The sequence below is a fragment of the Leptodactylus fuscus genome, chromosome 4, assembly GCF_031893055.1.
Source record: "Leptodactylus fuscus isolate aLepFus1 chromosome 4, aLepFus1.hap2, whole genome shotgun sequence".
Classification (NCBI taxonomy): domain Eukaryota; kingdom Metazoa; phylum Chordata; class Amphibia; order Anura; family Leptodactylidae; genus Leptodactylus; species Leptodactylus fuscus.
The window spans coordinates 51,320,123-51,608,480 of NC_134268.1; the positions used below are offsets into that span (position 1 = coordinate 51,320,123).

Consider the following 288,358-nt stretch of genomic DNA (forward strand, 5'->3'; position numbering starts at 1 on the left):
ATATATATAGTTTGTAACTATAGAACTGCTCTGATGGGCTCTTATTACAGAATATATCCTATCATCATATCATACTATACAATACTGAGCTATACTAAGATCTCATACAGTACAGAACATACCGGTAGGTGGTATATATACCTTCAGTCTGCTGGTATGGAGCTTTGCCCTCATCCATGCCATTAAGACTGAGCGGGATGCCCAGGTATTCTTGGTAGCAGTCTCCATACCAGACCAGCAGCTCCTGTCTGGGGTTGATCTCTTTGCAGGTCTCATAGTAAATGTCTCCCTCACACTGAACTGCGATCAGATTTTGTTCCTCTGGGAATCGAGCACAATTCACAAGCGCCATCCAGTTACCGCATGCCCCCTTCCCGTCTATGAAGTGACTGAGCCTGCCATCCTCAAAGATCTGCCCGAGACAAGTACAAGAAGTCAGAGTCACCTTATCAATCCTATGATAATGAGTATGTTACAGTGATGAGATAGAGATTACAATAGACTGGTATAGTGATCAACATATCAATGTAATAAATATTTGTAATAACAACATAACATATATTAGCAAGAAAAGATTATATTATAGATTTACCTATGAACAAAATGCATAAAAATATACAGATACAAACATAATATATATATATTAGCAATGATATAATAATGAATATACAAAGATAGTAGAAGTAATATAATGATTTAGTATTAGAGATGTGATAAATACTAGCAATAAATAACCAACATTGTAATAAGAAAATATTAGGTTTGTATTTTGTTTAGGAGTTTTGTGTCATCAAAATTATTATTATTATTATTATTATTAACAATAATAATAATAATAATAATACTCAACCTCAAGAATTATAGAAATATCTTAAAACGAGAAAAACTATAAGTATTGTACTAAAACTAAATATAAGAACATTTCTATGATACATATCCTCATCTGTGCGGTACAGGGACCTCAGTGATATCTGGTAGATCTAGGGGTGAGATGATGAGAGGAGTAGTAGTAGTAGTAGTAGTAGTAGTAGTAGTAGTAGTAGTGCTGCTGCAGCTTTTTACCTCCCACATTACAGAATTGTCATCATAGATCTTGATCTCACTGGTGTTCACAACTTTACCCTGGAATGGGCCGAATTTGACCCCTTTGGGGATGACATTTGTACTGAACACCCCGGACTTGGGTAAATCTCCATATTTCGTTTTTAGTATTGTCAGTCCTACAATATACAGAGTCTGGTTAGTATCACTGTACAGGGCTATTATATAGATAAATTATTGAAAACACATAAATAATAATAGTAATAATAATAATAATAATAATAATAATAATGTACCTTCAGGTAACTGCAGAGATTCTCTGTCCAGAGTGTGGGACTCCACTCCTGTTATAAATATATACTGTTATTATATGGACATAGATAGATAACTATATAATAGATAGATAGATAGATAGACAGACAGACAGACAGACAGACACATATTAGGCATTTTACAAATAGAAAAAAAAGAACAATAGATTTTAGATGAATTATTTCTCTCTTTTAGATAGATAGTTAGACAGACAGACAGACAAATAGATGATAGATAGATAGATAGATAGATAGATAGATAGATAGATAGATGATTGATATTGGATAGCTAGGATTGATAGATACAAGATAAATAGATATATATGATATGAGATAGATAGATAGATAGATAGATAGATAGATAGATAGATAGATAGATAGATAGATAGATAGATACCTGGGGAGTTTTCAGGGATGCGGAGTCCAGAGATTGCATGTGCCGGCCGCAGGGGGCGCTGTTCCTCACTGGTGTAGCCATACAGGACAGTTTGCAGCTGCTCTTTTGTGAATTGGTAGGGGGTCCTCGGGCTCATCCTGTCAGTGCCGGGGGTACTCACTATAGGTTGCCCCCTGCCCTTCTTTGGTTTGGGGTTCTGGGAGACCCCTGCTCCCAGTGATTGGCAGTGATTATTACTACTACAGGGCACCTCCTTATTGCTCACTGCATTCTGGACCTTTCCATAGATGGGGTATGTAGGTGGGGGGTGAGGGAAGAGGGGCACACCAGGAGGAGGATGGTGAGCAAGGATGGACGATATATCCCTAAAATTAATGGGTTTTAGGGGTGAAGATCTGGTGACTAGCCTCCCCAGAGATTTCAGTGGATGGAACAGGTCATGGGGTGTATTGGCCAGGATGCCTACATAGGGGTTACCCGGGGGCATGAAGGTTGGCAAAAAGGGTGCCATGTTTGGGGGAAGCCGGTCAATGCCCGAGGTGAGGAGAGCGCTGGTGGGCAGAGACATCGCCATCTTCTGCTGGATCTCCAGGGTAATTCCTGTCCGAAAATGTAGTAATAATAATAATAATAATAATAATAATAATAAGCACCACTATCAGCATCGTTATATCTACTGCATGGAGTCATGTGCGGCAAACCAAGATACAAAAAAAAACAGAACCAAGCATAGAAGCAAAGTCAGACATATTGTTACTAACGAAAAGTCATCGGATTCGTTTATATTCGTTATATTGTGATCACTAGAAAAAGGAAATGGAACGAAACGATATTGTCGGGTCATCAGAAACAGACAGAAAATGTAAAGTAACAAGTATGATGGCAAATCTAAAATAACATATAATAACACAAACATATAGTAACATCTAATGACATAAAAATGTATAATCATCTGATAACACATACAAGGAGTAATAAAAAAATAAACTTATACAAATTATGAGAAACACAAACATATAATAAACCTTTAATAAAACATCTAAACGTGTAACAAACAATCTATATAAAAGTATAGCAGCAAACCTAAAAATATATCACAAAAACAACAACACGGAAGGGGATTGTATAGCAGTTTTCCTCTTAATGTCGGGATTAATGTCTGTATTTCTTTTTGTTTTACTGGAGTGTTTTCTGCAAATTATATAAACTGAACGGATAATAAAAAGGTATATCCGATTATCAGTCTTATGATTCCTTTAACTGTATTACATGTAGGGGAGATATTTGGTATAATAATATATACACATATAATACACACAAGTGTGTATACACACGCACATACATACATACACACACACACACACACACACACACACATATATATATATTATGTTTAAATCATTCAATTCAAACTTAAAACTATAACATTGCGTACAGTATATATTTTATCTTTTCTTACATGAGAATAAATATGGGTGATTTTTCCCTGCAATTAAACAAGAGAATAACCGAGATAAAAACGACTGTCGGGTCCTGATATAATAGAATGTAAGCTTCATCTCCAGTGTATAGGAAGGTCTATAAGAATCGACAAGTGCCTGGTTCTGGTCCTGAGAGGTTCTGCTATCTATGGGGTATTATTAATATTACTTGAAATCAGTATTTATCTAAAATACCAACATTTGCCAAAAATCCAGAGAGACCAAGTACAATCCCACACAGTGATCACATCCAGCAAAGACAACATGTGAGGAGAATTATATGCAAAAGACAGGAAAGAAAAGGAAAAACAACAGATTATAAAACAGAGATATGGAAATAAGAAGGAGATGGATGAATGGATAGATAGATAGATAGATAGATAGATAGATAGATAGATAGATAGATAGATAGATAATAGAGAGATAGATAGGAGATAGATAGATAGATAGCTAGGTAGATAGATAGATAGCTAGGTAGATAGCTAGATAGATAGATAGATAGATAGATAGATAGATAGATAGATAGATAGATAGATAGATATTTAGCTAAGTATTCTGAAGGATTGGTTGAGATAAGATAACAGCAGGTTGAATTTCGAGAATCTACATAACAAAGTTTCTATCTCTATGATACCTGTGCCCGGATAATATTCATCTATGTAACAATCCACCTGGTAAATACAAGAACAAGCATTACCATCCTCATCCTCCCCTGACATGATGCCCTCTCCATCCTCAGACACAAGCTGTTGCTCCTCAGCACTTCTTCCCCAGCTGTTGCTCCTCAGCACTGTCCTGTTCAGCTCCTGATACTTAGAAGCTTCTGAGCTCAGGGTTAAGCAGTCTATTAATATCTATTACTACACCTCCCGGTAATGGTGGCCGGACAATGCTGAGCACAGGAGCTAACATCTTCCTGAACCTGAGAGAATGGCCAGATCAATGGCAGCCGATGGCTCAGACAAAACAGGGTCGTGACACTCACACAGAAGAACATGGGGTCAGGGGAAAGGTCACAATAATGAACAAATCTCTCCACATTAAGGAGGAAGCCTTGACCACTGGCTGTATCTAAGTGCTGTATCTGAGCAGTACACAAGTCACTACTACAAGTCCTATTTGGTAAGGTGGAGAATAAGAGAGATTGTTAGTAGTTTCCTGAGCCTGTTACTTACTGTGTTATAGGGATCCTTAGAGGAGAATGATGTCTGCTCCCCAATCTCCAGAGCACAGTGAGGCTAGTGAGGTGTGAGGTCTCCTTCACCTCTGTCCATCTCCTTGTACTGAGGTCTTAGCAGTGCAATGAGGGGTCTTACGTGTGTGTGAAGGCAATGAAGGCAGATGGGTTAAAAGGGAGGAGAAGGAGGGGGATAGAAACCAGAGTGGACCACAAGTCCTTCCTCAAAACCAGCAGCCTGTGCCCCTCCTCTTATTGCTCTGCCTGATACTATTGGCCCCGGGGCTAGTCAGCCCCCTGACCATACAGGCTGTATTCACAGGTTGTCTGGCTCTCTACCTATGGATTTATATGCAATGTGTTTATTCATGTCCCCCATTCACAGCCAAATCCCCTATCCAGGGTCACTCACTGGTTACATCTCCTCCTGCACATCCTGCAGATTTACTAAGACACCAAGTACAACCAGCAAAGGAGTCACCACGTGTAATAGTCAGACAGTCATTGCAAGGTACAATCCCTATCCAAAGCAGGAGACTGAATGCCTAAATCCTGGTGGAAATGATGATGATGATGATGATGATGATGATGATGATGATTGTTATATACTAATAAGCAGCCATGTCTTTATTATTTGAATGAATTCGTTTTATTATTTCACATGGTTGATGGATTTGATGGTTTTACCCAAAGTATAGACACAATTGTCACACCCGGCACAATGAAGACACAGGCACAGTCTGTTACCTGACAATAAATTATAGATAATCAATTAAAGCTTATCGATCCTAAAGAAGATTGGTTAAATTAAAGGAATAGTTCAATACAGTTTACACAACACTGAGGAGAGAAATAACAAAAGAGAATAATATAATACATTATATGAAACATACAGTATATACCGACAATAAACTAAAGCTCCTCAATATCAACCCGTCCTACTAAAGGCTGAATACAAGAAATATATTACATTACTCTCTTACCATATATGCTTTCTATTACATATAGTATGTTTTGGGTTTATATGTACTCTGTCATAAGAGTTACATATATTATATGTTACTTATATTCCATGTATTCTGTGACACAAGTATTAATATAATATACATTAGATATATTTTATTTATAGGGCGTGATATATCTATTCTGTATTGTGTTTACTTATATATATGTATTAGATGAATTCTGAATATTTATTCTGTTATATGTATTCTGTGTATCATGTGTATTTGTTCAAAATCTATTTGTGCTACATATATATATATATATATATATATATATATATATATATATATATATCTATATATCTATATATATATATATATATATATATATATATATATATATCACACCTTATCTCTCTTCTATATCTACTCCTTGTATACAGTGAATTACAGCCATGTTTTTATGATATGTATTACGTGTATAATATGTATTGTGTGTATTATATGTAATTGTATTAGATGTACCATATACATACATATATATAGGTTATATCTATAGATATGTATTATATCTATCTTTATATGTATTTAGGATATAACATATATATATATACATATATATATATATATGTATATGTGTATTTCATATTTGTTAAATATTTAGTATGTGTAATAAATATATATATATATATATTTTCTGTGTCATATGTATGTTACATCTATTGTATTATATATGTTATATGTATGTTATATCATATGTACAGTATGTGTATTTCATCTATATGACCTGTATTTATTCTGTGAAAAAATATATATATATATATATATATATATATATATATATATATAATATGGGGTTATAAAAGTCTTTATTACATTTTGCAGTATTATATAAAATATAACATGATATATATATATATATATATATATATATATATATATATATATATATATATATATACTGAAGGTATACAAGTCTCACTACATGGGGTTTCTTCCCTGGTCAGACATTATTACTCTATACATTAATACTATGTATTTCTCCATTCAGTTTGGAACTGCAGAGCATTCCTCATGTTATTCCATTCCTCCTCTATGTATACCCGGTAGATTACCCCTATATATCAGTGTCAGAGCCTATATACAGTCCTCTATAAGTATCAATGTATTACTATTGTAGCACAGATGAGGTGAAGCAGACACATGGGACAAAGTTATGGCAGGGTCAGTACTTTAACCACACTGTATTCAGTACAGAGCAGGTTTTTACCCCTCTGGCAGTGCTGGAGTTAAACAATAGTGATGTCACCATGACAATATACTTGTATATACATGAATTACCATACACATAGCCCCCTCCCCAGGGGCAAACCCTTGTCTTGTGTGATTACTGTATACAGGGCTGAGGCTGCAGCCAAAGACCTCATTACTCTTATTATTGGGTATTAGCACATGTGCACATTGGAGGGGGGTCTGCACCAAGTCTATGTAGTACACTCCTCCATCTAATAAAGAGTCAGAGTTGTACTACAAGTCCCAGCAGGAAGTGGTAATCCTTCAGTTCAATGACAATGGCTTCTAGTTGTGTTTTTGTGCATTTTATAGCAGTATTCAATGAATAATCACTGGATCCAGAGGTTTCCTAACTCTTTCCTCTTCAGGAACTACTCTTGATAAGAAAATGTGATTGAAATTAGAGCCTGCAATGCTCAACCAAGACCTGGACTGCGCCCCACACTGGATGAGGTACATTCACGTGCTGCTTTCAAACACACCTAAGGTTACCAAGTTGTAAAAAAACAGCATAAATAAAAACACAGTATTTTACAGTACCTGCATAGTGAAAGAGTTTGGCTAATCTTATCCACACATTGCAGGGAAAAATAATGCTGCGGAAAAGCTGTGTGTTCAAAAATGCATGCACAATAAGAATCAAAGGATGTCAATTTTAGTTGCAGAAATACAAGTGTTCTCCATACAGATTTAATAAAAGAAAACCTATGAGAAAAACAATAAATGCTTTTCAGCTGCAGTTTGCTATGACTGGGCCTTAGGGGTGGCCGTGAAAAATCAGAAGTGATACCAACATTATAGAAAAAAACCGACATGGGCCACTCATTCAAATACTATACATTAATGGATGCTTCTCGGCAAAACCTACAAAACTGAGCACAAGGTTCTTAGTACACATTCAGGCCCCTTGCAGATGACCGTGGTGGGGGTCAGTGTCCTATCTGTGTATTTCATACAGAGCACACTGACCCATTCTTTTTTAGGGACCCGTACAAACGTGTGCAGACCGACAGTACGGGCCACATCATATTTTGCGTCCCTTGCTCCGTGGCTCCTATTCATTTAACCCTTTCCCGCCGATGGCATTTTTTGATTTTCGTTTTTGACTCCCCTCCTTCTAAACCCCATAACTTTTTTATTTCTCTGCTCCCAGAGCCATATGAGGTCTTAATTTTTGCGGGACAAATTTTTCTTCATGATGCCACCATTAATTATTCTATATAATGTACTGGGAAGCAGGAAAAAAAATCAGAATGGGGTGGATTTGAAGAAAAAATGCATTTCTGCGACTTTCTTACGGGCTTTGGTTTTACGGCGTTCACTGTGCAGCCAAAATGACCTGTCCCCTGTATTCTGTGTTTTGGTACGGTTCCAGGGATACCAAATTTATATGGTTTTATTTACATTTTGACCCTTTAAAAAAAATCCAAAACTGCGTTAAAAATGTTTTTTTCTAAAAGTCGTCATATTCCAACGGCTGTAACTTTTTTATACGTCAGTGTACGGGCATGCATAGGACGTCTTTTTTTTGCGGGGCCGGGTGTACTTTTTAGTTCTACCATTTTTGGGAAATGCTATTGCTTTGATCACTTTTTATTCAAATTTTTATCAGAATCAAAACAGTGAAAAACGGCGGTTTGGCACTTTTGACTATTTTTCCCACTACGGCGTTTACCGAACAGGAAAAATATTTCTATAGATTTGTAGAGCGGGCGATTTCGGACACGGGGATACCTAACATGTATATGTTTCACAGTTTTTAACTACTTTTATATGTGTTCTAGGGAAAGGGGGGTGATTTGAATTTTTTAATACTTGCATTTATTAGACCCCCTAGGGGGTGTTGAACCCCAGGGGGTCTGATCACTAATGCAATGCATTACAATGCTATTGCATTGCAATGCATTGAAAAAATTCATCCTTTCTTTTGCAGGCTGCATAGACCAGCCTGCAAAAGAGAGAATTTGCAGACACGCCTGGGAGCCTTGTAAAGGCTCCCGGCTGTCATGGCAACGTGACGTCGGCCCTGGAGCATGCTCCAGGAGCCGGCGATCACTGGCAAAATGCCGGCGCCCATGCGCCGCCGGGAAAATGGCACCTCCGGCGCCTTTGACCGTGGCGCTGGAGGGGTTAATGCCTCCGATCGGTACAGGGACCGATCGGAGGCATTAGAGCCGGTTGTCTACTGCTTAAAGCAGTAGACACCCGGCGGCTATGGCGGCCGCCCGGCTCCCGGGTGGTCGCCATAGTTACAGACCCGACATGCGCCGTACTATTACAGCGCATGTCGAGAAGGGGTTAAAGGGATTCTACCATTAAAATCACATTTTTTCTAGATAACACATAGGAATAGCCTTAAGAAAGGCTATTCTTCTCCTACCGTTAGATGTCTTCTCCATGCCACCATTTGGTATAAATTCCGGTTTTCATCAGTATGCAAATGAGTTCTCTCACAGCAATGGGGGCAGTTCTCAGCGCTCAAAATGCACTGGGGGCGTCCCCAATTCTGTGAGAGAAATCTCCAGTGCCGCCTCCAAATTCTTCTGGAACAGCCTCTCTGTGCGTCTTCTTCCGGAGCTGGGTTCAAACTTCTAGGCCTCGGGCAGAGCAGACTGCACATGCCCACAGGCCACAAGAAAATGGCCGCTTACTTACTGTGTAAGCAAACTTTATAGACCCAGCCCCAGGAGGGGAAAAAAAAGTGTCAAAAACCACAACAAAAAAAAAACACTTACCAGTGTCCAAAAAACTGTATGAGCGATGGGGCTCCATGTTGCATAAACCAAGTTATGGTTTTGGAAATTGCAGCATGTGAATTATACCTACGGAAACGTCGGTGGTTTCTCTATAAGTTCATGAAAATTGGAGCTCTTAGGTCTACATGCAGATCATCAATGAATATACTGTATAACATAATGGCACTCCAATTCTTCCATATAGAGTGCAAAGTAAATTACATTAAATGGTCACTAACTTTCAGATAACTTAGTTTCATCTCATAGACCAAAACGTAATGTACTTTAATTGAAAATGTCGCTGCTTTCTGCCTCGCTAGTGTTCCTACTAGTAGATCTCGCTTTCAGCGTATGTCCAGTTCATTCCCTGCTGTTAAGCAGGTTTTGTGTTCATAGATGGAAGACGAGACCACAGTGAGTGGACAGGGGGTTTCTATTTTCTCCTCATAGCCTGCACACAGGTCATCTGTAAACTGTTGCTCTGTGCAAATGACTGAACATTCTGCAAATATCACAGCTTACAATCGTATGAAAGTATTCTAGGTGCCTGTATCTACTTCTGGCTGCTTGTGTGGTTACAGATGGGATATTATTCACAGACTGCAAGCAGCTCATAATCAAAAAATAAAGAGAAATTACTCTTTGGTATACAACTCACCTCTGATATATCCAAAATCCACCCATGTGATGATGCTGCCTGGAGCTAACGCCTTGGACATTGAGGCAAACTTGATAGATTTTGCACAGAGGATAAAATATTTCTGGCTCACAGTGAAAAAAAATTCCATAAAAATGTACTTTTAATACTCCATTTAAAAATTCACATCACAAAATAAAATCAGAAACAGAACTCAGAAAAGCTAGAATTAAAATAAATAAATAAATACTCAGCAATATCAGCCACAAAAAAATGCAGCTTTCCATCATATGTGGTTTCAGCCTAAAATATGCAGCTAAAAAACACATAGGTCATTAAAATCAAATTGGCAGGGTTGTTACATATGGCACCACCACCAGTCAACTGATATCAGCAGTTCTGGCTATATTATCAATTTGATTCTCCAGCTGCTGATTGGCAACTTTCTCTCTACCACCGTGCTTAGGGAGAATGCTGTCAATCAGCGTCAGATGAGTGGGGTAGACTGATACTAGAAATTACAATTCAAAAATAAAACTTGAACAAGGCTCTACACACTGAGGGCACCGTACTACCAATTTGATTCTCTGGCCATTGATTGGTAACTTTCTCCCTATTAGTGATCATAAGGAGAAAGCTGACAATCGGTGGCGTTTCAGCAGGGTTGATTCCTTGCAATTCTCTCCATAGTACCAAGCATAGGGAAAAAAAAGTCAATTAGTGGTGACTGAGTAGGGTTAACTAATACTCAAAATTACAAAGCCAAGACACTCTGGTATTGGCAGACTGCTGTAAACGCTGGGGGGCAGCAGATTACCAATCTGATTCTCCAGTTGCTGATTGACAACTTTCTCCCTACTACCTTGCATAGGGAGAAAACTGACAATCGGTCACACTTGAGCAACGATTTCTTTACTGTGCGGTGTGAAAAATGCAACTAATAAAGTGTATATTTCACATGTGTACCTTACAGACATTAGGCACAATGCAGGAATCACAGAGGGAAGCTTAAAGGTGGTAACAAATTCTCTTTAAATTTCAGGCTACCTCCAGTAGTTTAATACAGCTCAGTATGGAACAAAGAATATTATCATCATCATCATCATCATCATGTTACTTTGGATGTATTGCTACTGATAATTTACATATCCAGCTATCATGATATTATAATAGTGATATAGTAATACATGTATGTGCTAACCATGTGTTGGACACATGACACGATACGGTATAGACAGCCTGACATATCTCTCTCCTGTAATAGGAGCTGACATGATGAGGACTCAGACACACAAGCCCCAAAATGTTTAAGAAATCTTCACAGCTATTAAATCCTCCCAAAGGATTACATAATCCATTATAATCCTCTTGCACAGTTATGGGGAGTGAAGACTCTTATAGGTCACATCCACAGGGTTTTAATACCATAGATCACAGTGGATTTTTTGGTAGGACTGTCTATCTTGTGTCATATAACATGACTTGGATAAACCTGGGATGTTTGTGTGTGCATTGTGTATTTGTGACATCTGATAATCCAGAAATTCTGACAGTTCAGTATTTGTTTTCAATGCAGAATTGAATAATGATGGAAAATCTCTTAAGAGCAGAAATCTCGAAGAAGACCATGATGACGCTTATCCTTAGATATCCAAATCTGATGTTTTGGGTTGTCTTCTTGGAGGTTTTCTTCCTTTAGATCTAGTGGAGGAAAGATTAAATACATTCATATTTCTTAAAATTGGACTATAATTTTTATGAAAATATAAAAACTAAAAAATTAAAATTGCTAAAATTCCCTTCAGAAATTTTTCTCAATCTTTTTGTGTTGTTTTTTTCATACAAGAAACTAAATCAATTTAGCCGCTTTTCTCCTGTCCTAGTTTCTGTGTATTGCAGTAAAGAAGGAAATAATAATAATTCTAATAATTATTAGTAGTGGTATTATTATTATTATTATTATTATTATTATTATTTATATTTGTATTATTATTTATATTATTATTATTATTATTATTTGTATTAGTTGTATTATTATTTGTATTATTATTATTATTAGCATTATTATTAGTTGTATTATTATTACTTCTATTATTATGTGTTTTATTAATTAGTTTAAAGATTCATTAAAAGTGAAATTTACGGCAGCATAATATTAAGACTTCCCCTGATCATATCTTGCACATTTTTGGTACAATTTAAAAGGGTCATTATTATTTTTTTACAATATTGAAAAAACACAGTCCACTCTGCTTTTTATAGTGTATATATAATACAAAGGGTATCCCAAAATAATACGGCTATCACAAGGTATATGTTCTTCCACATTTGGAGTCAATGGTAGACCAACACAACTATGCCACAGCTATATATATCGCAGCTATAAATCATCTACGGAAATTGGGGGCAGGGTATAATTTTGTAGTATATATTGGGGGATTTACTTCTAAGTCTGGGGATACACTAGGCAATCTCAATCAGGTTAGCTGCTCTATACGCGCTGGCAGCTAAGTCACTACAATATTTGGTACCAGCATAGTGGAGGAGATTTCACAATTTCAAGTGATGTTTGCTGCGGCATCTATCAGAATAACACACTTATGAATTTCCCTGAGGGATAATTCTCAGCATGTACATGCCATGTGTCCTTAGGTAGGTACTGTGCCACCCGTTGTTGTTGCGAAGGTGGGAGACTGGTAGCCAGTCTCCTGTATAGTCAGGGAAAAGTTCCCTTACGTTTAAGTTAGTTCTCAGCCGAGAAGGCTTTTGTTTTGTTTACTATGTGGCTTTGCAAAAGCAGTGTATGCGTTACATGTGAATAAAGCCTGAACTTGTGTGCAATCCAATGTCTGTGTCCCTGTTTCCTGCACTGCTACAAGCATCTACCTGAGCGATTCCCTACAGTTCATATAAAAGATATGATTGACAATAGTTTAATGTTTGTTGTTCAAGTTTCTAGACATGTTCACACAGGGCAGTGACCGGGAGTGATCATTAGTAGAAACTATTGTTTAGGTTTCGTTCACATCTGTCCCCGAAAGAGACTGCCAAAATTCATCCAGCATGGAGGACACATGGCGGACCCCATTATAGTCTATAGGGTCCACAGGTGACCTCTGTTTAGGCAGGCAGGCTTTCCATCCTTCAGGACCCATAACGGACTACGAACGACGGTTAGCATAGTGCAAGTGTAAACCTAGCCTTAGACAATCATATCAACTCCCCCTATTTTACAATTTAGTATCTGACTGAAGGGGGAATAAAGCTGCAGGCAGATTATCACTCAGCATTAGTCTATGTGTAGCCCCAGGCTTGGACCCTTCCCTAACTGCTCTTATATAACAGGTCCAGCATTGCCGTCCCCGCACTGCAGGCACTTTCAGCAGCAGCTTGGCATTGAGGTTTTGTACTGTCATTAGAGACTCAGTAACACAAGTGATAAGAGATAATCTGACAATTAAGAGACCAAGGAGAGAAATAGGAAGGTGTTAATCTCCTGCTACTTATCAGATGGAGATCTTATCACTTCTCTGACACTCCTTAAAGAGAAGCTGTCATTCTCTGAGGTCTGTATTCTAGGACTGGGGATCATTTGGAAGAACAATGCTTTTGACTACCTATTTGTGCAGGTTATCCTTCTGCGGGGTCTCCTCCCTGTTGCATTGGTAGTTACTGTTTGGGGATAATGGATAGATTGGATTTTCTATAAACATTATATTTAAATTTGTTAACAATTAAAAGTAAAAAAAATTGCAAGTATTATATTTAAAGATGTAGTAGTTTTAAAGATTTTCTCTAACCAGTTCAGTGGTGACATCTCTTGTCCTGATCGGTTGCCAATGGGTATGACCATGAATGCAAGAACTTTCCATGGTCTGGGACTTGTCAGAAATCAGCCATGGTGTCCTTATTTTGGTTATACATGTAGTGAACCTGTCCACCATAGAAAGTTCCTGCATTCATGGCCATATCTATTGTTAACCAAGACAGAAGGTTTTCACCTTTAAGATGGTTAGAGAAAATCTTTAGCATTCAGGAACACTGGAATCTTTCATTTTTATATTTGGAAAAAAAAGACAAAAAACTTTTAATTATGTACCCAGCTATGTTCATGGGAAAGCTCCCTTATCTGCATATACATCCACAGCAGTGCTAAAGCCTCACTGTTCCCTTGTGCACCCTGTGCTTGGCTTTATTTTACTTGCTGCTCCTTGTATCCCTGTTATATACATGCAATGAATCTGTGAACAAACTGTATCCCTTCTGAACTCTCCTGTACAATGAAATCACAAATCACTCTCATATCTGAGGTCACATGATGCTGTGATGTTTTGTTTGCTGCCTTAATTGGGGGTGGGAGGAGGGTAGTGAGATTGCAGACAAAACCTCACAGCTGAGGTGCTGAATTTATACAGAATATATATTAGGGTAAGTTCACACTGAGTTTTTTGGTCAGGATTTTGAGGTCGTATTCGAGTGGAGTGCGCGGCTGGATGCCGGTGCAGTGCATTGGCTTTCATTCACGGCTACCCAGCTTTTGGATCGGATCCTGAGGAGGCCTCCGCCTCAGATTCCAATCCAAAAAACCCTGTGTGAATTTACCCTCCGGAGGTGTTTTGTATTAGCACTCAATATTCAGAATCATTTCCCAGAGATCATTCTATATCTTCCATTCCAGAACAGAATACATTTAGGGCATTTCCAGAGAATATGTAGCAGGGCCCCAGATTCCCCACAATCTCTCCAAAGAGTTTAGGGAACTGTATGTGTATGATGACTTTGATAGGAATTTGCTGCAAAATAAGTGGCAGAATTCAAATCAAATCAAAAAAGCGTTATTGGCACGTCCAAATATACATTTGACATTGCCAAAGCTAAGAGAGTGGTTGGTATAGTGGGAAAGGGGGGTTTGGTTGGGGTGTAAGTGGGTGGATGGGTGATTAAGAGGGGGGTTGAATTGGGATGTACAGGGTTGGATGGATGATTAGATGGGGCAGTAATGGGGTATAACAGTCCATGTGGTTTCATCTTCCCCTCAGTTGGTGACAGCTGGACACGTATTGGGCAGCGATCTCCACAGTGGACTCCCCTTCTACCAGTAGGATGTAGAGTTTCACATCTACAGAGGTAAAGTCTGGGATGTGGGCAGAGAGTCTTTGGAAGTAGATGGCCCTCACAGCTGAGTATTTGGTGCAGTGTAGCAGGAAGTGGGTCTCGTCTTCTAGGGCCCCCGGTCACAGTGCTGGCGCAGTCTGTTCTCCCGTGGCTTGTACCTCTGCCTGTGCTGCGGCGTCTCCATCTCTAGGCTGTGGGCGCTCAGTCTGTACCGGCTCAGGGTCTGTCTGTATTTGGGGTGGGGTATCTTTTCCAGGTAGGTGGCCATGGTGTCGTCCCTTTGCATTTGTCCCCTACTTCTGAAATCCGTCTTGTTAGGACGTGATATCTACAAGCATAAAGTCTTCATCATTCACTATTAAAAAATAAATATATATATATATATATATATATATATATATATATATATATATATCAACTATTTTCAAGGCGGAAATTAAAAAATATAGACACAAAATAAATAAATAAATATGAAATAATAAAAAATATATACCAGAGAAAAGGAAATAAAGCTACATCTCAGCACAGTGTAAGCGCACCTGATGTACGGTGTATACTAAACCTGTGATATAAATAGTTACGGCCATCCATCTGTGCAGATACTTTCGGAGCGAGCAGCTCCTTGTAGTTTCTGATCACTTTCTCAATGCTAAAAAAAGAAAGCCTTTATCTGGTCAATGAAAAATACTTAAACTAATTTCCCTAGTAATTGCCAAAGAAATCCTAATACCCCAGTAATTACGTTCTGCTCTCTCAAATGCTCCCGTCTCAGCTTTGTAGACACAAGAGACATGCTGGACAGTAAGACTTTACAAGCACTTAATGGTCTGCAGGGAGCGTGCCCTATATAAACAGATCCATAGTGGACCTGATGTCACTCTTCCTTCCCTCACCAAGGATACTCCAGGCAAGGAGCTCAGTTACTAAATATCCAGATGACGACTGGAATCAAGCAATTGACTTCATAGAATATCCAGAAAAAAATTCCTCAAGAGTCATGACACAGAGGACATTTTATCTAATATTTTTAAAAACTCATTAAAAATTACTATAAGTCATTTCTTAATTTTCTGTAGCTTCTCAATGAGGATCAGACATTGACCTGATGCTTCTATTTTTGGTCCTGAACCCTTAGGCTTAGTTCACACGTGAATACTATGTGGCGTAATTTGGTCTGAAAAAAAAAAAAACGCTTTCCAATTAGGAAGAGGTTTTTGGACTTTGAGGCGTTTTTTTTGGAGCAGATTTTGGTAAAAACCGCTTCACAAATGCCAGGCGGTTTTTCCCTTCCAGAAACTGAATGGACCGTAAAAAAACACATTGCGTTTTTTTGGGAAAAAAAAAAAACCACGACGCAGTTTCTGCCTCCCATTCACTTCTATTGACTTCTTGAGGTGGAATCCACCTCAAGAAAGGTCATGTCGCTTCTTTTTTCCTTCCACTAGTGGCAAAAAAACCGCTAGCGGAAAAAAGAATGCTATCGGTCTCCATAGACCACCAATTGTGAGGGGGCAGATTATGACATGGATTCTGCGCCATAATCCACCCCCTCTGTGCCTTAGGGTCTGTTCACACTGAGTTTTTTGGCGAGGATTTTGGCGCTGAATCCGTGTCAGAATCCACGTGGAAAAAAAGAGTTCTATGGGTTCTGCTAGTTTTTTTTTTTTTTTCCACTAGTGGATTTTTTCTGCTAGCAGAAAAAAGCTTCCTTCAGGCGGATTCAGTCAATGGGAGGCGGAAAATCCAATCCAATAATAAAGATACTAATAATACTGACAGAAAAGGTTATTTTCATATTACTATAGGATAGAACAATCCATACAGTCACACCTTGCATGGTCTACTTGTTGGACTACAGGTTGGACTCAGTGACCAGCAAAAGTCTTGCAGAAAGAATTCAGTGTATTTTACTCCATAAGTACAAATAGGGGTTAACTGAATAAAAGGAGATAACAATACAACAGGCCGACATAGTGGAGGTCTCGCTCTTCTCACTCACCATACAGAAGGAACAAGAATAAAGTTCTGCAGTCTTCGGGCCATTGTCCAGTTTGGTTAACATCTGCCCTTAAAAGAAGTAGGAGGAGGACGCTCCCAGCAGTCACTTAAAGGCAGCTTAAAGAAATGGCCATCAGTCAGTGTTGTAAAGGAGCACAAGACACAAAAGATTTATTGCACCATGGCATCACATATGAGGATTAGGCTGCACCCCGCAGGGACACGAGCGCTTAATTGCCCTGCTCATATGGAATATATTGGACCTGGAGCACAATAGTCAGAAATTATCATTGGATTTGTTTATGGGTTTGATATTAATGTAATGTATGTATGTATTGTGTGTTTGTAAAGTAAATGCAGAATACAATTAATGTATTTTTTTCCTTCCCTTTCATCATACACATTGGTTTATCCTATAGGTATAGTCCATGCAGTGAGTGACATCAAGGCACAGAGGTGTAGCAACCAGAACTGAATGAGTTAAAGGACTGTCTCATCAAAAATAACACCTTTAGGCTAAGGCCCCATGTTGCAGAAATGCCGTTTTTTTGGTTGCAGATTTTATTGTGTGTTTTTGAGCCAAAGCCAAGAGTAGATTGGGAAAAATGGAGAAGAATAAGAACTTCCTATATATATCCCATTCCTTTTGTAGCCATTCTTGGCTTTGGCTCAAAAAAGCACAACAAATTCTGCAACAAAAAAAAATCAGCGTTTCCGCAATGTGAGGCCTTAGCCTTTAGGCCTCGTTCACATCTGCATCAGTAATCCGTTCAGGGAAGTCGACATGGGGACACCCCCTTCCCATGAACAGACTACTGAACGCATTAGCAAGCGGAGTGCAGTGAAAGCACATGATGGACCCCATAGGTTTTCAGCACGGTCTCCACACGAGTCATGTGGACAGGAAATTAGATCATGAACTACTTTTCTATCCGCATGTTCCATGCGGTGACCGTGCAGAAAGCACATGGATCTCATTATAGTCTATGGGGTCTGTGTGCTTACACTGTACACTGCTTGCCAATGCGTTAGGTAGTCCGTAAAGGGGGGTCCCCATGCGAACTCCCCCGAACGGATTACCGACGCAGATGTAAACAAGGCCTGAGGCTAAAGCCCCACATTATGAAAATGCTGCACTTACACGTGCAAAGTGAATGGGATTCTGGATAATCCTATGCACACATTACAGAAAAACCCCTACATTTCAATTATACCTGCACAAACGTATACGTATGCACAGTAATGGCTGTCTACTATAGCAGAAAGGGGGCACCTACTCCTTTGACACTTACAGATGTGGTCTTATCTATCATGCAACTCAAGTAAATATATATATATATATATATATATATATATATATATATATATTTTTTTTTTTAACAAAAAAGGGTTAAATAGGACCTTTCACCACCTCTACTGATTCCAGTGCAGTTGGGATTTGTCTCTAGTGTCCATCATTCTCAGTCAGTTATTGCAGTTAGTTTTGTTGCCTGATGTTGGTTGTTAGCCTCTGTACTGTCAGGTGGGCAGTGTCAGGCAGGAGCAGGTAAGGCGATGTGATTCAGAGGTCCAATGAGCCAGTGTCAGAGCTCAGAATCAAACCCCTTGTCTTCACCTGCCTGACACTGCCCTCCTGACAGTACAGAGACTAACAACCATATCAGGCACCAAAACTAACTGCACTGATTGCTCAGCAACTGTGGATGGAATCAGTGGAGCATGCCTATTAAATGATACAAAGAACTGGAGTTGGTGGAGGTGATGAACGGTCTTATTTAATTCTGCTCATTGGCAGGTGTGTCAGAGGTAGGTGATCAGTGTAAGTTCACACAGGGTTTTTTTGGACTGGATTTTGATGCTTGACTTCAATGGGGGCCGTTCACTTCTTTTTTCCACTATCAGTTTTTTGCCGCTCACAGAAAAAAGAAGCAAGCTACCCTTTTTTCTGCTGCAGCGTCCGCGGTGCGACGCTCCCTCCCGACTAGGCCCATTCATTTGGGCCTAATCCGGAGCGGAATGCCGCTGCACTGCCCCAGCATCCAATTGCGGCTAGCCGTTTTTTGAATGGGATTCTGAGGCGGCCTCTGCGTCAAGATCCGGTCCAAAAATCCCCGTGTGAATCCAGCCCAAGAGTTCAAAGCCAAGTGGTAAAACAAGCCTTTTAACATGCATTTGTTACAAAAGTACAGTATACACAGAAGTGCAGAGTATTGTTCTCAACACCATTCACATAACATACAAATGTATCTTCTTACCTTTCTCCTTGTCTGGACATGTGCAGTTATGGGTATCAGGAGAGAATTTGCTTATTAACCACTTCAGTACTGGTCCAATTTGTGGGTCAGCACCAGACTCATTTTCTGTTATTCGGTATGTGCAGTTTTAAGGGCTGCAAAATTTTTATCATTTGTGATTGTTTTTCGGTGACACATTGGGCTTTGTTTTTATGTTTTATTTTTGCCTGTTTTTTTTTTTTTTTATATCTGGGAAAATATAAACAAAAGAGGAGGGAAAATGTGGCTGTTTTTGACTTTTTTTTTTTTACTTTTCTGACCCGGCAGCTCTAACAGGCCCTGAGCGCAGTGGCTCATGTGACCACTGGGTCAGAGGGGAGCTGCATCATGGTGGTGCTCTTAGTGGTGTATATTGTACAGCTGAACAGTGTGTAGGCAGTGATCGGGAAGGCATGGACAGTGATAAACCCTCCCTGCCTTCTCTAAGGGAGCTCCAGCCGTAGTTACAGACGGCTCCCTGTTTCAGCAGCTGCATGATTTTATTTTGCAGAACATTTTACAAATTAAAAACAAACAAACAAACAATCCATTAAAGGGTGTTTTCAGCCCCAAATCAAGTTTTTCTACTGATGACCTATCCTCAGGATCCCCGCACACAAGCTGCTACTGGATGGGATATGCTTCATAATAGATGGGGTCTGACCACTGAAACCTGCACCATTCTTTCATGCTTATGGAGCTGCAGGGCGAGCTTGCATATATAGCTTGCAAATATTACTAGAGCTTTGGTCTACACAGGGATGTGTTCCACAACTGAAATAGTGTCTAGGCCCGGGAGAAGTGGGTGACTGTGAAACATCCATTTCCCTGCTGCCTGTGATCTACTGTAAACAAATATAATAAAGGAGGATTATTTGTGAGTTCCATATTTACTCCTTCTTCTGCTTGTTGGAGTGTATATTACAAGTCTGGACTCTTGCTAAGATGAGCACCACAAGTGTGTTATACAAATGGTGACTGTACATCCTAACCATGTATCAAATATACTCAAACCGTGGAAAAGGAAAATTTACTCTAGCTCCACCTTTTGGAAGGTAGCTCCCTATAGATCAATGCTTGGTTTTCCTGAAACCAAATATTATAATAAAGGAATATAACCAGAATATCTTCATCCAAAAATAAAAAAGGGAACCATATGCATCACAGACCACTCACCCAGTACCATGCTTTGCACTGATGAGAGGCAATAACCTCTGTGGTTGGGTCTCTCTTCTATTTGGATGGAGGTATTCTGGCTTGGTTTTATTCCCATATCATACTCTCCACACATCTTTCACGGTGATACACAGGGCTTTATTTTTGCATGTTTCCTATTTTTTTTTTTAATCTAGGAAAATGTACAACAAAGAGCTTATAAAAATAATTGAAATTGTTTTATCCTCTCCTTTACACTAATTTTTAATTAGGTGACACATAGTTTAGTTTCACAAAGGGGTTGCTATGGACAATTATGATATTTCTCTTTAACCCTTCGCCACAACATACCAGGGTCAGGGGATAATTGTACACATCAGGGAGAGTGTTTGCCTACATAGGCAGTACGGAGACTCTAGAGGGCGGCGTACAGAGTACACTGTTCTCCTAATTACATCCTGGAGAATAGATTTGCATATTTTTTACCCACAACATACCATAATAGTACGACATATAAAGCTGCTAATAGCAGGGACTCGGCACCAAGAATTGCAGGTGTCAGGTATAACATACAATATATAAAATAGCAGATGTGAACCAATTAGATGCCACGGTCAATCAGGACTGTGGGTTCTAAGTGATTGCTAGAGGTGTCACTGACCCGATGAGATCCTTTCTCCCACTCGTGGTGTCCCAGTAGCCCAGGGCTTGTTCTGTCACCCCCAGTCCTCAGGTCTGCAGTACTGCCTCTAACAGGATCCATTAGCTATGGGTTCAGCCCCAGTGAAAACAGATCTGGCAATGAATTGAGTAAAGTAACAGGCAGGAGAGGAACGGATAACTTGTAGTTCAGTAAAAACAAACAAACAAACAAACCCCTAAAAACTATTTGTTTGGAGTCCAGCTTCAGGGTCCTTTAGAATAGGCTACAGCCTTTGGGTGGTACAGGCCTCACATACAGACAGCACCTTTATAGGTGACAGTGTTAGGGGGTGGGCCGAGAACCTGTGAGGTGGACGTGGTATTTGGAGTTTATTTAAGGTCATATATATATTTTGGGAGCATCTTAATTTCACTTTTTTTTCCCCCTGCGTTCCCCTGTAGCAGGCTGAATCATTAGTCCCAATTATTGGAGGAAAACTGCCGCCATAGCCACACTGGAGAGCAGATATGGGTCCTAGGACCAAGAAGCTCCTATAGCTATCGGTCCCCCAGCACTGTGTATACAGCGATTGGGAAGGCAGGGATGGTAAAAAAACAAAAACAAAACATCTCTGCCTTCTTTCTGGGACATCCAGCTGTAACAGGCATCTCTCTTCTTCTGCTGACTTTTGCAAGGCCATACAAGTACACCCTTGCATAGACAGATGCTGTCTGAATATATGCAGTCAATGGGTGGTTGGCATCTGGTTAAAGCTGCCAATAGACACTGGATATCGGTTGGAAGAGACGCCAACAAACCAACGTTTAAAACTGGTGCCAGATCCATGACCAAAAGTGACGGGACCAAGTAGCTTTTACAGTCTCACCACCTATGGGTCAGCTACTCATCTCCCTGTCCTTATAGAGTTAATATGCATATGTTACTCACCCAGTGTATATTCACATGAGCCAACCATGTATATTTTACAAAGACTCCACATACCGTATAAACCCAAAAGGCATTAAAATTTATTAATTGATGCAGTAACAATTCTTTATTTACAGTAGCATTATTTGACATCAAATACGCAAATAAGCATCAGCAAAGCAATATTAACTTGCATAAGTGTATTTAAAATCTCTCTAAATAGATCTACCTTTGCATAAACTGCTCACACTATAGAAATAGACATCAATGCAGGTGAGACAAAGAGCGGTTTAGAGGAAACTCAACTATCCAAAGGAAGCGAAGAAAGAGTCAAGACCTGCAATACTGTAAGCTTTCTCCTGAAGAACCATATTTTATATATTGCTTTATTTTACCCTTGTATACGTCTTTTACTCATGGTCAATGCACACACGCACACACACTATTTTTGTAGAGGAGTTCAGCTGTACAAATAAAATTCACAACCAACAGGAAAATAGGTAGATGGCGGAGAATACAATTAAAAGGATTTTGGAAAGAGGTCCATCTTGACTGATTCGAACAAAGATCCGAGATGGAGTCGCTGATCCAAAATGTACACAATATACTATACAAATATTATACATCAAACAGCTATGTAGGAATATACAATACTTAAAAACAGATCTAAGGCATTATGCTATTTTCATTAGCATTTTGAGGTTCTTGCACGTAGCTTTTTTTTTTTGTCTTTTTATTCACCTGTAGTAAGAAACTTAAATAATCAGTTTTAGTCTCTAAAGAAATAACTGGGAGGAAAGAAGACACAAAAACATTTGAGGTACACTTTGAGGGCGCTGGGCTGACCCGTCCAGGCGGTTGGTTTAGAATCTAGCAATTTATCGGAGATCTTTCAGCACTGACAAAGTGTTGTAAAAAGGGAAGGAGGCTAAAAATAATAAAAAATAGCCAGTTACACCAAAGGTTGTGCAGACATGTTTTTTCCTTGTAAATAGGCAGCACGCTACGTTACAAACGCTACAAAAATGTCTAATTCACACTTACAGTTAATGGCTTTTGTCAGATTTCAGAACCGATTGTGAATCTTTGGGATCTATAAAGTGGATCTAAGCCACCGGTAACAATAAGTCATGTCCGCACCCAAAACTGTACATTGTAGAAACTTTCCCAAAAAGAAAATAAAAACATTGGTCGAAGTCAATTCAGGAGAGTGAGGCTATTTGGGTGGTAAGGAAGTGGATAGCTGACTTTAGAAGAGAGGTACAACGCCTGATACGGGATTTTGGGGAGAGTTCCTCAGCTCGGGATGTAGATTAGAGAGGATGGATGAGGGGAGGTCTAGGGGGTTGACCATTTGGGGGATTCTAGATTATTCTTACTTTACATAGGACGACAGCGAGGAATGGGATTAAAATAAAAGTGATGCTAAATATATATGTCATAGAGTAAATATGACACGTAGGCTCTTGTGCAGAGGAGGAGGTGTTGTCCAGAAACAACTAGGGTGCAGATTTCAGGTTTCGCACAGCGTGTTTTGGAACGTTTTTTTCAAAGCCAGAAGTCAATTCAAAGATGTGGGAAATATGAAAGCATGATATATACTTATTCTTTCTGATGGATCCACTTCTGGCATGGGCTCAAGAAACTGCATAATAACAGAGACCACCTAAGTATGTTCCCAAATAAACACTGCACAATGTCCACCAGACACTTACAGTAGCATAAGATTGAATAAGATATTAAAGGGATTTTCCAGTTTCAGTAAATTATTGTCTTTATCAATCCCTCGTTTTTCTCGATCTCTGCTTGCTGTCATTCGTTGTGCTTACTCTCGGTGGATAAAAAAAATCAGTATATGCCGAACTGTCCATGGTCATGTGATAACACCCAGGTGCACAGCTGAACACAAAACACACTGCGACTGTAACAAGCAGTGCCCCTGTGCGTCCATTACATGACCCACTATACAGGGCAGTTACTGAGCACCCGCTGGCATTAATTATCAGATCTTGTTATTCTTAGATCTCAACTATTTTTGGAATAGTTAAGAAGTGATCAATGTTGCAAAGGAGATAAAGGAACATGGATGCGTAGCACGTGAGCCCCATCAGCTCTGCTGGATGTTGATAGGTATGGATAAAAGAAGGGCGACTTCTATAAAGCTCTACATTTGTGGCATGCCTAGGAAATATCTAGTTATATCTGTATAGAAAGGGCAATGTGGAGAATTATAGGTTATGGAAAATTAGAATGCTAGATCTTCCCATATTGTGTAAAGGAGACATAATGGTGTAGTACTACAACACATTCTCATATGGCAGCCCCCGTGTAGGTGAAACGTGCAGGTGATGTTAAACATCTCCAACATGGTCAATGGGTGAATGATTTTAATGGGCACATATGGCAGCATTAAAATGAATTCATTTCAACTATTCACATGACCATTTTTTTGACAGTCCGTTTCACAAATTCCTCAACAGACCCAAGTCAATGAGGGACCTGTGAAACAAATGCCCTAAATGGACACAAATTTAGCAACACTGTCATCTGAATAGATCCTTAGGTTCTGTCACGTCCTCAGGTTTAACAGAAGGGGTCCGGAGTACAGACCACCACCTGACATGCTCAAATATGATCCTATGGAAAGGGCGATGACACAGCCCCCTTTAACATCCAGTTTTGAAGTCCAGACTGTAAGGGCACTAACTATGGACAAACTACGTACAGGATTTCCAATGGACAGATCCTTGGGTATGGAAACAATCATATTAGTATGTTGGAGCAGTATGTGTGCTCAGCCATTATATAATGGAGGATCGTATAGTTGGAGGTGCTGTAAAGAGGAATATTTGTAAGACTGGGATTGTGCTGAAAAATGTCAGCCAAGTTTAAAAAAATTTTTTTAAAATTTGTGGAATCACTGATTTTCACAAAAATATGCAGCGTTTTCGGGAAGTTACGTACACTAATCATGTAAAAATCTAAGAAAACAATGAATAAATATGGCTCGTCTGAAATCATATTAAAACAGTGTGGAGACACTGGATGCGGGAGAAATCTATAGATCTATACACAGCTAAGTATATCTATATACTCACAGACTACAGGAGGGGTGGCCTAATACTCACTGTCCCTCTAATGTATTAGGACTTGTGAAGGGAAGAGGGTCCATCATTACCAGGTATCAGATCTGCTATTTCTATAACGGTAGGGTCAGGGCTTTATTGTCCTCTGTCTCAGATTCAATGATCACTCACAGACGTAATGAAGCAGCGTGCTGCCCTAATACCAGAAACCCAATGGATCCCATTACAGTAGTGGGATCTGTCAGGCTTCCTCGGTGTCAGACACATAATGGATCCCCGGCTTTCCATTTCCAGACTGTGGATGGCAGTGTGAACCTAGCCTTACCCAAATGTATATGGTTATACTGCTTTCAATGGCTCTAAAAGGTAGAGAGGTTTCACATTACTTTCTATTCACATTCATTGGTTTAACATAATACAAGCAAAACTAAAAAGTCTCCAGTCAACTGGATGCAAAATATACATAGGAGGGAAAGAGTCGCACTGCATTGAATAAAGAGCACACAAGTCCAGAAAGTTTTAATTGTATTATACATGAAATCACTTGCAGAATGGGAAAAGAACAGGCCTGTACAAGGAACTTTTTGGATGTGGATTTACAGCGCTCCTTAGTATAGTATCATCGTGTGAAATGTGACCTGCTGACATCTGACTAGTGGAAGGGAGAGGTAAAAGGTGATCATTTCCATGAAATCTATATCCAAAAAGTGCAATTCTCACAGCGCCACATGCCTGGACAAACTGCGATCTCAAACTTCAGTACTTGGTGATTCTAAGCAGGAGCATGGTTCTCTTTGTGAATTAGCCAAGTGAGGTATACGTGTGTAAAAGCATAGGAACACGAGCAGGACTGGGAGATGCACAGCACCGCCAACAGGGGGCAACGAGATTGTGAGCATCACAAATCTATCAAAAAAAAAAAAAAAAAAAAAGGTACTGCAGGATATGATGGGAATTACATGATAGATAGTTTGGGGGTACAGTTCTCTGCCTTTCTACCCCATATTTTAGATCCAAAATTCTGTGCTGACTGATGCATACCCTTTATAAGAGTCAGAGCTCCAAGTAGCCTGAAGCCACCACTAGAGGGAGCTTACAGGAGCTGGTTTTACAGCGCTCAGTAAGCTCATAAGCTCCCTCTAGTGGTGTCTGCAGGCAGTGAAAATGTTTCAATTTATGCTTATGCAGGTGATTTAGTGCTGAGTTAGAAAAACAGAGTAGACCAGTATAAAACCATATTAAAATATTCAACCTATTAAGATGAAAAGCAAACTGTATCCAAGAGCAGGCATTTACATTTGGAATTTCTTTTCTACATTTTATGTCAATTTATGAATGAAAACTAATGATGTCAGAAAAAAACAGGAACAGGATACCAATTCTGGAGCATCTTTTGTTATAATTCTGCACTGTGCTGTTCCTCCGTTATTCCTCTGAAAGATTTGATAATTGGGTGTTGCTGTTCTCCTTGTCAAACGTGTGTGTCCCTACAGCCAGCAATGACTGGGCAGTGTCAAGAGTAGATAGGACCAACCCCTAATTGGCAATATGCACTTGTCAATTTATTTATACATTTCCAGTAGGAACAACAGAGGAATGGCTACGGTGAGAGTTATTACATTATGGTGAACACAACTATTTACTAAGACATGTCAGGAGAAGTGACAGGGGCTCTTTAATGGGGTTCTCAGGGACGTAGCTGTTTATTGTAGTGCACCCACAGTCATCACATGCCCCGTTATAGGTTTACCTAGGAGAGGAATGCACTTGACTTCTGACCCGTGAAGGCACACCGCATAAACAACCAAGGCTTTGAAACTTAGGCCCTGTTCACACATCAGAAAATAAGAAGGAATTTGAGGTGAACATCTGCCACGGATTACTCTTCATTTTCCAGCCCCTCGCAATCTCTGCCTCCCTTTGATAACAATGCTAGACAGAATACGTCACTGTTTTGGGGGCGGAATCCACCCCCAAAACAGCAGCAAATTCCGCCTTGCGAATGGGGCCTTAGAGTGCCCACTTCAATAAACTTTATTAGTCCCTGAGAAACCATTTAACCTCAGCAGAGTTGAATTTTTTTTTCCAGAAAAACCTGCAACACTGAGTGATGTCATAAACCGCCCACACCTTCACTTGTTACATCGGTGCAAAGCGAGAGCCACAGTAAAATCCTGCCTCATTCCTGTCTGACTTTTTAGTACAGCTTACAGCATGACACCGACGCAAGACAGAACTTTTCACTACCACCCCCAATGTCTACTTGAAGCAATCCAAATACCAGCGCCACTGTGTGCAAGAGCCCAACGGGTTTCTCATCAATGGTGTGCAAAGTAAATCACAGGGTGACCTCTTCCAAAAAGTTTTCCTTTCTAGGGTTAAAAAAAAAAAAAAAAAAAAAACTTACAAAAATTTCTAGCCGCGCTCTAGACTAGTAACACCTCAGATTACACAGAATTCGAAGCAAGACGTTTGAATTTAGAAAGGGTTACGGCTACAAACTAGTTCTATCAAAAGCGCTGTGGCCATGAAAGCCACGCAGCGGCCACAGTTCAGAAATTACCTATATAATACTGAAGTACCTTTTTATCTTTATTTTTTTTTTTTTTTAATTGACAACACATTTTTTTCGTTTTTTTTTTTTTTTTTACAAAACAAAACCTTTACAAATAAAAAACCTCTTTTTTTTTCAACTTAAATTATTGCTCGGTTACACAGAAGCTATGTTTTATGTACCATAAAAAAATCCACCCTGTTGTAGGAGACGAAAAAAAAAACAAAAGAAACCTGAAGAGTCTGGAAAAAAGTTGAATTTCATAAAGATTCTTTGCAAGTTAATATTTCCAGGATCGGGTGGTGGCGAGGGGATGGTGAAACGAGAGATGAGGAGGCTATCCACGGATTAACCCCTTCTTGGCCTCATACTTTTATTTGAAACGACTACAGTGTGTAGAAGTGGCATCGCTGAAAGCAACCAGAAGTGACATGCTTGCTCTTTCATGAACGGTAAAAATAGGAGGGCTTGCAAACAGGCGTAAAAGTATTTGCACCCCGTAAATTAAAAAAAAAAAATTAAAAAAAAAAATTCACATTCAGCTATACGTAATCATAATGCACAGCAAAGCACTGATAGAGACAGCGGAAGGCTGTTCCACAATTTATAGAATATATATATTTTTTGTTAGAGATCATTGTACACTCCCTGCTACGATTGACTAGCCAGAAAAAACATAAACCCCTAAAAGAGTAGTCAAAATAAAATCTGCCTACCTCAACCATTCCTTTATATGAGATCCCCAGTTTGTGTAGGTGTCCACTATGAATCCACAGTGCCCTTACGTCCATTTTGTCATGCTTTGCTGTGGTGTATTTTTAGTATTAACCTGGCTTTCACCCAGAAATTTGTAACTTCCCACCCACAAATAAAAAATATACACTTCCAAAATGAGGGAAAGGGGAGGGAAAAAAAGCCTTCATGTGGTAGCAAAAGTATCTACTGAGCTAAAAGCCCAAGAAATAGAAGGTTAGAAACCAGTGTCAAAAACTTGAGAAAAGAGGAAAATGAAAAACAAAAAAAAAGAAAAATAAAAGCATAGTTTTCCTTAAATACATACAATTAAATACATTCATTTCAAATAGTCCAATGAAATTTGCCTGTCCATATCGACTCCACAGCAGGTATCTAAGTCGCACTAAGGTGAATGCAGTGAACAGACGGGGCCGCCGCTCTGTATTCTAGCTCCACACTGCCCGGTGAAGAGGCTGCATCACGGAAAACACAACTTCAGCTTTGAATCTGGAGGCAGGTCAGGCCACCTCAACAAGGGCCTGCAAGCTGGCATCTCACACCAGTCTATAAGAACACTACCAAGGTGACGGTACTCTTCCAGACCAGAGAAAGGTTCACGCTGGTCAGCAGAAAGACAGCACATCCCCGGCATCTTCAGGGTCAGCAGTATTTCTACAACAAAGCAATAGGATATACAATTAGATATAAAATATAAAATCGGATGACCAAATGGAATAAGCACCTGACAGATGACCTGACATCCTACCCTAAGGTTTGGTGGTTTTCTAAATTTTATATGGATTTTCACCTTTCCATAGTGAGCTGCTACAAGTTGCGGTAGAGACTGAGGGACGACACCGGATGGATACGCAGCAGATTTTCTGGGGCAGAATTGTGCAAAAAATATGCAGTGAATGAAGTACTAGCAAAATGGGTGAGGTTTTACTGGATCCTAGATTTCCCTGATGGCTAAAGCAAGGGAGATTATATATTATATGTATATATATTAAATTCTGTTATATTGGGTACTATTTAGATGAATAACTGACCAGAACATGAGCCACTATGTAGTGCTTGTGAGCAGTCAGTTCCCTCTGTGATGTCAATATGCGGAAACAGGGTGCACATGATGGGGTTTAGGTTGTAAGATATTAACAGTGCTATTTATTACACGGTTCACTAGTCAAAGACTATAATGAACAAAAGTGAATGAACTAACTAAATATGATTTTTATACTATGGCAGAAAACCAGGTATACCGTATATACTCAAGTATAGGCCGACTTTTTCAGCACATTTTTCATGCTGAAAAAGCTCTCCTCGGTTTATACACGAGTCAGGGTCCACGGAGCACAGAAAACTGGAAGGACCTGGAAGGGGGAGGTCCTTTAGTGCTACTGCTCTGTGATTGGCTTGTCAGGAGGTTACGTGACTGTGATGTCATCAAAGGTCCTGTAGCCCCTGGTATGTAACATCTGCAGATAAGGTTGAGTCTAAATCCTAGTAGCTCCGCCCACACCAGAGTCTGATCACATGGCCATGACGTCATCAGAGGTCCTTTAGCACACTAGGATTTAGCATCTACCCTGCAGATGAGTGGCCGGGATTCATTGTGTCTTATGGAAGATGTCTGTTGTATGAAGGAGAGGAAGCAACAGTAACGTGACACACAGGGACCTTCCTTTAGTTACTCTGCCTATTAATGTCAGGCATTTAGGGTTATTCATTTAGTTTCAGTAACTCCATGTGCCTCACATTAATAACAGTTAACCCCATCATGTCCCTCATATTAACCCGTGTGCCCCATATAAGGGTTACTAATATGTGAGACACATGAGGGGACTAATGAAGGACCTTAATTATGAAGATGGCGAATTATTACCTCCATATGTCCCACATATCAGTAACTCTTATGTGAGGCACACAAGGGGTTAATGTGAGGGACATGATGGGGTTAACTGCTATTACTATGAGGCACATGGAGTTACTAAGCTGCAATGCACATGACCAGACTTTTTATCTGCAATGGTGGATTCCTTCCCCGGCTTATAATAGAGTCAATAAGTTTTCTCAGTTTTGTGGTAAAATTAGGGGTCTCGGCTTATATTCAGGTTGGCTTATACTCTAGTATATACGGTATATACAACATAAAACGTCATTTGAATGAGCTCACAAGACGTCAACTGGCTTTTAAGAGGAATGCTATAGTTATAGGTTTTACATTATTCATTTAGTCTGTTTAAGAGACAAGTTAGCACAATAAATCCTATGTCACCTCTCATAAAATCTGGGCATGGGATGGAGGGTAAGGAAAATTAAACTATTGCTTAAACAAAAATGATGTTCTCATTAAATATTTACATAGTCCCAATAAAAAAGATATGATCGACATAAAAAAGGCAAACCTAAAAAAACCAAACAAAAACAAAAAGCCTGAACTTCTTAGACATGGTTGGGGAAGGGAGGTGCAGACTAAAGCATCAGAATTTAGATGACTCTTTGTAAAAGCTCCGGCACAGTTCTAGTCTTAACAGGGAGCTCCGTGTAGCTTCCTAGGGGGCCTGGGCTCCTTACTCTGCAGGGCTTTGGCATAGGCGGGTAAAAGTCCAGAGAATACCTGAATGCATTCAGTTATGGATATATTGGTTATTTACCCTATTATTGGGGTGCAGGTGACCTGCAAAGGATTTTATGAAAGGAACAGGAGAGTGGCATAAAGTCCCAGCAGAGGCAGGTTACTGGAGCACCCTGTAGTGTATAGTATGGCTTATTTTAATATCTACCAATGTAAAAGATTTCTCCAAATGTTTTTGTGCTTTTAGTAAGCTACTAATACTAAATGCCGCCCCCCCTCTTCTTCACCCGGATAAAAATAAAATAGTGTTGATATTCCTAGAAGCCACAACATGCCCCGAATACGACAGTACCAGCGCTGCCCTGTCTGTGATGATAGTGGTACCTCTGGAAATGCCATTACTACAGAATACGTGCTCATGTATGACGCCATGGCTGACACCACAGTAACTAGAACATTACTTTTAGCACTAAGCCCTAGAGGAGTACGAATACACGCAGCAGCCGTATACTTCAGGTTAATAGGTAGTAGTACAGGCTTAAAGTTTGTGAAGTCATCTCCCAACCATAACTCTTTCCAGCAGTATATTCAATTATTCATACAAGTTCTGCCCTACATTAAATGGGGGAGGGGGGGGGGACAAGTCACACTTTTTATAGTTAATGTTATATGTCAACAAGCTGAGGCTTTGCCAAAAATCAACATTACAGTCCCAAAGAAATTTACAGAATGGCTGACCCATAAATTAAACGTAAAAGCAAGTAACCTACGTACCTAGAGATTTCCCATTGGCACAAGGCTTTTATAATTCATGCACCCTGACAGATTGACCAGCACTTAAAGGGGTTGCCACAGAATCTCTAATGGGATAGGTAGTAAGTTTATCATTGTTGGGGTTTCTTAAGAATGTGCATCAACAATCACAAGGGGATCCCAAGTTTTCTGTGTGAATAGAGCCGTAATACACATGAAAGCTGCTGCTCCATTCAAAGTCTATGGGACTGACCAAGAAAGCCAAGCACCATACTTGGCTGTCAGTCCCACAGAGTAACCAGTGCTGAATAGAGGACATGGACGGCCCTCGCTGTCAGTCCCATAGCAGTGAATGGAGTGGTGGTCATGCATGCACACTACCACTACATTCACATCAGGAACCCCTGTTTTTCTGATCCATAGAGGTTTCAGTAGCCTGATTGCCTTTCATCGTTCCTTAAAACATACTGTATATGGAAGTGCAGGGTCAGGAATAAAAGGTACTATTTTTCAGTTGACCGCCCAGACTATGGTATTGTTAAACAACGCCCGGTTGTGTAGGTTATGTCCAGATTCTTATACATCCAGTGGTGTTGCCTACTACTACTACTAATTATACATGTTTTATATCACACATATATTAAAAAACTAATAGCAGAGTATCAGAGGCTCCTGGGTTCTGGACTCCCCTCCAGGGTTTAAACGGTGGACTATGAGTTCTGACTGTAATCCCCCACCGCTGGAGTTATTACCAGAGTCTTTGCATCAACATCTGACCTTACATTGTGAACTACGGATCCTTCTACTATGGACCTGACACGTGATGTCCTTCAGACCCTTCTCTGAGCCCACAGATGATATGTTACCCTGTCCACTCCCTCATTACCCTCCCTGATATGTGTTTTTTCCCTCTCTTTTCTACCCTCATTCTCTCTTTCTTTCCTCCTTTCCATTCTCCTCCCACATTCTCTTCATTTTCTTTATTCAATGTTTTTGTTGTCTTGCTGATTGTGGCTGCCTCGGGTTCCCATTTAGTGGCTCTGGTCTGTTTGTATGTTATATTCCCGTGAATCTGTTATGATTTATGTTGTATTATCTTGGAAAATTTAATAAAATACTTGAAAAGAAAAAAAATGAATAACTAATAATAATAATTCTATGACAATACTAGAATTCTCTCTGTTACTTTCTGCTCTCTCACCCTTGATGCATCTCCTTCTTGTTTAATCATATCCATTCCAGGTAGCTGGTTTGGAAAAAGGCTGCCTCCTCTCAGAGTGGGATCACTAACCTACAAAGGTAAGAAAATAGCTTTTGGTTCATAGATCACCGACATCCTTGATAAATTACTCATTGTATACACCACACGGTCAAATTTATCATCAGGGAATCAGCGCACACTCAGCTCTGCTACATCTCGGGTGTAGCAGAGCTCAGCGCACGGCCAGCCCTGCTACATCTGAGATCGGACAACAATGGAGACTGCTGTGGACCGATCTTAGACTCCACCTCCTCCGGCAGAACCAGTGTTGATTGGCCGAATGCTGTACTCTGTATGGCATTTGGCCAATCAACGCTGGTCAATGCATTCCTATGGGAAAAAGTCAGCTCCCGCATATCGCAAGCTGACAGGGATCCCGACCAGATAGAGCCCCAAAGAGCTGTTTCAGTAACATTCCCACCTAAATAAAGGTAATTCCTAGCTAACCCTGCCAGTACATCTATCCCTGTCTCACAGTCACATAGTTCACAGTCTCATATGAACCGAATCTTAAATCCACTATTTGTATAAATTGGAGGTCACCTGATTTAACCAGCCAATTAGTTTTTCCGATTTTTTTTGTCGATGCCTCCGTTGTCGTAGTTCCTGTCCCACCTCCCCTGCACAGTTATTGGTGCAAAAAAAGCGCCAGGGAAGGTGGGAGGGGATACGAATTTTTAGTCTGTTTGCCTCGTGGTAATCGATTGTAATTGAATACCTCGAACGACCTGATATTGATATCGAATTTATATTCGATCGAACACCGTTCACTCATCGCTAATATCTATATCTAGCTATATCTTGCACTGGAGGGGGTGACAGTATTTTGTCAGGAAACAGACAAGCTAGTCACCAGTCGCATCTTTTACAGCCCATATACTAGACCTGAGACATAATATTGTTTTATATCAGGACCTTGATCATCTGTTCCTACAAGTTTCTACAAAGAGGCTCCAGAAAGGATGCTAAGAATGTATTACCTGCTCTGGACCCATAGAGGACAGCCCTGATGTAGGCACAGAGGTCACTGAAGTCATATTGATCTGTCCAGCCATCTGATTCATGGTATTCATGCCATTGCCATTGGTCGCCATAGAGACGTTGATGTTCATATTGGTATTATACATGCCAGCACTGGATTGTTGAGCAAAATGTGGTGGAGATGGTTGTGAAAACATACTGAAAGACAAAACAGCATCATATTAAAGTTACTAAAAACACAATAAAAAAAAAATCTATTAACTCTACAATAGATACACCTGGAAAGTAAACATGAGTAAAGTGAAATAGTACTCTGTCTTTTTACCTGTTTCCTCCATTATTTGTCTGCGCCCATCCATTCATGTCAGCTGACTGGTACGCTGGGTTGGCCTGTGACTGTTGCATCATGGGACTCTGCGTATGGGCCATTCTGGGCGACATGATTGGGCTTTGAGGAGTACTTGCCCCAGTGAATCCAGGGTCTGACTGCTGGCTCATTCCTAAAGAACACATTTATTGAGATTTCACTCACACTTCACACAGCATGCAACACATCCAACATAGAGACAAGCACTGAGAAGCACCCGCTAACACCAACCAAAAAGATAGGAGACCCAAAGCACAGCAAGTATGGAAACAAGAATGAAGTAATCCTCTGCTGCATCTGTAATCCTTAATAGCTTAAAGGGGGTTTCCAGTATTGAGAACTTAACCTTATATTGTATATCTGCTTGAAGTGGTACTTGGGCGAGCAATGTTGCATTCATGTAACCGGTTTGCAGTTCAGTCCCATTCAAGTGAATGAGACTGAAAAGCAATACCAAAGCACAGCCCTTATGCAATGCATAGAACTGTGCTTCTTAGTCATTGAATAGGCCACAACTATGGGGGTCCCAGGTAGTACTGGAACCGAACCAAACAGATTTTGAGAACCTATCCTAAGATATCCTAATATCATCAATATACAAGTCCTGGGAAACCCCTTTAAACATTTTCTTCTAAATTACACTCAGGGTTAAAAATGTGAGACCGTGTGTTTGCCTATTCTAGTGACATAACATGTAAGTGTGTGTTTTCAGTCTTGTACACTAGTGTAATGGCCACTATTACATTTACTCAGTGGAGAATATCCTGCACGGATGCATCTCTTTTCTCTCAATGATCTATCCATGCACAGGTCTGATCAACTAAAAGACAATGGCTACAGGACATGTGTATGAGAGAACGTCTTACACCCCAGGTATAGATAAGTGTCCAATATAAACAAGATGGGCGTTCTTACAATATCACACCCTTAACCCCTTTAAGGCCCCGGTTTTATGTAGCCTTCCCAGCAGTCGTCTTCTAGGATCATCTGTGTGTGTAATACTACCAGACAGCAATTGCTCTGTGTCAACTTGTCTGTATTTGTGTAAATGTGACATACGGATAAGTGGTGGCAGTATGCCCCCCCCCATAAATGCAATAGACATACACAGTGGAACAGGAAGCACACAAGAACAAGCCAAGCCGAAAGATATGGAGGTAATGTGTAGAAAGATGAGGACAAGATCTACGCACAGGACAGGTCAACACCAGAAACACAGCGGCAGAAAGCTTTATACAAGCACAGTAATGACAAAGCTGGTTTTTATTTATAGGCTTGGCAAATTCGGTGTACTGGCCTAGTATTCACAGGTTAAAACAAATCTAGGAGATGTATTAGATCGGTCAATGGATGTTAATGACATGTTAGTATTCACATGCAGTTAAATATTTCAACATCTCAGATATTTGGAACCGTACTTTAGTTGCAGGGATCAAGAGAATAATGAGATTTATTTGACTATTTTCACTCCTATAGATGCCGAATCTGCTGTCGACTCCAGAACGAGTTGGTTTTCTTGAAACAGTACATAATATACAGATGGATTCATTTATGAGAATAAGCAGCCTCATAAATCGGGTTTAAATCTGTATTGTAAGGGACTGAAAACCAAATCTAGCACATATAAGAGTGAAAAATTTGCCATGACTATCGTGCAAAGACTGGTTCTTTGTTTGCCACCCAGTCACTTCCAAGAACTCGTCAAGCCTATGAAGACTGCTGATACTGGAGATCCCTTCATAAGTAAGGGGCTGGACTGCAATGTACTGCTGTGCAATAGGTTGCAGGCCTAGCGACACTAAAGAGGTTAAGCAAGACCTGCACTTAAAAGTGGAAGGTGGTACCTGAGCTGGCAAACTGGAAGGCATTGTGCTGAATTGGGGGATTCAAGACAGGCCCATACTGTCCTCCCATACTCCCCATGATCCCTTGGTTAGCCAGATTCATCTGGGAGCCATGCAAAGAGCTGTGAGAGAGCGACTGTGACCCAGGGCTGGGGGGCACTGGGGAGAAAGGACTGGTGAAAGGTGGTGGGGATGGAATTCCAGTACCGTAGTTCGGAGGAAATGGAAACTGCTGTGCATTGGCTTGTGGTATCCTAGGGCTGCTTATTGATCCTGAAATGGCTGCAGAAGCCACCATGTTTGGTGGCATAGACAGTCCTTGTCCTCTCATCATCATGGCCCTGTGTTGTACTTGCTGCTGTTGCTGTTGAAGCTGTCTTTGTCGTAGGTGCTGACTTAAGATCTCCCGTTGCCTTTGAGCCATCATTTGTGCATTGATAGGCCCCTGCAAATACAGACAGAATTTACTAAATTGTGTTTCATGTAAACATCCAAAAAATTACATTTTCCATGTGCACAATATTAATGTTCATAAAAAAACATGGCTGATTTGATCACTCCACAATACAAAAAGGTTAGAGAGGTTTTCTAGTATTTAAACACTGGTGAACTATTCTTAGAATAAGACATCACTAGCAGATTGGTGGGGATTTGGACACTTGGCACCATGCTGTAGCTTTTTTCCTGCATAACAGGCATAAAGCCGTACATTATATAGTGGCTGTGCTTGGTATTGCAACTCATTCTGATTCACTTGAATGAGACTGAGCTGCAGAAAGATCATAGTACTGATGAATGTCATGTCACAGGGTATCGGGAGTCAGACACCAACCATCTCATACTGATGAGCTGTCCTATGGATCAGTCATAAACCTCTTTAAAACCTTACTTAGATTCCTCTATGTAGCTGCTACTTATCAGTTCATTTATCTCCAATTGCATACATCCTTCATAGGACTTACAAATCCTCTCTAATAATGTAATAAGCGTTACCTGTTCCCTCATCTGTGCTGGTACTCCTGGCCTCATAGACATGTTCATGTTGGAGACATTATTCATAGGATTCATTAGTGGTTGCCGGTTCTATTACACACACACACAAAAAGACAAAAAAAACTTTGGAGTCAGCTAGTACATAATCCAATGTGCATTTTAGGAAATTTCTTTGTGCATTTACAGATGGCATAAATAGTGTTAAATAACCGATCACTTCATGCAAGTCTGAATGGAGCATCAATAGAGGGTGTGCAGTGCAGCTCCATTGACAGACTAGGGCCTGAAGTACAGCACTCAGCTCTTTCCATCACAGATACTGAAGTTCTGTGAAGAGGACCCCAGTGGTTGGTGATTCCCTATTCTGTGGATAGGTAGTACAGGTATACAAGGGGTACAGGGAGCCATGGGTGCAGCACCTCTGCAATGTGGAAAATATGTGTAAAATGAAATGGCTTAAAGAGGACCTTTCATCAGATCGGGCACAGGCAGTTCTATATACTGCTGGAAAGCTGACAGTGCGCTGAATTCAGTGCACTATCGGCTTTCCCGATCTGTGCCCGTTGAAAAGCACTATCGGTCCCGGTACCATAGCGCTTTAGTGTCAGAAGGGCGTTTCTGACAGTTAGCCAGGGACGCCCTTCTGCCCAGCAGCGCCTATCGCGCTGTACTGTGGAGCGGGGAGGAACGCCCCCTCCCTCTGCTCACACAGCTCGTCCATAGACGAGTATTATCAGGAGGGGAGGGCGGAGTTCCTCCCTGCTCACACTGTACAGCGCGATAAGCGCTGCTGGGCAGAAGGGCGTCCCTGGCTAACTGTCAGAAACGCCCTTCTGACACTAAAGCGCTACGGTACCGGGACCAATAGCGCTTTACACCGGGCACAGATCGGGAAAGCCGATAGTGCGCTGAATTCAGCGCACTGTCAGCTTTCCAGCAGTATATAGAACTGCATGTGCCCAATCTGATGAGAGGTCCTCTTTAAAATGACAAAAAATTATTAGGCATCTGCAGTCTAGCACTACCTCTTCTCTAGACCTCCCTCTGCTTACTTGCCTAGGGAATGGCATTGCTGCAGCTATCAGGTGCTGTACTACTGGCATCATGGCTCAACTCTCATAGTCACAATGCCAGTAATAGGACAAGTGACTGCTGCAGCAATAATATTCCTTTGCTCAAATGAGCACCAAGAGGACCAGAAAAGAGGCAGTGGCAGCGCTGGATTCCTGGGGGCTGGGCTGTAATGTTGTTATTTTAGGCCACTTGTTGGGACCTGCGTAATACCAAATCTGCAATGTGAAAAATTGTGTTATGAGGGGGCAACACAGTGGCTCAGTGGTTAGCACTGCAGCCTTGCAGCGCTGGAGTCCTGAGTTCGAATCTTGCCAGGAAACAACATCTGCAAGGAGTTTGTATGTTCTCCCCGTACTTGCGTGGATTTCCTCCCATTCTACAAAAAACATACTTAAAAGGGGAAAAAAAAATGTACACAAACTACATTAAGAAAAAAAAATTGTGTTATGGGAAGGATCACCAGAAATATAAGTTGTGGGAGCCCCTCATTCCCAAGGCTTATTGCACATGAAAAGAGAAAGCACAAATGTCCGCACTAGAATTATGTATAAGGGTACCTGCTGTGCCTGTTGGAGCCGATGCTGTAACTGGAGCCTTAACTGGTTTGGTTGGTTTTGGACCATTCCAGTTGGCCTTAATCCAGGCCGGGTTTGCATGCGAAGCATACCATAGTTTGGACGCTGTCCCATAGGGTGGAAGTTTGGATCTGGCATTTGAGCATAGTTACTCTGAGCCATCTGCCCTTGAGCACTGTAAGCATGGTTAAAGAGAGGGGCTTTCTGCTCCATAAGTAAGGAGGATTCTTGACTGACAAACGATTCTGGATCTACAGTCTGACTCTGAAAAACAAAACAGAATATCTGGTTACATAAAGCACAAAAATATATATACTAGGATTTAAAAATAAGTTTAATAAGGTATAATGTACCTGGCTAACTAATTCTGGTATTCCAAGAGCTCTGTCAATCTCCTCCAAGCCATCAAAGTTTCGCAAAGCCATATAAAGCTGATCAAGGAGGTTCCCATCTTCACCTGGCGAATCCGATGAAGGTGGTTGACAAATTAAGTCTTCTGAGGAGCTGAACTGCTGCCTAAAAACAAGAATGGTAAAGCCATCACATACGGAGAAGAAAAACTGTCCTGACATCTTTCACTGGTCCTGTCCTTTTTTTCACCCCGCCTGGATATTGTATGGGCTGTGCTGAAGAAGCCTACCTGTTCTGATTGTTGAAAGTTTGATCAATAGGCAAAATACTATCAGGCCATGGAGCCGTTTGGTTAGGAGGTGCCTGCTGCTGCGTGTATGGAGGTCCACTCAGGTTCATGTCTAGTTCAGAAGTTCCTTAAACAAAACAAAACACTTTGTTAAGTATGCAGTAAATTTGAATCGTCACCTCTGTGGCTACAGACAAATAATGATTATGTTATCTGGATGAGAAACTCCTGACCCTCATGCAGTGATGTTGGGGAGGAAGAAAGGATCAGGCCTGCTGAATTTTATTACATCCAATCCTATTCTTCCCCTGAAGGTAAGCTACAGCCAGCAGGGCTGAGGATGCCTATCTATGGGGAGCCAGGAGGAATAGCTGTTGGACAAACAAGCATAAAGGGACCATTCCTCTATTTTATGTCCGACAGCTACCCGCAGGGCATTTTCATTCCATCGCGGCCATTCATCTACGCCTGATCAGCGGGGAGTCTCAAAACCATGGACTCCGCAACTGAATCAGCCATGGCACGCATGGCAAAATCGTCCAGGACGTTTATTTTTTCAGCTTCCTGCTGCGATCATTACCTCCCATTGAAAAGATGGAACGCAGAATCTGGTTGGAATCTGCTGGCGATTTGGGTGTGGAATCAACATTAAATTCCTACGTATGAACAGCTCAATAGACACTGTATTTGCTTCTTAATATGACATATACACCCAATTCTTCTAGCCAAACCATGTGTTAATAATAGTGGTTACACACAGAGCCGGGGCCTGGCGGGTCCCATTGACTATAATAGGGTCCGTCGCTTTAAAATTGAAACTAGTGGAGGAAAAATACTTCAATGCAGATGTGAATGTGACCTGATAGTAAAATACTCAGCAGGAATAATCACAGCCCTTTCCAGGTATTTGGAAACATGAATGTTACTAGACAGCAAAGTCTGACTTACCCATACTCATAACAGGGGACTGCATCATTGGCCTAGGACATGCCTGGTTGGTGGGCCTCATAGGCATACTTGAGGTTGGACTGCGAATCATACTCTGCATTGGCCTGTTCATGGCATTGCCAGTCGTTGGACATGCAGCCCGCACAGAATTTGCTGCCTGTGAACCCCACTCAGTTGACTGTAAAGCTGGCCTCGGACCATTTCCTCCCATCATTCCTGAAAAAAAAAAAAGTCAAAATTTTCAAATCATGTCCAAAACAGAAGTGTACACTCGGACAATTGTCTGGTTGCGGTAAGTCCTACTTCTCTAGCTCCCAGCTCTGTATTGGGCTTCTCATTTCCTCTATAGTGAGCACTGCAGGATTTTGTTTGCAGTCTATGGTATTAATATATTCTAACAAGGGCTATTACCACAGACCATAGGATTACATTAAATGGCAATGACATAAAATAACATTTACATGTAACCTGAACATAATGTTTACGTGATCAAATTAATAAAAGCTGCACATAAGATACATGAATATCCCCGTCACAAGACAGCGTAACCATTTACTACAGAAAGCAAAACCAGAAAGCAATGTTGTGTTAGGCCCAGTTCACATCTGCATTTGGGCCACTACGTTCCCCTCTCCACATGAAAAACATGCAGAGAAAAGTCCTGCAAGAAGCGCTTTTCTCTCCGTATTTTTCGTTTGGAAACCACACGGACCCCATTATAGTCCTAAAGTAACAGCTTTTTTTATGCGGATTAGGTTTCCATTCAGGGAGTCATAAAGCGGTCTCCCCGAATGGAAACCTATGCGCAGATGTGAAACGGGCCTGACTTGCATTGTGTGACATAAGTCTCTTCTAGCAATCCGCAGTACAATGACATGACAGCTCCCCCTAGTGGACAATTATTACTTACATGACATGTTTGACATTCTTCTACAAGTTGAAGGGGATTTCTGGCCCCAGATCGATTTTTGCCATAATGATGGCCAATCCACATGATCGGTCATCAGTATGTGATCTGTCGGGATCCAACACCAGGATCCTGCACAGATCAGTTTTTGCAGCAGCCACTGCTGTTACTAAATATTTCAATATCACAGTTTGTCTTGAGAAATGTTCCATGTTTGCCCATTTTTGAGGGCCAATGTAACAGTAATAGCAAGTAAATAAAATCATTGTCAATGTATTGATAGTAGTGAGTTGCTCTGTAGAAAAAAAAAAAAAATCTCGTGCAGCATATGTTTTTCTACACTGTCATATACAATACAAGCTAGGTATACTGACACATACTGGCCCAGGACTTCTACTTGTGTTATTCCTGGACCATCAGCTAAAGCTTTGCCAATTGCTAAATATTGCATACACTTACCAGGACTGCTGTTGCCCACTCCACCCTGCGCAGCCATCATTCCCTGGCTGTTGATCATCCCAGAAGGTGGCATGGTGGAGAAGGGGCTGGTATTTCTCATTGGTTGAAAGGATCCAGCAGTGGTCTGGTTTTGTAAACCAATGTCCAATGGTACATTCTGGTTTGGTAAAAGTCTTCCAAGCTGTAGCTGTGCAGCCCGGGGATTATGGAACACTGCAAAGACATAATAGGAGAAGATTGTTAGTACGCACTGCCATGGTTATTACTGTCATACATACAAAGCTCAGAGAACGTCCATGTACAACAGATAATACAAAGTGTAATGAAAACTTGCTACAACAAAGATTTTCCAATGGAAAATAGAACTCATTATATCAAAGATAGAAAGGAAAAATCTTTTCTTATTAAATCTTTCACACCAGTTATTATATTGATGGTAATATGATCATTTTGGGTTGGTGGAACCAATTTCCTGATATAACTGGGTCAGGCCCTCAGGCACAAAGATAACTGGGTCCAACTATTGTATGAAGGAATGAGCAGTAAAATTATCTCCTCCTCTACGGCTACAGCAAAGCTAGTCAGACATGTTCTAGGCTGACAAATTGGCTGATTTCAGCAGGATCATCCAACAACCTGAGGGTTGTATTTTTCGTGTAGAAACCACACAGACCCCATTATAGTCTATGGGGTCCGTGGGTTTCCTTAAGCAACTGCTTTTTTTATGCGGATAGGTTTCCGTGCGGACTCTCCAAACACAGATGTGAACCATGTATAGGGGATTCCCATCTCTACTCCAATGGCAGATACTGAGGGTAATAGGACTGAGTTTATGGATTTCATCGGGCTGTCCGATCCCTTAAGTATAACAACCACTTCTGGTAGCCATCCTCCCTCCTCTAGCCAATCAGTACACGTGCATGCAAGGCCAAGTGTGCATGTGTATGAAGGATCAGGAGAGATATAAGCATTCACCTGACAGCTACCTATTGTGTCTGGCTACCTGAACAGAATAGATGCCTGACACATGCAAACTAATGAAAAAAAAAAAAAAGTTTTTTTTTTTTTTTTTTAAGTTTCTGTGTTAAAGACCTTGCTAATTCCCATAGTAAACAGCAGGGGGCGCTGCTTGTTTACAAACAACATCTCTTAGGTGAAACACAAAGAAAACAAGAAGCTGCTGATGTCAGAGAGAGTGAGAATGAAAGAGAAAGACCAGCAGAAAACAGGAAATCCTGTGTGCAGGTCGGACACTTACTGTTGGGCTGCATCCGGAGGGCTCTCTGCCTCTGCACTCCGGGAGGTAGGGCCGAGCTGTTATCCCCAGCAATCTGCATCAGGTCATTGATGATCGCCTGTTTATCGACAGAATTAGCGTCAGGCCGAGTGTCTGAATAAAGCTGGTTTAACTGACTGTTCTGTAGATCGTCCAGGATTTCATCCAAGTTATCCAAATCAGAGGGGGTCGGTAAAAGCTTCAGAGATACAAGAAAAGCAATTGCAGCAAGGGTTAATGTAGCGTACAAATACAACCAAATGCCGTGAGTCGGACATAGCACAATCTGGTAATCCGGCAAAGAACTGCAAGAGAATATGGGGTATACAAATAATCCTATACTAGGTGGCTGGGTGTAGTCTTCCTGAAGGTTACCGATCCTTACTAGCGAATTGAATACTTTTCTAAGATGAAATCGGCATCCAAAATCCACCACACATATTGTGTATACACAACAACATTTACAACATGTATGTATTGCGGATTTCCGCTATCCGACATAGTGTATATTTTTGCCGCAGATTTTTCGGCTAAGATAGTGAGGCCACGTGTGAATCCGTCCTGATTCCATCAAGGTCAATAAAACTCCAATAATTTCTGATTTCTAGTTGCAAAGTAAAGACCAATATGGCGACCACCACACTGGACGGTTCTGGTCTTCTTCCTAGACCTTCCCATCAGTCCACCCCATGTCTAAGCAGGATTGACTGAACAATGTGGTAAAGCCGGGTGATAACCCTTTGTGAGCTGTGACGTTAGACAACCAGCTAGACAGGACTTTATATAGACAGGTCAGCAGAGACTGCACTATACTGAAGATGTACAAGATGTTCATGTGCAGGAACACGACTGCTATGGGGAGGTACAGTAACATTTTCTGCTATTTAGTGTCTCTACCCAACAATGCCAGCGTATCTAATAGTGCCGGTGACATTGAAACCATCAATGACACTGTACACCGGGGTAAGGCACAGCAAGCACAGACCCAAAGGAGCAGCACGTCCTCCCGGCTGTGACGTATCTGCCTGAGAGATGGCAGAAACCTCTCCTAACTGTAACGTGCCAGGGAAATGGCAGCGATCATAGGCACTGACGTCAGCAAGTCACACACACACAGGTCCTCGTGAGAAGACAACGCTGGGATGTGCGGCATCTAGGTCATCTAGGGACAGGTAACCAACCACGAGGTGCGATGAATGAGCGGCACATCATACAATAAGAGAACCAGAGATGCTGAGAATGGAGAGGGATGTAAGCACACAGGCCCCTGCCTGACATGTGGCAGCACGGGAAGTGTTAACAGTGGCAGTCTGCCTCCGTGTCAGCTTTTCTTGGCTCTGCCCTTGTGCAAACACTGAACCTGCTACACAGCGAGAAGCCTTTCTACAACATAAGCAGCTGTAATCTGGGCCGCCCCGTCCAAGTAATGGCTCTCAATTAAACAACAGACGCGCAAGTCCCAGAATACTTTCTGAAAAGCAGAGAAACAGCCAAGCGGGCCAGATGGCATTGCTACCCCCGGATCACCCAAACAGTATTTTTGTCACATAAGGAGAGATAATCATTACAGCTTAATCATACAAAACATCCTAAAATAACTACAGGGCTCACAGATAGGGGGAAAATACCAATGGATGATGTACAGGCCGAGACCAAGTGGGTTATCCTGCCTCACTGGTACCCACCGACCAGGCCCAGACAATACCCAACTATAGCCCTAAACCAGGATAGCGCCACCTGTACAATACTATAAGGTAGTCAGAAGTATTCCCAGCACTAAGCAACTGGCATTTCATAATAAAACAAAAAAAAAAAAAAAAAATCAACAAAAATCTAACATTTTGTGTTAACTCCTTAAGGCCAGTTTGAAATTTGTCATTCCCACCTACCAAGACCATTCAAAGATGGCAGACCTTGGGAACATCACTAGCCCCGTGGCTACCATGACAACCCTGTCAGCACTGTTGCATTGTGGATTGAGCTGTATAATACAGCCAGCACCCATCACACATGAGAGGGGCTCCGGTCCTAAGGCTGCACCATGTTGTGTCTGTGCACATCCGCTATACATGTACAGCAGATGTCACTAAGGGGCTGATAAGGGAATCTGCACAAACTGAAAATATCAGAAAACTTGAGAAAAACAATAAATTCATGCAAGAGGAAAACAACTGAGAGGTGTTTATGTAATGATTAATAAGAGAGGTGATGATGAGAGTTGTAGTGCCTTCAGTATCCAGAATCTCACTCAGGAGACCTCACAGTCCAGCTCGTACTAATATCCAATGAGGCAGAAACCACTTGCTTAGAATCACACTTACACCCATTGTCCAGTGTCAGACCATATTGGGAGAAAAATCTTATTGTTTGTCTAATAAAAAACTATATCATTCTCCAATACACTTTCTGTACCAATTCCACACAGTTTTCTAGATCTTTGCTTGCTGTCATTCATGGTTTATTTCTAGGGAATAAAAATCAGTCCTTGGTCATGTGATGTACAGTCCATGGTCATGTGATATACAGTCCATGGTCATGTGATGTACAGTCCATGGTCATGTGATGTACAGTCCATGGTCATGTGATGTACAGTCCATGGTCATGTGATGTACAGTCCATGGTCATGTGATGTACAGTGCATGGTCATGTGATGTACAGTGCATGGTCATGTGATGTACAGTCCATGGTCATGTGATGTACAGTGCATAGTCATGTGATGTACAGTGCATGGTCATGTGATGTACAGTGCATGGTCATGTGATGTACAGTGCATGGTCATGTGATGTACAGTGCATGGTCATGTGATGTACAGTGCATGGTCATGTGATATACAGTGCATGGTCATGTGATGTACAGTCCATGGTCATGTGATATACAGTGCATGGTCATGTGATATACAGTCCATGGTCATGTGATATACAGTCCATGGTCATGTGATATACAGTCCATGGTCATGTGATATACAGTGCATGGTCATGTGATATACAGTGCATGGTCATGTGATATACAGTGCATGGTCATGTGATATACAGTGCATGGTCATGTGATATACAGTCCATGGTCATGTGATATACAGTCCATGGTCATGTGATATACAGTCCATGGTCATGTGATGTACAGTGCATGGTCATGTGATATACAGTGCATGGTCATGTGATGAGCACACAGGTGCATAGCTCGTTACAGTCACAGCACAGTAATCTGGTAACAAGCTGTGCACATCACATGACTATGGACTTTATATCACATGACCATGAACTGTACATCACATGACCATGAACTGATTTTTATCCACTGGAAGTAACAGAATGAATGACAGCAAGCAGAAATCTAGAGAACTGTGAGGAATTGATACAGAAAGTATATTGGAAAATTGTAACTTTTCATTATACAAAAAATAAAGTTTCTCTCTCAATGATGGTCTAAAAGTGGACAACCCCTTTAAATATACAGGAAGAACTTGTACTTATTTCTGCTGGATCCACTTTTGGATTCGGATAAAAAATAATAAAAAAAATAAATAAAAATAACTGCAAGTGTGATGCAAGACAATTGTTAACCAAGAAGTTTAGCGGCATAATCTCACCTTCATAATTGTCCATTGCAATACGCAAATATAAAGTATTTCTTTCACCCATTTTTTTTAGCGGTAATGACCTGCTGTCACTGTGCAGTCTGTATTTCTCATACACACTCCTAGCACAGGCCATGTTACTACCTATATCCATGTAACTCGGGGAATTTTACTAATTTCACTAAATGATCTTTTCTCATAAGGTAAAATCTATGGTGAAATGATGATCTAAGGGAACATAAGGGAGACAAATGCTTAGATATTCAGAATCTCCATTCACAATGTACTGTAAATCTATTTACATACATACATATATATGTATATTTGTACGTATGTATGTGTGTGGGTGTCGATCATTAATCTAATGTGACATATGTTCCACCAGTGTTCCCCAAAGAGCCCACTTTGGTTGCTTTAGCATATGTTAGCTTGGCCAATGTGTCCCAGAGGCAGAGACTGAAGTATTACAGGGCGGTCCTCCAATGATTCCATACAGGAGCACAGTTGTGTACTCCATGATACTTCCCTATACTTCTCGCATACTATATCTGGATGGTACAGTCTGCCATGCATATTTGTAACCCAATACATACAACAAATGGGGTTAACTCAGTCCTTAGTATAGGACAAAGTCTGACTCCCAGGACAACCCAATCCCAATCAGCGGACTGGTGGTGGTATTCTGGTTGGACCCACCACGCCCCGTTTTCCTGATCATGACTCCCCCTCCTGGTTAAACCAGAGCAATGCCAGTGACTGTGGTCGATCATCTGTGGGTGGCGTGTCCAGACTCTTCCCAACAGCAGAAAAAGGAGGACTGGGCATGAATTTCAAAATGTCTGATCCTTTAGCACTGCATTCACACTACCGAGTTTCAGCTGATCATGTGAAACGCTCTGCCCAAGGAAAAGTGCATGGGTATGAGGGAGGCCGGGAGCAAAAGCGGTCATTCTGCTGCTGTTGTCTTGGCTGTATGGCTAGCTTTAGGCTTGTTCTGCTTTCCTGCTCTATTAGCAATGAAGAAAAGCAAGCACAGAGACCAGGAGAACAGAGACCAGGACATGAACCCCTGTTTACTATCAGACTGTTTCTCTCCAGGGCTGACCAATGGGTCCAAGTCTGCTTAGTGACCTTACTGTTCCCAATTCTGAGAATGTGGTACAACGTAACGGAGAGTCACCTCTGCCCATAGAGTCTGCGTTACATAACTGGAGCAGGATTGTTGTACAGCTGACACTCCCTGCTTGTATCGGTCAGCGTGTACATTTATTTACTGTAGGCCGGTGACCACTTTATTAAAGCCTAGGTCTGAATGTACATTTTCCCAGGTAATGGCGGCAGCTGGCAACTATCAAGACGTGTTCGGTTAAATGAGAGGAGAAGAGGAGTCATTTAGGCTCATTACAGAAATGTCAGCCATCCAGGAAGAAGAAGAAGAAGAACACAAAAATGCTGCACAGCCCTTTTCTTTTGCATGAAAAGCAGAAGGATTTGTATGCAGGTGACAGATAGAACATTTCTGGAGACAATCCGCACTAAGCAATAACCAGCAGTCACATTCTCAAAGCTCCACACCTAAAGGAAATGCATAAAGAATTGTGGAGTTCAGAAGCATCCAACCTCGGTATTGTCTAGTTGTAGAACTACATATACCAGCATGCCACAAGTCACCTCGATGGGTCATGGTGTTCATACCATGTTTATATTAATTATTTATCATGTCTACTGTAACATATATATATATATATATATATATATATATACACACACACACACACATATCTATCTATCTATCTATAGTTTATATTAACATTTATATATTTGATATCTTGTCACTATATTATATATCACGTTTGCTTACATAAATACCGCACTATCACACCCTATGAGAACCACGGTGCAAGCACTGGCAAAAGTAAGAATGGCTCCTAACTGCGTAGAAAATCCTCCTGTATCCCAGGGCAGAAAACAGTCAGTAGCTCGGAGTAACCTTGAGGAAGGACGATCCTGCACCAAGACTGTGATGCTAAGAAACCGGCCTGAATCAGATTGTACTCCTGTTATGTCTCAGGACTCGCTGTTGTGTCTTTCTGGGGTAAGGAAATTGAATACATTTTATAGCTGTTCTTATAGCAATTTTTTGCCTGAAAAATAGTATGTACAAAATTATTTCCAAAATTCTCTAATGACCTGTATTCAATATTAGCCCAAACAGGTCCTGCCTCCAGATATAAAGAAGACCAAAAACCAATGCTCAGGACTATAATTTTATCAATATACATTCCTATGGGCCCAGGCCATACAAGGGGTTCACAAATTATAAGGCCGTCCTTCCAGCAAATCCCCAATCCAGACACTGAACCAGCAGGAAGATGTGAGCGGTGCAGCCTGCAGAACTGTGAGAACAATGGGCGATACGCCAGGCTATCATTACATTTATGTAGATGTCCTCTATATTTAGACTGTAATATGATGATGGGAACACACGCCCATGAATCGCTCCTTACACAGGTAGTAACGCCATCCCACATTACCACTACATGTGTTTGGTATCCTACAGCTCAATGTGATGAAACAACATGGCAGCCTGCTGCTTTGCAAACCCCTGAAAAGGAGAGGCCAGAGATCTGCCCTCCACATATTCCTAGAAGTCCCGCAAGATGCGTTTGTATAACCTGAATGTACTGTAATGTGTTTTATGTGTTTATGTACTGTACTATACTGGAAATATAGCAGGATAATGCAAGAAAAACAAGTAAAAGGACACAATACTGTAGTAAAGATCCAAAGCAACAGGTCAGCGGGAGGCTAAGCCCAGTGCCAGTGGCGCCCCCTATAGCCCACAGATACACTGTGTAGTACAGCGTACAGTGTATCATGCTGAAAAGCTGCCAGCCACATGGGGGAGTAGTAGAAAAAGTCATGTGATAAGTTATCTCATCCGGGATAGATCACAGGGTGGAGCGACAATCCCAGCCGGTCCTAAAGCGAAACTGCTAAATGAGTAATAAGATGAGAAAATGTCACAACAAGGGCTCAAGCAGAATACACAATGCAGATTACATGACACCTACTGGAAACATAGCTATTTAAAGCGGCTTTCTGGGACTTTTTCACTCAATGAACTTAGGATAGGTCATCAATTAAAGATACTTGGGGGTCTGACAGCCGCCGCCCCAGGGAATTAGCTGGCTAAATGGGCAGAAGAATCCCCTTAGCACCGCTTCCACGTCACAGGCCATTTGACATTGCCTTCAGTCCAATTAAAGTGAATGGGATGACCCATGACACCAAATGTATGGCAGGCACTAAATGGCCGCATGATGGGGTCTTGGACCCCTGATGACTTATCCTTAGACCCCTGTAACACTCCAAATACACTGTATTCCAGCTGCCATTTTATCCAGCCTCATCAGGCAAACAATGGGCATTTCTAGGAAGAGACAACAGGAGTAAAATGTAACCTGTCCCTCCACCAGTTCTTGAACATGCGATTGGCCAACAAAAAATGTAAATAACAGTAACACAGATGAACAGATCTGGAACATATAATTAAAGGGATCTTCCAGAACTTGACCATTGAAAGCCTCTCATGAATATCAGATTGTTAAGGACCGCAGCACCTCCACTATCAGCTCACTGATGGGGCCACAGGGCAGGCTCGGTACACTGTGTACTGGCTGTGCCTGGTTACTGCAGCTCAGTCCCATATTACTAAATAGGTGGAAGCTGCATTACTGGTTCATGTACAGTACTCACTGTACACAGTGTTATCTGCTCTTGCTGTGGCCCCTATAACCAGCTGGTGGTAAATGTACCAAACCAGTGGCGTAACTACCACCATAGCAGCAGAGGCAGCTGCCACAGGGCCCGGGACATTAGGGGGCCCGGCAACAGCTACCTCTGCTACCCCTGCTCTTATAACAAACTGTTGTAACTGCGATAAGAGCGGGGAAAGCTTGTAGGACCTGTAGCTGAAGGACCGTGTGTGACGTCAGCCGTCACATGACTAGGTGGGCGTGTCTTTATAGCCCGTGCAGTCCTGGAAGAGATGAGGAGAAGGAGAGATGTGGTTCTAGGTACTGAAGGGGAGGGGTATTGTGAGATGCAGAATGGAGAGTGTGTGTGTGTGTGTGTCTGTGTGTTTGTATGTATGTGTGGTCTGGAGGAGGGGAGAGGACAGTCTCCTGATATCTGTGTATGAGGAGGAGGATCAGTGTCAGTAGATGGATCAGTACTCTACACATTGTTTGTATTCAGACTTGCCTGCAATTGCTGTTACTAATGACTGTCTAATAGTAGTCAGGGGGCGCTCTGTGTATTGTATTGTACTGAAGGGGAGGGAGATGTGAGATGCAGGATGGAGAGTGTGTGTGAGTGTGTATGTATGTGTGGTGTGGAATAATTGAGGAGCAACAATAACCTAGGGGCAGAGATGGAGGGGAGGACATGAAAATGGGGGTAGAGATGAGGGGTGCATGAAACTGGGGGCAGATGGAGGGAGGACATGAAACTGGGGGAAGATGGAGGGAGGGCATGAAATGTCATGTGACATCTGTGCGTTATTAAAGATGGCGAACACCACCAAAGACTGCAGCGGAGCCGGAGACAGGTAAGTAACTTTTTTTTTTTTTATGTTTGTATCTTCCCTCAGTCTCCGATTATTATACCCTGGGGTCTGAAAATACCCCAGAGTATAATAACTGTTCATGGGTGTTCATTATGGGGCATAATCCCGTGTGCAGAGGCCACAATGGGGTATAATACTGTGTGCAGGGGCCACTGAGGGACATAATAGAGCGCGCAGGAATGCGGCGTTGGGGGGGGGGGGGTCTTCGGTGTTGGTCAGGAAAGGGGGGAACCCCATGTCAAAAGTTCGCCATGGGGCCCCGCCATTCCTAGTTACGCCACTTTACTAAACGTCAGACCGCCACCAACTAATCCTAAAGATAGGTCAGGAATAACAACATATCAGAAAACTCCTTTAATTATGGAATTGCCTATAGTTCAACTTAACTGACTACATTACATAGGACAAATACTGAGAGTTGCTGCACTTATGTCTATCATAATCCGTGCGGACCGCAAACGCAAGGAAACTTGTGGTACACGGCATACGTTTTTGTTGCATTCAGACACAACACAAAGATGGTGGTGCTCAGATTGGATTTCACAACAGCTTTCTGGCTCAGAAATAATACCTTTATTGGCACGGTCACTTGCGCAAAAAAAAAAAAAAGAAAAAAAAGAAAAAAGAAAAGAGCCACTTTTTACATACTCACTGGCCAGGTCTCGGCAGGGATCAAAGACAGGTCATGTCAGGGACATCTTGGCTGAACAGGTTTACTCTAACTTGTGCCAGAAAACTAGCCTGAGTTATGGGTGACATCTATGCCAGGCCCTGACTGATGTAGATTTCAACAGGACCTTACGTGATACAAAGCATTATCACAGGGCGATATGTTAGAGCAGGGATCCTCAAACTTTTTAAACAGTGGGCCGGAGGCAGAGCAGGTCGCATTGACATCGGGAGCGGTGCCCTCCAACAGGTAAAGTGAAGTGCGCTCCATGGCCTGGCCCAAGCTCCCCAGGAGCTTCATTATAAATGCACGCTTGTCGGCGGGGCCAGACAGAAGTGCTTGGCGGGCCACATGTGGCCCTCGGGCCGCAGTTTGAGGACCCCTGTGTTAGAGACCTCACGGCCAAGTAACATACGCTAGGTAAGCTAGTTAAGCTGCATTACTTTATTTTCTTAATGACCGCAGCGTTTCATATGTTCTTACCTGATCAGATGGAAATCCAGGATCCTCTTTCTCAACCTTTATCGACATTGACTTGCAATTTGAAGGGTCCATCTTGTTATCCAAGCGCTCCAGCTTGGGCGTGATATCCGCCAGATTATCCTTGCTATCATCCTTATCCAACAAGTAACGAAGTAGTGCATTTTCTTTCTTTTTGGGGCTCACTGGTTCTGGCTTTATATTAACGTCAGAGCCAGGGCCTGTACTATTGGACTCCTGATTCAGTTCTTTCCCAGTGGCCTCTGCTGTAAGCTTGGCCAGGTCAACAGGCGAGCTGCTGTCCTGAAGAAGTCTGTGCAAAATTTTATGCTTCTCTTTCAGTGAGGTTCCATGTGCTGAGGCAGACATACTATTGGCTGCAAAATGTCCCAAGGAGTCTTTGTTGTTTGTATCTCCCAAAGGGTTAAGTGGTGAAGGCTCCATCTGATCAGATTTGGTGGTAAGTAACTGCAATAGTTTTGTCTGGCCTTTGCTGTCCATCAATCTGTTTTGACCATCCATTTTATCACCACCAGGCGCCATACTTTCATTACAATCCTTCTGGTCCGATGAGCGGCAGGTAGTCTCTGTTTGCCCATTTCCACCCTCAGGCTGCTCCCCATAAAGCCCAAAAGATTCTTTAGCATCCACACTCCCCATTTTTCTCAGCTGAGGTGGGTTCATGCAACCTGGCGAATTTTGTACATTCCCGCTTTTCAGGTCAGGTGATGCCATGGGTGGGGCAAGGGGAACCGCTTGGCCCTCACTAAGAGCCTGAAGTGCATTCAGAGAGCTATTGGCAAAACTATGGCTATTTCCTGTGCTACTACAAACTGGAGAATGCAAACTTCCTGCAGGGGAAAACTGACTGGGTGCAATCCGAGGACTTCCTGCCACTCCCGGGCTTACACGATGCCTTGGGGAAAGCATAGAGTTAGGCTGACCCTGGCCCATGCCAGGGCTTCCCTGTGAAGGGCTATTCATTTTGAGTGCATAGTTATTACCCTGAGGAGTGGTAGCTTGCATGCTGGAGACATGATTCATCCCTCCCGAGCTAACATATCTGCCAGCTGACAAGCCCATTTGTTCCTTTGGGCCATTTATGGCATAATTCATATTGCTACTGATGGTCATGTCCTGACCGGGGTTCCCACCGCAAACCGCTTGATGAGCCGGGCTGCTGGAAACAGGGTCTAAGCCCTTACCCATGTTTTGTCCAGTCACGTCCTGATTCATTCCACATAGATTCTGTTCTCTAGAAGACAATAAAAAAAAACAATGTATGCATCATTTTACTCAGAGAGCTGTTTCCAAGAACAAGTCTTAATCCCTATCTACAGAATGGATGGGTCAGATCGCCGGGGAACTCCACAGCTGGTATCCAAATGATCATAAAAAACAGGGGTCCTGAGCCCCCACCTACATGGAGTGACTGTTGTGCATGTCCACTGTCACTCCATTCATCTCTATGAGACTGACAAGCACATTTTATTAAGCTATACCCATAGCGTTGCATGTGACATCAGTGCAAGAGGTGGGGTCCCCTGGTGGTCAGTTAGGCATCCCTCATCAAGTTAGTACTAGCTCACAAAATATTGGCATGCCGGCCATAAGAGGAAAATAATGTGTAAGCAGGGAAAAGATTGCAGCCAAGTATGAACAAGGTTTCTACTCACTGTCAGGCTTCATACATATTTCAGCAAAGCAGAGTGTAAGCTATAATATTTTACATAGTGGGAATAAAACAGCATTCAATTTTAGGATATCAAAGGAAATTGTGCGTTCCAAGTAAGTTTAGTCCATCTTAGTAAAGTCATTACCCTTAACAATAAGCCCACAATAAAAGTCTAACGGCAGTGACGCCAATCTGAGGCCAGCTAACTATAGACTCTCAGCTACAACTTAGCACCTGTTTTGCAACTGCTGTAACTTAAGACCCCGGCATAGTAAATGGTCACAGACAAGTGCTCATACACAGATAAGCTTGGCACAGGGGGCTCTGTAATCCTACCCCGATCCTTCTCGCACCTGTAACCCATGACAGACACTCCACCAGTCATGACAATGGGCCATTAGTGTGTCCGTATATGGGGGGTACCTGACTTATTTAGCACATGCCACAGTGACTAAATCTTGACAGCACACAAGTGATGTAATTCTCCCAAATACAATCCCTTCATAAATTACAGAAGGTAGTTGTTTTACTAATTCAGAAATAAGTAGCACATAGGACCTTACCTTTGAAGCATGTGTATGGATATTACAAGCTGAGGTTCATTGGTACTCTGACAGCGGATGAGCTTGCTCCTCGTTTGGGCAGCGACAACTGTGCCGTCAGACAATGAAAATCGGTATATAGGACTTAATGCAAATCCTACCCTGAGAACTGAAGAACAAAACAGAGAGGCAGACGATATTAACAGAGGCTAAACAAGCAAATGACATTTAGTAATTGGTATATTGTGTATGGAGTTTTCTTTAATTCTATGTAGTAGTACCTGGGTACTAGGTATATGTAGTACAATTTTATATTTCACTGCCGTGTTGTGATCCTGAGCTGTGTCTCTGACCGCAGAAGCAGTATGGCTTTTGGGAGGATGAGTTTTTTTTCCTTCCTGGCTTCCTTCTGACATAGATAATCTGTACTCTCAATGTCAGATAATCTTAAAGGAACCACACGCAACTTTAGCTTCTCTTATGAAGTAAGAGTGTATGTAGTACATCCCCCCACAGTGTACCAAAACCTTTATGTCACATTTTCATATGTATATATGATTGTTATAAATGTACAACACAGTGAACACCACTGAAGATGAAACCGTAGGATACAAGGCAGGCAACATAAAAAAAAGGCATGTGGCAACACAATACCGATGCCGCATGTTATCTCCCCCCCCCCCCATGATTCCATATCAGTAACCTATCCCAAGAATAAGTATTCGGTATCACATTCCTAAAGTCTCCTTTAAGGGCATGTATATATGTGGTTGTTGCCTATTTACTATATACCATGAAAAACAAGGGGAAATCACTATCACTTTCTTTCTGTTAGCAGAGGACATAAGGTGTCTGTGCTGCCTCTTAGTATCAGATTTTTTTTGGTATTGTGTTCCTACAATGGCTAAACAATAGAACAATAGGAAGCGGTTGGAAAAAGTGGAATTAAAAAACAAAATTAAAAAACAAATTAAAAACAAACAAACAGGGGAATTGTTTGTCTTTTGTCCACAAGAATATGGTTACCTTCTTGGTGATGCCTTTTGCTGAGAGACAATTCGCCATCGTGAGAATGAAATTTCTGAATACACCGCCGCACTAAGTCCTCCCAGCCTGGTCTCATTAGCGCCCTCATGGTGCTTGTGTCCAAAGAGGTTATTTTACCTGAAAGTCAATATACTGTATCAGCAAAGTATACTGTTATATTTAATTGTGGGTATAAGCAATTGATATTACCAGTCAGGAACCTAAATCTATGCTTTTGGCTGTGGATGTATGTGTGAATAGTCCAATAATCCAGTAGTCCTCAAGATACTGGATTATAGGAATTTTACTGTTTATATATTAAAAATAAATAAATTTTTCTAATAATTTTGGTTAAAATACAGCTTTTGTTCTAGGAAATGCCTGACTAGACCAAGACCTCACGCACAAAAAGGGAGTAGGGAGACACAAAACAGGTTTGTAAACTTTAACAAGCGCTGCATGTCAGAATTCTGGCGTCAAAATGTTGCAAATATGGGGTTTTGTGACAATTTGTGCTCTTTTGGACAAACATTTTGAAATAGAGGTTTGTGGTTAACCTACTGAACCTATATATGCCAGATTTATCAAGCGTGGCCCTTTATTTAAAAGCGATGTAGAAAGTGAAGATGAATTTCTGCTCCATTCGGAATTTCTTATTTTTCTCTCTACGATGTTAGATTATTATTTTGTGCAAATTATGGCAAACACTTTAGCAAAACTGACCTCATGATAAATTCCCTCTATTGAATTCATATGAAAATTGGAAGTACATAGACATATCCTGCAGTATGTGACTCCAGACAAAGAGATGTGCTTAAAATACTACAGTAATGCATTAACCTTTGCAAACTACACAAATGGAGACAAGTCCGTCACTACTGCAGATCCACAAGTCACTCCCGAAGACGCTGCAATAAACTCGCTGGTCTCTCTGATACAAACAGGTAGTGACACTATGGTGGACGATTACCTTGCAAGTCCTGACGAGTCGAGAATGTTTCGGATGAGGGAGGAGGAGGTCTTTCTTTCATTGGAACTCTTCGGGCCACACATATCAAGCAAGACTGTAAATCTTGAAAAGAGGGAAACAATTATTTCATACAGGAATGAGAAGTACAATCCCAATAGTCAAATATAAGTGGATGACGCTCGCTTTACAGGTTATCTGTATTAAACGACATAAACTGAACTTAAAATGAAGAGTCTCTAGTCAGACAGACAGGTTTATGCACATTATATATGACATGCCACTTTGAGAGAAGAAACTGAGAGTCCTTTATCTTCCGCATTTCTCAATAACTATACCTTCTCCTTCTTCCTTAATGGACTTTGGTTGGGATACTGCAAAGCACTGCATAGTTTCATATTTCTGGTGTGTTTCCCGGCTGTCACGAGTTTCCTCTTCACACTCCGCTACTGGCTTCACCAGCATACGGCAATTAAAGGTATGGCTATTACGTCTAGGTCCCCCATTAACTGAGCAGGGAAAAACAGGAAGAACACATCAGGCATCAAACGGGAAGGGTTAATAAGCAGTAAATGAGAATGAAAAAAAAGACCGCATGTGTTACCTAAAGACTTTGGCAGCAGGTTTTTGATGAACTCATTGTGATCTCCGACATGTAATATGCTATATACACTGGTATTCATTAGCTCTTCCTGGTTGTACCGGAGATACTGAGTCACATTCTCAGAGACAAACACTACATTCCCTTCACGGTTCACGACGAAAAAGAACCCATCCAAGGCCTAGAAAAGAAAACCAAGCTCTTTAATGTAACACACAATCTATATTATACATACACACACAAATAGACAGGGGTGGATAGGGAGGGATACGGAGAAACTCACACCCATCTGCTCAAAAAAACAGCACAAAGGAAACCAGTGAGTGTTCACAAGTGAGGGTAAAGCAGGCATGTATGTGTTGCCAGCACATTCTGGAGCAATGGCTCACTTCTATATCCCTTGAAACTACTTAAAGGGGCTGTCCAGGATTAGAAACACAAGGACGTTTTCTTTCAGAGTACGTGTGGCATCGCAGTTCAGCCCTATTCCCTTTAAAGGAGCCAAACTGCAATAACAGTCATAGCCCATGAACAGGAGTGGCGCTGTTGCTGGAGGAAGGGGGGGGGGGGGGGTAGCTATCTTCCAACTTTTACTTAATCACCCAAGAGAACTATTCTGACGATAAGTTTGCAGCCCAAGCAGAATACTTGTATTACTTGCCAGGATAAGTGGGTTTAGTTCCATGATTCATGTGTTTACTGATGTAAACTGGCTCTCATATTTGGTGAATGTATAAGATTCAGAGCCCACACCTACATAGGGTATGACTAATATCGAGAAATCAAAGCCTGAAATCGAGGAAAGGAACAAAACTGCAATGAACAATGTAATGTAGGAATAGTTAAGGAGCCCAATTACGTTACCTGACCTAATGAGCTGCTTATATCGGACTAATAGTCACTTTCTAGAGACATTTAACATACATTTTATACAGTGGTTTTTATTTTTTCCAGCTGTACCCACTATTTGAACAGCTGATACAACAATCTGCTATTAATGGCCAATACGAAGGATAGGTTACCCATGTTTTAATCCCAGAAATTCTTAGTCTATGTTTACATCAGATTTGTGACGCTCTTGATGTATACACTGAACATGCCCATATGATTAGGTTATCCCACCACAGGCCTAAAGAGTTACCATCCTCATCGATTCCCTGCTGCCTCCGTTCCGCCAATTCCCAAAGTCCACTGCCGCTCCTTATTTCCTGGTCCTTCACCACGCGCAACAAAAATGCTCTATCATTGGTTAAAGAGGACTTTCATGGGTTTGGGGCACAGGCAGTTCCATATACTGCTGAAAAGCAGACACTGCGCTGAATTCAGCACACTGTCTGCTTTCCCGAACTGTGCCCTGGGTGAAGAGCATTCGGTCCCGATACCGTAGCTCTTCACAGTCAGAAGGGCGTTCCTGACAGTCTGTCAGGAACATCCTTCTTCACAGCAGCGCCTATCGTGCTGTATAGTGTGAGTGGGGAGGAATGCCCCTTCCCCTCCTGATAATACTCGTCTATGGACAAGTACTGGGGGAGACGTTCCTCCCCGCTCACACGGTACAGCGCTATAGGCGCTGCTGTGAAGAAGGATATTCCTGACAGGGTTTCAGGAACGCCCTTCAGACTGTGAAAAACTATGGTACCGGTAACGATAGCTCTTCACCCGGGGCACAGGTCGGAAAATCCGACAGTGCTTTGAATTCAGCGCACTGTATGCTTTCTAGCGGTATATAACACCGCATGTGCCCAAACCCATGAAAGGTCCTCTTTAAATGGTTTTCCCATGTACATAACCATACTTACATTTGTACCCACTTAAAAAATTTTAATTATTTATATTTGCAAAAATGTTTCATTTTTAAGTGACGACTTTTGTTCCTGATTGGTTGCCAGTTTTTATGACCCTAAATACAGGAACTCTCTTTGGTTTGGGACTTGTCAGTAAATCAGCCATGATTTCCTTATTGTGGACAGGTTGTCAGGCAGAGACATGACACGTATGAGAATATAACCAGCCACAATAAGGAAATCATGGCTGGGTTACTGACAAGTCTCAGACTATAGGAAGTTTCTGTATTTATGGTGGTAACAACCGGCAACTGATCAACAACTAAAGTCGTCACCACTAAAGACGTTTAGAGGACATGCTTAACTATCTGCAACATTTTTAATCATTTACATTTGCAAAAATCTTTAACTTGTCCACAAATATAAATATGGCTATGTGCATGCGAATACCCCTTTAAGGCAGGTCAGCACTGCAGCCAGGGACCGGCAGGGAGGCCATTTTCTGCAGGGACAAGGTAGCGGTGGAACAGCCACGGCCAGGAATTTGGGATATTCCTGATATCCCTGGTATATTGAGATATTACTGACAATTCCTTATTCTATATTTTAACACATTCCACCCTGTTCTTACTGGACGAGTCCTTTAAGAAGCCTGCCTGCCTGAGCTGAAGCCAGCATGTTGTGTATGAGGCGGCCACAGAGATCGCGGCTCTGCACGCTCATGCCATGTTTTACTGCTCTGAAGGAAACGGCAATTCCTGCTCTGTTGCTTAGCAACGGCCTTATACTTATGACATGCAGAAATGAAGACATCTCAAGACACAATTAAAAAGCAGATGCTTCCTTACTGAAGGAGCAGATAGCACTCCTTACACATGGCCATGATATATGAAGTTATGCTGAGCCAGTCTACAATGGCAAGTTAACATCGCTCTATTAGGCGGATTCATCTAGGTCTTCATAAGAAAAAGGATGGACAATAAACCAGAAGATTAGTAAGACCTCTTCTTATCTTCTTGTTTACTACAAGACTAAAGACAAGAATGCTGACTACCACAAAGAAAGGAGAAACTTAACTAAGAAACAGGAAGTGTGAAGACAGAACAGACAGCAAAAGCAATTCACATGAGAAGGTGCACAGGACAAACATGGCTACCGGGATATTACCAGGCCATATGAAGATCTGTTATACCCTCTCACATGGCACAAATCCATTCAACTAGCATTCAAGTTCTGGAATGAATCGATCAATGCAAGCCAACAGAAAAATATGTAAAAATCACAGCGGTGTGACGTCTACCTCGAGCATCATGGGTCCGAGCGCATCCTTGTCTATGACACTTTGACCTGTTGAGGATACATCCGCTTTCTGAACTTCATCCTCATTTGAAGCTGCTGCTTTTTCTGAAAAAAAAAACAAAAAAAAAACCTTGAATATTCAACAATACACGAAAATACAGCCATCAATAAATGTTCTCTTATAGGACAGACTTATTCCCTATTTCCAGTGCAGATTTGGCACCACAATGAAGAACGTGTGAATGAGGCTTTGGAAATCCCATTCACTTGTGGGCGTTGCAGGCCTATTATGTCACAGATCTGCCACACTTTTTTTGCTGTAGCTTTTACCCTTTGAAATGCAGAGTGAGATCTATTGCAAAATCCACATTCCCAAGCTACATATGCAGATTGTGCTGTGGATTTACTGAGGGTTTCTTCTGCCCCCAAGGGTCCCTTATACACTGGCCTATGTAAGGTCCAGAACAATTGGTGATAGACAATGTCATTGGAGTTGGTCCTCTATGGGTATGGATTCCTCCCGATAACTCCGACTGAAGTGAATGAATGTCCAAAGATTCAGTAACCCAAAACACAATGTAAAGCAAAGCTCAATCCCAAATAATCTAAAATATAATATCAATGATATGACCACTGCACACAATAACAGAACCGGGATACAGATAAAAATGGCCGTGCAAATCTCCTGATTACATTGTGGGCCATTGTACCGTGTGTGTGACCAGGGACCGAGTAGTCACATAACTACATCGGCAGATGAGGAAGCCTCCACATGTGCCAATACAAGATGTGTTATGATTTTTCACCCTAACATTGCACAAACCAATCGATTCTTCAATGATCATTTGTGAGACGCCACGTGTGAAGGAGCCAGCTTCTAGATTTAGACAGATCACCACATGCAAGGAATCCTCTACCGGGCCAAAGAACACGACGCCACACTGAGCAAATAGACAGAGCGGCCTCAGCTAATAAGAGATCTCTAAAGTCAGAGGTAGAGTCCATGTGCATTCCACAAATACTTCTAAATCGCCACATCAATGCAAACTTATTCTGGACGGCAGGGAGAAGACTGACATTCAGCGGGGTTTACAGCTCACACATGAAAAACGTACTTTAATCTGGCAAATGTAAGAGCAAACAGACATTTCCTACTGCTCTCTAGTAAAATCTGCACCGGGGGATTTCTGGGGTTTAAGTTGAATCTTGTCCCAGATTTCACACTCAATCCGGCCTTGTATGAAAAGACACGGGTCACGGTAATGTAGTCGTGGGGACGCGCCAACGTTACATCGGGGCTGTGTAGCTCCTTGAAAAAGCAGAGTTAAGAAAGTCATTTCCAGTATTCAACTGGGCAGAGCGCTGCAGTCTGATCCAGGCCTCATGTGCTATGGTTACAGACCCCTACCATAGCTATATACTATAGTCATTCAGATAGCCACAGCTCCACCCACATCACATAGACGATTTATCACACATGTGATCGGTTTGTACATGTACATGGATTGGTATAATTCAGTGCGACCGACAGGGATCACCATTCTACTCTATCAGACACCATTCCTGGCAGCTGACAAAAAAGAAATCATTTTAAAATGTCAGAAGACCTTACTGTGTGAATAAGCCCCAGTACTGGATAGTGTAGTAGAACCACTACAGCTATGTGTGAACGTTTCCTAAACTTTCAGTCCAGAGTGACTGTTATGAGGTAAACTAGTGGCTGTCAGTAAGAAGCTGAGGTGAAGACGGACAGGCGGGGCCTGGTGACTCAGTATGACTCAGACAGGACAATGCAGATACTGCTTAGGAGTGCTGGAATATAACTTTGTTTTGCTGAAAACGTGTCATTGTATCAGCACAGAGACTCGGATGTTATTCCTGAGCCTCCAAACACTGTCACACTAGAGGGCAAGCTCCAACTGACAACTCAGTAAAGGAAATGCCTCCTGGCACTTCAGACCTATGTGCCATGACATAAGAAAATCCACTGGGAGGAGATGACCGAGGTCTAGAGAGGTCTCCTGCTCTTTTAGAAATAGGTCACAAGAACTAGTTCTCACTTAGGTTTAAAGGGGCCTCGCGGCAGCACACTCCGCCCGTTCATTTGGGCCTAATCCGGAGCAGAAAGACACTACAGTTGTGGCAGGCGCATTGTGGCCCTATTTCATTGCTGCTTCCCACGTGAGAATCAGGACCAAAATACGCCATACCGCGCCTCGTGTGAACAGTGCCTTAGCGTGTCCTGAGCTGATGTTTTCAGGTATGTTTATTCTACTTCCCTCCTCAGGGACTTTATTCCTGACAGTCCTTAGTAGCCTATTCTCAGCAGTGACGCCTGCTTGTACAGAACAAGACCACTAATGCCAGTGAATGGCTGCAGGACTAGGACTGGGATCATTACAGCAGCCGAGCTGGAGAATTCCAATATTGAGAGGGGATTTGGGGAAGATTTTATACTGATTATTTATTCTTATGATCTGATAAGCAGTGGTTGGACTCGTGGCAAATCTACCGATCACCAGATACACGGCCATATATTTTGTGTGTGGTACTGAGATTCATTGCATTCTCTGTGACATTCAAGTGATGAGGAAGAAGCTGCAGCGCTCGCCAAATCTCCACAGTCTCTTTAATCAGCGGTGTGCTGGGGTCAGACCCCCTTCCCCCAATGATCTGATATTGATGACCTATTCTAAGGAATAGCAATCAATATTAAATGATGGAAAACCTCTTTAGGCTACAAGTTGATGATGAAGTGCACGCGCTAAGGGGGGACTGGTTTCATAGTGGGTGACACAAGTGTCATCTGTCGTTGCATTTCCACAGCGCAGGCTAGGACCTGGTCTATAATCATCAGAATGGAATAGAGAAACTCCCCATCGGGAGAGCTCCAGCCTGCACACTTAGTGGTGCGCATGAGGCCTTAAAGGGGCTCTATCAGCAAAATTATGCTGTACGAGCCCCACATATGCGTGAATAGCCTTTAAAAAGGCTAATCAGGCACCGCTAATCTTATTTTAAACCCCCCACCGTATTACAATAAAACTAATATATATATATATATATATATATATATATATATATATATATATATATATATATATATATATTTGATCCATTGGATCAAATCCAGGGCATGTGCACTGCCATGGAGAAAAATGGCGCCGGAGAGTGTGCAGAAGCTCCGGAGGGAGCGCTACTGCACATACACCGGATTTCAACCAATCGGATTTGAACTGCCTGAAGATGACGACGATGAATCCGGGGAAGAGCCAGGACTGGAGGGTGTCGCCGAAAGAAGAGGAAGGCATGCCAGAAGATGACGTCGGATCGTGAATCACCGCCCAGCGTGCACGCTAAGGTATGATTTACCTATATGTTTTTATAGTTTTATTTTAAACCGGTGGGGGGTTTAAAGTAGCATTTGCGGTGCCTGAATACCCTTTTTAAAGGCTATTCACGCATATGTGGGGCTCATACAGCAAAATTTGGCTGATAGAGCCCCTTTAACAGGTGAATAATTATTATTAATTATTATTATTATTTTTAATGACACCATCTCCTCCTGGCTTTGTTTTTTTTTAGGACTTATCCAGACGAATGCAAGCAGAGCAGAGAAATAACAACACCGGAGTGCATAAGTATTGTGAGTGCCCATGAATGGGAGGACCGTTCTGGGTAATACCCCAGCAATGACATCTTTTCCACAAATCTAATGCAGTCCAGCTTGTACAATAGGCGGCCTCTTCCTTAGAAAAGACATGCAAGACAATGTAGGCCTCTTGGGAATTAAAGGAGTTAAGGACATGTTGCTGCTCAGGAAAGCTTTAGGAGGTAAGCAAGTGAGACAATTATACATCTGCACAATACTAAAATTAGAAAAGCTGCCATATGGCTTGGTGAAGCCGGCATCACATTCGTATTCATTAGGAAGCATTCTGCTAGCATAAAAACACAAGGCCCTTCCTGTGCTCTCCGAATCTGTTTATCTTTTCAACATTAATGCGCCATATATCATCTGGCTGCTGAAAACTCCCACAGTGCCTGGAAAAAAAAAACAAAACACAAAACGTCAAGCGAAGGGCGCAGCTGCACTCCTTCTGACTGGGAGCAGCTACAGCAAGTCATACCATCACTTCCCCTTTTTTCACATATATGCTTCACCCTCATTAGCACAATCACAGTTTCCCCAGCAGAGATATCACCGGTCCAGGCGCAATTCCGTTTTTCCCTTCTTAGCTGAGAAAGTGAGACTTTGATGCACTGTCAGCGATGGCAGGAATTGTTTTGTGAAACGCGTGACAAGATGACTAAGCACATACAGGAGGACCGAAGAGCGCTGAACACTTTTGGTTAAAGTATTGTAAAGTTAACCCATACCATGACATTCTGCCATCGTCATGTCACAGACTTGTAGAAAACAAGCCAGAAATCTTTGTAAGAGTACACCGTGTGCTCAGACATAGACAGGATGACCTTCATACTACAGTAAAAACATGTACATTATGTTATACATGCCTATATCTATACACACGCACATAAACAGCAGGTAAAATGCGTAGTATTCTTGTTATTTCACCAATGCGTTCCTCTGAAGGGAGAATGTAATGTCTCGTGCAGGCACCATGTGGCAGCCCCCAAACGGCCTAATAGTCTATGGTCTACTAGGATCAAGGCAGGGGACACAAGTGGTATACTTGTAATGGGTTAGCTACTATGAAACCACCAGTATCTAACCTGCTGTGGTGTACAAGAGAAGTCTCATCCACATACTGCAAAATACCCCCTGCAGTGCAAAGTATGGAAGAGAATCGCTCACGTCTGAGGGGTTGTTACAGGAGTGGAGAAGAATCGCTCATGTCTGAGAGGTTGTTACAGGAGTGGAGAAGAATCGCTCATGTCGGAGGGGTTATTATAGGAGTGGAGGAGAATTGCTCATATCTGAGGGGTTATTACAGGAGTGGAGGAGAATCGCTCATGACTGAGGGGTTATTGCAGATTTTGAAGAGAACTTCTTGAGTCTGAGGGTTTACTCTTTGCTTGCTTTGAAGAAAGGAAGGGCTTATTGCGCTCGCAGTCAGGCGTAGAGAAAGTTTTGTATTCTGTGGGGTAAAATAGCTGTGCATAGGTGTGTGCCCAGTTTTGTGTGGCATTGCGCCCATACAGGATAAACTGCTCATTGCCTCGGGGTTCTCCTTGTTATACAGATGATCTCCAGGATTTCCTTATTGTGCTTCTCCTGCTGCTGGCTAACTGAGAGAAGAGAGAGATCTTATGAGATCAGGCTGCTCCTCGCTGTCACAGTAAGGACCGCTCACGCCCAGTTGACATTAGAGGGGTAAGACCACCCAAGTGTCCATTTATATATACATTCATCACAATACCAAAGACTCATTTTCAGAAAATAGTGGACCGAACAAGAGAAGAACAGAGGAGCTGTGGAAGAAAGAAAAAGTGGCTACAAATACAGGAACAAGAGAAAGGTACTGTGGGATCTCACACTCTGGGTGGCCACAGGTCCTCTTACTTTCTATCACAAGTAGTGCATGGAAACATTACTGACACTTTTCATTAAAGAGGAGACCTCCTATTTACAGGTCAGGGGATAAGAGTCTGAGACACGTTTTAGGGTATGTTCACACTTTGTTTTTTTTCTGTAGGCTGAAAAAAAAATCTGCTTCAGGAATTAGGAAACTTTTTTGACTTTTTCTTTGCTGTTTTTTTTTGCCCCAGCAAACTGTATAGACCTGGAAACAAAAACCATGTCACGTTTTTTTCGCCTCCCATTGATTTCAATGGCTTTTTCAAGACGGAATCCACCTGAAGATAGGTCATGCTGAAAAAAAATCAGCTAGAGGGGAAAAAAAAACCTGCTACTGACTCCCATTGAAATGAATGGGTCGTGTTTTTTTTTTTTTGGTAGATTCCGCCTTAAAATCAGCCTGCAAAAAAATAGTCTCAGTCACATTGAACACGAGACTTGTATGTGGCCTAATATCTCAAGGCCAAAGTCATGTTCTGGGGAAAGAGTAGTGTCAAAATGTTGTATTACTGTATGAACAACTGAGTCTCGGCTTCAAAGACGTATTATTACACAAATGAATACTGAACAGATTGTTTACGGGAAAGACTTGAGTAGTGAATATAAAAATGAAACCCGAAATGCAGAAGTGAAATACATGAGAGAAATAAGGCTGGTAAAACAGAACAGGCATGAAGGAAGACCCATAAACTGAACAATTGCAAAATCTCTCCATATCACAGAGATAGAAATGCCACATGTAAGGTATCCTAAGCTGGTTTAGACCGCGATCGTATCACTGTATTTTAACATATGTATTTTGACTGCAAAACCCTCAAACCTCCAGCAGTTGTAAGGTGCCATGTATCAGGGATTGTAGGGTTGTAGGTTGGACTTAATGGACTGATGTCTTTATCCAACTTCATCCACTATGTAACTATATGTAAGTCTTCCATTGTTTGCTAGATGCTACCTTGCTGACAACCCATGTACAAATGTCATATAGTAAAAACCCCTTTAGGCTAAGGCCGCACACAGAGTTTGCAGCGGGTTAGCAGCGGATCTGCGTCTGGTTAACCAGCTGTAAAGTGCAACAAATCCCATCCACAATCTGCACAAAAAACCCCTGCAGCACACACCGCCTTGTCAACAGCGGCGTGTTCAGACATGGATTGCCATGCAAAGTGTGTAACTTGGGCTAGCTGCATGGGAAACCACGCACCAGGTTCCAGGTGATTTTTCGCTGTGGGCGAGTCCACTGCAATATATATACCACAGACACCCTGCAGCGTGTGGCTAGACACGTGGGAATGGATTTCGTGTGCATCTTCCATGCACCCTCACATGGGGACTCTGCTGTAAGTTCACAACAAATCTAAAGCAAGCTAATAAGCGAGAAATCTGCTGAAAGATCTGACACGATGCAGGTTCCAAAACTCACGACACAAGTCATTTATGCATGGAAAATGTCTGTAGATGAGGTTTTGTATATCTCTCCCACTTAGCTGCAGCTAGTATTACACTGAGGAGTTTTCACATGCAAATCTGTGCTGAAAGTCTGCGGCTAATGCGCTACATTTGCATTCACATTATAAAGTGGATCCCTAAGATTTGGTTACTGTCAGCCATAAAAGAGGTAAGCTACTGAAAAGTATTTATATATACATTATTTATTATAGCTTGTATTAAGCTGAACTACTACTAAGTTGTAGGTGGTGGCGCAATCCCAACAGCGAGCCGAAAGTGGAGTGATCTGTGAAACTGGTAGCAGCCTTGTAGAGAGAGCGGTCAGGCGGGCGGCTGCTGGCAACACCACCTACTTTACTCAGGAACATTACTTTATTCATGTAAAGCTGGCAAAGAGAAGGAACAAGGCGGCATTGGGAAACTGAACCACAAGCCTGGCTGCTCTTTACTGTCTTATTAGTCAGATGTGATACATGCAGAAAGGATCAGACATAGGCTCAGGTCTATGTGTTAGGTCAGACCAGATCTGGATAGATAGATAGATAGATAGATAGATAGATAGATAGATAGATAGATAGATAGATAGATGATGGATAGATAGATAGGAGATAGATAGATAGATAGATAGATATCACAAGCAGAAACTGTTTACTGCAGAAATATTGACTGTAATATAGAAAGAAACAGGTTTTTTGAGGCAAAATGGCAATTCAGCTTTTAATCTTTTGTTTTATCACTACGGTGTTCGCTGTATGGAAGAAATCCTACTAATATTATAAGTGTGAAAGTTTGTGAATTTGGATGTTTGTTCCTCAATCACGCTAAAACGCCTGGACGGATTTGCGTGCAATTTTCCACAAACATAGTTTTCCCTTAGGATTGAGTCACAGGCTACTTTTGGTGCCACTAAACAACATGGCTTCCTAGCAGGAGACTCACAAAAGCAGGACTCCTAGCCCCAGCTATAGACTCACACACACTGCCTGGCATTTCCTGCCTCAACCTGCCTGCACACTCCTTACTGTCACCTCAGGAGTAGCCCTCACTCTACTCACTCACATTTACATATAGCTTTCCACTATATAACACATCACATTGTCTGTATCACGACATACACAATACAACACATCACATTGTCTGACACAATACAACACATCACATTGTCTGTATCACGACATACACAATACAACACATCACGTTGTCTGTATCACGACATACACAATACAACACATCACATTGTCTGGATCACGACATACACAATACAACACATCACATTGTCTGTATCACGACATACACAATACAACACATCACATTGTCTGTATCACTAGATACACAATATAACACATCACATCACATTTGCTATCCCACCAAACTTTTTAAAGCACTTTTACAGTTTCACACGTCTGTGTCCGCCCAATTCTCAAATCACCGCAGACGAAGTCGCGGGTTTTTATATTTTTATAGTTCACACATTTCCAGACACAAGGGACGCGAAATTTGTTTATTTTTATTGTGACCTAGGGTAAGGGGGAAGATCTGAATTTTTATTTTTGATCATTAGATTGGTTATCTCATAGACTGCCATACAACTGTATCACAGTCTATGGTAGAATCACTGAAGTTCATTTTTTATGACAGACCTGGGCGCCTTCACAAGGTTCCAGAGCGTCAGACATCGGACAGGGCATACGTAATATTGTCATGAGGGAGCCATGCTGGAAACACATAGTAAGAGTCGGGGGCTTAGTGTGGAGGGGAAATTTGGGGGTCTACTAAATGTAGACCAGTGGAGACCCGGCAGTTATGGTGTCCACTCTCACGTCTTCAGTAATAGTACAGTGGGTGCTGGCAAGGGATTTATTCTGATTGCTAGATTTGGAGTCACAGGGACACTGCCGTAAAATGGGGCAAGTACCATCTGCCTCAAGGGGGTTCCCTTCCCCTTGATGAACACTGTAAGATTATACGGTGTACTTGGTGGACTATGTAACAAATATGTCACAAGTCACTTATTCATCAAAGCAAAACCGTTCCATTTTCTATAGCCCATCAATCCACTCTAGGCATAAACAATATACTCTACCCAACATATTCTACTCAATTGACTTCAATATTTAGTAGTTTCTGGGATGTCTGTGTGACAACCAGCATTATAATTCCCGGTGATCATCACACAGCTTCTCCAGACCTCTGAATGGCAAATTTGTAAAGCTAAGACAAGACTCATACAGCCGCATGCATGAGCAAATCTGCCATTCAGAAATCCTTTCGAGCCTGACAAGTGAAGTACAAGTATTTACTACTGCTGCCTGCGACAGACCAAAGAACGGTTCACATTCTTATTTTGACATATACTAATATGGCTTAGCAAACTCTATGTCGAATCTTATCCTAATAAGCTTCTTGCTGAATGAAAACTTGCATAACCTTACACACGTCATCTGCAACATACTAAATGTAGAGAATATTATAATAAGACTGGGTAAGCTGGTTATACTGGAACGCTTTGCATAAACCTACTGTTCCAATTGGCAGGGCACCCTTCAAGAATCCGGCTTCATACAAACAGTCCTAACTGTACAGGTGTTTCTTCCCCCATTGCTTCACTCCTGTCTCAAATGTCTTACCTTGCTCTTTGATCTGTCGAATCTGCTTCACAGTTTCCTTCAAGATTGCACATTTATCGGGTTTAAAGTTGAAGTTGTCGATATCATTGAAATTTGCGAAAATCAGCTCAGCCAACTCCTCAATGTATCTATTCTCTTGCTCTCGGTTTCGCTTCTCCGTGCTCCTCTTGGGGCTGCAAAATACATGAAAGAACAGAAAGGAATGAAAGGACAAGAAAGGTAACTGGGGCACATTCCTCTATTTACCCTGGTACAGTACAGATGACACAAACTGGAGCACGCAACAATCGCTCCTACTTTTTGTAAAGGACACCATGTTCCTTACACTGCAGCAAAGGGTGTGACTGCTTAAGTTAACCAGTCTATATATCATTGTGGGAAACATTTGCACAGAACCTATCTTATTTACTAAATGCTTATATTCCCTTGTAAAATCACAATTCTGGAGCATGTTTTCTTACAACTCTACCTTGTGTCATTCCTCTGTTATTCTTCCGGGCACTGCATTGGCAGAGGTGTATTACCACTCCCCTTAGTACACACAAACACTGACTAGGACTGTGCTAAATACAGTACTGACAACTGAAGTAAAGCCAGAGGTTTCATGCACGCGACTGAGAAAGCAATCCAATTTTTTTTTTTTGTCATCCAAGTATCATCCGTTTACATTTATTTTATTGGGCGTCTCAGATCCGTGAAAACAGATCTGAACAGGATATGCTGTATAAATATCATTACAGAAGGTCGGAAGACACTCACATTGCACACAAGTTGTAAGCCGGCCATACAAACATTAGCTGAACCCAACCCTATAATGTTTATGGGGGACTCCCAACACTTTACCAATGGAGGATGTTAGGGAAGATAAAGATTGGCCAACTGAGACTTTAACTGTGGTTCCTTTTGTTCTCTTCTGCTACAAATGTAGACCTGTGCACGTGTGGATGTCAGATCAGACAGATCCAAGCTGAAAGGGTGTAAAATGTATAGGCTGCTTTGGACCAACCATACACACAAAACCGCAATCTCCCTAGACTCTATGTATGTGAATATGGTCAGAGCCAGGCAATGCTGAGAAGTGTTTTCTAATACACACATTGCTTTGTGTCTCTCTGCTGACAACAGCAATAATATAAGTATGGGACTGGCTCTGGGGTTGTCATAGACTTCCTGTCATGTGACCACTCTAATAAAAGGGAAGTATGCACTGACAATGTCATGTAAATAACATTTAGGCTCTGCTCACATCTGCATCACAGGCTTTATTAGAGGCCTCTATAGACAAATCTGTAGGTCCTTACAGCTCTGCATGGAAAGCAATTGTTCCTGCCAAAACGAAGGATTGGGTCTGATGCCAGAGGTGAGCCTAGGCCTACTGACACTATCACTGCAATCCCAAAGTAAGCACAGGATTTAAAATAACAGTACAATGGAGATGAATGGAGCGGCAGCATACATAGATTGTAAGCCCTCGCGGGCAGGGCCCTCTACCCCACTGTGCCAGTCGATCACTGTTGGTATTATATCTACCTGTATAATTTGTGTACTGTATGTAACCCCCAAATGTAAAGCACCATGGAATTCATGGTGCTATATAAATAAACCATAATAGCAATAACAATACATGCAAGACTACCGTCCCATTAAAACTGGGAAGAGGACTTGGGACCACTGGAGGTGCTTGCACTCAGACACTTACCACCTATCCCGGGGATAAGGAATATGCCTTGTAAGTTTAACTACTATAGAGTACAGGTTTTGAATACATTTTCTTTAATCAAAACCATGAATGGGACCTATTAATGTTTTCACAGCAGCACATTGTATTTCAGGTAACTGTTTCCACATACGGTAAATGCAACGGGGGATAAAGCTTGTGGAGGAGGGCAGGAAATGCTGCTAAATAGGCCACACTTCATAAATTGACTTGTTTCTGTCATGGTAATAATCATTTTCATTATTTTATAGCATGCAAGAAAGAGAAACCCTCTTCTGATCTGACTCCAGATGTCGGATTTGAACAGACTATGGTTTCCAACCCATTATCCGATCAGAACACGACTGCTGTGAAAAGGTGGGCACAACGCCAAAAGACTAACACAAAAGCTTCTGGAAACCTCACAGTCTGACAGGTAATAATGATGGGTGACCGACTGCAGTAAACCTTCAGACGGAGGAACTTTTTTTTTCTAAGTTTCTGATTTAAAGGTGTTGTCCCATCTCAAGGATCCTATCTATACTGCTAGCTTATGTGGATTTAAGACTTTTCCTAAATACATTGCTTCATCAAAACTGCTTAGTTTGGCTGCTATGTGAAATTATTCACTTCATTGTTTATACTGCGTTTACATAACCATGGACCTGGGGATGGTCTTATCTCTCCGCCCAGGACAAGTGACGTAGCTCCCTGCTCTCAGGAGGAGGGGGGGCTGAGTGCTCGGAGCAGCTTGTATTTCTGAGCTGTTTATCTCCCAGTTATCAGGTCACTAAATGAATTTTGCTAATAAGGGCTGAGACAGGGAGTCTGTTACTGCTGTATGTAAACACAGACCTAAAATGAAGTTTATTGCAAGCTGACTCTTGATCCTGTAGCGTGTAAATTTGGGATTCTCATCACCTATCAAATCCAGCTCTGCTACATCAGCTTCATATTGTCCATCTTCCAGTGATACTGTGCTAATTTATTTACAACCATCCCTCATTACTGACTGCAAACATACTGCTATGAAGAGAGCTAGCAGAGCAAATGAAACCCCGCCCACCAATGTACCAGGAAAACCAGGAAGTGAACAGAGCAGCTGTAGGTTTTATACAGAACAAGACTACATTCACAAGTGACATTTATCACCTTTTCTTTCACAGGTAGAGAGGTGAAGAATAGGATGGTAAACCCCTGATCGCTGGGGATCCCACTAGTGTGATCACTGATCACAGGTCCGGAGACCCCATTACTCTTCACTGGTAGACTGCAGGATTTTGAATGGAGAAGTGGTTGGGCATGCACTATGTTGCTCCATTCAAGGCCTATGGTGCAGAAGGAAACTGCCGAACACTGTAAGCTGCATATGACGTGTTTTTATATGTGAAGACTATTGAACTTTTTTCAATACAGTCGAAATGGCAGCCATTGTGCACACCACCAGACGGCTGCAAGGCAGCAAACTATTAACTGCAAGACCATATAGGCACAGCCAGAAGAACTGTGATCCTACAGACATACCCTATACTGTCAAATTGCAAGTATTATTGAAGTGTGTAAAGTCACCCTTAGGCCACTTTCACATGGTCAGTATTTTGCAACAGTATTTATAATCCGAAACAAGAAGTGGAAACTATACAGAGAAAGTGAAATGAGAATCTCTCTGCTTGGGAGCTCTCTCTGGTCCTGGCTTATATAAACCATGTAGTCAGTAGGCCAAACCACCGATTCAGACCCTATTTCTCCAACTAAGACTCCTTCATAAATGGCTGACCGCAATGGTCAGACAGAAGCGGCAAAAATCTTCTAATCCATTAAAAAGCTAGTGATTAAATTCCTATGAAAGTAAATATTAAAGAAATTATGGGGCAAATTTATTAAGACTGGTGTATCATATGCCAGTCTTAATAAAAGGCACGACTTCTGCAGGGACAGAGAGATTTATGAAGAGGCTGTGACGTCACAGTCCTAACAAATACTAATACCAAATACAGTCTGTGTAAAAGTGGCCAAAATCCAAAAACACCTGTCCCAGGTAAAGGTTGATTCTTGTGTCAATAGCCCGTCTAGTAAGAGTCTTCTGCCGTCAGTAGCTAGCTAACAACCAGATACCTGTGAAGGATTGTTCTACGGAAGAAGGAAGAGATCTCGGTTCTGTACGTGGCTGCAGAATTCGGCATATATAAAATGATTAGCACTGCTTATTTCCTGTGGGTCATGTGAGCAATATTCCTCCCTGGCATGAGCTTAATGGGAATATGTAAGATAATGAGACTCTGTGAGGGAATTAACACCCTGTAACACCACATGCTGGCTTTCAGCGCTAAAACAATGTTTCTAGTCTTCAGTCCTGAGCAAAATATGTATCACACAAGACAGTCACAAGATTGTATTAGTCACAGGGCTGGTCCCTCCTCCAACACCCCTCATAGAATCACCGTACATATGCATGTCTGTATGCATGGCTCCATGGCATTCACACATGCCGTGTTTTAGTCATTACTGCATTATTTATTAATTTTTTTTTTTTTTAACAGGCTAATTTCCTGTGTGTCAACAGAGACCAGCAGGGGACCAGGGCAACACTGGATAGGTAGTGGCAACCGAACGGTGAGGCGAGTATGACTTTATGCACTTGTAAGAATCATGATGGTCCGCTATAGGCAACTGCATTGGCGGATACATGATTGCTACTACCTATATGCAAGTGTAATGGTGGAACTCAGTGAATTAATGACCAATCAACTGGAACATTTATGCAGATATAGAGTATTCCCTAGGTGAAGAAAGGAGATAAGGTCCCACAATCAATGTCAATGTCGGAGTGGCGGTGCACTATGTGAGCTCTGAAAAATCTTCACATCTCTTGTGGATCTGATAACAGCTCCCATAGGACAGGGACTCATTAACCCTTCAAGATATGTATGAGCTCCAGCTTGGACCAAAATAAATATTAGGGGATATCCTGTGTATATGCTATAAATGTATGACACTAAGGCCCTACATAGTACATTACCTTCTTTTCATTCAGTTTTTGCTATGTTTGTCTCTGTGTTTTTCACCCCCTATTAGATCTATATGGGAAAACACCTGTGATTCTGCAGCTAAAATTAACATGCGGCATTTCACAAAAATTCATCTTTTCCCCAGCTTTTTATTCCTGTGATGTTTGTATGAGAGTAATGAAATGTCACTCACTTTGGGGTATTGTAAAACGTGGCTTTTTTTTTTTTCTTTCCACAGCAGCCAAAAACCCTGCATTTCCAACACGTGGGGCTTTAGCCTGGGATGGGAATAACCTGTTTGTGCTTAACTTATCACGTCTCATAATCTGCTTGCTGTCACTAAATGTAAGATGAAATCCTGTCCTGGTAATGCTTTACTACGCAGCTTTCTCAAGCCCTGCACCATTTTATGCTAGAAAACTCTGAATCCAAAGCAAAACAAACGTAAGCCCCATGTGATCTGAAACGCCAGAGGCACCTCTCAAGAGATTGATAGGGCCCTGTACACACTATGATTCTTGTTTTGTCTGTGAACGTTAATAAAGTTTTCAGCTAACTAGCAAATAGTAAAAATATACCACAAGTACCTTGGGCCAAGCTGATCTGGACTTTCTTTCCTCTTCCGCTGCTCCACCCTGGAAGGGTCCGAGGGATTATCTCCTATTCCACTCATCTTGAACACATATCAGCAACTAGAGGAAAAGAAAAGAAAAAAAGATCAGCAACAAGATCTCCATGTGCTGCGATGTGATAACACAGTTTTTGCAATTTTCTTCCTCTCTTTAATGTGTATACATATGTGCTCTATATAGATCAGCGTGACATATATTATGTAACCCGGTCAGGCCTTGGATACTGTCCTGCAGGAGTGTGGGTAATATATCAGACCCCACCTGAATACACAGCACACCCATCAGCAAGCTGCTGTTCATGGCAGTCTGTATTCTGTGTACCAGGCTGTCATCAAACAATCTGACCGCTTGCAGGTCTGCAGAGCAAGAGAGGGGATTTTAGGATTTCTGGCCGCCTTGCTGTTTATAATCTGATCGCTCCTGTGGCTAAAGGAAGCTTTTGATAACATCATATTAGGGATTAGAGGTGCTATGCTGTTTTCCAATATGTTCTTGAAAGTGTCTTTAAAGGTGACACTACAATACTTCACAAGCATATTGTCACCACAAGGATGTCAAAGATAAATGGAAGCGTAGTACAGTCCCCAGCACCGGCACGTCAAAATCTAAGAGTGACACTTCACTGTGACATCTTTATATTTGGAGCGTTTTATGTGGGGTTTTCCCTAAAACAAAAATCAACTCTGCTTTCTTTTACATTAAAGTCAACGTAAATGTAACTAACACTAACGTAACAAAGGATTGATGTATTGCAGAGTATTTCACGGCTACCCCGTCATTTCCTGTTTCCTAGTGCAAGCTCACTGTATGCAATGTAAAGGAAAAGATTAGTTAAAGTGGAGGAGGGGGGGGTGAATATTAAGGTAAGGGTTAGTTCACATCTGTGATGGAGACTCCGTCAGAAGTCTGCATTATTTATCAAGTAAAATGTTAGCTCTCATGATGCACCCCATAAAAGTCAATGGAGTACTTTAGGCAACATTGGCATGTAACAGTTCCAGTACTTACTTTTTATGTAGATTGTGAGCCCCACATAGAGCTCACAATGTACATTTTTCCCCTATCAGTGTGTCTTTTGGATTATGGGATGGAAATCCCATAATCAGATGCAGATGGTTTTATGCCCTTGGCGGGATTTGAACCCAGGACTCCAGCGTTGCAAGGCTGCAGTGCTAACCACTGAGCCACCGTGTGGCCCCTGCAGTTCCAGTACTTACTGTTCACACTACAGTTATTAATGTCCATGGCTCTCATTTGTATTAAGGAGTCTGTCTGCATTCAATATCATGGAGGCTTTTCCTTTTTGGAACAGACGCCAGATGGAGGAGGTTACTCTACTACTGTTACTGTCTCTTGCATCTTATGAAGGATGACAGCAACGGACGTCTATAATGATAGTGTGTACCTACAGAAACTCCACCACAGATGACGACAAAGCCCAACAAGGGTTTATGGATAGGTTGTAGAAAGATTTATAAAACTAATGCGAATAAAGAAAAATATATATTTTAATTTTAAATATATATATATATATATATATATATATATATATATATATATATATATATATATATATAGCTTTATAGCACTTCCCTCCTCCTCTACGTATCAAAAAAATATAAAAACAATTTACAAGATATCCAGAACCATAAGGGCACTTACAAAAAGGGGGCACCTCCAATATTTATAACTCTGTTATGGCTGTGAAGCAGCAGGGGAGCCCTGATCATGGTACAAGGGAAACCTGGGATCAACCTGGACTGAAGTGTTTTCTCCAGAGCACAGAATAAGCAAGACCTGTCACTTTTATAGTAGGGCTGAAATCATTTCACCCTCCTCAACAATGCTTGACAGAGTAGTCAACAAATTTAGGCAAAGGCCACTGGACAAGAATTGTAATCGCTGTTTGATAATCTGACATATCTTTAGTCTAACACTACCTAGTTGGCTTTGGCTGCATTCACACAGTGCAGTTGAACACAGTTAAAATGGCATCAGTAAAAAGTTCATTCAATTTTAAAGCTGCTTTTGGTGCAGATTTGTAAACACAATTATTTAACACGTTTCGCCAATACAGTATAAAAAGTGCAATATGTTCTGCTGTAGATTGAAACGCACCAAGTAAAAGAATCTTCTGTCTAAAATCCACCAAGAATTTTGCTCAGTCCCTTTTCTAATAAACTCTGTCCCCATTGTGATCCACCACATCCACTTGTACAAGGAGCAGAAATTGTCAAAAACAGGGCTGTGGAGTTGGAGTCAGACTGGTGGAGTCAGAGTTGGGACCAATTTTGGTTGGAGTGGGGGGAGTTACCAATCTTTAATGCTTCTGCTCGACCAAAAGTCAGAGTTGGGCTGTGGGAAAACAGAGAAGTCAGAGTCTGTGGTGTGGCCAACTCCTCATCCCTAGTCACAATAAGCTAATAAATGAGATATAAAGCATGTACACCATTTTTTTGGTGCAAAATGTTCCTGAATTCTGGCCATGGAGGCTCAGTGGTTAGCAAGAAATCAGCCAAGGTTCTGTGTTTGTGTCAGTTTCCTCCGGGTACACTAATTTCCTCCCCCACTCCAGACACATACAGATAGGGCATATAGATTGCTGACAATGTCTATAAAACGCTGCAGAATATGTTGGTGCCATATATTTCCATTAGTAAATCTGCCCCAATGTGTCCGTATTTGTTTTTCCCTCACATATTAAAGCAGTAATATTTCATATCTCTCTCATTGTGTCTACATGAATGTGATAGGTTTCCCTATAATACTCTACCAGCGTTTTTGTCATTCTGATACAAAGCTGGCACACGTGAAAGAGCGAGCGGTATAGTGCTGTGCCCGAGCACAGAATCACAGGAGTATACGTCACATGTAGCTCCCTTATAGCATATACCATTTACTCTATGCTGTTAATATTGGTGTCTGGTAACAAGAGTAAAACCAATAGAATCAGAGGTAATGTGGAGGTGACATAGAGGTCAGTGCACCGTCAGCACAAAGTAGCTGCTGCTTACCAAGGACTGAAATCCAGAAGCAGAGCAGATAACCCCACACGGCAGGGAAGGCCCGAGCAGCGTCATCCCCCTGCATGAATTAGAGGATTTTATCTCTCCGACGACGTCATGTATAGTCATAGCTTGCAATCCTTCAGATCTGGCCAAGCAGCACTTTATAGGATGCCCATACAGGGCTACCCCAGAAGACGAGAGTCCCCCCAACAATTCTCCCTCTAATAAGTTTTGCTGAGTGCCATGCAAGGCCAACCCTCCACCATATAGACATTCCTATGTAAAACAGAACTAGTCACCGGCAAGACACCTCTAATAAAGACTGCTTTAGGGTACATACAGACGGAGGTGGTCGCCTGCCTTAAATTACCCTCCAATGGTTTTGTGGAATCCATGGCGAAAAATTAAGTCAGTCTTGGCTATTCTGGTGTGGGTTTGCATGCCAATTATTCTCATATACAATGGGGCTAATCGGGAGCGAGGCCTCGCCACAGTTTTTGCGGAGATTCAGCTGCGCAAAACAAAAGTGTAATAAATAGCAAGCTAAAAAATGAAGCGTCCGTCTCTGGTTCCCACCATAAACAATGGGAGGCAGATTTCAGGTGGGATTTGGAGCAGATGTAAAAGCAGAATCTGCCTCAAAATCAGCTCTGAATTCCAAAATGTGAACATACACTTAGGAGTCTCTTTATAAAATGACAATCTTTATATAGGTAACAAATGCTGTGGTGTCCCAAACTTTAGCTCAAGGAGTCGCTCAAAGAAACATACTATATACGATCCACAGCATCTTCCAGCTTGTCTGAGGTGTATCATACCGCTGCTGCTGGCTGCAACTGTGTGATATCTCTTGTCCTATGGTCGCTTGACAGACTCCTACAGACACTTGGTGTAACTCCGTTTCTTATAAGGCCAAGTTCAGATGTAACATATTTGCAATGTGGACTTCCCATCGCATACATACAGCAAATTCTGAGATTTTTAAAACATGATCCACATGTAGCCAACAATTGTATGTGGAAAAACAAGAATTGCAGAATGTCCAATACATGCTATGTAGAGGAAATGATTGGAAGTTTATCCCTTTAAGGAAGAAGAAAGAAATCTGCGGAGACCTGTAAGTTTTCAGAGAGATTCACAGCAGAAAGTCCGTCATCTATGACCTTTGTCTAAACCTCTAATGTTTCAAGGAGCATTTCTACCAGGAACAAAAAAGAAAAGAACAAAAACAAAACAAACAATCTAAAGGTGTAAAATACAGGCCTATGGGATCATTCTCTCTTTAATTTTGCTTAGTTTCTTCCTCTTGCATCTTCCAAGATAGGTACAATGTTGAGGCAAGCAAGCGAATGGCTGCAGCAGTCACATGTTGGCAACTAGATATTAGAACTGCAGCTACGTCAACAAAGACTGGTGGGTGAGGACTGGAAGGATGCCAATGGAGCTGCGGGCAACTCTACAGGTGAGTAATGCTTAGGTCTCATGCACATGACCAAGTGTCCAGGCCAAGTCTCTCCCAATGGGAAGTCAGATGTTCCCTTCTGATGACTACAGGTCCTATGCTGACGTCAGATGCAGAACACTCCATCGGTGCCAGTTATTGTGTCCGATTTTCAGTCCATTGTTCTGATCCTATGATAGATCAGAACAATGGACTGCAATGCTGGTTGTGTGACCCAGCCTTATTTTGTTGTTTTACACCATCCCCAAATTACTAATTTTAGACCACTAAACACTGATCTATACAGCAACAACTTCTTATTATATAATTAACTGTTACAGTATATTGCTTGTAACGGGGAATAAAGTGATGGCGTGTCGCTGGGCTATACCATTACTTTATGACAGGTGAAAGTCTGACTTCTGGGGCACCCACTGATCATTAGAAAGAAGGGGGCTGAATTGCTGATAAGAAACTGTGTCCCCCGGGGCAACACGGTGGCTCAGGGGTTAGCACTGAAGCCTTGCAGCGCTGGAGTCCTGGGTTCGTATCCAGCCAGGAACAACATCTGCAAGGAGCTTGTATATTCTCCCTGTGTTTTCGTTCTACAAAGACATACTTCCATTTTTATCGTTTGTTTTGCACCCAAGACGCGGACATTTTAACAGATCCCTTATACATGACAGTGCATGAAGGGATCTGTAAAAACAGACAAAAATAGAGCGTGACCTATATCTTGATGGTCTGTGACCATAGGCTGTCAAAACACAAGACATTGAAAGTAATGTGACCGATATTTAGAGTCACGTGAATCCAGGGTAAGTTTTACCTGTATAGCTATACCCCTGATTCTCAGGTTTAATGGGGAACCTAAAGGTAAATTCACACCGAGTAATCTAGCACTGATTGTCAGATGTATACCCTCAAAATCAGTGCCAAGTTATTTTCTGAATCTGCTTCCCATTATGTTCAATGCAAGGTAGAGACAAAAGTGGGATGCAGGGTAAATATGCGTCCTGCTCCATCTTACTGCCGAACCTGCGGCGCAGACTCTCTGCTGATTCAGCCCATTCATCTGAGTATAATCAGCAAGTGAAATCCACAGCAGACAGTGGAGAGGAATTTGAAGCAGAAGTCCACCTGAAATTCCCCTTCACTGTCCCCCGTGTCAACTTACTCTAAATGTCAGAAAGTGATGGCATAGTTCAGCCCTGGGAATAGCCCCACTGTATATAATAAAGCCAGCACAAAAATGACAGCAATGACACATCTGTTCTTACATAGATGCCAGTAAATGACGGTTCCTTTTTTTTTTCTTTTTACTTCAATAAGGTCTGTCAAGGTTTTGGGATTTTCTTTCAACCCCAAGACTAGTGGTGCAAACTCTGCTATACTTGCCCTCAGAAGCCTGACAGAAACTCAGCTGAGCAATAGACACTGAAGAGTTAAAAAAAAAAAAAAAAAAAAATTAAAAATATAGTAAAATAATCAGTAAAAGAAGCTATTTACTCTGGGCTCCAAAAACTGAGCCCAAATGAACCCGTTATCAGACACCAAAGTAATGGTCACCATTAGCATCACTAGTACATTTTGGGATGTTCTGAAAAGTTTTTTGTACTTTTTCCTGATCCAGACAGTCTGACATCTACCAAGTCCAAGCTATGTTTTAATCTCTCCTCTCTGAATATACTATATACACACGCAGCATACACTTCATATGTGGAGTAGCGTACCTGTTGGTCTACATTGACAAATAACTACTATGCACGAGTCACACACGTGAACCTCTCCGTGATGCCAATATCATATCCACCAGACTGATGACAGGTGTCGGACACAGAATACGTTGTATACACAGCATCGCCTACTCCACACTCACCAATAACCCTACATTCCAGTACCGGGATTACTATGGGAAGGTCATAACAAGATGATAATCATTAAACTATGTCATTAATAATGGAGGAGAAGGAGGAGGGAGAAAACTGGTTATGCAGGTTTTACAAAGGGAAACCAGCTGAGTATCTGCTAACTGCACTCCACCTCAATAGTTGTCAGGAGAGACACAGGAGTCAGGAATGCAGCGACTACGCGGTACACAGATACAGTAGCGCTGGCGCTGAATACTGGCACGCCAATACTCCCCCTGTTGCCAGGGTAACAGGAGAGACTTCAGATGGGCATGACAAGGGTAATGGTGGAGAGGGAAACTTGTTGTGCGCCTCTTCTGCTGTCGATGTGGTCACACCAGCTCCTTCCATCAGCCTCCAGTGAATTCTTCTATTCATATGCAAAGCAAGTGCATTAACATGGCCTGTAGCCAATGTGGCGGTGATTCCTAAACGGGGGAGGGGCAGTCATAAACACCTAGTGAGATCCCCCCCCCATGTCAGCACCTGCACCTGTAAGACTACAAGTCCCAGCCCCCCTCCCTTCACCAAGGGTCAGGGGTCATGTGGTGACCAAGGTCAGCGCAGCCCCCCCACCCCCACAGGCTCCATGTTGGTAAAGCTGCTTACTCAGCAGCCAGCAGAAAAGTTTCCAAGTTACCTCCACTCACATCCAGAGCTGCACATCACTCTCAGCCGAAGTCTGTATTGGGGATCATCTCCCTGGGAACAACATCCAGCGTTCAGCGCCAAAAAGCAGCCCCAGCCTGAGAGGAAAAGACGGAAACGTGATCAGCTGCTGCCGCTGGAGTGACACGGCCCGGGCAGCTCCACCTCCCGCACTCCCCGGAGTGACTCTTCCTCCCCGTGTCACCAGCACACAGCCCGGGCAGCTCCACCTCCCCTCACTCCCTGACAGCCGCCCAATTGGCTTGCAGCTCGCACTCTGTTTACTATGCAAAGAGATCAGTCACTGGAGTTTGGTCCAGGAGGCTGCGGCCAGTTTCTGTTATTTACTGTTTCCTCTCGCAGGGGGAGGAGCCAGCCGAGTGACTGACGATTATGCAACTAACCCTCCAATGGCTCCAGCCTACGCTTCACCCCGTCACAGCCTCCGAGCCAGCCACACGACTGCCATGCCCGGCCCTGTCACACACTTAACCCCTTCGTGGAGCCGCTGCAAGAAGTCATTAGCGCCTGCTGGAGAAAAACTAGTCTCAACAAGAAGCGGAGAGGCTGCTCACAGCGACCAATCACAGCAGCTCTTATTCTATAGTCGGCGCTGAGAAATATGAAAGCTGGAAGCGGATTGGTTGCTAGGGGTAACTGTCTATTTTTACACACAAGGCCCAACCATAGTCGCACATTTAAATAAACGTGGAGCAGTTGCCCATAGCAAGTAGTGACGGTAATGGCGGGCTATGCTCCACTATCTGTCAGGAGCCCGATACATACAGATTATGCGAGAAGATTGAGATATATAAAAAATCAACTTCAATCTGCCCATAGCAACCAATCACAGCACAGCTTTCATTTTGTATCCTGCACTTGAAAAATGAAAGATGCATTGTGATAGGTTGCTATAGGCAACTAAGGCTGTTTCGTTTTTGTACTATTTTAATAAATGACCTCAGTCACAGAAAAGAGGGGCATGGTGTCCAAACAGCAATACTATCGCCGCGGCCAAATATTCCACTGACTGCGCTCCCCCCACCAAAGTGTCTGTTATAGTACACATAGAAAACACCCATATAAAGCCATATTCACATGCCCAGTCTCATCAACGGTGTCCATTATTTTCAGGGACCCACTGAGGAGATTTATCAGGCCCTAGAAGGTTGTTTTCTGTCACGCAAGTTGCAAACTTTGCAAAAACTGGATTTTTGCACAAAAATTTGCTACTTTTTTCAAAGGGAGTGCAATGCATGCTATTGAGTGGTCAGGGTCTCCGTATCCAAAGCAGTTTAAGGCCGGGGCCCCACGGAACATAAACGCCGCGATTTGCCTGCAGCAGAGACGCTGCGGGAAAAATCGCTGCATTGTACAGTGCAGGCAAAGTGGATGGGATTCGCATGAATCCCATCCACTTTGCCTGCACTGTACAATGCAGGCACCTTGTGGAAAAGATTGCAGCGCGGACACGCTGCGATTTGCAAAGCCGTTGCGGCTTTGCAAATCGCAGCATGTCAATTATATCTACGGAAACGCCGGCGGCTTTCCCGTAGATATAATGTTAAGAGAAAGTCCGCAGAGGAAAACTCTGAACTTTCTCTTAGAAGTGCTGCGGAACGAACCGCAATGTGTTCACGCAGCGTTTTAGTGCTGCGATTACGGCCCGTGGGGCCTTAGCCTAAAAGTGACTAAATGTAGCAGAAACTGAAACTCGAGCTCAGATTTCTGTTGCAGGATTTAGGCTCGGTCCACATCTGTGTTTGGGCTAGTCCGTTCCCCTCTCCGCATGAAAAATGTGGAGAGAAAAACACTGCAAGCAGCACTTTTCGGTCCACATTTTTTTTTGTGTAGAAACTGAGCGGAAACCACACGGACCCCATTATAGTCTAAGGGATCTGCGGGTTTCCTAAGTTAACCACTTTTTTAATGCGGATTAGGTTTGAATAACTCAAATGAAAAAAAAAAATATTGTCTTCCAAATTTCATGTACCAAAAAACTTGAAAATGTGTCCAGTCATGTACCAGGGAGAATGACCTGGTCATGGAGTGGTTAAATGGGTTTTCGGATGGCTGATACTGATAGATATCAGTAGCAGAAAAGCAGCTTCACTTTTGCTATTAAGGGGGTCCCCTGCGCCCTATGTAGCACTATATTTAATTTAGATTCTATATTTAGTTTATTCATTTACATAGTGACAACATATTCCACAGTGCTCTTTCTAGATTGCTCTAAGGGGCCTCTAAACAGGCGACTACTATTGAGTAACCAGGAGAAAAGTCCAAAGTACTAAAGCTCTATTGATAACCTGTGACCTGGAAACCTAAAGAAATAATGGTAGTTAAAACTAGACCATAGCCAAAAAAACAATAGCTAAAACTTGCCTCCTGCATACGAAAGTCCAGACCATATATTGCCTGCATTTTCAGGACTGTTTCGGAGAACAGGACCCCTGAATGATAGTCATTTATGATGCCAGGACTCCCGTAATGTGTATATATAGTTCTGGACAGTAGTGACATGGGGACATAGGGTCTGCTAGCAACATAGATCACTATGAAGGAGGGCGCCTGGGTCTCCTGACACTTCAGACCGAGGAATCCGGATGGTTTACAGACTACGTGCAGGAAGGCCTTTTCCAGACAAATAATATTGATATCTATTCTCATACTGTTCTCAGCAGCAGCTATATAGAGAACAGAGGTGGAAGCAGATAGTGCTGTTCTCCATGTAGTAGCTGTGCTGAGTTACTGCAGCTCTTCTTCCACAGCTATCTGTACAGTGGTTTCCCTTACAAAACACAATGGAGCATCGGATCTGTTGCACAACAAACACAAGCCACACTTGACTGACAATACTGATTTTTTTTTTTTTAGGCCAAGAAAGCAGGAGTGAGTGTCAGCCATAGCAGAATCACCAGAGGCTAACCTGCTGTGTACATTAGCAGTGTAGTAGATGAGATTTATCCCATCCACACACTACATAAAATACCTGCAGGGCACAGAGTCTACAGCAACTGAATTACTGCTGCTGGTTTGGCCACAATTCTCAACCTTTACAAAAACCTAAAAGGCCCAGCTGCTTGGGAGAGCACAAGTAAAAGCCATGGTGGAAAGGAGGAGATTTATGCCACAGGTTGGTCAACTCCAGGAAGTCTGCAGCAGAACCACCATTGTGTATTTAAAGGGGGTGTCTTGTTTCAGACAAATAAATGTTACTGTTTGTATAAAGACATTTATAGAGTTTTCCAGCTCTCATTTTGCAGTACTTTATTGTTTACTTCCAGTGGATAAAAATTAGATCATGGTCATGAGATATATACAGTCAGTGGTCATGAGATATATACAGTCAGTGGTCATGAGATATATACAATCCATGGTCATGTGATTTATATACAGTCAGTGGTCATGTGATATATACAGTCAGTGGTCATGTGATATATAGAGTCCATGGTCATGTGATTTATACAGTCAGTGGTCATGTGATTTATACAGTCCGTGGTCATGTGATTTATACAATCCGTGGTCATGTGATTTATACAGTCAGTGGTCATGTGATTGATACAGTCAGAGGTCATGTGATTTATACAATCAGTGGTCATGTGATAGATACAATCTATGGTCATGTGATTTATACAGTCCATGGTCATGTGATATATACAGTCCATGGTCATGTGATATATACAGTCCATGGTTATGTGATATATACAGTCCATGGTTATGTGATATATACAGTCCATGGTCATGTGATTTATACAATCAGTGGTCATGTGATTTATACAGTCAGTGGTCATGTGATTTATACAGTCAGTGGTCATGTGATGTACACACAGCTTGTTATAGTCACAGCACACAACCAGACATCTGCCTGGTAACAATCTGTGCACCTGTGTGCTCATCACATGACCATGGACTGTATATATGGCATGATCATGGACTGCAAATATATCACATGACTGTGTGTGTTGGTGTGGTGGTAAATGAGAGACTGATACAAAAAGTATATCGGAAAATTCTAACTTTTCATTATATGAAACAATAACATTTATTTGACCAAACTGGCCCACCCCTTTAATATTAATGAGGTCCTTTCACGGTCACCAAAATGTCTGTTTTTGACAAAAAAAAAAAAAAAAACAGCACCACACTGCGTCAAAAGTGATGAAATCGGAATTGTTGCTCCGCAACAGATGTGAATATAGCCTTACTGCTGGGGGATTAACGACATTCAGTAGGATTTATACATATAGAAAAGAGTAGAAATACTTGGGTCTCTTGAGTACTTTCATATACAAAGGCTCCTTTATATTGAAAGACTCTTCAAAGCACAAATGGTTTGCAGTTCATTTCTTAGATCCAGACAGTAACGCCGGCTGTAAATGCTGCGACAAGCGGCAGGTAATGATTTGTAGCAATAACTGGTCAGTGTAAACAGGCCTTAATGGTTTGTGAGTCACAAGTTAGAGCCATAGTTTTTAGTTTTCTTTCATTTCAGTACAAAGCTCTAGCCATTTAGCTAGAACAGCGGGGTCTGCTGCCGTCGCCATTTTGCAGTAGCTCCTGAGCACATTCATGAGAAACTGACATGCACTATTGTAAAAACAGTGCAAAATAAGAATGGGAAAAAACAAGCAGGGCACAGGACAGCACTGGTAGTTGTCACGTACCGCCCTCCTAGATTTGCAGTTCTGAAAGGTCACAGTTTAGCGAAAATTAAAGTTGAGTCATTTTTACCATTATCGTACACTTCCTGCTTTCAGAAAGACCCCACGATGACATGATATACGAAATAATCTGCTTCTGAAATGTCACTTTGTTACACAGGAAAAGGGAAGTAAATAGAAAGTGAGTTGTACTGTGCACCATTGTCTCACAACAACCAGGACCCTGAAGACGAGGAATCTGTCACCTGCATCTGTTGTAAGAAAAACAAGTGAGCAGGTGCGGAGGGCCCATGTGGCACCTACTTGGGGTGCTGCTAAAATGTGTCATGCTAGAGCTAGGCTTTAGAGACAAGAAAACAAGTAGAGTCCGGGCTCAATAATTCCAAAAACAATCCAAACAATTGTTCCTAGAGACAGGACTGGAAAGTCAGAATTAAAAGAGAACAAAAGCGATAATGGATATTAGAAAGAAAAGCCAAAACAAGGCTGAGGTAAGTAAGATGTACACTGTACGGACAGAAGCTACAGCCTATTCCACTGCGCAGCTGGCTCCAACTGAAGAACGCAGCACAGCCGACAGCCAGATCAGATAATGTCCACTACACTTACCTATCTTCACTGTGAGTGGCACATTGCTCCAATTATTTATCTAACCAATGGGCCCTATACAAACCCTGGAACATGTAGCCCAGCAGTCTCACTACTCCCACTATCTCTTTCATAATGAGTAAGACATTAGAGAATCACCAGCACGAGGCAACCTAATCTGATGATAGCATATATTTCATCCCTTATCTCTGCAGGCCATCTTCCAAACACAGCTTGTCATAGCAGCCTGTCCATTGTGAGTTTAACTAAAGCCTATAAAGAACAAATTAGCTGCCGTATTCTTACATCTTAATCGGCCTTCGAGCCACCAGGTCAAGTTTAAGGAAATTAATATCTTCTTCACATCCATCAAAGGTGGTTTTTACATGGCAGTAGATTATTGTGCCCTGTGTAGTAGGAAGGACAGGCATTACACCAGTGGGGGTAATTATAGGTTCTGACCCTTGTGTCCACCACAGACAAAAGGGCTGCATCATGTGTGACTAATACCCCATAAATTATCACCCCGGGCTACAGACCAGAGCCTAGCACAATACAAGTTAACAAGTTAGGGCACTTGAACTACCTAGGTCAAATTCACATAGGGCATTTGTTTTATGGATCGGCTGCTGTGGTGTTTTATGTGCAATATTGGGATATAGAAAAGATCAACTGCAAGATCACAGGCAAGAAAATTGTGGGGGTGAGAAAAAAAATGCTTTAGCAAAAAAAAATGAAACTCAAGATAGGTCATCAATATCAGGTCGCCAGCACCACCACTGATCAGCTGTTTGAAGCAGGGGAGGAGTGCCGCTACCACTTTACAGGCCTGTGACGTCACATTCATGAGCCACATGGCCCAAGACTGATGGTGGACCCCCACCAGTCTGATATTGATGACCTACCATAAATTCCTTTAAAGACCTATACACACAGATGCTAACAAATAGAGGGCGAGTTCTGCTACCATTTTAGAGGCCTGTGACATGTCCATGAGCCACATGGTCTGGGCTTAGGCTGCAATGCCAACCGCAGCCACTACATGGGGTATGGCATTGTGCTGGGTGTGCTGTGAAGAGGCGACAATGTTAGCCCGTGGCCTCATGCCGGATGTCAGATGCCCACCAATCTGATATATTGATAACCTATCACAAACTTAAAGAACTTATATACACAGACCTTGTATTTGCCGACACGACAAAGTCTCTTAAAATGTGTAACATGAGCTTCATGTGCAGGCTTTCTGTAGTACTTTACCAGACAAAGTAGTGCAGTACACTGTGCTAATTGTTGTCCTATTTCAACACAATATACATCCTAGGTGCCTGAGGCTCCACATTGCGGAAACACAGCTTTTTTTTGTTGCAGATTTTGCTGGATTTTTTTTTTTTTTTTTTTTTTTTGAGCCAAAGCCTGGAGTGCATTGGGCATTTTTATATATAGTATAGTAAATGGTGTCCACCGGTCTTTGTTTAAGGGGGTCCAGCTGTCTGTTTTTCGGGTATAATGGCGGAACTGAACGTAGAACATGGATCCATAGCAGGCTATGGCTGCTTCACAATGAGGCAATATCCTTTCATTCTTTGATTTTTTTTTAAATTTTTTGTATTGATAACTATAGAAATTCACTCTTTAGACAGGATTTATGAGATGTACAGAGTTATTCCCCCCCATATATGTTTCTATTAAACAGCAAATACAGAACCACCATGTATTTTATCGACTTTAGCGAGCAACGAAGAGCGGTTTGGTCCCGTATAATAAAAGGTATATTTACAGTGTGCAGTCTAAGGAGAAAATTACAGCAGCGGCCATGTTAATTAGAGAAGAATGATGACAAACGTAAAAGTACTTCATTTACAAGCCATTATGTTAACAAACTTCGCCATGAATCACAGTGAAGGAAAGCGGCCCCAGAAACCAATGACTATGTTACTGAAAGCATCTTTTTTGCCAATAGAAGTAATGTGGTGTTTGCGGGCGCTGGGATATTTTGAAAGCATGGCAAGCATGACAGAGCTGGCTGCAGATCAGACAAGGCCGCCATTACCTTAGTGACAGGCATGTTACACTAAATAATGCCACAACATAACATTAGCTTTAGCTTTTTTGGCTATGCTTTAATATTAAAGAGGTTATGTCATTCACAAATGGAAAACAGCTGGAGACACTTGGAACCGCACTCTGTATTTCAATGTAGGCTCCCAGAACCATGGTAACTGGTGTGCGTGCTTGTATAGAATGCCCTATAGATCATGTCCGCCATGTTATTATGGAAAGCAGGTGCTTTTATGTGGGATCATCGATGGTGGTTTTCTTTATTATTACTACTACTGCTATGCATTCTGCAGATATATGGGAGGTCCTGAGTGAGGAGGAGTAGTAGTCGCTTGCTCTATAAACAGGAAACACTGCCGGCTTGAGCGCAGATCATCCGCAACACAGTTCTATGGAATGTAAGAGTGCTAGTGTGATTGCTGACATAGTACGAAAGAGGAAGTACGCAGGACTTCCTGAAAAGGGAAGGTATAGATTCTACACAAACTGCCAGATCGTGAAAGCTAAGTAATATTTAGGTGATGAGTACTTGTGTCATGTGAGCCTAATATACATATTGGCACATATTAACCCAGCGCCACAGATAGGTTAGGGTCACCTGAATCAAACAGTGTTCTCACCTTGTGAATTGAGGCATTCATTGCCAAGATATTTGTTTTTATTTTTTGTCAATATGCAAATGATCTTTTTGGAGCAATGAGGGAGTTGCTGTTGCTCCAAAGAGGTAACAGGATGTTCACACTTCCATTATGAACGTCCCGGAAGACTTACTGAAGTGAGTGGCGTGCAGTTATATGGGAGCCCAAGCCCTGGTACTCCATTCTCAAAGTGGCTTTAGTAATCCTGATCACTGATCCTCCTGATCACTAGGGACCCGGCGATCATTCTCCCAGTGATCACACTGATCCGGCGATCATTCTCCCAGTGATCCTCCTGATCACTAGGGACCTGGCGATCATTCTCCCAGTGATCACACGGATCCTCTTGATCACTAGGGACCCGGCGATCATTCTCCCAGTGATCACACTGATCCGGCGATCATTCTCCCAGTGATCCTCCTGATCACTAGGGACCTGGCGATCATTCTCCCAGTGATCCTCCTGATCACTAGGGACCTGGCGATCATTCTCCCAGTGATCACACGGATCCTCTTGATCACTAGGGACCCGGCGATCATTCTCCCAGTGATCACACTGATCCTCCTGATCACTAGGGACCCAGCGATCAAGCTCCCAGTGATCACACTGATCCTCTTGATCACTAGGGACCCGGCAATCATTCTCCCAGTGATCACACTGATCCTCCTGATCACTAGGGACCCGGCAATCATTCTCCCAGTGATCACACTGATCCTCCTGATCACTAGGGACCCGGCGATCATGCGCCCAGTGATCAGACACTTATTTCCTGTCCTGTAGATAGGTGATAAGAGTTCATAACGGCAAAACCTCTTTACGGTAGTGGAGTGATGGACACAAACTGAGCCCCCTCCATCTGTCATATGTTCCCATCCACATTAATGTAAAAAACAGACAGACACAGTCTTCCATCATGTTGGTTTACTGCATGCACAACTTTCACAGGAAAGTGAAAAATGTGATGGAAGAGTGGATGCATGCAAACAGATACCAGACAGAGGTTGTGACGGCCCATGATGGATGAGAGCAACGGACATTAAAAATGGTAGCGTGAACCCAGCGTGTTGCTCCAACTCATTTTCATATTGACAAAAACAGTGATATCTTGGCAATGGAGGCACTGATTCACAGGAGGAAAAAAACACTGTCTGACACTTGGTTGGTGTGTTATTCTGAAAGACTGCCTTAGGGTGCATTCACACTGAGTAAACGCTAGCTTATTCTGAACGTAAAACACGTTCAGAATAAGCGGCGTCTAAAGCAGCTCCATTCATTTCTATGGGAGCGGGGATACGAGCGCTCCCCATAGAAATGAATGGGCTGCTTCTTTCACTCCGTGCAGTCCCATTGAAGTGAATGGGGAGTGCCGGCGTGTACGCTCCGGCATGAGCAGAGCTTGCCGTATACGCCGGCACTCCCCATTCACTTCAATGGGACTGCACGGAGTGAAAGAAGCAGCCCATTCATTTCTATGGGGAGCGCTCGTATCCCCGCTCCCATAGAAATGAATGGAGCTGCTTTAGACTCCGCTTATTCTGAACGTGTTTTACGTTCAGAATAAGCTAGCGTTTACTCAGTGTGAATTCACCCTTAAAGGTTTTCAAAGGACCTTAAGCAGGCTCAAGTGTGATCTATACACTGCCTAATCCTTAAAACATAAGAACTTCTTATTTTACCATACGCACACAATTTAGCTGTATGTTTTTTAAGGGACAATGCCAAAAAATGCCATGTTTTTTACAGGTTCTCCTGTGCAGATTTTTTTTTTTTTTTTCTAAATACTGCCATATTTATAATCCGTTTTTTAGACATGCATCATGCCACTTGCCAACAAAAAACAAACCAAAAAAACGTTACAAAGCTACAATATGTTTCATAACTTCCTATTACCTTATAGCTAGTATTTAGTGCAACATGTATTGATGGGGGTAAAGGAGAAAACAATTGGAAAAATGTGACAAAAACTACATCTTTTTCCAAAACGCGTTGTGGCGATTCATTGAGAATACACCTAATATATAAACTGCCATATACCGCCTCATAAATAAAGTAATCCTCCAGGAGCTGGACACTTACACTGAAACTGTAACCTCTGTAATGTTAGGCAAGCTCACATCTGTGGTGGCCTGTCCATTGTTCTGGTCCATCGGAGGACCAGAACAAGAGAAAGACAAACTGCTACAATGGCAAATACGTACGGAGCCTGATGGAACCCATTGACTATAATGGGTTTTATTGTTTTTACATTGAAATCGGTGGACAAAAAGGTAGTGCGTACAGGACTTCTTTACCTGCCAATATCAGGAGACAATATGACGGAGACTCCGACACATATGCGAACAAAGCCTTACTGGTCAGATGTGTACACAATGTGTTAGGCACACAGTCCATCATCTATCAAACGTCTACAGCCTATTGCAGGTATATTTGCTTTTCCTCGTCTCTGGTAATGATTTGGCACTGCCATAAAAAAAACAACATTGCCTCACTAGCACAAAAATAAAATCATTGCCGCTGAAGAGATATTTCATGAATGTGTCGTACATAACTTCACGTGAAGAAGCTTGTTTGTTTTCACAGTGTCAAGAAGCTGAAGCAATGCAGAGGTGATTCACAAACCTAATAGAAGATCAAACAAGGCCGGCCCAGCTCTCAAACTCAATGGATACACTTCACAAAGCAAATATTGAATCACCTTGTGGGCTACCAAGAGTATAAAAGGTTTGCTAAGGAGTCATTTATTACACTTCAATGTGCCAACATTATAAAATGTAGGACACCCTACCGCTCAACAGGTGGATCTCTGCTATTCTGACCATGAATGAATTTATGGGAACATAGTAACATAGTAGATAAGGTTTGATAAAGAAAAAAGTCCATGAAATCCAACCTATAAACCTACCAAGTTGATCCCGATTATAGCAAAAAAAAAAAAATAAAAAAAATTGTCCTATCAGAGGAAGAAAAAAATTCCTATCCAACTCCAAATATCACAATTGGACAAGGTTCCTGGATTAACATCCTAACCCAAAAATTTCTAAATCCAGGCCTCTAAAACATGTACAAGTTATCAGTCATCACCACGACTTTACAAGGAATGCCCATTGAGCGCCGAACTTGCAGCTCCACTTCACCAATTACGTAGACACATATCGAAAAATCAGCCCTCAATAAAAGCTTCCAAAGAGCGAACTATGACATTAAAAAGCCAGCCTTCAGATAAGTAGTATGACAATGTGCATTAAATGGGTTAAAGATATTGATGACCTTTCCTTAGGATAGATAATATCAGATCGGTGGAGGTCTCATACCCGGTATTGTCAGTGATCAGTTGCCAATGCCGACACTTACATAGTGACCACAGCACAGCGCCATTCTCAGTGTAGTGGCTGTGCTGGGTTACTGCAACTTAATATGAGTTGAGGTGCAGTGGACTTTAAGGGTGCAGTGGTCTTAGGGTGCGTTCACATCTACGTTGTTTGATCCATACCTTTAGTTCATCAAAGAATCAGAATAACAGATTAAACAGTAAAGACAGTCTGTCTAATGGCTGACAAAAATAGATCCCAAGGGAGCCCACTGACTAAAATGGGGTCCATTGGGTATCTGGCGATTTCTCCAACATCCATGACTTTTTCATCTGTGCTACAGTACACCATTATTATTGTACCAAAATATTTTCCTATTGTGGTACCGTATATACTCAGGTATAAGCCAAGTTTTTCAGCACAGGTCCAACGACCTGCCGACTCCAAGTAAGACTGGTTGCAGATGACCGTGCTGCAATTGGCCTGCTGTGAATAATAAAAAAAAACGGGCCGCACAGGGAGAAGTTTCATCTTTCATTAAATGAATAGGAGCCACGGAAGCACGGGCCACAAAATAGGACAGGAATTGGGACCATGGAAATCACGGTTGTGTGTACGGGCCCACAGAAAAGAATGGGTCAGTGTACTATCCATGAAATACACAGATACCATACTGGCCCACAGCATAGGCGTCTGCAATCGGCCTAAAAGACACAAAAGCGATATCTTTATAGCCACACACAACACTGAAGGGTCCACAGCTAGACCATAGGGATGTAATGTCATCTGGAACATAATTTAAGGGCACATACATAAAGAACAGACAATAGCAGGGCATCACTGCTTCTACATTCATCCTCTTGTGAGCCCTCAATATAAAACTCAGCAATAGATGCAAGCAGCGTTTCTACAGCTTCATTCAGATGAATGTCACTTTCCCTCAAACAGAAAAAAGAAGAACATTGCACTTACAGAGACGGTCAGAAAAAAGCTCATGAATGTTTTAGCGCAGATTCTTCAATGTGCAACTGAGAAGATGGTTTAATAAACGCACATTACCCGGCAATTAATGGCTGAATTACTACTTCCTGAGAGCATTAGAGACCTACTTTACTGCGCTGATGCAATTTCTAATTTGCACTCTAACATTAACAAAAACTCCTTGTGATTTACAAAGGCAGCCGAGGGAACGTCGCCTAGTAGTCAGTCAGCGCGCTCCCTCGGCACTAAATACAGAAGTGGCCTTCATACTTCCAAAGAGACATGTTATTGCATGTTTAACCCATACCATTAGGAAAATCTAATTATAGCAAGTGAGATGGGTCTTAGACGTGGACGGAACATTCCAGGTATATGGTATATTGGTAAATTCAAGTACATGGACCTTTAGGGTTCTACGGTGGCTGGCAGGTTTACTGGCACAACACAGCGGGCATATAACAACACCTACATAATCGGTGCTCCACTTTTATAATACAAAAATCACTTCTAGCAGGTAGAACCAAATTACATACTGTTACATACACCTATAAATACTTATTAATACTTATTTTATAGCATTTATCCCTATATAATCGGCTCACTGCTGCACCATTACTCTTTAGTACCACAGACTCTGAATGCAGCCTCTGGTCACATGCGTCACAGCATATATATATATATATATATATATATATATATATATATATATATATATATATACAGTCCTATGAAAAAGTTTGGGCACCCCTATTAATCTTAATCATTTTTAGTTCTAAATATTTTGGTGTTTATAACAGCCATTTCAGTTTGATATATCTAATAACTGATGGACACAGTAATATTTCAGGATTGAAATGAGGTTTATTGTACTAACAGAAAATGTGCAATATGCATTAAACCAAAATTTGACCAGTGCAAAAGTATGGGCACCTCAACAGAAAAGTGACATTAATATTTAGTAGATCCTCCTTTTGCAAAGATAACAGCCTCTAGTCACTTCCTGTAGCTTTTAATCAGTTCCTGGATCCTGGATAAAGGTATTTTGGACAAACAATTCAAGTTCAGTTAAGTTAGATGGTCGCCGAGCATGGACAGCCCGCTTCAAATCATCCCACAGATGTTCAATGATATTCAGGTCTGGGGACTGGGATGGCCATTCCAGAACATTGTAATTGTTCCTCTGCATGAATGCCTGAGGATTTGGAGCGGTGTTTTGGATCATTGTCTTGCTGAAATATCCATCCCCGGCGTAACTTCAACTTCGTCACTGATTCTTGAACATTATTCTCAAGAATCTGCTGATACTGAGTGGAATCCATGCGACTCTCAACTTTAACAAGATTCCCGATGCCGGCATTGGCCACACAGCCCCAAAGCATGATGGAACCTCCACCAAATTTTACAGTGGGTAGCATGTGTTTTTCTTGGAATGCTGTTTCTTTTTGGACGCCATGCATAACGCCTTTTTTTATAACCAAACAACTCAATTTTTGTTTCCAAAATGAAGCTGCCTTGTCCAAATGTGCTTTTTCATACCTCAGGCAACTCTATTTGTGGCGTACGTGCAGAAACGGCTTCTTTCTCATCACTCTCCCATACAGCTTCTATTTGTGCAAAGTGCGCTGTATAGTTGACCGATGCACAGTGACACCATCTGCAGCAAGATGATGCTGCAGCTCTTTGGAGGTGGTCTGTGGATTGTCCTTGACTCTTCTCACCATTCTTCTTCTCTGCCTTTCTGATATTTTTCTTGGCCTGCCACTTCTGGGCTTAACAAGAACTGTCCCTGTGGTCTTCCATTTCCTTACTATGTTCCTCACAGTGGAAACTGACAGGTTAAATCTCTGAGACAACTTTTTGTATCCTTCCCCTGAACAACTATGTTGAACAATCTTTGTTTTCAGATCATTTGAGAGTTGTTTTGAGTAGCCCATGATGCCACTCTTCAGAGGAGATTCAAATAGGAGATCAACTTGCAATTGGCCACCTTAAATACCTTTTCTTATGATTGGATACATCTGGCTATGAAGTTCAAAGCTCACTGAGGTTACAAAACCAATTTTGTGCTTCAGTAAGTCAGTAAAAAGTAGTTAGGGGAATTCAAATCAATAAAATGATAAGGGTGCCCATACTTTTGCACTGGTCAAATTTTGGTTTAATGCATATTGCACATTTTCTGTTAGTACAATAAACCTCATTTCAATCCTGAAATATTACTGTGTCCATCAGTTATTAGATATATCAAACTGAAATGGCTGTTGCAAACACCAAAATATTTAGAACAAAAAATGATTAAGATTAATAGGGGTGCCCAAACTTTTTCATAGGACTGTATATATATATATATATATATATATATATATATATATATATATATATATATATATCTGTTAGAGTCTGTATCAATGATCTGAATAACGTATCATAATGGTATAGCCGGTTAATGTGACGTATACATGTGAGGCCCTATGGAACGCAACGTGCTAACCAGGCTAGGACATTCCTCCATAGCAGCTTATCTTGTGTCCTCTACTTCTAGTGACAGCTGGCAAACTAGCTACACAAATCTGCTGGTAAGTGCTGAGCTGAGAGATCTGACCCTCCCCCTTTACCAACAGGGAGGGGCACTCGAAAATTCCTCCTGCTTTCCTGCTGAGGCTGCTGCAGCAAGCACAAAGTGAAAGGGACAAAGTTGTTGATTTTTGCTGGGACAAAAGAATATTTATGTTGACATTACAGAATTCACAAGTTCTCTTGTCAGGGTTTGCTCATCTCAAGCCTGGTGCACACTGATCACAAACTGGTGGGATACAGCACAAGCAGATAATAAACATATCACATGAGCCCCCGCAGAATGGGAATGCTGAATCTGCACAAACATTACATGTACAAAGCAGGACCAGCCCAGAAATCTCCAAGGATCTGGAGTGTATGTTCAATTGCTGTATGTCGTGGTCACAAGAAAAGGGAGCTATAGGAGGAGCAATTACATAATAGAGAGGGGGGCAGAACAAGTAACCAGGGAGCCCCAAAGCAAGGCCTGTAATGGGGCCCCACTCTGCTATCAGCACCTTAGGCAACAAATTCACAACTTGAAGAGTGGCCAATTATTTTGGACTCGTTTACACACAGGAATAATACACATCATGATTTTACAGTGCAGAAAATGCAAAGAGTGATGTCACAGTAAAGGGATAATACACACAGTGATGTCATAGTACAGGAATAATATACACAGTGATGTCACTAAACAAGCATAATGCACACAGTGATGTCACAGTACAGGAATAATACGTATGGTAATATTGTAGTTCAGAGATAATGATGGATATGATATCATAGGGATAATGCACACACGAAATAAAGATCACTATGTACACTGTGACATCACAGCATATGAAACATGATAATGATGTGACATGCAGGCATTACGATTCCAGTAAAGTAATGGAGTCCCATTCAGTTTTCCACCTCGAATTCCATCATCTATGGTTATGACTTACTGCACCCTAAGTCTCAGTAGTAATGGCCCCCTTAGTTGTTAGGCTAATACTGACAACTTATGTGACTGTGTAGACATGTAATCCTTTGACATGGTTTGTCTTGTAATTCAACTTTTCCAGGAGAAGTAATTGATCATCATCGAATTTACAAAACTATTAAATGCTTCAGAATAATTTCAAGGGAAATTCAATATTTACTATCACAGACATGTCAAGAGAAGAAATAGGTCCCCTTTAAGCGTTGGTCCCATGTTACCCAGTAACCCTTGAACACCCTTATCAGCACCCCGCACAAGTACACCACTTTATCTTGACATGCCTATTTGTGATGGACGGCATCTGTACATGTTGCGTTTAGCATCGCTGCCTTCTGAAAGAATTGTTTTGGTCCTAAACATCTGAATAATAAACAAAGGAAATCTAGAATACCCCAAAAAGGAAGGAACTTGTTGATTCACAAGTACATTTTGTGGTGCTTTAGAACGGTTGTCTCTGCTGGACTTGTATGTTGTAACTTCCTGTGTGGACCTGAAACACAAGCCCATCTCAGAAGTGAAATTCTGCTAAAAATAAAGACTTCAGCGTGAAATCTCTGCAGAACATGGAAACTAACCACGACAAGGGCTAGGAATCTGTGTGCCAGGCGTGCTGAACGAGAGACAGGAAATGTGGTAGAAATCGGGTAGTATTAATTCCACCAGGGATCTGATGCAGAAGGCAAGACATGTAGTCTGTTCCTCTCTGATGTCCTCCAAATCAGGACTGCGAGGGTAAGGACTACCAATTCTGTAAACGTCATTGCTCGCCAATTGTTTAGGCTGGACACACCGAGTGTCTGGCAAGCGTAACTTTTTTGTTAAAAGAATGGACATCCGATATAGTATATGGGGTTCCTCGGACAACATTTGTATCTGCTATTTTATCAGTCTATTCTTCTGATGGAATAGAAAAGTGGAAACCTGCCGCAGATGTGAACTAAGTATCAGCCGGAATATATGAGATAAAAAAAAAAATCAATAATAATAATAAATTATTATAATCTATACTGATGTTATGTAGTATGTGTACTTGGTAAGACCAGGCCTATTATCAGGGCTGTGGCCAAACCTCCGACTCAGACTCCTCTATTTTACTACAGCCTAACTCAGATTCTGACTCCTGGTCTGCGTCGGCCTCCTTCACAAATATCTGACAGTCACAGTCAGAAAGAAGCAGTAAGGAATCCTTAAATTCAGGAAAAAAATGTTGATTCTATTCCTAAAATTATCTAATTAATTACAGAATAACGATAACTGTCTAATAGAAATTAATCATTTGATTTTGAAATAGGAAATTTTTGCCAACTCACCCAAAACTAGCCCCATTTCTGACTCCGCAGAGCTTCCCATTTTACGGCATTATATCGCCAAATACCTTCCCCACTTAGAGTGGTTGTTCGGGGGATACAGTGACTATGCTGGCATGTCCTACATATAGAGCAGGGGGGAGGCAGCAGCATTTTTATTACTACTATTATTTTCATTTTGTTATGTTTTACCCAATAAATAATCCCTATTAAAGGGATATTACGGTCTGAAGTAATTATTATCTGTCTACTTGATATGCTGTAGATGCTAAATCAGTGGGGATCGCCTCCTGAATGGAGCAGCACACTTGGCTATTGTAGACAGTGTGCACACTTGACCGCCAGCGTCCTCCTAGGCACACACTAAGGCCTGGTTCACACCTGCATTTGGTATTCTGTTCCAGTAGTCTGCTTGGGTACCCCCAGAACAGAATACAGAACATATTAAAAAGCGGTTAGCAAAGAAACCACACAGACGGAATACCGAATGCAGATGTGAACCAGGGTAAGGAAGCCTCCATTTTGGTGATCTGGCATTTCTCTTTTTTCCAATCTAGCATTTCTGACTAGCCAAGATGGCTACCGGGGTCTGGCTGAGTTCTCTCATTTTAGGGAGGCAACACCTAATACCGAGTTTTCGCTTTCATAGAGGTGTGATGCAAGGGCCAATGCTTTTTTTAAATTTTTTTACAACAGACAAAAGTAGCTCCTAAGAAACCAAGGATTTCACAATGGCCATTCTTTTGTTTTGCCAATTCTTACCCTCTGCAGGAAAAACTTAGCATTACATAGCTCCTATACAGATCATCCTCCAGTGAAGGCTTATACAGAGAGTGTGATACCCCTTTATGATATATTAGAATAGGACACATGAGCTGGGGATGGCGCCATGAGGAAAATCTGAGCGATCAATAACACAGTGTATACCAAAAGACTATATTGTATGGTATATATGGAAACCTACAGGCAATGCATGGTGCCATACACCTACCTACAGAATGAGATACTTTGGTGCTTTTCATCAAAGGTATTTTCCCATTGTATGCCCCAATGGACAGATTTACGACATGTTCAACATGTTAACATGGACAAAATACCGTAACCCTATGGGCAACAAAGACGTTTTCCTAAATCTTGACAACCTGTGATCCCCAGCAGTAGTAGGTACAATATGTCCTATATAGGCCCAAGTGGCTTGTGACAGTGCCGCTCCGAGTCATAGGCAGCTCAGGCTTTAACAATGGCCTACTGGGAAGATTTCCAAACCTGACATAGGCCGTCAGCTGTGGTTACACTATAAATTTTGAGGCCACTATTAAACCGGTTTCATGAATAACCAAGGTGTTTTTTCAATTGCAATAATTTATTCAGTTTAAAGCCAGGCAGTGGGGAAGGAAGAGGAAGTGACATGAAATGACAGATCGGAAAGAACAATTATGGGAACAAACAAATCTCTCGGCCGATTGTAACAACGGCGTATTTATATGAACACATCACTTTTTTGTTCTACTTTACAAAATTTTCCAATGCAGTCATCACTGTCAATACTAAATGGTCGTATTCTCTCTTGTTGACATGGTTATGTCCTCTGACATGTATATGTAGACAAGCAAGCACAAGTTCTCCTTTCTGAATCAGATATACCGTATTAGAAAATGGAAACATCTATTGCTTATATTCCAAAACCAACATCCACCCATATTTCTATTACAGGACTTAAAAGCTTTATTTTATACAACATATTTACATTCTCTTTGAGATTTTCGATTAAGAAAGCCAGCACCTCTAAATTTTCTGAATGCAGGAGTCTTTTTTTTTCGCCCATTACTATTGAGTACTCAAAGGGTTTGTCCAAGAATTACCACTTTTTACCATCCACATAACAGGAGATAAGAGTCTGATGACCGAGGCCCCCACTGCCGGGACAAACAGATCATGAGAATGGGGGATTCCATTACAATGTGCATGCCCACTGCCGCTCCATGCAATCTTTAGCAAACTAATGGGAACAGCCAAATACAGGCCGCAGCTATCTGCGCCAGTACAAAAGACTTTAAGGCTAAGGCCCTACATTGCATACACACAATGATTTTGGCGGCCGAACTGCTGCAGGAAATAAAAATAAAGGGGGGGGGGGGGGATGCAAGGGTTTGCAGAGGTGCGGCCATTGGTCCCGACAAGATTACCATCATGTACTCCGAAAATGTGGCAAAAATTATGGCAAAAAAAAGTATGGCGGCTATGAGCTGGTGTACATTTCCCCCAAGGCCGACAGAGAGAGCGCCTCATTTCTGAGAAGGCATACGTCTTGTCATATATGTGGCGCACTCTCCGCTGGCTCCAGAGTAAGACTAACTTTAGTAAAGCCAGTCTTCATAAATCTGAGCCTTATGTTTTACAGTACCAGTAAAGTGAATGAGATTTCATTTTATCTCATCCAAATATGGCAGGGAAGGGGAAAAAAAATCTGTAGAAAAGTGGCAAACACCTGCATTTATAGAAAACATACATCATTTTTGCTGTGGAATTGCAAGCAGCTGAGATACAAGGGTAGTCTGAAAAGATTCTGACCTCCACATGTAGATGGCGACACACATCAACCAAAGTTGGGGAATGTGTTTGCGCATGTATTGGAATGTGCTCACAAAAATTTCAGCCATTTTGCACCAGCGGTTGAAGTGAAGTCGATGCGAGTGCTTTTGTGAAAAGGGATAAAATTGAATATGGAGCTGTCATTAGATATTTGTTTTTGAAAGGCAACATGCATTCGCAAATTAAAGACGAGTTGGACGCTGTGCAGTCATTGATCGGCGCCAAAACTCTGATTTATTGCGCCTAAACTGCGCCAACAGAGCTTTGAAAATATTCATCCAAACACGTTTTTGGTCTAGAGTGAGCAATCGCAGCACCCAGCGCGCCGTCAGCTTTCTCATCCCTAAAATTTTAAACAAATGTGTGCAAACACATTCTTTTGATATGCTCATAGCCTCTATAATCTCTCTAGCACCATTTGGTGAACTTGAGCAATGTTTTCATTTGTGGTTGCAGTTTTTGGCCGTCCCGAATTCTCATCGTTAACCAGGCTGGTACAGCCACATTTAAATTCAGCTGCCCAAAATTTGACAGTGTTACATGATGGTGCAGAGTCCCCGTACACAGCGTCCAACTCGTCTTTAAATTGCGAAGGCGTATTGCCTTTCAAAAAAAAAAAAAAAACAACCTAATGACAGCTCGATATTCGATTTTATCCATTTTCACAAAATCACTCAAATCCACTCACTTCAATGACTGTCAAAGAAAAACCACTGAAATTTTTGTGAGCACATTCCAACGCATGCGCGAACACATTCCCCAACTTTAGTTGACGAGTGTTGCCATCTACATGTGGAGGTCAGAAACTTTTCACACTACCCTGGTATAAACTCAATAGGGGAAGATAAAATGCAGCAAGAAAGTGACTACATGGGGCCTTAGTTTAAATGAAGTGACAGTACTGCACTACTATTGCAAGAATCCGGTCCTTGTGATAAGTGGGAGTGCCAGTGCTGGGACCACCAGCCATCATCTTTTCATCCACCCCTTGGATTCCATCCTAAGTACTTTACTCATTGTGGTTAAGGTGCAGGTAAAACTGCATCAAAAATGCCAATAGAAAACCACATGCCTTTTTTATCTGATGCAGTTTTAAATCACACCTCAACCACTACATGTGAATGTAATTCTAAAATCCTATGACTATATTTACACAGGAAATGTGTTGCAAAAATACTGCAACTAAATAGGGCTTGCATTAATCCATGCATGTGCAGCAGAAACAACCCAACTTAGGCTCTATTCACACCATATTTTTACATCCATTTAGCAGATGGAAAAAAACAGGAATACAAAAACAAGGACACAAAAACATAGTATAAACCGATCTGGATGGCCATCTGTTTGCATCAGTTTTTTGCATTCATTAAACGGATTCAAAAAGCTGATGTAAAAAAAAAAATTGTGATGTGAATAGACCTTTATAGGTACAGAACTCATTTTCAGCTACAATAATTTCTGAAGCAAAACTGCTGCGTGTTTGGCTAAAGCTTCCTTCTGGCAATAGCCCAGCAGTCACAATCCTAAGCTACCTAAGGACACTGTAAGGGAGCCTTCACACGGAGTTTACGCTTGCTCATTCTGAACGTAAAACTTGTTCAGAGTGAGTGGCGTAAAAACCAGATCCCATTGATTTCTATGGGTGCCGGCATATGCGCGTATCACATTGAAAGCAATAGGTAAAAAAGCCTCCCATTGATTTCAACGGGGAGCGCGCGTATACCGGCATCCATTCAAGTCAATGGGATATGTTTTTTATGCCGCTCACTCTGAACGAGTTTCACGTTCAGAATGAGCGAACGTAAACTCCGTGTTCAGGCTCCCATTTAACTTGGGATCATTTGGGTTTCTTTTGCCTCCTATTTGACGTGGTGGCACAATAAGATTTAGAATAAGGAGGGCAGGGTCCTCTCTCTGCCAGTTCGGTTATCTGGGTAGTTTAGTGTTTATTGTACTTGTTTTTGTATTAATACATGTAAACCCCTTTACAATGTACAGCACCAGGGAATTAACCGTGCCATAAACTTCATTATTATTGATAATAATCTGCATAATGAGCGGTCTTTTGACTAGTACTTGACAAACAAACCCATAGCTCTCAGAGAAAATTAAAAGGGTTTTGCTTCAGACAGATCATCAACATCTGATGAGCAGAGAGGCCAACACTTGGGACCCTCACCGATCAGCTGTTTTAACAGAATACAGTATTGAAGTGAGCACAGCGGACCCTTTACTGAATACTAAACACCAGTTTGTTAATCGCAAATAAACATCTAAGAGACAATGAACATGGGATAAACTAAAGCCTGCAAATGGATAAAGCACAAAAGAAAAATCCCAAAAATTTCTCTGCACAAACATATTCGAGCATTTGTGGCTTGTACAGCGAACAGTCAATAACTTTTCAGCTTACCTTTCATTTAGACTGGAACCGTCCACTCAAATGTGATTAAAATTGTGAAATCTGGACATTATTTCCTGTGATAAAGAAGCAAAGACAGGTTATTGTAATAGATAATAGATATTATATAATATAATAAACCACAAAGAAAAAACGTAATCCTGACACTGTTGCAATCTTGTAACAAACAAGAGGTATCATGTAAGGGTATGTTCACATGACATAGAAAATACATGTCAGAAAAAAATCAAAAAAAAAATCAACATGTATATACAGTGGACTCCATGGCGGATATAATAGAAGCTAATCCTTGGATTTCTGCTATGGTTTGCAGTTTCTACAGTCGTAGATTTGGGGGCTGGTTATTCCCATTTATTTCTAATCTGCTTGTTGCTATCCACCTTGGTTCACACAATGTTTATGTATAGAAACCACGCAAAGGATTGACATATCAATTTTTTTTTCCTGCAATGTAAAAATTTATTCTGAACTACAGTGGATTTTTTCCATTGAAATGTATAGGATACATGGGAGTTACTGAACATAATTTTTAGGTACAATAACACCACCAAAAAATTTTAAAATTTGCACATAGAAAATGCTATGCATATACCTTTAAAGACAGCACAAGACCTTTAAGTAGTTAAAAAATACAATGTATATTCTCTTAGGACCCCCATCACATATATACAGCTATCCGGTCGTGAACACAGTACAAAAACACTGCAGGGAAACTAATAACAAAACTGATCCCATAGTTTCCTATGTGATAAGATTTCGGCCTAATGACATTAGTTGTGATGTGGACCCCTCCCAAAGGAGCATTTACTGTGTGTATGGATGCCACGCAAGTGCACAAAGTGCAGAATGTTGTCAGCAGCTATGTCTGGATTAGGCGTAACAGTGACCGGATATAGAACGTTAACCCCAACCACTGTTAGGGGCTCTGGTACGGGATAAGGGGATGCCATGGCGAACAGGAGTCTACTGCTATCTACTAAATGTCTCCATTAAAATCTGTAAATGATAGTCAATGATACAGATCTGTAAAAAAAAAAAAAAAAAGCCAATATAAGTAGTTTTGGCATAAAACAATCAAGATGTTTTTCCCAAAAAGAAAAAAAAAAAAAGAAAAGTAGAATAAACCAGCAATATGCAGTCATACAAAGCACCATACAGTACAAGTGGAGTACAGGACTCTGCCTTCCTGCTGCCATCCACATAAGCCCAAATGCTAAAATGTGGGGTCAGCTAATATTTCTGCACGACTTTGTCCATTCCATGTAGTAGCGCAATTTTTGTCCTTTTATTTCAGATGCTGCTTCCAACAACTAGAACATAGAGTTGTGCACAACTCTCAACTTTATAGGTCCAAGGAGAAAAGAGTTGTCTAAAGTAGAAAATCCTGTTAAGCTACTCAAAAGCTAGCCACATATATTAGTAGAGCGCCCTTAGGGCTACCCACCTAATATGTACAGCAATTGCCTGACTGGCGTCAAGGGGAAAAAAGGTTCAAGATAGTGGAGTGAAACAGTGTAAAAGGTGGCTGAGAGGCAGGGCAGGGGTCTCATGAGTGGACCGTTCTACAAGGAGGTCAGAGAAGTGCCGCCTGAATGACCCTACAGTCAAGTTGAGGGTTAAGATCTACTTCTGTCACATTTTAGACTTTCTCCAATCCAGGCATCTGGTACTTGATCATTTACCTGGTTGTCAATTTTCATGACAGTAGTTTTTGAACCTTTTCATGACCATGTAAAGGCAGATATACAAAACTGTGTACATTATAGTCCGCCATCATGGCACATGATATAGTAATAGACTTTCAAAGGAATGGAATACCTTAGAAAGCCACAGCACAGTGGGGTGTTATGTGTCAGTAAGGCTCTGTTCACATTGCATGAAAGCATGAGGGCTAGTTCACACGGGCACAGAGGGGGTGGATTATGGTGCAGAATCCACGTCATAATCTGCCCCCTCACAGTGGTGGTCTATGGAGACCGCTAGCGAGCTGGCCTTTCTTCAGGCGGATTCCGTGGCTGAATCAGAAGCGGCGTCCGCCTTGTGGCAGCACCCTCCGGACTAAGCCCATTTATTTGGGGTTAATCCAAAGCGGAAAGCCACGACGGGATGCAGTGCACTGCACCAGCATCCCGTCGCAGCTGCCTCGACGGAATATGCACACGCGGATTTGCGTGTGAACTAAGCCTAAAGGTATGAATTGGGAACACTGCCTCCTATTGTAAAAATGAAAATATATACTATGTTTACTATGCTATTCTACCTAGCAAAGAATTGATAAAAATAAAATCAAATTAAAAATAGCCCCCTATAAATATGTTCTTACGTACAGAGTGATAAAATTAAGCAATGTGAACTCAGCCTCAAAAGTGATACTACTTGCAGATTGTCCCACCCGTCCTAAACTCCTTGTAAAGAAAAACCAAAATGACTTTTAGCTTTGTGGTGAGCGTTAAAGATTTTCAGTATATCAAATTTTGATGCAGATTTTAACCTTTGCAACGTGCAAAAGCAAAATCTGCAGAAAAAAAATTCACGCATAAAACATCCACATTTGATCACAAATTCTGCAGCAGATCCACAGCGAAATGTTGTCACAAAAATTTGCATCCAATGTAGATGTACTCTAAATTTCTTCAATTCCTCAAAAGCTAGGGGGCCGCTAGAGATGAAGGAATGGGTCCACATGATTGGTATATGATAGTAATTCACTCTATACTTTATGGACTTCATATTAGGAAATGGATTTGCTCACTTCTAGTGACAACCCATACGCCCTCCATTACTGGGTTTTTCACTCTTCTTTTCGAGAGTACTGAACTACAAATCCACCTAGTTATCATTCTCCGACCACTCCGGGCCCTCTATTACTGACAGGTCGGGTGAATTTAGAGATCCTCTGATTCTCGTCTAGTGCGCACCGCCTGTCAATTATTTTACTGTAGTGCGGAGATAATAGACAAGTACATTAAGAGGGCAGGAAAAACAATCGCTTCCCCAGAGATGAAATGCGCACTATTTTCTTTATTCGCCAAACAGACGAAAATAAATATATTCAGCCGACTGGTGTACAGAAATAGAACAAAAACACGTTTTTCTCAGGCACGACATCCAGCAAAAGACAAGCTCGACACTTCACTCGCTCTGTGCATATAAAAAGCAAGAGGATAAATAGAAAGTCAATATTGAAAGAAAAGCGTTTATCTGTAGATGAGATAGTGAGAATCAACATGACGAGAGAAGGTATACAGAGAATTTAGGCTCACTTTATAGGTATACTGCAAAGATAAAAATGCTTGTAAATCACCGAGTCAAGAGATTTGCTGCCAAGATGCGATAAAAGGAAGAAAACGGCATGGACTATGCAGAAAGGGGTTGGTAGAAAATAACATTTTTGGGTGCAAGGTCTAAGCACTTGACTGGCCTTGACTAGCAGAAACACCTTAAAAGGGATGTAAATTCAGCTAAAAAGATGAATCGTCTGCAAAAACCAGAATCGTCTGCAAATTTTGCAGCAAATTGACATGCCGTAAAAGCCACAATATGGGTGAATTTCTGCAGGGACTGAGGATAAGTTCCCATCTGTGCAGCAGTCTCCGCCGCCTGTGTGGACTTTTCTCTCCGCCGGTTTCAGTAGTGTATGGGGTCCGCTGCTATACGCCGTTTTAGCAGTCCAGCTCATAGAGACCCCTGCAAAGATGTGAACCTAGCCTTAAATACTACAGCAGAGAAAAATCACTGTATACAGCAGTGTGGTAGTAACCAGGGGGCTTGTTCACACATCAACATTTTCCCTAGCTGAAAAATTCAGCCTCAGGAATTTGAAGTGGAATTCTGCTGCTTGACCAATCTGCAAATTCCACACCAGCCAGGCAAATTTTTCTGCTTTCTCGTCACTTTCATGGAAGGCAGATCCTACCTAAGGCTGAGGCCCCATTTTGCAGAAGAGCAGCTTTTTTTGTTGCAGATTTTGCTGTGTTTTTTTGAGCCAAAGACAGGAGTGGATTGAGAAGAAGGTAGACTTATAAGGACTTCCTATATGTTTCCCATTCCTTTTGTAGCCAATTTTAGCTTTGACTCCAAAAACTGCAGCAAAATCTGCAACAAAAAAAGCTGCGTTTCTGCGGGTCTTCAGTCTAAAGATCGAGCATGATGCTTATTTTTTCTGCTAGGTGAAAAATTCAGCTAAAGTACAAAAAAAAAAAATCAGCATCTGCCTCCCATTACAGAGCTTAAAGTTATCCTATCTTTTAAACACATTTTTTTCTCCCTAACATGTCGGAATAGCCTTAAGAAGGGTTATTAGTCTCCTATCTTTCGTTGTCTTCTCAGTGCCGCCCTTCGCCTGCAATCCCGTTTTTTTTTTCGGTATGTAAATGAGCTCTCTCGCAGCACTGGGGGCGGTCCCCAGCGTTCAAACAGCACTGGGGGTGTCCCCAATTCTGCCAGAGAACTCTCCAGCGCCGCCTCTATCTTCTTCTGCAACGAGGTCTTCACTGTGTCATCTTCCGATGGAGTCTTCTAACTTTTAGGCCTTGGGTAAAGCCGACTGCGCATGCCCACGGCCACAAGAAAAATGGCTGCTTCCACAGTATTGTAAGTGGCCATTTTCTTGCGGCTTCCTGCTTCAGATTAGGCCCAAATGAATGGGCCTAGTCCGGAGGGATTGTTTTGACAAAGACATCCTGGCAGTATCCACCGCGGAATCTGCGTCAAGATAGGGAATTCAATGGGAGGCGTTTTTTTGACCCAGATTTTGACGCGGATTCCGCAGCAAAATCCGGTTTAAACAACTACTGTACATGTGAACTAGCCCGATCAGATGCGAAGAACGTGAATAGGAGGAGGTGGTGAAAGGCTCACTTAAAGTATTGACTTACACAGCATTGTATACACATCCTTACTTTAATAAAATTCATAGGAATCTGTGCTCATTCATTTCAATGTGTGGGTCAGTGAAAAGAACAATTGACCACCTATTAATAGCTGGCCATAGACGTAATGATTGGGCTCAGGCCAAATGGTGATTTACTGTCATCGGAGAATGAATAAAAAATTTGTAAGATTACTGTAAAACAATTGCACAAGTTTTCCACTAAAAGAAAAAACAACATTACGTAAAATTCACTCTTTGCAAAGATACAAGTGGAAGTCAGTGGTCACACAAGGCTGCTCTGCCTGTCGTGACTATAATAACTGGGAATTATTTGTTATTCTGCTCTCATCATAAGGGAAAGGCAAGAAAAATAAAGGATCCACTGCATGACGGAGCCCAATGGTGACAGAATCTGTGACTGAGGCTCCTAAGGCAAAAAAACAAAACAGTGGAAAAGACAGTGGTGGAAACGCACTGTGATTTTTCACAGAAAGTTTGTAGAATTTTCCACCGCAAACTTTCAGCCCCTATCATACCAATACGAGAAACTCCAGCGTTTCCGTAGGTATAATTGACACGCTGCAACGCAAGCATTTTTTTTTTAAATCACAGCTTGCAGATTTTTTTTCTGCAATGTGTGGATGGGATTAGCCAGAATCCTCTCCACTATACAGGTAATGTAATAAGTAGTGGGGGGGTTTCGGCAATATGGGCCCCGGCCTACAAGTGTCTTCATTCATTTCTCCAGAGTAACATTTTAGGGTAAGTCTAAATGGAACAGATGCATTTTGGATTTTAGTTTGCCATGAAACTATGGGCAGTAACAAGATTTCATTTTACCAAATCTCATTCACACTCTGTGTAAATCCGTGCAGAGACCGCTGTGGAAATTTTAACTACATGTGCCAATTTATGTGAATATTACCCTTTGCAATGCATTGGGTGAAATCTGCACTATATTAGCAAATAAATTTGATGTACTTATTTACTTATTAACTTACTTATTTATTTTTTTTAACCATTCATTGGCTAAACTAAATCCAATTGCACATGATAGGGTCAAAGATGTAAACATAAAATTAAAAAAAAAATTTGTTACCCATAATCTAGTAAACCCATCTTGACACTTGCACAGGGTTCTCCATCGTTCAGGTCCACTGGGGGAACTCGACCGACAGAGAGCCCGTCTGGTAAAACAACTATAATGGGGTCCAACCGGGGGTCCGTTGTCTATATACCGAAAGTGGTGGAGAGAAATTTTGGATTTTCAGCAGATTCTGCTGTGGAGACTCCGACATAGATGTGAATCTAGCCTAATACATAAAATTCGACAGATTTTAGGGACTACAAATCGATAACTAAAAAAAACAAGATGACCACAAAAGTGCATTTTTAGAAGTGACCTCTACACTCTTTGCACAGAAGATGAAACCGGGCCAAAGGTGAAGTAAATATGTTTTGTTATGACCTATATGTGGTTACCAAGTTCTGCACAAGCAATATGTTGTTATTGTCGTCACATTTCTAGGATTTTTACAAGGTATACAGCAATGAACTATCGCCAAGCTGACAGAACAGCCACAATTTCACCGTGAGACATACAGCCCCGGCTTAACACACACTGAACAGGTAGCCAAGGTAACCGAATAAGAGCAGCCAAGTAAACACTATAACATTATGCAAGAGCCCTGGATTCAAGAATAGCAGAGCTGGGTGAGAAGGACGCGCACACAACCTGCTATCCACGTCTATGGCTGCGCCCTCTCTGCATGTGACAATGGGAACAGTTTGCCGCAATGAGACGGACAGGAATTATTCTGGCAGATGAAGGAGGGAAAGACCATATGGCAGAAAGAGATTTCATTAAGAGTTTGCTGCATTTTTTTTCCTCCAAAGAAGTGATATTTAATGGCCTAGCTATGGCATGAGGAGGCCACTTCATCTAAGACCTAGAAGCCGAAATATGGTATACTCTATATGGCCAATAACAAGTCCATAAAACAATCGTAAGGCGTGTTTACGGTACCAAAAACACTGGAGAAGAGCAACGGAAATCCTTTTGGATCATTCAGAAAGTTCTATATACACTTTGAGTAAATGATGTATATGCTTACATTCCCGTGACATATGTTTTAGCACAGAAATCAGGAAATATTAGCTGAATGCTAGTACAGTACTTAGGTCGGGCCGGCAGTGACATACTACATACGTGTAGGGCTGTGTTCACATCTGCACTTTGAATGGGACAAGTGGACCATACTGGTTCCCGAAAATGCTGGACACATATGGGGCCTCTGACTATAAATAGGGCCCGTCAGGTGTAAACAACAGATGATAAAGTCAGGCTTGCAGTATTCTTTTTGTCCGGAGATTTCTGGCGGATGTGCACCAGATGGACACCCAGCGCGGATGTGAACGTAGCCCTATATGTAAGGCATCGAGATGTAGCATGTTTCGACATTTCCCATTTTGAGAGCAGTAGCTCCTACCCGTTTTACAGCCTCTTGGTCCATATGTCTCCCCTCTCCCATGTCAATCCCACCCCCTCAGATCTGACACAGCATCCTCTACCTCCTGACCCAGGCCAAACATTGGTGTGTGTCAAATACAAGTAAAGATTTCATTGACGGATCATTTGGAGAGGCGGCGGACCAGCGGGCCAGGATAACACACAGGCTACAAAGTCATTAAACAGCAGTTCTGTCTGCACAGCAGCCCTGGCCGCCTCATGGCTACTGTGGGAGCATCATAGGCTGCTGTGACAACAACGTACCTTTCAGGACTTTAACTGTTTGTCAGCCGGGATCCAGTTATGCCGTGCATAGGAAAAACGCTCCATCTTGACTGCTAGTATCTTTATTACAGACCCTGGCAAGGAGACTGAGCTAAGAAGCAGATTGAGGGGGAGAAGCTAAGAGGATTTGAGCAGAGTTGGGCTGCAGGCAGCCACACACAGGTTACAGCCCCATAGGGATGCATGCACACACCACAAGGCTGCTGCTTGCCATGTTACATGGAGTAGCAGGCTTCTGCCTCCCAGCACATACGCTTGCTCACTCTGGTGCTTGCGGACACTGATTAATTAATGATACATAAAATAAAAGAAATGCTCCTTCCGCCGTGTGGCTTTAAGCTGTGAGCTAATGTGCCCGTGTCACTGAGCTGATTGGGAGACATGGGCCCCACCTCCTACATCTGCCTCTAGATTCACATTACAGGGTGCAGGCACTGGAGGAAGGGCTGGGGGGTGGGGAGGCACCAGTCAACTGCCGCTGCCTTATGTAATCTGCCTGCCTGGCAGCAGAGAAGGGGTTAAAGGACGCAGCCTACATACACTAAGGGGCTGGGGGCACTTTAACAACTAGCCCACCCATTACAGAGGAGGCTGGATTACAGAACTGATCGCAATTGTACTGTCACCTTCTAGCATGTAACAATATTACACCGCCTCCTCTAACCTTTTAATTCTAGAGTAACGGGAAGAAATATTTTGTATCACAAGGATTTTTTGAAAAAAAAAATTGACAATGCACAAGGGTATGTTCATACAGGGCACTGAAGATCACTTTCACAAATAAGAACGAGGCTATTTCTGGAGCATGTATATACATTTCTGCAATAAGGGTCAAATCACCCTTACACTAGGTTCGCACTAGCGCTGGACTATCCGTTGTTCTGGTCCATTGGAGAACCAGGACAATGAACCGTCTACTGTAATAGCAGTTACAGAATGTGGACCCCATGCAGAAAACTGAAACCGGCAGAGTAAAAAGTCTTCCATGCAGGACTTTTCGTCTGCTGATTTCAGGTGGACATCCAATGGAGACTCCGGTTCAGATGTGAACTAAGCCTTAGCAAGACAGTAACTATAACTTTGTCACATTTAAATGTATCCTAAAGGAAACCATAAAATAAACCATTAATTGTAAATATATTGTAAAACATTGTCAAGACAAAATTAAAATTCTGATCCGTGCATTCAGTGGGAGGAATTTACTGTTTCCTCTACATCCGAAAACAGGTGTAGACTGGAATATCTAGGGCAAATCTTTGTGCCCAGGCCTTTATTGCGCCAAAGATGTCGCGTATCTGACTTTCCTCAGCCCGATGAATTTACTAAAAAAAACTTACACCAGAAAACTGGCGAGAGTTACTTAGGAATTGTTTGCCAGCTCCTGACTGGTGGACATTTCAATTCTAGTGCAGAGAAATGCGTCTGAATAATTAAGGCGCAGTTAGCAGCGGTGGGGTAATGGATTAAAGTCTGGCGTACAGAACGCCGTTCTTTATCAATTCCACCCAATGTATCTGATGGTAATTTGGTTCCTGTGACTATTACAAATGTATCTGTGAAGTCTTCCTTAAGACTGGGGAAAAGCAGGCAGTAATCGTGGGGTGGCTTAGCTGCTGCCCACTAAAGTATACAGTAGCACTATAGGGCATGAGGAGTCTATAAATCTCATCCACTATAAGAGTAAAGTCATTGTGCTGGGGAGGGGGTTATTAAACACAGACTTCATCCTTTGCAATGAAGAGATTGAAAGCAATTGGCCAGTTTGAGCTGAGACAACTTTTGGATGAACATGCTGCAGAATTTTCTTGACGGAAATTCAGCAGCATGTTCCTCGTGGGTGGCCACAGACTTCAATGAATTCCCAGAAATAGCACCACTGCTATGCATAGGCAGTTTCTGGTATTGTAGCTCAGCACCTCTTGTAAGCTACAATACCAGACCTAGACCATATACTAGAATAGTGCTGTTTCTGACCACATCATCATTACTGATCGCTTTTTTAGAAGGAGAAAGTAGAATATGGTGAACAATCTGTCATACCATTTAATAATGATTTGATAAATCAGAATAAACTCTGCTAAACCATGCATAAAAATTTTATCTCATGCACATGACTGCTTTATTATGGCTCCACTTGGAGCTGTAAGACTGGACTATAATACATGTTTTATACTGGCCATATTACTACCCGTACTAGCAGAATCATTGGGATCTATGAAGCTACATGTTTGGATCATTAGACCCATGGTAAGGCTGGGATTCGTGACTATAGTTTGGACTCTATAATTCATATGTATTGTGTAAATGTGAATCCAGCCTTAACCAAAGGGGTTTTACAGCTAGGTTTGTGTGAATAGGGCATCAAAATGAAAATTTGATTTGAGGGGCAGAAAAACCCTTAAGATGGCCACAAACATAAGATCCATCTTTAGAAGCATGTGCTGTAAGGACTCGTTCACACGGGGCAAAAGTAGCGGATTTTGGCACTGAATCCACATCAGAATCCGCCCCCTCACAATAGAGGTCTATGTAGACCGCTAGCTTACATGCCACTCACGTAAAAAAGTAGCGAGCTGCCCTTTCTTCGGGCGGATTCAGCTGAAGGCGTCCAGCTCGCAGCAGCACCCTCCAGACTAGGCCTACTCATTTGGGCCTACTCCGGAGCGGGAAGCCGCGACAGTTGCTTTTTGGTCCTATTCTGACGCGGCTTCCAGTGTCAAAATCAGGACCAAAGTTCGCCCCCCTTGCCCCGTGTGAACCAGGCCTTATAGTCTTATGTGTATGACCACCACAGACATTGGATTTCATCAAATTTAGCTGGATCTACAAAAGGTCTGCAGAAAGATATCTTATGTGTAACCATTCATATAGGGCTTCCACAAGGCCTGAACCTCCATATGCCTTCCAACTATTTATTGGAGCAGTTTTTTCTTTACAAATCTGACAAAAAATAAATTGTGTCATGGCGCGCCAAGCTGTATATACAGAGGTATTCTCCCCCTACGTACAGTACTGTGCACCAGCACTTAAGATTTCTTACATTGTTTTACTAATGCTGTGAGAAGTTTTAGAGTATGTTCAAACTGAGTTTTTTTGTAGACTGAAAATAATATGCTTCAGGAATTAGGAAAAGATTTTTGACACTTTTGTGCATGGTGGAGTTTTTCGTTACCTATTTATTTTTAATTTTTTGCTTCAGCAGACTGTATGAAACCGGAAACTTCCCTTTAAAGAAAAATGCTCGTGGTTTTTGATAATACGTGTGGAAAAAAACATTTCTAAAAACTGCAACGCTTTTTTTTTTTTTTTTTTTTTTTTTCTCAACCTCCCATTGATTTCAGTGAGTTTTTCAAAGCGGAATCCACCTGGAAATAAAAAAAATTTAAAAAAAAATCAGCTAGTGGAAAAAAACTGCTACTGACTCCCAATGAAATGAATGAGAGGCATTTTTTGAGGCGGATTTCACCTCAAAAAACTTTATTTTATTTCTTTTAGGCTACATGCACTTGACCAAGTGTGCCCTCCGATGCTCCTTTCCGATGATTATAGGGCAGGTTCTATCCTGCTCTGTGACATAGGGACGGGAACCCCATTTGATTTGGAGGATGGACAATACTCTGATAATACTCGGATGTCATCCCAGTGCGTTCCGCTATAGAATACCCACCTTTGGCTTGCAGACTTTCATTTTTAATGTTTTTTTATATGCAGATATACATCCCATCATCCTGTTATTTTAAAGCCAGCTGTATACAGTATTAATGCTTAACATGACCAGTATTCATCTCTGTGACTACTGAGCCAGAATAGCAGAAGCGATTGGATATAATGTAAATCTGGCATATGAATAGAAAGTGGAGGAAAGGTAAATTCTGCATTTATGATTATACATTTCACACAGGAAAAAGCGGTAGAAATACCACAAAAAAAATATTTGTAAATGTAAAAAATATCCATCACATATGAGGAAGGTGGCAATGAATAGAGACAGTGACAGATCCGGTAGACATCGGCACTTCATTCACACAGACTAGTTCATCATGGCTAATTTCTCCCTCCCTCTAAGTATGACTAAGTGTCACCTAGTGAGACTGCTGTGCGAGTGAAACTCCAGCCACCGCCAGCTTGGAAAGGGCCTCTGTCATTGTCACATTGCCAAACTCCATTTGATGCCTACAAGATGATTTATGTCATATGCATACATTTTTCTCATAATGTATTGGACCAATAATATTGGTTTCCACTACTATAAAATGTACTGTAGAGTAAAGTGGACTGAAGCTGCTCATATTGGCAGGATAAGCTGGTGATGTAATGTACATGGGTAACATAAATACCTATATATTACATGCAACTTTATAAAGGAACATAGCACCAAAACCATAGGATAATAGACATCCTCTCGGTCTGAAATTTTTAATCTTGGATAGGGTTTTAACACCCCTACTCACATGTATTGTAAAGATGCGCAAGGTTGGGGGGGGGATATAGGGCAACTGAAACATATGTCCCAGGTACTGGCTGTTGGCAGAGGGGGCAACATGGCACTTTTACTTATTTAAATATCGAGTACGGCCCCATGCACATGACCGACCCGATGAGATCTACAATACTCCGTCCCAATGATTATAGAAAAGTCTCCATGACATTAGAAAAGAACGGAAACCCCCATTGAAAGCAATAAAAATTGCCCCTACATTTGGCCTGGACTCTCGGTCATGTGCAATGGGCCTAAAGGCAGTGAATTCATCCATTTCGCCCCAGTAAAGAAAGGCCCAGCCACCAGTCTGGTATTGAACTATCATTTGCCACAGTTAAAGCCCATAGTGGGTTATCTATGATGGTCCATAGCAAAGACGTGGTATATATAAAAGTCACCGACGGCCGAGACACTGAAGACTTATATGCTCCCCTTACAAGCTGCTCCTGGGAGTCCAAGTCGTTGGGAGGCTCCTGGGCAACATAGACCATCAGAACAACTTTTTATGGCTATATTCACACATCTCAGGTTGTGGCAAAGCTATGAACTAGACAACATGATATCCTCAAGGTAACCCTCATGCAGACCTGTAGTACATCAAACGGTAAAAACGTAAGAGTCAAGACTAAGATTTCTGCAGCAGTTCCTTTTGTAGACGCTATATCGGAACTGCCACAGGCAAACCTGTGATGTGTAAACATGCCCTAAGAGGAACGCTTCTAATATATTTACCAGCTACAAGCAACATCAAACCCTGACACACAAACACACAGGCCTATTTCCCAAGTTATTACCAGGAGAAAACAATGACTTTCTATCAAGGCCTAAACCTCTCCCTGCTCCATAACAAATAAATAACAGGTGGGTGTGAACACGGTACTCACACCCAAGGGATGCTACATAAAAACGGTAGGGTTATTACAAAGGTATCCAAATTGGAGGGTGTGCTTAGTACTATGACTGTCTCACCCAACCCTCATATTAGTATCATAGATCGCTTTAGTCACTCATAAACCAGCCAGTCCAATTCACTACCGACCACAACAAATCCACCAGCCACAGGGCAAGTTGTGTAGTTCGAGATCACAAAATAAAGGCTATAGTAGGCATAGCAACAAAATATTAGGTATTAGATTAACTTAAAGGGATGTCCCATCAAAGACACAGATGGATATTTTCTCCTACAGCAGCAGCTATAGGGAAGGGCTAGTTCACATGGAGCAAAATGGCGCGGCTTTTGGCGCGGAATCCGCCTCCTCACAATAGAATTTTATTTAATCTGCTAGCTTTTTTTTCCTGCTAGTGCAAAAAAAGAAGCAACATGACCTTTCTTCAGGCGGATTCCACCTGAAAAAACCAACAGGAGTCAATGGGAGGTGGAAAAACCGCTAGTGGCAAAAAACACTTCAAAAACCGCTAGCGGTTTTTTCAAGGTCCATACACTGTGCTGGAGGAAAAAAAACAAAACTAGAAACACCTCAAAAAACGCCTCATGTCAAAAAAACGCTTCAAAAAACCATTTCCTAATTCATGAAGCGGATTTTTTCCTGACCAAATTCCTCGACACCTAACTACATGCCTTGACACTTATACTGATCCTGCTACCACACTAGATCGCGTCTGATGAAGGTCTAAGGACCGAAACGTCATATCCAATTGATCTAGCCTGTCTTTCTATGCCAAAATTTTGCATTGTGTCAAAAGGCATTAACTATATTGTAAAATAAATCTCTATATTCCTTTGATCACAAAACAGTGTGTGCAGCAAAATCTATTTTCACTATCATCCATAGAGAAGCTGAATCTGCCAGAGTGGCTCCATGATGCCCATATGCTCCAACAGAGCCCACACCGGATGTTGTTCACATATTGATGAATTAGAATAAAAGCAAGGATTGGGCACAAAATTCCTGACAAAATCAGTCAACACTGCCAGTAATGCATTTTATAATGGCTGTCTGGCTCATAGTTACCGTACATAGTAGATGAGGTTGGATGAAGACATCAGTCCATTAAGTCCAACCTATAACCCTACAGTCTCCTACAGTGTTGATCCAGAGGAAGGCAAAAAACAAAACAAAACAAAAAACTGGACTGACCCTTAAAGTGTAGCTAAACTCATGAACAACTTTTGATTTTCCGGCAGTATTTGTATCATTAATACATTCAGTAGTATACTTTATTATCACACTTTGTCTCTTTTCTGTAAAGATGATTCTCATCTTTGATATGACACTAATGCTAGATTCACACTAGCACTCAGTTTCCGTCCTTCGGCTCAGCATCGGGACATGGAGGATGGAAACCCTATCAGTATAAAAAAAGAGGGTACCTGTGCAAACTAGACTATAATGAGGTCTGCCAGGTTTCCGCATGAAAGCTAAAGTGAACCTAGCGTAAACTTGCAGTTCTATCTGTCCAGACATGTCATCAGTGGATATTTATATGCAACTGCTCCCAGTACCGACTGTGTTTTCAACCAGTTATCTTCATTCTAGATATCTCTCGAAATACTACAGGTAGACACTTAGTGTAATAAGAAAGATGAGAATTTCCTCTTTCATACAACACCAGAAGCAAGTTTCTATGTTTTTATAATTAGATAATGAGATAAAAGACAGGACACAGTGAGAATAAAGTGACAATAGAGAAGCAAGGGAAAGAATAAAAAACAAAACAAAAACTGAATTTCACACATAGGAGCCAAAATTTGTTAATAAACTAGATGTATTAATGACAGAAAATCAAAACTTGGTTTAGTTCTACTCTAAATATTAAGTATAACAACAGGATTTTTAGTGATTTATAACTAATGTGCATAAAGATATTTTACTGCCTCACATAAATAGAATCACAAGTGGCCCTTCCTGTACATTTAGAAGAGCTGAAGAGTTACGATGTGGTATGACAGCACAATGGACGTCCAACCTGTTCACAAAATACTTTAGAAACGGCCCAGACTAGTTTTCATACAAGAAGCGCAATATATACTGCAATAAAACTTTATGCAATTCCGTGTGGTTATATAACTTATTTACGTCTATGACAGCAGTTTGCCAGGTTTTGTTACCTGATGACCCATCGTTTTCTGCCATGTATATGAGGACTTACCCCCATCAATATATTCTTTCCACCCAGATGTTGTTTTATTCGGGGTTGTGTTTCTTTTGATGGTAAGAGAGTGCAACATACAGCGACTGATCATTTGAGAGAACCCAATGGACCTCATTATAACTCAATAGTCCTTTGGCTGTCGGTTAAATCATAGGACAAATTCAGCGCCACATAAAGTTAAAGTTACACTATCACACACTAGCCCATTATACTAAACTGGTATACGGGTGAGAATTACATTAGAGGGGAATGGGGAGTCATTTACTGCAGATTTGCCACAATAAAATGTGCAGAAGCGAAAAATGCAAATGGTGTGATTTTTATGCAGAGTTTAGAGACTAAAGGCTGAGGGTTTGCCGAGATTGTACTCCCTACATTGCAAAGGATGAAACACTAGATTTTCTGAATGTCCCGTGATGGACATACCCTTGAAAGAGCAGATTGTCGGTAAGACAATGAATATTCTTCTGCACTGTGGCACCAACAGAATCTGGTATCAGTCTGCTCTTTTACCCAGTGATTTATGGCACAAGTAGCCTAGGAAAGACACATTTCATAATCTCTGTCCAAAAAAACACAGAAAGCACAGATGCCGCCTCATGGTATTCCAGCAAGCTTGGCACAAGTGGGTGAAAGTATTCAGTGAGAGGACTCTACCACAGCAGGATAGCCAGCAAACCGGCTATAAAATATACATGAAACAGACTTATAGCTCATAAAACAGCAAATAAACTGCAAATTAACAAAAACTAAAAACAATAGATACATACGTGAGGTACAGGGCTGATGACAAGAGCGTACAGCAACACCCAGGCGCCTTAGAGAGCCCATAACGTCTCTCTTCACAATTTGAACAGACTATAAATGAAACATTATAGTCGTGGGCCTGGTACAGATTTTGCACTTGGGCTCTGGAGTTTCATGATACACCTCTGGCTCCAGATGGCAACCAAATTGGTCGCCAACGTGACTAAGAATCCATTACTGAACAGACAGGGAGCCAAAAGGAGCAATGGAAGCAGAAGCTGCAGCATGGAGGGGCACCAGCTCCTTAAAGGGGCTGTCCAATTATTCAAAATACTTTCTGTAACAATTCTTCATGGTTTTCTAGATCTCTGTTTGCTGTCATACTTTGCTTACTTTCAGTGGATAAAAATTAGTCCATGGTCATGTGATATTACAGTCTGTGGTCATGTGATGTATACATAGGTGCACAGCTCATTACCAGGCAGATGTCTGATTACTGCCCTGTGACTAACGAGCTGTGCACCTGTGTGTATATCACATGACCATGGACTGTCTATCACATGACCATGAGCTAATATTTATCCACTGGAATATATCTAGATTGAGATAGAAAGTATATTAGAAAATTGTATGACTTTTTATTGTACAAACAATAACATTTAGTTACTGACACTGGAGAACCCCTTAAAAAAAAAAAACACTATGTAGTAAAGCGGGGTGAAGGAGACCATTGTCTGAGGCCTGAACCTTGTTATATCTTTGATTAAGTAAGTTGCTTCCTTGGGTTTCACATTCTGAAAAGAATATTCAATTTCCAGTCTTGTTTCCAGAGTGTCAGCAAAGCTGCGTTCATCTTCATCCTCCATCTGATCAGGAGTGATGTAAGCAGTAATGGGTAATGGACCAATCTAATCTTTCCTTCAGTTTAACATATAAATTAGGGAGAGGACCTGCAGCGGAAAAACTGGGACACAGTGTGAGTGGACTGGTTAGCTTTCACACATGTACATTAAGGAGCGCCTTACTATGTACGTGCTGCACAGATATTATAAAGAGCACTAACCACTAATAGGAAAAAACATCAGTAAACCCTTTTTCCTTTCGATTGCAAAAAAAATTCTATTTCTACTTCCTGACCTGAACACACAAAAGAAATGGCTGCCAAGTGTCCGGCCAACAACTATCTCCCTCAATCTTTCTATAAACATGTCATCTGTTGAGTGTGCATGTTCATTTCAATGAGTGGAGGGGTTTAATTTGCTGCCAGACTCCCCTTCAGACTCCAATTTGTGTGAAACATTAAGGTGGAACATAATGAAGGGGGCCCATGAAACTGGGGGCAAATGAAAGGGAAGGGGGGGGGGGGAACGGCATGACACTGGGGCAGATGAAGGGGGGGGGGGGGAACGGCATGACACTGGGGAAGATGAAGGGGGGGGGGGGGGGGCGGCACAACACTGGGGCAGTTGATGGGGGGGGGGGGGGGGGGGAGAGACGGCATGACACCGGGGCTCCGTTGACTCCAGCACAGTTTTAAAAATTTCTCTACCACTTACTATTTCTTAGCAATCAGTGCTGCTAGTTTCAGCACTCAATATGCTAACTTGGCTCTCCATTGTCAGGTAGGTGGTCCTGGGCTGGAGCACAGAGAGCCTGACAGGGGGGCTCCAATGCTCCGTTCTGATCCGATAATTATAAAGCAGGTCCTATCCTACTCCATGACATCAGATTGGAACGGGACAAACCTTATCCACTCACGGATGGCACTGAGATGTCATGTGAGTGTGATTGAAGAGCCTTGCTATTAAAAAAACAAAAAAAAACAATAATAATAATAATAATAATAATAATCGACAAGTCCTGGTCCTGCATGCTTGGATGTGTACATGAGGCCTAACTTTGCTGAAACTAACAGGACTAATTATATGGGAATGGTGAGAACTAGAGAAAAAATTCCAACTGTGCCAGGATCAATGACATGATGCAAAGACTTAAAGTTGGTGAAAGGTCCTCCAAAAAAAAACAAAAAAAAAAACGACAACTATAAAGAAAGAAGAGCAAAGACAGTAACTTCCTATTCTACAAGAGCCAAACGTAAGGGGTTTTGTGATATATGTGAGAAGATATCAGGTCCATAGAGTTTTCCAAAAAATCATGATAATCACAAAACCAACCTCCCCAACATGATGATCTCAGATGGATCTAATGTTACTGGATTTTCCCTTTATACTCCGAAATACCCGTAAGTGAATAGATGAAGCTACCAGCCCAGGCTATGGTTATATCTGCGGTGAGGGGTTCTCTTAGTAGCCTCTGGCTATGGAATAAATCTGTACTGCATGCTCTGCTTTTTTGTCCAAAACCAGACCCTATTTCTAGTGTCTAGTGTCTGCCGGCTCCATTGGCGGTTATCATAAAATGGATCCATCCCCAGAAGAGACCTTCTGTGCTACATATCTCATGCATGCTTGTAAATAATCCAACCAAACTGATGTCATCCTTGGTGACACTACGACTCAGTCAGTAGATACAATCATGTGACCAATGGAATGGACTTTTAGTGCTTAGTTAAAAAAACAAAAAAAAAAAACCAAAAACACAACGACTTCAAAAGGAGTGGTAAAACTTCATTCCTTTTTAGTGCACTTTGCAATAGCCAAGGCTATATCATTAATCTGAATATGCCAATGGAAATATTACAAATTGAACAAAACATCTTTTACACTAGCAATCTGAGGACGCAAAGAAAAAAAACATACCAATAGTATTTAACATGACAGAGGATAGCGTGCATTACTGTAATGTAACATGTTACATTAGGCCTAATGTGAACAAAGCCTAATTCAATGTAATATATATGATATCTGACGTGCCATATATTGTATATATGGCTAATAAGATGTATTTAGAAGATAACCTGCTGTACGATCAGTAACCCTTCTGTTTCCCCATTTTCAGCTTAGAAGATAGTGGTAGAAAGTGGAGGCTATGGTGTAAATCTATAATGGCCCTGCATCTTCCGACAATATGACCACATCCTGACTGAACACAAGGACAGGTGCACACTGCCAACCACCGAAAAGCCATGTGAGACCACCATGTGACGTCATGTCGCTCATCACTTTTACAGATGAGTCCTAGAACATATAAACCAGTATATTACAGCACAAAGTATAAAGTTAGCCACCAAAATTAAATGTTTTATCCAATTTGCCAACAGTCTCACACATATGAGGAGTGTCAGTCTTGTTGCCCATGTCTTATGGTGGTTATATTAGTGGTCCACCCGTCCATTGTTCTGGTCCATCACTAGACAAGAACAACAGACAGCCAATTCTAACGTGAACTTAGCATAAATAATTTGGTTTAATTCTCCACTTATTAGGCCGCTCTCCTTCTCCTTCCATCAGTCTTTTTATATGTATAGAATCTATCTCTGTACTCTGCTCACATACAGAGGTCTATGGAGAGGGGATGCGGAGAGACTGCTGCACCACGATAACTGGTTTATTGCTCTATTCTGTGCAGTGGTAGCCTCATCTTGAAAGATTTAGCAAAGCCAAATAAGGGTAAGTTCACAGGGGGTTTTTTGGTCAGGATTTTCAGCACGTATCTGGCTCAAACTCCTGACCAGAAAGACGGCTCCCATTGCAATCAATGGGAGTTGGTCAGTTCTTATTTCCGGGAGCGACATGCTCATTCTTCAGACCGATTCGCCTCACGATTCAGCCTGAACACACTCCTTCTTCCCAACTAGGTCCATTCATTGGGCCTAATCCGGAGCAGAGATCGCGACTGGATATCGATGCAGTGCACCAGCATTCAGTCGCGGCTACCTGTTTTTTGGTCCGGAAGCTGAGTCAGCCTCCATCTCATGTTCTGGACCAAAAAACCCTGTGTGAACTTACCCTAAACTCTCTCACTCTCAATGTAGTAGAGCTTAGCAGCTTCAGTTATTTGTCGGTCTTTTTCCAGCGCCCTCATATTTGTCCTGCCCTCTCCATATACATCTATGAAAAAAGGAACTCAGCCTGATGAGATGGAAAAAAAAAATAAGTGACAGTCCAGATTGTCTAAAACAAGTTACGGTTTAGTTTTCCTATAATGTTAAAGTGTTACATAATGTAATATCAGGCTATAGGATGCATATTCAATGATACATACGAAAGGAGGGAGGAGAGCTAATGTCACACCAAATAAAACATACACAATGGTGCTATCTATAGTTATGGACTTGCTGGACGACATATCATTACAGCTGACGGGTTAAGGAGCAGCAATAGGGATTAGGGAAGCAAATAATCAAAAGCCAAACAAGCAATTCCTGCAGATCAGGAGGATTTCCTGCATTAGTTTGATCCCTCTTATAAGTTACAGGTTGCCTAAATTATGACAGGATGGAAAAACTGACCTGATCTTTAGGAATCTGACTAGCTATGATATCATGTATCATGTGCAATTATTGCTAAACAATACCTCAATTATTCAGAATAGCCCATATTATAAGTATGGGCCCATTTATCAAAACCCCTTAGGGCTAGTTCACAAGCGGTGGATTTTGACGCGGAATCCGCCCCCTCACAATATAGGTCTATGTAGACTGCTAGAGCTCTATTTTCCACCAGCGGTTTGTTCCCGCCCGCGGAAAAAAGAAGCGAGCTGCCCTTTGTTCAGGCGGATTCCACAGCTGATTCAGCCGCGGCGTCCACCTGGCGACAGCACCCTCCAGACTAGGCCCATTCATTGGGGCCTAAACCGTCGCGGAAAGCCGCAATGGAATGTGTTTACACGGAACCCCGTGTGAACTAGCCCTATAAAGCTGAGGCCCCACTTTATTTACTATTCTTACTTGTATAGCGTCATCACATTCTGCAATGCTTTACAGTCATCAGTGTCTCATATAGGGCTCACAATCTACATCCTCTATAAGTAAGCCTTTAGAGTGTGGGAGGAAACCAGATTACCCAGAGGAAACCCAAGCAAACATGGGGAGAACATGCCAAATCCTTACAGATGTCGCCCTTGGCAGGATTCAAACCCAGGACTCCAGCGCTGCAATTCTGCAGTACTAACCACTGAGCCACCATGCGGCCCTATATTCCTCATTCCTCCCTTTTTTTTTTTTTTTTTTTTTTTGGGGGGGGGAGGCGCATTGCAAAAGGGATGGAAAGTATATAGGCAGTTCTTATACTTTTCTTTTGTGCTCAATCCACCAAGCATATCATCCAAGATGGACAGATTTATATGTAATCTGTAATATGTAAATTCTCTCTTTGGAGCAACGACAACACCCTCATCGCTCTAAAAACCTCATTTGAGTCATGATAAAAATGGCGACCTCTCAACAACGGAGGCACCAACTGTAAAGACGAAAACACCATCTGATTTAGATGACCCTAACCTATGTATTTGTGCAGCCAGGTTAAAATACTGGGTTCTGGTGACAGATTCCTTTTAAAATGTAGATATCCAGAAGAATTTTATCACACCATTCTTAAGGTTTTTAAGCCTCGATCAAATCCAGACCCCCCGCCTGTAATGTCACGAAAGGCACCGCATACTGTGCAGTCTCAAATACGGCCTGCGTTGGAAAGTACAGCAAATTTTCAGGAACAGCATGCTCTTTGGTACACACAAAGAATTTTACACTTCTACAGCCAAGCTCTGAAAATTGCAGGAAAATTGGATAATAAGATCTCTTTGGGAATTTTTACTGTTGGGGATAATGTGTTCTTCCCAGGCCGCCTCATTGAGGTAATACACGAGTCGTGATGAAGGCTGCATAGTGGCAATATTGCATTTAATGTAAAGCGCATGCATTTATCTTCTCCTGCTGTCAACCTGATGACTTACTTCACAATGCAAAACTGCTCTTCTTTAAGAGAACTGTGTTAAGGCAGAAAAAAAATATCTCGGAGAAGAAGAAAGGCAGGGAACGCGGGCATCCATCACTTAAAGAGACATTACACTGACTGAGGGGAAAATAAAGAGCACAGTGTCCTGGCAGTGTGGTGCCCACTCTCCAGCATGTGTGGTGCCCACTCTCCAGCATGTGTGGTGCCCACTCTCCAGCATGTGTGGTGCCCACTCTCCAGCATGTGTGGTCATTTACAGTGATCTGGTTAAGCTTGGCACAGAAACGCAAGTGAAGACACCAACATTTTACAAACATAAGGACAAAGATCACCAGACTGGGAATGAATGGGTCAGGGTGCTAGCTGTGAGAAATATGGCTGTGCACATGGTCGTGTACATGAGGCCTTACACAGAATAAGTTGTATCTGTTTACACCTTTAACAGGGCCATACACTCACCGGCCACTTTATTAGGTACACCATGCTAGTAACGGGTTGGACCCCCTTTTGCCTTCAGAACTGCCTCAATTCTTCGTGGCATAGATTCAACAAGGTGCTGGAAGCATTCCTCAGAGATTTTGGTCCATATTGACATGATGGCATCACACAGTTGCCGCAGATTTGTCGGCTGCACATCCATGATGCGAATCTCCCGTTCCACCACATCCCAAAGATGCTCTATTGGATTGAGATCTGGTGACTGTGGAGGCCATTGGAGTACAGTGAACTCATTGTCATGTTCAAGAAACCAGTCTGAGATGATTCCAGCTTTATGACATGGCGCATTATCCTGCTGAAAGTAGCCATCAGATGTTGGGTACATTGTGGTCATAAAGGGATGGACATGGTCAGCAACAATACTCAGGTAGGCTTTGGCATTGCAACGATGCTCAATTGGTACCAAGGGGCCCAAAGAGTGCCAAGAAAATATTCCCCACACCATGACACCACCACCACCAGCCTGAACCGTTGATACAAGGCAGGATGGATCCATGCTTTCATGTTGTTGACGCCAAATTCTGACCCTACCATCCGAATGTCGCAGTAGAAATCGAGACTCATCAGACCAGGCAACGTTTTTCCAATCTTCAATTGTCCAATTTCGATGAGCTTGTGCAAATTGTTGCCTCAGTTTCCTGTTCTTAGCTGAAAGGAGTGGCACCCGGTGTGGTCTTCTGCTGCTGTAGCCCATCTGCCTCAAAGTTCGACGTACTGTGCGTTCAGAGATGCTCTTCTGGCTACCTTGGTTGTAACGGGTGGCTATTTGAGTCACTGTTGCCTTTCTATCAGCTCGAACCAGTCTGGCCATTCTCCTCTGACCTCTGGCATCAACAACGCATTTCCGCCCACAGAACTGCCGCTCACTGGATGTTTTTTCTTTTTCGGACCATTCTCTGTAAACCCTAGAGATGGTTGTGCATGAAAATCCCAGTAGATCAGCAGTTTCTGAAATACTCAGACCAGCCCTTCTGGCACCAACAACCATGCCACGTTCAAAGGCACTCAAATCACCTTTCTTCCCCATACTGATGCTCGGTTTGAACTGCAGGAGATTGTCTTGACCATGTCTACATGCCTAAATGCACTGAGTTGCCGCCATGTGATTGGCTGATTAGAAATTAAGTGTTAACGAGCAGTTGGACAGGTGTACCTAATAAAGTGGCCGGTGAGTGTATGTAATAATGTATAAGCTCCATTGGTGACCCTCATGTAATGGACCATACCTGACTTGTTTTCTGTTTTTCTATTCCTATGACAGAACAGACAAACACGTAAAACCAGAATCCAGTAGTCATACAGTACACACAACTCAAGATGCTCTTTTCTTGTCCACAACTAAAGCTTACCCTTTAGCCCCGACACCATCCTTAAAAGATTTCTCAAAGCCAAAAATATTGGTGATCTATCCTAAGTACAGGCCATCAATATTAGATGATTGGGGGTCCAACACCTGTACAGTACCAACCCGATCAGCTATTCATTGCAGCTGATATACAGAGAATGGAGCAGGAAGCAGACAGCTCTGTTCTCTGTGTAGTGGTGAAACCAGGTACTGCATGCAGATCAGCTCCCATTTATCTGAATGGGTACCAAGTTGTTGTGAGTCAGTTCTATCAATACAGAGAACAGAGCTGTCTGCTTTCTGCTAAATTTTCTGTGCATCAGTTGCTGAGAACAGCTGATCGCTGGGGCAACATGGTGTTTCTCCACCACAGATCTGATATCAGTGACCTATCTTTAAGATAAATGACTTCTCTTTAAAGCTGCAGATGTCAGAAGGGCCTCACACCCATTAGATGGCTGGCCAGTCCCAAAGAATATTTAAGGCTAGGTATACATCTGAGTCAGAGTCTCTACTGAAAATCAGTAGAGAAAACAAGTCCTGCACGGAGGACTTTTCTCCCCATCAATTTTATACTGAATTATAGTCTATGGTGTCAGTGGGTAGCTGCTGTTTTAGCGGACGGGTTTCCCCGGCGGACTGAAACGACGGAGAGCCCAACACTAGTGTGAACCTAGCCTACCAGTAACGTGGTGGTAAAGACAGATTGGACCTGGCTATTAGAGGAAGGTGTTCATAAAGATTACTTATCATACTTGGCTGTAAACATATATGGCCCAGGAGATGTGCAGGTGCCCTTAAGAAAAACAAACAGTCTAAACAATGTCAATCGATACACGTTAAAACACAAAACTTCAATAAAAAAGTGAGTTGAAAAAAAAATCTATACATGTTAAATAACCACGTTAAAAAACAAAACAAAAAACAAACAAGTAAAATGCAGACTGAAAGAGAAGTACTAGTAGATGTTTGGCAATGACGTAGCTGTATGTGATATCCGCTCTATGATGGATGCAGTCTTACTAACCTTGCAGCAGCTGAACTGGAGGTATGCTAATAAAGAATATGCACTAAGATTTAGGTCATACATAGGCAATTTACAAGGCACTGAATGCAGGATACAGCTAGATGTTAATGCATGCTTTTGTACATGATAGATGGCGGCAGTCAGACCCAACTCTAGGGATGTAATGGATGAGCAACTTGTGGCCTCATAATTTTACGCCGCACCTGCTGCAGCTGCAGAACACGATACAAGCACAGTTCTTGAATATTGTTCCAAGGAGGACAATACGCCTCAACATGCAGCACGGTTTTAGTTGACCTATTACCTCCAGCCATTTACTGTACATATAAGCCTATATTTTGCCTTTATGTATAAATTCGAGGCAGCGAGCTATCCTTTTCTATCAAGTCTGAAGAAATTGTTGCATAACTTGGAACATGGAGGGGCAGCCAATATGGTCTCTGTGTTGCCTCCAAATCAATATTATCTTCCAATCACGCAGCAATATATCCCGTTTGTGTATGTCTTTATAAATAGATTTGCTGCAACGGCATCTTGGAAAGCTTGGTGACAAGCCATTTAGCAGCTGTCATTGCCACTTTATTCATCATCACCCAGCACATGCAATAGAAAACACATTAGATTGTCAGCAGCATGTTACCCCGTGTAAACAGGGCGACAATGTCCTGCCAACAAATGCAAACCCCATACAGAAGTAATCTGCTGCATGTAAATCTAGGAGCTGGCAAGGATCGGACATCCTTTCTCAACGATTGCCATGTAAAGGGTCTTTACATGGTTGCCCGTCCTGAGCCATAATTCTCGTAGAGTATCGTATATATATTTACACACTACTAGTAAGCTGAAGTACATTATGTCACCATTCAGTGATGGAAGAACAGATAAAAGCTATTTACTTTTCAGAGTAAGGGGACATTACATTACGTCTGCGTGTAACCTGATTTTACCTTTCACTGGTTTGCTGTGGTCACATTGCACAAGGCTGTAAAAGAGTGATTCATTAGTAAGCCGAGACACGGCTTGTGAAAGTGAACAATGGCAACCTCTACTACAGAGGATTTAACAACTCTAGCCGTGATATAACAGTGTACAACTCAACATGAATCATTATTTCCCTTTAACAAGCTCTGGGTACCACATGCCCGGGCCTGGATTCCTGTCTACACCTTGTGCCAAGTCATGTGCACTGCATAAGAATCCGCTGCGGCCTTTCATCTGCATAATGACACATACGCTTTCTAATTATCACTTAGGAGAGCGCAGAGATGGCTGAAGTAGACGGACGACGGAAGAAAGAAAAACTGCTGTCAGCTGATTTTAAGGGACATCGCACTATCAAAGGGTTACTGGGCAGGGCAAGGCGCGCTTAAAGACTTTGAAGATAGAAACCACCTTTAATTCCCTTCTCCACTGGGAAACCACAATTTCTAGCTCTAACACTTGAATGGAATTGTCAGACGTATTGTGGCAAGTGCTGTTTATTTTTTGGGGTGGTTGGTTCTATTTTTTTACCATTTTTATGTGGTTCTGACTAAAAAAAAAGCTGCTGGTCACTGGTGCACATACAATAGGCTGACACCTCCTGTCTTCTACAGCTCTCTTTTTGGCTGGTGTAGGGTCGCCCATCATGTCATTAGAGGGTGGGGGTAACAATGACAGGTTGACAGTACAACTACTAAAAGGCCTAGATAATAAAGGATAACAATGCTGGGAAAGTCGACCAGGAAGATGAATAAGTGACAACATAGTACACATGCAGTATTTTATAGAAACTTAGGCTGATACCATACACTTAGGCTAGTTTTTGATGCAGTTTTTTCAGCGAAAGCCAGCAGGAAGGGGAAGCATAAGACCTTCCTTTATATTTACTACTCCATTTCTACTCCTTGCTTTGACTCAATACAATACTGTGCAAACGGCCATTTTCTCATGGCCTGTGGGCATGCGCAGTCTGCTCTGCCCAAGGCCCGAGGCCTAGAAGTTACAAGCCCCCGCTGTAGAAAAGGCTGAAGAGGACGTTCCTGTCTAAGATGGAGGCGGTGCTGGAGAGTGCTCTCGCAGCATTGGGGAAGCCGCCAGTACTGTTTGAGCGCTGAGCCCGCCCCCAGTGCTGCAAGAGAACTAATATGAATACCGACAAGAACCGGGATTGTAGGCGAACGGCGGCACGAAGACAACGAAAGGTAGGATAAGAATAGCCTTTCTTAAGGCTATTCTGACGTGGTACCTAGAAAATAGTGTGTGAATGATAGGATCCCTTTAAACATTGATGGCCTATCCTAATATCTAAGGATAACCCCTTTAATTTGCGGGTTTTTTCTGCAGTGTGTGGATGGGATTTATTTACACCCCATTCACTAAACGGCTACTGTAGTTTGCAGTATGTTAGCTGCCTGCAATTCTACCATGGCTAACCTGCGGCAAACTCTACCCACGTGTCCCCAGCCTTAGAGTGATGATAGTAGCACCAACTAAAAAGAGCATGTCACTATTATATTGAGTATGTGACCAATAGCACATAAATGCTATCAGTCTTCATCACTAATAGTACCAATATAAGTTATTACTGCAGCTTTCACTAAAACTCAATACGCAAAATCTACCATTACTTGTGATCGCTCAGGAAGGCAAAGAGTAACAGATAGGCACAAAAAACTACCGCAAGCAAAAACCTCAGCTTCAGAACTGAGCCGAAACCTGGCCATGTAAGTGAGGGATCATCTCAATGGACAAATCGGGTCTGTGATAAACCTCCCATAAGTCTAAATCTCGGCCATGCTCTATTTGTTCCTATATCACTGACTCCACATGGCTGTTGAACTCAGTCTTCTGAATTGGCTCTTAGCCTCAGCTCAGAATTGCAATCTATCTGTAATTCCTGGGCAGTCTGTGAAATGTATCTGGAATTTTTCCTCAGCAGGTGATCACGGGTGTTATCTTCATCATCTTACACCTCCTAGTCAACGTAGACAAGGTGCTCATACTAGTTTTCTCAGCTACACACATAAATTAGACATCTTCATCATTCAGTATTATTCTCCATTTAATGCTTATTTTCTGCTAAGTTGTCCAGGATAGCAGTCCTGTCAGCTATGAGCGGTGACATCCCATCTACAGGGCAGGATGACGGTCATCCATCTTCCATCACAGTTCACATGTATACACACTTGATGAACAGGACAAGCGGATATGAAGTCACATTAAGCGCTCACATACCTGCTATGAACGCAGGCATCCCACTAATCTCTGCATCCTGTGTGAGGGAAAACAAGTGTGGACTGACTCACAACAGGGAGCGGTTTAACATTCCTCTGACATAACACGCTGACAGACAGCCATTTTACTTCAGTGCAGGCATACCACCCGACACTATAAATAATATGCAGGTCTTTTATTACATCGAGGATGGAACGGCTGGATAGTACGGCATATAATCCCACAGTGGCAATGTGCAGGTTAGCAAAACGTTCTTAAAACACATACTGCTCTACCAAGACTGGCCATACACACTATATGGCTTACGACCGAATGCTTCTTTACTTGTCATCTATCACGTCCATCCATACTCCCACTATACAGTACATGCGCGCTCAGTATAGCCAGGAAAGCATGTGCACTGAATTGAGAATCCAATGTTATTATTTCTATATTAAGTTCTACAGTTTTCCAATGTACTTTCTATATCAATTATTGACGGTTTTCTAGATTTCTGCTTGCTGTTGATCATTCTGCTTACTCCCAGAGGATGGAAATTCAGTCCATGGTCATGTGATGTACAGTCCGTGGTCAAGTGATGTACGGTCCGTGGTCAAGTGATGTACGGTCCGTGGTCAAGTGATGTACGGTCCGTGGTCAAGTGATGTACGGTCCGTGGTCAAGTGATGTACGGTCCGTGGTCAAGTGATGTACGGTCCGTGGTCAAGTGATGTACGGTCCGTGGTCAAGTGATGTACGGTCCGTGGTCAAGTGATGTACGGTCCGTGGTCAAGTGATGTACGGTCCATGGTCATGTGATGGAAACACAGGTGCACAGTTTGTTATAATCACAGCACAGTAATCAGGCATCCGCCTAGTAATGAGCTAAGCACCTGTGTGTTCATCACATGACCACGGACTGTACATCACATGACCACGGACTGTACATCACATGACCATGGACTGTTCATCAGAAGGCCATGGACTGATTTTTATCCACTGGAAGTAAGCAGAATGAATGACAGCAAACAGAGATCTAGAAAACTGAGGAATTGCTACAGAAAGTATATTGGAAAATTGTATAATTTTTTATTATACACTAAATATCATTGGACTCTCAATATTGGTCTGAAGGTGGCCAACCCCATTATATTAAAATAAAAAAATAAAAACAAACAAACCCACAAACCTCAATCTAAACTTTTATGCTGCCAGGTACTTCTGTCGGCGACTTCTATCTCTTAGTAGAAAAGGTTCAGGCATGTAGAAATATTACTGCCCTATCCTCGTTTACCTCAACACCAAACATACAATAGGTCAGCCAATACCAACAAAATCTATGTCTGTCCACAGTAACCTAAGGTGTATGGCTAGCTTTAAGTTGAATGCCAGTTATTAATACTTCCAACATGTCGCATAGACATATCCGATGTTCTAATCATTGGTAGTGCAGCTACAGACAGAACCTCATACTACTTTATTCCCTCTGACTTCTGCCTTCTATATTCAGGTAAAATAAGGCACATCTATGACCCTCTTCATCTCTTCTGAATGAAGCAGCCAGAAGTGAAGCAGCACGGCGCTTGGCAAGACCTCTTTATGCTAGCTCTTGGCCAAGGTCTCAATGCCTGGATCATTACCAATTAAAAAAAACAAAAAACATGACCTTATGATGTACAACATTAAACCGGATCTAACATAAATTGGCTCCCATATTACAGAAACGCAACTGCTGCAGTACTTGTGACAATTCCCTGACTTCTTCATGGTATAGTATTATGTAGTTAATACACATTCTACCTATGATTTAATAGAAATCATTTCTGTGAACTTCCTGGTTAACTTGAGCTTGTACAAAACGAATCTGAACAACATGAAATAAAACATCTACCGTAAGGGAGCGTTCACACTACCGTCAGTGTCTGACAGGTAGTGTCCACTCCTAGTGTCCATTCAAAATCTGGCACGGACATTAGGAGCGGACACTAGCTGTGTCCGTGACACTTGTCATTTATTTAAATGGCGATCGGGTGCGTTCTTTTGCACTCCGTGCCTGTCCTTCACTGTCCGCTTGTAAAGATGTCCGACTTTTCAAGCGGGCAGAAAAACCCGACATGTAGGTTTTTTCTGTCCGCTTGAAAAGTCGGACATCTTCACATGCGGACAGTGAAGGAAGGGCACGGAGTGCAAAAGAACACACCCGATCGCCATTTAAGTGAATGACAAGTGTCATGGACACAGCTAGTGTCCGCTCCTAATGTCCGTGCCAGATTTTGAACAAACACTAGGAGCGGACACTACCTGTCGGACACTGACGGTAGTGTGAACGCCCCCTAAGATGAAATTGAAAAAAAAAAAAAAAGCGCCAAACGAGCAAACATTTCGCATAGACTGATCACTGTAGGGTAATTAGAAATCATGGATCTGAAAAAACCCTTGTGAATCTTGTTCAAACAGCGAAAAATAAAGAGGAATTTGACATGAGCCTCAGATGTCTTTTCATTTTCTGCCCAACTGCTCCCTGCAGTAGAATGGGCCGCGCCAGCAGGGAATTTCGAGTTGCGGATCTAGTCGAGATCAACCAGGGAGTTTATTTGGCATCCTGGTCAGATCTCTGCCTCCCACAAACAATGGGAGACAGATTCAGGGTACAATCTGCTGCTGATTTTGAGTCGGAATCCCCCATAATATCAGTGGTAGATTCCACAAAGTAAACACACTCTTAGGGCTAGTTCACAATGAGTTTTTTTCAGGCGGATTTTGATACGGAATCAGCCTGCAAAAAAGTCTCTTATTCTTTTGAATGGGAGCCACTCGCTCTTTTTTCCCGCTAGTGACATGCCCTTTCCTCCAGCAGGTTCCCCGGCTGAGACAGCCGCGGCGTCCACGGCTCGAGACTCCCTCCTGATTTGGCCCATTCATTTGGGCCTAATCAGGAGCGGGATGCCGGTCCACTGCATCGGCATCTCGTCACGGCTAGCCGCGTGGAGAGTTCACAGGGCAGGAAAGGTTTCCACCGTGCGAACATATCCTAAGACAATCTCAGAATTCTTTAAAGATAGGAAGTAAGGTTGGACAGCAAATGGGATAAGTGTATGGTGGAGTCGGATGGACAGCCATCTAAACTATAGGTTTGCTTTCACTTCTCTCCATAACCAAGACATATGCAACGTTTTTATTTGTTTTTTCCCGTTTTAGTACATACTTGCAATCCACACACAATTTTTTTTTCCCGAAAATACTACTATTGCTTGTACTCCATAGCAGAGCTGGGTTGGACATTTGATAACAGAAGGTCAGAAGAGCATGCTATGCTATGAAAAATTAAATTGGTGTTATGGGAAACCAGCATCTATATCAGTAAGTTGACCATTCTAGAGCAGGTATATACAGTGCAAGAAGTTTTTCCTACCCACATACTCCCTGTTAAGAACATAAACACATCACACAGTTGTACTGAAAAGTACAGCAAATACAGAAACTGTGTTTACAAAGTGCAAAAAGTAGACTAGAAAGCTAGTCTAAAAAGTTGCCACAAAAGGTATCACAAATGTGGACCTCTCCGTTACGACGTCAAGGGTTAAGAAACACTTACCTGTTAATTCATCATGAGACGCCTGAAAAGTGATTTTTCCTTTTCCTAAGCAGCCTGTTTTTCAGTAATCTGAAATATACCTATAAATAAAAGAAAAAAAAAGTCAGTGTAAAGACGCTTCTGTCTACTTGTACTTTCATTTCTACACAAAATCCAGAAAAATCTTCAGAAATAAAAACAACACAAACCAACAAAAGATTTAATGGTTTCCGGGAATATCTACTACCAATAAGCCATGAGAGGACATGCAAACAAGGTGGAAGATTTAATTCTTGCAATATCAGGCTTACAAGAAGAAAATTAAGTGCCCATAACTAGTATAGGTTGTTTAAAGGGGTATACGGGACTATGATATTGATGACCTCTCTTTAGCATAGACCATCAATACTGGATCAGTAGAGTTGGACACCCGGGACCCAATGATCAGCTGTTTGCAGAACTTAGAGGCGTTCCTATTCTTAGGCCAGTGACATCATGTCCATTGGTCACATGGCCATGCGACAGTATGGAGCTCTGCTTGGTAACCAGTAAAGAGACCACAGCACCTTTTCCAAAAGCACAGGTGATCAATGCAAAACCTACAGGTAAATCCTGTCTGGAAAATCCAGTCCGTGCATCGGCTATATTATCTGGCAGACAAGAGACTGGGACTCGTATCATAGTGATTGATGATTTCCAAAAGATCGCTGTTTTGATCATCTGCACAAAGAGCAATGGGGGCACTACTTGCTTCAAAGAGATAAGCAACAGCATCTTCATTTATTATGCAAATAAGGTCAAAAGAGCTCATTTGCATATGGACAAACACAGCAATAACTCAGCAACTGAGGCAGGGATTCACCAGGAGAAGAGACTGTTGGAACCAGGTGACCTTAACCTATCTATCTGTAGGGCTGGGGTGATATTCTGGTCCTGGCGACAGATTCTATTTAAAACAATTGCAAAGAGATGAAACATTTTCTAACCATAATGAATATGCAGTAACAGGGTGAAAAAAGCCTTAGGTCCATCCAGTTCAGCCTATTAACCAGCAATGTTGATCCAGAGGAAGGCAAAACATTCCATGACGTAGAAGACAATTTTCATCATTTTAGGGGAAAGATTCCTCCAACACCAAACCTGGCAATCTGAATAAATCCTTGGATAAATGATCTCTCACCAGACATATAATATTAAAGGAGGGTTTTGGGAGGTTGATATTCATGACATATCCTCAGGACAGGAAACAAGATCAGATTTGTGATGGTTTTAACACCCAGCACCCCCCTATCCCAAATTAGCCTGATATCATATTCAGTCACATGGACGGTTTGTAGTTCAGGCCCATCCAAATGGGAATGGAACCGAGCTGCAGTACCCGGCGCAGCCACTAGAAAATGTACAGAGATGCACTGGATAAGCAGTCAAGCAAAGTGATGCAGACTCTCCAAACTGGGGTGCTGTGGGTAGCACCCCACCAGTCTAATGTCCTGGCACTGACTCTGACTCCTCTATTTTACCCCCAGACTCACGTCTTCAATTGGCTAACAAGCTCCTCTAATTCACGATAAACGCTAGTGAGTAAATACCTATGGAAAAAAATATGCAAAACTACACATTTAATTATACAATAGTAATTGTATACTAATTAAAATACTCAGAGGGTATTCCTTACCCAAAAGACTTGCTGATCGGTGGGTTTCCCATACATTGGTCTGGAAAACTCTGGTGTTCTGCACCCTGGTTCTGAATGGAGTGGCTGGTCCTATAGCATACGCTGCTCCAGTCATTTGAATAGGACCCACTACATCATCACTCTATATCTATATATAGCCTGTCCAGCTCATTGTCTGTCGCCGACAAGGGGTTAATTGTGTCACTTGGCCAAAGCATCTATTCTTGCAACCTGCGATATTCCGGTAATATATTGACCTTGGAACTAGATTGGCTGCGACTCTCCAAAGTTGACTGATTTGCCTTGCTCTGATTAATGATTAATTAATGTCTTGGGCTCTTACTGGCTAATGCGAGCTCCAAGGCTTTGGGAGAGATAAAACCTCTTTCACTAATTAGCCCTGAAACCCAATTAAAAGATCCATTGTAGAGACGACTTGGAGCGATTTCAGAATTTGTTTAGTTTACTGTACAAGGTACTTAGAGGTTTCATGTCCATCTCGAGGCCCCGGCATTCCTCCATCCATGCGATATTTGTGCAATCGGGACCGAAGCGGCAGCTTGTTTAATATCAAGCCCAGGTCACACACGCAGATTTATTACTACAAAGCTGGACGGCCCTCATGCCGTAACCTCAGCCTCTCGAGCCACTGTCTTCTAACAAATCCATTACAGTGTCTGTAAGCCAGAAGCATTTGGCTCGCTGCCTCTACAATTAGTCACTAGCAATTACCAGCGCTCTCTTCTCTTGCAGAATCTTCATTTAATTTACATTAAAAGCGACTTCTCATCAACATATAAATAACCTTCATTTTATTCCCCATTTTCCTCGCAAATCTTTAACATATGTTTTGGGTGCACTGAAATGTGTTCTCCTCATTTTCACTCAGGTTATGGCTGTTCTGCTTCCACGGCTGCTCAGAATTTGATGAAAAGAACCAGAACTTGGGAACCAGGGGACAAGAGAGTTCAAGGGGCCCAATTCTGGTGACACAATATAAGTGGGTACTGCTATATGTATATAGCACCAACATATATCATAGCGCTGCACAGAGACTGTCATTGCTCACATACACAAGTGGACAAAATTGTTGGTCCCCCTCGTTTAATGAAAGAAAAGCCCACAATGGTCACAGAAATAACGTGAATCTGACAAAAGTAATAAAAACCAAACTACATGTTGACAAGCCACAAAGCTCCTGGGAGAATGTCCTATGGACAGATGAGACAACAATCAAAATTTTTTGGCAAGGCACATCAGCTCTATTGTAAAATGAAGCATATCTTGAAAAGAACACTGTCCCTACTGTGAAACATGGAGGAGGCTCTGTTATGTTCTGGGGCTGCTTTGCTGCATCTGGCACAGGATGTCTTGAATCTGTGCAGGGTACAATGAAATCTCAAGACTATCAAGGGATTCTAGAGACAAATGTGCTGCTCAGTGCTAGAAAGCTTGGTCTCAGTCACAGGTCATAGGTCTTGCAAAAGGATAATGACCCAAAACGCAGCTAAAAACACCCAAGAATGGCTAAGAGGAAAACACTGAACTATTCTGAAGTGGCCTTCTATGAGCCCTGACCTAAATCCTATTGAGCATCTTCGAAAGAAGCAGAAACATATCGTCTGGAAAAGGCCCCCTGCAAACCGAGACAACTGGAGCAGTTTGCTCATGAGAAGGGGGCCAAAATACCTGCTGAGAGGGGCAGAAGTCTCATTGACAGTTACAGGAATCGTTTGTCTCAAAAGGTTGTGCAACAAAATATTAAGTTAAGGAAACCATCATTTCTGTCCAGTGCTGTGTCAGGAGTTTTATTTTTTATTTATTTTTTTAAATTCTGTTGAAGCAAAAAGCAATGTCTGACTTTCATTTGTTCATTTTTATAGAAATTTTATTTATTATCACTTTTGTCAGATTCAAGTTATTTCTGTGATCATTGTGGGGTTTTCTTTCATTAAACGAGGAGGACCAACAATTTTGTCCACGTGTGTATATCTCTGTTTTTATAACGGCATAATCTAAGTTCATTGAAAGGGATTTTTACTAACCAATCTTCACCAGATTTCTGGTATAGATGGGTGTAAATAAGGTGTATCTTTGTTGTACAATGTTTTATTTAGCGCAAAGATGTGGCGCATTGTTACTTCTGACACAGATTTCAGTTTTGGTACACAGCAAAGCAGCTGAAATATTAAGACTGACTAAGACTGGTGGACAGAAAGCCAGTCTTTATAAATTCCCTCTAATATGTTTTTGTGTATGTGAAGTAACCAGAGTACCCATAGGAAAACCATGAAGACCTAGGGAGAGCATACAAAGTCTAGGTAGATGATCCTCTGGTCAGATATGAATCCAAGACAACCATACTAACCCCAGTCACTGTGCTATATGAGACTTCATGTGCTGCCTTATCTAGAATCACTGCTGTGTAGTAGATTGTTGACAGTGAATCTCTTTGAGCAAACTGGGAATGTGCAGCCGACCATATGGATATTGGGGAGAACAAGATCTTCAATCCAACATCCCCACCAAGTATGAGCCGGATACTTGGTATACTGGTATTCAGAGATTTCTGCCCATGTAAACCTTTACTTCTAATGGGATCCAATTCACTATATGGGACCAAACAGTATCAGGAAATATGGTCGTCTGAATATAATTTAAGACTGTTATGGATATCATTTCATATGGGATGCTTTCCCTTACTTTCTTGTGCCAAAAGCCACTCCAGTTCCTGTTGAATAATGACAAACAGAAACCCCTAAATACCATTGTAATGGTGAGCGGCTAATACTGACTACTCACTATACACTGATTATAATTTCCACTACTCATCTGATATTCTTAAGATGACTGTACACATTCAGCAGGGCCTACTGACTATCTGTACGTATGGGGGTGTCAACTCCCACATGACAGCAGATGTCAGGGGGAGACAGGAGTTCAGCATTTTGGTTTCCTTTGATCTCAAAGGAGAAGACTTCATTCCCTTCTCCCAGTAAGAAAAACATTCATGCCATCCAAGCCCAGTGTGCATGTACATGGGGGTTGGCAGGAGGAATAGTTGTCAGCCAAATGTTCTGAGGTGTATGGTAACCTTTAGACAAAAGCTGTACGCCTTACGCCGTATTCACATGACAGAGTCCCATCTAGGAGTTCGGATGAAGTATGCTTTGGAAAGGACCAGGATTACTATTATTTATGTGAGTTCTGGACCATAGCAATCCAGCTATCTGGAGCTCACCACACCATAATGCCTCATAGATTGTAAGCCCTCGCGGGCAGGGCCCTCTACCCCACTGTGCCAGTCGGTCGTTGTTAGCATTGCATCTACCTGTATATTCTGTGTATTGTATGTAACCCCCAAATGTAAAGCACCATGGAATTAATGGTGCTATATAAATAAATAAATAATAATAATAATAATGTCCTGTAATACCATGAGATGTATTCACACAGCCGGGAGATATGGCCTGCACACAAACAGTGTTCCCTGGATGAGACTCTTTCACATGAATAGGGCTTTTGACTTTTAAGGGGGCATTCACACTACCGTCATTGTCCGACAGGTAGTGTCCGCTCCTAGTGTCCGTTCAAAATCTGGCACGGACATTAGGAGCGGACCCTAGCTGTGTCCGTGACACTTGTCATTCATTTAAATGGCGATCGGGTGCGTTCTTTTGCACTCCGTGCCCTTCCTTCACTGTCCGCATGTAAAGATGTCCGACTTTTCAAGCGGACAGAAAAACCCGACGTAGGTTTTTTCTGTCCGCTTGAAAAGTCGGACATCTTTACAAGCGGACAGTGAAGGAAGGGCACGGAGTGCAAAAGAACGCACCCAATCGCCATTTAAATGAATGACAAGTGTCACGGAAACAGCTAGTGTCCGCTCCTAATGTCCGTGCCAGATTTTGAACGGACACTACCTGTCGGACACTGACGGTAGTGTGAATGCCCCCTAACAGAACTATACTTTATTTCCAGCAAGAGGAGTGTTGGTTGGAAGATCAGAAGCAATGTCAGGAAATATTTCACTGAAATTGAAATAATTTCCAGCATTTGTATTTAGGAAATCCATAGTAACTGTAGTTAAAGGCCTGTACCTATGGAGGCTTAAAATAACAAACACTATATACTCACCTGTCCTGTCTCAGGTCGGGTCCCCAGTCTTTGTGTACCTTCCGCCCGCACATGAGCGTGTCAGCCAATCAGTGGCTGAGCAGTGGTCCTCTGTTGAACAGATCATCCCTGATTGGCTGACACATGGGCCAAAGATCAGGAACACCGGGGACCCAAATGGAGACTCTGCTGGATCCAGACAGTGCGAGTATATACGGTATGTTATTTTACACCCCAGTAGGGGTTAAAAATAAGTGGAATACCACTTTAAGATTTATAAAAAAAAAAAAAAAAAAGAGAAATAATATACATTCACATTATATGGACCATATCGTCTTTTTCTTTGATCTTCCATGTATATAACATCATATAAGATTTTTTTTTTTTCCCGCATGTAAAATTCTTGAAAACTCAACAGAAGTGTCTGTAAAACAAGTATCTTGTGGACTCCACAGCTAGTGAAGAAATACCTGGAATATAGTCATTTCTAGCAGTGGTGAAGGAAGTCGCCTATACAGAGGTAAAAATTCACATTTCATATGGTTACCATTTAACAATTTTATCTGAACTTGTAACCTCGTCCTACTTCCGAATAGGATACCCAATGAAACAATGCATTTCCTATCCAGCCCAAAGTGACATCACCCACTAGAGTAATTAATGGGAAAGTTACAGGCCCAGCTGGCAGGAAGCACTACACGCCACAGGCATGTCAACATATAACCCGGAACACTCCATACAGTGCAGAGGTGGTGTGTGACACCCTAAAGTCAGGCAAAGAAGTCCTACACCACAGTGAATGGGTCTACTAATATGACCATTGCTTGCATGGACCGTTTTCTATGTCCGCCCAAAAAAACGGAAACGATCTATCCTGATGGATCCAAAAATAGACAAGTGAATACATCCATCGACTTTCATAGGTTTTAAAAAGGCTGTATGATGACAGTCATAAGAATCAGGCCAAAATCGGACAGGAACATCCATTTTTTAGGTCTTTGAAAAACTGAATAAGACATACAGTCCTGATCTGCACCTAGGACAGCAAATTTTTGACTTGCAGAGCAGGTTGGTGAACCAGAGTCCTTATTATCACATCTATAGACCCTAATCCTAAATAATTTATATACCTTTATTTTTTTTCTAACCAAGAAAGTCATTCCCAAACTGAACATAAAGAAACATCTGACTCAGAGCCATTTATGAAAAACTATCCTATAATGACGGTAAATGGCTATTGGAGCGAGAACACAGTATATGAGTAAAGAGGATTTACACAAGGCATTTATTAGCTCCAGTAAAGCAGTGTGTGACCCGCAGACGCCTTACCTGACCTCCTGTTCATGTTCTGTCCTAGTTCTCCTACTATGTCCCCTATAACTTTTCAGGTTTGTGACAGTGCAGCCTCCTAAACCAGGCCAGCTCTAGTTACTCAAATATTTCATGAACACAGCTACAAAATAGATTGCACCCCATAAAACTGCAAAAACCATACAGATGAGACTGGTCATAGCAGCTCTGTCCACCAGAATAACCAATATGGGTAGGGTTACACCACTTAGCGGTGTAAAATTTTGGCTTCAGTTATTTCTCAATATATTGGCCAGTCCTACGTCATGTACAGCAAAAAAACAGAAGGGGAGATATCACATGGGCGCCGCTTTTGCAGGTGCCGGTTGCTTTAGTGTCACTGACTAATTTTTCTGCGATTTGCAACCATGGCAGTGTGGGGAGCCAAACTATCAGCGACGGTTTACTGACGTTTAGCATACAGATAATATATGGCCCTATTGGAAATAGACTTGTGTGCTGACACATGAAGCAATACTTCCAGTAAGAAGACGATCACCTTATATACAGACTATATAAAATAGGAGACATATAGTGACGGCACAGTATCACGGCACGCGGATGTTATGCGGAGCCATAATACAAGCATGCAGATGAGCCCTAACACAAACACTCCACCACCTCAAAAGGAAAGTGATTTATTACATTACAAAACCAAATGAAGCAAAGCCTTTCAATAGTCTCCCCACTTCATGTGTAAGAAGTGTGTGTACAAGGTAATAGCCTGCGTATAAAGATACTTCCTGCCAAACCTGCTAACAATTAACCCTAATGGCTTCATCTCTCACCTGTCACTTTAAGAATAGAAACTTCCTATCAATTCTGTGCTCAAAGGCAAAAACGGAGAAAAATCAGCCAGAACGGTCTCGTGCTACAAAGCCCTGGCTCCCCGGCGTACACACTGCATATTACATGTCTCAGGAATACTTAGTAGTTGCAAATAAAGTGCTAATCTTTGTAGAGTGAGCAAACCACTTAGCAGAATGACGGAGCTTTCCTCACTAAAATTATTTTCCAGGTAGGCTGTAAATAAAAAGCAATGAAATCCGTAATCGCCGGCGCTAGAACCTCAGGCAAGAAAAGACGGGAGTGTACGGCCAAATCCTGGAGCTTTATAGCAGCCGCGTTACTAATAAGTATCAAAATATATAGAAGGAGAACGGCAAGGAGAGTTAGTAATGCGTAATAAGAAGAGAAATTACAGGAGTCATTCATCTCATTCATCTACAACATTGCTGCAATTCCAAAGATCATTAGATAAAAATGTGCAAAAACTAACGCCTTGTTCACACTAGCTCAGGCAAACCGGTAAAACTGTGGTTACACATGGAGTGTGGCAGACCCCCATTGACTATCCAAAAAAGGAAAAAAAATAATATAGATATTAACCTTCTTTAGGTTTAGGATTAAGGTTCTGTTCACATTTGTTTTGTGGCTGCTGCTGAGTAAAAGCCAATGTACAATATCAGCACCCAACGAAACCAAGTCACATTTAAGTCACATTCTAGAGCGCTATTGTTTTTCAGGAAAAAGAGGGGGCGGATTTTGGCGCTGAATCCATGTCAGAATCCGCCCGCTCACAATAGAGGTCTATGCAGACCGCTAGCTTACTTTTTTCCGTGAGCGCTATGTTCCAGCTCACGGAAAAAAGAAGCGAGCTGCCCTTTCTTCAGGCGGATTCCGCAGCTGATTCAGCCCCGGCGTCCGCCTTGCGGCAGCACCCTGCGAGCTAAGCCCATTCATTTGTTCTTACTCCAGAGCGGGAAGCTGCGACTGTTGGAAGCCGTGACAGTCACATTTTGGTTCTATATTCTGACGCAGCTTCCAGCTTCACAATCAGAACCAAAATCCGCAATTTCGTGTCCCGTGTGAACTAGCCCTAAGAATATTCAGGACCTATTCTAAGGAAAGATCATCAATATCAGATTGATGAGGGTCTATTACCCCACTGATCAGATGATCTCAGCAGCTGATACACAGAGAATGGAGCGGGAAGCAGTCAGCTCTGTTCTCTTTGCCGTGGCCAGAACAGGTATTGCAGATTTGTTCCCATTCACTTAAAAGGAAACAAAACCACACTTGATTCGGCCACTACACAGTGAACAGAGCTGTCTGCTTCCTTCTCTATTCTCTGTGGATCAGCCTCTGAGAATGTGGTCTGATGTCTGATCGGTGGAGGTCCCAGGCCTCAGCGCCCTCACTAATCTAATGCTCACGTCCTATCCTTAGGATAAATCACCAATATCAGACTAGTGGAAGTCAGACATATGGCACCCCACTGATACAACTATGCAGCCTGTAAAAGAAGTGGTGTTATTTTACAACGCATTGCAAAAAAAAAATTGAATCACGCCCCCTCCCCACACACAAACCATTTCCCCCTTGAACACATATAAAAGTACTTAAATGAAGTTAAACACATACACATGTCTGAAAATGCACGGTCTACACTTATGCAAATAATTTTCCCATATGGTGAACGCCACAGTGGGAAAAACAAATCAAATGACCCGAACCAACGTTGTTGTTTTTTTTTTTTGTTTGTTTTTATTTGATGTTTCACCTCTCATAAAATTTTAATAAAAAGTGATAAAAACAATAGACATTTCCCATACTCAAGTAGTATATCAGGCCCAGCAAAAACAAGACTCCTTATGCAGCATTGTACATGGAGACATAAAAACGTTGAGTCAACATATGGCAACTCAAAGAATTTTTTATTTTTTTTTAAGGGGATAAAATGTAAAGAAATCCATATAAATTTGGTATCCCTGCCCTGGCACCGACCCACAGAATTCAGGTGACGTCATTTTGGCTGCGCAGTGAATGCCGTAAAAACAAAGCCTGTAGGAAAGTTGAACACACGCAGTTTTTCTCTAATTCCACCTCATTCTGAACTCATTTCCAGCTTCCATACTTCATAATGCTAGTATTATGAAGTTTGTCCCTCAAAAATTTAGAGCTTACTCAACACTATGGAAAAAAAAAAAATAATAATTATGGCTTTTGGAAGGTACAAAGATTGAAAAATGGCTGCTATGGGAATGGGTTAATACAAGCATGTATCTATACAGAGGAGCTGACTGCAATTCTGCCTATAGACAATTATCAATCTACATTGTTTCCAGACAAGTGGTATAGACCCGTCTGAAAAAGAGAAGTTTTCTATTGTTACAGTCTTTTCTTTCTTAATATCTAAATCACCTACTAAGAGGGGGGAGGGGGAGGAGGTGGTGGTATACTCCTTACAGAGAATACCGTATATACTCCTTAGAGAATACCGTATATACTCAAGTATAAGCCAACCCGAATATAAACCGAGCCCCCTAATTTTACCACAAAAAACTGGGAAAACTTATTGACTCGAGTATAAGCTGATGGGTAGGGGGGGTGGGGGGGTGGAGATGCAGCAGCTACTGGAAAATTTCAAAAAATAAAATGGTCGGAGTTTTTGGGTGCAGTAGATGATGGGCGATGGGGAAGGGGAGGGAGTGTTTTGGTTGTCTGTCTGCCCCTTCCCTGAGCTTGAGGACTGGGCTTTTTTCCCCCACTTGGAATTCAGTCTGGCTGAATATAAGGTATCTGCAGTGCTCCTATTAACCCCTTCCCGACGGAACAGGAGCACTGCAGATCCCCTATATTCAGTAGACCGGGCACTTTCAGACACAGGGATACCTAATGTGTATGTGTTTCATAGTAATTTTCTACTTTTATGCTGGGTTCACACCTGCGTTTGGGGTCTCCGTTCTATGGTTTCTTCTGGCATGCAGAAGACGGAAACCATAGACCGGGTCCGGCCGTGCGCGGCGGTGAGCGTTTTAGGCTCTCCGCCGCGAAACCGGATTTTTTTTATCCGGACACAGAGTACTGCATGTCCGACTCTGTGTCCGGATTATAAAACCCGGTTTCGCGGCGGAGAGCCTAAAACGCTCACCGCCGCGCACGGCCGGACATCTCTCTCACCCATTCAAATGAATGGGTGAGAGAGACTCCTGCAGGTTTCCGTATCCTGCCTGTGTTTTAGGCAGGAAACGGAAACCTAAGTACAGAGAGGGCAACGCAGATGTGAACGAGCCCTTATATGTATTCTAGGGAAAGGAGGGATTTAGAACTTTTATTTACTTTATTTTTTATAAAGTATATTTATATTTTATTATATTTTTTTCAAAGCTTCTCTTTTTTTTTCCACTATTTTATGGGACATTCTATACATTACTATTGCGGCTGGTCATAGACTCCCCCCACTCCAAAAACTGTGCTGAAAAATTTGGCTTATACTCGAGTATATACGGTATACCTGCACTTTATAAATCTACGCACTTATTACCAGCAGGAACAAAAGGAGAATCCCTACTTCTGCAGAAAACTGGGTGTACTCCTAATACATACCAACTAGCAGTCCTGCATCACATGTCTAATGTACGACCATCATAACTCAATATAATATTAAAAGGGGTTGTGCCATCAAATGGCAAGAAGTAAACTGAATATGCATTTCACGCTACCTACTAGTCTTGTATAAATCCTTCTGCTCATGCTGGGGTTTCTCCCCAAGAAGCATGGGATGGCCTATTCACAGGTAAAATGGTATCTTTCAATGAGGATACAGCAGCAGCTGTACTGTACACTAACAGAGCCTCACTAGAATTATAAGCACAGACCCAGGCATTTTGCACACCAGGGCGTGCTATTACAAGCAAATAACTGTGATATACCAAAGTTACGCAAAAATGCATATCCAGTTTACTTTTGTCATCTGTTTTAGCCACTCAGCTAAAAGTGAACATAACCATACTTAGATTTGTAGAAAAATAAAAGTTGAAAGTTTGTACCTCTAATTAAAAAATTGCAGAGTTTTAAGGATTTTCTCTGTATCTTGTCTTGATTGGTTGCCTCTGGATACGACCATGAATGCAGGAACTTTCTATGGTCTGAATCTTGTCAAAAAAACCACCCATGATGTCCTTATGGTGGACAGGTTATCAGGCAGGGACACCACATACAGGAAAAAATAACCCCACCACAATTAAGAAAAAATTGTAGCTGGTTTTCGACAAGTGTCAGACCATAGAGACTCATCTTTAAAATGATACCAGGGACTTGATGATTTTACTTACAGTCTTGGAGCGATTCACTGTTGAAAACACTATTTGGCATTGAGATCCAACTGCAGATCTCAATTTCCGACAGCGTTTCAACAGTGAATTGCTCCAAAACTGTACATCCAATCATCGAGTTCTTGATATCATTTTAAAGATGAGATTCTCCTCTTTAAAATGCAATTGAAAGCATCAAGATATGTTGATGCAGTCCAAAGATATAGAGCTCCAAAGTGTCCCCCCCCCCCTCCTGTCTAAGCAAGCAATTTGCAATCTATAACAGGAAAGGGAGAGGGACACGGAGCAGTTCAGCAGAGAGAGAGAGAGAGAGACAGAGCAGTTCAGCAGAGAGAGAGACAGAGAAACGATCAGACTCTCTGCATAACTTGTATGTGACAGCAGGAGGGAGGTGGCAGGGACTCTATTGTCCCTATTAACCCTTCTCCTGCCAATCAGAGCGTATACTATACATTTGTCTCTGATTGTCACATACCGTTATAATGTAATTCCCCCCTGAGCTTTACTAGTGGGGTATTCTTATGTTATACCTCCTGAACATAACCAGGAAGTTTATTGGCGCTGTGACCCAGACGTTTACCATTGTCCAGGTCGCAGCCCCCCCCCCAAAAAAAAGTCGCACCAAACACTTACACAACATATACATAAAGTCGCAAATAAAGTTTAAATTTCACCCAATCCCTGTCCTGTCTATACCTGAGCTTTCTACAGTAAAATACGTCTCTAGTGATATCCGTTACACACTAAAATAATAGTAACAATGATTATCACTAGAGATGAACGTATAGATTGCTAAAATTTTTGTAGGGGGATGGAAAACATTTTTATGTAAAGTCCTATTTAATTTGCATGCACAAAATGGGATGGCGCATTTCAGCGATTTTGGCGATTCTTTAACACCCGCCCCTGTAAATATATACATGTGTGGTATGTATGAACTCCTCACATATTGCAGTTTTATGGACAGTACATTATGTTTGCAGAAAGGGATTTCTTGAGCCGCACTTTAGTGGCAAATTTGAATTTTTGCGCAATTTTTGCTAGCAATCTCTGTTTGCGGCAAAGTTGAATGAAGGTGGTTGTATATCTAAACTATTAAATTGTGTTTTTATATACAGTATGCTGTGTACTCTGAAAAAAGTTAGATTTTGGTATCACAGTCACAGTTTGGTAGGTGCAGTATAGCTTTTTAAGATATTAGTGAACAACAGCAAAATCCTGCTTGTCTTCTGTAGTCGTGTTTTTGGGAGTCCGAGCTCTTGTTATAGTTGATGTTTGCGGTAGATATAGTATATTTACACATTGTATACACCATAAGCTATTATTTTAAAAGTATTTTGTATATGAATGTGAGATTGAACATGAGTTTTAGGTGCAAATATGTGTTTTAGCGTATTTTTTCAAAAAATTATTTGTGTTGGTCGCAAAGTTGCATGAAGGTGGATGTTGGCTATCGATGACCCATTAAGACATTTGTAATCTTCAGGTTGTCTACTTTCGAAAAATATATAGGGTTTAGGGGTTCACTTGCTTTTCATGGTGTGTAATCCCTACATTTTATAGGATGATACTTTTTTAACATTTCCAGCTTCAAAGCAGATTTTTGTTCCTTCCAGTTCTAGCGATTTTCTGAAGACACGTGCATGCGGGTTCAGGCCATAGTGATATGTATGAACTCTGCACATGTTGAACTCTTATTTTTAGGAGGTTTGGTGCATTTAATTTTTTGTTTGGTTTCCGCTTTTAACAACTAATATACATTTATTTGCATTTTTTCATAAAACATTCACTTTAAATCAAAATTGCATGAAGGTGCCTGTTCGTATACAGTACCAAGTGGCATTCTGACAATGCTGCAGGTGTCTACTTTAAGAAAATATATAGGTATGGGGGGGTTGGATGCTTTTTTAATGTTGCAATTTAGGTTTGATTTGTCCATCTCAAAACTGTGAAAATTGCTCTGGCTACTGGAGGTGCAAAATTTCCAGAGACCCTTGGCAGCGAAAAGGTTAAGGTAGTTAGAGAAAATCATTAAAATTCAGCAATTTTTTTTTTTTTTACTTATATTTGCAAAAATGTTTAACTTTTAATTACCTACAAATTTAAATATGGTTAGGTCTGTGGGAAAACCCCAATAAAAGTGGAACTGCTTGGGGTACCTTAGTTTACTTCATGTACCCTTTGGCTTTATGTCCATAGTGAAGGTTTTCATCCAACGTTGAAGCTCTACGTATTTCAGAAATTAGATTTTTCCAGTAAAAAGGAGTTCTGTAAATAAGAGTCCTCCTACACAGACCACTATCAGTTACGTTCTCTGGTCCGTGTCACAGAAGAAACCTACACTACCAATGAAAATCAGCTTCCAAGGAATTGGTAGGTTGTTTCATGTTTACCAAGAATCCGAGTCATAATCGTAGAGTTTCAGTTCAGTGTTAAGTCCTACAGATAATGGAAAACACAAACAGCTCAAGATCATATTAGAAGACCTCTCGGTGCTATCATTCAAGGGATCTTAAGTGTCATGACTGCAGGAAGAGGAAAAAAAAAGTTTCTTAAGGAGGAAGCTAAAAAAAAAATTCACTTTTACTACATTATCATGAAATTCTTTCATGCGAACGAGGTGAAAGGAAACAAACAGCAGCATATACTATAGGATAAACTGTATGAAGGATCTATGGAGGCCTAGACAAGACACAGGACTGTGGAGTGGGATGGAGTAGGGTTAGTTTTTGGTGGAGTCGGGGAGAAAAAAAAAAAGTTACTGATGTTGGCTTTAAAATAAAATTATTAAAGGGGTAGCGCCACTAAGTCCATATATACCATCTCTATAGGACCATAGGATAGGTGTGTGTGTGGGGCGGGGGGAGTGTACATCCATTTCTATTGGGTTGCCAGGACTGCAATCTCTGACTCTAAAGAAGCGAATGGAGCATTGGCCATGCAAGCATGCTGGTGTATTATTGACAGGAAGGAGTTGGGGGGGGGGGGGGGGGCTTTTGTTCCCCTGCTCTCTTAACCCCTGGAATCCCAGTGGTCAGACCCTCTTGCGATCTGACACTTATCCACAGAATGGGGGGGGGGGGGGGGGCGGGGAGATTGTCTATAGGGGCAAAACCCCTTATTATATATTCTACAATTATTAATATTTTATAAAGAAGATACATAGCTTGTCACTATTTTACTTTCATAGAAATTCAATCACTGTTTTTCTGTTGCTTTTTACTACTTGTCTGACCACGGCTACCAGTCAGTTATGAAGAAGTCAGGATATGGAAAGCGGAGGCAAAGTTGGTATCAGACATACAGATAGATGAATAATGGTATCTAAATGACTACATGCGACAGCACACACTGGAGACATCACAGACACGAATAGTTCTGGTGCGGGCACAGGAAGTCAGTCATTACCATGCACAAAATACACTCCAAGAAGCCAACAATCACGTGACGGCAGCAGCAGCGGCAGCAGCAGCGTGTATATAATCTCAGGAATCTAGTAACCTGTTCACACCAGTTTTCTGATGTGCAGACGTCATGAACAGAAGTCACATCGAGGGATGCATTTTCAATTTTGGTTGTTTTGCACTTTTCTTACCACATTTTAAAAAATGCCAAGAAAAGTGTTCAGAGTTTAACTAAATGGGCCAAAGCCTCCGCAGACTAGAGTTACCATGATTTATATAGGAAATTGGCATCGATTATGGCACAAACCTATATCTGCTTTTCTGGTGCATCTGTATCAGACAGCCAGATCTCGACCGGCCAAAGTGACAATCAATGAAAAACACATTGCTCGGCATTGGTTTGGTCTTATTACACAAGTCAATGTAAACAATGGGGGAGGAATGATCACTACTCACACAACCTTGTGCAAGTGCCTGGTCTGTAGTTGAACAGCACATGCATGATATCTATGTACGGCCCACGCCTTCAAAAATCTATTAAGCTTTTTCAACAAGCCCAGGTTGCAAAACAGAGAGGTATAGGAACTGTCCTGAATTTTGCCCCAGGCTCCCAGACCCACGGGCACATCTATGGGGCCATTACAATGAGAGTTACTGTGCTAGGAATGAAAACCACAGCACACGGACAATGTAAAAGGAGCATTAGAGCTATGGAGGAATGTGCCACAGATTTGGAAGCGGATTCCACCCCTGAATGCGTGGCAGATTCCACCCCAAATTTTCTTGCAGCAGATTCCGTGGCTCAAGAGTCCCTGCCCATTCATGATCATCAGTGGAAAGCCACAACAGAATACCCATGCACTGCATTAGCATTCTGTCAGCGGAAAATGAAGAGGAATTTCTCTTAATATTCCACTGTTGTGGACCTAGCCTTAAAGATGCAAAGTAGCCGACCGGTGAGTGTTTGCTCGCTATTCAGCTGATTGATAGCACTATTAGCCAGGGCAATAGATGGCAACAAGCATTCCAGCAGTGATCATTGCCAATAATAGCCTAGAATATCAGCCTGTCTTATGTTCACATGCTGTCGCAGCATCCCACTCCTAATTAGGCCCATGGACGCCACGGCTGTCTCAGCTGCGGAATCAGTGGGAAGATAGGGCATATTGATTATTTTCCCTGCTAGCTGAAAAAAAAAAATCACTAGCAGGAAAAAGAAGTGAGCGTCTCCCATTGAAATCAATGAGAGCCTTTATTGCAAAAGGAATTTGAGGCAGATTCTGTAGTTCTGTGTGAACTACCTCTAATAGGGCCCATACTCTTACCATCTAAATCGGACACATCTGTAGACAGCACTGTCTTAGGGTAAGTTCACAAGTTTTTTTGGTCAGGGTTTTGAGGCCGTATCCGCCTCAAAACCCTGACCAAAAAGATGGCTCCCATTGAAATCAATGGGAGCCGCTCAGGTCTTTTTTCCGGGAGTCGTTTCTTCGAGCTCCCGGAAAAAAAGAAGTGAGATGTTCATTCTTCAGGCCGAGTCATCTCACGATTCAGCCTGAAGAAACTCCCTCCTTCAGACTAGGCCCATTCATTGGGCCTAATTTGGAGCAGAGTGCACGGCTGGATGCTTATGCAGTGCACTGGCTTTCAGTCGCAGCTATGCAATTTTTGGATCTGAACCTAAGGCGGCCTCCGCCTCAGGTTCCGATCCAAAAACCCCCGTGTGAACTTACCCTTGGGGTTCTTGCCGCACATCAGTACAGAAGAGGGCTAATAAGTCCTGGCTGAATGAGTCCATTTGCCCAGCTCATCTAAAGTCACTGGAAGAAGGAACTGGAAGCAGTCAGCAATATAGTGTATATAAATAAGGGCAATTCATTCCTTAGGAATGAATGATGTCATGGAGGCTTGACTACTACAAGCACAGTATAGATCATCCTGAGTTATAACAGGTATAAGCTCTACATTCCATAGGGACCTACGACTCCGAACCTTCTCCTCTAGTTATGTAACCCAAAGAACAATACGCAGTGTGCTTGGTCTACGACCGCCACCATACTAATAAGTGGCTAATAAAGAACGCCAATCTCAAATGTAATAAGGGGAATACTTAGTCAAGCAATGGCACGGCCAGCAGAGGCTAGCGCAGCGCTATCACATGCCTGTGTCCCTTCGCTGACCCTTGATCTATTCTTCAATAAGCTTCTAATGTCCACACATCAATTCAATTTAGCCAATAAATGTTATGTTTATTGGAGGACAAATGGCTTTCCTTCTGGCTGGTATGGTCTTGTTTGGCACATCAGTAAGAGTAGAAATGCAGGCATCCTTCTTCTAGCTGATAGAAAGTGGCATTATGGAACAGACATAAAGGTAGATTATCCACTAAAATGACTATAAAAGCTAAATTTTGGCATGAGAGCAAAAAACACAAAGCAAAGACATTACTGCTGCTGCCCAAAACCTTACAAAAGCCGCAACTGTTGTTTTTCAAAGTGGTGACTCTACATATTGCCAATATCCGTCATCACAGGTAAATCTGCATTTGGCGTGGTGTGGTATTTGCTTTGTTATGCACCTCTAAAGCTAAGCTTACATCTATATCAGAACCTCTGCTGGGAAAAAACAGCACTGCAGGTAGCATCAGATAAGTACTATTACAGAACTGGACAGACCCCATTATAAATCAATGGAGTGCACAGGGGTCCATCTTATGGCAGATTACACCAGCATTTCCCGAACTTTTCAAACTGCGGGCACCCCAACCGAACAAAAAATTTCCTCTGGCACCCCAATGAAATCATTTTTACCAAAAATGTCCTAAGGACACAAATAACGTTACATGATGGCATGCGGTCCATCTTCCCAACCAGTGTGCCTTAGGCCCCTGACGGGTTTCCGTGACATCCCTGTTGAGAATTGCTATCAATCCTGCTGAAAATGGGAAATGACAACCCAGAGCGGTCAACCACAGAACAAAAACACTGAATGAATTTTAAAATAATACCCTAAAAACAATTATTCAAATGATACTTACCGTGCACGCTGGGCGGTCGTGCACTGTCCGACGTCATCTTGCTGTCACACCTTCCTCTTCTTTCTTCTTCCAGCAATGTCCTCCTGTCCTGGCTCTTCCCCGCCTTGATCTTCTGTTCTTCCGGCGGGTTGTGTTCAAATCCCGCACGTGCACAGTATCACTCCCTCCGGAGTGCTACTGCACGCACGCCGGTGCCATTTTTGTTGTAGTTCTATGTACCCCTTAGAACTACGCAAGCGTACTGCGGCTCGCGAACTTCTTCATTCTGGAAGAAAAGAAGATGAAGGCGTGGAAGAGCCAGGACAGGAGGGTATCGCTGGAAGAAGAAAGAAGAGGAAGGCATGACAGCAAGAGGACGTCTGACAGTGCACGATAAGTGTAATTTGCATATAAGTTTTTAGGGTATTATTTTAAAACGGGGGGTTAAAATACCATTAGCGGTGCCTGAATAGCCTTTTTAAAGGCTATTCACACATATGTTGGGCTCATACAGCATAATTTTGCTGATAGAACCCCTTTAAAGGAAGTCTCCCACCTCCCTAACTTTATACAGACCCACTATAGAGGATTGTACTAACTTACCTTTGCTATATGAAGCAGTGATTTTGCAGAAGACATTAAAAAATTATACAAATGAGGCTTATGGTGCAATAGGGGCAATCCTTTGCCTTTTCACACACCATCTTTCCTCTTCAGAACTGCTCATAGTTGTCCATAGTACTCAAATCCTTCTGCTAATCTTCCCCAAATCTTGTTTGTTAACCACACAAGAAATGAGACAGGGCAGTGTGTTATGAGTACTATGAGTGGCTTGATAAAACGGTGCACCGTGGGAGGCGGACCTGAACCTGTCCTTCACTGATTCACAATGTGCTAGAATACTTCAGTGATTTCGCTCTTAAGAGTTCGGTAGCCAGTAAGTACCAGGAGGCGGCCAATAACATCCTGACCAAGTGGTACCATGTTCCATCTACATTACACAGATTTTTCCTGTCATCTTCCTCTATCTGTTGGTGCTGTGGCTCAGAGGAGGGAACACTCTTGCACATCTTCTGGAGTTGTTCTGTGCAGAGAGAATTTTGGGATGGTGTCCACAGGTTACTTGGTCAGATTTTCCAGACCCCTCTTCCCTGTACGCTGGCCTTCTTCCTGCTCCACCTTTCGGACTTCTCTTTCCGTGCCTACCATAAATCTTCTCCGTGGCACATGGTCAATGCTGCCAGGGCCTGCATCCCGGCGCTCTGGAAATCGTCTCACCGGCCTTCTCTTTGCCACTGAATCCACAAAGTGTAGTATATCCAGAACATGGAGGATCTCACAGCGTCCCTTTGAGATGCTCGCGGGGCTTTCATAGATGCCTAGACACCAAGCATTCTCTTCCAGGGTACATAGTCATACCAAGACCTGATGGGTTGAGGCAGAATTGTCGTCCATGTTTCTGCTTCCGGTGGCCAGAGTCGCCCATCCCTCCTTTTTTTTTCCTCTCTCTTTTGCTTTCAACTTGCCTTTGTCCTCTTCTTCTTTCACCTTTCCCTTTCTTGCCCCCTCTCTTTCTTCTGCCAGGGTCACCCTGGTGTATTTATTTAGTTGCGGTGTATAATTTGCGCTACATTGTTGCTGCTTGTTGTGGTTTGTTCCATTTGCGGACCCTTATTTGTGGGTCCTGTCTTGTCAGTTGTATTATTTGTTATAAATAAATTTATATAAAAAAAAAAAAAAAAAAGTGCACCAAGAAGGCAAGAAAAAGACAATGGTGCACCATAAGCCACACTTGCATATTTATACAAAGATCTTTTTCCAGCAAAATGACAGCTTTGCCTCAAATAGCAAAACTATGTTAGCATAGCTCTCAGTGTGCCCTACATGTCACTATAGTCTGTCTATATACAGGCAACATGCACACGGGCACATGAATGACCTGCCCTGAGTTTTGCTTCAGACTCCATACATGGGACTGTGAAAATACATGTCATATGTATGGGGCCATAGAAATGAATGTGTCAGTGTGGTAGCCGAGTAACTCTCCATATTAAATAGTCACCCAATAACTTCTATAGGTACTGCAAAATACATACAACATTGTGTCGACGGTCACAGCTAAGCGAGCACTAGATGGTGGGATTAAAGTAACAGGACCTGTCAAGGCAGCTACAAATAATAGAAATGTATCCTGATGGAAAAACTTCCTTCAAAAATGTGGTGCATAAAAAAAGGTTTATAAAATTCTCAATTTTGTGTTCTCGGCATAAACACAAAGATATGCAAAACTGCGCGCTGTGTGTATACAGATCAATAAATAGATAGATCGATCCTATAAATGTTTACAAACAGAGAACAAAAATGGCACTTGCCTGTAAACCATCAGGAACACGCTGGCCTCAGGAGGGAATGTTCCCGACACATGGTGTTGCAAACAGTCCCGGCGTGTGTGCTTTACCTCTCTAATCGCACTAAACATGCCTATCAAGTCTTTGCTTGAAGGGAAACTAAATCGCCACAAAAATAAACAGCCGAGAAGAGGCCGGCATTTATACACAAGAAAACCAGGAATCCTGCCAGATCCACCACTGCAGCCGCCTCATACTGTCACTACTTTCACCGCACTCAGATGTTTCCCACTATGATGGACTACATATAAGTGTGTGAAGAACACGCTATACAAGGTGTGACCGAGGAATGGGAAAGGGTTAATGGTAACAAGCTAAAAAAATCTCAATGTTATCTATTGTTAGTGGTTCTAGAATTGGGTAGAGAGTAGAGATGAGCGAGTAGTGAAATATTTGAAAAGTCGATTCGAGTAAAGCTCAATATTCAACTATTCGTTCGAATATCGAATCCCATTATAGTCTATGGGAAAAACATGCTCGTTTCAGGGAAACAAAATTCAACCAATTGGAGTCACCAAGTCCACAATGACACCTCAGGAAATGATGCCAACACCTCTGGTATGCAACTGGGACAGCAGGGGAAGCATGTCTGGGGGCATCTAACATGGCCAAGTCCCAGGATTATTATATTATTATTAATATTATTGCTGCTACTACTGATTTATCCAGCCAATGACTGTATAGTTTTTTTTTCAATGCCTACGTTGTCCTAGTTCCTGTCCCACCTCCCCTGCATAGGTATTGGTGTAAAAAAAAAAAAAAAAAAGCGCCAGGAAAGATGGGAGGGGAATCAAATTTTTACTGCGTGGTATTCGATCAAGTATGAGTATTTTGAATACCGTAGTATTTGATTGAATATCTACTCGCTCATCTCTAGTAGAGAGGTCTAAACAAACGTTACTAAAGGAGGAGCCTCATAGCCGCTCAGCTTATTGGAAATCACAGACATAAATCTATAAGGCTAGATTCACATTTACGTTGCATTTGCAAGAGATTCAACCTTAAATCAGCAGCGAGAAGCAAAAAGTCCAGCACGGAGGACTATTCTCTCTGTCAAAGTTATATTGAAACCCGACAGACCCCCAGCAGACCCCAGTATAGTCTATTGGGTCCGTGGGTGTCCTCAGGTAACCGCTTATACAGGCTCTCTGTCTTTTCGATCCCCATGCAGACCTGAACGATGGAAAGCTGAAAGCTAGTGTGAACATAGATCAAATGCTCACATCTAGACCAAACTCAAATTTTTGGCACAAAGAGCCCTCAACAAAAGCACGGAACTACTTTTATGGAAACCACATCATAGTACCTTATGTAAAACCCATAGTAAGGACCAAAAACTACACATCTTCTAAATGGGAAAAACTGATTTTTAGCAATTTCATTCACATACAAGGCTCCACGGGGGAATTCTGAGAACTATTTGAATGTAAAGCTGCATTGGGATACTGCATGTAAGAACTCAGTGAGAGATTTAGTGGGTACATTTAAGCAAACTTTAGGGAAAAAAAACTGCTTGGAGTTTTTTGTTCATTTTAAAGCCCAGGCGTGTCTTCCAAAAATATATGCTAAACTGCAAAAAGTCAAGTGCCCATCTACTTTAAAGGGAGTCTGGCTGGGATAATATGTTTCACCCTGTTGCCACACAGACAGAGCAGGCTCACCTGACTGTAAAGCTTTTGCCCCAAGAAAATTTGTGTCTGCCCAGCAGAGATATTTATTCGTTTCACAATATGCAAATGAATCATCTGGAGCACCGAGGGCAACTCCATTGCCCCAAACTGCTACGCCCCACACTATTTTGATACATCCTCCTTTCCCCCTCCCTTCTTTGAGTGACAGGGCCAGATGACATTTCAGCTCTGAGCAAGACCCTGCAGACATTCCAACTTTTAATGAAAATTCGGCACCCTTTAAAGGATTCTGTTAAGGTTTGGGGATTTTTATCTACAGAAATATTGTTGCAGACTGAAGTATTCTTGTAGTAGACTATACAGGAGAATTTGGTGGATAACTCCTGAACTGACTACACTCACTCTGCTATATACATTGTACATACAGTCCCGTGCTAAAGCTTTAGGCAAGTGTGGAAAGAATGCAGCAAAGTAAGAATGCTTTCAGAAATAGAAATGTTAATGGTTTATCTTTGACAAGTAACAAAATGAAGTTCAAGAACAAAGGAGAAATCTAAATTACATCAACTTTTGGTGTGACCTTTGCTCATTGGAGGAGGAGGAGTCTTAGAAGTGATGATATGGACCCCGCAGATCCCTCATCTAGTCTGCCTGGGATTACATGAAGAGACAGAAGGATTTCAGCAAAACTACATATACAGAAGATCCGTGCGTTCTCTAAGGTATTCGGAACAATTTCCCTGACAAGTTCCTTCACAAACGGTCTGCAAGTGTATCCAAAGGATTTAAGAACATGTGAATATACCAAATATCTTTTTAAATTTCTCTTTTGATCATTCACTTCAATTTGTCAAAGGGGTCCTATCTTTTAAACTCAAATTTTTCTCCCTACCATGTCGGAATAGCCTTAAGAAAGGCTATTTGTTTCCTACCTTTTCTTCTCCGCGTCGCCGTTCGCTTACAATTCCGATTCTTCTCGGTATGCAAATGAGCTCTCTCACAGCACTGGGGGCGGGCACCAGTGCTCAAACAGCACTGGGGTCGTCCCCAATGCTGCCAGAGAGCTCTCTAGCGCCGCCTCCATCTTCTCCTGCAACGAGGTCTTCACCGTGTCTTCTTCCAGCAGCGTCTTCTTACTTCTAGGCCTCGGGCAAGCCGACTTCGCATGCCCGCGGCCACAATAAAAATGGCCGCTTCCACAGTATTGTAAGCGGCTAATTTCTTGTGGCCGGTGCAGTCAGCTTGCCCTAGGCCTAGAAGTAAGAAGATGCTGCCGGAAGACGACGCAATGAAGACCTCGTTGCAGAAGAAGATGGAGGCGTCGCGCTAGACAGCTCTCTGACAGCATTCGGGACGCCCGCAGTGCTGTTTGAGCGCTGGGGCCCACCCCAAGTGCTGAGAGAGAGCTCATTTGCATACTGAGAAGAAAAGGGATTGTAAGCGAACAGTGGCGCAGAAAAGAAAAAGGAAAGGTAGGAGACGAATAGCCTTTCTAAAGGCTATTCCGACATGTTAGGGAGAAAAAATTGTGTTTAAAAGATAGGATACCCTTAATTGACAAAAATAAACTATTATCACTTATATATCTGAGAGTAGTCTTACTTTACAGCATTTTATCCACACCTGAAGCTACAACTACAGGTTATGATGCAGCTAAGTATATCCCTGGAATGGAAAAAGACTAATCTGAGCACAATAAGGAAAGCAGCTTGTAGCCTATGCCTAACATCCCATCAGCAATAATACAAGTAGTCAGACGTACATACAAGTATATTGCAGACTTTTCATACATTGTAAATGAGGAGATGCTGCAGAGCCTCATCAGTGCAGTGTACAAAGAAAGCTGAGTACCGACATGTACAGGCTGTGAAGAGGGACAAGCCCACCCCTCTCCACTGTCCGTGAACCAGTCTTCGTTTTGAAGGTAACTATGGACATAATTTCCCTAGTAACAGGGTGTGAACAGCAAAATAGCTAGAAGGGAGACACCTAGTGGAAGCAACTTTGGAGACATTTTCATGCAGAAAAGAGCATTTTTTAAAAAAAATAAAGTACATTACATTTTTGTCCATGAACCATATGTTCTATTAAATGATCCTGTAAAGTCTGAGACCACTTAGACAGTAGGACTCCCATTGGTAGTGGTCTGCCTCTGGTAAGAAAAAAAAAAAAATCCATCAATGCTGTTATGGATCTTTTAAATACTGAAATCATGATGTCAGTATGAACAGAGCCTGAATCACACAAATGATAGAAGGTTCCACTCTACAAAAGTTTAGCAATTTAAAAAAAATATATAAAAAGGGCAAAAAACAAAACACACAGTGAGATAGCAAATCTTCTAAAAATAAAATGTAACACATTCGCCACACTGCTAAGGACACTGCTACCAACAAGTGTGACCTACAACAAAGCAGAGCATTATTCTGACAAACACTGAAGTTGCAGAACTTTTCAATTATACAAAGTTTCATACAAATTACCAAAAAAAAGGAGGTGTTTAACAATTCTCTGGAGAAAACACAAATAGTTTCCATATTCTCATCCGTTACAAGTTTAGTCCAGGAAACCAGCGTCGTCTTATCCCCCGGTTTAATAATAAATGAGAAGTGCGATCGGAGCAGAGGTCTCCCCCGTGGGCCAAGTGGGGGCATGCAGTGAGGTCTGGCTGGGACACTGCAGTCCTTGCCGCTGCCTTCACTAATGGATAATGCATTATCTATAAATATTGCAGGAAGTCAATGGAAAAAATAGTCTCAGGTGGGTTATACGGTACAAGATGTGAATGGTGAAATCTCACACCCACCACTATATGATGCCATGCGCTTCATTTTCATTCATTCATGGGTTTCCTAGTAGGTGGTTTTGTTACTGCTTACATCATGTAAGAGATTATATATATTTCCAATTTATACACCACCCTTTTAAAATAAAAATATGGGAATGGAAATTCCACTTATAGTAATTTGTACTGTAATATTTAGGCTTCATGCAGATTTTAATTCCTTTAGGCGGTATGCAGTATGGATTGCTGGTTTTAGGCTACACACTCCATGTGCTATACTGTATTTAAGAGATATTCTAAGGCTACATGCACACACCCGTAGTGGTTTTACTGTCCGCAAAAACATGCTCATATGTTATCCGCAAACACGCATCCACAAAAAGACTTGTACACATCCACTACACTGGCTGTTCAGAAAAGGCGGACATAAATAAGACACGCTTCGCAATTTCTGGACCTTTTCTACGGCCCGGACACATGACCACAAAAAATGAAATGTATGGGTCCATATTTATATCCACAATTGCAGATAAAAACTAGGGTCGTAAGCATGAGGCCTAACACACACACTTCTAGGCAAAAATACCACAATAATAACACGCCATCTGATATACCATGGCACACTTAACACGTCCCTATGCCCACCCTATGAAAAAAAAACAGGATTCAGGTGACCCTAACCTATATCTGTGCAGCTGGGTTCTGATGACAGACTCCGTTTAAGGCTGAAGCCCCACATTGCAGAAATGCAGCTTTTCTTGTTGCAGATTTTGCGGCAGTTTTTGGAGCCCATGTCAGCAGTGGATTGAGCAGGAGGGAGAAGCGTAAGAGCCTAGAAATGTCCCAATCCTTTTGTAGCCACTATTGGCTTTGGCTTTAAAAACCGCAGCAAAATCCAGGACAAAAAAAAAAAAAAAAAGCTGCGTTTCTGCAATGTGGAGCCTCAGCCTGATAGACCTCCGACACAGATGTGAACTAAGCCTTAGGCCGAACTCAGATGGGTTTTTTTGGTCAGGATTTTGATGCGGAATCCGCATCACGATCCTGACCAAAAAACGTCTCCCATTGAAATTAATGGGTGCTGGTCAGTTCTACTTTCCGTGAGTGGTTTCATCTCGCTCGCACAAAAAAGAAGCGACCTGCGTTTCTACAGGTGGATTCTGTGGCCGATTCAGCCGTGAGACACTCCCTCCCAACTAGGCCCATTCATTTGGGCTTAATCCTGAGCAGAATGCCACAACTGGACGCCGATACACTGCACCAGCATCCAGTCACAGCTACCGGTTTTTTAGTCCAGAATCTGAGGTGGCCTCCGCATCAAATTCCAGATTAAAAAAAAAAAAAACACGTCTGAACCCAGCCTTATAATACAGTAGCTCATACTTTTTAAGAAAAAAAAAAAAAAAGTCACAGTTGTGGCAATCCTTTATGCTGTTCGAGCCCAAGCCAGAAGAGGATTCAACAGGACTTATAGGTCCATCCTTAAACGTTTCCATTTTTTATATAATCCACATTCACTTAGGCTCCAAAAAAAAAAAATTATATTTATATAAAAATGTCTTTTTTTTTTTTTGGGGGGGGGGAAGAGGGAGGGTTAGTTCAGGCCGCCCATTTCCCCACAGTGTGCAAATAAACCATGGGCCCCTGGCTAGGGGATTCATTCTAATATTCAGCAGGTGAATGGCTTGCTCACTTGCATTCAAATCTTCAAGCATGCCACATTTCAAAAGGCAGAGAACAAAGTGTGTGGTGAGAAAATGCAGGGGCGTGTGAATGAGCCTCTTTCCCGCTCTGGCTAATGGGCTCTGTCAATCACATCCCGCCAACAAGGGCTACGCTCCATTTTCACATGAGCCCTGGAATAAGCAAGCACACTAATGCTCATATGCAAACGGTACAAGCATTAAATGCCTGTACTTTAATATTTCATTGTACTTTGATTTCAGCTACAATTTTACATGCACAAACTAAATCCACATATGTTAAGTGGATTAAATCTAACTAAATAATGAACCCTGGTAAGAGATTTAATGAATGAGATGAACTAGTGAGGTAGCCTGCAGACAACAGTGACCACAGACAAAAGCTCACGCCATATTTACTGCCATTCTTCGTAGCCTTGTAATTTATTTTTTTACACTATGTGTATATAATTTATATTGTATGTATACTGTATTTATACTGTTTGTGCGTATTTGTGTATGTTATTATAATAATAATAAATAAAGTTTTACTGCAACTACAAGAAAACAAAGAAAAACATGACAAAAGTGAGACGGTAAAAATGTGGAGGCCAAATAGTGAACCTAGAAGACCTGGTAGCAACGACCAACAGATCATGATATTCGGTGAAACACGGAAAAACTGCATCCTCAAATGAAATACTCATTGGCAATTAAGGGTCCATTCACACAGAGGTAAATGGTGAGGAATTTGGTGTGGAATTTCAGCGCTGAAAAAATAAGCCTCCCAATGGGTTCCTTTTTTCTGCTAGCAGAAGTCAATGGGAGGCTTTTTTCAGCGCTGAAATTCCACACCAAATTCCTCACCATTTTCCTCCGTGTGAATAGACCCTAGGGAGAATTCACACTGAGTAAACCCGCGTGTATTTTTGCTAAATTTTGTAAAAATACGCCTGTAAAATGTCATTGAAGTCAATGGGAGTCTTATTTTTACACGTGTATTTTGCAAAAATACATGAGCGTTTATTCCGTGTGAAGGCTCCCTAATAGTGTGACCCAAGTGAGGCTCAACCATTGCTAGTGGGTGTCATTTTCTGATGGCTGATATACCGTATACATCTTTCTTTATAGCCTTCGCCCTTCATGATCGATACAGGGTGTTGGATGTTGCAACAGAAAACAGGGACATGTACCTCTGCCTCCTACGCCGACACTGAATCGCGGTCATGTGACTGACACTGCTCTACTCCCGTTGCTTGTACATAGAAAAGAGTGTGGTTGGTCACATGACTCAGTCAGCGTTGCAGTAGGGAAGGCATATATAGAAGGATCCCACTGTTTTTTATGATTGCAATTCCGATTTATTTCAGATAACAGGTAGGGAAGGCAGGGGCACAAGACTTCATCCCCTACTGGCAATTATTCAATTTATGAGTCCTCCAAATCTGACTAGACACAGACCCACTCAATGGGGCCATACATAACGTTTTATAGAGGATATCGGATTCTGATTCCATTCCCCCACCCACCCACCAAAAAGTACATTCAATATGCAGTCTGAATAGGCCCTATAACCACCTAGCAAATATCTACACTTGTAGGATTTTTATCTGACTGCTGTGGAGGGCATATGGCACAACCGATTCACAAAATCACCTGCTACAAAATGCTGTAAACTGTTTTAACGCAAGTGTGAACGGAGCCTTATCCTAACATGATGACATGTAACCTGAAGCACAAGTCTTCTGAGAGCCCTGGAAAGGACTGGAATAATGAGGCGTACACGGCAGCAGATGTTTGTATAATAGAGAAATGAGACAGGTGTGAATTGCACCGCACATGGGAATAGAAAACACAAATAAATAAATAATACCTTATGTCTGCAGCACAGCCTATAGACCCATCCTAATGTCAGCAGAAGCAACATGGATGAGAAATAAATTAGGACTGGATTATTACAGTATAACACGCTAATTTAGTCTGGGTTCACACAGTGCTTTATTTAATCAATAGTTGCACGCTTTCCTAAGCGCACTAGTGAGTAGCGAGTGTTACTCTGCATCTAACCTGCAAGCTAATGGTCAGAACATTGAAAAACTCTGGTTTACTGGCATAGTAAATATGTCCTACTCAGCTGAACTACATACAAATAAGTGCCATCTACGACTGTAAATAGGATAGCCTGCAGTTATTGATTAAAAAAAGCACAGTGCAAATGCAGGCTAACAATATCAGATCAGTGGGGGTGCAAAAACCATCAGATGATAGCAGTAGCTGCAGCAGATACTGTAGTGGCCGAGCCAGGTTACTGCACTCAGCATCAATTCAAGAAATGAAAATCCACAGAATTTAAAGTGATCCTATCATTCAATCACAATTTGTTCTCATTAACACATCGGAATAGACTTAAGAGAGGTTATTCTTCTCCTATGTTTCGTTATCTTCTCCGCGCTGCCGTTCGCTTGAAAGTCCAGTTTTTGTTGGTATGTAAATGAGTTCTCTTCACCGCGTCTTCTTCCAGCAGTGGCTTGTAACTTCTAGGCCTCGGGCAAGCTGACTGCGCATGCCCGCCGGCCACAAGAAAATGGCCGCTTACAATACTGTGTAAGCAGCCATTTTTCTTGTGGCCGCGGGCATGCGCAGTCGGCTCTGCCTGAGGCCTACAAGTTTGTCCGCCTGCGCCGGAAGAAGACACGTGAAGAGGCTGTTCCTGAAGAAGATGGAGAGTTCTCTGGCAGCATTGGGGATGCCCCCATTGTTGTTTGAGTGCTGAGGACCGCCCCCAGTGCTCATTTACATACTGACAAAAAACAGATTTTCAAGTGAACAGCGGCTCGGAGAAGACAACGAAAGGTAGGAGAAGAATAGTCTTTCTTAAGGCTATTCCGACGTGTTGATGAGAAAAAATTGTGATTGAACGATAGGATCCCTTTAACCTCCTGCTGCGGATATTTAGCTGCTTTCGGTCATGCGGCCCCCACGTGGCATTTTACAGTCCCTACAAAGTGAATGGGATTCTAGTGAACCCATTCCGCTTCTTGCACAAAAATACCCACAGCGGAAATACAGCATTATATTTCTGAAAGTCGCAGTATGTCAAATAAACCTACTGAAACATTGTCGGTTTCCATATAGGTATAATTGTAGCGGAAAGTGCAGGAAAACACGTTGGAATCAAAGGTTTGTGTTTATTCCCTCCGTACTTTTCACAGAAAGTCTGCAAAATTTTCCTCTGCTGAAAAAAAGAAGGAAAAACCACATTTCTGCTGCAATTATTCCCACAGCCGCTATATGGGGCCTTAGCCTTAAAGGGTTTATCCAGAGACTTGAAATAAACCTACCTATCCAGGTGTTTGTTGCTGCTGGACATGAGGTTCCGGACTGGTTCCTACCGCAGGTCACATGATCAGACCCAAACCCTCGCCCCAGATTGTCCTGTTCCTATCTGCACTGCTGTTTCCACAGCTTCCCTGTGCTATGGGGCTTAGATTTACTACAGTCAGCCATCCCCCCTATAGCAAAGGTAATACCTGTGCAAACAGGAGAGGAGTGAGGGGGTGGGGTGACCCAGGGGATGGAGGGCTAGTTTCAATCACATGACGTGGGGTCGCAACTAGGCCAGACTCCCCAAATCCAGCTGTGACAAACACCTGGATTAGTCCCTGGATAATCCTTTACTTTTTTTTTCAACCCCCAGTATACTCCTTTATGCATTGCCATACATGGCTTTTTTATATTTAAAAAAAAAAAAAAAAAAAAAAAAAACAGTGGGAGGGTGGGGGTAAGCTGGTCATACTTCACTGCTTTTATGCTGCATTTCTATTTTTTACCCCCTCTCTCCCATATAAAACCATGGTGAAAACTGAGTTTTTGAAAGTAAGAGTAAGCGCTTCTCCACTGTGTTTTTTACTGCAACATGTGGAAAAGATTAGAGAAAATGTCAATCACTTTACTAGGACTGTAAGGCTAAATTCACATCTGCAATGACCTGTCAGAGGACCAGAACAACGGACAGGATGACCGCTAAAATAGCGGTTGCACATGGAGCTCAACAAACCCCAAAGACTATGACAAGGTCTGTTATTTTTCAACCAAAACCTTTGGACAAAACATGCTTGCAGTTTTGTTCGCAGATTTCAGGCGGACATGGCGATGGAGTCCAGCACAGAAGTGAACGTGGTCTGAAGTGCAGCTATTTTTCCAAAAACACTGCATTTCCAGAATGTGTGATCTCAGCATTAAGGTGACATCCATGTTGCAGTTACGCTGCTGATTTTTCAACTACAAACCCAGATAGAAAATCTGCAGCATATCTAATAGGTGTGTACATGACTTAGCAGCAGCAATATTCTGCTATTTAGCTCATACAGGCAATGCTGAGATGTCTATATAGGCCATGCAGGGATCTCGAATTCTGCCATACGTGAAGAAAATGCCACGAGTTGCCTGCATTAAAGTAAAGCTTTTCATGAAATATTGATTCCTGGTGAGGCGATAAGGCATTCAGCCATGTCACTGTATCACTCCCTACATACACTCACTTGCTGGCTGGATGTGACATCACAGCGTACAGTTCTGTGGAATGGCATAAAATCACAGGACGCTATCCATGCAGATCTGCAGCTGTAAACACTAGGCCCGGCTACAGTATCACGCTGCTATACACAGTGATTGTGCGTGTAACCTGAGCTCCTCGCACGCTCAGCCAGGCCGAGGCGAAAATGACACTACAAACTCATTTACTGTCAGATGGGTGGAGGTTTGGGGAAGAGTCCCGGCACTACCCGCATTATTATACCGCACCTGGGACCACCTCACTGGTACATGGAAACAACCGCTAACAACCCCCTGCAATACAGCCAACAACTCCTCATTCTGAGGGTTCATACACCTACAGGGCCCACAACTTAGGAGGCGACATTTTTAGCATTTCATGATTTTTGGCATATTTATAATATTTTTGCAATTGTGGAAAAAAAATGTTGCAGTTTGGCAATTATTCCAAAAAAGCATCAAAGTCTGTTGTTATAATATAATAAAATGCTTAACATCTCAATGCAAAATCCTTCCTCCTCAATGTTATTACGTGCATTCCTAAACCCCATCCTTATTCCTGTGCACTGGACAGTTGTGCCAACTTACTAAGAGAGGCCCAGTAAATAATAATATAATATAATAACATAATCAGTTGGGGTCCAACAACCAAATGCCAAACCAATCAGCTGATGCAGCCGCCGGAAGCCACACACCAAGTATACGGCTAGAAGCAGCCTGCACCTGTTCAAAGGAATGGAATCAGGCCTGCAGTGCCAGAAACCACCTTTACAGTGTACAGACCAAATGCTCTGCAAGGTGTAGGATAAGTTATCAGATAAAGGTTGGCAGTTGTTCGACACCGGGGCCCCTGCCAGCTGTTTAAAGAGGCTGCAGCATTTGCATGAGCGCTGCAGCCACTTCAGTACTAGCCAAGCACAGCGCTGTACATTCGTGCAGTGACTATGCTCATTCACTTGAATGGCCCTCAGATGTGATCATGATCAATGAATGAACATTACATGGCTTGTAAAGCGAGAGCAGGGATCAGTGCCACTGCCCATTCAAACAGCTGATCTGCTGGGCTCCCAGGTGTCAGACTCCCAAGATCCTCAACTCATGAGATATCCTAAATCCTTGAAAACCCCTTTAAATTGAAAACCTTTGGTTTGCTGTAATAGTAAGGTTGCCCATGTACAACGTCATTCATACACTATGTGTTGAGGGGTGCCCACTACTGAAATCTGTACGATTTCATCGATTGAAAATCAGTGATGTACAATACCTGGACCCCTGATGACCAGCTATTTGAAGAGACCACAGTGTCATGGAACCTTCACAATGAACAAAGTACAATGCCGAACGCTGTATAGCAACAGTGTTTGGTATCACAGCCCACCCCTATTCACTAGAATAGGAACTGAGCTACGAACAGGCCACGTGACCAATGAATGTGACATCCCATGGCCTGTGAAGCGGAAGTGGCGCTCAATGAGCATTGTTACAGTGTTAAACCGGTGATCCGTGGGAGTCTGCTCATATGTGGCAGGTTTCCTCTGTGGACTTTCTGCTTCCATTATACCTATTAGGGACACCACTGGCATTCCCATAGGTATAACTGACATGCTGTGATTTCCACAACCGCAACGGTTTTGGAACTCACAATGGTTTTGGAAATCACAGTATGTTCGTTGTACGTATTTTTACGCAATGTGTGGATGGGATTCGCTAGCGTTTACGCCACATTACGCCCCAGCCTGAACAACAATGAACTGTGACTACAGCCGGAGTGATATGACAGGTGTTCATAAGCTACAAGTGACACTTTTTGAAGAAACATGGACCTTGTATAAGAAACTGATGAAAAAAAAATTACTGAGAAATGAGGATATAGTCCCCAAGTGAAGTTAGACCTTCATTTGTGCCGTAGATTATTCAGGCAAGTCAGAGCACTTTAGTACTAACGTGTAAATCCACCCCATGACATTGTCCATGCTGCTCATGGCAAACATTGTGAGCAGACAAAAGCCTCAACTGCAATCTGAAAGTGTAAGCTCTTTATGAACGGCAACAGGTATTGCTCCCTATACAAGTAAAAGCAATGAATGACAGAAAGCTTTCACAGCGTGCATGAACCCTAAGGTTTTCATAAGTCCTATTCACTTCAGTGGGGAAAAACTGCAAACTGGTCAAACCATGAAATATGTGGTAGTAGTGGCAAATAAGAAGATGGTAGGGCAAAAAGTGTGACACGCATAAGACTGTTTCCAAATGTACGACTACTAGGCCTCACAGGACACCAGTCCCTGAATGGTTGGCCAAATCACTTCACAGTTTATTCCATGACGAATGTCAACTATTCCAAAGGGTTCTCAGACTCAGCTGGGCCACATATAGAAACATTTTGAGGTTGAAGGGCTTTCCAAATTCCATAAGATACAAACTTATTGTTAAAGAAGTAATACAGGACTCCAAAAACATGGCCGCCGCCTTCTCCTCAAGAAGTGACATCAAGCCCATTGGATACAAGGCGATATTACAGCTCAGTCTCATTTATTTTAAGGAGAAAGCAGCTAAGGTTTTCCGACTCCTGCACAACGTCTTTAAATAACCCCAGCAGGGTCCCTGAATAGTTTAATGTCCCCCCCAGCAATGGCCTCACTCATTTTAATGTCTTCCCAGTACTCAATGCTCCCGGCCACACACTCTTCCCATGCTCCAGGTACAGATACGTCACAGCAAAGCGCCCAGAACAAGGGTAGAGAACAGGAGAGAGTGGAGAGCAAAGAGGTTAAGTATTAACACTGCCACTTGAGATGTGGGTCAGCGGTTCTTTTCTCCACAATTTTACCAGCAAGAAGGCCCCGAGCCATAGATTGTAACCTCAGGTACCACATGGGGCCTACATGGTTGAGACCCCTGACCTAGTCAAAGGATAGGTGATAAATATATGATAGTTGGGCATCAGACTGCTGGGAACCTGATAGATCACTATAATTGGGTCCTAAGCACCTTGTTCATGAGTACAGGAACAGTAATTCAGGAGCTCGCAGAATTATAAATGATGACGGAGTCAGGCTAGGAAATCCAGCCAACACACGGACCGTATTCCTCAGCCAGATCAGATTTCGTTGGAAGGAACATAATATGACTGGAGCCATTCTTCTGCTAGTTTGTGTTTGTGAAAGGGATTTTGCCACCAAAGGACACTTATTCCCTAATCACAGGATAGCGACCCCCATCGATCAGGAAAACAAGGGACTAAAAAAGTTCCCCTATACTCTCCATGTGAATGCACCTGGACATCATTCGGCAGCCTCAAAAAAAAACAAATGGATCACTGGTCACAAAAGCGACCGACATACATAGAAGAGAACTTTGGGTCCCCTGTTCTCTGGATTGCTGGGGGTCATAGCAGTCAAGCCCCCAGTGATCTTACATGTATCCATAGGATAACGGATAAGTGTCGTTGTAGAACAACCCTTAAAGCAAATAATATGCAACACAAGAATGCAAGTGCTGTAAAGGCACAACATATTTTTCAACTAATAAATAGTAAATGCTGACAGACACATACCGGGGAGATGACTGACAGACGGGAACAAAATGAAAAACAAGTCTCAAATACCTATGTTCACTTGCCGTTCTGACAATTGGCATGCAAGGAATGACTACTATTTTGCAATTTGTCGTAACTAAATCGAACAACTGGCCCCAGCAAAGGATCTTCCACCAATTATGTCTCGCTGTAGTACAAGGCTTTCTTTACACACAGAATCTGGGGGGTCTGCACTCTTGGAGCTGAGCGGCTTGGTTGCAGAAGGTTGCCACCCATTATCTGATCCTGATGACCTATCCTAAAGAGAAGTCATACAAATAAAAGTTCCAGAAAAGAGCTTTAAACTAAAAAAAATGCATGAAAAAGCTGAGCGTGTGATTGCAGACTAAGTTCTCAGCAGGTTAGCTTGCGGTTAACCCAATGCCAAGTACACAAAGTATAATAAAAGGGATCCACACACTGCAGAAAAACCCCGCAGTGCAAAATGTGTTGTGACTCAGGTTTTAAACACATGGCATGTCAATGGTTGTGGAGTGTTCGGCGCAGATTTCAACCTTTGCAGAGCTGTATGGGAAACCACTAGTGAAACCCGCAGCGCCAAACAGGCAAATAGTGGTGTTCTGGGGGGGGGGGGGTGTTTGTTTTGTTTTTGTTTGACATGGCTTCAGTGATTGGAAATATTCACGTGATCGATTTTTTTTGACAGTCCATTTTAACAGACATCCATAAATGGAAAAAAAAAAAATCTGACCACTGTTCTGTAATGTCATTTCATTTTCAGGACAGTAGTCACATGGAGACAGGGACTCCTAGCAGCATAAAGGACTAAAAATACTGGAGTCCCTGCATTATAGTCACCTATGGTGGCAGGAGTCCCAGCATCCCCACGACAACTGTTCTGTAGTAAAAACATTATTACCACACAGGACAGTAGTCCCACGGAGAGGCAGAGACTCCTAGGATCATAGAGGACCATGATGCCAAGTCCTGGTGGTCCAGAAAATGTGGCTGACAAATGGACCATAATTCTCGACCCACTCATTGGTGAAACCAAAACTCCTCAAAACTTCTCCTTAGTAGCAGAAACTGCAGCAACAAAAATGCAAAGTGTGAACATACCCTTAGGGAAACAAGATCCTTGAGTTAATTGTCCTCATATCAGAATTTTCAGGTTTTGAGTAGAGATACACTAACGTTAGAAGTTACAAAGTCCTTATGGCCAGGAGGGAATATGAGCAAACTTCCTACTTTTTTTTTTTTCTTTTGGGTTAATTGAAAAGTTGAGCTCAAATCCCTCTCAGATAACATAGTTTAACAAGTAATGCAAAAGCATAATTAGAAAAGTCTTGTAGCATATTCTTACAATTACAAAGTCTCACCACGTAAAGACTTATTATTTTTTTGCTATTTCATCAAATCACAAAGTAGCCGTGCTCAACACATCGTTAGATTTGGCAGATATTGCACCAACCTTCTCCTAATGGCAATGTTGGGGGACAGAAGGATCAGTCATGGTGGATTCCAACATGTCAAATACCTTGTTCTCACAGGAAAACTGCTGCCAGATGTGTCTAAGCACCGTCTTACCCCCCATTGAGAGCACATGCATGCTTGGTCAAACTGAGCATGCATGTCGACGGACATGATGTCAAGAATAGCTAGTGGACAAACAAGCCAACAGCTATGGATGATGTACTGGCACACTGGTCCTGTCTTCAAATCTGAGGAGGACAACATCCGCATGGAGAATGTACATTTGTTTCTGCGCGAGACTTTGGGTTTGAGATTTGCAATATGAGTGAAAACCGGAGGTCTGTTGTTTTTCCAGTGTATAGATGAGATATGAAATGAGACGGTGACAGTTTTTGTACAGCGCTGCAAAATATGTCGGTGCTATATAAAGACCATGAATAATTAAGGAGGTGATCACATGATCATCCTGTTAACGAAGGAAAAAAACGAAGACTAAATTATCACCAAAATTATAGGAAGAGAGCAAAACCTTTGCTAATACAATATTTAATAGTCACATGCAGGGGTCAACCACAAATACCAGGGGACACAGTTTCCCAAGAATTGTCACTGATTAAAATATGCAGCAAATATAAAAACAAAAAGTCCCAGACCTGCTGGGTGAAAGATCGACCTACCCTATAGATCTATAAATACTGTACAATTATCCGTATATTGCTTGCAGTCGAACAGTCACAATATACTTTTATGGTATGTACATTGTAAAATATAGAGCTACAGAACTTGCAGATCATAAGCCAAGAAAGGCCAGCACAGACTGTTTACTGTCACTATGAATACTGACAGCATAACGGGCCTGGTTTATTTAACACACACATACAACGTGCTATGTACTGCTGGAGAGGTCACTCAAAACTCCAAAATAACGCAACAGCAGCTCTCGTATTAAAAAAAAAAAGTTGTTCCCAAATATTTCCCTCCCCCTGAGCCACATTCCAATCAAATATTCTCTGCCGCTGGGCATATACATATAAAAATATATTAGCCCCATGAAAATATAACATAAAGTCCCAAAATCAACAGAAGACTGAATAAGTTAGGTCCAATGAACACAATGGCCCACTACGGACCCAATGGTTGTGTGCAGGGAGCTTTGGTTACGTTCACATGTGGCACATTTACTGTGGCTGGCGGAAAATCTGCAGCGATAACAGCAGCGACAAAAGTGGATGAAAATTATACAAATCTTAGCTACAAGCTGCGAAATGCTCTGCATTGTAAACTGAGAGGCGGGTGCGGGTTTTAAATCTGCAGCGTGGCACATTATGCAGCAGATTTTTGCCAGATTTCACCCTTTGCAATGCAGTGAGTAAAATCTGCAGCAAATACGTGCAAAAAAATACATACGATTGGGAGTAGTTTTGGCCACTGTTGAAAATCTGTAGTGTATATGTCATATTTCCCACGTGAATGGACGTGAAGTGTGGCCTTCATATCCCCAAACAAGAGACCTATTAGATCAGTCCTCGTCCCCCACTCACCTTATTGCTATACTTACATCATGTTCACATCTGAGTCAGTAAGTCCGATTATGTGGTTCATTCAGAACCAAAACAAACAGTCTAATAAGTGACAATTACCAAGGGACCCCACTAACTATAATGGGGTTCCTCAAGTTTCCGTTTTTTCCCACTGAAATTGCTGGATGAAATAGTAAGGCTTGCAAGATTCTTTGATTGCTGACAGATCTCCCCATGTGTGTACATAGCCTATATCCAGCAATGCTACCTGTGGATATGATATGGACCATCCCAGGTAGAGGACAACAACATGGCTCAAGCCAAAAAAAAAAAAAAAAAGCAACCTTATACAAGTCCCCAAACTTTTTCTTGAGTCGGACTCCAATGGAAGTCAACATGGGCAAGAAGTCCAAGCATTGGAGACGTCTGAGGTGTGCCGAGATACTGGGAAGCCTGCTATGACCATGAACATTACATGTCACTAAAGTCACCGTATAACCGGCTGAAGCCATGATCACACAATACATGCAACGTACTGCAATGGCATACACAATGGGGTGACACAGCCTGCCTGGGCCACCAGAAGTTGTATCTGACTACAACTTATGTGGCATCTGATGCCATCTGGCAACAAAAAGAGGTGACCACATCCAGGCAGGAGAAATACCATCTGGTCTAGTCACACAGCATAGAAGTCAATGGGAATCAGTCACACGTTCTCACTGACATCTATGGAGGGGGGGAATGAAGTTGCAGATGAGCATTGCCCCCCAGTTACATGGCATAGACAGTGTACATGTGACACCCAGGGCACCAGGACTTGTAGCAGGCCACTGCTGCTCTGCCATCTGCTCACAGCACACCAGTCATTGGGAACCATTCACACGTTTCCACTGACATCTATAGAGAGCAAAAGAAAGTTGCAGATGAGAATCGCACTCCTGACGCATGGCACATGCAGCTGCAGTCAGTGCTGCCCCCTCTCCATGTACACTGCACACACAGCACTGCACAGCACACACAGCACTGCACAGCCACAACAACAACACTGCCAGTGACAACACACAACTCCGCACAGCCGCCGCCCCTCCAAGTGCCCCTGTCGCCGGGCAGGAGCTGCAGCTTGTTGTGTGCCCTTCACCCTCCGGCCGGGAGCAGCGGGCACAGCTGCCAGGGGGGCGGCCGGCGCCAAAGCCTCGGCCACACAATGCAAGCTTACCGCTCACTGCTCAATGGGCAACGCTGGCCAAGGTTCCCGAGGGGAGCGCAGATCCACGGCCGCCATATTCCTCATCCAGCAGGATAGTCAGGCTTGTTTATCCCGGGATCCTCCTCCTACCAACCAAACCACCCTCCGAGCGCCGATCCCCTCCTCCACCTCCTGGGAGGGCGCCGCCTCCTCAGCCATATCCTCTGCCGCCTCTAGCAGCATCCTCTCGTCACCGGCCTGTACTGGATGTCACGTAGTATGGCCGCTGTGCTTATAGGACGTCATGTCACCCCTACAACGACATAGGCATGAGGTGAACATTTCAGGTGGAATAAGAAGTGTACAATCTGGAACTCTTCCCCCAGGACTGCCTTTCCTACAGGCTCCTGCAACATAAAGCCCATGATAGGTTTCATACACAATGTCAGTACTTGGGAATATACAATGAAAAATGGCAGCTTGGGGAAAGAAAAAAAGTGGTGACACCGCCAAAACGCCGCTCACTGTCCCACATATCAGAGGACAAGGCAATGTAGGAAAACAAAGGGACAGTCACTTCATAGGAATCCAGGCCCAGGCAAATGCTCATACGGCGTAATTTGAGGTCAATAATATGACCGTTTCTGCCTCAAAATCGGCACCAAATTCTGCCCAGAGATTGAAGCAGGAAGCGAAAATAAATTAAATGTCTTGCTCGATCTGGCCACAAAACCCGTAGCGTGTGCCTCTTTACTGCGAAAAACTGCGGCAGTGCGCCTCAACTTCCTCTCCCTTTACACCATACGGATGTACCTTAAGGGCTAGTTCACACGTAGTTATTTGGTTCGGATTTTGACGCGGGAAACCGCACCAGAATCCTGACCATAATGTGTTACAGCTTTCGACAGTCGCAGCTGTCCGCTCTGGACTAGGCCCAAATGAATGAACCTAGTCTAGAGGGATTGTCTTGTGCGTGGACACCGGAATCTGCGTCAAGATAGGGCAGGTCGCTTCTTTTTTCCGTGAGCGGTAAAATACTGCTCGCGGAAAAAGGAAATAACCAGCTCCCATTCAATTCAATGGGAGGTGGTTTTTGGTTTTTTGACGTGAATTCAGCGTCAAAATCTGGACCAAGTAACTACATGTGAACTAGCCCTATGAGTGTGTTCACACAGCAGAATTTGCCACTGATTCCACCTCCCATTGTTTTCAAAGGAAGGCAATGATGACAGCAGGATGCTGAAAAATTAAAGGGGTTGTCCAGTTTTTTTGCAATGTGGCTAGGGAAGGTGGAGGAAAGAAAAAAAACAAAAAAAACAACATACTTGCCTGTCCCCAGTGCTCCGGTGTCTCCCATCACGGTCTAGACCTGCTGCTCGGGGTCTTGTTATGGCGGACGTCCACACACGTGACTAATGAGACCAATCAGCGGCCTATGTAAAGGAAACCAGAGAGATCACAGCAAAACACTGAATACATAGCATCCAGCTCGAGACTCCCCATTCATCTGGTCCTTATCAGCAGAAGATGTACAGGACAAAATACCAATGAAAAATGTCCACCTCAAATAATTCTTCATTTTCTGCCATGTGAACATACCCTAAAAATGCCACAAATATTTTGATTCTCCACTAAAAGTCCATATAGCGAGCACCTATGAGAAATCGTTTTCTACAGTATTATTACCTACTAGCATTCCACGTGACCTCGCGACCGTATCCGCCTCAAAATCCTGACCAAAAAAACGTCTCCCTTTGAAATCAATAGGAGCCGCTCAGGAGCTTGTTCCGGGAGCCGTTTCTTCCGGCTGCCGGAAAAAAAGAAGCGAGAAGCTCATGCTTCAGGCTGAGTCGCCTCGCAATTCACCCTGAAGACACTCCCTCCTCCGAACTAGGCCCATTCATTGGGCCTAATCCAGAACGGAGTGCACGGCTGGATGCCAGTGCAGTGCACTGGCTTTTAATCGAGGCTACCCAACTTTTGGTCCAGGCCGCCTCAGGTTCCAGACCAAAAATCGCCGTATGAACTTACCCTTAAAGGGATTCTACCATTAAAAAACTTTTTTCTAGGTAACACGTCGGAATAGCCTTTAGAAAGGTTATTCATCTCCTACCTTTGGAAGTACTCTCTGCCGCCCCATTCGTTCGAAATACCGGTATGCTAATTAGTTCTCTCTTAGCTCACGCTCACGTATTTGTTTATTTTGTGTTATTTCTGCTCAATAAACTTTTGAATTAAAAAAAAAAAAAAAGTTCTCTCACAGCGATGGGGGCATCCCCATTGCTGCTCGAAAACCGACTGCAGCGCCGCCTCTATGTTCTGTATCCTCCCCTTCCTTCTTCGGCTTGATGTCGGACGCCTGCGCAGTACGCTCTGTTCAGCGAACTTTGCTGAACATACTGTGCATGCCCGCGGCCATAGTGCCGACACCGCAATTTCGCGCATGCGCAGTACGCTCCTCAAAGTCTTCGCCGAACAGAGCGTACTGCGCAGGCGTCTGACATCAAGCCGAAGGAGGAAGGGGAGGCCCCCATCGCATCTCCTGTGCTGGGGGGACGCCCTCATCGCTGCAAGAGAACTAATTAGCATATCGGTACAAACCGGTATTTCGAACGAACGGCGCGGCAGAGAGCACTTCCAAAGGTAGGAGAAGAATAGCCTTTCTAAAGGCTATTCCGATGTGTTACCTAGAAAAAAAAGTTTTTTAATGGTAGAATCCCTTTAATAAGGGAAGAAAAACTGTAGAGAAAACAAAAAGAGAAATAAACTGTTGCTTTCCTCGAACTCAGGGTCCTACATTGCGAAAACGCTGCAGCAAAAAAAAAAAAAAAAAAAAACACTGCGTTTTACAGTACCTGCAAATTGGATGGGATTCTGGCCAATCCTATTCACACATTGCAGGAAATAACAAATGATCAGGTTTTTGTAAATCGCAGCATTTCCGTTATACCGAGGGAAATGCTGGCTTTGAGGTAGAATAGGGGCAGAAAGTCTGCAGATGAAAACCCTGCAGACTTTCTGTGAAAAGTGCTGTGGGAAAAAAAGTGGTTTTTGGCTGCGACTCGCAATGTGGGGTCTTTGCCTAGGAGTCGAGACAGTTTTAGTTTATCCCTCCCCAAAAGATTTACAACACAGAGTTGTAGAGCCAGGGGGTTGGCTTTCCTGAGAGTACTAAGGGCTCGTTCACACGGGGCAAGAGGGGATTTTGGCACGGAATCCAAGTCATAATCCGCCCCCTCAAAAGAGAGGTCTATATAGACCGCTATCAGCATGTTGCCGCTAGTGGAAAAAAGAAATGAGCAGCCCTTTCTTCAGGCAGATTCTGCGGCTGAATCAGCCGCGGTGTCCGCCTCACGACAGCACCCTCCGGACTACGCCCATTCATTTGGGCCTAATCCAGAGCGGAAAGCCGCAACAGGATGCCATGCACTGCAGTGGCAGGCGCTACGGAATATGACACACGGAATCCCCATGTGAACTAGGCCTAATACATCATGGCTACAGCACCTGCTCAGGAGTTGAGTGCGTGCCATATGCACAGGGCATTAGGTGGAAGAGACAGTTGACATCCTATGGAAACACCAGGTCAAAGTCTGAGCACGTCTGTTAACGCCTTAGATGCTGCAGTCAATCATGACCACGGTATAGAACGCTACGGTTACATTTGCCCATCACAATACTGCCTAACATCGGCTGATAAAAAATGCCTTATGCACACAGATCTTTCACCAAAGCACTGTAAGTTCTGAGCCACTTGCATTGTTGGAAATTTTGAACTTCGTTGAATAAAGCTCAAGATTTTATACCTGTCCAGGTTGTGGATGCTTCTTCTGTGGCAGAATGCAGTTTCCATGCACAAATATAGGGGCAGTTGATATCCGCTGGTTCGCTTACAAGATCAATTTCCATATACAGTAATAAATGTAATGTTACATAAACTCTTTAAGGAACTGCAACAAAATTACAATGTTAAAGGGGACTTTTCATGTCCTCGGTCATATGCGGTTTTATATACTGCTAGAGAGCCGACAGTGCACTGTATTCAGTTCACTTTCGACTTTCCCGTTATGTGCTCTGGGGCTGGAAATATCGGTGCCATTACCTATGTCTGCTCATTGTCAGAAGGGCGTTCCTGACAGTCTAGCTGGGCTGTGAGGAAGGCCCCTCCTGACAGTACTCGTCCATAGCCCTGTATTATCAGAGGGGGCGTTCCTTACCACCCAGCGATGACACTGAGCTATGAAGAACACTCCACAGTACTACTCTATGGACAGTACAGTCAGTGGACGTTCCTCACAGCCCAGCTAGACTGTCAGTAACTCTCTTCTGACAGTGGGCAGACATTGGTGATGTTATAACGGCACCAATCCCAGGGGCACATAACAGAAAAACCGACCCAAAATGGGGCACATAATGGAAAAACCGACCCAAAATGTTAGTCTTAAGGGCCCTTCACACGGCGTAAGCGCGCCGCTAATTTAGACCCGTACACGAGAGCGCTTCAAAACACATGACATTCAGTTTCAATGGGAGCGCGCATAAAACCGGCTTTATGCGCGCTCCCATTGAAGTGAATGGGATGTGTTTTGAAGCGCTCTTGTGTACGGGTCTAAATGAGCGGCGCGCTTACGCCGTGTGAAGGGGCCTTTAGAAAATGCATCTCATCTTGCAAAAAAAAAAAAAAAACCAAGCTTTCATATGACTATATCAACAGGAAAAAAGAAAAAAGTAAGGGTGCCTTCACATCCTCACTGTCAAACCTGGTGGTGGCAGCATCATGGTTTGGGCCTTTTCTTCAGCAGGGACAGGGAAGATGGTTAAAATTGATGGGAAGATGGATGGAGCCAAATACAGGACCATTCTGGAAGAAAACCTGTTGGAGTCTGCAAAAGACCTGAGACTGGGACGCAGATTTATCTTCCAACAAGACAATGATCCAAAACAAAGAAAAATCTACAGTGGAATGGTTCACAAATAAACGTATCCAGGTGTTAGAATGGCCAAGTCAAAGTCCAGACCTGAATCCAATAGAGAATCTGAAAACTGCTGTTCACAAACGCTCTCCATCCAACCTCACTGAGCTCCAGCTGTTTTGCAGGGAAGAATGGGCAAGAATTTCAGTCTCTCGATGTGCAAAACTGATAGAGACATACCCCAAGCGACTTGTAGCTGTAATCGCAGCAACAGGTGGCACTACAAAGTATTAACGCAAGGGGGCCGAATAATTTTGCACGCTCAATTTTTCAGTTTTTTTCTTTGTTAAAAAAAAAGTTTAAAATATCCAATAAATTTCGTTCCACTTCACAATTGTGTCCCACTTGTTGATTCCTCCCCCCAAAATTAAAATTCTATATGTTTGTGTTTGAAGCCTAAAATGTGGCAAAAGGTTGAAAAGTTCAAGGGGGCCGAATACTTTCGCAAGGCACTGTACATTATGTGAGCACAGATGGTGCTAGCAATGGTTTCTTTATTCGGTACAGGTTATCAGGTAGGTACAGTGTATGAGAAGATAACCCAGCCACAATAAGGAGATTACTGGAAATCTCAGTATGTCAATTATACCTATGGAAACATCGTTGGTTGTCCTATAGGTATAATGGAAGCAGAAAGTCTGCAGAGGAAACCTCTGAGGACTTTCTGTTTAAAGCTCTGCAGGAAATAATCATGATGTGTTACCACCACGGTTTTTCCCACAGCGCTTTTTTGCTTTGCGACACTACATGGGGCTTAGGCATATGTGTGGCAGATTTAGGTAGGTTTTCATGAATTTCAACGGGTTTGATCTATGATAAATATCTGCAACAAAATGCTACAGATCTCAAAATCAGCAGCACATCTAGAAAGTATTTTACACTCCCTGGGCGGGTTTGTTGCTACTGCACTCCCATCACACGCACATTTGATTGCTAAAGTACAGAAATAACCAAAATTTCTCAATTTACTACTTGCCCATTTAGTATAAAATTATTGCAAAATAAATTCCGGTTAAGTTCGGCCAACAAAAAGCTAAAGTTCCTGGAGTTTCAAGCGAGGAATAAGAAAAGCAATGGCTGAGGTGAGTTTTCTATCTAAAATCAACAAGTACCTCACCCACATTGACAGCAGATCTGCTCCTACAAACTAAACAGATAACATTGAACAAATGTACAATGTCAGTGGTTCTTCAACTCACATTGTTGTCTTTTCACAGCAAGCAGCTGAGCCGTAAAGACATAAAAGTAACAAAAAACAGTATAACTCCTTGTATTGTATAGAAACTATTCCAATTCTGTAATATATTTATTTTTGAAAATGTGACGTAACATAATTCATAGCTTTCACAAAATGCTGGATTAATTTCCCGTAAGGCTACGTTCACTTTTCCCTCCACCGGTTTCAGTTTAAAAATGATGGACACCCAATGGATCCAATTGTAGTCAATAGGGTCTGCCAGGCTCCATGTGTAACCGCTGTTTTAGCAGTCCACCTCTATCTAGATAGAACTAGTGTGAACTTAGTGTAAGCTTAGATAATGCCGATATCTGTAAGGCTGGTCTTACATGACCGTAACGTAAGTCCGCAAATGGTCCGCAATTGAGGGTTTTCAATTGCGGACCATTTGCGAACACATTATATTCAATGTGGCCTCTTACACCACCGGATATTTTATCTGTGGTGTGGCTGGGCCGCAACCGTGGTCCACAATTTATAGGACATGTCCGTAATGGCCGTGTATTGTGGCAATGCACGGACTCGCCCATAGAACTCTATGGGCGAGTGCGGCAGGACACGCACATCTGCGGAGCTTATGTTGCTGATCAGCAACTTGAGGGCTGTACATTCAATACGGTCGTGTAAGACCAGCCTAACCTGGATTAGTTGCACATCTGCTGTTTGGCACAAATGACTTTCCAGATATTATCAACAATGACACTGAAAGGGATCCGATCATTAAAACACTATTTTTTTTGTGACTAACAAAGTCGGCTCTGCCCGAGGCCTAGAAATTTAACCCCCAGCACCAGAAGAACAGAGAGGCCGTTCCTTAAGAAGATGGAGGCGGCGCTGGAGAGTTCTCTTGCAGCATTGGGGACACCTCCAGTGCTGTTTGAGCGCAGGGGCCCGCCCCCAGTGCTGCAAGAGAACTCATTTGCAAAACGGGATTTCTACTGAACGGCAGTGCAGTGAAGACATCTAAAGGTAGGAGAAGAATAGCCTCTCAAGGCTATTCCTACGTGTTAGTCACAAAAAATAGCGTTTGAATGATAGGATCCCTTTAAAGGGGTTGTTCAGGATAATTTGTTTTTATTTTAGGCTGGGAGAGTGTAAAAAAAAAACAAAAACAAAAAAACAACCCCCCCCCAAAAAAAAAAACAAAAAACACAACACCCACACTCACCTGTACCCGATACCTCCTCGCACAGTCTGGTCCTGCAGCAGCTCTGTTGTTTTGTTCCAGCGGAAGTACACACCACACAGGACCACTGAGTCTACCTTCCCGTGGATACATCATTTTAACATCAAGCTGTCAAATTATTCATAAATTTATAGGATAAATAAAAGAGGAATTGCTAAGTTGAGTTATGACAAAAGATGCTATAAAATAATTGAATTGTGATTACAAGTATATCACACATATCAGGAGAGATTACTATTCACGCTAGATTCACACAACATTCAGGGATTCCGTCCCCAAGTCGTGCAAGGACTTTTCTCTGCACAGATTTCGGGCAGAAACCTGAGGTCCACAGGTAACCACATTTTAAGCAGATAGGGTTTTCATTTTTCGGAAAGCTTACCAGGTATAACTGACAGCAAGGCCAGTTGGGGAGTAGGAGCGACAGGATGATCATATACCTTAGCGTAAAACGAGAAGACTGCATCCCAAAAGGGCTGGAGGACGTTGCAATCCCACCAAATATGGAGCATGGTGCCCCTCTCAGTTCCACAGCGTCAACACCAGTCAGAAACAGCAGGGAAGAGCCTGTGGAGAAGGTCGGGACACCTATACCAACGGGTCAAAATTTTAAAGTTCCTCTCCTGCGCGCTACAAGGTAAAGCCAATCTATGGGACAACGTGAAAGATTTACACCAATCGGCAGGCAGCAGACTCAAAGGGAGATCAGAATTCCAAGACTCCACAAAAGAGGGAAGCCCTGGAGTGTCGTCATAAAGGAGAAGATCATAGAGTGCGGAAAGGACACGCCGGAAGGGAGCCGAACCCGCAGCGCAGGATTCCAGCGCGGTCAGGGGCGAGGAGAGCAAGGGAGGAAGAGAAAACTTCCTCAGGTAGGACAACAACTGACCGTATTCCAACCAGGAGAGGTGGACATGGGGATGGGAGAGGCAGAACTGAGCGAGGGGGGGGGGGGGGGGGGAGTGAGGAATTGCCAGCAACCTGACAAAGGCGAACATCTTCCTCTCTACCCCAACAGAGGAAGCAAGCTACGGACTGGCCCGGAGGAAACATGGGGTTGCCGAACAAAGGAGTCAGGGGTCCCGGAACCCTAGCCAGCCTCCCAGTAGAGCACACCAGGTCCCAGACTTTAAGAAAATGTAGGGAGAGAATGGAATGGCCCGAAGATTTGGGCCGAAAATGCGACGGGATCCACGGCAAGGAAGAGAGCAAGGAGGACAGCAAATCCGCCTCTATGGAAACCCACTGTTTGTCGTTATGGTGAAATCGCCAGTCGAACAAACGGAGGAGCACCAAGGCGCGATAATACAAACGAACATCGGGCAGGCCCGCTCCCCCCTCTGTTTACGCCGAGTGAGAGTGCGGTAATTAAGCCTGCTCCGCAACGCCCCCCATGTTAGGAGTATTTAGGTTCATTGCTTTCTATTTTTATTACCTGGGGAGTTTTTGGCTGCGCAGTGTCTGGGGTGGCATCCTGGCGCTGCGGGGTTGTCCTGTCGTGAGTATTGGTGCACACCTTCTGACTTGCACGCGCGCACTGCTGGTAGGCAGCTTTATCTCCTGGTTGATTAGTCTGTCCTCCCATTTGCACCTGGGAGGAGTGGTCTCTACTCTGTATTTAAACCCATGCCTCCCATGGTTCTGTGCTGAGTGTCGCTTTTACAGTGCTAGGCCTTAGCAGGAGGAGTAGGTGGTTATCTGGGATAGAGGAAGTTCCGTGGTTGGTTTTTGGGAGGTTTGGGTGAACGAGTTGGTGTGTGTGTTTTCCCTTCTGTGTTCACCAATCCTCCCTCTGTGTATAATTGACTGTGTGAGTGAATTGCCTTATCCTTTGATTTCTACTCAGTTTCCCTGTGTTTGTTTCCTAGTGTAAGGTTCCTTCCCATATTGGTTTGGGGGAATCCTTTCCCACATTTTTCCTGTGTGCTGCTTGTGTTGTTAGTCAGCGCACACCCTTGTCAGTCCCTGTCAGTAGCAGCTTCACTTGTTCGTTAGGGGTGACCCCCTTTAGTCTCCAGTCCCTAGAGATCTTATAGGGCATTCCTTCTCCCACTTCCCTCTAGGCCTACGGTATCAGTGAGAGAGGAGCTGTCGGGGTCAGGCTTAGCCTGAGTACAGCCGACCCACACCCGTGAGGCAGGGACCGGGATAGCTAGTGGGAGTAGTGCAGGGCGAGATTCCCTACTGCTATTCCTTAGCCCCATTGCAGCTACCTGGACTGACATAACACCCCAAACAAATTTCCCAAACAACGATCGAACCCAGTTAAGATAATCTCGAGACAGTGGAATGGGGAGGGTTTGAAATAAGTACAACAAACGTGGGAGGATGTCCATTTTAAGAGTGTGAATGCGGCCGAACCAGGACAGGGACTTAGAACTGTAGGCGCACAGGTCCGACGTGACCTTGTCAAGAAGTGGGAGGTAGTTGAGGCGAAAAAGGTGGGAAGGGTCCGGGGGGATATGAATCCCGAGGTATTTAAACGACACCGACTGCCAGCGGAACGAAAAGTCACGCGCCAGATGAGCAACCTCCGCCGAGGTAAGGGAAACGTTAAGAGCTTCCGTCTTCGATAAGTAAACCTTAAAATTACTAATGCGTCCAAAGCGAGAAAACTCCCGGAGAATGGCTGGAAACGACACTCGCGGTTGCGAAATATACAGAAGGAGATCGTCTGCATACAATGCTGTCTTAACCACACGGTAGCAAAGTTGCAGGCCGTGAATCTCTGGGCAGTGCCGTATTGCCACGGCCAAATGCTCCATAACCAGGGCATAAAGCAATGGCGATAGGGGGCAGCCCTGACGTACTTTATATTGTTTGGCCGCCACGGGATCTACATTGTTCTAAGATGAATTATCATATAATGAGACTAATTTATTAAGAGAATCACTGCCCTTGTTACCCCCCCATAGCAACCAGTGCATGCAGGTGGTGATTTCTTACTATACGTATAAGTATTTATCCACATGTGGCAGATATAAGTGACTGTCCCATTTATCTCATATTTAGTGGGCATTCACAAATATCCCCACTTTCCTGTGTGCAATGTATTCAGTTACTAAAATTTCCGTAACAAATCGGCTACTAGTGAAGTGCTGTAAAGGAAAGGCAGTGACACTGTAAACATTCCTTCTATAACAGTCCTAGGCACACCTACTCAGCCCAGCGCCGGAGAAGCATTATCCTTGGCCACCCTCTGCTGGTTGACATCTTATTATAAATGTATTTTTCAGTGGTTTCAACAACCTCACCCTTAAAACTCCATACTTCTTTTAACCCTACTAAACCTTAACACTAGGATATTTGTTTATACATGATACCTAACAAAAAACACCAGACTAGACCTATTCGGTATCTGTATCAATAATCATAACACCATAAACAAAACCAGATTATAACAAAATAAAATTTTATTATTACAAATGACAAAAAAAAGAGAAGAAAAGCGAGACGTTTAAAAACCACATCAAAATGGTGAGTGGATGTCGCAGTGCTGCACCCAGAAGTAATGCATACAAGGTGGGCATGCAGTAAATAGCACTATAACAAAGTCAGTCTGTAACAGTGACGGCGAACCTTTTAGAGCCTGAATGCCCAAACTGCAACCAAAAACCCACTAAATCATAAAAGTGCCAATACAGCAATTTAACCTTAATATTGTGCGGATCTACAATTACGTACAATTATGAAGATGCAAAATACGGTCGTGTGAATGGAGCTTTACAGAGCTTTCAATTATACAAACAACTTTGTACTGCATTTGGTATAATATTGAACAATTAATGTTCATGATTTACATCGCACAGATCTGTTTTATAGTGACCGTGCAATGTTATTATGATCTGTAATAATCTCACATGTCTGCTATAAAAGATACTGTGTGATAGAAATAGTAAAGGGCCCCCGACACAGTCCAATATGCTCCACAGTGGCCCCCACACAGAATAATCTATTCCACAGATGGGTACCCACAGAGAGGGCTCTGAGTGCCACCTTTGGCACCAGTGCCACAGATTTGCTATCACGGGTCTATAATGTGCATAAACAACTACATATTCCATAAAAAATGTTATAAGTGTCATATGATGTATGAAGCAAACCAAAATAACAGGGGTTCACAATGACCCTATATAAAGAGTGTAATAAAGTAGTATGGCAAAATAATGCTCAAAGATATTTAATAAGGCTATGCACCAACATGTGACAACAATTAAGAAAGTACCCAAATACATATATATAACAAAAGATGCTTACCACTGCGACCTCCACCCAGAGCCCCGACGCGCGTTTCGCACCCTGCTTCATCAAGGGGCTACTGGATGGAGGCCGGAGGGGTCTTTATATTAGGCAGATACCTGTGTAAAAGACCAATGGCACCAGTGGGGTGATGTCACAAACCAGGCCCACGTGAGTCACATGAGATGTGCCTGAGACACAAAGTATAATACCAAAATTCAATAAGAGTATACATATATCTCCCTTATTTGAGACTTGCGATGCATATAAAAATAAGATATACCTGGTGTCAGGGTCTGGGGTTGCATAGACACACAAGTCCAGTTTCTTTAGTCCAAAACAAAAGTAGAGTTTTATTTTCACTCAAAAAGGTAGTGCAGCAACAAAAGGAAACAATACAAAAATAAATACCTGCCCAGCTAGGCTCTAACTAAACATAGAATAGGTTACCTCACCTAGAATAACAGACATCCAAAAAGCCAGTAGAATCATTCAGGACACAGCTCCAAAAATATGACCTCTCTGTCAGCTCTTCCACCCAAGCTCTGCCAAAGTGTTGCTGCTGGAGCTGGCTTCTTAAGCCTCCTTAATGAGGAGACTCTCTGCAGCTGAGTCGCTGCCGGAACATCCTCAAAGTGTGGATTGGAGGGGGGTGGAATGACAGGTCCCACTGCCAACCTACCTGTCATTCCTAAAAATCCAGCCCAGTACTGAGCATTTACCAAAATGCTCAGCAGACAAAAGTTGTCTGCTGAGAACAAACATTCCTGGAGTTTTCTCATCTCACCCCCCTGAGTAGTCTGGGCGAGATGTACACCCCCTCCATTACCTGGCCGGCCATCGGCTTACACTGGATAATCAAATGCACGCAGAGCACATATATTGAAACCGGCAGCCAGTACCAAAATGAGGCTCCATGTACTCGCATGTGCAGTAGATCCCAACGTGCATATCATTGGGACGCCAATACTGCTTGGACAGCTCTCCAACAGATCTGTATATTAAACACCCACACTATATATGTAAACTCCCTTATCAAGTTTTCTGTAAAAAAAAAAAAAAAAAATTATATAAATGCAAGACATTCTCATCTCTCCCCAATGTTCCTTATCCTGCAGAACCTTACTTTCAACTAGACAACATTCGTTTCACTTGGGATGTTTCCATGCTTCTCATTTCATTCAATTGGTGGATGGGAACCCCTTGGACTTCCTGAGGATACCATGGAACCTTGTCATTTTAGATCCCACTTACTTGCTCCAAAACTGAGTGCAAATCATCATGATCTGTGTAAGCCCGCGTTCACATCTGCGTTGGTATTCTGTCCGGGGCAGTCCACAGTGATGGCAAACCTTTTAGAGACCAAGTGCCCAAACTGCCACCCAAAACCCACTAATTTATCACAAAGTGTCAAAATGGCAATTTAACCTTCATGCTGTGCAGATTCACAATTGTGGGCAGTTACAAATGGTCTGTAATAATAATAATATCACTTGTCTGCTATAAAAAGGACACTGTGATAAAAATAGTGAAGGGCCCCCACACAGTGTAATCTGCTGCAAACTGACCCACATAGTATAATCTGTTCCACAGACGGGTGCCCACAGAGAGGACTCTTAAGTGCCACTTCTGGCACGCGTGCCATATGCTCGCCATCATGGCCATAGACGATAATGGAGTCTGTGTGCTTACCGCCAGATCTCCGCAGGGATTGTGCGGACACGAAAGTAGTTGCCAATCTACTTTCCCGTCCCCATGATTAGTGCGAGCAGCGCGCGCCAACAACATGGACCCCCATTACCGTCTATTTACTTACTGTGCTTTTACAGCACAGTGCGTTTGGTATTCCGTTCGGGGGGGAAGGGGTCTCCATTCGGACTCTCCCCGGACAGAATACAGAGGCAGATGTGAATCAACCCTCAGTGAGACCTCTCAACTTATGCTGCATTGGGATATCCACAGGATCATGCCTTTCACTGCTTTCTTACAGAGTTGGGAGGGACATTCCATATCAAGTGTACAGTGTGAAACTCCAGGTCAATGAGAGCAGAGCATAAACTATGGGCTTTGTGGAAGCGTTCACATCTTCCTCTCATGGAACTGTGGCTTCAACAAGTTGACGTCCTTTAGTGTATGGAGAAATTGACAAAGTGATTCTTTTAAAAGATCCTGGCTCCACTCAAAAGTCTAGAAAATATAAAGCCATACCAGCAATGGGTCCAAGGGGTTGCTGGTTACATGGCTGGGGAAAGTTAACAACAGAAGATGGCTCAATGCCTACCTGGAAAATGCACACACTTGGTCCAGCATATCTCTCTCTCCTCTCCCCAATGAGAACGTGCATACTCAGCCAAGCACATGTATGCCTAGAGTAATATCTATAGCCATCTAAAGAGCACAGCTAATTTTAGGGTAAGTTGACACTTTTTTTTTTTTTGCAAGCACATTTTTGAGGTTTAATCCACCACAAAAAATGCCACCCAGCTCTCCCATTCATTTTAGGAAAAGTTTTTTCCTCTACCTGATTTTTTTCAGCTAGAAGAAAAAAGCAGCATCAAGACATCTCTCCAGGCAGGTTCTGCCTTGCAAAGCCCATTGAAATGAATGGGAGGCAGAGAAAACCCACTAGCGTATTTTTGCAAAAATTGCTCCAAAACCCTCCCAAAAAACTCAGTCTAAACATTTCCTTAGGGTAACGGAGTTTTTTGATCAGGGTTTTGAGGTCGTATCCGCCTCAAAACCCTGACCAAAAAGATGGCTCCCATTGAAAAAAGAAGCAAGATGCTCATTCTTCAGGTTGAGTCGCCTCGCAATTCAACCTGAAGACACTCCCGACTAGGCCAATTTATTGGGCTTAATCCGGAGCAGAATGCGCGGCTGGATGCTGGTGCACTGCACCGGCTTTCAGTCACGGCTAACCGTTTTTTGGATCGGAACCTGAGGCGGCCTCCGCCTCAGGTTCCGATCCAAAAAAAACCGTGTGAACTTACCCTTAGGCTTCTTCTGTGCCATGTGGTCAAAGAGATCATGCCTCTACTAAAATACTGTACAGTGCTCATGGGTCCTGCAGAGATTTTACAGTCAGTTGAAAACAGAAAAAAATATATATTAATTTATACATATATTATATATTCAACATTTACTAAAGCAGAAAAAAAACGCATGGGGCAGATCGAAAGAAAAAATAGGTCAACTAAGTAAAAACAAACTCTACAGCCCACAGTAACTACATTATTTTCAGACTACAAAATCTGGTGAAAGAACTTCATGCCCCATTTGCGCTTCAGTCTCTAAACCAGGGGACTTTGTCCTAAAATGATGGTAGAAAACATTTTCACAGTAGTTTAGCTACAAATATGAAAATGGTATAACATTAACTTTTCAGTTTTGTAAATGCGCAAGCAAATGGGTACAATTACACTCCTAGAAAAGGCCAAAAGAATCGGTAAAGTACATAACATACATATTTAACATGAAAATTACAGTCATCAGAGTGTGGAGGATAACTATATTACCATTAACTCCCAATCTCTCTAATACACACCTCTAGAAGATGATAGCCATACTTGAGCATAATCAGCCGCTTTCTTTCCTCTTCTGAGCTTGCGAGCATCATTTCGTCGATGTAAACTGGAGAACTTCATGTTACAAATATAATCATTACAAGTGACACTAATTGCCAATGTAAAGCTAACACTGCCTGCAACTCCCCCAATCTGCGGAGCATATTAAGGACAGCACAAGGACAATTATATACTATTTGGAAGAATATACCAAATGTCTCATTTGTCTTCTCTGTCTATTAAAGTGATCAGGAAGAGAGGTTTTTGCTCCCCTTCGTCTAGCAATAACGCTGACTCTATGTCTGATGTTTGAGTTCAGCCCCAGCCAAATGAATACAATCTGCAATACCAGAACTGCCCATAGATAGGAATGGTGCTAACAACTAAACTTTAAATTACATATAAAAAGGGTAAGTGCCTGATGGGACTCCCACTGATCAAAAGAACGGGGGGTCCCTCATGTACCCCTTTTTGATATGAACTTAGGCACTCAGGTTCACTGCCGCTACATTAATCAAGACAGTTGGAAAAAGAAGCAAAGTACAGAACTTAGGGTATGTCATAACTATTAATGAAGCAGCAGCACACGTGTACGACCATACACAGGACTCCATTCATGATCCATGGAAGTTCCAGCAGTTCCCCAGTGATCAGATCCTTCTCTTTAAACTGAAGCCAGCACTGGATGTAGCAGAAAGGGACCAATACCTTCCTTTATATTAATCATTCTTCCTGAAACCATTCCTGGCTTTTGACTCAAAAAAGGGCGTGTGAATGCAGCCTTAAAGAACAGTATCAATGAAGCACAAAAATCTACTTATCTGGCCCATTCACAATTTGTAAAGCACTGTACTGAAGCTATAAGACATTGGCGCAGATTTAGTAAGAATCTGTACCACTATATTGGTGAAAAAAGTCAGTTTGCGACTTTTAAACCACAGGCACAAATGGGATTTTTTACACCACCTTCACCAATGTTCAAAAAGTGACAAGGGAGAACTAAGCATGGGCGGACATATAGCCTGCACCTAAGTCACTTTCATCAGCAGAAATCTATACATAGTGTGAGAGAGTGAAGGGTGTAGTCTGGGAAGACAGGTATGTCCCAGCCAGGCAGCTAAAGGGTGTATGGTAAAGGTTCACACCAGGGGGGTCAGCTGACTATTCAGGCCCTAATAACAGTCTGAGTGTGCATTCACACTAAGGATATGGTGACTGATTCTGAACGTTAAAACACGGTCAGAATCAGCGCGTATAAAGCACATCCCATTCATTTCAATGGGAGCCGGCATACGAGCACTCCCCATTGAAATGAATGGGCTGCTTTTTACTCTACGAGCGCTCCCATTGAAATGAATGGGAAGCGCTCGTGTGTACGACTCGCCGTGTGAAGGGGCCTGGTGCTCGGCTCAGTCCGAGCCGTACACGAGAGCGCTTCCCATTCACTTCAATGGGAGCGCTCGTAGAGGAAAAAGCAACCCAATCATTTCAATGGGGAGCACTCGTATGCCGGCTCCCATTGAATTGAATGGGATGTGCTTTATACGCGCTGATTCTGAACGTGTTTTAACCTTCAGAATCAGTCACTGTATCCGTAGTGTGAATGCACCCTGAGTGTGAAGACTAGCAGGGTGGCATCACACAGAGTTGAACTGTCCAGACCAGACCTCCAAAGCAGGTACTGTGCCACCTGTTGCTGTTGCCAAGGTGGGAGACTGGTAGCCAGTCTCTTGTATAGTCAGGGAAAAGTTTCCTTATGTTTAAGTTCGTTTCTCAGCCGAGAAGGGTTTTGTTTATCCTGCGGCTTTGCAAAAGCAGTGTATGCGTTACATGTGAATAAAGCCTGAACTTGTGGCAATCCAGTGTCTGTGTCCCTGTTTCCTGCACTGCTACAAGCATCTACCTGAGCGATTCCCCACAAGAGTTTTGACCTGCATAGATATCTGTTAAAGTACATTGCCCAGCAGGGAATGTGCCCGATTCATGACAAAACCTGCACCTCCAACATCATGAATCTGGTAAATCTTCTGCTGTTACAGCCATCATCCAGACTAGTTTACAATACACCTGTCTTGGTACATTTACCCCACTGTACATAATCGCCATTTCCTCTGAACAACTATTACGTACATGAGTGTGTGTGGCCTCTTGTGGCCTTCTCCTACGAGACTACAAGCATATATGGCCAAACTGTCTAATAAAGGGTCAGCAATAACAGTTGCCAGCCAAACAGTCTCAGATGTTGGCTGAATGTACAAGTTCAATTATACCATTATGCAGCTTTGTGGTCCTGCTCACAATAACCAAGAAAACAAAAAAGCTGCCTACATTTCCTCTGCAGCAAATAACATGGATATAATACCGCATATAACTGCACAGTGAGTGGGTTAGATAGATGTGTTAGTGACATATATTAGGTAGAAAACAAATAGGCCTGACAGGAGGTGGCATCAGAAACTGAAACCAGAGACGTCACAAATAGTTGAGTTTACAAGACAAAAGCTGCACATAGTTATTATATGTAAGCGTTAAGGAGCTTCAGTAAGGTTTTTTTTTTGTTTTGGTGGTATACTTTTACGTACTGTATTTAAGTCACATACACTTTACCTCTGCTTGTTGTTAATATTGTAAAGAAATGTTTCCAGAGAGACCGGGGTCTTATTTTACACTTATTTTATTACAAACGTGTATTGGAAAAATCCATAAAAATATTATGCACAAATGAAGTCGTTCTCTTAAATACTGTATCAAGTCTTCTGCTTCAGTCTGAACTGGAAAAGGAGGTTTTCATAGAAAATCATACAGATACTTGACAATATCAAAATTCACAGTCCTGCACAAAAAATAAAATTTACGTGAAAAAGAAAGGAAAAATGTTTAAATATTTACAATTGGTTTAACGTGTGCACAACTTGTTCAACACAGTTCTAAGGCCTCGATCACATGGGGCAAGAGGGGGCGCATTTTGGCGCTCAATCCATGTCATAATCTGCCCTCTCACAATAGAGGTCTATAAAGACCGCTAGCTTATTTTTTTTCCATGAGCTGCCCTTTCATAATAATAATAATAAATTTTATTTATATAGCGCCAACATATTCCACAGTGCTGTACAATTTGTAGGGTTCAAATAGAGACAGATACATAACAAAGAACGTCATTTCTTCAGGTGGACTTCACGACTGATTCAGCCCCGGCGTCCGCCTCACGGCAGCACTCTCTGGACTAGGCCCATTCATTTGAGCCTACTTCGGAGGGGGAAGCCGCAACAGTCGTGGCAAGCACATTTTGGTCCAATTCTGATGTGGCCTCCCGGATCAGAATCGTGACCAAAATGTGCGGCACTTATCCCCGTGTGAACTAGCCCTTAGTATTATAAGAGGGAGTACATATTAGAGGAGATTTATTACCAGTATAAACAATGGTGCCAACCTCTGCCTCATCAAGGTACATTCTGTATAGAAAAGTCTGCTGTGTACGAAAAATGCCCGGTCACACATTCTAAGTTTTTTTTTTTGTTTTTTTTTTTATTGGGGGGGGTGTAGAGATTGTCTCATATTTGCACTTTGATTGTTCTAAAGTTGCATCAAAAGGTAACTCATCTCTCCAAAATGTATTTGGAGCGACTCCAACATAAGTATAAAAAATACGGTGACTGATGAATCTGCCAAATTGTTTTTATAGAAACAAGGGGTAAAGTTAGCTGCTATTAGATTCTGGGTTCTAAGTATAAGCAGTGGAGGGCCATAGGTAGGTGATCAAAACAAAAACTGTTATTCCTTTCTCCTGGGCTCCGGTGTGACTCCCTGCTTTCTTCAAGTCTTCTGACTGTTGTCATGGACAGCTGAGGCCTGTGACTGGGCACATCGGTTATGCAGCACTGTGACAGTTATGTCCATGCGTCCAGCTGAGGCCCAGTCACAGGCCTCAGTGACCTCTGATGTTAGTCAAAAGACCGGAAGAGAAGAAGTAACGCTGGAGCCCACCAGAGGTTAGTTTTTTGGTTTTTATGTTTGATCACCTACCCTGGGCCTCTTCTTATTACATTCTGGGGTCTGAAGAGACCCCCAGAGTAGAATAATAGCAGTTCCGATTTGGACGTGTTCGGTCAAAACAAAATTGCAGGTAGAACCTAGCAAATATTGTAATAACCTAACGGGAATAACCAACGTGAACAAAATCACTGGAAAGACAAGAAAAAATACTGAGCAGATCCTTGTGTATTATCACTGGGTAAATAATGCAAACATGAAGGGGCAGACAAGTGCCTGCTCACCTGGGTGGGTTGTGAGGAGGTCACAACAACCCAAAGGGCCTTGAACACATGTAAGTCCTGAATGGAATGTAGTGCAGGGTAGCAGCTGGTGATACACCTCAAGGACGTGCAGTGAACCAATGGATAATGGACCAACCCGATAGATAGGTAAATGACAGCGCTCAACCGAGCAATTAACGGAATTTCTTCTTTATTAAAGGTACGGCTCGAGCCATCCAGGCCAGTGATTGTGCACTTGACAAAGGACAAATTCATGTCCGAAACGCGTTGTGCTTTACCATACCTTTAATAAAGAAGAAATTCCGTTAATCGCTTGGGGTGAGTGCTGTCATCTACCTGTATATCGGGTTGGTCCATTATCCATGAACAAAATCACGTCAGTTATCCATGTTGATGTTCAGTTTTGGTTATTTGTTGATTTATTGCCCAGCCCTCTAATGAATATACGTTACATAACACACACACTATATATATATATATATATATATATATATATATATATATATATATATATATATATATATATATATCATATTGCACAAAGCTCTCTCACAAAATTGCACATCTCTACACATTCTCACATAAGCATTGGAACAAAAAAAATAAAATAATACCTTGCTACAGCTCTGATAAAATCCAATGACACAGTACATTTGTACTTTGGTCCATCAAGCTGATCGTCATGGCCCACCAGTGTTAAAAGCTGAAGAGTCACAAGAGATGAGATCTAATAGGGAAAAAAATAAATGGTTACGGCCAGAGGGGGTCAAAATTACAATATTCGGCAGACAAGTGGTGTATGAAGAGCAGCAACTCCTTTCACACTCCTCATGTAGAAGACTCTTTAATGCTAGAATTGTGTTTGAACAGCTGGGACACCACAGCTTGTCTGACTCCGGGCTACACACATGGTGAAACAACACGTTCAGCAATGCAAAGATGCAATTTCCAGGATAATTCATCTTATTTACCTGGGAAAAAATGTTTGCCGTGGGTGCCACTCTGCTGTCTACAATGCTGTACAGTATAGCCAACAGTCTATCCAAAGGAAAAGGCTTGGGACCCAAAAGATGGTTGCTAGTCTGCAAATAAATCAAATTAAAAAGCAGTAAAACAATAAATAAATAAATACTGGCAAAGATTTCTAATAGGACAACATTTAAAGATAAGCCTGTAGAAGACAATCTATAAACCGCAAGTGGGTGATTGATTCCTACGAGAATAAAATCTTAAGCACAAGAGCCTAAGCGTAGTATTACACTGCCTGGTATATGTACATCGGCCTATTACACTGGCCAAGTACAGAGGAGAGAAGCGACCACCACTGCGACACGTGTTTCATTATTGGATGTAACTCTCTTTACATAGGGCGATGTGCTGCCATAAATTGGGAAAACTTTTATGCTGCATATAAGATACACTCAGCTGAAAAAAAAAACGTTCACTTGTAGTAGAACAGTAAAAATATTAGATGGGGCAATTGGCCCAATAATTTGGCAATATAATGGGCCTTACAATGGCATTTCAAGTGAAATTAGGATTGTATTATGAGCTGAAATCTGTATGACATGCATGCAAATGCAGTTTCTGTCATCCCATTCACGCACATCAGAAATTTGCAGAGCAGATTTCAGGATTTGTTTTTGTGATGGAGAGAAGGATCCTGTCACCTACCTATTTCAGGGATAAAATGCAATGATTAGTCCCACTAAATGACAATGGGGCTATACATCATCATGTACACACATGGCAGTGCTAACTGGAAATATGGCTGAAGCCAGGATTTCTAGATCAGAAAATACATCTTGTGGCAGTGAACAAACCCTTGAAAAGGAAAATGTGCAAAGGTAATGTATGTGGTACAGGCCGTGCTGTAGATGTAGATATAGAATACAGGGCATAAAGCCATAAGGAACTCTATATTTAAAGGCCTTATTAAAAAAAAAAAAAAAAAAAAAAAAACACTAACTATGCTACTAACATATCAAAAGGGGCGTCTGCATAGATGAGAATAATCTCCGGGACCACACGTTGGCTCAGTGGTTAGCACTGCAGCCTTGCAGCACTAGAGTCTTGGTGTTCAAATCCCGTCAAGGGAAAAAAAAAAAAAACATCTGCAAGGAGTTTGTATGTTCTCCCTGTGTTTGCATGGATTTCCATCCCATATTCCAAAAACACATACTGATGGGGGGAAAAAATGCTGAGAATAATGCCCCTCAAGATGGTCAAATGAATGTGTATAAAGCCTCCGGCAGACGTGGGGGGAAATAGCACTTGAGTATACACATAAATATATATATATATATATATATATATATATATATATATATATATATATATATACACACACACACACACACACACACATACATATATATATATACACATACATATATATATACACATACATATACACTCACGGGCCACTTTATTAGGTACACCATGCTAGTAACGGGTTGGACCCCCTTTTGCCTTCAGAACTGCCTCAATTCTTCGTGGCATAGATTCAACAAGGTGCTGGAAGCATTCCTCAGAGATTTTGGTCCATATTGACATGATGGCATCACACAGTTGCCGCAGATTTGTCGGCTACACATCCATGATGCGAATCTCCCGTTCCACCACATCCCAAAGATGCTCTATTGGATTGAGATCTGGTGACTGTGGAGGCCATTGGAGTACAGTGAACTCATTGTCATGTTCAAGAAACCAGTCTGAGATGATTCCAGCTTTATGACATGGCGCATTATCCTGCTGAAAGTAGCCATCAGATGTTGGGTACATTGTGGTCATAAAGGGATGGACATGGTCAGCAACAATACTCAGGTAGGCTTTGGCGTTGCAACAATGATCAATTGGTACCAAGGGGCCCAAAGAGTGCCAAGAAAATATTCCCCACACCATGACACCACCACCACCAGCCTGAACCGTTGATACAAGGCAGGATGGATCCATGCTTTCATGTTGTTGACGCCAAATTCTGACCCTACCATCCGAATGTCGCAGCAGAAATCGAGACTCATCAGACCAGGCAACGTTTTTCCCATCTTCAATTGTCCAATTTCGATGAGCTTGTGCAAATTGTAGCCTCAGTTTCCTGTTCTTAGCTGAAAGGAGTGGCACCCGGTGTGGTCTTCTGCTGCTGTAGCCCATCTGCCTCAAAGTTCGACGTACTGTGCGTTCAGAGATGCTCTTCTGGCTACCTTGGTTGTAACGGGTGGCTATTTGAGTCACTGTTGCCTTTCTATCAGCTCGAACCAGTCTGGCCATTCTCCTCTGACCTCTGGCATCAACAACGCATTTCCGCCCACAGAACTGCCGCTCACTGGATGTTTTTTCTTTTTCGGACCATTCTCTGTAAACCCTAGAGATGGTTGTGCGTGAAAATCCCAGTAGATCAGCGGTTTCTGAAATACTCAGACCAGCCCTTCTGGCACCAACAACCATGCCACGTTCAAAGGCACTCAAATCACCTTTCTTCCCCATACTGATGCTCGGTTTGAACTGCAGGAGATTGTCTTGACCATGTCTACATGCCTAAATGCACTGAGTTGCCGCCATGTGATTGGCTGATTAGAAATTAAGTGTTAACGAGGAGTTGGACAGGTGTACCTAATAAAGTGGCCGGTGAGTGTATATATATATATACACACATATATATATATATATATATATATATATATATATATATATATATATATACATATACATATATACACATACACATCTCCCTGGCTGCATACATATTCTACCCCATTTTAGTGTGTAAGCCAATCAATAAAGCAATCTAGAGCCTAGAAACCTGTGTCAGATTCCCCTACTTTGAATTTGTGGCTTTAGAATGTCACAAAACTACTTTAAGTACAATAAGGTTGTATCTTCACATGACACAGATTTATAGTAATATTTTTAAATATCATACCTTTTCATGCTTCTTCAGGAAATCAGTTTTCCTAATTTTTCCATGATGCTGAAATTTTAAGGAAAATTTTGTTTTCTTGAGCTTTAGCAAAAAATAATTCCATTCTATAATTCCAACATATCCTACATTTTTTAAATCAATTACAAAAACCCTATAAATATCACTTTTCTAATGGTTTACTGTTGACAATAAAGCTTTTCAAAAGAGAGGGACATAGGGAAATCAGAAGTTAATGCCATAGCCATGCACTTGGTGTAGCATTTTACTACGGTATTTTTTGCAGCAGCCATTTTGGAAACAGTTGTTGAGTAGACTAACATACTACACTGTTGTCAAAATTTGCTCTGGCTATAATTTTTGATTTACCAATATCTAACCAATCTAAACAAAATTCCTTGGATATGGTAGTCCAAACCACGGACTCTGACTCCTTCAGAAATGGCTGCCATGGGCAGTCAGAAGCAGTAAAAAGCTAGTGACTGAAATCCTGTGAAAGCAAAAAATAGAAAAAAACTATACCTATAATTAGAAATTATTAAATTGTATAATGCAATTTTTTTTTAAAAAAAATGTAATTTTATTTTGAAGCTGGAAGCTGAAAACTTTTTTTTCAACTCAGACTCCACCCAAGACTGACAAATTGATGGAAATAGGAATATTTTTGCTTAAAAGAATTGTCCAGTGCAGAAACATTTTTAAGATCAGAGGGGTCAAAGTGGGCTAGAAAAAATATAAAGCAGCAATACTCACTTCATCAAACCCTAATGCTCCAATTCTGTCGCTTAATGGTCCCTGCTGGTCTCTACTTCTTGGTCTTTGCCTCGACATGAAGGAAATGCCCACTTTGCCAACCAATTGCCACAGCAGCGACCCACCTTGGCTAGTGGGCTATTTCCTTTCCATCATGAGGGACCAGGAGCTAGAGACCAGTGGAGACTGTAAGCACAGGCAAGGATCAGTGATAAAAGATGCGATAACTCACTGATCCATTTTTTTTTAACCCATTCAGAACCCTGTGTCAAAAAACTTTTCCCTGCTGGATAGCCCTTTTAACATATGTGCTTATGTTTTCATCTGATAAATGTATATTTTGTCCTAGAAAACCTAACACATACTTTCACAGAATATTTCACCAAAGCATGTCCAGAAGACATTGATGACATATGGAAGGGATATGCCAATAACGTCCAATCGACAGGCTGTAACCAAAGAATACGGTGCTTTTCTAGAGCTACACAAAGCAAAACACCCCAAAAATATGCCCTCTCTCTTTTTACTGGCATAACGCTTCAATATCTGTAAGGCTAGCTCCTGTCAAATTACAAAGAACATCTGAACACCTGTTTTACCGGAGTTACTAGATGTGGATTTATAGTGAGGGTATTCTCCATCTGTCGTGCCATGTGTTTAACATGCTACCAAACATTCATATGCATTAGACAGATAATACACATTATAGAGTATCTGCGTCCCGTGAAAATCACACAACTGAATTAAGTCATCCGGCGATCATTAACATCAAATGCAAAGTACCTTTACAAAAAATCTTTTATCTGTCCTTGCAGGATTGTAGGAAGCTAAATATCCAGCTATGAGGAGAAACTTTGAGTAATACGGCAATTCCACATGAGCATGTGCAGACAGCCCTGTAAAGGCACATGAAGGAATAGACGTTACAATTCAATAAGATTATAGCTGAATTACAGGAAGGAGATTTTATATTTCACACACACTGCCCATAAATCACCTTTCAGTTGTGAAGCTTCTCTGTCTTCTTGTTGTATCTTTTCCCACTGAGAACTGTAGAAAACACATGAAATTATTGGTATTTACTTTATATAAGCCCAGCATATTATGCAGCACTCTACCACGATTGTTAATGCAAACCTATTAGGGGATTTTTATTGCCTAATCTAATAGCAGCATATGATATAAAGAGAAGCAGAGTTTAGTGAGATAGATAGATAGATAGATAGATAGATAGATAGATAGATAGATAGATAGATAGATAGATAGATGAGGGTGAGAGGACGGGAGAGAGAGAAAGAGGAGACTGAGCACAAAGAATTTGTGAATAAAAAAAAAAAAAAACAACAGTTAGGCCAGTTGCACAGCTGCAGTTGATCGTGTGCTAGCCACCGGCCATGACTGAACGGCACTGCCGGCACATGTATATCATCTGTGTGCCGCCCATGTTTCATTGAATGAATGGGGCCACGGAATAGTGAGTCTAATATTTGAGACTGGGCCCGTGTGTGAGACTTATGTCCTGGCCTGTAGCTTATGCCAGGAGACGGACTCCTAACACTATAGTAATTCGTGATGCTATCAGTCCCTGCCTTCCAGCAACATGTCCCATAGTGATTAAAGTACAGGACAGTATGTCACTGGGAGGCAGGCCTAAATCCTGACAGGACTCCTAGAAAAGACAGTGAGACTCCCGATTACCCCATCCATGAACAGTGATTGTCAACCTTCTGTATACACACACTGGAAAACTTTGTGGATATGCCATAAATCCCTAAAAGGGGAATACACCCTTTTTTTCAGTGGGTCATTTATAAGCCTATAATGAGGATGTGCTCAGCCTTGTTATGAGTCCAATGTTGGATTTGCAACAATGTAACCCTTATATTTTAAAAGTATTTATGAAAAACCCTTTTAGGGCCCGTTCACACGAGCACAGAAGGGGCAGATTATGGTGTGGAATCCTGCATGTTCCGCTAGCGGAAAAAAATAGCGAGCTGCCTTTTTTTCAGGCGGAATCCGTGGCCGATTCAACCACGGCGTCTGCCTAGCGGCACCACGCCGGGCTAGGCCCATTCATTTGGGCCTATGCCAGACCGGAATGCCACAACTGTCGGAAGTCGCGGCAGGTGTATTTTGGCCATATTCTGACATGGCTTCCCGTGTCAGAATATGACCAATATCCACCCGTACGCCCCCAGTGTGAATGAAGCCTTAAGGGTTTAAAGAGACCCATAAAAGGAACCCAGTTAAAAGTCGTAAGTGGTCCACACAGGCCTGGGTTACTTTACAGAAAGATTATAATCATCTCCCACAAAGCTGTGGCCCCTTGAAACCAGCAGAATGGCAGGGGTCCTGACAGCTGTTCCCACCAATCTAAAAATTGTTGACCTATCATAAAGATGGTTAACCCCTTTAGACAACAAAGAACTACATACAGCCTCACTGCAGTACATTATACACTCAATGATAACAGAGGCACCATACCTTGATATCTCCCTGAGATAAACAGTCTGCATGGCCCTCTTCAGATGCGGCTCAATATTCCGCCACAGTTTATGAGTATCAGTTTCCTTTGCTGAAAGCAAGGACAGAATAGGAGGCATTGCAGCTGACATTAGCAACATATGATATATAATCATGACATTTTCAGAAAGGAAGATGAGATCCCCTTAAAGGGTTATTATGGAATGAAGTTTTCCCACTTATCCGGCACTGTACTAAGATATCTCCATCCGTCCCACAGACAGTGAATGTACATACTCAACCACTGCTCCATTCAATAGGGGGACTTAGTTGCACTTTCACCATATATTGATCAAGGGGAAAGGGGTACTCTAGTAATAAATTAACTCCCAGTCAATAACGTAGGCTGTCTTTCCCTCTGCTTTCCAGCTTGAGTCTAAAAAAATACATGAGACAGTACAGGGCCTTCCAAACCACCTATTAGGCCTACTTACAGAATATTCTCTACGGGACACTTTGATATATGGCTTCAATAATGGTTTGTCAGTGGAATTAAGATGATGTTATAGTCAGATTGGGAGATATGCCCTGTGTGCTACAAAATGGAACACTGTATACAGATCATGTAGAGGTGGTGACTACAGCACACACCAAAGACATTATCTGTATTCTCAAAACTTTCCAAAGAATCCCTAGAAGGTAGGAAATAAAGGTAGGAAATCTGCCAGACATCTTTTGCAGCTAAACTAGGCAAAACGAAGAACTGAAAAGCTAAAGATTTAGATGTCTGTTTAGTGTATCTGATAAGTTTACCGCAGTATTTTGTATCTTTGGTACAAAGCACCATTCCCACACACCACCTTTCACCACCTTTAAGAAGCCAATCTTAATGCTAATTTACCACTCAACTCTGATTTTAACCACAAGAAAGCCAACTTACCGTCTCCATTAACCACTGGTTCACAAAATTTTGGAAAGTTTAGAGCAGCCTGTGAAAAACACAAAGAGAAACAAGGTACTAATGCGCATTTTATACACACAATCACAGGTGTTGTCTTATAAATGGCACTTATCCCCTATCCAAAGGACAGGAGTTTAGTGTCTAATAGCTGGGGGTCTAATCATTGGTTCCCTCAGTCATCAGGAAAACGGGGGACCAAAGCTCCCCTAAGGCTTTCTTGTGAAGAATGCTTCATTCACTTCTATGGGGCTGTTGGTACTGTGAATTAATAGTCCATAATAGGACAACCACTTTAAAGGGCGTATATCATCCCCTCACCATATGTGAACTAAACACTGTGCAGTAACGTACTCTGAGACCTGTAATATATCTTTGTTACTACAGATGAAGATGTACAGAAAAATCCAGTTCTACAAATATAACAATGAGGTTATCCATGGCCAGTGGTTTTCCCTTGACTGCCAGTGTTGCATTTATTCCTTCGTCGGTGCTGCCCCAAGTTGCCCATAGCAATCAAACTTTACCCAAAGCCATCATATACAGCAACATTTCACTTCTCTTGCATGTTTGCCATATAAGCACTGAGAGGCACATGTGCAGTATTGTATTATGTGCCTGCCACCAAACAACAACAGTACTGCATGCAGTTCTCAGTTCTCGTGCAGTCAACATAAGAATTTTGCAAAATCTTGCAGGTGGTGAGCTGTGATGCCCGCTCATGGCCCACAAAAAGGATACCTTGAATAAGAGGCAGGTTTAAGTGGTATGAGTGGCAAAAAAAGAAGAAAGATGCCAAAGGAACACCCCAAGTGCACCATTACCCTTATTTGCAAATAAATTCTTAAAAATACGCAAAGCAACATCTTCACCTGCAACAAGAAAGGTATGTTGTAACAGATCTCAGTGTATCCTACTACACAGTAATAGTCTAAATATAGTCAGGGAGGTAGTAAACTCCCTCTAGAAAAACTAAAATAAATGGTATATTGTACTAGTTTACCTTGTGCGCCACAGTATGAAAAGATGAATTTAACATGTTGATCACAGCATTAGAGGGAGTCTGTCAGCAGTGACCATATAAAACTGCTACCAGAGCTAGGTATGGGCAGGGGGCAGCAGGTTACACACCCTTGGCTATGCTTTTCATAAAAACGGACGCTGTAAAAAAGGGTCTTTGATCTCTACAGGTGCCACTTGTGAGAGTCCCCAAAGGAAGTCATGCAAACAAGTTCTCCGGGCCCTACGTATTAAGGTGCTCCATAACCACAACCCTCAGCTCTGAGCATTATCCTGGTTAGCCAGTAGTCACACAGAGCAAAGGGACTGTGCAGCAGCTCAATACACATTACCCAGAGCACTTCAGCGTAAGGTCCTGCCTCCAGGACACTCACAAGGATCCATTTTATAGCTGTCCATGTGTTAAAAGTATTAACCAAAACATGTGTGTCTCCTGCTGTCCTCTGCCACGACCTATGCCTCTTCACATGGCTACTCCCATCTTATAAAGTGATGGCGGCTCTCACCAGTCTGGAGAATGGAAGGCCACATGCTAAATTCAATAAAACTGCAGCACAGCATCATTGAGGAGGATATAGCTAGCTGCAGTTCCCTGAGGATCTAGGTGCTGAAGCATCACAGTGCAAAGATGAGACAGTAAAGGGGTCTCTCTGTTAATATTAGTGCTATGGCCTATTTCCATCATTTGAGGTGGGAACACCCCTTTTTTTTATCTCCACTAAATATACACAAATTTCCAATACAGGACTCTCACCAGATGTCGCAGCTCTTTGATGTCTCGGCAGACAGCATAGAACACTCCTAGCAGAATATTAACGTAGGAGGCGTAGAATTCAGCCGAGTATTCTTCTGGATGATCACTGGCCAAAATCTTCTGCAGTTCAGCTGAAATGTAGAACCAGATGAGCATTTTAACATAACATAAAGGGAACTGAACTGAACTGGAGCCACGTGTCTTTTTTTTTTTTTTTTAAACAATAGATTCCCACCATGTGACATATTGATATGTCAGAATCGGAAACCTGTACCTACAAACGGATGTAGTAATAAGTCATAAAAATGGCGCCTGTTCAGGAGCTGAGCAGGAGCCACTGGGAGACATCACAGCTGTGAGCGGTGAAAACACTAGGGTAATTTAAGCCCTTAGATTGTTGGCATCTAAGGGTATGTTAACACGGAGTTTTTTGCAAGCTGAAAAAATCAGCTTCAGGAATTAGGAAACTTTTTTTTTGAAGCTTTTTATACATGGTGTTTTTTTTGTCGTGTTTTTTTACGCAGTTTTCGGTGCAATTTTTTTTTTGCTCCAGCATAGTGTTTGGACCTGGAACCTTCTCTTTATAAAAAAAAAAAAAAAAAAACGCTAGAAGTTTTTGCAAAAATCGCGCCAAAAAAATGTGTCGCATTTTTTACGCCTCCCATTGACTTCAATGGGTTTTTCCAGGCGGAATTCGCCTGGTCATGGTCATGTCACTTTTTTTTTCCTGCTAGCTGAAAAAAAAACACTAGAGGAAAAAAAAATTGCTAGTGAAATGAATGGGAGGAGTTTTTTTTTCAGGTGGATTTTGAGGCGGATTCCATGTAAAAATCTGCCTGCAAAAAACTGTGTGAACAGACCCTAAGTGGAGTCTTAGTGTCCGTCCTCCCACAATGTGAATACAGGTTGACTATCTGTTCTCATGGAGATGAGGGGCCTACTGAAGAGACCCCTACGTCACTCTCATATGCATCTCTAACTCTTTGCCAAAGGAGAAGGGTTATAGAAATAATTTCATTTTAGAAACGACAGTACATGGCATGCAGAAACATCTGCGCAGATTCCGATTAAAATCAATGGAAAGACTTTTCTCTCTGCTGGTTTTATACTGCAAACAGTGCAGAGACCCGGGGATCCGCAGGTAACTGCTTTTTAACTGGATAAGATCTCTTGTCCACTTAAAAAGGCGAGGACTTCCACCAGAACAAGACCCTGGAAGCAGAAGGCCTAGACTGTGTGTTTTTTCCTCTCTCACCTCCCGGCCTTTTCACAAAAACTATATAACCTATTATGAGCCTAACCTAACTATTTATGAAGACCCAATATTCCAAACAACATTAAGGTCAGTCTTGTGTCTTTACCCCTATAAGGTTAATGTTGTAGTAGAGCTCTACTACAAAAATAACCTGGAAAAACCCCTTTAATCTACTTTAGTAACAATGATGCCACCTAGTGTTCAAGTTACAGTGTGAGAGATTATTGTTGTGTTTAAAAATAAAATAAAAAAATTAAAAAAAAGATAGCCATGTTTGGTATTAACGTGTCCATAACAAACCAAACTATAAATATAAAATGTCAATTATCCACCACAGTGAACGACATAAAAATTGAAACATTCCAGCAAAAAACAAGCCCACACTCAGCAGCAACACTATAAAAATAAAGTTATGAGTCTTAAAATATGATGATATTTTTGGCAAATAAGTGACTTCATTGTGCAAAAGCAGTGCACTATAAGGGTTAGTTCACACAGGGAGCGGAAGCGCGGATTTTGGCACAGAGAGTGACGTGGGGAGCCGCGTCACTCTCGGGCCAAAAACCCGCCTGCCACGACTGTCGCGGCTTTTGACAGTTGCGGCTTCTCCCTCCGGAGTAGGCTCAAATGAATGGGCTAACTCCAGAGGTTGCTGCCGTGACGTGGACAAGAGTGACGCCTGAAGAAAGGGCAGCTCGCTTCTTTTTTCCGATAGTGGCAACATGCCGCTAGCGGAAAAAAGAACTCTAGCGGTCTCCATAGACCACCATTGTGAGGGGGCGGATTATGACATGGATTCTGCGCCATAATCCACCACCTCTGTGCCCGTGTGAACTAGCCCTAAAAAAAGAGAAGTGTGAAAATGCAATTTTTCTACAATTTTTTTTCAAGCTTCCTGGTACATTGAACAGAAGAATAAATGGTACATTATGAAATACAATTTGCCCTGCAAAACATTAAGCCCTCGTATGGCTCTGTGAACAGAAGGTGGTGAGTCAAAAATGAAAATTCCTGTTGCAGGAAGGGGTTAGATACCACAGCCTACCCTGTGGATTCCAAAAAAATAGCTTTAGTCTCCTCATGTTCCATCAAACATATCTGTCTGGTTTTTGCCAGATTACTTTATAAATAAAAACCAATAAACCCATAGTTTATTGTTTATCTTATAAAAATATTTCCGATTTTATTTTTTTTTTTACAAATTTTATTTATTTTGGTTACTTATATAGCGCCATCATATTCTGCAGATCTTTAATATACATTGTCAGTCACGGTTCCACATAGGGCTCACAATCTACATTCCCTATCAGTGTGGAAGGAAACCGTAATACGCAGAGGAAACCCATGCAAGCACGCGGTCATTTTTTTTTCTTGCCAATGACATTAATGAACAGAAAAAAAAGCATGTGGGTATACGGATACATTGTGTATTTTTTTTTACCATTTAAAAATTTGTATTAAAGAAAAAAAAAAAAAAAATTGTTGCACCCCCATCGTCAGTATAAATGGAGGCCCATACGTTACACTCATGCCGATCAGAAAAGTAATATTCTAGTGATACAACACGCTTTATTACATTGGGAATAGCCCTTAAATAACAGAAATAAACCAAAGGAAAATTAAAAATAATCTCCATTGTAAATTAAGTAAATTGTTATATCGGGTAAACCTTACCTTTGCTGTAGTCCGTAAAATACATGGTCAATGGTTCAAAGCAGCCAGTGTTTGGTCGGAATGTTTCCCAAGCTATTTCTGTGAGGAATATTACTGTAACATTGCTACCAGTCTGAAATATAAAGGGGAACTGGGTATGTATACTATAAGAATGAGTGTATGCATATGTGTGTGCATAACTAGAATTACACACAGAAATACAAAGTGACTGACCCAGAGCGACGCTCCATATACATGCAAATCTCATGAAGCAAATAGTAATGTGCACTTACCAGTTCCTGAAGTCTGAGGAAACCTGGCAAAATATTTGCATCCATTTCCCGCAGTGTATCTGCCTTATCAAGGACCTGTTGTAAGAAAGATTATACGGTTTAGATAAAACACAATCTAATGCAAAATGATCACACAAACCTGATGTAAAACTGAGTAGAACTTGAGCACCAAATCCAGGTTCTCTTTAGAGCTAAAGACGGTCGGGTTCTAGTAGGGATGCCTTGTGGGGAGTGTTTCAATCTTGCCTTTGCTGTGGAGCAACACACTGCCCCAAATGCTGGCGTGGTTGTCTGGGGAGCCATCGCATACAATAGTAGGTCACCCCTGGTAGCAATATAAGGTACACTAACATCTCAATGGTATGTGCAGGAAATCCTGCGGCCATGTTTCTTCTCTTAACAGGGCTTTGAAGTGACATTTTTAAGCAAGATAACACTTGCCCGCACCCAACAAGGGTTTCCTTGGACCATCTCCACCAGATTGCAATGCATCCTTGGCTGTCCAGTAGTCAGATGATACATCACCAATCAACCATTTATGTGCCCAGCTTGAACACCAGCTTTAGCAAGCTATGACTGTGCAGGATCTACAGTCCCAGCTGTATCATCTGTGGGCGTATGAGGGCTGGATACCATACCGAACCTTTATACCCTGTAAGCCGATGGCTGGTCAGGTAATGAGGGGGTGTACATCGCACCCAGGCTACTCAGATGGGTGAGATGATAAAACTCCAGGAATGTTTGTTCTCAGCAGACAACATTCGTCTGCTGAACATTTTGGTAAATGCTCAGTACTGGGCTGGATTTTTAGGAATGGCAGGTAGGTTGGTAGTGGGATCTGTCATTCCACCCCCCCTCCAGTCCACACTTTGGGGATGTACAGCAGCAACTCAGCTGCAGAGAGTCTCCTCGTCAAGGAGTCTTAAGAAGTCAGCTCCAGCAGCAACACTTTGGCAGAGCTTGGCTGGAGAGCTGACAGAGAGGCCATATTTTTGGAGCTGTGTCCTGAATGATTCTACTGGCTTTTGGATTTCTGTTATTCTAGGTGAGGTAACCTATTCTATGTTTAGTTAGAGCCTAGCCGGGCAGGTATTTATTTTTGTATTGTTTCCTTTTGTTGCTGCACTACCTTTTTGAGTGAAAAAAAACTCTACCTTTGTTTTGTACTAAAAGAAACTGGACTTGTGTGTCTATGCCACCCCACCTAGCAACCCCAGACCCTGACAACCCCCATGACAAACTGCATCTCATCTTGTATTCAGACTAGAGGCAACCAAAAGGGTACTAGAGACTCTTTTCAGTTGTACAGTTTCCCAAATAAACTTCCGCTTTCACCACAATATTGTACTCACATATATATAACCATTACATTCACACATAGAACATTTCATATATTAATAAGTGACCCTATAGGTTTCTGCCACTTATACCAAACTATGTTGGAGTGACAATACAGATTTTGCAGCTGCAATCGAAGATATGGCTTAAGACAAATGCAACATTCAGGCAACCATGACGTTTTACTAACCCAACCAACAGTACCTTGAGATGACAGTTCTAGCAATAGATGAATAGTCCTGCCTTACTGACACCACCATTTCTTTGCAGTATTGCAACAGAAGCATAAGTTGGATGGGCTGTACTACTCACAATGTAAAGAGTCTCATCTTCTAATCCTTGAGTTGTAATCGCCCTCTTATAGAAGCGAACAAACTCATTGAACGTGTCACATCTCTCATAAGAAGAAAATTCATTCTCAGGACCAGGGCGGTGATTGTAAAGCTGGTTAAGGATTTGCTCAAAGAGAAGCCTGGTTGTAAAACACTCCACACAATTCACAAAGACGTGAGGAAGCTGCAAAATAAGACAAAACACATAAATATACTCACAAACACAATGGAGGCCTGTCAGGACATTACCCGCAGGTTATTACCATAGTACCATGAATTTATAGGGTATAAGTTACTAGAGTTATGGCATTGGCTGTTTGTCAAGATCTCCTGTACAGTAAATGCCAAAATGTGAAACACAGGCCCCTTAGAAAGTAAGAATGCCGCCAATATTAGCCATGCTGCAGTTAGTCTCATTTATTTTAATGGGACCAAGTTATTATTATTATTGTTATTATATTGATTTTTAGAGCACCATTAATTCCATGATACTGTACATTAGTATATTAATTCCATGTTGTTTTACATTATTATATTAAATACATGGTGCAACACACGTGACGGTTTACATACATAATAGAATGCTTGGACAGAGGGCCCTGTTTGAAAGGGCTTGCAATCTAAGAGACCGGAGGTGTTGGCAGTAGTGTTATTGGAGGTTGTAGGCCTTCCTCAATAGGTGAGTCTTCAAGGTCTTCTTGAAGCTTGTGATTGTGGGGGTCAGTCTTATGTGTCATGTTAGTGACTTCCAGAGTACGGGGGATACACAGTAGTGGTCTTGGAGGCGGTTGTGTGAAGAGCGGATAGGAGAAGAGCAGAATAGGAGGTCTTGAGGATTGTATGGGCAGGTAGCGACAGATTAGGTCACAGATGTATGGAAAGGACAGAGGCAGAGTTTAGGGTGAACTGGATCGGGGCAAGAACATTTGCTGGGAGGCGATGGAGAAGAGTGTTACAGTAGTCTGAACAGGAGATCATGAGAGTGTGGCCGATCCGTGGCATTGTCATGTGACGTCGCCTCATGATTTGTAATCCTGCATAAAACTTTCAGTCCAAAACTAATGCACCTTAATGAAAAGTAGAAAACGGTGTCCAGATTTAGCCTTACCTCAAGTGTACTCAGTACTGTCTGTAGGATATACGTCTTGCCAGTGCCAGTGTGGCCATAAATAAAAATGGATGGAAAGCTTAAATGTGAACGCTGAAAGAAAGAATACAGATGCAGATTTACCGATAATGTCTAAAATGAAGGGAAAGTAAGTCTAATGAAAGAAGGCAGAAGATGTGAAAACTGGTCACAGTGGCTGGTTTATAGATTTGTTGCACCTTGCTAGACTTGTCAATCACCTTACCTTTATGCCACTTCTCAGCATTATGGTGCTCATCATTAGTAAATCAGGCACATTTTAGAAGTCTCCTTTTCTAAATACATAAGTGTGGTGCACGGCTTGTACAAGTTTTTGACAATCAGAGACAGAATTCTGGTACATTAGACTTTGTAATCCCCATGGTCACATAACTAAAACAAATCATGATCATAATAGGGGCTGAAATGTTCATCAGGAAGGTCTTGTGGAATCTCTTAGAACAGGACATTTTGTTTTATTTTTGTCGGAAGGTTGAAGGGGTGTTAGCGTAATAAGTTATCCCCTAAATAGGAGGATGACTGCTAGACCAAGGGCTGATCATTGTAACCCCTACCAGCCATGTATTCAATTCTACCGTAGATACCCAAGTGCCGTACTCCACTTCTCCTTGGCATTGCTGTACAGATGAATCCACTAGTAGCAAGAACATTTGACCATAGTTTCATTCAAAGAGAGGGACTCAAGAACGACAATTTTATGATCAGTGGGGTCCCAGCGATCAGATCTACCACCTATGCAGTAGATCGCAGGGATAGCTTGTTATTGCCAAAATATGCTTTTAAGTATAGCAGCATAATATGGATAGCCTACTAAAAAGGCAGCATCAGATTTCCCAGACTGCAGTAGTAACAGTAATACCTCTCCAAATATTGCGAGCAAAGAAGATAACTGTGGTTCTCGGCAGAGGGAAAGTTTCTCCAGGCTCTGAAGTTTCTCCTCCGGATACGGAGAACACTCTGCTGCACTCATGTTTCACTTCAACATAATATCTGCAAAAAAATAAAAAATTCAGTTGTGACATTTGGATTCTATCATTTTTCATATAGCTCATCAATATCTCACCGTGGGAAGGGGGTGGGGGGTTCAACATCGAGGACTCCCACAGATTAGCTGCTCAAGCAGTTTCACAGGCTAGGGATTCCAAATTCATTTATAACTTGTCCCGTATGAAGTTCAGTCCCACTTAAGTTAATAGGACTGAGCTGTTATACCAAGCATAGCCTCTATGTAATATACACCGATGCATTTTGTACTCAATGAAGAGGCTGGAAATTATTTCAAATTCTGTGGGGTTTTTCAACCACTAATAAGGAGGGGGTCAAAGTGTCGGACCTCCTCTGATCTGATATTGATGAACAATCTTAAGGATAGGTGATCATTAATATTATCCCACAAAACCTCTCTACAGTTGAGTATTCCAGCGGCTAATGCCTCCATGCACGCTGCCTGACCGTGGAGGTAGCTCTTTGATGCAATGAGAGCAATGGTGGTGTCTTTGTTCTGCCCCGTCTGCACGAGTCTTTACAGATCTCCCACAACTTTCAGCCTTTGCTTCACAGATAAATGTGACAATAATAGACACGTAACTTTGTGCTGCGAGGTTTACTCACAGCATTGTATGAGATTGTCATTACATTGGGTTTCTGTACGAGTCTGCTTGGGGACCCAAAAACCAGAACCACTATCCGTTAAAAAGCGGTTATCTACGAAAACCCACAGACCATAATGGGGTCAGCTGGGTGAAACCAATTTTATACTGAAATCGGTGGATAGAAAAATACTGTTTGCAGGACTCTTCTCTCCACATATTTTAAGTGGAAGGGAGAACAGAGTCCCCGAACGGTCACAGAATGCTAGTGTGACTCCAGACTTACGCATCCTATAAGACCTGGTTTACACAGTGCTTTTTTGCTGAAGAATGCATGTGATTTTTAAAGGGTCCCTATCACTAGATTTACGTGTTATGAGCTAAAGATATGCCTGAATAGCCTTTAAAAAGGCTATTCAGGTGCTATTAGTTTCTAAAAAGACACCCCTTCCCCCCGTTTTTGTTTCTTACCTCAGAAATCGCTATGCAAATGAGCTTGATCGTGCACGTTGGGCGTTCTGTTCACCCCTTAGCCATTTTCCCGTAGAGAACTTTGCGAGCTGGCGCATGTGCAGTCGTGCCGGAGGGAGCGCTACTGTGCACGTGAGTTATTTCAATAGAAACTGCCGACGATGGAGGTGATGAAGGGGCAGAAGGAGGGGGGGCTTGGAGGCACAAGGAAGAGCGGTGGGCGTCCAGAAGCTATGACGCTATGGGGTGCACGGAATACCCACTGTGCACGATCAAGCTCATTTGCATATCGATTTCTGAGGTAAGAAACAAAAACTGGGGGGTCTTTTTACAAATTAATAGCAGCGCTTGAATAGCCTTTTTAAAGGCTACTCAGACATATCTTTAGCTCGTAACCCGTAAATCTAGTGATAGCGCCCCTTTAATTGCAGTAATGCCCATCACATGTTACTATGTAGGTCACCTGCAAACTAAAAGGTTTTCAATGTAATATAGTTACCACACAAGTGACATACATGTAACATGTGCCAGGATTCACAGCAATTAAAATCTGCATGCAGTTGTTCTCCAAAACAGTGCTGTGTAAACTCAGACCAAGGGTTTATTCACATGGGAAGTTTACTGCATAAAATTTCTACACTATTGAAAACTTTCTGCAACAAACTGTATGCTTGTCAACATAGCCAAAGTCTGGGGGGAGGGTCCAAGTACTGAGACCCCCACACAGCACTACAATGAGGGGACTATACTATGCCTGACACTATGTAGAGGTTGCAGGGGACATCCTATAATAATGCCGTGTACCCTGGAGTCTGCTCTATATACACCTCTATTGTAGTGTACACTGTATAGTGTCCATAGGACCTGTCCTATAATAATGCCGTGTACCCTGGAGTCTGCTCTATATACACCTCTATTGTAGTGTACACTGTATAGTGTCCATAGGACCTGTCCTATAATAATGCCGTGTACCCTGGAGTCTGCTCTATATACATCTCTATTGTAGTGTACACTGTATAGTGTCCATAGGACCTGTCCTATAATAATGCCGTGTACCCTGGAGTCTGCTCTATATACACCTCTATTGTAGTGTACACTGTATAGTGTCCATAGGACCTGTCCTATAATAATGCCGTGTACCCTGGAGTCTGCTCTATATACATCTCTATTGTAGTGTACGCTGTATAGTGTCCATAGGACTTGTCCTATAATAATGCCGTGTACCCTGGAGTCTGCTCTATATACACCTCTATTGTAGTGTACGCTGTATAGTGTCCATAGGACCTGTCCTATAATAATGCCGTGTACCCTGGAGTCTGCTCTATATACACCTCTATTGTAGTGTACGCTGTATAGTGTCCATAGGACCTGTCCTATAATAATGCCGTGTACCCTGGAGTCTGCTCTATATACATCTCTATTGTAGTGTACACTGTATAGTGTCCATAGGACCTGTCCTATAATAATGCCGTGTACCCTGGAGTCTGCTCTATATACACCTCTATTGTAGTGTACGCTGTATAGTGTCCATAGGACCTGTCCTATAATAATGCCGTGTACCCTGGAGTCTGCTCTATATACACCTCTATTGTAGTGTACGCTGTATAGTGTCCATAGGACCTGTCCTATAATAATGCCGTGTACCCTGGAGTCTGCTCTATATACATCTCTATTGTAGTGTACACTGTATAGTGTCCATAGGACCTGTCCTATAATAATGCCGTGTACCCTGGAGTCTGCTCTATATACACCTCTATTGTAGTGTACGCTGTATAATGTCTATAGGACCTGTACTGGCCGTGATGTATGGAAAGTATTGTGAGCACGTGTCGGTACCGTGCACTATATATCCCAGCATGGAGTATACGCACGTGTATATATGAGGCGATACTCACAGTTGTCCTCGGTATTCCGTGTACTAGCCCTCCGCCGGTGACAGCCCGCCTGCCATATTATCCCGCCAGCTCTGCAAAGCTCCGCCCCCTCCCGGTCACTTCCTCCCTGTAGTACCAAGTAGTCTCAGCTCACACTGCTCAGTGTCGCCGCCCTCCGGCACGTAGTCACACTACAGAGAAGCTCCTGCTGCTCTGTATCCTCTCGTATTAGAAGGCTGCAGCTCCTCCTAATATAATATGTAATATACACTGGCTGTGCAGATGTGTCACTGACCAAGGACCTTCTGAAGCTCCACACAGCAGTTACTCCAGTCATGGCTGCCCTATCCAGAGATAGACCTAGCCTCTCTGCTGCCTGAGGCGTCCCCTATCCTATATACACTGTATAAACTACTCCAGTGCATTCTGATGGCTACCTAAATCCATATGTACCAGCCACAGTTAGGGTCCATTCACTCGAAAGAAAATGGCGCCTTATTTGGCGCTGAATTTTCAGCGTTGAAAAAAAAAGCCTCAAATAGACTTCAATGGGTGCCGCTAGCGGGAAAAAAAGCTAGCAGAACCCATTGAAATCAATGGGAGGCTTTTTTTTTCAGCGCTGAATCTGACGCAGATTACACACTCAATTCAGCGCCATTTTCCTTTGTGTGAATGCACCCTTACAGGGGAAATTGCAGAATGTTCGTGCTGCGGATTTTAACACAAAGTGGGCATTGGATTTGGGAACGCATTGCGGTTCTTCCCGCAGTGCTTTGAACAAAGTTCACAGAGTTTACCTCCGCGGACTTTCTGTTACCATTATATTTATGGGAAAGCTGACGGCATTTCCGTAGATATAATTGAAATGCTGTGATTTCCAAAACCGCGCCGGTTTTGGAAATCGCACTGTGTTCGCGCTGTGGATTTTAACGCAAAGCGGGCATGGGATTCGCATGAATCTCATCCACTTTACTATTAGTGTACAATGCTGCTGTTTCCGGCTCGTGGAGCCCCGGCCTAAAAAATGTGTCTGGCCCTGAACCAGAAATTGGCCTAATACTGAAGTGGTTAAGACCTGGTTCACATTTGCACTCGGTTTTCCAGTCAGGGAGTCTGCTTGGGGATCCCCTGAACAGAATACCGAACGCATTAAAAAGGGATTAGCTAAGAAACCACACTTGACCCCGTAGACTATAAAGGGGTCCATGTGTTTTCTGCATGAATCATGCGGAGAGAAAAGTGTATGGGCTAGTTCACACGGGCAGCAGAATGGCGGATTTTGGTCCTGATTCTGATGCGGGCAGCCACGTCAGAATTGGGCCAAAATGCGCCTGCCACGATTGTTGCGGCTTGCTGCTCTGGAGTAGGCCCAAATGAATGGGCCTAGTCCGGAGGGTGCTGTCGCGAGGCAGACGCTGGGGCTGAATTAGCCGCGGAATCCGCCTGAAGAAAGGGCAGCTCACTTGATGCCACTCATGGAAAAAAGTAAGCTAGCGGTCTAAATAGACCGCTATTGTGAGGGGGTGGATTATGACGTGGATACAGCGCCAAAATCCGCCCCCTCTTGCCCCGTGTGAATGAGCCCTATGTGGTCCGTGTGGTTTCTTAACTAACCGCTTTTTAATGCGTTCTGTATTCTGTTCAGGGGGGCCCCAAGCAGTCTCCCTGAATGGTATACCAAACGCAGCTGTGAGCCAGGCCTCACAAACACTCAAGATAAAACAGATGAAGTATAGTCCAGGTGTAGTATAGAATAACTTTTTTTTTTTTTTTTTAAAGCTATTTTGTGCTATTCATGGGTTAATAATTGCACCCAAAATACTTTTAGTAGTGTTGTGAGTGACTTCTGGCTCTCTCTGGGACCTCCTGGCATCCTCTGGATTTGTCTACACGGTGGTAGGGAACGTACGGCTCTCCAGCTGTTGCAAAACTACAATTCCCAGCATGCATACTGGCTCTGCTGTTCTGGGAACTCCCATGGAAGTGAATGGAGCATGCTGGGAGTTGTAGTTTCACAGCAGCTGGAGAGCCAAAGGTTCCCTACCCCTGGTTTACATGCTTCCCCTTAGCTTCCTGCTGTCCTAGCCTACAACTCCCATGATCCCCTTCTCACACCCCTTCCCTGTTTCCCTAGCTAGCCTACACAGACTAGTAGCCCTATCTATCTATCTATCTATCTATCTATCTATCTATCTATCTATCTATCTATCTAATATCCACCCCGCAATCATACTTACCTGTCTTCTGTGTCCTGGAGATCATCATCTTCGGTCCCACTGGCATCTTCTGCTGTGGACTTCTTGCGCATGCGTGGTACTCGCTCTTCGCTTCTGCCAGCAACTGTAAAATAAAGCTGTATTGTGCAAGTGCTTCCAGAAACTTTGGAAGTGACTCTTCATGCCAGAAAACTGAAGATAGGCATGTATGGGGGGGGGGGGGGGGGGGTTTAGAGTATTGATGATGCTTTGTTTACTAAAATGCAGAAACAGAACGTCACTGGATCATCAGAAAATGTATATTTGTAAATACAGATTTTTAATTTTATTTTTTAATAAAGTCAATTAAAAGTTAGGTGGAGTGAGGGGGTTTAGTTTAGGGATTAATTTTCAATTTATGCTGGACAACCCCTTGAAGCGAAGACCCCATATGTAGCAAAATGGAACTAAAAAAAACAAAAAAACTCAGAAAAAATGTATTCTGCAGTGCTTTCATTGAGTCTTTTCCTCCTCTATTAAATCTATAGGGAAAATGTTTGCGATATCACAGCTAAAATTAATATTTCTCCCAGCAATATGTAGATTCAAAAAACATGAATTTTTCATGGCCCTTTTGTTCCTGAGGGGCACCCACATTACAGTGCATGGAGGGATCTGTGAAAATGGCCAAAAATGGGACATGACAAATTTTGACAATCTATGAGAGTCATGTGAATAGCCCCCATTAACAGACCAGAGTAGCGGATGCCACAGGGCCCGCGACATTAGGGGCCCGGCGACAGCCGCATTTTTTTCTTAATAGGCCGTTACCAGCTGGAGTTACTCCAGTTTACTTACCGATCCTGGCAGGGGCCGGGATCAGTAAGTGACGCCACGGGCCCCAGAAACACTATTATTATACTTGTGGGTTCTTTCAGACCCCTGAGTATAATGATCGGAGGCCCGGGAGAGGTAAGGGAACATAAAAAATAATGTTACTTACCTCTCCGGGCAGGCTTCGGGCCAAGTTGTGACACGTCCATGACATCACATGACCGGGACCTGCGTCCCAGGTCATGTGACGTTCCGGACGTCATTGAAGATGGCTGACACTACCGAAGAGTGCAGCAGAGCCGGAGATAGGTAAATTACAGTGTTTTTTATGTTGGTCCCCCCCACCTCCCCTCAGTCTCCAATTATTATACTCTGGGGCCTGAAAACATCACAGAGTATAATTGTTCATGGGTGTTCACAAGGGAGCAAAATACTGTGTATAGGGGCCACTATAGGGTGTAATAGTATGTGCAGTATAGCATTTTCGCGAATATAAGTGGTTAAAAATTCTGCAGAGTTTTGAAGATTTTCTCTACTACCTTAGCGGTGACATCTGTTGTCTTTATCGGTTGCCAATGGATAGGATCAGAAATGTTGAAAGTTTCTATGGTCTGGTTCTTGTCAAAAACCCAGCCATGATTTTCTTATTGTAGATGGGTTATCAGGCATCTACAATAATCTACATGTATGAGAAGATATCCCGGCCACAATAAGAAAATCATTGCTGATTTTCTGACCTTATAAAGATCTTACGTGCCGGCCTCGAAAATATGGCCGCCGGCCGGCATGCGCAGTCGGCTCTACCAGGGTCTCGCTGGCAGAGCCAACTGTGCAGGCGTCAAAAGGAAGACGACAGAGAAGGGGAGGATTCAGGTGAGGAAGAAGGCGTCGCTGAAGAGAGGGTCTCGTGCAGTAGTGGGGACGCCCCCATCGCCGTTTGAGTGCTGGGGCCCGTCTTCATTGCTGCAGAGAACTCATTAGCAGACCAGTAAAAACTGGTATTTCTAAGGAACGGCACGGCAGAGACCACGTCTAAAGGTAAGAGACAAATAGCCTTTCTAAAGGCTATTCCGATGTCTAAAGCAGAAAAAAAACAGCGTTTTAATGGTAGAATCCCTTTAAAGCAGCCATTTTGGAAATACTGATTAAAACATTCACAAAATGGACCATAAACAGAACAAAAAAAAATAAAATAGAATAGAATGTCCAATTTTTGTCGTTTTAAATGGATCCCTGATTACACAGAAGCCTATGGAGGACTATGAAAATGGCAGCAGCACCAATACAAAACAGACTAGAATAAACTGACCATGCCATCAGTTTGTTTTTACTGCTGATTTTACCCCATGGCCATGTGAAGGAGTTCTTAGGGTATATTCATATGTGGTATAGTTGCAGAAATTTCTGTAACTGAAAGCCTGTCCATCCATCTGGTTGGGGTTGTAAGCACTTGGACAACCCTATTTGGATGAATGGGACAAGTCTGCTACATGTGAATATACCCTTTATAGAGAATCTGCTGAAAATTATATTTATTTAAAAGGCGTTCCTCACCGCTCCACAGTACAGCGCGATAGGCGCCGCGAGGCAGAAGGACGTCTCTGGCTAATGGTCAGAAACGCCCTTCTGACCATAGAGCCCTACGGTACCGGCACCGTAAGCTCTTTACACTGGGCACAGATCGGGAAAGCAGACAGTGCGCTGAACTCAGCGCACTGTCAGCTTTCTGGCAGTATATAACACTGCATGTGCCCAAAAGTGGTGAAAGGTCCTCTTTAAGAAAAAAAAGGGCAAGTTACAGGTGAGGAAAATGTCTTAATAAAATGGTAGGCTCAGGACATATATGGAAAAGCTGGGGGGAGTTTTGGTGCAGATTTTGCTGTAGTTTTCTTGACCAAAATCAAGAGGTCTAAAAGAAATGAGACATAAAGGAAGCTTGTACACCTCTCCTTTCTATTAAGTACACAAAAAAAAAAAAAAACTGCAAAATCTGCACCAAATGCAGCTTTTCAGCAGTGTGTGACCTTAACTTCAGATAAAGCTCCATTTATTCACCACAAAGAGTGTCCCTTTTGATATTTCTGACGAGTAGACTAGAACTACCTGAATCATTTTATACTGAAGAACACAGCTAAAATGTATAAAATGAAATGCATGACCTGTGTCAGCTCCTTGCTTCAGCCGCGTAAGTGTTTAACTCAGATCTGCGTCCTCTGGACGCAGATCTGAGTTGAAACAAACAGGACATACAATGACTGCTGCCGGCGCCAGGGGGCCCCGGGCCCCCCCAATTTTTAAATTTGGCCGGGCCCCTGACGCCACTAGCAGTAGTACTGGCCTATCGGCGGCCCTACACACACACACACACACACACACACACAGCGGCATGTCGCTTCTTTTCTCCGCTAGCAGCAGCCCGCCGCTAGCTGAAAAAAGAAGCCTGGTGGTCTGCATAGACCACCATTGTAAAGGGGAGGTTTTTGATGCGAAATCCGCTGTCAAAAACCTCGCCTGTGCTCACGTGTGAACAAGCCCTAAGGCTGTATTCACACAGAGTAACGCCAGGCGTTTTTTGTACATAGCGCCGCATTAACGCGGCGCTATTTTGCGGTGGCGTTGACCGGCGTTAACGCGGCGCTATGTGCAAACACCACACAAAAAACGCCTGGCGTTACTCTGTGTGAATACAGCCTAAATGTTCTAAATCCCTCCTTTCCTCAGAATACATATAAAAGCAGAAAATGACTGCGAAACACATTAGGTATCCCTGTGTCTGAAAGTGCCCGGTCTACTGAATATAGGGTATCTGCAGTGCTCCTGTTCCAGGAAGGGGTTAATAGGAGCACTGCAGATACCCTATATTCAGCCAGGCTGAATGCCAAGTGTGGGGGGGGGACAAAAAAAAAAAAAAAACAGTCCTCAAGCTCAGGGAAGGGGCAGACAGACAACCAAAACACCCCCACCCCTTTCCCAGCAACGACTGCACCCAAAAACCATTTTAATTTTTGAAATATGCCCGTAGCTGCTGCATTTCCCCCTAGGCTTATACTCGAGTCAATAAGTTTTCCCAGTTTTCTGCGGTAAAATTAGAGGGGAGGGGGGGGGGGGGTCGGCTTATACTCAAGTATACACGGTAGTGTAAAGACCACTTACACACAATCTCGTGCGGGTCACCGTCCATGATTGAACGGCACAGTCCATGCATGGGTGGCACATGGATGTCATTGAATGAATGGGAGTGCAGACGCACAGCGACAAAAACAGACAGCAATAGGACCTGTCCTGAGTTTTGTGGGCCGGACAGAAAGGAATGGGTCAGCGGGAAAAACCTGAATAGCACACTGACCAAGCCTACGGTTATGAGCATGGGCCCTAAATGTGATGTGAATGGAGTAGCTCTAGAATGAGACAAACAGATGACCTGATCACAATTCAATTTTTTTATTTTATTGTCGTTTTTAATCAAATAAGAAAAAAAAGTTGGCTTATAAAAAACTGAAGTGAAAATACATTTATCACAGCATTTACATCTTTTAAACATTTCAGTTGGCATATCAAAAAGAGTAGGATGCTGGAACTGTACAATGGGACAGGGATTGTTAGCAACACTTGCAAGCGTGTTACAATGAATCCGGTTTTGCACTTCATCACTTCTCATTGTCATTAAAAAGGAGTTTATGATTTATACATTTGGCTTTGACTCCTTTGCAGATATTGTGCCCGGCAGGACAGGAAACAGGGGAGCGGTCTGTGTTTCTCTGACCAGTGCAAAACGGGTAAAGCCAATTTTTTTTCTTTTCTACTTTGAGAATCGGCGCACTTTTTCCTCTTCTGCTTTGTTCTGATTGTGACAGTTCTAGCATTAAAGAAATGCTAAGTAGTAATGGAAAATTAAAATGGAGAAAAAAAAAAGAAAAAACACCCTGTACAGTCTGGAGACCATGGCATTATATTGGTTGGAAACACATTGCATTATCTGCTGTAACAGTAAGAATTCTAGTGCTGTAGGGCTCTGTACAGCACAAGGCAACTTCTCTTTGGGAGCAGAGTACATCAATTGCAAATTATTTTCTTTTAACAGATATTTTTTTTTTCTTTTAGGAGGATTTTTCTTTACGACTGCGAGGAGAGTCTGCTCCGTTAGAGGTTACTGTTCCGTTGACGCCATTCTCTAAAGACAGAAAACAGAGGAAAACACATTAAGTATTTATCGATAGACAACTGCTTTTAGCATTTGTGGGTTTACAATAAAATTCATGGTTTAAAGGGGTTCTATGTAACCTAACAATCTCAAATGTATAAGTCCCATGACCACGGATGTGTATTTGCTTCTCCATTTGATCACATTTATATGACAAGAATGGTGAATAAACACAGAATTGTATGTGAGAAGTAAAAACTAAATAAAAAGGTGCCCTTATTGTTCACTGATCCACAAATAGTCTAGTGGAAATTGTGTAGACAACACAGGGGTTAATCTTCTGCTGATCAGCTTCATCCATCTTTGGCTGGGGGTGGCTACATGGACAGGATTTTAGCAAAGGGGGGGGGGGGGGGCTTAATCTTTTGACCTACTGCAGACAGGGCACAGGAAGGAAACTCCAGCTACGACAGAGAGGAAGAAGGAGGACATGGCTGAGCATCTGGGACGCAGAGCAGTACAAATGTATTTAAAAGAGTTATGCCACAAAGTATATCCTAAGGATAGAGGACACATAGCTGCTCAGTGAGGTATGACTGCTGAAATCCCCTCTATTGCTGAGAACGGGGGTGTCTTTCCCCCCCCACTTTCCACCCTTCAGCCACTCACTAAATGTATGCTTGCCCTTGCTAGATGGGATGCATCAGTGCTCCCATTCCTTTCAATGGGAGCACCAGTGCCAAAACACAGTACTTGGCTACCAAGTAAATGGAGCGCAAATGCTTCCCATCCAGCAAAGAGAATGCCTACATTCAATAATCAGTCAGACGGAATTCACAATGTGAATAAAACACTCCCCATTTTTAAGATTGGTGAGGGCCACAGCGGTCTTACCCCCACTGACAAGCCATGGATAGAGGATTAATATTCTTTGTGGCATTACCCACACATGGTTCCTACTCCTTGGGAATGGAGTGCCAGTCCAGTATCCAAGTAGCTTTGTGTCGCTGACAAATAGCACATTCCATTATACTTGGCCGATGTTATATTACAGCTCAGATTTGTTTGCGGCTTTGTACTACATTCATTATCAGTAGAAATTAGTTTTGTCTCTATTATAAAAGTGTCCATGCTAGAGGTCTGGCTGGAAACCCTACCCTTGGCACCAGAAAGAGGAATTGGCAGAGGATCTCTGGCACAAAAGACAATGTGACAGAGGTATGTGCAATATTCTTACTTTTTTTTTTTTTTTTTTTAACCTGTGAAGATTGAAGGGTTGCGTTAGACAATTTTGCACCCAATAAAAAATCTATGGCGCCCTGCACGAGATCTCTAAAGTGCTCACCTTTATCCTTCCGTGATTTGCCTTTAGAAGCAACAGGTCTCCTCCTCTGAGAAGGCTGTGGAGATGAATGTTCTCTCCATCGTCTCAGCTGGAAATTAATGAACTTCCACATCATAAATGCCTGAGTTATGCAAATGGATGCCAACACACTGATTCTGGAAGCAGAAGAAGGAGGCGGCATAATAAGTATAATTATAGCTCCCGCTCTTCAGAAGTTCAGTTCACTTACAAATCAGATAATGTTTTATGCTGCTTAAAAGGATTGAATATCACTGATACAGGGTTTTATCCAGGCAAGTGTTCTTTCAGGAACTGCGCAGGGCAGTATCCATAGGGAAGTGGGAGAATAAAGGGCTGGTCTGCACGTCTACTTTACATCTCCAGCAACTTAACATTAACATGCACGCTCAGACTGGCCAAAATTGTATTATTACTGATATAAAGTAATAGGGGTAGGTGGCTGTTACTTGTTAATGGCAACAAAAGATGTTGGAATAACGAACAGTTTATGGACCTTGCCTTAATATAATGTGAGGCAGAACCAAAACAAAAACACTACACCAAAAAAAATTAGTTAATAACCTTACGCTAGGTTCACACCTGCGTTCTACTTTCCGTTCTGTGCTTTCCGTCTTCTGCATGCCAGAAGACGCAAAGCACAGACCGGGTCTGGCCGTGAGCATTTTATGCTCTCCGCCGCAAAACCGGATTTTTTAATCCGGACACAGAGTACTGCATGTCCGACTGTGTCCGGATTAAAAAACCCGGTTTCGCGGCGGAAAGCGCAAAACGCTCACCGCCGCTCACGGCCAGACATCTCTCTCACCCATTCAAATGAATGGGTGAGAGAGACTCCTGCAGGTTTCCGTATCCTGCTCTGTTTTATGCAGGAAACGGAAACCTGCACAACGGAAAGGGCAACGCTGATGTGAACGAGCCCAAATAGGTTAGGCTAGATTCACACCTGTGCATGGATTCTGCTCCTGAATCTGCTTGAAAAGAAGCAGAACTTCTCTCCGCATTTTTCAAGCAGAAGTCGCTGGATTGGGTTTCCATTCTGCGGTTCCACAAGTGGACCCAATGAACGGGAACCCGAACGCAGGTGTGAACCTAGCGTAAAATAGTGAAAGGGTCACAGAATGTGTCCTTATAATCTAGTCAGCATTATCATTTATTCTCCAACAATATCATTTAGGGGCTTAAAGGTAAACGGTCACAAGGAAATGCAGTATCATCTATAAGCAGCCTGTTACAGAGCAGGATGAGCTAAGCTTTGCACGTTATGGAGAATCTTTTCCCCAGATTTAGCTAAAGAAATCTCTGCTCTATGTTGAGAAGTCAAGTAGGAGGTTCCATCAGTGACTGACAACTATTTCTGTACGCACAGATAGTAGTCTCCTTGACTTCTTCACATATAAAGAGCAGGTCTAACAACCTGAACTAGCAGCATCCTAAGAAAGATATATAAAAAAGACACCAACTAATGCACCTCTATCTACCTTATTGCCAGAATGTTGAAATTTCCAGTGCTCAAATCCAAAACCTGATTCTCTGCACGAGTAAGTCCAAATCCGACAGTGAGAACTGAAAGGATGAGCGTGAGGAGGCGGCCCAGGACAAACAGGATGGCCCATACAGTAAAGCTGTCAGGAAGAAGAACAAATTAAATACAAATGAAGTGGTATTCAATGAAAGGATCCAGGCACAGCTATGCTTGACAATTCTTACACATGAACAGACATGGTTAACCATTACGGATGGATTTTTTTCAGTACACTTTTCTAAAATCTTAAGTGTATTAAACTACAGCATCAAAGGCTAGAGCTGCTTTTGATGTATGCATTTATAATGAAGACAATGTAGCTCTCAGAAGACAACACTGTACAGACAGATATGCTGCAATTCACATTGCCTTTACTTCTGTATTTCCACTCTAAAAACTCTAGACCATCAGATTGAAATGGGTTACAGCTTTAGATTTTATCGATCTCATAGGATAGGTGCTGTACAGTTACTGTACACAACCCTTTGTATAGTGGCCCCATCATATCACAACATGACCTATTTACATGGAGGAACGCTATGAAATATTAAGACACAATGACCACATCTTACCATATCAATGACTTACCCTTTCTGGTACTTCTCATTGCTGAAGTAAAACAGGCGAGAAATGTGGAAAAGAAACTCGACAAAGTAATGGAGAACCAGAAGCACCAAACCAAGATGATTGAGGCTGTAACATAATGGAAACGGATCAATAGAGCAACGCCATGTCGTATGTAGAGAATATACATTGGAGGGAAATTATTTTGTGACATATGCCAATTTTCTGGTTACATGGTTGTAATTGTGGGGCATTTTTGGGAACGCAGCCCTTCATTCTTGCTCCAAAGATGAGGCATATTTCCAGTTCTGTGCCTTGCTCATTATCCTTGGCAAATGTGGGCAGAAAAGGCTGGAGACATAACACCCTGACAAAAAATCTATGTCAGCTCCTGACTGCATGTTGATACATGCACACAAACTCTTTGAAAATAGGTTTATTTTCTTACATGGTTCATACGCGCACTATATATATATATATATATATATATATATATATATATATATGAATCTACCTCTAAAACTTCAAGACTTATAAGGCAACATGGAAGGAGGCAGGTTCTACTTCTTCTACCTCGGTATCTATTTATCTAGGCATGCACAGAAACATTTATAAGCAGTAACAGTCTGAGAATCAGAGAGCTTCACATAAACAATTGTTTTATAGCTGGGTGTGGAGCGGAGCGGTTAGACGGGGATTTTTATTTTTGATAGCTTTACGAATTTCCATTCTAAGAAGAACATTATATGAACATTCATCAGAGCTTTAAGCTTACTTTAGGACATAAGCACCAATAATATGGAAGAGGTACAGTCCAATGTACACCAACTGGCGAGGAATATCTTCCTGAAAGAGAAATAGTAGATCTTGAGATTTAGAGCCTAAATTCTTTTAAGATGTGAAATATCCCTACACACACACACCATTGTGCCATGTAGAAACACACAAATGTATTAAAACATTTACCTTTTTTGTCTTCTGGAAATAAAGTTCCGGAAAGGCGTGAAACCAATAAGCCAATTGGGAAATGTAGAAAAACTTCACCTGGAATCTGAGGAGGAACAAATAAAACAGAAGTCACTCTTCAAGAACTTATCTGCTTGCAATTCAACACAGGAGGGTGTTCGATCCAGACCTAGATGTTCTGCTAATGGATAACAGGAGTTAGTGCACACTTTTATTCTTATGGTCATTAGACATCGTCGCCACCATATAAAAGATGTATGTATACTTTGTAATACCGCATTCGCCCTACACTGAGTATTAAGGTGCAGTGTCAAGCCAAGCAAAACTAACCCCCTTGAAAAGGACAGATTACTGCGTCTACCTAGAAGGTATTGTCTTCATGAACGCCTTTTAAAAAGCACTAAACATAGAAAATTAATTATTAGATCTTCCCTCCAATTATTAGATTTTTTAGTCAAATATTTCAACTAAAACTGAGAAATATGTCAAGAAACTTTCTCTTCATATGAGTCTGGCTGTAAGACTACATGAACACAAACATCTACATATTCATAGTAAAATGACACAGATGGCGCACGCATGGATGATATTATGTGCCCTCCAAAGACCCATTCATTTTATGCAGTGAGCCTGGACCGCACAATGGACCTGCCCTGAGTAATTGGAATACATTAGCATTAGTACATTCACTCAATAGCGCTCTGCAATTTGTCTAAAAGACAAGATCGTCTCCTGTTTATTTGTAACAGCCATTGCTGGGGTTCTGGGATTGAACATTTGGAAACCACATAGAAGACAATTCCCTCATAAGCAGTCATGAGGTGGTGATGTGTCACTGACTAATGCTATGCTCAGGCAGCACTATGTCATACTCAGAATTTTGCATCAGTATTTGTAAGTCAAAACCAGCAGTGGACTCAATACACCGAAGAGGTCCAGATTTTTCCATTATGCTCTCTGTGCAGACTCCAATCCTGGTTTAGGCATAAAATAATGTAGCAAAATACGGATTAGAATACTTCCATGTGAACTTACACTAAGGCAGTCTGTAGGCAATCCGTACTTGTGTCTGCTACACCAAATGCAGAAGACTGTATTCTGCTGATGAACTCCTGGCACAAAGGCGGAGGATTACTCAGATCTCTCCCATTTTTACAGCTTTTGAAAATAGAACTTAAACTAAAATGCTATATATGCAATTCAGCAACAAAAGTAACTTTAATATTGCTGCCCTAAACTGCTAGCCGACATCCCTTTGTAAGCATGATGGTTTTATTGCCAGTATTTGTGGTTAGAGAGTTAGTTCTTTGCATCTGCAAGGTGTGATCAATGAAAGATGGTACTCACGGAAAGTAAGTGTGGGGGTAACCCTTCCACAAACTTGTTGGATCTGAAAGGTAGTTCTCCTATACAAAGGAAATGAGACAGATTGAATAAAATGTGAATATAGAGCACAGCATGGATCTATATCAGCTGTCTGCCTCTGACATGGCAGAACATTAGGCGGCATTCTTTACCATTACGGCAGTATCCAAACATTGTAATTAGTGGTTGTGCAGGTAGTGATTTTACTGAAAATAACATTACCGTTCAGCAATGGTTACTATGGAAACACTAATACCACAAAGACTGCAGGCTCTTCAGATCAGTGCGGCACCATCAACCATAACATGAGCAAAGTAACGGATTATTTACTGCAGCGAGATAAGAAAATACAGTGCAGAAAGGAGGGCGCACACATTACAGGAGTGCTGGCTGCACCGGCTGACCATCTAATGTGCATGGGGTGCCCCAACCCTCCCCTGAAGGCGCTCGTCTGGGGAAAGGAAGATCAGTCATGTTGGATTTCAATATGCCTGTTCCATTGTCATCCCCATACATAATCTGCCAGGGAGATACGGCAGCTCTTTATTTCCTCATCCCTGCAGGGAGCACACGCACTCTTGGATGAATAAAGTGTGCATAAGCAGAGGGGATTTGGAAAGAAAAGCTGGATAAATAGTGTCTCATTATAGACGTCATGTAGTATCTTGACGCAAAGTCACAATGTCATGGCCCATGTGACCACTGAGACCTAATCACAGGCCTCAGCAGTCCCAGATGTCAGGCATGAAGAGGATCAGCACAGTAGAGGTTAATAACGCCATTTGATCACTTCCCATAATCCTCTGCTAATTATACTCTGAGCTCTGAAGAGACCCCAAAGTATAATAATAGCAGTTCCAATTCAGTCATGTCTTTCAGAGCGAAACCGCTGGGTGAAACCTTGCAAGGTTCGCCCAACACATACTCATACTTTAAAAAGGGTGTGGCCTAAATTATTGAAATCGAGGTAAAATTCCGGGTTAATTGCTTACTTTTGATTTAGCTCAGTCGCCCAGCCATACTGAAGAGATACTTATGGGTAGAGAATATGATAAAAATAGAGTGTACCTATTAGAAGGATTTTGTATTTTACAAAAGCTAAACCAATTTTTTCTTCCCCATCGCTGCACCCCTCATCTGTTAGTCTTTCACAATGCACACCTTATGTATACCACATTCACATCCCTGCACTTCAGCCCTTCCTGATCAGACATTCCTTCATCATCATTAGCTTTAGATTTCCTTCTCTGTAAACTTCCATCAGTCCCAGGATGCCTCAGCACAACATCACATGGTGAGCTAGAGACAGTGCCATCTCTGCCTGCTGAGGGACAATGTAATAATTATTATGATTTCTATTGTGCTCATTCAAGCAATGGTTGAGGAGGGTCACCAGTGTGGTCAGTGGTTGACTGAGGCTTCACTCACATCTGTGTTGGAATCTCCATAGGAGACTCAGTCACATTTACACTCAGTCACATTTACGACTGCACGGAGGACTTTTCTCTCTGCAATTTCAGTATAAAAACAGCAGAAAGCGAATGGACACCCGGCAGACCCCATTATTGTTAATAGGATCGCAAGTGTCTGCTGTTTTAACAGATGGGCTCTCTATCATTCGGGTCCCCTGGCAGATCTGAACGATACAAGTGTGAATCTAGCCTGAATTCTGTGTGCGGAAAAGGACAAGGAAGTAGTAGACTGGAAGGAATAGAAGCAGCAGGGGAATCTTACATTTTTTTTTAAACCCATCCTAACCCTTTTACAAAAACTGCTGGAACATCGTTTTAGGAAACTAAACAAGACAAAAGTATCTCCATACACAACTGCCTCGCTTTAGTATACAAAGTTTACTTACCGAGACAATGATACTTGTTCCCCAGACACAGGAGAAAAAGTAAAAAGCGCTCAGCTGGCCAGACTCATTGAACTTGCTGTGTTTAGTCTTGGAGAAATGCATACGTCTGTTAATTTTCTGAAAAAAAAAATTGAAGTTTTAGATTAAGTGTGATCAAAGCAAGATACGTACGTGTTATGGCAATTCCAAAATATTGTGGCCAGCCTGGGTCAAGATAAGACCAGGAAGTAAAACTAATAAGGACCAAAGCAGAAACTTGGAAATTTGAGAGATGAGCGATACCTCATATTTTTAATATGCTGGGCCAGTTTTAAAAAGGTTTCCATGCCACATTAAAGTCAATACCGTGAAGTCTACATTGAAACCATTTTGCTTTGTTTGTAGAAACATGCTTAGAGTCCATTCACATCACAAGGACAAACCCTGCTTGGAGTTTGAGCAAAGTGCATTACCGTTTACCTCCAGCAGGATCTGTCCAGGGAGATTATGACAGTCACTGTAATAGACTGACTCCAGAGCCACAGAATCTTGGCTTTAAAGGGATTCTAACATTAAAATCACATTTTTTCTCAATCACATGTAGGAATAACCTTAAGAAAGACTATTCTTCTCCTACCTTTAGAAGTCTTCTCCGCGCCGCCATTTGGTAGATATCCCGGTTTTCGTCTGTATGCAAATGAGTTCTTTCGCAGCACTGGGAGCGTCCCCAATGCTGCGAGAGAAATCTCCAGCGCCGCCCCCATCTTCTTCAAGAACAGCCTCTCTGCGCATCTTCTTCCAGAGATGGGTTCAAACTTCTAGGCCTTGGGCAGAGCCAACTGCGCATGCCCACAGGCCACAAGAAAATGGCTGCTTACTTACTGTGTAAGTGAGCCCCTCATTTGCATACAGACGAAAACTGGGATTTCTACCAAACGGCGGCACAGAGAAGACATCTAAAAGGTAGGAGAAGAATAGTCTTTCTTAAGGCTATTCCTATGTGTGATCGAGAAAAAAAAATGTGATTTTAATGGTAGAATCCTTTTAAAACAAGACCAAGGCCCACACAGATTTTGAGATATTACTGGCGAAAGTGGAGATGCACATACTCACAGCTTTCACTTTAACCAGTGTACAGGAGAATGTATACAGCCGGTTTTTGTTATTTTGATTTTTATTCTCCTATTCCTGAGACTTCAGAGAACCCTAGGCAAAGAATGGATTTTTGTTCATGATATCACCCCCACCCCCCATTATTGATCAGAAAGATATTTGCCATTTAATCCCATATATTCTGTGGTCAATACTGACCGCAGCACCTAAATCGTTTTACCAAAACACCATAACAAACCCTAAAATATAAAGAGTATGTTATTTATGCCATAAATCTAAATAATTCAGAAGCTAGAAAGTTTTCTGATCATCTCCCTTCTCAAAAACAAAAGATTATACAAACTGATCAAAAAGTCTTATTCACCCACAAAAGAGAAGGTCTAGTAAAGTGACACTGGTCAGGTGGATTTTTGGATCGAAAGCCAAATTACTTACATCTAAGACGTATTCTTGTATTACAGCATGTAATATTATTGCTACCAGCATGTAGAAGAAAACTGTGGCCACATCTTTGATGCCGTAGTGATACAACGAAACTGGTTCGGTGAGAACACCTGTAAGATAACAAAGCATCCACTATGAAACATAGCATAGAAAAACAGACACTTAGGATTACATTTTCTATATAGGTTATATTTTATAAACCTAAATGTTTGCTTTACATATACATCTCTTAACATGTGGCAACAGGGATGAATTGGCCAAAACTTTACGTCAGACATCCTTTATATATCCCCATAAACGAAGATTAGACAGTACATATAGAGCCTGCAGCGAGCACATATAAACAAGTCCCCGAACCCCCTGCACTCTAGAATGGTATTCAGGAACCAAACCCCACCCAGAGCTGTATCACTGGAGTAGTTCAGCTGCAAACTTGTGTTATCCCTATTTATAAGACCCTGGAGAACTGACAACCTCCTTAGACATGCTTCAGCCTCGGCGAGTGACTGGTCATACTCTCGTGCTGGTGGGCTGCACAGACATACACCCCGGCAGCGGCCTGAAATAGAACACACTGCTAGCAACCTGCTTCTATTTTGGGGCTCGTGTTCTATTATTTTTTGTGGATTATTTGACAGCCCACAATAAATTTATTTAAAGCCCCGTATAAAGTGACCCAACAGAGAGGAGAACGAGAAGCAGTATTACGATACTACTAAACAGTCCCTACACCATAGGGGGTCATCAATAATGTCACAGAGTATAAAGGTCAGACTCTTTTGGCCTCTGTAGATATAAGCCCATGGCTACACTATGACTTTTGTAGAGCTTCGGTTGGATTTCAGCTGCAGTCCGCTACATTGTATACCACACAATACATTTATCTGGGCTGTATGTAAATAGTTCAAGTCAATTAGAAGCACTAAAAAAAGTCACAGTGTAGCCTGGGCCTAATAGGAGCCTATAGATAGGTGAATACATGTGCCGAAAGTGTTTGGAAGGGCAGAGGAGTATAGTGAGAGGAGCCTGAACAAGAAGATTTATATTCAAAGACAGAAAACAGAGATAACCTGGAACACAGAGGGATTCATTGGGATGGGCGTATTTTACACTGGTCTTGATTTCCCCTGCACTTTATTCATAATAAGGTACACGTCTCGTCATGAGCTAAGCTCACCCTCTGGGAACCTGTGCACATGCTAAACTCTGACGTAGTAGCCTGATAAGGATTCTGGTGCACACCCCACCTGAAGAACAATGGCAAAGGCTGTGATAAAACACCACTTGTGTCTATTTTATTTGGCACTAAAAAGTCACAAATCAGTGGCCTGCAGCTTTTTTATGACAAAAACTGACAAAAATATATAATAAAGTCACCCCATAATATATTAGGAAGTTTGCAATTCTCCATCATGCAGTTTACATACACAGCTACGGCTTTTGCCAGAGGATCTGTTCCAGTATAGATTCGTATACTTCATTAAATAGTTCTGGATCATTGTTTATTACAACTTTGTATTGAAATCTTCCAGTTATACCTTCTGTGCACTTCTGACTATACTGACAACTTGGTTTTACCTCTCACACTGTCCATTCACTGGTGAATCCAGATGGGAAAATACATTCTGTACTTTGGATTTTTTGGCCCAACCCCAGGACTCTGCACCTTCGTGATCTATGATGTTAGGAGTCTGTGCGTCCCTGCGTCATAGATCACTAAGAAGTAAGAGATCCTTGGCCTCTGGGCTGGGTTTGGACAACACAGACTGGATTTTCCAACCTAAGTCGTCACATGTGAATGGGGGCCATAAAATGCTTAGACTGTTAAGGGACAAGACCCTAAAACATCCTGTTTGGTAGCATCCCTTTATCAATTTATTCATACATTTCAAGGAGGACAACAGCACAACGTAGAATTATACAAAAAGTATTTACTAGAACAGACGTATCATATAAGGTGACTGGTCAAAGAGTAAGCGTTGCTTCAGTTTTCATTCCATAAAACAATAGTAGGGGTGAATATAAGAAGCTTTGTAATATATCATAAGAGAAAAAGGTTTCTTTCCCCACTAAATCTTCTCCCCAGCTCCTGTCTGCCTCCTAAACTGCTTAATTGATTGCTCTTGTCCATCTTCCCTGAGGACAGCCTGCAACCCATAGAGGTCTAAAGAGGGGCTAGGAGCCGAAAGAGAGGCAGCGACAACAACATCATGCTGCAGATAAAACCGTGATTTCTAGTTCACCAGAGCTTTAGTGACATCAATATTGTTCACTGCTGCTTAAAAAAAATATATATATATATATATATATATATATATATATATATATATATATATATATATTATTACTCTGTTATGTCATTATGTTTGCCATTGTTTATATATCATTGTGGAAACTTCCAATAAAAATGGATAAAACATAAAAAAACAAAAACAAAACTACTAGACATATTCTGTCAGCAGCAGGACTTCTGTGTGCATCTCCCAATTCTTCCTCCCCTCTCCATAGACTGCTAGGTAATCTGATCTATTGGTAAGTAACAAAAAGTTGCAGCAACTGCGGGGGCACAATGCAACTAAATTCACTATCATTAATGGAAGAATCACAGAACGACTCAGCAATTGTCATGTAATGGTAGTCACAGCGACAGTTGATGAGTAGCCTGAGCCTAAATGAAGAAAGAAGCATTTTTCTTATATTTCTAAGAGTCACTTGTACTTTTGGATTTATTAAACTGACTTTAAACTACTATTTCACAGGGTGGTTATAGTGAGGAAAGCAAGAAGGGGAAAAAAAAAAGTCTGCCATGCTAACATGACGATGTCTTTTGCTTCAAGTGATCTAATGCAATGCTATTTGTTGCAGTGACATTGAATCCTGTATAGATAACATTTTGTGCCACTTACCTTCCACTGGAATGGTGACATTATACTGTAGCGTGACAAACATGACTGCTACTTTAGCAGTAATCTAAAGGAAAAAAAATGGGAAAGAAGACTTAAAATACATTTTATTAGTGTTCTAGACAAGTAAATAGTAGAGAGTAGAGAGAGTAAAGAGTAGAGAAATACAGGCAGAAGCATAGCATGTAGAAGAATTTCCAGTTACTATACTGGATCCACCAGCATCCTCCATCAGAGCTTCCAATGGACACCAGCTATGCCAAGTTATGTTAAGCTCTGTATTAGGTATTTAAAAAAAACAAAAAACACAACCCCCCCCCCCCCCCCCCCCAAGATATGATGTACATGCACATGGCTCTGGGTAGGTCTGTCTCATGTGAATCCCACATGTGGCACCCATACAATTCTATACAGCTCTTCAGAACCCCAATATGTATTCAATATTATACAGCTGGGTTACATTTTATGTTATGTATTCAGTATATGTTATATTACGGAGGTGCTCTGGTCCTGCGCTCAGAGCACATTGCACCTGACAACAAAAGTGTTCTATGGAATTACCAAGAACATGATCAAACCAATACTGTGATAGAGGAGGACACTCATTTTATAGAGGGTATTCAGCACCTCAGAGGACAGACGGAAACTTTATTTAAAGGGGGTTGTCCACGGGACAGAGGATAAGTGTCCGCTCACCGGTCCCCAAATGATTAGGACCACAGGGGTCCAAAAGTCTCAATGAGGTTTCCTTGTGAATGGAGCGCCAGTGTGCCAGCGCTCCATTCACTTCTATGGGGCTGGGGGAGATCACAGTCCCAGGAACCCCACAGAAGTGAATGGAGTTCCACTACGTTCATAAGGAGGCATTTGGGGGACTTTTGGTCCCCTGTCCCCCTGATCACTGGAGGATTGGTGATCAGACACTTATCCTCTGTCCTGTGGACAAACGTTTAATGGTGGGCAGCAGGTAACCTATGATTTAGCTAGGGGTGTACCTTACACAGTGACAACCTGAATCACGGGCAGATCTATGTCACAATAAATAAGTGTGTGAGACGTAGCTCTGGAATCCTATCTGATTTATCAATATTATTGCAAGATATATCCCTTCACTAGCTAAACCAGACTATCCCCCATCTTCTTTTCCTTTCTCACTTGGAGGGTTCTTAGTTATGCACATATCTTTTATCATAATATAGATAAAATAAGTTTTAGACTTATTTTTGGTATTTTTCTATGATTTTATCATGGCTGGAAAAAAAAAAACCTAGACGGTAAATAACTAATAAGTTGTAAGTGTCCGACTACAGCCTCAAATCCGGGTGTTAGGAGTGTAACAACTCAGTATAAGTGTCAATGTGGCACCAAGGAGATCCCATTGTAAGCAGGAATTTACAGTAGAGCTTACATATACTCCCACTGACAAATCATTGCCACAAGCTAAACTTCTTCATGACAGGACTCCGGCGCACTGTGCTGCCACGTTAACATCTCCTTGTAGTTCTAGGCACACAGCCAGAGGAGCATGCTGCAGCCGCTGGAGCACATAGGATATCCCCAAAGAGCAGGCCACCCAGAGTCATGTACCAGACAGTCCGGACTAAACTGTACTCTGAAAATGCCCTATAAAGAACAATTCACTATTCTCTAGGTATCACACACTAACATACTAGTATGGTACCCCAACATCTGCATGTATTACATATAAGGTCACACAGCAAAATATTGTAAGCCTAGCATTCCAGTAATTTCAATATTTTATATATAATAAGTGAATGAAATAGTCATTTGAAAACCATAAAGACAAGAAGCTAATACTTCATGTTTTATTAAATATTAAAGTGTCTGAGATCACACATAACCATGGCCTGGGGAAGTATGGTGGGGTGGGGGAATAGAAACACAACCTATTACTTTATTGGTAGCCCCCCCAGCCAGTTTTTGTGCCATTGGTTGCAGCCATGTAAGCTTTAACACTGGGACTGCTGCGACCTAAGACTGGCAGGGATAGTTGGAACAACTTCTGCCATTTCAGCAATGTCTACCAGGTCAATGACAGATGTTTAGTGCTTTTAGAAACACCAATCCCCCCATTCCAACAACCTATGCAACTGGGATTCTCCAGTACATGCCTTCTCAAGAAAATTTTCTTTGAAATCCTGAAGTGCCAATGGCCAGCTTACAATCAATATGTCCTAATGCCAGCCATACCCATGCAATAGATGTTTGCTGAAGGCTGGCTCAGCTGTCCACTATTCCCAGTGACTCCACCATAAACACACAAGTCCGGTCATGTGTACATGCCTGGTCTGGCAGCGGCTTATATTCCATGGAAACAAAGGATCAGGAATGTTGTAACCTCTCTTTTTAATACCCCAGGCAGGTGCTCAGGAGGCGACCATTTATGTGCCCTTGGCTCTTTGCACTACATGCTTCCCAATCTTTCCCCTCTGCTCTGAGTGACTGATCTGACAGCCTTCTGAATGACCACTGGAGCTGTCACTAAGAGGGGAGGGGCAAGAGTCCTGGCCACTGTACATGAAGGGGCCACCTCCTGAGCAATTGTGCCCCAGCTCAAGGGGGCAATAAAATGTAATTCTCAGTCACATACTGTGCATGGCCATTATCATATATATGTCTGTGCTGCTCTGTATATAGCGATGTCAGCAGATCTGAAGAGTCAGAACTGGCAACAGATGCTCTTTAATAATGATTACCTGCCAATGTATACACAAATCTATATGTGGATAGTATGGTGAAAAGGTCATGCCAGTCTACCAAATCCTGTATATAATTTAAATACATATATATCTTGTGCAGTATTTTTCTTTCACATGGATCTCTATGGGGTATGCAGAAAGGATATCACTGCTAAACAGATGCCTGTCGTAGACATCAGGAGCTTTCTTGGTACATACATTAAACATTTAGGAGAGGACGCAGTGTGAAACAAGACTTACTGAGGATCAGCACAAGCTCCAGTAAGGACACAGACTGTGCACATACTTGTGACCAGAGATACTTAAAGTTCGGCAAGAAAACTTGGCTTTCCTGCAGCTCCAGTGCAAACCTATCCAAGTAAATGCTCACAGCCACAATGCAGACTCAGATCCATCACAGAATACACATTAACAGTGCCTGACATACAAAGTGTGATGACTGCTGATCCAGGACACAACTAAGGACACCCATCCATACAACAAGTCACATGTTATCATTGAATTTATGATGTGGCAGTGACAAAGTCAACGGTCCTGCACATCAGCAGCTCCATACGACCGGTCAGTTTTATCAGTGTATACACTAATAAAATCTCTGTAATCTCTGTAAAAGATGTTTGCACCCCTCCCCCTTAAAGTCACATCAGAAACATGTCAAGATGTGTAAACTCCCAAGAAAAAGTTTATTAAGATCTGTGACACATCAAATATACCGCAATGTCATAGAAACAAGATGTTACAATCGGTATCAATGGTCCCAAAGCAAGCACATTGAGTTTGGCCTGTGGACTGTTGCTGGAGTACAGACGGATCATGTATAACTATACTTACAGGAAATGTACATATATCTAGTACAGAGACATTGTGAAAGCGGGATCTTGCTTCCTCATACTGTACAGATCTGTAGTGCACTCTGGCCAGGGATCTGCATCTTGGGGGTTGTAGTTGCAGAAGAGCTGGAGCTTATCGTGAGGAGCGATCAGAGGTCTCCTCCCCATCTAAGGGTTAAATACATTTCCTGTTTTGTGTGGTTTAGATTTCTACATCACCTAGATAAGATGACTGGCCTGTATCTTACAAGGCTCCGCTATGGACACAGGTGCACACCACAAGTACTGACACCAAAGGAGGATTTTTTAAAATAAAAAAGTTGGGAAAGAGAAGTGTTGCTAATAGCAACCAGTTTGATGACTGCATTAGAGTGATGGGACTGGGTGTCTGTTGCACCAGCAGTGTCAGGAGGGGGTGTGCGCACTAGTGTGTGTGTGTGTGTGTGTGACACGTGTGAGCACAGCTGTGACACTACAACACAGGCGGCCTGCGTGCACTGGACATGGCAGGACAGTAGCAGATGCTGCGCCCCGGACACAGCAGGGCTCACACACTAGTTACCAGGGCATGCTGGGACTTGTAGTTCCACAGGTAACCGCAGTGTGTGCTTTCTGCGCCTCTCAGGCCCCACTCACCTCAAACATAAGCCCAAGTAAGAAGAGCATAGCCAGGCAGGAGACAATATCCGCATGGTTCTGGATGATGAACTCATGGCTCAGCACTGGGGGGGTCTTGCTGCTCTTCTTGCGGATGCCCATGTTGACGGATGGCACTCGGCTCTCGCACACACCAGGGACAACTGGAGCAGCAACGCACCGGGCGCACTGCCTCCTCCTCTCTCAGAGATGACGCTATACACTACTGCTGCTTACACCACGTCAGCACTCCTGGGAGGAGCCACGTCGTTAACGAGTCACGTGACAGGCGGCGGTTGCGTCCGGTACGCCATCTTTCAAACAGGCAGAATCTCTTTTACTGGCCATTTTCTCCAAAAATATGGCGCAATATGGTAAATGATGCCGATAGTGCAGACCAGACTAAGACGGTAGCGTGTATTCTTATATAGAATTACTATTCATTGTGCCCGTTACATTGTTATGTGGCGCTTTGTGTAGTGTTCCATCAACAAAGATGGCGGAACTGGATGTTACGTCCTTCTCTGTACTGAAACGTTTCGCTTTTCTGATGTACGTGTTATGCGTGCGGTGACGTAAGAGGGAGGGGCGTGGTCTTCTCCAGTAAGCATGTGTTGGTTGGTGGTTGGCTGCTGGTAGTAACACGTAGGGCTCATCTGGTGCGGGCTTGTGTGGTGACTGTTAGGGCCCAGGCCATAAGTTTACTATTAGTGCAGATAGGACAGGTGACCACCATGTAATGTCACTGCCTGCTTGTAATAGCAGAACAGATAGTGAACTTAGAAGGATAAGGAGGAGACTGCTGAGGATCTCTGCATAGACGTGTCATTACATTAAAACATGTCTAGTGGTGATGAAACTGTACCAAGCCACTGTCTGTCTAGGTACTGCTATAGAGCTCCAAATAATACCTCCATACATTGCCTAATAATAGCATTAAATGCTGACATAGTACTCGCCAAGTTAAAACTGCACAAAGCACTCACATAACAAGATACAAGCGTCCAATGAGGACCTGTCATGGCTTCGGACATGTCTGTTTTAGGCTAGGGCTATATACCAGCATTGTTACACCCCAGTATTATTCACGGCTTACAACCTGAATGTAACGCTTTACCCCATGAATCTGTTGCTTAAATAGTCAGACTCTTCAATACAACTTTGTTCACAACACCCAAAGATCGCAGGATGCCGCTGCGTTGAAAGTAGATGTAGTTGTTTTGTGATTGGTTGCCACAGCGCAACACAGTTATTGCAAAAATTCCAAACCTGCTGTTTTTTATTTTACCATTGCATCATGACAATGTGCAAATCGCAACTTAACCACATTCACTTTTAATAGGATAAATGCAGTGGTGCCCTGTGATCTTTGGCCATGATACTGTTGCGGACATTAAAGAGTCCTCATAGTATGTCGCAGCGCTCCAAATTAAATAATTAATTAACAGGCCTAGATGGGCTACCACCCATTGGGCCTGGAGAAGCCACACAGACACGCAGGTGATTGTGTATCAAGTGAGTTCTGATTTATTATAAGAAAAAGGTAGTTTAAATACATTACAGACAAAGAGCTGGCTTGGCTATTCTAATCAGGTACAACACGATTGGTTATAGAGATATAAGACAAGCCTGGCACATGACTATTGGCTGAGGTCTGCATATCATTATTACACTCCAACCTGGGATGACCTTTCTCATGACATGAAAAAGTATCTAAGATATTTATGTGTAAGCCAACATCATACACTAGTTCTAGATGTATATCACAGAAAGAGAGATAATGATCACGTACTGGTCCGCTCCGGCCTTGGGGCTAACGACCAAACAGGTTATTTGAACCGGTTTCTACACCCACTCTCAAAGATGACCACAAATAGATAAGGAGTTATAACCCAACCATTAACATTCCACACGCCTTATCCCCTAAAGGGGTCTCTTAGACTCTAAACAGACATCCTTATGAAGCTTAGAACAGAAAATGCTTATAAAATGGCTGACAGAATACAAGATGGAAGATGTGATCCTAACAGTTCCCCCATTTTGAGATAATTGGATACAGGAATTCATATTTAGGTACTTCAGTGACTTAACATCTACTGCTGGACCTTTCCAGATTCCCCTCATATGTTCCTGTATTCCAAATTAATCTCAATCATAGTTCTGGCCTGTTATTTTCAGTCTGATTATACATTCACTTGCTTATACTATGTATCATTACTTCCTGTTGTGTTATGAAAACAGCTATATAACATGACTGAGGCTAATATGGGGCTATGAGGACATATCCTACAGTCTGACACATTCAGATCTTCGTTCAAGATCATATGATGTTTAAAGAAAAAAAAACTTATTGTCCCACTCATTGTCAAATGTTCTATGCAGGCTTATCGCCAGAATAATCTATAACAGTAATATCAGGAGAATCTTCATCGCTGTGTGTAGAGACTTCTTTGCAATGTGAAGCATGGACACAATTAGGCTTTCCGTCAAGTTTCATAGGAGTATTAGTAGTTAGCAGCACTTGGAGCGAATCATCAAATCTTGGTTCAAGAGGATTTCTCACGTGTCATCAATCTCTTGGTTCAAATGAATAGGTCCCATCCACTTAACTTAAAATCTGAGAGGGAGGAGAAAACTCAAAACTATACATTAGTCAGATGTTTTTGCCAAGACATCACATAGTCAGTCAGTACACCATAATACAACTCTAACCTAGGGGCTGACCCAAAAAAAGTTTTGCTATGGGCTAAAACCAATTCTTCTGTCAGGAGGGTACCTTACAGAAAATACAAATACAAGTGACACTCTACATCTTTCAATAGCCGTCTACCTGCAGCCCACTTGTGATGGCTTTCTTCACCAGATATGCCCCAGGCCATCCTGAAGAGAAATCACTATACACACAAGTGCGTACTTATACTGTCTCACCTTTAGTAGTTACTAAAGTGATAGTTATAGCATATAGTTATCCTGCAATCTCTGGAGCAGGTACAAGGGCTCTGGGCCTGGCTCAAAGACACTTTTCATTTACGACATGCCATGCAGGCTCACATATATCTGTCAGTAGTGATACTAAATCCTGCAGCCGCCCATCCTCCGCTCACCAGGTCACACATGGCTACTTCTACTCAAAGAAACTTTTCACTTTTTATGAACTCTGCTCAATCCGAAATACATACATTATTTTATTCATTATCTCACCTGTGAAATGTGTCCCTCTATCATCTCAGGTATCCCCAATCTACACACAAGCTCAGATATCAATTTCTTGGCAGTTACCTGTGTCGTTGCTCGGCTGATCCAACCTGAGAACAAATACACAGACCAACACATTTGTACGTTCAGATTCAGGCAATTATATGTAATGGATACAGGGGTTTTGGTGTGCATGCGGTGTGTCTTAACTACCTGTCCTGGATTGTGTAGAGCACCTATGTGACATGCTTTTACGTGATTCCCTGCAGCCCTTCCAAAAGCTGAGGCAAACTATAGTTTACCCACTAATGACTCCATGGCACTTCAAGAGGCATGCACCTTACCGTGGGCCAAACCAGCCATTTGGGGGTACACTGATTTATCCCCCATTTTCACATTCCTTCACATTCTCTGGCACCAGCCTTTGTCCATTTCTCAATTTCCTCCCCAGTCACCTTAGAGTACAGCCCCTTGGGGTCTGCTATTTTTCTCACCTGGTTGAGACCCTTCCATGGTAGTAGTACCGCTGCTCAATCAGCCTTCTAATTTCCAATACTCTCAGGGTCTCTTCCCTTTGTGTGAGCTCTGACTTTCACAATTGCCAACTGCTTACGAAGCAATGTGGCCTCCATCAACTGACTTACTAAGTTTCCTTTCTTAATTGGTTTGCCCTGTGCCATCAGGAAGTTCCTGGACCTCCATATTGGACCATAACCATGTGCAATGCCAAACGCATACCTGGAGTCAGTGTAAATGTTTGCTGTGCTATCAGGCTTCTATAAGGTCAGCATCTTATACTGACATGTGTGGTGGAAGGGCTTCTTATACTATGGTGTCATGTATAGTGACTACAGCATACCCTGTATTCAAATTTGCCTTTTTCTGTTAGGTACCTGGAACCGTCTACAAACATCTCATAGTCAGGATTCTCCAATGGGGCGTCAGTGACATGACTGAAGCCGACTCTTCTGAGAGGAGTTTAAAAATATCTCATCTACTAAATATCTCATTATCTACTCCCCCCTTTTGAATCATGAACTCCTACTGGTATAAGAGTTGCAGGATTCAAAAGTCAAATAACGCTGAAATGAGATGTTTGAGGAGGATGTAGAGCAAATTCCATGCTGCTCTATCTTGCCAAAGAAATATGACATCTGTCTATCTGTGTGAGGATTGCCTTACCACCGTTCTGATAGAGGAAAACACATCAGGTTCATGTCTGTCTATCTGTGGCACAAGAAAAATTAAAATTATCAACATATCATATCACAATAATATTCACTTAATCTCCCATAAAACATTTGTCTAATCTTTTTCATACACTGGTGGTTTTTGCTATCACTTCTTTTGTCTAATTAGATTTCCAGTGTCTCACTTTTAAGCTATACAAGGCAATACAATACTCTATTTGCCCTCAGCAGATATACAATAGAACTTTTGAGACCTAATTAAGACACTAATTAAGACACTGTAGCCTAAGGGTACAGCCATTGTAAGTCGCTGGCTGGCTAAAACTTGCCAAACCTGTATTCAGACTTATTTATACAATCCTAAGTAAATTCAATTCTCTACAACTTCTAATTATTCCAGAATTACAACTAATTCATTAAATGCTCAAAATATATCAGCAGAGAAGGCAAAACTTTAAGGGATCAATCTATCTCCCCCCTCCCCCGTCATAACAAGAATTTATACACAAAAACACATTACAGAGCAGATATCTGAGTGCCTTCTGATCTACTTAGTCAGATGTCTATCACCTTGTAGCAAACAATGCCGCAGAAATACCACTTTTGTTTTGTAAAACTATGATTTATCTTTTCCTGCGTGTACATATTAAGATAGCTCACATGCATTGCCTACCCCTTTATGGTGCCTAATCCCATATCAGAAGGATCAATCTGAATAGAAATGACCAATAACATTGTCCAAGTATTCAATACAACTTTTTCACAAAATAATTCCCGATTGTTAACATTCATGGGTTTATAGTATAAACTCATAACCAATAAACACTGAGTACCTAGTACATGTACATGGTATATCAAGTACATCTCATATTCACCAGAAGATATATATATATATATATATATATATATATATATATATATATATATATATATTCAACGATGGAAAAGAACTCATATCTACTTGTCCCCCCCCCTCTGTGGGGTTTTCAGCAGTCAATTTCTTCATCTGCTCCCTGTGGAGACTAAAAATGTAACAATACAAACATGGACAAACAGAGCATGTACATATAGCAAACACATGTAACCTGTACATATACTTGACACACATATGGGCCCATTCACTTTCCATGCAAACTTCACACTGGAGCTCCACACACACACATCCATTAAATCATAAAGATTATGATAAATTATTTTCCTACAAATAATCACAGGGTTAGTTATAATTCCTGCACAGCTGAATATTGAGGAAAAATAAACAAACATGTCATTAGTTGGCTTCGACTTCTTATCAATGTGTATATCACTGAAAAATAAACATAATAATGATTATCTAAAATTTATGCCATTAATCCAATTCTAAAGACATTAAATATGATTTAAACAGCCAATACTGATACCAACATTACATATTAATATCTTTGTGCAGTTTTTGAATATGTCTATGGCAAACCCCTCTCTTCTAATTACCACAGATGTTCAGAACCTTTTAAACTATATTTGAGGTTTTGCCTTAAGGGCCAACTGCCAGAATTTTAACATTTTTCTTTATGAGATTCCAATCAAAGTTTGTTTGTTTTTTTACCACTGTAACACATCACAATAATCTTACACAAAGTCAAATACTGGTTAGAAACAGCTTACACTATACAGTTCACTTATTATTAAACCATATATTCCTAATTCTCCATACATTATACCAATGATGTTACATTGTTACAATCTCACTTATAGCTGACAACTTAGCCACCCGCTGTCTCCCCTTCCCCCTTCTTGCTGACACCTACCAAACCTGTATAACATGATACCTCTGCTGTGGATATACAGAGGACAATAGGAGGTGGGGGAGGGGCCTGACACTCATTGTGAATTTATCTGGTACCTGGGAAAGCTGGGTGGATTCCTCCTTAGTTAGTACAGAAACATGAAATGACTCAGACAATGAGACAGCCAGCATATAAAATTCATCAATGGTAATAGCTGATGTTTCCACTTGTACCTCCCCACTAAGATCAAATTTCATATTTGCACCAAACACCGTTAACACCTCAGTACCATTAAGAGATGTTGGCACATCGTCACTAACAAGCAATTTGGTGACAACATTTTGCCCTCTAAATTTCACATTGAGTGGCACTGTTTATTTTAAAATGATTCTTTTTCCTCCTAATCCAACACAATGTCACGGAGCAAAGGTATACGTCTTCCTCCGGATGGTCTTTTGAATCAACACGGACGCAAGAGGTCGGGAGACAACAGCAATTTATTGTAATCCACAAAGTTAGTAGCCGGCGGCGGTCACATCAACCGTAATAACAATAAGTCCACAGAAGTCACAATCCAATGATAACTTTGGTTCCTTGGTCCTGTAACTAAGTCCTGGCTCTCTGCAGAGCTGTGCACAGGCCGGCTAACACATACTAACTGCAAGCTACAACTATATACTAAACTGTTACTTCCTCTATCTGTGGGTGGGAAGGGCTGAGTCACAGATCCTTCCCCCCTCACCTATACCAAGGAGAGCAGACTCCCTGTCTACTATGGACAATGCACCGTCCAACATCTTCTTGGAGACACTGATCAGATTATCTCCACCCATTGTCCTCACTGGTCCTCACTAGTTAGAGGTATTTGCATACAATGTGCTAACACACTAGACCCCAATCAGCCAACTACACATTGATGTATATAACAGGTTAGAGAATACATTCCACATGAAATATATATTACACATTGCCTATAGTATAGACTCTAACCATCCCGTGACAACCCCTCCCCCTCTCAAAACATGTGCATGACACAATTGGCCTACACAGGTAAATTGGGGAATGCACATCAGTCTCTATAGCTCATATTTCCTCCTGCCGGGATAACCCATCTGCGTTCTGGTGTTGGTTCCCTCGGCGGTACTGAATGGTAAAGTTGTAGAGTTGAAGGGCTGGCATCTGGCAAAAAATCCGGTCGATCCATGTTGGCGTCTCTCTGAGCTTGGCTTCGGGTCACTGCTCCCACAAAGTGGCACTGTAGATTTCCAACATCGTTGCCTAACAGAACATCGGCCGGCAGCCCGCTCATCACACCAATTGTGCATCGTTTTGGTCCATAACCATAGTCGAATTCCACGGTAGCTTTAGGAATACGTTTCCGAGTACCTCCTGCCAACTCGATAGAAAGGCCAGGGCCCTCCTCTAGGGCCTCGGGTCGAACCACTCGGGGGTCCGCTACCGTTAGGAAAGCTCCCGAGTCCCGGAATCCAACAACTGTTCGGCCATCCAGTAGGACCTCCTGCAAGTGCTTCCGCTGAAGGTTTGCGGGATGTGTGGCGGAAGGCTGAATCCCATAGACCCCTGGAGGTGGAACAGATGGGTCATTCATGGAGTCATCTGGAAATGGGGCCAAACTTTCAGTCCTAGGGGTGGTTCCCAGGTAGTGAATAGGCCGGGATGCCACGGTGGCCCGTGCCCCCATGTTAACAGGGCAACTAGCTTGCAAATGTCCAGGCCGCCCGCACCCAAAACATCTGCGCTCTAGCATTCTTCCAGTAGGTCGTTGTCTAGGGACAGGGTTGTTCATAGCTGGAGGCCGATGGGCTGGGGCAGGGGTAGAGGGGGAATTGTAATCCTGAGGCCGGGCACGAAAGGTGGGTGGCTGGATGAAGGGTGTCTGGCGGACTGTGGTAGTTTTCCGCTCCTCTGCAAACAACCTCTTCCACTGCGGCTTGATGGTCAGGCCCTCATCTGCAAGAGAAGCAGCTTGCTCCACTGTGGCTGGGTTCCGTTCCAGCACCCACTCACGGATCTCAGCGGGGCACTGGGAAAAGAACTGTTCCTTAAGTATGACTTGGAGGATCTTATCGACTGTGACAGCCTCCTCTCCTTCTAGCCAGCGCTTGCATGCTTGCTTCAACTTGTGGGCGAACATGTGGAAGGAGCTTCCCCCATTGTAAGACAAAGAGCGGAACTGAACTCGGTAGGACTCTGGAGTGACTGCATAATACTTCTGCACCGCTCTTTTAATGGCCTCATAGTCCCGCTGATCACTAGGGTCCATGGCTCTGAGAGCTTCCGCAGCCCCATCTCGTAGGTGCCCCACCAGATACCGGACCCAATCCTTCTCTGGGACTTCCATCAGGCGGCACTGGTGTTCGAAGTCCTGAAAATATCCATCAACATCCCCAGCCGCTTCATCAAAGGTCTTGAAGTGTTTATGGGAGACATATGGTGGTTCTCTCACTGTTGGGCTGGGGGTCGACGTTTGATTATAATTCCGCGCAGTTATCTCAGCCATTCGCATTTCATGCGCCATTCTTTCCTTTTCATGCGCCATTCTCTGTTCCTCCTTCTCCGTTTCCTGAGCCCTCTGTAATGCTCTACTCCTTTGCTCTGCAGTTGCTCCTAGCCCCAGCACTGCCAACTCCTCCTCATACAAAACAACCCATCTGCTCTTTTGGGTCTGTACCTGCCACTCCCGTATCTCTCCAGTCTCCTGGGGGCAGCCCTCCTCATGGTCGCTTTGCAGGGTCATCTCCTCCAGTGCCTCGATCAGTTGATCTTTCGTTCTTCCCTGGTAACTCAGGTTTAGTTCCCGGGCCCTTACTTGTAGACGTGCCATAGTCCAGTTCCTGTATTCTGAGGTTGTGGCTCCATTAATCGCTGGGCTGCTGTAGTCCATCTCGCTGTCCGCTGTTGATCCCACCGCTGCCAACCAGTTGTCACGGAGCAAAGGTATACGTCTTCCTCCGGATGGTCTTTTGAATCAACACGGACGCAAGAGGTCGGGAGACAACAGCAATTTATTGTAATCCACAAAGTTAGTAGCCGGCGGCGGTCACATCAACCGTAATAACAATAAGTCCACAGAAGTCACAATCCAATGATAACTTTGGTTCCTTGGTCCTGTAACTAAGTCCTGGCTCTCTGCAGAGCTGTGCACAGGCCGGCTAACACATACTAACTGCAAGCTACAACTATATACTAAACTGTTACTTCCTCTATCTGTGGGTGGGAAGGGCTGAGTCACAGATCCTTCCCCCCTCACCTATACCAAGGAGAGCAGACTCCCTGTCTACTATGGACAATGCACCGTCCAACATCTTCTTGGAGACACTGATCAGATTATCTCCACCCATTGTCCTCACTGGTCCTCACTAGTTAGAGGTATTTGCATACAATGTGCTAACACACTAGACCCCAATCAGCCAACTACACATTGATGTATATAACAGGTTAGAGAATACATTCCACATGAAATATATATTACACATTGCCTATAGTATAGACTCTAACCATCCCGTGACACACAAGATTGAGATTTATCAGTCCTCAGCTCATAAGGTATGTGGTATCCTTTAACAACAGAAACGGCAGCCCCTGTATCCACTAAGAAGGGGATTTCTTCCCCCAATACCTCCCTTTTGTTTTATGTATTATTGCCACACCTTCTTCTGATGTTTTTGCAGGGAGGACTGGTACAGGGTTGCTAACTCCTCATTGAGGGGTGTTGGCACATTGGTCAGTGCCCTGAGCTGGGGGTTTCTAGCTTTTAAAGACCTACAGTCTTTTATAAAATGGCCTGGCTTCCCACAGTGATGACACTTGTAATTGTGTTTTTGTTTGCCTCCTTGTCTGTTGCGAGTTCTCTGGCCAGAATTTTTATTATTGAAGGCAAGCAATACCTTTTTCTCCTTCTCAGACCTGTGATCTAACTCAAGGCCCTTGGCAGCTTGTAATAAGGCAGGGGCTTCACTATGCCGCCATTTTGATTTACATGCTCTTTCCTGACCACATGTCCATCCATCAGGATTACCTGGAGCAGATGGTGCAGAGTTTTGCTCATAGGGAGATGGGTTTTTCTCAGGGGGGGCATAATACATGACTCCCTCATGTTCCTTATTTCTATACCCCTCCCTTTCTATTTCCCTGCTTACCTGCGTCCAACTTTTCAACATTTTACTTAATTTTTGATCCTGAACCCAGCCTCTATGGATGGAGTCAATTCCTTGCCAATGACTACTATTCAGAAGTCCAGTACAACAACATCCTGACTTTGTCTGGGAACATGAATCAAGATTCTTATACTTTTATATTGTAGAAATACTAAACAACTTCAACAATTTGCTACAGCTGTTCACCACGGCTCTACTCTCTCTCTTCTACTATCTCTTGGGTTGATTTCCATACTGGCTGACTCTGCACTTCTCCCATTCTGTTCTGCGTACTTTATTTCTGCCTTTTTCACTATCCTCTCTTTCACAAGATACAACACAATATATATATATATTGTATCTGACTCGAAAGTGATTTTTCAAGGTCAGTTAGATTTCTGCCTTTTTCACTGCCCTTTCTTTCACAAGATACACCTGTATCTGACTCGAAAGTGACTATTCAAGGTCAGATGAGGGATCACTAAGTCCCTTTGTCACGTGACTACTTACTTTCTACAGAACACAAAATGAATACAATGAATGCACAACCACAACAGATCAGCTAACAATTTCAGCCCAAGTTCCTATCTAGCAACACCCATACAACATACTGCTCTTAGGTTCTTTGCAAAAAACTTGAGATATCTATATAAGGAACATATGTGTTTACCTCACACTCGGACAGGAGTACAAGAAGTCCTTAGGAACACAGATCAGATTGGTAAGAAAAAAAGTTCTTACCTGCAGCGCTGACTTTTGTTGGATCTGTGGTCCCAGGAACTTCTGTAATCACTGGTCGTCCGGGGGATCAGTAAACCGTCTCCTTATTTCTCAAGCCGCACGTTGGAAGCGCCAATTTGTTGCGGACATTAAAGAGTCCTCATAGTATGTCGCAGCGCTCCAAATTAAATAATTAATTAACAGGCCTAGATGGGCTACCACCCATTGGGCCTGGAGAAGCCACACAGACACGCAGGTGATTGTGTATCAAGTGAGTTCTGATTTATTATAAGAAAAAGGTAGTTTAAATACATTACAGACAAAGAGCTGGCTTGGCTATTCTAATCAGGTGCAACACGATTGGTTATAGAGATATAAGACAAGCCTGGCACATGACTATTGGCTGAGGTCTGCATATCATTATTACACTCCAACCTGGGATGACCTTTCTCATGACATGAAAAAGTATCTAAGATATTTATGTGTAAGCCAACATCATACACTAGTTCTAGATGTATATCACAGAAAGAGAGATAATGATCACGTACTGGTCCGCTCCGGCCTTGGGGCTAACGACCAAACAGGTTATTTGAACCGGTTTCTACACCCACTCTCAAAGATGACCACAAATAGATAAGGAGTTATAACCCAACCATTAACATTCCACACGCCTTATCCCCTAAAGGGGTCTCTTAGACTCTAAACAGACATCCTTATGAAGCTTAGAACAGAAAATGCTTATAAAATGGCTGACAGAATACAAGATGGAAGATGTGATCCTAACAATACCTGTCACCATATAACACTAGCTTAAGTACATGATTTTATTCCTGGTAAAATAATTTTGGATCATCTTTTTTTACAAATCTCTATTGTGTTGTTTTTCTTGTTTTCTCACTAGAAATTACTAGAAATTTATGAATAAATTAACATGTGGGTGTTACCACTTGGAAGGTAACATTGTGCAGTCAGTGCTGACGGTATCAGTATCCCCTTGTACACAAAAGGGTGTTCACACTACTGCCGCTGTCTGCCCCGGGGGTTTCCATGCTAAACCCCAAGAAAACTGAACAGGGGACGGCTTGCTGGTGGTCAGCTTTAAAACCCATTCATTTGAATCTCTTTTTAAAGGTGACCGCCGGTATGCGTATGCAGTCTCTATGCCTGGAAAAGGTTTTTTTTTTTGCACGGACACAAAGTCAGACATGCAGGGCTTTGTGTCCATGCAAAAAAAAAAAAATGGTTTCCAGAAGGAGAGGCTGCATCGGACACCGGCGGTCACCTTTAAAAACCCATTCAAATGAATGGGTTTTAAAGCTGATCGCCGGTAAGCCGTCCCCTGTCTAGTTTCCCCCAGGGTTTAGGACAAAACCCCAGGGTGGACAGCAGTGGTAGTGTGAACGCCCCCTAAGAATGATAACATCCAAATGTCAATCTATTCATACATTTCTTGGAGGAATAGCAGAGGAGCTGCACAATGCAGAGTTATAAGAAAATAATACAATCATTTTGGATCATCTTTTTCTTAGGGGGCGTTCACACTACCGCCGCTGTCCGCCCCGGGGGTTTCTGTCCTAAACCCTGGGGAAACTAGACAGATAACCCAGAATTGTCATTTTATAAGGAATACTAAACAATCATGTCAGGAAAGATACAGAGACCAGAGGAAAAGTATATAAAACAAACACATTTTTAAACGGGTTAAACACACACCCTTTCTAAAAGCCCTTTTAGGATAAGGCGCCATGTAGCGGGCCACAGCAAAAAAGTACTGTGGGAAAAACTCCAGCGCCAATGTAGATATAAGTGACATGCAACAATTTTCAAATTGATTTTCCCCACTAACTGGTCTAAAAAATTTATGTTCGCTCATAACCTGCCTTTGCCGTGCAATGCGCAGGAGAAAAATTTTAAAATCTTGACCCAATGGTATCACTGTCCAGATCTGCTGTATAAGATGTACCCTTGTGTATCTGATCGGTGTTGGTGCTGTAGTGCAGAACGGGGCTCCCTTCTTCATATCTGGTGGGAGTGTGTGGGCATCCAATCATTTTGGAAGTCTGTTTTTGACCTCTAAGGTCAGTGGTCGTGCCCTCGCACCCTCCCCCACTTGGCCCTCCTTTCACTTACACCAGGTAAATACAAAGCAGTTGAGGGTGATCTGCTGCGACACTTCTTTGTGGCTGCCAGGGCCACCACCCCTCTTTGCAGGAGTGACTCCAGGACTCCAGTGACCCCTCCACATGCGGCATATGAAGGTGCTAGTACATGCAGATTCTACTGACTCCTCCAGGTTTGATGCAGTCTGGCGGCCATGGGTGGTGTTCAAGGATTCGACTGATTTCGCTAGCTCTTTTGAGCTCCTGATAACTTGGGATGCATTTCTGTTACTACATTCAGGTCTGATGTCCCTCATTTTCTCCCCTCTGTTGTCCCCCTTGTCTTTGTGTGTCCTTGTTCCCTGATCCTACTCACCCCTGCTCCCCAGGGAGAAATAGTTCTCGGGAAGCCCTCCTTCCAGGCACCAGCCCTTTCTCTCTTTTGCTTATCGCATTATTGCGAAAGTCTGAACTGGACCTTCTTGACTGTCTTGTTTTCTGGGCCTGCGGCCCTGGTTAGCCTTGCATTTTCTGTTGTTTTTTGTTTTGTTTTGTTTTCTCCAATGTGGTGCTACACAGCTTCTTGTTTTACATTTTGTTTCACAATTTGTTACTTTTTTAGGTTATACATTTGAATAATTTTAATAAAACATGATTAATCCTAAAAAAAAAAAAAAAATCCATCAAAAACAGTGAATGAGGCCAAAATTCTATCTGGCAGCAGCATGAAAACCATATAGATGGGGGATTTTAAGTGACCCAGTCATGTGATCAATGTAGAATGGCTGGTGATCCTGAACTGCTCTGTTTACATGACTACAGGGATTCCCAGAAAGGAAATGTGGCATAATGTATAATTATAATGTATTGGAAAGTGAAAAAACAATTGGGAATTAGATTGGAAGAAGACAATGGGAATTATGGGCTAAACTTGGCAACATGTTGGTTAAATCAGACAGTGATCTAATGGATATGAGAATTAGCATATGCAGGGGCAAACATAACAGGGGGCTCCTATGCAAGAGTACGTGGCCCCCTTATTGTTTAACAGTTTATATAGTAAGTATCAGCTAAATGTCTCCTCTGTCACAAGACATTTTGCCAAGTATGTTGTTAACTTTGTAAACTTGGTTTTTACATAGTGGGCAGGTGTGAAACTTATTGTCCAGAAACACAGTGACTAGTGAAGTCCGAGAAATGAGTAGTCAAAAGAACATTCTTTTATAGCTTCAATTTTGCTCATTACTAAATAATGCATTTTTTTATCATTAGGTCGGGGTGGACATAGAGATAGAGGGTATATTCTATGTACTTTCAGGACAGTGTGATCCTATATACTATAGTATAAGACCAGAGTACACTATACAGTATTGATCTAACAAGGGTGTGGACAGAATGACAGCCGTTATATAGATAGCAGAAGTTTGCCTCGCCTATACTATTTGTAGAAAAATATTGTTCTTCATATTTGTTGCCCAAATATAAAATATGGGTTATGTCAGGAAAACTTATAATTTCTGACACTAGGTACACACTAGCGCCGTCAACTCTGTTGTTATGGTCCGCCAGGGGACCGGAGAGACGGCCCGCTACAACAGTGGTTACACGTGAAGACTAGTAGACCCCAATAACTATAATGGGGTCCACAGTTTCAAAACTAAAAGTGGCAGAGAAAAAAGACCTGTGTAGGACCTTTCTTTCTACCAATTTTTGGTGGTTTCTACAACAAAGTCTCCAATACTCAGGCACAGATATGACCCCAGCCTTATTATAAAAAAGAAAAATGTAAATGTAATAAAGTCTCATGTTAGAGGTGAGAGACTCCTCTTCAGGCCTTTGTGTGTGTGCCTCTACAGTCAACCTGTTTCCCTGATATCTATCTACCGTTTCACCGAAAGTAGAACACCCCCGAAAGTAAGGCATGCGGGGGGAAGGGGGGTGGTGGTTTCTGTTGAATTGCCTAATATAAGGCACCCCCGAAAATAAGGCATACCCAAAAATTGTTGCCTCTACTGTTGTATCCACTGTCCCTGCTGTAGGATGAGCTGGGAGATGCCCGTTGTGCATATTCTGCGGGCAGTCAGCTCTCCCAGCTCATCCCAGCGGCAGCTGCTATGAAGATGGGAAAGGTAGGTAGGATACCCCCCCACACACACACACACACACACTACCTACAACCGGCAGTCATGCCAGCGCTCCGCTAAGGAAGTGCCGTCATGACTGCTGGTTGTCATAAAACGCCCCCCGAAAATAAGACAGGTCCTATATTTATGACGACATTTTAATATAAGACACTGTCTTATTTTCAGGGAAATACCGTATATCAATCATTTATACTAAAAGTTTCGGTGTGTCTTAGATACTTAGATGTTCTTTCAAGATAGGTTTTACCTACTCGTAATATAGCCCATGTATACCAATATAGATAATATATCTCAGTAGTCAGTAAGGGTTACCCATTTTCTAATATTTATGGCCTATCCTTAGGATAGTTTATCAATATTTGATCTGGGAGGGTCTAGCAGACGGACCCCCACAGATCAGCTTCTCCGGGACACTGCAGTCCTCCAGTAATGGCCTTTAACGCTTTTATTTCATTCACACGGATGATAAAAGTACTACATAACAAAATCTTCCTGTGTGTGCAGTATAGAATACCGGGGGTCTGTATATCCCAACAGATGTTCATATTAAAGCTAAATTGTTTAATATGTTTCTGCAATGTATGGATGAAATTTATTTAAATCTCATCTACTTTATTGCAAATATCCTGTGCTTTGGTTATTCCATTAGAAAATCCCTGGGGACCCACCTCATACCCTGCACCATGCAATTCCCAGTATGTGCGTTGTGCTTGGAGTGTTCCTTTAGTTTCAGGCCCCATGTTGCTTAAATTCAGTGGCTTTTTGTTGCAGATTTAGTTGCGTTTTTTTTTTTTTTTTGGGGGGGGGGGGGGGTTAGCCAAAGTCAGGAGTGGATTTCACAGAAGTGAAACATGGTTAGGGCGATATCGTCACCCCTTGGGGAGAAACTACCATTTAGGTGTGTGGAGACTTATTGAGCCTTTAGCACTCCACTGTGCAAGGGAACATGGGAAGAATATGCAAATCTGTCTTCCATGATGTAATTAGGAAGTCAGGTGCCTCAGTGTTGCAAACCAATAGAGGGCGCTCACTGGAATGTGCAAGAATGTGTAATTAGGAAGACAGAATCTCAGTGATATAGCCCAATAGAGGGAAACATCTAAGAGATTTCTTTATATTTCCCTTTCCTTTTCAAACCACTCCTGACTTTGGCTCAAAAATTTGCATTTCTGCCCCATGGGCCCTCAGCCTTAAGCATATCACTGACTGTTCATGCCATCACTGATGTCCAGGTAATTAATATCAATCACTTTATCATACAATCTTTATCCAGCAAAAGATGAACAGGAAGATTGTAAAAACAGAAGAATACACTAGTATCCATACTCTGCACAATAGGTTATTATTCTGGTTAATCTTTAACATCGTGATCACTAATATCTTGCCAAAACTAACACTCCTTGGATTTATGTTTCAATGACATTAGTTCAGGTCCCTGCTCAGTAAATAGTTTTCTCTGATTAAATATAAGGACATTGTTTGCATGTTCTTATATTCTGATACTGCAGATTTTTTTAGCAGTGGATACCCTCAAAGATTGCACATCTGTTTTTTTTTTCTGTAGAAGACATCACATACACAAAGCAGGGCAGATGCTGCAAAATCACTGGTGGCTAACCCGCTGCAAAGTATAGGAGCAGTAAAGTGGGTGGGATCTAAACAAATCCCATTCACACACTGTGGTAGAAAAAAAACTTTGCACGCAACATGTCATTTATGGCTGAGTATTCGCCCACGGCTTTCAGCCTATGAAATGCAATGCTGGGGCTAGCTGTCCAAGGATTGTAGCTAAAAGTTTCTGTTAAAACCCACTGTTGACCCAACACATGTAGCCAGTGGCGTAACTAGGATTGACGGGGCCCCAAGGCAAACATTTGACATAAAAATCATATCGTATCACAGATATAATGAATACAAGTCACAATAAAAAGATAATAAAATAAGTACAGAGATAGTTAACACCATAATGTCACCGAACAAGTGCATTACACAGTGAAATCATGGTACTGACATAATAAAAACAATGATGTCACCCTACAGAGATAATAAACTCTGTGATGTCACAGTACAGGAAAAAAAACATATGGTGATGTCAAAGTCCAGGGATAATATACACAATGATGTCACAGTACAGGAATAATACATATGGTCAGCGCCACACCTCCCATGAGGCGACCTGAAGCAACCGCTTCAGGCAGCGCTATGCCAGGGCCCCAGGGAGGACGGCATTTTTGCTTACCTAATCACCGAGCGGTGGATTGGGGAGGCCGGTGGAGCAGCGCTGCTCCAGCGGCCTCCCCTCACGCTCAGGCAGAGAGCAGGTTCTCTCCCTGCCTGCTCTCTGCCTGTGAACGCCGATAAGCCCTGCCCCTTCACTTCGCCCCACCCCCTTCGCTCCACCACGCCCCCCTGGTAATGTCACATTACACAGTGATGTCACAGTACTGGAAACATAAACACAGTGATAGCACAGACCAGGGATAATACATACATTGATGTCAAAGTATAGGAAAAATAAACACATTTGTCACAGTACAAAGATGATAAAATGTGGTAATCACACAGTATAGAGGTCATTACCATACTGTTGTCAGTATTGGGATCCTAAACACAATGATGTCACAGTACAGTGATAATGAACACAACAATGTGACAGTATAGGGATAATAAAAAATCATGATGTCATAGTACAGGGATAATACACACAGTGATGTCACAGTACATAGATAACACACACAGTGATGTCAGAGTACAGGGATAATAAACAGTGATGTCACGGCTCATGGATAACAAAACAGTGATGTCACAGTACAGGTATAATAAACAGTGAAGTCGCAGTACAGGTATAATAAACAGTGAAGTCACAGTACAGGGATAATAAAACTAATGTCAGAATACAGGGATAATGCACTGCTGCAAAGACCCTAATTGCAAAAAAATTGGAGGAAAGTGAACCCTCCTTCTGGCCTTGAGCTCTTGGCCTGTATGAAAGATGTGAGAATGTGTCACAGTACAGGCATAATAAACACAGTGATGTCACAGTACAGGGGTAATACACACAGTGAGGTCACAGTACAGGGGTAATGCACACAGTGAGGTCACAGTACAGGGGTAATACACACCGTGATGTCACAGTACAGGGATAATAAACTCAGTGATGTCACAGTACAGAGATAATACACACAGTGATGTCACAGTACAGGGATAATACACACAGTGATGTCACAGTACAGAGATAATACATAAGTAGAGTAATATCTCTGCACAATGATATTCCTATGTTGAGTCACCACTTTAATTACCTCAACTTGACCTAGTCTTGCAAGCAAAGAATATTAAACTACTTTCCAAAATACTCTCAAGGGCAGCCAAGTGTCACCTCTGAAGCTATTTGTCTTGTAACATTACTTAGCATAGTGATCTGATTACAATCATTTAATAAAATGCAAAGACAATGTAGATAAATGTGTGCCCAAAGAAACAAGAGAAGATTGCCCAGAAATATATATATAAAAAACCCCATTAAGATTCCACCATAAACATGCATGCTGAGAACCAAAACAATAAGCCACTGCCAGAACCCGCTGGAAACTCCTATTTCCATTGGCCTTTTTGTGCCATGAAGATTTTCTGTGAAGAATTACAGTTAATGGGGCTGAGCTGCAGAACCCCAAATAATTGCATGCAGTGTATAGATGTGGTCAGGCTGATTCCCCTGTTGCACAAAGATCCTCCTGTTCTGGCCTCATGGAATAACCCTTTTTTATCTTAAATAAACCCACATTGGAATAGCCTTTAGAACTGCTATTCTATCCCTACCTTTGCTGTTCTTCTGCTCACAGCTATTTTGAATTATATACTTTTTAGATACTATACTAATGAAGCTCATGGAGCAAATGGAGCATTCACCCTGTGCTCAGAGCACAGCAGCGTCATACCCTTCTTGGCCTTCATTCCGCCTCCTGGACCTTTCCCGCACGCCCCTTCTATGTAGATCAGTTGATGTCAGCAGCAGCAGATCAAAATCCCGCGCATACGGTTGGCTCGGCCACTTCAAGTTCGGGCCGAGCCAACAGTGCATGCGTAAGATTTTGATCTCGCTGAAGAGAGTTGTTGCCGCTGATGCAGTGAAGAGAAGGCTATTCCAGTGTGGATTTAGTTAAAAAAAAAAAAAAAAAAAAAAAAAGCATATTTTGAATGATAGACTCTCTTTAAGCTACGATTCCTTTTCAGTTAAGCCACACACCCTTTTCTAACTAGTGCTAAAAATCGTCTAAAACTAAATGCACCTGAAATTTGCCTATTTTAACCACAATTTAGGCACAGCCTCTATAGGAAGTTCTTCCCCAAGTATGGTATACCTTCTATCTAGGGGACCATAATATAGGCAACAGTTGATCTGTAGTATAAACCACAATTTAGGCACACAGTGCAAACAGTTCATATAGCTTCAAGGAGTAATCCAGAGGGGATTCCAGCACTCTCAACGTTAAAAGCTATTTCTCTATTTAGAACTTGGCTAAGAACATAAAGTGCACTTCAGTGCAGCAGACCCACTTACAACTAAAAATAAGTGCCTAGTCATAGCATCTCTTTACCTTTCGTTTGATTGCCGTCCATATACCTCTCCAAAGTAGGGCACAACAAGACTTTACATGTAGGATGTCCTATTCATTTTTTGATGCAATCACAGGATCTCCACTGGTGTGATCCTTGGCACTCAGACACCCATTGATCTACAATTTAGTAGATTCGGGATTAAGCTGTGGACTTGATTTGCAAAATGGTAATTGTCATGGACCATTTTTTGATGTTCCTTGATCATACATATTGGTCGTATAATATTATTATATATTATTTGATTACTGCGTTGTCATGTTCTGCATCGCTTTATAGATACTGTCAAAACTATTCCTCATAGGGCTCATATACTACATTCTCTAACAGTATATCTTTGGAGTGTGGGATGAAACTGGAGCACCTGGAGGAAACCCACAGAAACACGGGGAGAACATACAAACTCCATGCAGGTGTTGTCCTTGGCTGGATTTGAACCCATGACTCCAGCTGCCCAATATATGTATATTATACCAATATGGAGGAAGTTCTGCAGTTTTCAGATGTACAGGGTGGCCATAATATAACCTCAGGTGTTTGGAGTCGTGTGCAGGCTGACCCAATGGACGGAATTGCCTGAAAATTTGAATGTGTGCTAATCAAGTCATGGGGAGACGGACGGCATGAAAATAAAAAATAAAAATTAATACGAAAACTTCCCACCAGGGGATGTGGTGCTGTACAGTGAGCGCACGGTGTAAAACCCGTCTGTCGATACTTGGGGATGTCCCATTTGGACCACTGACTAGCATGACTGTTCAATGTGGCCGCCTTCATGCATGGTGAGCATGGTCATCCTATGCAGAATGTGCTCGACGCTGGCATGTAACGTCTCTGGTGAGATGCTGCACACTTCCAACGTGATGCGGTCTTTGAGGTCAGGCAGGGTTTTGACATTCCCCCGATAAACACGCTCCTTCAAGTGTCCTCACAACCAGAAATCACAAGGAGCGAGATCCGGAGAGCGCCGTGGCCACGCTGTAGGGAATGAGCGGCTCAAAATCCTGTCATCGGGAAAATGTGCAGGAAGAGCGTTCATCACAGAATTTGTGATGTGAGGAGGGGCTCTATCCTGTATGAAGGTGATCGTCTGCAGACACTGCCGCTGTTGGAGTTGGGGAACGATCACTGTTTCCAGCATTGTTCGGTACCTCGCTGCTGTGATGGAACAAGTGGCAACCCCAGTTGGGCCCAAATCTTCGAAAAAGAACGATCCAATCACGAACGATGAGGTGAACCCACACCAAACAGTCACCTTGGGCGAACCTCCTCAAGCGCACGCAGGTTTTCGGTGGCCTATATGTGACAGTTCTGTGTGTTGACCGTTCCATTCAGGTAAAAATGCGCTTCGTCGCTGCACAGGATATTCCATGGCCAATTGGTATCCACTTCCACTCTGGCCAGAAACATTAATGCAAATGTCATGCGGGTGTCATTGTCACGAGGAAGCAGTTGGTGATGATTTTTAGGGTTTTTTTGGTTTTTTTTCCATGCCGTCCGTTTCCCCATGCCTTGATTAGAACACATACAAATTTTCAGGCAACTCCGTCCATTGGGTCAGCCTGCACATGACTCCAAACACCTGAGGTTATATTATGGCCACCCTGTAGATGAAGGTGCTTATACATGCTATAAAAGTGACTGCCTGGTGCTACCCTACCGTAGAGCTTTCTAAGATGTATGCCACACGAGATTCAACATGATAGGGATGCTGAAGCCCTGCTCACCCCTACATCCAGGACACTGCATTAGATAACCTGTTCATAAGCCTGAAGGGTTAGGAGGACTTTGTACACTCACATGACCCAAAATACATGATCTTTAGCTGTAATTAGAGATGATTTAAAGGACACATCGAGCTCCTCAGGATGCTTATCTTCAAGACAGAGGATATCCATTTTCCTGTATTTTATAGGACATAGACATAGGCTTACGGTTAGGGGTCTTAACAAACCTCCACCAGATGGTATCTGTGTAAATTGACACTCAGAACATCGTTTGACTAAAATACAGAAGATTCGGGCACTGCAGCTCGTGAGCCAGTGTATTGTGTGGGTATGACTTTTCAATCAGTTTTTACTTTTTGTTTTTAAGGTGAGATAAACAGGACGGCAGCAGTCTATGACTGACCTCAGCTGCAGTTTTATTATGCAGCATACAAATAGTATTTGTTTAAATCATATTCACTATGCTACAACTGTAAGTTCACCTGAAGGAATTTGGCAGAGACTAATGCAGGGCGCTGAACCCCCCCCAAAAAACCCTGCTCAATAGAGCTGTGGATTCTTTGGCTAATTGAGCCGCAGGACCTGCAGACATTCATCTAAGCCTAATCGGCAACTCCATGGATAGAGCACTGCTTTTGGCTTGCCGCTGCAGAAAGCTGGGGGATGTAAAGTGAAGAGGAATTTGAGGTGGAGGTCCACTGGTTAACCAATGGTGAACTTGTAGCAGCTAACCCATAGAGATTGCGCGCAGTGTATCCTCAGTATTAGCCTCCCTAGCAGTCAACATTGGAGTCCAGTTTCTCTTACCCTTGGTTTTGAGCTGGTAATGCCATGGGAAACTTTGCATTGACGCTCAGGTTCCCTGAAGTGACTACAGCAGCAAATATTCCTTCTGAATAATTCATACATGTTGCTTTGTTCTTGTTTTATTTAAAAACTTAATTCATCATTTAAGCAACACATACAATTTTTAGTTAATTACAATTATCTAAGTTACTGTACATCTTGAAGACTGCCTGTACACCGTGCCCCCAAATCATGGTAACCTTATGTGGATTTCGCTAACTGACGAGCTGTCCTTGTATTTGCTATTTGAGACCATAGTTATACAGGTGTGGCCTAACAATTGTCAGTAATCTACAGACAGCTAGAACGACTATGGCGAACAATATATGAGCCCCCTAAATAGTTCTGTGAATGTCCATAAGGTATTCCTGGTGTTCCCATTTCAGTGAAGCATTCTGTAGATTTCATCAAGATTCTTTCCTGTTTCCTCATAAGTGACTTTTCCATCTGACACTTGGAGACTCTTCTTGTACTGCAATGAAATGAGAAAACAAACAATTGTATAGGAAGAATCCAGATTGCTATTAAATAGATGCAGATGTGACCAAGAATTATGATTAGCGATTTCATTGAGGACACTAGAGACGCCTTACAAGAGCCATTGGCACCGTGAAGAGGTTACAAACCAATGCAGATAAAATGAGAGAAAATATTGTGCAGCAACTACTGCTGGGGGCAGCAACAGCAACAATAATTATTATGGGAGAGCAAGTCAGGATGAGGGCTGGGAAGGCAGAGTAGGTGGCACCTAGGGCATCATTGTGGGAGTACAACTTATAGTTAAAAGAAAATAGGAAAGCGGTGTCTAAATATTTTTCTGAAATGGCTTGGTACTATGTGAACTATGCATCAATCACTTAAAGGGGCTCTATCATAGGGAAAAGTCATTTTTAACTAATCACATCCTTGCATAGCCTTTAGAAAGTCTATTCCACACTTACCTTTAGTATGTAGATTGCCTCAGTGGTTTCTGAATAAGTTCATTTTTATTCCTATGCTAATTAGACTGGGTGCACGATACATCGTGCACCCCTTTTGCTATTGTTTCCTATGGGAGTATATGTACTGGCTGATGATGATGATGATGACTCAGCTTCCTGTTTGCACAACACATAGGAGATAATAGTAGAGACGAGTGCTGCTGGGAACTTCCTGTGCTGGCTGGAAGCTCATTAGCATATGAATAAAAACAGACTTATTCAGAAACCACTGAGGCAATCTACATACTAAAGGTAGGTGTGGAATAGACTTTCTAAAGCCTATGCAAGGGTGTGATTAGTTAAAAATGACTTCCCAATGATAGAGCCCCTTTAAAAAAGACCTTTCATGTCCTCTGACATAGGCGGTATTATATACTGCTACAAATCTGACAGTGCTCTTTGCCTGTATGTGCTCCGGTGCCAGAGATATCTATGCCATTAGGTTCGGCACTGATGTCCTGTAAGGCCGGCCATTCTGACATTGGAAAGGAATCGATGAAAATAACAGCACCAATCTCCCTGGCACCGGGGCACATACTGGCAAAACTGACAGTGTTATGAATTCAGCACAGTGTCAACTATCTAGCAGTATATAATACCGCTCATCTCCAAGGACATGAAAGGTCTTCTTTAAGTGATTGATTTCCTATCCCATAGTTATTGTACTGAATGTCAGGGAACACAGGTGGTGGAGAACTTTTTGAAACACCAGCCTAGAATACCAAGACAAATTTTCTCAAAAGTGTGGGGGGTTATCGAGAGAAAATAAATATCTCAGATTTTTCCAAAACTGAAATGAAGTAGAATAGGTTTCATAACATGGACACATTTAAGCTCATTTACCATGTAAGACTTGGGAAGCAGGGTAATGAATGTAGCAAAACACAGAGGAAACCTGCTGCAGCCCACAACCACAACTAGAGACTGGTTTTTTAACAAGACAAAGCTACACAAGAGAATGGCCTAAATATTACAATAATATTCTGAAATAGCCAAATAAAAGTCCAGATTTCAATACATTTTACAGTTTATAACCTACCTATTTTACCTTCCTTCTTTAGTTTGTGTAAGTGATGGGTTAGATTGAATTCTGCAGCTGCATGCAAATGCTCCGGGGTGTCCTGTAGAAATATTAACATTATGATTGTAAGGCCTAATAAAAGGAAAAAAAAAACTATAAAAGAATTACATGAAAGAACGAGAAGTCATGTTCAGTCTGCACAGCGCCTGCATGTATGTCATGAATGAAACATGTAACGTGTTATAGATTAGTTGTGTAATAGTCTGCCTTTCTACTACTCCAGAATTGTATGGTAACTGTCCCCCCTAGTGGTGATATTGAGATCTCACACTTTCCTGTGAAATTATACTACAGTTTCTCCCAGGCACCAGAGTTGTGTGTTCCTAGTATAAAAGTTAAAGCTGGCCCTCCCTAGAGTCTTCTGCAGCATACAAGGAAAGTCTGTTCAAGTGAGAGCAGAATACATGGCTGTAGCATCCCGCGTCTGGCTTCTTTATGTTAAGACCTCTACAAGGTGTCCTACTATGCAGGAGAGGTAGTGTGTATACTGGCACCCACTAAATGGTCCCAGCCAAACATTTAGGTGAATGATAACCGTATTATCACTGGGAAACACACAGCTTCCGTCCTAACTGATCACTAGAAAGGGCCCCACGCCCAGCAGTGAGTAGCGGCGGTCACTTTTTCACTCCATTTATCTTCAAGACATCCAACAAATACAGCTGAGAACTAAACTCAGCTATCTTGCTTAAGCCCCATAGACATTTAATAGAGCAGCAGGGCACATGTGTGACCTCCACTCCATTACAACTCAATGTGCTTGTGCAGTGAGGAGGAACAGGGGGCTTGGAGTCTAGAGATCAGTGGGGGTCTCTGTGGTGGGGTCATCAGTAAACATACATTTATCACCTCTCTTGTGGATAGGTGATACATGTTGTTTTAGGGTGCGTTCACACGATGTAAAATGGAGCGCAAGCTGGCACGTATACGCGTGTCAGCATTTTGTGCGCTCAAAAAGATCCCATTGATTTCAACGGGAGTTACGAGCGTATACGCCGAGTTATTTTGTGCCCGTAATTTTGCGGCAACAAAATTACGGGTGCAAAATAATGCGGCGTATACGCTCGTAACTCCCATTGAAATCAATGGGATCTTTTTGAGCGCGCAAAATGCTGACACGCGTATACGTGCCAGCTTGCGCTCCATTTTACATCGTGTGAACGCACCCTAATAGGATAACCCCTTTAAACCAAACCTAAATTACTTCACTACGTTTTGAGAAACATGAACCAAAAACTGTATGCAAAAGCTAAAAAATGACAACCAAAGTAGTCGTCATCTACACTATTACCTTTTTGGCAGTTCAAAAGTTTCAAGCAGTAGCAGAGATCCGGTCATTTACCTTATACACAATTTTAACAAGTTCCATGGCGGTCAGTGATTTCCCAGAATTCTCTTGCAAAGCTTGAAAAATTTGCTGTTCTCGAGCTTGCCTATGGAAAATATACTCCTGAATTTTGGCTCTTGCACCTTCAACTACAGGGCCATGACCTAAGGGTTAAAACAATGGAAATGTAATCACAATGGTAAATATCTGAAATATAGCATGCCATCATAATAAGGGTCCTTACAAAGGAGTAAAAACCTATGTCCAGAATGAGGGTATTCCAGAGGTTTACAGACAGGGTTATGGGACAGCGACACAAGAAGTGGAAGTTACAATAATCATTTAGGATTTCTGTTGTTAATCTGCATTATCTTTGCAGAGATTGCTTAGAGGAACTCATTGCATATTGGGAAAAATGTCATTATCTTGACAATGAAGGCAGCGATTCACGAAAACACTGTTTGATTCAGGTGACCCTAACTTATCTATTTGCGGGGCTGGGTCGATAAGCTGGGTTATGGTGACAGAGTCAATGAACACTAAACCTAAAAGTTACTGATAAAAGGAATACATTTGCCCATACAGCAGAGATCTGTTCTGTTTTCAGCGGGTGAAATCTTTGTGTCCTATTGAAGACAAGGCAGGGAGAGGCTTGTTGGCTAAAGGTGCATATTGTGGGGTAGTTAGCTCGGCAGAAGCAGCGGTGTGGACCCAAACAGTCAGGACAGGGACACAAAATGTGCAACAAACTGGTTTATTTAGAAAAAACTGAAAACTGAATAAACTTTGACTTCAGGCACAAAATAAACAAAAACAAATACAGCCTTCAGTCAGAAACAAAATAAAAACCTGCTCGTCTGAGCTAATAGCTAAATAGAACGGAACGAATCAAAAGTCCTTCAGGCTGTCTTTTTGTGGAGTGCCAGTGCACTTGTGTGACTGCTGTTCCAGTGACCTGAGATTGCAGTCCCTGCAGCCCCATAGCAGTGAATAAAGTGCTGGTCACACAAGCACATGCACTGGGGAAAGCATGGGGTACTTTCGGTCACATTCTTCTCATGGATAGGGGATAAATGTCCTTAATGATATAAAACTTTTACACTGCTCCCAATGGTGCCTGGAAGCAGCTCATCTCCATCTCCACCCTGAAAACACATGCATACAGACTGATATCCTGGGACACACACAGAGGTTTCAGAACTATACTAACCTGGGTAAATTTTGTCAGCCTTCACATCAAGCAACTTTTCTAAGGACTTCATGTAATCGTACAGCTCCTCAAACACAGCTGTTCCCTCTCCAAGTATGCAGTCCCCAGAAAAAATGGCATTTTCTTCCAATAAAACCAAAGCCATGTGATCATCTGTATGTCCGGGTGTGAACAGGACTCTAAATACAACACAGGCACATAATCATCAGTAATTTGGTAGAAATAAATGGCCTACATTGGTTTTGATATACAGATCAGGCCCTCACATTAGAAGTGTGGGGAAATGGTTGTGCCCTGGATCATGGATTCTTGACCAATGTATTAAACTGGTCTGCAGATCATATGTTTCTAAGGGTTCCCTGCAGATCTGTCCTACAGTCATAAAACATACATGTTCAGATCAAGTGTTTCCCTTGCAGATCATGGTTCCTTTGTCGACCAGACCTAGTAAGTTCTCATCCTGCATTTTCATAGCTATGGTTAAAGGAATTTTATCATTAAAATCACATTTTTTCTCGATCACATGTAGGAATAGCCTTAAAAAAGGCTATTCTTCTCCCACCTTTAGATGTCTTCTCCGTGCTGCCGTTCGGTAGAAATCCCAGTTTTTGTCTGTATGCAAATGAGTTCTCTTGCAGCACTGGGGGTGTCCTCAATGCTGCAAGAGAATTCTCCAGCGCCGCCTCCATCTTCTTCAGGAACGGCCTCTCTGAGCGTCTTCTTCCGGAGCTGGGTTCAATCTTCTAGGTCTCAGGGAGAGCCGGCTGTGCATGCCCATAGATCACAAGAAAATGGCCGTTTACACCAGCTTACTGTGTACGTGGCCACAAGAAAATGGCCGCTTACACGGCTTACTGTGTAAGTGGCCATTTTTCTTGTGGCCGCAAGCATACGCAGTCTGCTCTGCCCGAGGCCTAGAAGTTTGAACCCTGCTCCGGAAGAAGACGCTAAGAGAGGCTGTTCCTGAAGAAGGCGGCGCTGGAGATTTCTCTCGCAGCATTGAGGACCACCCCCAGTGCTGTTTGAGCACTGAGGACCGCCCCCAGTGCCGCAAGAGAACTCATTTGCATACAGATGAAAACCAGGATTTGTACCGAACGGCGGTGCGGAGAAGACATCTAAAGGTAGGAGAAGAATAGCCTTTAAGGCTATTACTACGTGTGATCGAGAAAAAAAATTTGATTTTAATGATAGGATCCCTTTAAAGCCATGACTTTACACTCAGCCAATATCTCCTTTCCTATGAGCAATATTTTATCAGGAACTATAATACATACACACACTAGTTATCCTCATTTGTGCTACGGAGAATACTTCTACTACATGTGTCAATATCATTTCTTGCTTTGGGTATCTTAAGAACAAGGCAAACATATACAGATGAGTGAACACGTGTTTGTCACTGGGGAGAGGGGAATAAGCAGCTGCCAGACACCTGGAGGCATGTGATCTTCCTCGTAAGTACAAAGGATTGGTATAATGAAATTCAATGTGCCCAATCCTTCTTTACCCTGACATCATCTGTCTAGGGAGTGTTAGCACAACCCCATACATGTAAGGAAGTTTATAGGTCCCACTGAAATTGGCAGGTTTGGCTGATTTTGCTCTTATGTGTATGGCCACCTGAAAGGACGTTTTCCAACCCAAAAGTAGTTTTTCAAACTGATGACCTACCCACATATGGGTCATCAGTATGTGATCCGTCAGGATCTGACACACCGGACCACCACGCAGATCAGCGGTTCCATGTGCCAGAAGCTGCTCGTGGATGGGCAGCACATGCAGAAATGCTCCTATACCAGTAATAGGAACGGCGCTACAATTGTCTGGAACCTCCGCTATACAGTGGATGGGGAATAGGAGCAGTGCTGCCTGTACATTAGCATCTTATAGGAATTTATCATTTGTGGAATTTTTTTTTTCCTGAATTCTGTGTTGTTGTTTGCAGGAAATTTATCAAATGTCAAATCACGTTTAACAAATTTGCTGTGTGTATAAGTGTAACACTTCTGTCCTGAGATGTTGCTCTACTTACTCCATTAACCCCGTACTGGAGTGGCATTGAAGCATTTTTTTTTGCCAATAAATCCCCTGTTCAGAAATAGCTTTAAAAATGCCAAGTATGGGGGCTTACTACACAGCACAGTGTAATTTTGTTCAATGTATAAACACTTCGCTCTTTCTAGTGGTGGGAACATAGAAAAAGTCTCATAATGTCCTATAAGGAGTCATAGGGGTGGAGCTACTCCTCTAAAAAGCCAAGCTGGTTATTTGCCACCTGGCTTGACTGACATTGCACAGGCCAGGTACGTCATCACATCCAGTGGCTTTTAGCACATGTGGAGAGGCAGCCAAAATCAGTACATCTAGCACCCATGGTATTAAAATGGGAAGATGACCTCATGGCTCTAAATGTTGGTGCATTTTCCTTCTGTCCTGGTTTTGATACATACAACTTGTATCTGGCCTTGGACAGAGTTGAATTTACTTGGTATCAATCCACAATAGTGCCAGCACAAACATGGACAGTACAGTCACTGAGTCTTCCTCTTTAAGCTGAACTGTAAAGGCTACGTTCACACCAATTGGAGACTGTTGCAGTTTGTCAAAAAATTGGCAGAGGAAAAAGACTTTTTTCACTGCCGGTTTCAGTTTAAGAACGACTAACCCCATTATAGTCAATGCAGTCCGCCAAGCTCCGTGTGTATCCACTATTACAGTGGTTTGCCCCTCTGTTGTTCAGGTCCCCCGAAGGATCTGAACTACAGAATGGCAAATCTAGTGTGAACCTAGTGTAACTCAACCATACAGGAGTGTGCGGTGGATCTTCTCACTGGGGTCTACATATGTGCCGTCCATGTACTTACTTTAGGGTTGCTCCCTCAGTTGTTATCACATCTCCATCTTTTAGATATTTGTATTTTTGTTCTCCATCGCCAATGACCTCCTCTTTATATGGGTTGCGAGGAAGTTTTCTAATGCAGGAGTTAGAACCTATAGTAATAATAATAATAATATTAAAATTCATTTTCTATAATACAGGTTACATACTTTGTTCCAATTCCTCATTATTTTAACGTTTATCTGCTTGCTGTACAAACACAAAAAGATCACATTCACAGGCTGAAAACCTGTCATGGTCACACAACTGCATGACTTACATAGGTGGCTGTACACATTAAAATAAAGTTATTAAGTGGCTCAATGCCTGTTCTAATGTGTGTGGCTGTGATAAGGGTGAATTCACACAGGGCAGATTGGTTGTACAAATACCTGCAATTGTTCTAGAATTCTGAATGGGGTTTACTGAAATCATGTACCTGCTACCAGAACATCTACTTCTTGTGTCACCCCTTCTACCTCAACAATTGCAAGATCTTGCAAGCAAGGATAGGCCAAATGAATGGGTGAGAAAGAGTCCTGCAGGTTTCCATCTCCTGCCTCTGTTTTGTGCAGGAAACGGAAACCTGCAGAACGGAGACCGGGCGCAGATGTGAACGAGCCCTTACATGTGTCAAACTTGTCTAGTAAAATTCTGTCTCAAAGTAAGCCAACTAAAATGTGGTATAAACGTAGACTAGATAGTCTAAAGATACACCATTTTATCATCCAGCATCAGTTACTGTGATAAATCTGCTGGATTTTCAGACTGCCTAAGTTTGCACTGTCTGACTATTAGTAAATCTGGGCCATAGTAAGCACACAGCTCACCAGATATAAGATATATGCTACTTAAGCAATTTTTCTGCAATGTTCTAATTTCCATGTCTAAAAGTGGGATATATTTGGGCTACTACATGATTACGATGAATTTTCCAAAACCTATGGTGGAACCCCATGAGCCTATACATGATCTTCTAATGGAATAATCTTCTACAATATTAATGACCCACCATTCAGGATCTCTCTGCATATATCAGTAATACCCCCAGAGTGGTCATGGTGCCAGTGAGTGACGATTATTTCTTGGATGGCAGTGCTGGATTCATTTAGAGCTTGCTTTAGAGTGTTGATGTATTCTGGTACAGCCGGCTCTCCTGTGTCTATGAGTATCCTCCTACATGAATAAAATAACATTTATATAGTAACTGGTTTGTCAAATATACAGCAAAGAAATGTCCAAGATATCTTAAAATGTTAAATTGAGTCTGTGACCAGGGTGAAGTGTATCACACCAGTAACACCGCTATATAAGTCAGGCTCACCTTAATGTTACACCTTTTTCCCCCATGAAAATTTGTGTCTCATTTATTACAATATGCAAGCGAGCAGTCTGGAGCACTGAGGTCGGCTCCATTGCTCCAAACTGCTGCGCCCCACACTGCTCTGATCTGCTGCCGCAAACACAAGAACACAGGGTCAGGCAAGATTTCAGCATAGCGCCCTGGCCATGTCACTATAAGAAGGTAGGAGGACAGCAGGGTGTATTAGAGCAGTATGGGATGTAGCAGTTTGGCGCAATGGCGCCCCCCGCAGTGCTCCAGACTGGTCATTTGAATATTTTGAAATAAATAAATATCTGAGCATTGGAGACATGAATATTCATGGGGAAAAGGGCATTATATTCAGGCGAGCCTCACCTATCTGTCTGTCACTGGTTTAGTTTGCTTCACCCTGGTGACAGACTCCCTTAAATTTTCTGTGGCTCACCAGCCTAATGGAAATCCAGGGGTCTGGTTTTATCGGACATTAAGACGGGCTAATGCCCCAATTATATCTGTTAGAAACAGAACAGTCGCTGGAGTAAGAAATAAAACAACCAAACAGGGAAATTCATCTGTATTTATAATGGTCTGATAAAAGTTGATGCGAAAAGGATAAGACTGATGTAAAAGAATAGACTTGTAACAAATGCAAAATAGTTGTTAAAAACGGACACAGACATGAGAATATTATGAATTATTTATAGCTTTTATTATACAAGCCCGGGGCACACAAGCATATATGGGGCATATATGGGGTACTAATCCCTTGTTCCATAAGTGGGTCATTCCATGTCAAGTGAACCAATGATTTTTCCCTCTATATTTTTAATTCTTTTGAGATTTGGTTATTTGGTAATAGTGTGTCAGAGAATGCAAAATGTGAAGAAAAAAAATTCTAGAAATTTTATTAGATTTTTAATTGATTTTCAAAGTTCAGAAAAAGTGTGAATTTTTGTGTTGCCTGCCTTTACATTTCTCCTCATAACTCAGGCTAGAAAAAAGATAGAGAAACAAAATAAACACCACTCTACTCAGAACTGTCCAGGATTTCACCAGATAGGTCACAAGAGGATCTTTGTTAATATTTTACCCATGTGAACGCAAAATTTTAAAACGCATTACCAAAAAAAAAGTTCAATTTAAAAAATTTCCAAAAATGCACATGTGCCTGCTATGCTCCGAGCCACATCTGTACCAAAATTCAAGTTGGGATCGCGATGGGATCATATTTTAAAGTATAACTATTACAGTGTCGATTCAAAAATCTTGTATTCAAATCTGTTCAGCCTGTGGTCTAAAAGTGTGAGGTCTGTAGTTACCACATAATCCAGGATTTTCAGATATTATTGTATTATTTTATTATGTTACAGCTTAGGAGGCATTCACTCTACCGTTGGTGTCCGTTCAGCAGTGACAATGGTTATTGTTCATACAAGATTTTAGCAACATTTTTTTTTGTTTGTTTGTTTTTTTTTTAACCATCGAGGTCTATGGGCAACGGACATATAACGGTCTCTAAGTGATAGCCATCAGTTACTGTCCGTTTGTGTCCGTTATGATAGGTGTCCTTTTTTTGGTGGTTTTTTAACAGACACCAATGGTAGTGTGAACCCTACCTTAGAAGAAGGAGAGGACAGAGTAGAAAGCTTTGTTAGGGCTCAACCTGAGAATGAACAGGGATAGACAGTAAATGCAGAGCAGATGGCAGGCCAGCAACTCTGTCAGTAAGAGATCGTTCACATATGTGCCCCGGTCTCCGTTATGCAGGTTTCCGTTTCCTGCCCAAAACTGGGCAGGAGACAGAAACCTGCAGACATTTTTGAAACCCATTCAAATGAATGGCTTTGGAAAGTGTCCGGCCGTGAGCGCCGGTGAGCGTTTTGTGCTTTCCGCGGCAAAACCGTTTTCTTTCACCGGACACAAAGTCGGACATGCAGGACTTTGTGTCCGGTTAAAAAAAAAAAAAAAAAAAAAAGTTTCGCCACGGAGAGCAAATGGTCTGTCAGGTTTCTGCTTTCTGTCGGCAGAAGACGGAAACCTGAAAACGCAAATCAGGCGCTGGTGTGAACCCAGTGTCATGTGAAGTATCTGTCCACCGCAGAGTCAGGAAGTAAAACAGAGCTTCAGAACTTTCATGTCCTGACTACAAGGAGGAGGACAGTTTGTTAAAACATCAGTTACAGGAAGGAGAACCCATCAAAGGGACTCAGCCATACCACACTGTCATTCCATGTAGTGAAAGAAATAAAAACAAGGATTTTTTCATTCCGTAATGACAGTGAAGTCCATGAAGTGGTAGAAGGTGGCACAAGATTGGCAATGGATGACATAACTAGTTCTGTGACCTGTGAATATGATCAGCGCGGATGGCTGGCTACTGGACTCTCCAAAGATTGTGAAAATGAAGACGCAGAATTGACTTTTTTGCATCCTTCGGGTCCAGCACCATCCTTTGTGTATCCAAGAAAACCAGACATTTTAAAACTTAACAAAAATCAGATATTAAAGGTATTCAATCATTAAAATGACATTTTTTCTCCCTTCTTCCGGCACTGGCTTCAAACTTCTGGGCATGCGCAGTTGGCTCTGCCCGAGGCCCAGAAGTTTGAAACCAGCTCTGGAAGAAGACACAGAGAGAAGCTTTTCCATGCAAAGATGGAGGCGGCGCTGGAGAGTTCTCTCGCAGGATTGGGGATGCCCCCAGTGCTGTTTGAGCACTGAGAACTGCCCCCAGTGCTGCAAGAGAACTCATTTGCATACAGAAGAAAACCGGGATTTCTACTGAACGGCGGTGCGGAAAAGACATCTAAAGATAGGAGAAGAATAGCTTTTCTTAAGGCTATTCCTACGTGTAAGGAAGAAAAAAATGTCATTTTAAAGATTGAATCCCTTTAACTCAGGTGGAGCCGAACACCATGACAGGCCGGACATACTCCGACACATTGCTAGTAAGCGCTTATGGACAAGATTACATGTCACTCACTAGAAGGGACACATTGATGATAAAAGGCCAGTAGTTTAAATACGTCCTATTAATTGTTTGATTAGTTCATATTTTATAGAATGAGGATGTAACTCCTGTACTATTCTTCTTAATAAATTACATGTTTAGTGATAAAAAAAAATATTACATGTAAAAATGTGTTAAAAATATTGGTTCTTTTAATCTTGTTAACATATAATTAGGGTGAAACTGTATTTAGAAAATCCCACTTGAGGATATGAGCAGCTTTTTTCTTTCGGTTTGTTCAATGCATTCAGGTTGCAAATGCTGAACAAGTTGTGTTCTGATGATAAGATTACGGGACGGCACTTACGGGATTTGTTTTTTAGGTTTCTTTATTGTTGCCTATAAATGTTGAATTCAGCAAGTTGTAATATGAAAAGAAAAAAGGAAGAAGCCACACCAACATAAAATCAGATGATTCAAGGCTTAAAAAAAAAAAAAAAAAAAAAAATTGATCCCAATTTGGTCCCAAGTTGAAACCCTGTACACATAGAACCAAGAACACAAGTAACACACATGCAATTTTTTCACAATTTTAAAACATACTTTTTTTTCACAATTGCGCATCAAAATTTTGAATTTGATTTCTCCAAAAGAAAATATAAAGAAACATCATCTTGTGACATATCAAATGAAAGCCGGTACCGCTCTGAGAAAAATGATGCCTCTCCCTCCTCTGTATCTTAATTCTAGCCTGAGATTTGATTCAAAATGTAAAGCCATACAGGCCAAAATCTGCGCTTTCTTAAAACTTTAGAAGTTTGTAAAAAATTAACAGATGAAGAAAAAAAAATTCAGTTTTTTTTTTTATTTGTAATTAACTTAAGTTGTACTTCATAAAAATAAATAAATCTAAAGATGTCAAGCAAAAAAATTATTCTTATTTGGATCACATGATATGGAATGAGCCAAGTACAGGTTGTAGATCCAGTGTTCCTAATGCACAGGAGAGGCTCAGGCTCTGGATTGTGGCTGAGTTTAATCACTATATATTACACTGACACTTTATGTCCTGTTAGTACATAGTACAAGGACTATGGGCAGGGGGGTAGCGATCAGTACTGGGCCCGCAGGCCTCTCTATAAGAATACATATAGGGGCTGTTATAGCTTAATGTTACCCCATGGGGCAGAGTCTGACACCCCAGTATAAGGAGTCTTCATTATGTTCTGACACTCCCCCCAGACGGCTCCTGCACAGAGCGGCCGCAGCACTACAAGTCCCAGCATTCCCTGCTGATCACACACACTGCAGTGTCTACAGATCACCTGCTGCACAACTTATCAGGTGTTGCCTCACTAACGACAACCACTAGAGGCGCTGTGCTCCCACAACACCGCCGTGCAGCTACTTACCTCGGGCCGGTGCCCACCAGGTATGTGTTAGTGCCCTGTAATGTCATGGGCCCCGGGTTACAGCCCAGCACACGGATCACCCGGGAAGATAACTGCTCTATACGGGGCAGAAAGGACAGCGCCATTCTGGATTCCTGTGTGGTAATCGTCTGACGTCGGGGCGTCACGTGACAAGTAAAGTCACATGGTACAGGAGAGACGCACTAGTCTACACAGGGGAAAGAGAGGAGACAGGACGGTTGCGTCTAGAATGGAGTTGCTCCTGGTAGGTCCTCCCTCCAGTCACCTCACTAGTGAACGGGCTAGAATGGAGTTACTGTAGGGAGGACCTACCAGGAGCAACTCCAATCTACACAATTCACTAGTGAGGTGCTGGAGGCAGGAACTACTAGAATCAACTCCAATGTAGACTGTTCAGTACTGAAGTGACTAGAATGGAGTTGCTAATAGGAGCTGCCGCCAGAAACTGCAATCTAGTCCCCTCACTACAGGAGCAGCTACGGTAGAGTGGAGTGTCTATAGGAAGGAGCCAGAACTGGCCAAGAGAGACATTGTATATGTATATGATTATCAATAAGAATACAGGAAATACACATTCCTGGACATAGATACATCCTGTGAAAGTTTGTGAGTTTGGATGTTTGTGGGTTTGTGTGTTTGGATGTTTGTGTGTTTTGGATGTTTGTGGGTTTGTGTGTTTTGGATGTTTGTTCCTCAATCACGCAAAACCCGCTCGACCGATTTGGCTGAAAGTTTCCACAAACATAGTTAATACACCCGATTGCGCAATAGGCTACTTTTCGTCACAATAGCGCACATACGTTTGTGCCAGGACCCCCACAAAACCCAAACTCACACCACCATCTCTGCAATCTCACACACTTTGGACCATAGCAAGCCACAAAATTCATATTGCCCTCTACAGCCTCGCCCCTAACCCCACACAATCTCATATACATATACTTTACCACTTTGCCCCTCACCTTAACGATACAGGAGGCTCTCTTTAACGCTCCGGAGCAGCCATGTTTGCCGACCCCCACCGCTCTGACAATCGGCGACACCGCCCACCTATGTCAATACCCCTAGGAGGTCTAATAAATGCAAAAAAAAAAGTTTTAAAAAAATATAAAAACAAATAAAAAGGATTAAAAATTCAAATCACCCCCCTTTCCCTAGAACACATATAAAAGTAGTTAAAAACTGTGAAACACATACATGTTAGGTATCCCCGCGTCCGAAATCGCCCGCTCTACAAAGCTATACAAATATTTTTCCTGTTCGGTAAACGCCGTAGCGGGAAAAATGGTCAAAACTGCCAAACCGCCGTTTTTTCACTGTTTTGATTCTGATAAAAATTTGAATAAAAAGTGATCAAAGCAATAACATTTCCCGAAAATGGTAGAACTAAAAAGTACACCCGACCCCTCAAAAAAAGACGCTCTATACATCCCCGTACACGGACGTATAAAAAAAGTTACGGCTGTCGGAATATGACGACTTTTCAAAAAAAAAATTTTAACACAGTTTTGGATTTTTTTAAAGGGTCAAAAAGTACTGTATTTTTCGGACTATAAGACGCACTAAGGTTTTAGAGGAGGAAAATAGGGAAAAAAAAAAATTTTAAGGAAAAAAAATTGGTGAAATATTTAATAACCTAATAATATAATATTTCACCAATGTAAATAGAACCGGGGGCTTTCGGACACAGGGATACCAAATGTGTATGTGTTTCACAGTAATGTTTTTGTTTTATATGTATTCTAGGGATATGGGGGTGATTTGAACATATATCTCTATCTATCTGTCTATCCGTCTATCCGTCTGTCTGTCTGTGTCTGTCTGTCTTTCTGTCTATCTATCTATCTATCTATCTATCTATCTATATCTAATCTATCTCATCCATGGATGGAAAGAGACACCCTGCAGTGAAGCTATGCAAGAAGAGAAAAAGGGGCGGGCCAGACGGGTGAAGGAGGTGTGGTTTTCTAAGCAAACTTGAAAACATGCCTCATTCACCCGTCTGGCTCGTCCCTCCTTCACTGCCTCTCACATCTTGCTCCGGCAATAAAGCTACACAGACAGGGAAGTAGGGGCGGGCCAGACGGGTGAAGGAGGCATGGTTTCGAGAAAACCACGCCTCCTCCTCCCGTTTGGCCCGCCCCTCCTTCCCTGTCTGTGTGGCTTCATTGCCAGAGCCAGATCTGAGAGGCAGTGAAGGAGGGGCGGGCCCGACGGGAGAAGGAGGCGTGGTTTTCTCGGCAAGCTTGAAACCACGCTTCCTTCACCTGTCTGGCCCGCCCCTACTTCCCTGCCTCTCATATCTCGCTCCTGCAAAGACGCGACACAGACAGGGAAGGAGGGGCAGAGCAGGCAGGCACCGTGCTGCTCTCCTTTTGATTCACACAGACGGGACACAGACGCTGCACACGCTGCATTCGGACTATAAGACGCACACACATCTTCCTCCCATATTGGGAGGAAAAAAAGTGCGTCTTATAGTCCGAAAAATACGGTAAATAAAACCATATAAATTTGGTATCCCTGGCATCGTAACGAAACACAGAATACAGGGGACATGTCATTTTGGTTGCACAGTGAATGCTGTAAAACCAAAGCCCGTAAGAAAGTCGCAGAAATGCATTTTTTCGTCAAATCCACCCCATTCTGAATTTTTTCCCTGCTTCCCAGTACATTATATAGAATAAACAATGGTGGCATCATGAAGAAAAATTTGTCCCAGGAAAAATTAAGACCTCATATGACTCTGGGAGCGGAGAAATAAAAAAGTTATGGGGTTTAGAAGGAGGGGAGTCAAAAACGAAGAACGAAAATAAAAAAATACCATCGGCGGGAAAGGGTTAACTTCAAATACTTCTGTCCCAAAGTCACTATGTAAAGTTTCTCACAACACCGTATAGCAGCTCAAATACAAATTAACTTCAACACAAAAGTCTCACGTATTCTCTGAATTACAGCAAAAACAAGATACAAACTTACATTTCATATCCCATACCTTATACACACTACGAAAACCTTACCCGCGCCTGTATATACCCACTGCTACAATCACCGCAGACGAAGTCGCGGGTACCAGCTAGTATATTATAATTGTGAAATGTTTGTGGGTTTGGATGTTTGGCGGTCAATCACGCAAAACCCGCTCCACCGATTTGGCTGAAAGTTTCCACAAACATAGTTACTACACAGGATTGCGCAATAGGCTACTTTTCGTCACAATAGCGCACATACGTTTTTCCCAGGACCCCCACAAAACCCAAACTCACATCACTATCTCTGCAATCTCACACACTTTGGACCATAGCAAGCCACAAAATTCATATTACCCCCTACAGCAGAGGTCAGCAACCCCTGGCACACATGCCAAGAGTGGCACTCCTGCCATATTTCACTGGCACACCAGCAGCACAGGACCTGCAAGAGTTAAATGAAGTCGGAGCGTCCCTTCAGTGCTCTGCTAGAGCTGAGGCATAAGGACACTCCCCTTCTCTCACTGCCCTCCAATGAGAGGGGTGCAGGAAACCCAGGGGGTGGAGCTTAATCGCTCAGGTCTCTGCCTGCTATAGTGATCGCTCCTGCCGTCTGCATCCTGCAAACGTTCCCGGAGGAGGACAGGAAGCTGCTAGTAAAGTGAAGAAACACACAGGTCCCTTCCTGTAGTTCCTATTCTCATTAATGTCAGGCATTTGGGGTTATTAGTTTAGTGTTAGTAACTCCATGTGCCTCACATTAATAGGAATAAACCCCATCATGTCCCTCATATTAACCCCTGTGTGCCTCATATAAAGGTTACTAATATGTGAGACATATGGAGGGACTAATAAAAGACCTCAGTAATGAAGATACTTAATTATTACCTCCAAGTCTCTCACATATCAGTAACTCTTACACAAGGGTTAATGTGAAGGACATGATGGGTTACTAAACTGTCATGCACAGGGCCAGACTTTATGTTGCTTGCTCAAGAGTGTCCTGTGCCCAAAACTTACATGTACTGGCGGAAAATAACAAATCATACAATGTCGTATATCCAAGTATATTAACCTGAAATACTTTTGTCCCAAACACACTATGTACAGTTTCTCAGAACACCGTATAGCAGCTGAAATACAAATTACATTTAACACAAAAGTCTCACGTATTCTCAGAATTACAGCAAAAACAAGATACAAAGTTACATTTTATATCCCACACCTTATACACACTACTAAAACCTTACCCACGCCTGTATTTACCCAGTTCTACAATCGCCGCAGACGAAGTCGCGGGTACCAGCTAGTATATATATACAGTCTTATGAAAAAGTTTGGGCACCCCTATTAATCTTAATCATTTTTAGTTCTAAATATTTTGGTGTTTGCAACAGCCATTTCAGTTTGATATATCTAATAACTGATGGACACAGTAATATTTCAGGATTGAAATGAGGTTTATTGTACTAACAGAAAATGCGCAATATGCATTAAACCAAAATTTGACCGGTGCAAAAGTTTGGGCACCTCAACAGAAAAGTGCCAGTAATATTTAGTAGATCCTCCTTTTGCAAAGATAACAGCCTCTAGTTGCTTCCTGTAGCTTTTAATCAGTTCCTGGATCCTGGATGAAGGTATTTTGGACCATTTCTTTCTACAAAACAATTCAAGTTCAGTTAAGTTTGATGGTCGCCAAACATGGACAGCCCGCTCTCAAATGATCTGAAAACAAAGATTGTTCAACATAGTTGTTCAGGGGAAGGGTACAAAACGTTGTCTCAGAGATTTAACCTGTCAGTTTCCACTGTGAGGAACATAGTAAGGAAATGGAAGACCACAGGGACAGTTCTTGTTAAGCCCAGAAGTGGCAGGCCAAGAAAAATATCAGAAAGGCAGAGAAGAAGAATGGTGAGAACAGTCAAGGACAATCCACAGACCACCTCCAAAGAGCTGCAGAATCATCTTGCTGCAGATGGTGTCACTGTGCATCGGTCAACTATACAGCGCACTTTGCACAAATAGAAGCTGTATGGGAGAGTGATGAGAAAGAAGCCGTTTCTGCACGTACGCCACAAATAGAGTTGCCTGAGGTATGAAAAAGCACATTTGGACAAGGCAGCTTCATTTTGGAAACAAAAATTGAGTTGTTTGGTTATAAAAAAAGGCGTTATGCATGGCGTCCAAAAAGAAACAGCATTCCAAGAAAAACACTTGCTACCCACTGTAAAATTTGGTGGAGGTTCCATCATGCTTTGGGGCTGTGTGGCCAATGCCGGCACCGGGAATCTTGTTAAAGTTGAGGGTCGCATGGATTCCACTCAGTATCAGCAGATTCTTGAGAATAATGTTCAAGAATCAGTGACGAAGTTGAAGTTACGCCGGGGATGGATATTTCAGCAAGACAATGATCCAAAACACCGCTCCAAATCCTCAGGCATTCATGCAGAGGAACAATTACAATGTTCTGGAATGGCCATCCCAGTCCCCAGACCTGAATATCATTGAACATCTGTGGGATGATTTGAAGCGGGCTGTCCATGCTCGGCGACCATCTAACTTAACTGAACTTGAATTGTTTGTCCAAAATACCTTTATCCAGGATCCAGGAACTGATTAAAAGCTACAGGAAGCGACTAGAGGTCGCTAGAGGTGTTATCTTTGCAAAAGGAGGATCTACTAAATATTAATGTCACTTTTCTGTTGAGGTGCCCATACTTTTGCACCGGTCAAATTTTGGTTTAATGCATATTGCACATTTTCTGTTAGTACAATAAACCTCATTTCAATCCTGAAATATTACTGTCTATCAGTTATTAGATATATCAAACTGAAATGGCTGTTGCAAATACCAAAATATTTAGAACTAAAAATGATTAAGATTAATAGGGGTGCCCAAACTTTTTCATAGGACTGTATATATATATATGTGTGTGCGTGCCTATATATGTGTGTGTGCATATATATGTGTGTGTGCGCATATATATGTGTTTGTGTGTGTATATATAGATGTGCGCGCATATATATATATATGTGTGTGTGTGTGTGTGCGCACATATATATGTGCACACATATATATGCGCGCACATATATATGCGCCCCACCCTGTATATGCGCGCACATATACAGGGTGTCCAAAAAATGTATACACATTTTAGCAGCTGAAAACTCAATTATATTCTTTCTTTACAGACTGAACCCATTAAACCGAGTGATGGCATGCAGACTTGACTTTGAAGAAAGGAAATTTATTCTAAAATGCTACTGGAAGTATGAAAACGCAGTAGAAGTGCAAAGACAATTTAGGAGGGAGTTTAACAAAGAACCACCTACACGAGTTACCATCACTCGAATTAGAGATAAGTTTGAAGCTGATGGAAATGTTCAGGAGGTCCATAAGAAGCGTTCCGGAAGACCACGCACCTCGACAAGCCTCATAAAAGAAGAAAGATGGGGCACCTCCACACTACCATGTGTTATTCTCAGGTCCCCAGTAGGTGAAATTGTGTCTGTTAATCGAACCATTTAATTTGAATGTGGCCTCATCATTCCACACAACCTTTGTGGGAAAGTGTGCATCTTCGTTACATCGTTCCAAGTACCATTCGCAATACTGTTCGGTCTGGATCATCGTCATTAAGAGCATGGACTAATCTTGGAATGTAACTTCTCCACTGACAACGTTTCATGATGCGATGAACTGATGAGTTTGAAATCCCTACCTCACGGCTAGCTTGCCGCAAAGAGTTTCTTGGACTTCGTTGAAACGTTTCCAGTAATCTTTCTTCTTTTATGGGGCTTGTCGAGGTACGTGGTCTTCCAGAACGCTTCTTATCTATATATATACAGGGTGTCCCAAAAAAATGCACGCGCACATGTGCGTGGGTGTCCCATATATATGCGCTCACATATATATGGGACACCCACGCACATGTGCGCGCGCATTTTTTTGGGACACCCTGTATATATATATATATATATATATATATATATATATATATATGTGCGCGCATATACAGGGTTCCCCAAAAAATGTATACACATTTTAGCAGCTGATATCTCAATTATTTATTCTTTCTTTACAGACTGAACCCATTAAACCGAGTGATGGCATGCAGACTTGACTTTGAAAAAAGGAAATTTATTCTAAAATGCTACTGGAAGTATGAAAACGCAGTAGAAGTGCAAAGACAATTTAGGAGGGAGTTTAACATAGAACCACCTACACGAGTTACCATCACTCAAATTAGAGATAAGTTTGAAGCTGATGGAAATGTTCAGGAGGTCCATAAGAAGCGTTCTGGAAGACCACGTACCTCTATATATATATGCATATATTTATACATATAAATATGTGCGGGTGTCCCATATATATGCGCGCATTTTTTTGGGACACCCAGTATATATATATGCGAGCACCCTGTTTATATATATATATATATATATAATATATAATCAAATCAAAAAAGCTTTATTGGCACGTCCGAATAGGTATTTGGCATTGCCAAAGCTAGTAAAGTGGGGGGGGGGGGGGAGTTTGATTCGGGTGGGTATAGGGGGTGGGGGGGTTTGGGTTATAACAGTCCATGGAGTTTCATCTTCCTCTTCGTTGGTGACCGCTATATGGGGAAGTGGGGTTGGAGGTGGGGGTGGGGTGGATAAATATAACAGTCCATGGAGTCTCATCTTCCTCTTAGTTGGTGACCGCTATATGGGGGGGTGGGGTGGGGCGGGTGTATTGGGATAAATATAACAGTCCGTGGAGTCTCATCTTCCTCTTGTTTGGTGACAGCTGGACACATATTGGGCAGCGATCTCCACAGTGGCCTCTTCTTCTCCCAGTAGGATGTAGAGTTTCCTCTTCTCGTCTGCAGATATGAAGTCTGGGATGTGGGCAGAGAGTCTTTGGTAGTAGACGGCCCTCACAGCTGAGTATTTGGTGCAGTGTAGCAGGAAGTGGGTCTCGTCTTCTAGGGCCCCCTGGTCACAGTGCTGGCATAGTCTGTTCTCCCGTGGCTTGTACGTCTGCCTGTATCGCCCCGTCTCTATCTCTAGGTTGTGGGCGCTCAGTCTGTACCGGCTCAGGGTCTGTCTGTGCTTGGGGTGGCGTATTCTCTCCAGGTAGGTGGCCATGGTGTAGTCCCTTTGTAGGGATTGGTACACGGTGAGTTTCTTGGAGTTATTTATTTCGTTTCTCCATTCTTCAATGTACCGCTCTCTGTTTGCCTCTGTGGTCGCCTTTATTTCGGCCTTGGTTATCATCTGTTGGTGTTTTTGGTTTGGTGGTTGGCTGCTGTTTGGTTGGTGAGTGTCTGGTTTGCTCAGGTGGCTTAGCCAAGCTTGGTGGTGGTAGGAGTCAGGCTTGCTCCCCTGGATGTGTGCCTGGAAAGCTAGCGCCCTCTTCTGTATGGTGAGCCATAGGGGGAGTCTGCCTAGCTCTGCCCTGCAGGCCATGTTGGTGGTGTTGCGATGGACATGGAGCAGGTATTTGCAGAACTCCAGGTGGAAGTTCTCTGTTGGGCTGGAATCCCACTTTGACTGGTCTGGGTAGGTGGCTGGGCCCCAAACCTCGCTGCCATAGAGAAGGATCGGGGAGATGACTGCATCAAATATCTTCAGCCAGACCCTCACCGGTGGTTTGAGGTGGTACAGTTGTCTTCTGATGGCGTAGAAGGTTCTGCAGGCTTTTGCTTTCAGGGTTTCTATTTGCTTCTGCTTTGAAGCTTCCTGATTGGCTGAGCTCCAGCCCCAGGTAGATGTAGCTGTTGGTTTTCTCCAGTGTGGAGCCGTTCAGTGTGAATTGTGGGGTGGTGGAGGCTTTATTGTGGCCCTTCTTCTGAAATACCATGACTTACATACATATACAGGACACCCGCGCGAGCGCATATATATGCGATGTCAGAGCCATATATGCGAGCGCATATATATGCGAGTGTCCCAAAATATATATGGGTGTCCCAAAAAAATGCGCGCGCACATGTGCGCGGGTGCCCCACCCCCACCTCCCCATATAGCGAGCGCATATGCGCTCGCTATATGGGGAGGTGGGGGTGGGGCGGGTGTATTGGGATAAATATAACAGTCCGTGGAGTCTCATCTTCCTCGTTTGGTGACAGCTTGACACGTATTGGGCAGCGATCTCCACCCATCTCCATATATGCGAGCGCATATATATGCGAGTGCATTTTTTTGGGACACCCAGTATATATATGCGAGCACCCTGTATATATATATATATATATATATATATATATATATATATATATATATACATATACACGAGCACATATATATGGGACACCCACACGAGCACATATACAGTCCTATGAAAAAGTTTGGGCACCCCTATTAATCTTAATCATTTTTAGTTCTAAATATTTTGGTGTTTGCAACAGCTATTTCAGTTTGATATATCTAATAACTGATGGACACAGTAATATTTCAGGATTGAAATGAGGTTTATTGTACTAACAGAAAATGCGCAATATGCATTAAACCAAAATTTGACCGGTGCAAAAATATGGGCACCTCAACAGAAAAGTGACATTAATATTTAGTACATCCTCCTTTTGCAAAGATAACAGCCTCTAGTCGCTTCCTGTAGCTTTTAATCAGTTCCTGGATCCTGGATGAAGGTATTTTGGACCATTTCATTCTACAAAACAATTCAAGTTCAGTTAAGTTTGATGGTCGCCGAACATGGACAGCCCGCTCTCAAATGATCTGAAAACAAAGATTGTTCAACATAGTTGTTCAGGGGAAGGATACAAAACGTTGTCTCAGAGATTTAACCTGTCAGTTTCCACTGTGAGGAACATAGTAAGGAAATGGAAGACCACAGGGACAGTTCTTGTTAAGCCCAGAAGTGGCAGGCCAAGAAAAATATCAGAAAGGCAGAGAAGAAGAATGGTGAGAACAGTCAAGGACAATCCACAGACCACCTCCAAAGAGCTGCAGCATCATCTTGCTGCAGATGGTGTCACTGTGCATCGGTCAACTATACAGCGCACTTTGCACAAATAGAAGCTGTATGGGAGAGTGATGAGAAAGAAGCCGTTTCTGCACGTACGCCACAAATAGAGTTGCCTGAGGTATGAAAAAGCACATTTGGACAAGGCAGCTTCATTTTGGAAACAAAAATTGAGTTGTTTGGTTATAAAAAAAAAGGCGTTATGCATGGCGTCCAAAAAGAAACAGCATTCCAAGAAAAACACATGCTACCCACTGTAAAATTTGGTGGAGGTTCCATCATGCTTTGGGGCTGTGTGGCCAATGCCGGCATCGGGAATCTTGTTAAAGTTGAGGGTCGCATGGATTCCACTCAGTATCAGCAGATTCTTGAGAATAATGTTCAAGAATCAGTGACGAAGTTGAAGTTACGCCGGGGATGGATATTTCAGCAAGACAATGATCCAAAACACCGCTCCAAATCCTCAGGCATTCATGCAGAGGAACAATTACAATGTTCTGGAATGGCCATCCCAGTCCCCAGACCTGAATATCATTGAACATCTGTGGGATGATTTGAAGCGGGCTGTCCATGCTCGGCGACCATCTAACTTAACTGAACTTGAATTGTTTGTCCAAAATACCTTTATCCAGGATCCAGGAACTGATTAAAAGCTACAGGAAGCGACTAGAGGCTGTTATCTTTGCAAAAGGAGGATCTACTAAATATTAATGTCACTTTTCTGTTGAGGTGCCCATACTTTTGCACCGGTCAAATTTTGGTTTAATGCATATTGCACATTTTCTGTTAGTACAATAAACCTCATTTCAATCCTGAAATATTACTGTGTCTATCAGTTATTAGATATATCAAACTGAAATGGCTGTTGCAAATACCAAAATATTTAGAACTAAAAATGATTAAGATTAATAGGGGTGCCCAAACTTTTTCATAGGACTGTATATGCGATGTCAGAGCCATATATGCGTGTCAAGCTGTCACCAAACAAGAGGAAGATGAAACTCCATGGACTGTTATAACCCAAACCACCCGCCCCACCCCCTATACCCACCACTCACCCACCCGAATCAAACTCCCCCCCCCCCCACCCCCCCTCGCATATATAAATGCACGCGCATTTTTTTGGGACACCCAGTATATATATGCGAGCACCCTGTGTGTATATATATATACATACACGAGCACATATATATGGGACACCTGCGCGAGCGCATATATATGCGAGCGCATATATATGCGATCAAATCAAAAAAGCTTTATTGGCACGTCCGAATAGGTATTTGGCATTGCCAAAGCTAGTAAAGTGGGCGGGAGGGGGTAGGGGGGGAATTGGATTTGGGTGGGTATGGGGGGGGGGGGCCAGAATCAGTCTGAGAAGTCAGAACCGGAATCAGACTGAGAGGTCAGAGCCAGAATCAGTCTGAGAGGTCAGAGTCAGAATCAGTATGAGAGGTCAGAGCCGGAATCAGTCTGAGAGGTCAGAGCCGGAATCAGTATGAGAGGTCAGAGCAAGAAGCAGTATGAGACATCAGAATCAGAAGCAGTCTGAGAGGTCAGAACCAGAATCAGTCTGAGACGTCAGAGCCGGAATCAGACTGAGAGGTCAGAGACAGAATCAGTCTGTGAGGTCAGAGCCAGAAGCAGTATGAGAGGTCAGAGACAGAATTAGTATGAGAGGTCAGAGCCAGAAGCAGTATGAGAGGTCAGAGCTAGAATCAATATGAGAGATCAGAGCCAGAATCAATATCAGAGATCAGAGCCAGAATCAGTATGAGAGGTCAGAGCCGGAATCAGTATGAGAGGTCAGAGCCGGAATCAGTATGAGAGGTCAGAGCCGGAATCAGACTGAGGTCAGAGCCGGAATCAGTCTGAGAGGTCAGAGCCAGAAGCAGTATGAGAGGTCAGAGCCAGAATCAGTCTAAGAGGTCAGAGCCAGAATCAGTCTGAGAGGTCAGAGCCAGAATTAGTATGAGAGGTCAGAGCCACAATCAGTCTGAGAGGTCAGAGCCACAATCAGTCTGAGAGGTCAGAGCCAGAATCAGTATGAGAGGTCTGAGCCAGAATCAGTATAAGAGGTCAGAGCCGGAATCAGTATAAGAGGTCAGAGCCGGAATCAGACTGAGAGGTCAGAGCTGTAATCAGTCTGAGAGGTCAGAGCCAGAATTAGTATGAGGTCAGAGCCAGTATCAGTCTGAGAGGTCAGAGCCACAATCAGTCTGAGAGGTCAGAGCCAGAATCAGTATGAGAGATCAGAGCAAGAATCAGTCTGAGAGGTCAGAGCCAGAAACAGCATGAGAGGTCAGAGCCAGAATCAGTATGAGAGGTCTGAGCCAGAATCAGTATAAGAGGTCAGAGCCGGAATCAGTATGAGAGGTCTGAGCCAGAATCAGTATAAGAGGTCAGAGCCGGAATCAGTATAAGAGGTCAGAGCCGGAATCAGACTGAGAGGTCAGAGCTGTAATCAGTCTGAGAGGTCAGAGCCAGAATCAGTATAAGAGGTCAGAGCCGGAATCAGACTGAGAGGTCAGAGCTGTAATCAGTCTGAGAGGTCAGAGCCAGAAGCAATATAAGAGGTCAGAGCCAGAATCAGTATGAGAGATCAGAGCCAGAATCAGTCTGAGAGGTCAGAGCCAGAAGCAGTATGAAAGGTCAGAACCGGAATCAGTATGAGAGGTCGGAGCCGGAATCGGTATGAGAGGTCGGAGCCGGAATCGGTATGAGAGGTCGGAGCCGGAATCGGTATGAGAGGTCAGAGCCAGATTCAGTCTGAGATATATATGCGAGCGCATATATATGCGCTCGCAAATACAGGGTGTAAAAAAAAAACGCGCGCGCACATGGGCGCGGGTGTCCCATATATATACGTGCACATATACAGGGTCTCACATATATATGCGCGCGTATATACAGAGTGTCTCATATATATGCGCGCGCATATACAGGGTGTCCCAAAAAAATGTATACACATTTTAGCAGCTGATAACTCAACTATTTATTCTTTCTTTACAGACTGAACCCATTACGAGCGCTCCCATTGAAGTTAAAGGGAAGTGTTCGGCAGCCTGCCGTAGCGCTGGCGTGTACGGCTGTGATACACGCTCAACGTTACTCTGTGTGAATGTTCCCTTACACGTGGTTGTGCATGTCAGTTTCACAACCTGAACAGGTGAGAGGCCATCGGGTCTAAATAGATATTATTACTTTTTATACTTTTTTTGTACCAACCATATTTTAAAAATTACTACACTATCATCGGTTTTTGCTCGGTGCTGTTTTGTGTTCTCTTTGAGGTTTAATATGATGGAAGTTCTTGGTTGTCCTGATCTGGTCCTAGTCTTCGCTGAAGTCCTCGCCTGTCTTGGATTGTGTTCAGTCCTGGTCTTGGGTTGTGTCTGGCCTTGTCCTGGATTGTGTCTGGCCTTGTCCTGGATTGTGTCTATTCCTGTCCTTGGGCTGTATCTAGTCCTGTATTGGGCTGTGTGTAGCCTGGTCTTGGGCTGTGTCTAGACCTATTCTTGGGCTGTGTCTGACCCTGTCCTGGATCGGGTCTAGTCCTGTCTTGGACTGTATCTAGTCCTGGTCTTGGGCTGTGTCTGACCTTGTCCTGGATTGAGTCTAGTCCTGTCCTTGGACTGTATCTAGTCTTGGTCTTGGGCTGTATCTAGTCCTGTATTGGGCCGTGTCTAGACCTATTCTTGGGCTGTCTCTGACCCTGTCCTAGATTGTGTCTAGTCCTGTCTTGGACTGTATCTAGTCCTGTCTTGGACTGTATCTAGTCCTGTATTGGCCTGGTGTAGCCTGCTTTTGGGCTGTGTCTGGCCTTGTCCTGTATTGTGTCTAGTCCTGTCTTGGGCTGTATCTAGTCTTTGTTACACACACGCACACACATATATATATATATATATATATATATATATATATATATATATATATATATATATATACAGTTAGGGCCAGAAATATTTGGACAGTGACACAAGTTTTGTTATTTTAGCTGTTTACTAAAACATGTTCAGAAATTCAATTATATATATATATATATAATATGGGCTGAAAGTGCACACTCCTAGCTGCAATATGAGAGTTTCCACATCCCAAATCGGAGAAAGGGTTTAGGAATCATAGCTCTGTAATGCATAGCCTCCTCTTTTTCAAGGGACCAAAAGTAATTGGACAATGGACTCTAAGGGCTGCAATTAACTCTGAAGGCGTCTCTCTCGTAAACCTGTAATCAATGAAGTAGTTAAAAGGTCTGGGGTTGATTCCAGGTGTGTGGTTTTGCATTTGGAAGCTGTTGCTGTGACCAGACAACATGCGGTCAAAGGAACTCTCAATTGAGGTGAAGCAGAACATCCTGAGGCTGAAAAAAAAGAAAAAATCCATCAGAGAGATAGCAGACATGCTTGGAGTAGCAAAATCAACAGTCGGGTACATTCTAAGAAAAAAGCAATTGACTGGTGAGCTTGGGAACTCAAAAAGGCCTGGGCGTCCATGGATGACAACAGTGGTGGATGATCGCCGCATACTTTCTTTGGTCAAGAAGAACCCGTTCACAACATCAACTGAAGTCCAGAACACTCTCAGTGAAGTAGGTGTATCTGTCTCTAAGTCAACAGTAAAGAGAA

General features: G+C 42.3%; 5 protein-coding genes across 9 annotated transcripts in view; all 5 read right to left on the reverse strand.

Annotated features, from left to right (window-relative positions):
• Window positions 1-2,323, reverse strand: part of PRDM14 (PR/SET domain 14) — a 6,983-nt gene extending 4,660 nt beyond the window's left edge. Inside the window, exons 1-4 of the mRNA XM_075272131.1 lie at window positions 1,750-2,323; window positions 1,338-1,385; window positions 1,063-1,220; window positions 142-412 (exon numbers count right to left, since the gene is read on the reverse strand). Coding sequence (XP_075128232.1) covers window positions 142-412; window positions 1,063-1,220; window positions 1,338-1,385; window positions 1,750-2,323 — 1,051 coding nt within the window. The remainder of the gene's footprint in view (window positions 1-141; window positions 413-1,062; window positions 1,221-1,337; window positions 1,386-1,749) is intronic.
• Window positions 2,324-22,207: 19,884 nt separating this feature from the next.
• NCOA2 (nuclear receptor coactivator 2) lies at window positions 22,208-175,594 on the reverse strand. 5 transcript variants are annotated; one of them, XM_075270404.1, is made up of 24 exons: window positions 175,451-175,594; window positions 135,984-136,063; window positions 104,452-104,516; window positions 75,310-75,414; window positions 70,019-70,191; window positions 60,405-60,508; window positions 57,324-57,501; window positions 57,058-57,228; window positions 56,723-56,824; window positions 55,753-55,890; window positions 54,748-54,895; window positions 52,513-53,764; window positions 43,138-43,354; window positions 41,880-42,092; window positions 40,514-40,729; window positions 39,566-39,692; window positions 39,279-39,441; window positions 38,908-39,189; window positions 37,277-37,366; window positions 36,491-36,728; window positions 34,398-34,572; window positions 34,072-34,270; window positions 33,032-33,121; window positions 22,208-29,174 (listed from the first exon to the last, which is right to left on the reverse strand). In XM_075270404.1, exons 4-24 carry the CDS (start codon window positions 75,393-75,395, stop codon window positions 29,163-29,165), a joined length of 4,374 nt encoding a protein of 1,457 aa, XP_075126505.1. In that variant the 5' UTR covers window positions 75,396-75,414; window positions 104,452-104,516; window positions 135,984-136,063; window positions 175,451-175,594; the 3' UTR covers window positions 22,208-29,162. The 5 variants fall into 5 exon arrangements, with proteins under 5 accessions (XP_075126505.1, XP_075126501.1, XP_075126503.1 ...); XM_075270400.1 differs by having other exon boundaries at window positions 36,284-36,728; XM_075270402.1 differs by lacking the exons at window positions 135,984-136,063; window positions 175,451-175,594 and adding an exon at window positions 112,107-112,594 and having other exon boundaries at window positions 36,284-36,728.
• Window positions 175,595-193,276: 17,682 nt separating this feature from the next.
• ORC5 (origin recognition complex subunit 5) lies at window positions 193,277-214,797 on the reverse strand. The gene is made up of 15 exons (XM_075272132.1): window positions 214,733-214,797; window positions 211,637-211,767; window positions 210,739-210,831; window positions 209,611-209,814; window positions 207,961-208,035; window positions 207,689-207,800; window positions 204,760-204,890; window positions 202,968-203,016; window positions 202,049-202,139; window positions 200,562-200,614; window positions 200,348-200,460; window positions 198,815-198,862; window positions 195,864-195,974; window positions 195,507-195,619; window positions 193,277-193,451 (listed from the first exon to the last, which is right to left on the reverse strand). Exons 2-15 carry the CDS (start codon window positions 211,745-211,747, stop codon window positions 193,406-193,408), a joined length of 1,350 nt encoding a protein of 449 aa, XP_075128233.1. The 5' UTR covers window positions 211,748-211,767; window positions 214,733-214,797; the 3' UTR covers window positions 193,277-193,405.
• Window positions 214,798-221,174: 6,377 nt separating this feature from the next.
• On the reverse strand, window positions 221,175-238,382 carry TRAM1 (translocation associated membrane protein 1). The gene is made up of 11 exons (XM_075270379.1): window positions 238,148-238,382; window positions 233,965-234,028; window positions 231,050-231,168; window positions 229,523-229,639; window positions 227,647-227,705; window positions 226,300-226,384; window positions 226,109-226,179; window positions 225,358-225,462; window positions 224,726-224,869; window positions 223,227-223,381; window positions 221,175-221,911 (listed from the first exon to the last, which is right to left on the reverse strand). Exons 1-11 carry the CDS (start codon window positions 238,268-238,270, stop codon window positions 221,838-221,840), a joined length of 1,116 nt encoding a protein of 371 aa, XP_075126480.1. The 5' UTR covers window positions 238,271-238,382; the 3' UTR covers window positions 221,175-221,837.
• Window positions 238,383-260,427: 22,045 nt separating this feature from the next.
• On the reverse strand, window positions 260,428-273,922 carry LACTB2 (lactamase beta 2). The gene is made up of 7 exons (XM_075272134.1): window positions 273,774-273,922; window positions 269,100-269,263; window positions 268,074-268,200; window positions 265,207-265,385; window positions 264,012-264,160; window positions 262,628-262,709; window positions 260,428-261,080 (listed from the first exon to the last, which is right to left on the reverse strand). Exons 1-7 carry the CDS (start codon window positions 273,896-273,898, stop codon window positions 261,037-261,039), a joined length of 870 nt encoding a protein of 289 aa, XP_075128235.1. The 5' UTR covers window positions 273,899-273,922; the 3' UTR covers window positions 260,428-261,036.
• Between the last annotated feature and the right edge of the window lie 14,436 nt (window positions 273,923-288,358).

Coding starts and splice junctions, on each gene's coding strand:
- LACTB2 (XM_075272134.1), bottom strand. CDS start 273,898: ATGGCGCTGTCCTTTCTGCCCCGTATAGAGCAGTTATCTTCCCGGGTG. Junction 264,161..265,206: donor GGCTGACAAAATTTACCCAG/GTTAGTATAGTT, acceptor TTTAACCCTTAG/GTCATGGCCCTGTAGTTGAA. Junction 262,710..264,011: donor TTGTTAAAATTGTGTATAAG/GTAAATGACCGG, acceptor ATATTTCTACAG/GACACCCCGGAGCATTTGCA.
- ORC5 (XM_075272132.1), bottom strand. CDS start 211,747: ATGAGTGCAGCAGAGTGTTCTCCGTATCCGGAGGAGAAACTTCAGAGC. Junction 210,832..211,636: donor TGCTCGCAATATTTGGAGAG/GTATTACTGTTA, acceptor TCTTTCTTTCAG/CGTTCACATTTAAGCTTTCC. Junction 208,036..209,610: donor AAGATGAGACTCTTTACATT/GTGAGTAGTACA, acceptor TTCTTACAACAG/GTCCTTGATAAGGCAGATAC.
- TRAM1 (XM_075270379.1), bottom strand. CDS start 238,270: ATGGGCATCCGCAAGAAGAGCAGCAAGACCCCCCCAGTGCTGAGCCAT. Junction 231,169..233,964: donor TGTCACCATTCCAGTGGAAG/GTAAGTGGCACA, acceptor GTTATCTTACAG/GTGTTCTCACCGAACCAGTT. Junction 227,706..229,522: donor GAACAAGTATCATTGTCTCG/GTAAGTAAACTT, acceptor TCCTTTGTATAG/GAGAACTACCTTTCAGATCC.
- NCOA2 (XM_075270400.1), bottom strand. CDS start 75,395: ATGAGTGGAATAGGAGATAATCCCTCGGACCCTTCCAGGGTGGAGCAG. Junction 55,891..56,722: donor GACTCGTCAGGACTTGCAAG/GTAATCGTCCAC, acceptor ATTGACTTTCAG/GTAAAATAACCTCTTTGGAC. Junction 54,896..55,752: donor CAAAAGGCATCACCAAGAAG/GTAACCATATTC, acceptor TTTGTTCTTCAG/TTCTCAGGGTAGGATTTGCA.